This window comes from Pongo abelii, chromosome 6 (genome assembly GCF_028885655.2).
Source record: "Pongo abelii isolate AG06213 chromosome 6, NHGRI_mPonAbe1-v2.0_pri, whole genome shotgun sequence".
NCBI classification, from domain to species: Eukaryota; Metazoa; Chordata; class Mammalia; order Primates; family Hominidae; genus Pongo; species Pongo abelii.
In genome coordinates this window covers 39,254,984-39,543,341 of record NC_071991.2, presented here as the reverse complement: position 1 = coordinate 39,543,341, position 288,358 = coordinate 39,254,984, and the positions used below count along the sequence as shown (strand labels likewise).

At 45.8% G+C, this 288,358-nt stretch overlaps 4 protein-coding genes across 7 annotated transcripts; 2 read left to right on the top strand and 2 right to left on the bottom strand.

The window, feature by feature from the left end:
• Window positions 1-67,850: 67,850 nt before the first annotated feature.
• Window positions 67,851-212,806, top strand: ADCY1 (adenylate cyclase 1). Its single transcript, XM_024250323.3, has 20 exons — window positions 67,851-68,489; window positions 85,981-86,130; window positions 103,583-103,701; window positions 117,064-117,175; window positions 142,869-142,996; window positions 151,930-152,088; window positions 154,239-154,380; window positions 156,208-156,363; window positions 172,028-172,222; window positions 172,325-172,422; window positions 173,838-173,922; window positions 179,205-179,294; window positions 180,165-180,418; window positions 180,750-180,876; window positions 196,316-196,432; window positions 196,540-196,686; window positions 197,449-197,547; window positions 201,257-201,371; window positions 203,436-203,560; window positions 205,965-212,806. Exons 1-20 carry the CDS (start codon window positions 67,851-67,853, stop codon window positions 206,265-206,267), a joined length of 3,360 nt encoding a protein of 1,119 aa, XP_024106091.1. The 3' UTR covers window positions 206,268-212,806.
• A 9,867-nt stretch (window positions 212,807-222,673) lies between these two features.
• On the bottom strand, window positions 222,674-232,492 carry CCDC201 (coiled-coil domain containing 201). The gene is made up of 3 exons (XM_054559128.1): window positions 232,475-232,492; window positions 225,608-226,051; window positions 222,674-222,760 (listed from the first exon to the last, which is right to left on the bottom strand). The coding sequence occupies exons 1-3, from the start codon at window positions 232,490-232,492 to the stop codon at window positions 222,674-222,676; spliced, it is 549 nt and encodes a 182-aa protein (XP_054415103.1).
• A 15,338-nt stretch (window positions 232,493-247,830) lies between these two features.
• IGFBP1 (insulin like growth factor binding protein 1) lies at window positions 247,831-253,050 on the top strand. Its single transcript, XM_002817975.4, has 4 exons — window positions 247,831-248,344; window positions 249,892-250,061; window positions 251,328-251,456; window positions 252,355-253,050. The coding sequence occupies exons 1-4, from the start codon at window positions 247,930-247,932 to the stop codon at window positions 252,484-252,486; spliced, it is 846 nt and encodes a 281-aa protein (XP_002818021.2). The 5' UTR covers window positions 247,831-247,929; the 3' UTR covers window positions 252,487-253,050.
• Window positions 253,051-274,824: 21,774 nt separating this feature from the next.
• Window positions 274,825-286,313, bottom strand: IGFBP3 (insulin like growth factor binding protein 3). Of its 4 annotated transcripts, NM_001132642.1 has the most exon segments (6): window positions 274,825-274,937; window positions 275,543-277,025; window positions 277,994-278,134; window positions 279,738-279,857; window positions 280,403-280,590; window positions 284,387-284,454. In NM_001132642.1, coding segments are annotated over 2 exon segments (228 nt in total). In that variant the 5' UTR covers window positions 279,840-279,857; window positions 280,403-280,590; window positions 284,387-284,454; the 3' UTR covers window positions 274,825-274,937; window positions 275,543-277,025; window positions 277,994-278,008.
• Window positions 286,314-288,358: the final 2,045 nt, after the last annotated feature.

Sequence of the window (288,358 nt, the reverse complement as noted above, 5' to 3'; positions counted from 1 at the left end):
TAAGGAAGTATTTTTTAAATTCACTATTTTTTAGTACTAGCAGTAAGCTAGCATAATGCCCAGATATTCATTCTTTTAAATCTTCAAATTCCATTTATGTGATCTTATTGATTTAGAACTAACTCTTAGAGGATTATACCCATAGTGACCCTGTGGATTTCTTTAAGTTGTATGAAATTTTAAGAAAGTGTTTGTAGTAGAATTGAGCCTACTTCCTTAGGTTCAATTTTTTTAAGACTTATTTTTTTTTAGAGCAGTTTAAGATTCATAGCAAAACTGAGAGAAAGATACAGAGATTTCCTGTATGCCCCCTTCCCCAAGACATGCACAGCCTCCCCCATTATCAACATCCCCCATCAGAATGGTACATTTGTTACAGTCAATGAACCCACATCAATACATCATCACCCAGAGTCCATGTTTGTTTACATTACAGTTTATTCTTTATGTTGTACATACTGTCAGTTTGAACAAATGTATAATGACCTACAACCACCATTATGGCATCATGCTGAGTAGCTTCACTGACTTAAAAATCCTATGTGCTCTACTTCTTCATCCCTATCTTCCCCCAGCCCTTGGTAACCACTGATCTTTCTATGCTCTCCACAATTTTGCCTTTTCCAGAATGTTATATAGTTGGAATCATCCAATGTATAGCCTTTTCAGATTGACTTCCTTCACTTAGTAACATGCATTTAAGGTTCCTCCATGTCTTTTCACGGCTTGATAGATCATTTCTTTTAGTGCTGAATAGTATTCCATGATCTGGATGTACTGTCATTTATTTATCAAATCACCTACTGAAGGACATCTTGGTTGTTTCTAAGTTTTCACAATTATCAATAAAGCTGCTATAAACATCCCTGTGCAGGTTATTGTGTGGACATAAGTTTTCAACCCAGTTGGATAAATACTGAGGAACACAATTGCTGGATTGTGTGGCAAGAATATGTTTACATTTTTAAGAAACCACCAAACTGTCTTTCAAGGTGGCTATACCATTTTGCATTCCCACATTCCCACCAGCAATGATGAGAATTCCTGTTCATCCACAACCTCACCAGCATTTGGTGTTGTCAGCGTTCCACATCTTGGTCATTCCAATTTGGCATTTAATGAAAGTGTTACCAAGATGCAGGGGTTTGATCTAGGTCTTATTGCTTCCTGCACAGAAAGCCAATCACTGAGGCAACAAGTATTGCCAGGGAGGAAGGCTTTAATTGGGTAATGCAGCCAGGGAGAATGGAAAGTAAAGTCTCAAATTAATCTCTCAGACTGACTAAAATTTGGGGGTTTATTCAGTGGGGAAGGCAGGAAAACAGGAATAGGAAAGGGTAAGGAAGCAATCATGATGAATGAGGGGCCTGGATGTAGTGATCTGGTGAGTTTCAGTCCCTTGCCTGAGGATCAGTTTCCCGAGGAAGGAACTCAGATGAGACAAATGTAAATTTCCAGTTTTAAGACCAGGGAGGGTCAATATTAGTTCTCTGGGACAATTGAGCCAGTTTCAAAATAAGTATTGTTAAAGATCAAAGAGCATGTACATTTCCTAGGTGCTTGTCCACTCCCGGGGCCAGCCTGTCAGGCTGCTTGGCACCCCTCAGGGAAGAGTGGCTGTGCCCTACACACTGGAGCAAGTATCAATTTACATCTTTCCCCAGGAAACTGAGTTCCATGAAGACATCGCTTATATGTGGGTGATGTAGAAAAGGAATGAAGAGAGATTTGACTGAATGAATGGCACATTGTCCCCTGCCCCACCCCCATGTGGACCATTGAGGCTGACTCTGGCATTTACTGGTGTAGGGCTAGATCTCCAGAAATATTGGCATCTGGTCCAAGCTGTGGCCACTAGAGGGGTTTGAGGGCAGGCCTGAGCACAGGCTCTCAGGAGCAGGCCCACTTGGTTACTCCCCAGGCAAGGGAGCAGTGGGAGGCCTCACGCCCTTGGTCTGAGGGTTTAAATGTTTAAATAAATCATTCAAGCTCACATAGTGTTAAATGAAATATGTTCCATCCTAATGACAACACTGGAAAATACACACACAAGCCCAGGAAGTTAGCTACACAACGTCCTTTTCCCAGGGGTTGCACATGCAAGGCCCCCAGGGCCAGGCTTGGACCACAATGAGAGGAGCAGGTCAGGGGGTCACTGTGGGCTGCACTGGGTCAATGAGCCTTGCTGCCGTAAGAATTCAACAGGATTTTTCAGAAGCAATCAGAATCTAGGTTTTCACGTAAAAAGTCATAATTGTTTAATACTTTCTCAAAAAAACCCCACAAAATTTAGATGCTACTTCCATGGGCTGGGTTTTGTCCATAGCCTCCAGCCAGCAGCCTTGGCCTCATACCGGGTCTGAACGGTCTCCCTGGACACCTGCTCTGTGTCTTCCCCCAGCAAAGCCAGAAGGGCGGTCTAGGTCAGGGGTGACTCAGACAGGAGCTGCAGGCACGACACTGACCACCCAGATCACATGTTTCTGGGAGCACTCCTCCCCAGGACAGGAGAGGATGTTATGGGAGGGAGTCTTATCAGCACGCCCTCCCCTAAGAGATAAAGGGACAGTGGTGGGACTCTAGGCTTTGGCCTCCTTGAATTCTCTCCCTCTGAGATGCGCTTCCTCACTCCAGAAGAAAGGAATGTGGGCTCATGACACCCTAAATCACAGCGTCAGAGCCTGGGAGGAAGTAAAGCCAGCAAAGTTGAGAAATGTAGCAAAGACTCTGCCAGGCCCTACAGGTGAACAGCTGAGTGCCCAGGTACATTGGGCTGCATTGGGTAATGCAGCCAGGGAGAATGGAAGGTAAAGTCTCAAATTAGTCTCTCAGACTGACTAAAATTTGGGGGTTTATTTAGTGGGGAAGGCAGGAAAACAGGAATAGGAAAGGGTAAGGAAGCAATCATGATGAATGAGGGGCCTGGATGCAGTGATCTGCTGAGTTTCAGTCCCTTGCCTGAGGATCAGTTTCCTGAGGAAGGAACTCAGATGAGACAAATGTGAGACAAATGTAAATGCAGTGTGAGCCTGCAGTCTCTCAGGCTCACACTGCCCAGGTCTCAAGTAGGGGCTGAAAATGCAAAACACTGCTTCAGGTGCCAGGTTAGCCTTGAGGGCATACAGCTTGACTAATCATCATCGGAAGAGGCTCTGCAGATGGGACCAGGGCCATGGGAGGAGGCAGGGGCAGCTTTGGCTAGGGTACCCAGAGAATGCAGGCTCCTGGGCCCACTGGAGAAAGCCGGCCTCAGTGTAATCTCCTGATGCACCTAGGCCTCCTTGGAGTGACTCTGACCTGAGCCTCCCATCATCATTGCTGTGCCTGGCCTGGCACACAGATGTCCTTCACCATCTCCATTGCCCAGGAGACTGAACAAGGGGGAGGAGGTGTACAGTAGAGACACGCAGTGGGGTGCTGTGGGAGAAAAGCAGGTAGGGGTGAGTGGCCCGTGGGACAGCTGACTGGGTGAGGGTGGGAGGTGGGCGTGGGGAACAAGCGCCTGCAAGGGCATCTAGTGGGCATCTCCCGATCACAGTGGCTGCATGAGAACACCTCAACTTGCACAGCACATCCAGGGTTCCTGAAGTAGTTCTTCATGAGAGCCTTGGAGTTTTGCTCTTTTAATAGCTCACTGCCCTGTGCTGCCCCACTGTTGAGGTAAAAGCAAGGCACCCCATTCATCTCTGTCCAGAGCCTGGAGGACAAAGTGCCCTGTTTAAGCTAAGTGGAGAAAATATGTGTGTCAAACATCTGAAAGAGGTGAGGTTAAGGACGCTCCTACCTCGGAGTGGGAGGGGATACAACCTAGCATCAGGTGGGAGGTCTGCACTTGGCCACCTCTCCTCCTTTGGCCCCAGGCTGAGTTAGTTTGTCTATATGTTGGAAGGGCTGTGGGGAGAGGTGTGCTCACTGCTGTGGCCACTAGCCTGGACAGAAAAGGGCTGAAGCCTGCTTGGTGCAGCAATGCCCTGCTTCTTTCCCACTTCCCTTATAAACTGGGGTCCTCTGAAGGTCAGGTGTCCGTCGGAATCAGACCCACCTCCCCCTCTACCGCGACTTCACAAGGTGCTGGTCCCAAGGAGAAATTCAGTGAATTTTCATCAAATTGGGTTGAGCCCAGCAGTGATTTTACTGAATCTCCAGAAAACCTGTCTCCAAAAGCTATTTGCCTCTTGAGTTCTAGGAGAGAACTATTTTTAGTGAGTGTTTTGTTTTCTAAGGTGAATGACTATGGCAAAAGCCAGCTGGGGGCTTATCTAATCAAGATGCTCTTGTAAGTGTTTATTCTAATCAGTGCTACCAACCCCATCTGTTTGGGGAACAAACCCCTCAGCTCCTTCCAGCTCTGAGCATCCCAGATGTCTGCAAGCAGGTCAAGAAGCCTGGGCCTCGGGGTCCAGACCCCACTTTCCACACTGGCATCTCCGGTCACATCGGATGCTTTCTTTCTTTAAATAAACCCTCCATAGAATCTTCCCTGTGGAGGGGCCTGGAGATATGCTTGCTCACTCCAGTCACCAAATTTTTCATGTTTTCAGAAATGTCTGGATTACTGAGTGATAGAGATGTGTCTACTGGCAGACACACACAGAGACATATTTGTAATTCTCTGTGCTACCTCATTTAATGCTCCCAATACTGTGTTAATCCCAAGAAGAAACCTTTGCTGTGACAAAGACCCTGCTTGACCAAGCATTAGGCTCCTTTGAGCCCGCTTCTCCAGTAGGCCTTGTCCTTGGGCTTTTGTCCTTGCCAGGTCTGGTTTTAGCAAGAATCTTAATAAGCCAGTTTAGAGAGAATCCTCCCAACCTTGCAATCTGATCAGGTTCCTTATCCTCTACCAACCCCCATGTGATGTCTCACCACCCTGGCTGTCTTCTGCAAGAATCCTGTTAGGTCAGTTTAGCCACATCCCCACTACCCTGATGTTTCCTCTTGTGATTTTCCATCCACTGACCCTTGCAACCTGCTCTTTGGGTATAGGTTCCTACTTGTCCTTACTGTATTCAGAGTTGAGCCCAGTTCTATGCTGAGGTTTCTTTTCCCCTATTGCAATCATTTCTGAATACAATCTGTTTTTGCCGCTTCAGCTACCATCCAGCTCTGGTCTTTCTTAACAGCTGTTAGGACAGACATTATATCCCCTGAGCAATCGTTATGCCTTTTTGCTCAGCAGCATGTGCTGCTTGTGTGTTCCAACACCGATTCTCCCACACCAGCCAGTGTCCGATGATTCAATTCGAATCTGACACCAAACACTTGGAGTTAGTGCAGCCCTCACAGGTTAAAGGGTAAAATCTCCAACAAGACTGCCCCAGTTCAGACGCCAGTCACAAGTGGAGTCCCGCTTCTACTTTGCTCACTGCAAATTCATAAGTTCCCACAACAACTATTAGGTTTGTGAATTTGCTAGAATGACTCACAGAATGTTGAAACACGCTTATTTGCCATTACCATTTTATTATAAAGGATATAGATGAACAGCAAGATGAAGAGGTTGTAGGCAGGGTCAAGGAGGGTCCCAAGTACAGGAACTTCTGTCTCCACAGAGTTGGGGTGCCTTGCCCTCCTGGTATATCCATGAGTTCACCAATCAGGAAGCTCTCTGAGCCTGGTGTTCAGTTTTTATCCATGCTCCATGACACAGGCAAGCTTGGTTAAATCAGTGCCCATGTGATTAAATTTGGTGTCTAGCCCCCTTCCCTCCCTGGAGATGGATTGAAGGTGAAAGTTTCAACCCTCCAATCATGAGCTTGGGTTTTCTGGCCACCAGCTCCATCCTGAAGCTACATAGGGGCCACCAAACGTCACCTCATCAACACAACAAAGACAAGACATTCCTGAGGCCAGGCCGCAGTGGCTCACACCTGTAATCTCAGCACTCTGGGAGGCTGAGGTGGGCGGATCACGAGGTCAGGAGTTCAAGACCAGTCTGGCCAACATGGAGAAACCCTGTCTCTACTAAAAATACAAAAATTAGCCGGGTGTGGTGGCATGCACCTGTAGTCCCAGCTACTTGGGAGGCTGAGGTGGGAGAATCACTTGAACCCAGAAGGTGGAGGTTGCAGTGAGCTGAGATCGTGCCACTGCACTCCAGCCTGGGCAATAGAACGAGACTCCTTCTGGAAAAAAAAAGACAAGACACTCCTGCCACTCAGGAAATTCAGTGTTCCTGAATCTCTGTGCTGGGAAGCAGGGATCAGATATATCTGAGATTTTAGTGCAATTTAAGAAACAGGTAAAGTGTAAATAAATCAATTGCCCTCATTTTTTTCCTTCCCTTCATTTTTTTCCTCTTCCTCCCTCCTTTCCTTCCTTCCTTTCTACATGATGCTTTTGAAAAATCAACTGTCCCAGTTTGACAGGTGGGAAGGGCAGATTGACATCAATTTGTAGGAAGAAGTTTTAGCAGGCCGCTATCTTAATCAAAACTGTGTGAAATAGTTTGCAAAGATTTAAATTGCCTTAATAGAAGAAAACCCTCTAGGAAATGGAGACATGACTCACCGTCGTGCTCTGCACACATAAAATGAAGATAACAAAAGTCCACATCATTATTAGGGCCTGAACTGTGTCTCCCCCAAATCCACATGTTGACGTGGACTTCAGAATGGACCCCAGGACCTCAGAAGGTAACCGTATTTGTGGACAGGTTCTTTAAAGGGATGATTAAGCTAAAATTAGTTATTCAGAGTTGATCCTAACCCAATATAACTGGTGTCCTTATAGCAAGAGGAAATTAGGACACAGACATGTACAGAGGGAAGACGTGAGGTTACAGCAAGAAGGCGGCCATTTATAAGCCAAGGAGAGAGGCCTCTGAAGGAACCAGCCCTGCCAGCACCTTAATCTCAGACTCCCAGCCTCTGGAACTGTGAGAAAAGAAATTTCTGTTGTTGAAGTCAGTCAGTTTATGGTTTTTATTGCAGCATCCAAGGCTGACTAATATTCTCATAGACCATTTATATGGTCTGAACACAACAGATATGACCTATGCAGAACAGAATTTGCCCTTACCACACTATGAGATGCTAGATGTCACTATTCTGCTGCTGATGGTGTTGTTCCTCCTCCTTAAGAGAGACAGGGTGCTGGGCGTGGTGGCTCATGCTTGTAATCCCAGCACTTTGGGACGCTGAGGTGGGTGGATCACCTGAGGTCAGGAGTTCTAGACCTGGCTGACTAATATGATGAAACTCCCTCTCTACTAAAAATACAAAAAAATTAGCCAGGCATGGTGGCATACTCAGCTACTCAGGAGGCTGAGGCAGGAGAATCACTTGAGCCCGGGAGGTGGAGGTTGCAGTAAGCCCAGATTGCGCCATTGCACTCCAGCCTGGGCAACAAGAGCAAAATTCCATCTCAAAAAAAAAAAAAAAAAAAAAAAAAGAAAGAGAGAGAGAGAGAGACAGGGGCCATCAGAAAGTCACTGAGATCCTGAAATGTTGGTGAAACCTACCCTGTGAGGACAGGCCCAAGGCACCAGGAACACGCTTAGGAGAGTGTCCTTAGACAGCAGACGGTCTGCAGGGAGACCTGGAGCAGACGTTCTAGCTGCATCCAGCAGGTACAACTAGGGCCGCAAGGGTAGACGCCACAGGAAAGCAGATTTTGGTGAAACTGTACGAACACTTCCCAATAAATAAATCCTCTCTACAATGGAATGACCCCTGGTGAGATGGTGTTTCCCCAGGACAGGAATTTAAGCCAAGTTTGGTGACTGTCCAGCTAGCAGACTGTAGGGCTACTCCTGCATTTAGCATAGTCATCTGCATCTAAGAAACTGTGACCTGACATTTACAAAGTCTTATGTTTGCTAAGTGGACTTACAGACATGGCTTATACTAGCTTACATCACTTAGAGATAATATAATATTGAAGACATGGTTCTATATGTTTTCAACTTAATTTTATTTCATTTCATTCTCAAGAGGGTTTACGATTCCATACTGCACATTTAATTTTTAAGTGTTCCTTACATCAACAACCCACCTGAATTCCATAAACACGAAATGATTTATCCACTATACTCAATGTTGAAAGGTTTTCTTTGTTCTCTGGTTTCTTTGTCTCTTTTTTTACAATCCCTAAGGAAGAATGCATGAGATTACATTTTAATGTGATTAAAGCCCTGGAATGCAGCCAGCAGTTTCTTGGAGGTAATTTTCACCAGAGTCAAATCTAGAAGGGGTCTCCATAAAAAGCAGAAAATAGTGAGGATTTTTGTGTTTTGATTTTTGATTAGCAATTGATTGTCTTGTTAATTTTCTGTGCTTATCTTTCCCATGTTGTTATTAAACATGTCCCACCCCACCCCTTCTTGACACTTCAACTGGGGAAACCAGTTTTCCTGTCCCTGGTTATCAATCTTATTTTGAATTTCCTCTTGTTTGAGCAAAGACACATTCATCTGCCCTCAACGTCTGGCAGAGATTTTGGATTTGGAGGACAAATGGGTGTCTTTAACAGAGAGTAATCAAAGTAGGTGTTGTCTTCTATAGGACCTGGCCCAGCCCCAATTTCTTTGTTTCTTTGCTAGCCCAATTCTATGTCTTGCAGATTATTAATCATGTGTATCCATATCACTGTACTTTAATGCTGAGCATATACAGGTATGTTTGGCTTCTTAGGTCACTTTCCTTGTCATTTTTGGAACTTCCTTGCCAATACACAAATAAAATCTTCCCAGTACCACCACACTGCCCCACATACACTCATATTGCCTTTTCCTTTGTGTTTTGGAAGGTAGGTATATATTTAGATCTTCTCTGTTCTATTTTCTCTTCTGCTTCATTGATCTGTCTGTGATCACACAAGTAGCTCATCCATTCATTGATTAAATGATTATATCTTCATATATTATGGAAGGCAACCCACCCCACATACCATCACTCCTCTTTCTAAAAAATTTCTTTGGTCAACTCAATTACTTATTGTTTTCCTAGCAAACTTTTAGACGAGCTTGCTAACAACTTAAAAAATCTCACTGTCATTTTCTTTGAATTCATTAAATTTACATGTGAAATTAATCCAAGGAACAGCATGTGGGAAAAGATAAACTGTATAGTAAATTGTGTTGGAACATGGGCTAGCCATATTATACAGTTGGAATCCATGTCTTATAACATCACTACAGATTTCATAGGGATAAAGATTCAAATGTAAAAATAATTTTAAAAAGTTGTGTTCCAGTTATAGTCAAGTGGAGGAAGCATACTCTGGTTGTCTCTTCCACTGAACACAGCTGGAATCCTGGACAGAGTGCATGGAGCAGTGACGAGAACCCTGTAAAGCAAATAATAGCAGATGGTTAGGGAAGTAGATGAGAATTTGAAGTACCACTAAACCAGTGATAGGTTCCTGTTCTATTTTCTTCCTTGCTATCCCCAAGCTAAATTCAAGGCAGCCTAAACACCAGAAGTGGGCACTGACATGAGCAGGGAGACCTTCAGGAGAAGCCCTCTAGCTCTGACTCAAAGAATGGAAAAGGAGACTGTAACACTCAGGAAGAGTGGTTGAAATCTTTCTACCATTTTCCTTTCCTTTTTTCTATTCTCCCATGCTCCAACCCCAGTCAATCTTCCAGTGTCAGAAGTGGTAGGAAGGACAACCACCATAGCAGCAGCCATGGTGGCAGCAAGAGCAGCAGGGTCCCCAGGTGTTTAAAACCCTACAGAAAGAAAACTCCCTCCCGAATAAGAGGAGCTGGTGTCCCAAGAGTGTGGAGCAAACTCCTGCTACCTCTTCTCTCTTTGGCCTTCCACTACTTGACCCAAGATGTCATAAGAAGTGCGTGGCAGAGCAGAGCAACCATAGCACCAGGTTCCAAAGTGATATCAACAGGGAATCAGAAAGTACCAGGGAGTTCACAAACAGGTAGGGATCCATAAAATTGTTTGTGAATTTTGTGAACTCCTGTGTTTACTCCCATGCTGTGCATACATGGACCTGACTCTAAACAACATGCTGAAGATTCTGAGACCTGAAATATGGGATAAACCAGTGCCCAGAACCCAGCCTGGCCAGTGGATGGCACATAGGTGGGACAGATCTAAATAGCACCACAGAAGCTTTGAAAATGTAACTGACGCCAACACCATGACTTACTGAAGCAAGTTGGAATTTGTGGCCTGAACCTAACCTAATTCCACATGTTCAGGATACACTCCAAAATTACTCTGCACATAAAGAACCAGAAACATATCAATTTGTATATGAAAAGACAATCAATAGAAGCCAATGCCAAAATGACAGAAATGATTGGTATTATCAAACAGAGTTGAAAACTGCTACTATGAAAATGCTCTAAGAAGTAACAGTAAACAATCTTGAAACACATGGAAGGATAGAAAATCTCGGAAAAGTGATAAAATATAAAAAGGAGAACTGAATGGGAATTGTAAACCTGAAAAACACAGTAACCAAAATAAAAAAAAATACCCTGGATAGCAGAGTAGAAATGAGAGAGGAGTCAATTTCTAACACCATAGAGAAAAAAGACCGAAAAAGAAGATAGTACCAGAACCTCAGTGACCTGTGGAATAATGCTACAAGGTCTAACATTTGTGTCTTGGGGTTCCCAGTAGGGGAGAAGAAAGAGGGTGTTGCAGAAAATGTATTTGAATATATAATACCTGAAAACATTTAAAATATGGCAAAAGATCTCAACCTACAGATTTAAGCAAAGCAAACTGCAAACAAAATAAGCCCACAGAAACACAGCAAAGACATATCATAGAGACACTAAAGACAAAAAATTTCTGAAAACACTTGTTGAAAAATGATGCAGTACCTATAGGAAAACAATGCTTTAAATGATATAGATTCCCACCAAAACCATGGAGACCAGAAATAAGTGGAAAAACAGTTTTGAAAGAAAAGAACAGTCAATCCATAATTCTACATCTAAAAAGAGAATATCCTTCAGGAACGAAAGTGAAATAAAGACACTCTCCAATGAAGGGAATCTAAGAGAGCTACATGCCAGCAGACCCATTCTAGTAGAATTGCCAAAGAAAATTATTTACAAAGAGCGGGAAAGTTACTAGAGGGAAATAGAACATCAGAAATGGAGGGACCAGACGTGGTGGCTCATGCCTATACTTTGGGAGGCCAAAGCAGGTGGGTTGCTTGAGTCTAGGAGTTCAAGACCAGCCTGGCGATGTGGCAAAACCCCACCTCTACAAAAAATGCAAAAATTAGCCAGGTGTGGTGGCACATGACTATAGTCCCAACTACTTAGGAGTCAGAGGTAGGAGGATTGCTTGAGCCTGGGAGATCAAGGCTGCAGTGAGCCAAGATTGTGCCACTGCACTCCACCCTGGGTGACTGGACCCAGAGCAAGACCCTGTCTCAAAAAAAAAAAAAAAAAAAAAAAAAGGAGGAAGAGCAACATAAATGGTTTGTATCTGGGTAAATATAGTAGCTTATTTTTCTCTTGAATCCATTAAAATGTATTGACAATGGAGATCAAAAATTATAACATTGCTAGATGGGGTTGTCAAAGTGTGTATATGTAATTTATAAGACAACAATATACAGGGGGAAGACAAACGGGTTTCTATCATGATAAAGATTCTGTATTCCAAATGAAGTAGTAAAATATGGATTCTAAGTGGAGTGGGAAAAGTTAAGTATGCATATTGTAATCCTAAAAACAATTGCTACAAAAATACGTAAACAGATATAATCAAAACCACAACAGATAATGGATTATTAAAAATGTTCAAATAAGCTGGACATGGTGGTTCATGCCTGTAATCCCAGCACTTTCGGAGGCTGAGGCAGGCAGATTGCTTGAGCCCAGGAGTTTGAGACCAGCCTGGGCGACATGGCAAAACCCAGTCTCTACTAAAAAAACAAAAAATTAGCCGAGCGTGGTGACACTCACCTGTAGTCCCAGCTACTCGAGAGGCTAAAGTGGTAGAATCACTTGAGCTCAGAAAGTTGAGGCTGTAGTGAGCTATGATCATGCCACTGAACTCTAGCCTGGGCAAGAATGAGACCCTGTCTCAAAAAAAAAAAAGTTCAAATAATCTACATAAGTGGGAAAAGGGAAACAAGGATGAAAAGCACAAGAAACAAACATAAAACAAGAAATAAAAGGTAGAACTAAATTCAAACCTAACAATAATTACATTAAATGTAAGTGGCCTAAACACAGCAATTAAGTTGACAGAGAATGTCAGAATGAATTTTTTAAAGTGACCTAACTGTCTGCTGTCTGGAAGAAACTGACTTCAAATACAATGGTATATTTAAGTCTGAAGTGGAAGGCTGGAAAAGAATATCATATAAGAACTTCAATTAGGAAAAATGTAGTGGCTATATTATTTTCAGACAGAGCAAACATATTACTGAGGACAAAGAGTGGCATTACATAGTGATAAAAAAGGGTAAATTTACCAAGAAAACAGCAATCCTAAATGTGCATGCATTTTAAAAAATTACAGAAATTAAAAATATATGGAGAAAAATGAGAAATAACCTCACAATTACAGCTGGAGATTCCAACCTTCCTATCTCAGTAACTTATAAAACAAATAGAAAATCAGCAAGAATATAAAAGAATCGAACAACATAATCAACCAATGGCATCTAATTGATATATAAAACACTCTGTCACAAAACAGAATAGGAGCTGAGTGCAGTGGCTTATACCTGTAATCTCAGCTGCTTTGGAGGCTAAGGTGGGAGGATTGTTTGAGCCCAGGAGTTTGAGGCTGCAGTGAGCTACGATCATGCCACTGCTCTTCAGTGGAGGTGACAAGAGTGAGACCCAGTCTCAAAAAAAGAAAAAGAAAAAGAAAGCAAAACAGAAAAACAAAATGGAAGAATACACCATCTTTTCCAGTGTCCATGAAACATTCACCACAAAAAAATCACATCCTGGGTCAAAATTAAACCTTAATGAATTTAAGATAATTGAAATCATACAAAGAATGTTTTCTGTATATAATGATATTAAACTAGAAATAAAAAACAGAAATAAAAGAGGAAAATCTCCAAATACTTGGAAATTAAACAATATACTTCTAAATCATCCATTAGTCAAAGAGAAAGTCTCAAAGGAAACAGGAAAATATTTTAAACTGACCAAAAATTAAAACATTAAAATTTGTAGGAGGCAGCTAAATCAGTGCTTGGAGGGAAATTTATATGATTAAATGATTATATTAAAAAAAAGAACTCAGATGGTGTTAGCTCACACATGTAACCCTAGCACTTTGGGAGGCTGAAGCAGAAGGATCACAAATAAAAAAATTAACTGTGCATGGTGGCACGCCCCTGTAGCCCCAGCTACCTGGGAGGCTAAGGTGGGAGGATTGCATGAGCCCAGGAGTTTGAGGTTGCAGGGAGCCATGATTGTATCACTGCACTCTAGCCTGGGTGACAGAATGAGGCCCTGCCTAATCTTCCACATTAGGAAAGTAGAAAAAAAAGAGCAAAATAAACCCAAAGCAAGCATTTTCTAAGTTAGCCTTATATCATTTGTAAAATTTTTCATTCCTCCTTTATAATGTTTCTACTTCACCCCACCCCTGTTTTTATACTGCATTAGTTAGAATGCCCAGGAGAAGTTCAAAATTTATTAGTGGTAGCAAATATTCTTATCTTATTGCTGATTTTAATAAAAATGTCTCCAATGTGTCAGTGACTATGAAGTAAAATGTTAGATGCTCATTTGAAATGGATTATTTATTATGTTAAGCAATGCTTTTCTTCTATTACTAGTTCAAGAACATTTTTGAAAATTAAAAATAGATATTGAGTTTGATTTTACTTATATATTATTTATTTAATTTATTATTATTTTTTGAGATAGGATCTCTCTCTGTCACCCAGGCTGGAGTACAGTGATACAATCACAGCTCACTGCAGTCTCGGCTTCCTGGGCTCAAGTGATCTTTCCATGTTAGCCTCCTGAGTAACTGGGACTACAGCCATGTACCACCATGCCTGGAGAATTTTTGGTTTTCATTTTTCATAGAGATAGGGGTCTTGCTATGTTTCCCAGGCTGGCCTTGAACTCCTGGGCTCAACTGATTCTTCCATCTGAGCCTCTCAAAATGCTGGGATTAAAAGAGTGAGCCAGTGCACCTGACCCTATTTTTTTTTTAAGTGAAACACAGGTAAACGGAAAATAATTCTAATATTCTTCCTCTTTGAAAGACAAAATAATTTTTCATGTCTTGGGGAGAGGAGAAGGAGAAGGCAAAATGAGATGTGAATAGGAACAGAAGAAGAACTGTTATATTTACAATAATAATTTTTTAAAAATCATTAGGACAAAATTTTGTACTTAAACTTGGTAAGTCTATTTGTTACTAAGAGGACATGTAGAATAATCCCCAAAATGTACATTTTTCTTTAGAGATGTTTCAATACCAAAAGAACAATTTATATGAAAATCTGTAGAGAAGATAATTGAGAAGTCCATTCATAAAAATGATTGCAATATCATCAACCTAATCTACATATTCTTAACACTTCAAAAGGTAATAAGCAATACTAGCCATCATCGCAATTTATTTCTTTTTTAACAAACAATCTTTAGAGTGGATAAAGTCAGGCATGTTTCAGAAATAGCCACAAAAGAAACAAAGTTAGAAAATTCATGGTGCAAGGAAAATGCCAACAGTTGGTATGAATGCTTGCTCCAGACCATGCGTAACTAACTGCATGTCCTTTCCTAGAACATTGCTGTCGGCAATACAGAAGGTTATGCTGGATGTGAGAGGCTTGCCATGGAGTGCTGAATCAAGTGCACCCATTGCACTGCCCCTCATAAGAGCCTGACAATGGGCTGCAGCTGCTCTGCCCAGGATGCCATTTGGTTGAGACCTCCAGGATGACTGTGGTGTGTCTCAGTTTGTTTGGGCTGTCAAAACAAACACCACAGACTGGGGGGGCTTAACCAACAGATGTTTACTTCTAACAGTTCTGGAGGATGGATCCCAGATCAACGCGTGGGCAGATTCGATTCCTGGGGAGGGCTCTCTTTCTGGCTTGCAGACAGCTGCCTTCTCGCTGTGTCCACATGGTGGAGAGAGCAAGAGAGCAAGCTCTGGTGTCTTTTCCTTTTCTCATAGGAATGCTAACCCATAAATATTCCATCCTTATGTCCTCATTTACAGCTGGTTACCTCTCAAAGGTCCCATCTCCAAATGCCATCACAATGGGAACTGGGGCTTCAATGTATGGATTTTGAAGGAGAGGAACACAAATATTCATCCAATGACACAATGCATGCCCAGAATAAGGGTGTGCAAGGGATGCAGGGTGTGGCTGACACCAGTTCAGCCTCCATGGCTCGCACTGGCCAAGTCTCTGACACTGGAGGAGTCTGGACCTCCACTCCAGATACCCTGAGTTCTTCAAAGTTGCCTGCCTTGTGTGGGGTGCCATCCTCAGCATGCCTGCAGTGCCTCCTTTAAAGCTAAGACATCTTATGTGGGGCTGCTTTGTGTCTTGTGAGATGTTTTGTCAAATCTAGACCTGGGCCTAACTTATGTTGAGTCAATGCTCATGCATTATTTGTTTTATGGCAATTCTTGATATGCAGATGTATGGGTTTGCTAGGGCTGCCATAGCAAATTTCCACAGACTTAGTGGCTTAGAACAACATAAATTAACTCTCTCACAAATCTGGAGGCCAAAGTCTGGAATCAAGGTCTGGGCAGGACAGTGCTTTCTCTAGAGGCTCTAGGGGAGGATCCTTCTTGCCTCTTTCAGCTTCTGATGGCTCCAAGTGTTTCTTGGCTTGTGGCTGCATCGCTCCAACCTCTGCCTCTGTTGTTACATGGTCTCCTCCTCCCTGTGTGCCTGAGTCCAAATTTCCCGCCTCTTATAAGAACATCAGTCCTTATACTGGTCCTTAACTAATTATGTCTGCAAAGACCTGATTTCCAAATTAGTTCATGTTCTGAGGTACTGAGTGGACATAAATTTTGGGGAGACACTGTCCAACCCCTGTAATAGGTAAGAAATATTAGTCAATACTTCACCTTTTCTTAGAAATTTGATCTCAGATTCCTTAACCCATTTAACTAAGGTAAAATGAGTGTAGCAAGGTAACGAAAGGCAGGTTGTTGCGTTTATCTATCAATTTTTATAGTGTGTTTTTCTCTTCTCACTTCTGAATAATTTTCTTCTTTTTATAACTCTATCTCTTTTTCCTATTCCAGCTACCCTGGGATGCACTGCAATATTTCCAAGGCCTGAGCTTCCTCTGCAATGGCCTTTTCTCCTGACTTGTAGCCTCTGAGTGATATTCTAGAGAAGAAGCCAGCACGGTGGATAATAGGCACTCTCCATGGGGAGGGAGCTGTGGGAAGAGGCATCTGAACAGTGGATGGCCCATAAGGCCCATGCTTAGGAATGGCATCAGTGATGGATGAAGTTAGAGAGTGGACCACGGAGCTGGGTTTTGCTCACAGGTCTAGGCAGTTGGAGTCCCTGGACTTTTCTGGGAAGAAGCCTAATCAGAGCTTTGAGCTCTGATTAGGTAGTTCAGGATACCTGGTACGGAGCAGCAGGGAGGGAGGGGAGAAACTCAAAGCAGAGCTGGGTGTTTGGGGGTTATTTGCTTAGTCCAGATGAGAGTTGATGAGTGTGCAAGGTGAGACCGTGATACCAGAGCAAGAGGCAGGATGGTGGGTGGTAGCGTATCCAGGAAGTGTAACCCAATAGGATTTGGTTAGGATTTGTGGAGAAAGGGAGATGAAGGTGCATCTGCAACATGGAAACATGGTCTGTTAGCTCAGGGGGGTAGTGGCAGGAGTGGGGCTGGTAGCAGGGGACACCAGGGGAGCATATAGAGCCAGAGTGTGAGGTTAAACCTGCTTCTCTACTCACCCATTGCATTACCTTAGCCCCAGCCATCTGCTCGCCAGAGGCAGTGGTGGTCCCGTGCTATGCTACATCCAGTGACTGACTGATACAAGGATGACAACCTGCTCCCTCAGCCCAAGTGAGACACCTCCATGGGGCCATGTGGATTTTAGCTTCCTGTGGGGCCCTGGTGCCCTGGGGGTGTTTCATGGGTCCCTTGCTCCCTCCTGCTTGCCTTTCTTCTCCCCAGGTTATCTCCCCCCTGCCAAAAGCAACTGGCACATGAGTCCCCATCTCAGAAGCAGCTTCAGGGGCCACCCAACCTGCACCAGCGCCTGGTAGTGATAACATTCCCTGGAATGTTGTGAGGAGAAACTGAGCTAGCGTTTGTAGGATATTGAGAACCCCTACTCAATGTAGGTGTAACTGACCATGGGCATCATTTTCCAGGCAGAGCTCTGGAGTAGGCAGATGAACACTTAGTGTGGGGCCACGGAAGGAGGTCTGGGAAAGAGGTGGTGACTCCCCTCCTTATGAGTGGAGAGGGGGTACAGAGAATGATTGCTTTGTCTCCCAGGTGGCCAAGAACAGAAGCCACTGATTTTCTTTGCTGTAGATTTGCAAAGCAAGGCAAGGGCAAGCAGGCAACCATGTTAGAGCCTGAGGAGAGTGCAGGGGGAGGCCAGAATTAGACTGCAGGTGGTCACACAGCGGAGGCCAGCGGGAAGTAAGTGCCAAATACAACATGGGGATGTTAAAAAATACACACTTAATTGCTACAGAAAGTGCTGCGAGAATCAGAACTATATTTGGATTGGAATGACTTATTGGCAAAATATTGCAGCAGATGTGGGAAGGAGGCTTAATTGGAGGAGTCTGCCTGCTCAGTTCCCAGAGATTCTGAGTCTGATGCAATTTAATTTTTGCAAAATATAACATCTTTTAAAAGGTTGAGAGCGACAATATAAGCCATTTATAGTTGTTAGAGCAGCATTTTTCTTCTTAAGATAATTTGAAATAATCTCTGATGACTGGAAAAGAAAAGTGGTTTCTGGGAGAGGGGCGAAGTCAAAAGAATGACTAGAAATGACGTGCTCCATGTTATTATTTAATTTACCCTTCACACTGAAACCCCTGAAAATTAAATAATTTTGTTTTCCCTTTCAAAATGAATTAGACATCACAGAGATCCAGTGAAGAAAATTGATTCTATCATTTCTAATGAGAAGAAAACATTGCACTTGAGAGCCATAAAACTCTCCAAGCACATTTGCATGCATCTTTACAGGATATGGCAGTAAAGAGTGGGTTGTCTGCCCTGCCCCAATTCTTTAAGAATTGCCTCATCATCCTGAAAGATGGACCCCCAGAGATTTTGCTTCCTGACCCCAATCCTAGCTGCAGTTGGTTGGATAACTGGGAGGGGTGGCACCTGACCAAAAGTACAATCTCATTGTTTCTGCTGGGAGCAGAGAAAGGGACAAGGAGTCTACAACAGCCAGACAGTGATATTGCAGTAAACGTAAAAGAAATATAAACTCTGGGCTGAGTGGTCTTCTTCAAACCTTTCATAAATCCTGAGAAGCAGAGAAAAATATAGGTTGCAGAAAGAAAAGAGCGAAACACATGTGCAAAGGGTCCCTTGGGCTCTGGCTGCCTCTTGTTGCTGGTTACAGTCCATCCCCAGTGCGTTGCTGAGTGTCTCCTCCTGAGTTCCTTGAGAAACTCCACTCTCTCTATAACTTCTGCCCTCAACACTTTTGCTCCTAAGCCTGTTTAAATTGGATTCTAGAACTTAGAACTTTCCAAAAAAATTCTTTTTGGAGACAAGATCTCGCTCTGTCACCTACACTGGAGTGCAGTGGTGTGATCATGGCTTGCTACAGCCTTGAACCTCTAGGGCTCAAACTATTCTCCTGCTTCAGCCTTCTGGGTAGCTGGGACTACAGGTGTGTACCACCACACTTGACTAATTTGTTTTATTTTTTGAAGAGATAAGGTCTTGATATATTCCCCAGGCTGGTCTTGAACTCCTGGGCTCAAGTGATCCTCCCAACTCAGCCTCCCAAAGTGTTGGGATTATAGGCATGAGCCACTGTGCCTGGCCCAAAAAATTCTTAACCAAGCCAGAAACCATTCTCAGGACTGGGGCTACAGTCTAGACCTTAAGAGAGGTAGAGAGACCTATGAATTCCTCCTGGACAGCCTGACAAGCTCTCAGCCTCTACCACAAGGTGGTAAAGTAAGGACTCAGGCCACCTTGACAGCAAAATGTGCTGGTTTTTTCCTGCAGCCTTCAGTAAAGCATAATGGAGAAGAGACCAGCTCAAGGGCAAAGCCGCTCAACTGAAGGAAGTCAGAGGAAGCAGGGCCATCAAACAAGGTCTGCCAATGTCTAGATCTAAGAATGTTCCCTGATAAAGTGTCAAACTCTCTGCTCACCCCTTCCTGCAGAAGAAGCTCCAGCAGGCACCTGGATATGGGTGATCCTGGTGACTAGAAGGATCACACACTGGAATACCTGGAGATGCTAAGGGGCTCCCAACTTCTAAGCCACTGCAAAGCACCTCCCATTGCTGACTCTGTCTCAGAGTTGGCTTCCTGGGGACCCAATTTGCAACAGTGATTTGAGGTCAGAGGCCTTCCCGGTATACCACAGAATGGCCTGGAGGGCCTCTTAAAAAACAGATTGCTGGGCCCACCCTTAGACTTCCTGTTCCCGTTGGTCTGGGGTGTGGCCCAGGATCTGCATATCTAACAAGTTCCTAGATGTTGCTGATGCGAGGAACCACATTTGAGATTCATTGGTCTAGACAAATATGATGAAGATTTTGATTCAAAAATAGCAATACAAATGATTAGCACAGAAATACTGTGTAGGAGCAAGGGAACATTCTAGAAGGGAAGAGATAAAAAAGCAGTTCCTCTGCCCTGTCTGTGGCCTGAGATCAAGACCTAGAAGAGAGAAAAATGGCTCCAGGTGGGTAGGAAGAATGACCTGCCCCTCAGGGAAGGTCCAGTCCTGGCAGTTAAGAAATTAACAAAACAAGAGAAGAATTTTTCCTTTCTTTTTATTTTTAATGTAATGAATACACACATTTGTCTTAGGTATACAGTTTACTAATTCTTTTTACCTACACACCCTGTACTACTGTATCAGTGCCCAAGTGAAGAGCTATGGAACATTTTTATTTTTTATGTCTCATTCATGTTCCTTCATCTCTCCAAAACCAAGGTAACTGGTGTTTGATTTATATCGCCATCAATTAGTAGTGATTGTTCTTTGAGTTCTCAGTAATGTAAGCATACAGCAGGTGCTCTTTATGCCTGACTTCTTTTGCTCAATATAATCTTCTGAGACACATCCACGTGCTGCAGAAGCCAGTAGTTTACTTTTATTTTTAAAAGTTGTACAGTATTGGATTTTAAAAAAATTTTTACGTTGAAATAATTGTGGATGGACAAGAAGTTGCAAAAATAGTACAGGGAGGTCTCCTGTACCCTTCAGCTGGTTTCCCTGGTTGCATCCTACCTGACTGTAGAGCAATATCAAAACCAGGAGGTTGACATTGGTACAATGCATGTGCATATAGTTCTGTATCACTTTATCACGTGTATAGATCCATGTAAATGTCACCACAATCAAATTATAGAAATATTCCATTATGGGGATGATCTTTCTGTGCTATCCCTTTAATAATCACAGCTACTCTCTCCTTCCCACAACCTTCCCTAAGCCTTGGTAACCACTAATCTGTTCCCTATCCCTATAATTTTGTCTTTTTGAGAATTATATATATGTAACATAATTATACACTGTAATTATATATTATAGAAATGGTATCATGAAGAATGTGATCTTTGGGGTTGCTTTTTCACTCAGCACAATGTCCCTGAGATCTTGCCAAACTGTTTCATACTTTTTCACTACTGAGTAATATTCCGTGGAATAGATGAACCACATTTAATTTTACTGGTCACCTGTTGAAAGACATTTTGGTTGTCTCCGGGGTTTGGCTATTACAAATAAAGCTGATATTCATGTATAGGTTTTTGGGTCAACTTAACTTTTTATTTCTCTGGGATAAATACCCAGGAGTGTGATTGCTGGGTTGTATTCCAAGTGCATGTTTAGTTTTTAAAGAAGCTACCAAACTATTTTTCAGAGTAGCTGTATTATTTTACCTTCCTATCAGCGTCATGAGAGATCCAGTCTGCGTCCTTGTCCACATCTGTTATCATCATTATTTTTTATTTTAGCCATCCCGATAGGTGTAAAGCAACATCTCCTTGTGGTTTTGATTTGCGTTTCCTCTAGTGTCTAGAGATGTCAAACATCTTTATATGTGCCTGTTTACCCTTGGAGTATCCTCTTCCATGATTTCCTATCTCTTCATATCTTTTGTCCATTTTCTACTCTTGAGTTTTAAGAGTTTTTTATATGTTCTAGATACTAGTTTCTGTCAGATACGTGGTTGCATTTTTTTTTTACACAGCTTATAGCCTTTTAATCCATCTGACAGAGTCTTCTACAGAATTAGGGTTTTAAATTTTTATTAAGTTAAATTTATCCATTTTTCTGTAATGAATTGTGTTTTTGGTGTCAAGTCTGAGAATTCTGTAACAAACCATAGGTCCTAAAGATTTTCTACTAAAAGGTTTATAGTTTTACATTTTGCATTTAAGTCTGGATCCATATTGTGTTAATTTTATAGAGTGTAAAGTGTGAGACTTAGGTCAGGGTTTATCTTTTTGCCTGTGGATGTATAATTACTTTAGCTGCATTTGTGGAAAATACTATCCTTCTTCCACTCGATTGGTTTTACATCTTTCTCAAAAATTAGTTGGCTCTACTTGAGTAGGTCTATTTCTGGGTTCTCTATTCTGATCCATAGATCTATGTGTCTGTCTCTCTGCCAAGACCACACCATCTTCACTACTGTAGCTATATAAGCCTTAAAAGCAGGAAGAGTGATTCCTCATGCTTTATTTTTCTTTATCAAAATTGTTTTATCTATTTTGGTTCCTTTTGCCTTTCTGCGTAAATTTTAGAATAATCTTGTCCATATCTAGAAAGTCTTGCTGAGATTTTGATAGAATTACATTAAACCTGTATATCACTTGGGGGAGGAGTAACATCTTTACTATATTGAGTTCTCCAATACAAAACATTGTATGTCTCTTGATTTGTTTAGGTTTTCTTTACTTTCTTCCACCAGAATTTTGTAGTTTTCAACATAAAAGCTTTGTACATGTTTTGTTACATTTATACATACCTATTTTATTTTAAAACAATTATAAGTGGGCATTGTATTTTTAATTGGTTTCTATGTGTTCATTGCTAGCATAAAGAAATACAATTGATTTTGCATGTTGATATTGTGTTCTATCATGTTACTAAAATCACTTATTAATTTCTAAGTTTTTTCATAGATTCTTGGGATTTTCCACGTAGACAATCATGTCATCTGCAAATAGAGATAGTTTTACTTTTTGCTTTCTGATTTTCATGCTTTTCATTTGCCTTTTTTACCCTATTGCTCCAGATGGAACCTCTAGCACTTCGTTGACTACAAGAGATGAGAGCAGACATCTTTGGTTCATCTTCGGTTCGACCTTAGTGGAAAACCATTCACTGTTTCATAGTAAGTATAATGTTAGTTTTAGGCTTTTTTTTTTTTTAATAAATCCGTTTTATCAAGTTGATAAATTTTTTAAAAAGTTGATAAAGTTCCTCTGCACCTCTAATCCCAGCAGTTTGGGAAGCCGAGGCAGGCGGATCACGAGGTCAGGGGATCAAGACCACCCTGGCTAACACAGTGAAACCCTGTCTCTACTAAAAACGCAAAAAAAATTAAGCCAGGCATGGTGGCGGTTGCCTGTATTCCCAGCTACTCGGGAGGCTGAGGCAGGAGAATGGCTTAAACCCGGGAGGCGGAGCTTGCAGTGAGCTGAGATTGTGCCACTGCACTCCAGCCTGGGCGACAGAGCGAGACTGCACCTCAAAAAAAAAAAGTTCCTCTGTAGTCTGTTTTTTTTTTTTAGGTTTTATAGAAACTAGTAATGTTGTCAAATGCTTTTTTCTGCATTAATTAATATGATCTTGTGATTTTATTCAATAGCCTATTAATATGGTGATTATATTGATTGAGTTTTAAAATATTGACCTATTGTTGGCAATCTGGATTAAATTCCACTTGGTCATAAGGTATATATTTTTAATATATTGCTGAGTTCTGTTTGGTAATATTTTGTTGAGGATTTTTTGCATCTACATGCATGAGGGATATTTGTTTATTTATTTATTTATTAGTTTTTTGGGGGGAAGGTACAGTCATTATCTGGTTTTGGTATCAGGTTAATTCTGTCCTCATAAAATTAACTGAAAAGAGTTCATTCCTCTTCTATTTTCTTTAAAAGGTTGTGTAAAATTGGTGATAATTCTTTAAATATTTAGAAAAATTCTCCAATGAAACTATCTGGGCCTGGAAATGTATTTTGCGGGGAAGTTTTATATTATGATTTCAATTTTCTTGATAGCTACAGGGCTATCCGAGCTATCTATTTTATAATGCATGGGTTCCGTAGTTTCTAGTTTTTGAGATCCACCTCATCTACATTTTTAAATTCATATGTATAGAACTTTGTAGTACATAATAATTTTCTTATTGAAGGCTACAAGATCTGTGGTGATCTCCTCTGTTTCATTCCGAATTTGGATAATTTGGATAATTTGGATAATTTGTGTCTTCCTTTTTCATCCGTCTTCCTAGAGGTTTGTTAATTTTACTAATTATTCAAAGAACCAATTTTGTTTCATTGATTTTCTCTCTTATTTTTCTGGTTTTAATTTCATTAATTTCTCTTGTTTTCTTTACTAGTTTCCCCTCTGCTTTCTTTGGGTTTATTTATTTTTCTTTTCCTTGAGGTGGGAGTTTAGGTGCTTGATTTGAGACTTTCCTCTTTATCAATATAAGTGTGTAGTGCTATGAAGTTCTCTTTCAACGCTGTTTTCCCTGGGTCCCATGGGTATGGATGTGTTGGTTTTTTTTTATTTTCACTCAGTTCCATATATGCTTTTATATCCCTTGAGACTTTTTCTTTGGACTGTTATTACTTTAGAAGTGTGCTGTTTAGTTTCCAAGTGTTTGGAGTAATTCCTGTTATCTTTCAGTATTGATTTCCAATTTAATTCCGTTGTGGTCTGAGAACACATTTGTATGATGTTTAATTCTTTTAAATTTGTTAAGGTTTATTTTATGGCTTCTTCTTTTAAGAAGTGAGATTATTGTGGCCATTATATTTTTCTTGAATGGTAAAATTATATCATTTATTCCACAAGTTTCAGGATGGTGATGTGTGACCCCTTTCCTGGATGAAGATCAAACCAGAGGATGGACATTCTCATCCCTAGAGAGAGCACAGAGCGGCCAGGCATGGTGTCTCAATGCCCAAAGTCCCAGCACTTTGGGAGGCCAAGGTGGGCAGATAACTTAAGGTCAGGAGTTTGAGACCAGCCTGGCCAACATGGTGAAACCCCATGTCTACTAAAAATACAAAAATTAGCCTGGCGTGGTGGCGGGTGCCTATAATCCCAGCTACTTGGGAAGCTGAGGCACGAGAATCTCTTGAACCCAGGAGGCGGAGATTGCAGTGAGCCGAGATCACAGCCGTTCCACTGCAGCCTGGGTGACAGAGCAAGACTTCAAAAAAAAAAAAAAAAAAAAAAAAAAGAGAGAGAGAGAGGGCACAGAGCAATGGCTGTAGGGCTTTGTCTGTGGATGTGACCTTGGACTGATTCTCATTATGGAAAGGTGGACTCAATCACAGTTAGAGGTAAGGTGGTTAGGTTAGGTATGAGTGTTCACAAGTGCAATGAGGATGTGGACTGTAAGGTACAGTTAGTTATAGGCTATTAGCTTAGAACCTCCCTCACATTGAATTGGGGTGGGCCCCCAGGTGCCATCCGTGCCCCAGGTGGCTCCTTTCTGCACCTTGGCTCCTTGTTTGCTCTTGGTTTGTATGAGATATCCTTGAAACTGATAATGAAATCCTTTCCCCTTTTGTTTTTTACTCAACTTAATTTGAGTTGCTTCTTGTAACTTACAACCAGAGGATCTCAACTGAAACAGATTTACTTTTCATGGCAACCTAGTGATGTAGGAAGGCCAAGTACCAGCCTCAGTGAGCTGCCAACACTCGCACAGCTTCTAAGAGGCAGATCAGATACTGACTTAAACTCCATCTTTAGCCTACCACTCTTGTTTTATAATACTAAGGTTAGAGGGCATTTGTATTACTATGGGAGGCAAGCATGCATCCCTCCTTCCTTACTAAGATAATAAAGGAGAAGAGAGACAAGCTAAGGCACCAAATCCTGCTTTAGAAAGGATTATGAGATACCTAGATTATCTCCATTATATTCATGGTAGTCCATAATTGTCATTTAAGTGTGTGTGTGTGTGTGTGAGAGAGAGAGACAGAGAGAGAAAGAGAGAGAGAATGTCACTTTCTCCCTCTGGCTGTCTATTAATGCTTCCAGTCTACGTGAAATACTATTTTTCTCACCTACTCAATAAATGCTACTAAAGTGAATTTATTATTGATTAGACCAATTTTTAGCTTTCAACTCTCCCAGATGCCCAAAGTCTCCCAGGAACCCCAGTAGACCCACAGACTCCAACAGTTCAATGGGGATCTCACCAACCCCAGAACAAGGCTCAGGTACCTACTGGCTAAGAAGCTCATCATGCAAAGCCATGCTAGCTCACATGGGTATGGTCTGTTCACACTTACAACCTTGCTAGATTGGCAGCTCCCTGAGGCCAGGAACTGAGTCTCATTTACCTTTGCGTCCCAAAAGTTAATATAGGAGAAATCAGAAAATGGGGAATGAATGAATTGATTAATGAAGTAACCAATTGATGGTCAGAAGCCTGTTTTCAAAGGAGAAAGAGGTGTTATCAGTGAAAGGAACTAGAATCCAGAATGTCTCATAACACATTGTTAAACTAATGGCTTTATAACAATTTACAGTTAAGATTTTATATGTATTAATTCATTGAAAAATCTACTCTGTTAAGAAATATCATTTCCCTGTTCTACAGCTTGGGAGTATGAGTAGCAAAGAGATTAACTGAGAATTCAAAGAGAATTCAAAAGAGTAACTGCACTCTAGACTGGGCAACAGACCGAGACTCCATCTCAAAAAAAAAAAAAAAAAAAGTAACTGCTGACTCCAAAGGCTATGCTATTTCCACCATGTTCTATTTAATCAAATACTTCTGTTTTTTTTCCCCTAGCAAAATATTCACATTCACTTCCACATAAAATGCCCCTTTTCAGTGGAAAAACTCCTACTCATTCTTCAAAACCCAAATTGAATGTCACCTCTTCAGGGAAGCCAGACTCAGTCTTAAACTTTTGGCAAACTTCTGCTTATCTATATCTCATAAAGACTGACAACCCGTCTTTCTCCATCTTTAAGCTCCAAGCTTCTTCAGTTCTGAGTCATGATGGATGCCGGCAGTCACTATTTTTTTGTATTAAATAGAATGAGCCCATATATAGCTGACTATGAACATGAATATGGCCTGCTGGGACTAGAACCCCAAATGCAATATTAGGCTCTGCTTCTGGTGAAGGTGAAGTGGTGACACCATGCTTGGCCCTGTGGGGCAGCCATAGCAGGGGCCTTGCCATCAGGTACTTTCTACCGGGGCACTACCAATGGGAACATTTCCACAAAATGGGAATTTGCTCTACCCTCAAAAAAGAGGGTAGGGTAGAAAAGAGAAGGAGTGTGCCTAAGAGAGAGAGAGGATTTGGGGCAGAAGACAAACACAGAGGCTTCCTCTCACTCTCACTGCTGCTTCTTGAGCTACAGCTGTCCCAGGCCAACACTGGAAAGTTTGCCAGGTAGAAGACAAGTCACCTTGTTCTGCTTGACTCTTTAAGGCAAAATTAGCTCCAGGGGTGGAGGTGGGGATGGGGGGCACGCAGAAGGTGGGGCTCTGTTTTGGGTAAGGAAAATTTTGTTCAGGGCGAATCTCCTGACCACAATGGACCAAGGCCTGGTGGCTTCAGGGTCAGGAGCTATCAGCTACAGGAGCTGCTGGGCCAGCATGACAGGTAACTTGCAGGGGGCTACAGGGCTCATACAGACACAGGAAAAGCTTCAAGGAACATTGTTGGTCTTCTCTGATTCATCCAGTGAAACCTTAGACATCTTTTCATAGGGAATTTAGGGCCAGCTTTAAGGACAAAGTCCCTTTATCATTATTCCCAAGTCTATTTTATGCATCTGGCTAAGTCAGGGCCATGTTTTACAGCTTAAATGTTTTTCCTTTTAAATAAGAATTCTAATTCTGTATTATATTTATGAATTGCTTACAAAGCCCTACCTCAATGAGGCGAGATTTTGTGACCCCATTTTCAGCGGAGGCTCCCAAGGCCTAAATTACAACCCCAGTCAGGGTCTTGGAGCTAAGAATGTCAGAATAGGGCTGGAGCTGGGCTTCCAAATGCAACAATCAGAATTCTCATCTGTAGTTACAGCCTCAAGCTTCAGACGAAGATCAACACTGCAGTTAGTGGATCATTTATTCAAAGCAGCAATCCTTAGACTCCAAATGACTTTTGCCTGATTCTCTGGTCCAGCTAGGGGTATGGGAGCTTGCAGAGCCAACAGAGTCACACATCATTTGACTGTCCAGTGGAAAGACAGGTGAGGGCAAGCACACACATTGTTTCATTCTTATCTACAATTTACAATATTCAAAGCAAAAAAAATTAGCTCACCCAACCATCTTATATGAATAATGGAATAAATATAGAGGAGTCTTTCATGGTTACTTCTTGCTGACAATGCATCAGGCACTGAGTGCAATGAGACTTCTTGAAAGCTTAAAAGAAAGGAAAAACATAGACACCTCCCCTCAAGTGCAGGACCAACTGCAGAGTGGACTCTTTCTGGATGTTGTAGTCAGACAGGGTGCATCTATCTTCCAGCTGTGTCCCAGCAAAGATCAACCTCTTCTGGTCAAGAGGGATGCCTTCCTTGTCTTGGATCTTTGCCTAGAGGGATGGTAGAGAGCAGTTCTTATTCTTAGAGAAGTCACAGCCTCATGGGAAATGAAGATATTTAAATGGAGGATGCTCCACCATAGTTAATAGTTTAATAGAAAGATGTAACAGAATATTAACAACTATTATCTATTGAGCAGTGACCATTTGCTAGTGCTGTTCTAAGTAACCATTTGCTGGTGCTGTTCTAGTGTAGGAAAACCTCATTCCTCATAAAGATCCTTTGAGGTAGGCTATTATGACCCCATTTTACAGATGGAGCAGTGCTATGGTTTAAATGTGTCCCCCCAAAAGCTGGTGTTGAAAACTTAATCCTCAGCAGCAGTGTTGGGAGATGGGGCCCAATGGGAAGTGTTTAGGTCATGGGGAGTCCACTGATTATAAAAGGGCTTGAGGCTGTTTCATCTCTTGCTTTCTCTTGCTATATGATGCTTTCTGCTATGTTATGACACAGCAAGAAGGCCCTTATTATATGCTGCCCCTCAAACTTGGACTTCCCAGCCTCCAGAACTGTAAGAAATAAATCTCTGTTCTTTCTAAGTAAACCCAGTCTGTGGTATTCTGTTATAGCAGCACAAAATGGACTAAGACAAGAAGTCAAGGCTCAGAACAGTCAATCGACTTGTTTAGGGTCATTTGGCTACAAGGGTTGAAGGGGTCTTGAGCCAGTCAGCACAGCCCCATGGCCCACTCTCTTGACCACTGAATGGGAGCTACTCTGGGAATAGAGTTTGCGTGTCTGTAAGTTGGGCTCAGAGGATGGGGCCCACTTATCCAGGGGAAGGGATCATCCATGTAGAACTCCCTAAGGTGAAGTTTATAAGCCGAGACTTTCTCAGGTGGAGAGTGGGGTGGGGGTAGTGGTCGGGGGGAGGTTAAGCCAGAAGGACTGGTGGAACCCAGAGCATGATTTCCCTTTTGGGTCTGCACCTGGAAGTGGGGGAACCAGGAGGTCATATAGATGGAGTACTATAGTTAGGTATATGAGTGAATTTAGGAAAAGAGAAACAATTAACATAATTTCCAGGATTTTTTCTTGGGTAACTGAGTAGGTGGAGGAGTGATTTACTAGACTAAGACAAAACACAACACAACACAACATGACAAATTATAACAAAACTGTACAGTTTAGGGGAGACACAGGGATTTAAATTTTGCTAACCGAATTTGAGAAGCTTTTGAGTTAACCAGATGAAGGGTCTTTAGACAAATCAGTGGATCACAGAGCACAGTTGAGGACTCTACAAGAGGTGGCAAGAGATTTGCTATCATAACTGCTGAATTTCTTTCTACGTTTTGGATGATTCAGCTATGAAGATCTATAAAAAGCAAGAATAAACAGACTGGAGAACAACAACAACAAAAAGCATTAAAAATGATAGTGTGATCCCAGTATCAGTAAATACTTCAGGATAAATGGGAGTAAATTCTCTCACATTCTTAAAACAGCCCCATTACCTGGTCACTGGAAATGTCCTTGGAGGTGATTTGCAGAGGGAAATGTAATAGGAAGCATTGGCTCTGGAACACTGTGTCAGTTAATTTGGCTTTTCTATTAACCCAGACATTCACCAGATGAAGACTGATACTTGAACAGTGCCTCAGTGCCAGCAGGGAAGCCAGGCAGAATATCCCTTGATTGACTTGAAAACATTGATATCTCTTCTGGCGTTAGCCACAGAACAGGCAGACTTGGGAGTGGACGTTTTGCTTAGGAAAGACCGGGCAATGGGAGAATGCAGGGCCCTGGTGAGATTGTTTCAAACAGACATTGGAAAATAAAAATAGATCTTTGGTTTTAAAATAAAGTCTCTCTAAAATAGTGGTTATTTTGGGGAAAGAATTAACTGGAGGGATGTGAGGGAGCCAGCTGGAGTGCTGGGAATGTTCGCTATCTTGATTTGAGTGGTGGTTACATGGGTTTATGTAAGTAAAAATTAATCAATCCATATTCTTACTGTCTACACATTTTCCTAAAGTATTCAAGCTGTTATGGGCTAAATTGTGTACCCCTCAAATTCACATGTTGATATCCTAATTTCCAGTACCTCATAATGTGACTTTATTTGAAAGTAGGGTTATTGCAGATGTAATTAATTTATACTTAACTAGTTATACACAATCAGGGTGGGCCCCTAATCAAATATGATTGGTGTCCATATTAAAAGGGAAAATATGGATGCAAGTGCACATGGGAAGAATATTGAGTAAGAATTGGAGTGATGCTGTCACAAGCCAATGGATCACCAGAAGCTGGAGAGAGGCCTGGGACATATGCTCCCTCATGACCTCAAAAGGAACCAGCCCTGCCAACAACTTGATCTTGGACTTCTAGCATCCAGGACTGTGAGACAACTTTCTGTTTTTAAGCCACGCAGATTGCAATACTTTGTTACTGTTACTACAGCTCCAGACAACTAATAAACAAGCCATACCCCCAATTTTAATAATGTCTGTCAAACAGCTTCCGAAACAATTCCCTCACCTTGCTACCTACAAAGACATAGTAAAAGAAAGAGATTAATTATCTATTAAATAACTTACTGAAGATTGAGTAGTCACCACATTGGCTTCTTTTTTAGGCTTTGACATGTTTGGTGGATGTTTAATGTGGACTCTTATTCTTGGGAGGTATTTGGGGGTTCTTTGGTGCCCCACTGAGAAAATATACCTATATTTCAATTAAGTCATTGTTAAAAGCTAAATTCACAGAGGTAAACATTTACATATTCTCACCATGGGTAAAGATTTCTAGTTATAAAAATGGTAAAATAAATTAAAAAGGAAGGTGCATATTCGGCTACTTAAAAAAGTAAAGACACTTCATCCAGCAACAGCAAAATACACATTCTTCTCATATGCACATAAAATGATCTCTAGACTAGACCATATATTAAGCCATAATACAGTTCTCAATAATTTTTAAAGGATTGAGGTCAAAATATGTCTTCTGACCAAAATGGAATAAAATTAGAAATTGACCTGAGAAAGAAATTTGAGAAATTCACAAATACGTGTAAATTTAGACATATTCCTAAATAAACAATAGGTAAAAAAAAAATCACAAGAGAAGTTAGAAAATACTTTGATATGAATAAAAATGAAAATCCAACATATCAAAACTGATGGGATGTTGTGAAATCATTGCTTAGACGGAAATCTCTACCTGTGAATGCCTATACTTAAAAAAATTAATAAACAAACTGTATTATTCAGGGTTCTCCAGAGAAATAGAACCAATAGGATGTTTGTATATATGTACATATATATGTATATGTGTGTGTGTGTGTGTGTCTGTATGTATACACATAAGGACACAAACATACATACAGAGAGGGAGAAAGAAAAAAAGAGAGAAATGTATTTAATCCAATTAACTCTCATGATTGTGGGAGCTGGCAAGTCCAAAATCTGCAGGGTGGACCAGGGTGGACCAGCAGGGTGGACCCAGGGAAGAGTTGATATTGAAGTTCAAATCCAAAGGTGGCATAGATGCAGAATTTCTCCTTCTTGGGGAGGTCAGCTTTTTAAATTTCCCCTAAAGGTCTTCAACTGATTGGATGAGGCACACTTACATTATGGAGGATAATGTGCTTTACTCAAAGCCTGTGGATTTAAGTGTTAATCTCATCTAAAAAATATGTTCGCAAAAACGTGAAATAATGTTTTACCAAATTATCTGGGTGCTGTGGCCTAGCCAAGTTGATACATAAAATTAATCATCACCCTAATATTCCACCTTAATAAACTAGAAAAGAAGAGCAAACTAAATGCAGAGCAAGAAGGAAGGAAATAATAAATATTTGAATGAAATAGAGAATAGAAAAACATAGAATCACTAAAACTGAAATTTGGTTCTTTGAAAAGATAAACTGACAAACCTTTAGCTACAATGATGAAGAAAAAGACTTAATTTATGAAAATCAAGAATTGCAGGCCAATAAATTAGTTAAGCTGGATGAAATGAACAAGTTCCTAGAAACACACAGATTGACTCAAGAAGAAAAAGAAAATCTAAATAAATCTATAACAAATAAAGTAATTGAATTAGTAATCAAAAAACTTCCAACAAAAAAAAGCCTGGTGCCAGATGGTTTCACTGGTGAATGTTTAAGGAAAAATTAACACACATACATTGCAAACTTTTCTAAAAATAGAAGAGGATAAAACAATTTCTAATTTACTATATGGGCCACTATTACACTGATACCAAAACCAGATAGAAAAAAGAAAACTAGAGACCAATATTCCTTAGGAATAAGATGCAAAATCCTTAGCAAAATACCAGAAAACTTAATTTAACAGCTTATAAAAAGGATGATGTACCATGACCAAATGGGATTTATCCTGGGAATGCAAGGATGGTTCAACATATGAAAATCAAACAATATAATACACCATATTAACAGAAAACAAGAGAAAAACACATGATCGTTTCATAATTACAGAAAAAACATTTAACCAAATACAACACCCTTTCATAATAAAGCACTTAACAAACTAGGAATAAAAGGAAACTTCCTCAATATGATAAAGGACATCTAAGAAAAAACCCACAGCTAATGTCACATGAAATGGTGAAACAATGAATGCTTTCCTCTAAGGTCAGAAATAAAACAAAAATGTGTGCTCTTATCACTTCTATTCAACATTGTACTGGAAGTTTTAGCCAGGGAAATTGAGCAATAAAAGAAATAAAAGGCATTGAAATTAGAAAGAAAAAAGTAAAACTATACTCTTTATACTTTTTGTTTGTAGATACTATGGTCTTGTATGTAGAAAATCCTAAGAAAGAAACACACACACACGTAGACACACACACACACAAACTAATAGAGCTAATAACAAGATGAACACATTTGTAGGATACAAAATCAATATTCAAAATCAATGTAAATAAATGGGAATGGGAAGGCATTCTGTGTTCATGAGTTGGAAGTCATATTATTGTTAAAATGCCAATACTCTGAATTATCTACAGATTTGATGCAATCCCTAGCAAAATTCCAATGGAGAAATCAACAAACTTACCTGAAAGTTTATACGATAATACAAGGATCCAAAATAGCCCTAACACCTTAAAAAAGAGAAACAAAGTTACAAAACTTATAGTTCCAGATCTCAAAAGGTTACCTCAAACCTGTGATAATAAGGCCAGTATGGCACTGGCACAAGGACACATATATACATCAATGGGATAGAGCTGAGAGTCCAGAAATAGACCCACATGGTTATGGTTAATTGATTTCAACAAGGGTGTCAAGGTAGTTCAGTAGGGGAAAGAATAGTCTTTTCAATAAATGACACTGGAGCAACTGAATATCCACAGGAAAAAGAATGAATTTTTAGCCTTACCTTATACCATATTAACTCAAATGGATCAAACACCTAAATGTAAGAGCTAAAACTATAAAGCTTTAAGAAGAAAACACAGATGTAAGTCTTTGTGACCTTGAATTAGACAACAGTTTCTTCTTTATGCCACCTAAAGCACAAATGACCGAAGAACAAATAGGTAATTTGAACTACATCAAAATTTGAAACCTTTGTGCCACAGAGGACGTTATTAAGAAAATGAAAGTCCACAGAATGGGAGAAATTACTTGCAAATCATATATCTGATAATTGTCTAGTATCCAAAATATACAAAGAGCTCTTACAACTCAACAATTTAACACAGCTAAAAAGGATTTTTTAAAAAATTAATAGAATACAGCATTGTTTGTATTTTTTTATTTTTATCTATCTATTTATTTATTTATTTTGAGACTGGGTTACAAGACTGGCTAATTTTTGTCTTTTTCGTAGGATAGGGTTTCTCCACATTGTCCAGGCTGGTCTGGAACTCCTGGCTTGAGTAATCCACCCACCTCAAACTCCCGAAGTGCTGGGATTACAACCATGAGCCACCACATCTGGACTAAAAAAGGATTTTAATAAACAATTTTCCAAATAATGTATGCAAATGGCCACTAGGCACATGAAAAGATGCTCATTATCATTAGTGATTAGAAAAACTCAAAAAGCACAATGAGATAACATTTCACACCTACTGGGATGGCTATAATAAAAAAGACAATGACAAGTGTTGGTGGGAATATGGAAAATTGAAATCCCTATTTACTGCTGGTGGGAATGTGAAATGGTGAACCCACTTTCAAAAACACTTTGGCTGTTGCTGAAAATATTAAACATACAGTTGCCAGAGGACCCAGCCATTCCACTCCTGGGTATGTGCTCAGGAGAATCAAAAACATAAGTTCAGGCGGAAAGTTGTATACACATGTTCATAAAAGCATTAATCACAATAGCCAGAAAGTGGAAGTAATCCAAATGCCCATAAACTGATGGAAGGATAAATAAAATGTGTTATATCCATATGATGGAATATTATTCAGGCATAAAAAGTAATGAAATACCAACACTTGCTACAAGCAGGACAAACTTTGAAAATCATATGCTAAATGAAAGCAACCAGACTCAAAAGACCACAGAACATATAATTCAACTTATATGAATGTCCAGAACAGACAAATCCATAGACAGACAGTAGATTACTGGTTGCCAGGACCTGGGGGCTGGGGAGAACAGAGAATGACTGCTAATGGGTACAGAGTTTCTTTTTGGGGTGATGAAAATAGTATGGAATTAGTGGTGATTGCAAAATCTTGTAAATATACTAAAAATCACTGAATCATATACTTTCAAATGATGAATTTTATGGTAAATATAAATTTTATGGTAAATGGTAAATATCTTTTTAAAAGTAAAGACCAAGTAAAATTAAAATGTAAATAACAAACCAGAAAATTATTTGCAATCTTAACAACAAATAAAATGCTACTATCCTTAAGATACATAAAGTTCTGTTGAAATTCATGTTTAAAACACCATGTCTTGGCAAAAGACAAGAAAACACAGCAAACATTCTTAAATAAAATGAAAAAAAAAACAAACTAAAGGGTAAGAAGTAGATAGAGAAATATCTGTCTCACTAGTAAATTAGTTCAAATTAAAAGAGGATAACATTGTTGATGTTCTTATAGTTCTCTATTTTTAAAAAAATATTTTCTGCACTCTGTGTTAATTTCCTATTTTAGAATCAGAAAAGTTCATTTGAAAGATATATAATGTGGTTAACCTAAGCCCCTGGAGAATGTTCAGGCAGCAGATGCATCAGCAGGCAGGAGGGGCTCTGACTATACATGCCCTGTTAGGTGCATTACACAGGCAGTTCCTTTTAATCCTATAATAGCATATCAACCCTCTCTTTACAGGTGGAGAAACTAAGGCCCATCTCATGATGGAACTCACCAAGGGCCACATGTCAATAACTGGTAAATAACCTGGAAAGTGGGTTCAACTAGGAGCCCCCAAAGTCATGCTCCTTCCTGCTCCAGGAAGCACCAGGAACCCCCTTCTTCATTTGTGATGACAACATAACCTTAGAGATGAGGAGTCTTACCAGAAGCAATCTGAGTTCAGCCATCCCAGAAGCCTCCTGAGCCAAGGCCAAAAGATAGTACCCAGGTTGCTGGAGGGCTCAGATATAGCTGGGACCTGGTTCCCTGAAGATGAAGAGCCCCACAGCCCCTCTCACAGGAATGAAGGCAGAAGATAAACAATGTACCACATCAGCAAGGAAGCAGCCCTTCATGTGCACCCCACAGGCGCAGAAGATCCCAGGAGAAAACTGGGGACAAAAGGCCCTGGCTCTAAGAACCCCAAAGGCCAGAGCAGCCACCACCAACTGTGAACAGAAATACTAGAGCAAAGATTTGAGAACAAGTGGAGACTGCCAAGGTACAGTGGAGTGGGATGCTTCTTGGGGATGCGGGAGTGCATTTGACAGGGGAGACCCATCAGGAGGGGATATGGCTTCACAAGAATCCTCCTCCTTATGATTGCCAGACCATGTGTGTGTGTATGCCTGCTTGGGTGTGTGTGCATGTGTGTGCTTGCATGTATCCATCGGAACCTACATGAGAGCATGGGTGCGTCAATGGCAGCTTTGCATCAGAACACAGGTTTCTCACTGTCTTTGTGGCCTTGGCAATATCCGTTTCTTTGGTCCTCAACTTACAGACCCACAAAGTGGAGCTAAGGCTACTCCATCCCAAAACCGAGTGTGGGTCTCCTGGGGGCAGGTAACCACCTGCACAGTGCTGTTCTGGTGTGAAGGATCCCCTGTCCTTGGGCCAAGAGGCTAAGAAGGCCTTTCCTGACTCTGTTATCTGTCTCAGAGAAAAGTCCCCATGGAGATTACAGGCGTGAGCCCCCGCACCTGGCCAGCATACTTGCATCCTTACAGTTAGCCACATTAAAAAGAGGCTGGTGACAGCAAGAATGTGGGGCCTGGGCTACCACTGTGGGACCTTGGGCAAGTTACCTACAGCTCTGTGACTCAGTGTCCCTACATGCACCTACCTCCAGGAACACCATAAAGACAGCATGAGCTATAATACGGAAAATGCTTAGAGCAGGGCTTGGCACGTAGTGCAGGCTCTGGGTGTCAGTGACTATGATTTTTACTTATTAGAGAAAACATGAACATCTATATAGGAAGCCATATCTTAGGTACACTGGATATTTTAACTTGCTTAGAATCATACTGAGAGTACAATTTTCTTTTTCCATTTAACATTAGTTCATAAAAGCCTGTCTATATCATTAATAACTTTAAGACTCTTGATGCACCAAAAGCTCTACATTTTCATCCACATAAATATGTGAGCTCCCCACATAAATATGTGGGGAGAATGAGTACTTCTCCCATGGAAACTCTACTCATCCTGTAGCTCTATAATATAAAACTCGTTTAAATCATCAACGTGATTCTTTGGGGTTATGCAAAGCATTTAGGTAAACATTAAAGTCCTTTCTCCAGCTTTTAAATCAATTTAGTGACATGAATTATGAGTCCTCTGTTCGTTGGTGGTTGTGTGTGTGTGTGGATTGGGTCAGGACGGTTTAATCCCAGATGACCTGCTCAGAATGAGAGTAAATACATATACCACTGGGAATTTTAATAGGAAGAGTTATTGCTTCTATAATTACATAGTTATAAATAGAACAGATTATGTCTGTCAAATAGAATTGCTAATTTTTATTCCTGTGCAGATAATAGAAAATGCAAATTTTAACTATTTAAAAGTATTTTCCCAGCTTTTCAATTAGATTTTAGTTCTTCTAATCTTTTAAACAGAGTGAGGAAATTGATAAGATAGAGGCTCTTTAGGCAGAAGGTTTGTAACAAATATAGTGGGGGTTCTTAAAATGGGGTACCTGGCATCATATCATCTGGGAAATCATTTAAAATGCGTATTCTCTGGCTCCATTGCAGACCGACTAAAAGAGAAACCTTGCAAGGGCATAGGGAGCAATTAAAGTTTTTACATGCCCTCTAGGTGAGATGATTCTGATGCTGGCTCACATTTGAGAAGCACTCTGAATTACAGCAAAAAAAATTGGGGTAATATTCTTGGTTCTGTGATTCCCAAAATACATAAGAACATAATATACACTCATATAATACATACACACATATACAGAAATACATAATACACTTTCATACATAAACACATACACCCGCATAACATACACATGCATAATACATATACACATTCACATATACACACATGTACACAAACATACATAATACACACATACAAAAATAGTTTAAGGCTCTCTTGAGACCTTCACAGAAGAGGTTTAGTCTGTGAATGACAGCCTAAACTTTTCTGCAGCTTGTTTTTTTTGTCTGTAAAAACAGGGTCATGCCAACCTGTCAGTTCGCTAAGAAACTAGATTTGCCCAGATTTTGAATCAGAATATCACTGAATTCTGGGGTCTGACATTGCATATTATCCCATCCAGCCCCAGCCCAGTCTGTTATTGGTGACCTTCCACAGGGTTTTGGCTGAGTGGTGGCTCAGCCTGTCAGAGGCGTTTGAACCAGAGCAACTCCATCTTGAATAGAGACTGGGTAAGGCTGAGACCTACTGGGCTGCATTCCCAGGCGGTTAGGCATTCTAAGTTACAGGATTAGATAGGCGGTTGGCACAAGAAACAGGTCATGAAGATCTTGCTGATAAAACAGCCTGTGGTAAAGAAGCTGGCCAAAGCCCACCAAAAGCAAAACGGAGATGAAAGTGACCTCTGGTCATCCTCACTGCTTATTATAAGTTAATTATAATACATTAGCATGCAAAAAGACACTCCTATCGGCACCATGACAGTTTACAAATGCCATGAAAAGATCAGAAAGTTACCCTATATGGTCTAAACAGGGGAGAAACCCTGAGTTCCAGGAATTGCCCAGGCATTTCCTGGAAAACTCATAAATAATCCACCCCTTATTTAGCATATAATTAATAAATAACCATAAAAAATAGGCAATCAGCAGCCCTCGGGGTGACTCTGCTTACGGAGTAGCCATTCTTTATTCCTTTACTTTCTTAATAAACGTGCTTTCACTTCATGGACTCATCCTGAATTCTTTTTTGTGAGAGGTCCAAGAACCCTCTCTTGGGGTTTGGATTGGGAGCTCTTTTCGGTAACCCCTATTCGACACAGTACTGAAAGTCTTTGCCAGAGTAACCATGCAAGATAAAGAAATAAAAGGCATCTAAATAGAAAGAGAGGAAGTCAATCTATCTGTGTTTGTAGATGATATGATTCTATATTGAGAAAACCCCATAAGCTCCTAGATCTGATGAAACAACTTCAGCAAAGTTTCAAGATACAAAATCAAAGTACAAAAATGGTGCATTTCTATACACCGACAGTGTCCAAGTTGAGTCATGGGTATTTCCTTCTTTTGTTAAAAATATGTTTGTGCATGTACACACTTGTACTAAGAAAATATCTTCATTTTATTCCCTTTATCGTACAACATAAGATTTATTGACTTCGTATCAGCATTTAAGTATCGTTAACCTTATCTAATAGTATTTGAGCTGGGGATTGATGCATTTCTGGTTGTGTGAAGGATAGTTGTGATAGCTGTATTATGTTAGGCATAATTATTTTACTATTTTTCTAGGTAAAGGCAGCTCTAATGGCTTCCATTTGGCCTTTACCACCATAGTAGCCCTCACACTACCAGTCAGGGAGCCAATGTGGGGGTTCTGCCAGCTGCTAAGTATTTCTATGCCACTTAGGCATTCTGGCACTGGGAAAATGACCCAGGATGAGTCTGGGGACCCACTGGGCCCACTATAAGTCGGAACTGAGCTAAAACTTTATTAATTACCTGACCTCCCTAAGTCCCTACTTTAACTGGAGGACAATTACATTTTGGGTCCCCTGGAATCAATGTCATCTCAGAGCCACTGTCCAGTAGTCCCCGAGATGTCTGATCATTTCCCTTTCCCCAATGTATAGTTACCTTGGTAAAAGGCTGGAGGTCTTCTCGGGGAAGGATGGGAGAAAGATTCACTCCATAAATTGTTGGTAATGTAGTGGGGTCCTTCCTCAAGGGGACCCAGCCTTCCCTTCATTCAATGGGTTCTGAGTCTGTAAACTGGCTCAAGTCTGGAAATTGATTGAGGAGCCATGGTTCTCTGTTTTTATAATTCAGAGTAGTCTTTTGTCCATTCAACCTAAATTTTCTGCTTACATAAATTAAGTGAGAATACAATAAACTTCCTATCAACTTCACTTCTGGGGACACCATGATTAATTAGCCAAAGCCAGAGCTCTACACAAGTCAGACTATTCTGATTGCTGCTTTGTCTTTGCTGTCCATTATGGTAGCTATGCCTACCTTACCTTTGACAGTTGAGTGCCACCACTTGGCTCTTGCCACATTGGGATCTAATTATTCCCATCGTATTTAAATTTTGTAGTTGAGTGACTGCAGTTACCACTCTGACATGCAGAGAAGAGCAATTACAGGCCTCTTCAAAGATGCAGGTGCTGCTGTCACAAATCTATTTTGTAAGGCATTGGTCAAGGGTATATCTTCTGGACCCTCCCAGCTGTGATGAGTAGGACTAAAGTGACTAATCCACTCCACCATCCCAATCTCCCTAAGCCTTTGGATCCCTTCCTCTACATTAAACCAAGGGAGATAAGGCATTTCCAGCTCACTCACAGTGGGCCATCTTTTCATCCACATTTCAGCTAACCAAGCAAATAAACTACTAGGACCTTTTTTAACTCCATAAGCTGCAACATTAAATGCAGAGTCCCTACTTAGTGAACCCAAATCAACAAATTCAGCCTGATCCAACTCTATGTTCCTTCCACCATTATCCTGTACCCTTAATATCCATTCCCATTCCTGTTCTCCAGATTTCTGTTTATATAAATTAGAGAACTCAAGCAGTTCTTTTTGAGTGTAGCATACCTCCTCATGAGTAACACTCTCAACCTCACCTCTAGGGGCCTACCAGGACTTTAGTTATAAGTCTAGAAGCAAGCCGGGGTGTTGGGGGTGGCTTCTAAGGAGAATCAACATTATTTTGCCTGGCAACTGACCCAGGGGAGGCCATCACTGTTACCTCAGGCAGGGGAGAATTTATCTCCTCAGACAAAGGTGAAAAGGCTGATGGCAGCATGGGTCGGGGAGAGGATGTAGCCACTACTGGGGTTGGGGAAGCTGTTTCTTCTGGTAAAAACAGTTCGTCAGAGTTTACAAACTCAATGTCCCCAGCTTCTTCAGGATCCTCCTCATTCCAAGTTGCAGGGTCCCATTATTTTCCAATCAATGCCCTCACTTTAACAGTAGATGCCTGGCGAGGCTGTGCATGCACCTTTCATTGCAGGTTAGCCACTCACATGATAAGAGCTTATGTCTGTTTTTCCACAATTTCAGCTCTTTCTCTACAGGAGATAAGACTCTCACTCAGGGCAATCTTAGCAGATTTGAGGCTCAGTATCTGCTTCTGAAGCCAGGAGATAGAATCCCTGAGTTCATCATTTTCTTTCTTTCTTTCCTTCCTTTCTTTCTTTCTTTCTTTCTTTCTTTCTTTCTTTTCTTTCTTTCTTTCTTTCTTTCTTTCTTTCTTTCTTTCTTTCTTTCTCTTTCTTTCTTTCTTTCTTTCTTTCTTTCTTTCTTTCTTTCTTTCTTTCTTTCTTTCTTTCTTTCTTTCTTCTTTCTTCTTTCTTTTTTTTGAGGCTGGAGTGCAGTGGTGCAATCTTGGCTCACTGCAACCTCCGCCTCCCAGGTTCTTGCAATTCTTCTGCCTCAGCCTCCCGAGTTGCTGGGACCACAGGCGTGTGCCACCACACCCAGCTAATTTTTTTGTATTTTTAGTAGAGACGGGTTTCAACATATTGGCCAGGCTGGTCTCGAACTCCTGACCTTGTGATCTGCCCACCTCGGCCTCCCAAAGTGCTGGGATTACAGGTGTGAGCCACCGCACCCAGCTGAGTTCATCATTTTCTTTCATCACTTTGTGCACTAAACTTAGAAGCAACCAACCAGCTTCATTATGTTCCTTGGTTCTCCACATGTGGTCAAAGGTATTATGTATAAAGTCACTAAACTCCTTGCCTCTCACAAGCGATGAATCAGGAGTGTCAAATGCATTTATTTTGCATAAGCCTCTGAACAGTTCATGTCAAGAACTATCGGTGTTCTCCATACTATTAGAGTCCTTAACATTTTTGGGTCTAATCATATTAAGCAGCCAACTCCAGAAACCCCAAAATCAATGAAAGAACTCTATCCTTAATATTCTGTTCCTCTAGAACTACTCCTGGTACCAAAATCTGTATTAGTTAGGGTTCCCTAGACGGACAGGTAGGATAGATATATCTCTATGAAGGGGAGTTTGTTAAGTATTAACTTACATGATCCCAAAGTTCCACAGTAGGCTGTCTGCAAGCTTCAGGAGCAAGCAGGGCCAGTCTGAATCTCAAAACTGAAGAACTTGGAGTCCGATGTTTGAGAACAGGAAGCATTCAGCATGGGAGAAAGATGTAGGCCGGGAGGCTAGGCCACTCTCACCTTTTCATTTTTTTTTTTTGCTTGCTTTGTATTCGCTGGTAGCTGATTAGATTGTGCCCATCAGATTAAGGGTGGGTCTGCCTTCCCCAGCCCACTGATTCAAATGTTAATCTCCTTTGGCAACACGCTCACAGACACACTCAGGATCAATACTTTGCATCCTTCAATCCAATCAAGTTGACACTCAGTATTAACCATCGCAAGTCCACCCCTTGTCAACTCGAACCCATACACATCTCCTGAGATCATATATAATCTTCAAATAAAGACAATAATAAGGTCATAATTATGCCTAACATAATACAGCTATCACAACTATCCTTCACACAACCAGAAATGCATCAATCCCCAGCTCAAATACTATTAGATAAGGTTAACGATACTTAAATGCTGATACGAAATCAATAAATCTTATGTTGTACGATAAAGGGAATGAAATGAAGATATTTTCTTAGTACAAGTGTGTACATGCACAAACATATTTTTAACAAAAGAAGGAAATACCCATGACTCAACTTGGACACTGTCGGTGTATAGAAATGCACCATTTTTGTACTTTGATTTTGTATCTTGAAACTTTGCTGAAGTTGTTTCATCAGATCTAGGAGCTTATGGGGTTTTCTCAATATAGAATCATATCATCTACAAACACAGATAGATTGACTTCCTCTCTTTCTATTTAGATGCCTTTTATTTCTTTATCTTGCATGGTTACTCTGGCAAAGACTTTCAGTACTGTGTCGAATAGGGGTTACCGAAAAGAGCTCCCAATCCAAACCCCAAGAGAGGGTTCTTGGACCTCTCACAAAAAAGAATTCAGGATGAGTCCATAAAGTGAAAGCACATTTATTAAGAAATGCCTTTTTCTCCATTCCTGTCCATAAGGCCCTCCAGAAGCAATTTGCCTTCAGCTGGCAAGGCCAGCAATATACCTTTACTGTCTTACCTCAGGGGTATATCAACTCTCCAGCTTTGTGTCATAGTCTTATTCAGAGAGACCTTGGTAACTTTTCACTTCTGCACGATATCACACTGGTCCATTGCATTGATGACATTACGCTGGTTGGATCCAGTGAGCAAGAAGTAGCAAACGCACTGGACTTATTGATGAGACATTTGTGTGGCAGAGGATGGGAAATAAATCCAACTAAAATCCAGGCACCTGCTACCTCAGTAAAATTTCTAGGGGTCCGGTGGTGTGGGACCTGTTGAGATACTCCTTCTAAGGTAAAGGATAAGTTGGTGCATTTGGCCTCCTACAACCAAGGAAGAGGCACAATACCTAGTGGGTCTATTTGCATTTTTGGAGGCAACACATTTCTCATTCGGGTGTGTTACTCGGGCCCATTTATTAAGTAACCTGAAAGGCTGCCAGTTTTGAGTGGGGTCAAGAACAAGGGAAGGCTCTGCAACAGGTCCAGGCTGTTGTGCAAGCTGCTCTGCCATTTGGGCCATATGACCCAGCAGGTCCAATGGTGCTTGAGGTATCAGTGGCAGACAGGAATGCTGTTTGGAGTCTTTGGCAGGCTCCCATAGGTGAATCACAGCAGAGGACGCTAGGATTTTGGAGCAAGGCCCTGCCATCTTCTGCAGATAACTACTCTCCTTTTGAGAGACAGCTTTTGGCCTGTTACTGGGCTTTGGTGGAAACTGAACGTTTGACCGTGGGTCATTAAGTCACCATGTGACCTCAATTGCCTACCATGAACTGGGTGCTTTTTGACCCATCTAGCCATGAAGTGGGTCATGCAAGGCAGCATTCCATCATGAAATGGAAGTGGCATATGTGTGACTGGGCTCAAGCGTGTCCTGAAGGCACAAATAAGTTACATGAGGAAGTGGCTCAAATGCCCATGTTCTCCACTCCTGCCACCCTTCCTTCTCTTCCCCAGCCTGCACCAATGGCCTCATGGGGAGTTCCCTATGATCAGTTGACAGAGGAAGAGAAGACTAGGGCCTTGTTCACAGATGGTTCTGCACAATATGCAGGCACCACCCAAAAGCAGACAGCTGTAGCACTACAGCCCCTTTCTAGGACATCCCTGAAGGACAGCAGTGAAGGGAAAACTTTCCAGTGGGCAGAACTTCGAGCAGTGCACCTGATTGTGCACTTTGCATGGAAGGAGAAATGGCCAGATGTGCGATTATATACTGATCCATGGGCTGTAGCCAATGGTTTGGCTGGATGGTCAGGGACTTGGAAGAAACATGATTGGAAAATTGGTGACAAAGAAATTTGGGGAAGAGGTATATGGATGGACCTTCTGAGTGGTCAAAAACTGTGAAGATATTTGTATCCCATGTGAGTGCTCACCAATGGGTGACCTCAGCAGAGGAGGATTTTAATAATCAAGTAGATAGGATGACCCATTCTGTGGACACCACTCAGCCTCTTTCCCTAGCCACCTCTTCATTGCCCAATGAGCCCATGAACAAAGTGGCCATGGTGGCAGGGATGGAGGTTGCGCATGGGCTCAACAACATGGATTTCCACTCACCAAGGCTGACCTGGCTATGGCCACTGCTGAGTGCCCAATTTGCCAGCAGCAGAGACCAACAATGAGTCCTCAATATGGCACCATTCCTCGGGGTGATCAGCAAACTACCTGGTGGCAGGTTGATTATATTGGACCTCTTCCATCATGGAAAGGGCAGAGGTTTGTCCTCACTGGAATAGGCACTCACTCCAGATATGGGTTTACTTATCCTGCATGCAATGCTTCTGCCAAGACTACCATCTGTGGACTCATGGAATGCCTTATCCACCATCATGGTATTTCACACAGTATTACCTCTGACCCAAGGCACTCACTTTACAGCTAAAGCAGCGAGGCAGTGGGCTCATGTTCATGAAATTCACTTGTCTTACCATGTTCCCCAACATCCTGAGCAGCTGGATTGATAGAATAGTGGAATGGCCTTTTGAAGTCACAATTACAACACCAACTAGGTGACAACATTTTTCAGGGCTAGGGCAAAGTTCTCCAGAAGGCTATGTATGTTCTGAATCAGTGTCCAATATATGGCACTGTTTTTCCCATAGCTAGGATTCACGGGTCCAGGAATCAAGTGGTGGAAGTGGAAGTGGCACCACCCACCATCACCCCTAGTGATACACTAGCAAAGTTTTTACTTCATGTTCCTGAGACATTATGTTCTGCTGGCCTAGAGGTCTTAGTTCCAGAGGGAAGAACGCTAACACCAGGAGACACAACAATGATTCCATTAAACTGGAAGTAAAGATTATCACCTGGCCACTGTGGGCTCCTCCTACCTTTAAGTCAACAGGCTAAGAAGAGAGTTGCAGTGTTGGCTGGGGTGATTGACCCGGACTATCAAGATGAAGTCACTCTACTACTCCATAATAGAGGTAAGGAAGAGTATGCGTGGAATACAGGAGATCCGTTAGGGCGGCTCTTAGTATTACCATGCCCTGTGGTTAAGGTCAATGGGAAACTACAACAGCCCAATCCAGGCAGGACCCCAAATGGTCCAGACCCTTCAGGAATGAAGGTTTGGGTCACTTCACGAGGAAAAAAACACAACCTGCTGAGGTGCTTGCTGAAGGCAAAGGGAATATAGAATTGGTAATAGAAAAAGGTAGTCATCAATACCAGCTACGACTATGTGACCAGCTGCAGAAATGAGAACTGTAACCATCATAAGTATTTCCTCCTTCTTTTGTTAAAAACATGTTTGTGCATGTAAACACTTGTGCTAATAAAATATCTTCATTTTATTTCCTTTTCCTTTATCATGTGACATAAGATTTATTGACTTCATATTAATATTTAAGTATTGTTAACCTTATATTAATAGTATTTGGGCTGGGGATGGTGCATTTCTGGTTGTACAAAGGATAGTTGTATTATGTTAGGCATAATTATGACCTTATTATTGTCTTTATTTGAAGATTATGTATGATCTCAGGAGTTGTGTATGGGTTTAAGTTGACAAGGGGTGGACTTGCGATGGTTAATAGTGTCAACTTGATTAGATTGAAGGATGCAAAGTATTGATCTTGGGTGTGTCTGTGAGGGTGTTGCCAAAGGAGATTAACATTTGAGTCACTGGGCTGGGGAAGGCAGACCCACCCTTAATCTGATGGGCACAATCTAATCAGCTGCTAGCAAATATAAAGCAGGCAGAAAAATATGAAAAGGCAAGAGTGGTCTAGCATCCCAGCCTACATCTTTCTCCCATGCTGGATGCTTCCTACCCTCAAACATTGGACTCCAAGTTCTTCAGTTTTGAGACTTGTACTGGCTCTCCTTGTTAGTACAATGGCATTCTTCACAGAATTAGAAAGAAATTTTAAAATTCATGTGGAACCAAAAAAGAGCCCAAATAGCCAAGGCAATCCTAAGCAAAAAGAACAAAGCTGGAGGCATCACATGACTGAACTTCAAACTATACTACAAGACTAAAGTAACCAAAACAGCATGGTACTGGTACAGAAACAGACACATAGACCAATGAAACAGAATAGAGAGCCCAGAAATAATGCCACCCAGCTACAACCATCTAATCTTTAACAAAGTTGACAAAACAAGCAGTGGGGAAAGGACTCCTTATTCAATAAATGGGGCTGGGATAACTGGCTAACTATATGCAGAAGATTCAGACTGGACCACACCTTTCTTACACCATACAAGAATCAACTCAAGATGGATTAAAGACTTAAATATAAAACCTAAAGGTATAAAAACCCTGGAGGGTAACCTACAAAATACTGTTCTCAAAGATTTTTTAATGAAGATGCCAAAAGCAACTGCAACAAAAACAAAAATTGGCAAATGCAACTTAATTAAACTAAAGAGCTTCTCCACAGCAAAAGAAACTATCAACAAACAACTGCAGAATGGGAGAAAATATTTGCAAACTCTGAATCCAACAAAGGTCTAATATCCAGAATACATAAGGAACTTAAATTAGCAAACAACAAACAATCCCATTAAAAAGTGGGCAAAGGATGAAAACAGACATTTTTCAAAAGAAGACATACCCATGGTAAAAAAGCATATGAAAAAACACTCAACATCACTAATCATTGGAGAAATGCAAATCAAAACCGCAATGAGATACTGTCTCACACCAGTCCGAATGGCTATTATAAAATTAAAAAATAACAGATGCTGGTGAGGTTGCAGAGAAAAGGGAGTGCTTATACACTGCTGGTGGGAATGTAAATTAGTTCAGCCATTGTAGAAAGCAGCTTGGCAATTTCTCAAAGAACTTAAAACAGAATTACGATTTGACCCAGCAATCCCATTACTGGGTATATACCCAAAGGAATGTAAATCATTCTACCATAAAGACATACATATGTATATGTTTATCACAGTGCTATTCACAATAGCAGACATGGAATCAATCTAAATCCTCATCAATGGACTGGATAAAGAAAACGTGGTACACATATACCATGGAATACTATGGAGCCAGAGCCATAAAAAAGAATGAGATCATGTCTTTTGCGGGGACATGGTTGGAGCTGGAGGTCATTATCCTATGTGAGTAAATGCAGGAACAGAAAACCAAATACCGTGTCTTCTCACTTGTAAGTGGGAACTAAACGTTGAACACACTTGGGCACAAAGAACGAAACAAGAGACACTGTGGCCTACTTGAGGGTAGAAGGTGGTAGGAGGGTGAGGATAGAAAAATTGCCTATCAGGTACTATGCTTATTACCTGGGTGGCAAAATAATCTGTACACCAAACCGCTGTGACACACAGTTTACCTATATAACAAACCTGCACATGTAGCCCTGACGCTACAATAGACTTTTTTTTTTAAGCATAGTAATGGCACAAATAAGACATATAGACCAATGTAACAGAATAGGAAACCCAGAAATAAACCCATGAATATACAGTCAACAAATTTTTGACAAGAATATACAAGGTGTCAAGAATACACAATGAGTAAAGGACAGTCTGTTTAATAAATGGTGCCAAAGAACTGAATATCCACAAGCAAAAGAGTGAAACTGGACCCTTCTCTTACACCATACACACACATCAACTCAAAATGGATTAAAGACTTAAACACAAAACCGGAAATCATAAAACTACTAGAAGAAAACATAGAGGAAAAGTTTCTTGACATTGGTCTTGGCAATGATTTTTTTTTTTTATTTGACACCAAAAGCACAGGAAATAAAAGCCAAAATAAAAAATGGGACTACTTCAAACTAAAAAGTTTCTGGTCAGCAAGTGAAACAATCAACAAAATTAAAAGGCAACCCATGAATTGGGAGAAAATATTTGCAAATTATATATCCAATAAGGGTTTAATATCAAAATATATAAGGAACTCATACAACTCAACAACAAAAAAAAACAAAAGAAAAACAAGCCAATTATAAAATGGAAAATGTATCTGAATAGACACTTTACAAAATAAGATATACAAATAGCTAACAGGTATATGAAAACATGCCCAACATCATGAATCATCAGGGAAATGCAAATGAACACCACGATGAGATACAACCACATGCTTGTTAGGGTGACCGTTATCAAACAGACAGAAGATAACAAGTGCCGGCGAGGATGTGGAGAAAAGGGAACCCTTGTATGCTGTTGGTGGGAATGTAAAGTGGCACAGCCATTACAGTTCCTGAAAAAGCTAAATATAGAATTACCATGTGATCCAGCAATTTCACCTGAGTATATAGCCAAAGGAAATGAAATCAGTATCTCAAAGAGTTATCTGCACTCCTGTGTTTACTGGAGTATCATTCACAATAACATGAAATAATTCACAGTAGATATGGAATCAACCTAAGTGTCCATCGACAGAAGAATGGATAAAGCAAATGTAGCATATGTACACAATCGAATACTATTCAGCCATAAAAAGAAGGAAATCCTGTCATTTGCAGCAACATGGGTGAACCTGGAGAACATTATGTTATATGAGATAAGGCAGGCAGAAAGACAAATATTGAGTGATCTCACTTATATGTGGAATCCAAAAATGTTGAACTTATAGATGCAGAGAGTAGAATGGTGGTTTCCAGGGGCTGGGGGGAGGGGGAAATGGGACAATGTCAGTCAAAGGGTACAAAGTTTCCATTGTGTAGGAGGAATAAGTTCTGGGAATCTAGTGTACAGCATGGTGACTGTAGTTAATAATAATGTATTGTATACTTGAAATTTGCTAGGAGAGCAGATCTTGTGTTCTCACTGTACACACAAAAATGGTGACTACATGAGGGGATGGATATAACAATTAGCTTGATTGTGGCAATCATTTCACTATGTATATATATCAAAACATGTACACGTAAAATAGATACAATTTTTAATTGACCATTACACCTCAATAAAGCTAAAGGAAAATTTGTTTACTTGTTTTCTATTTAATTAATTTCAGACTTTTCTTTACTAACATGGTTCTCATATGACATTTAAATTTATTCTATAGTTCTTTAACCTCTGAAGTTGGGTTCTTACCTTTTTTATTTTTAGCCTTCTTTCTTCCTATTTAACTATTGGAAGCTATAAATTTCTTATTAAGTACTGCTTCCATTGCATCTTTTAAGTTTTGATATTTTTCATTTATTTTTGCTCAGTGTTAAGTATTTATGATTTTTCTGTTATGCCATTTTCAGTCATGATTTATTTAGAAACGTGTTTTAAAATTATACATATGTAGGAACAATTCAGCAATTTTTTTTTTATACACTAAGTTCTGGGGAACATGTGCACAATGTGCAGGTTTGTTACATAGCTATACATGTGCTGTGTTGGTTTGCTGCACCCATCAACTTGTCATCTACATTAGGTATTTCTCCTAATGCTATCCCTCCCCCAGCCCCCCCATCCTCTGACAGACCCCAGTGTGTGATGTTCCCCTCCCTGTTTCTATGTGTTCTCATTGTTCAACTCCCACTTAATGGGTGAGAAGATGTAGTGTTTGGTTTTCTCTTCTTGTGTGACTTTGCTGAGAATGATGGCTTCCAGTTTCATCCATGACCCTGCAAAGGACAGGAACTCATCCTTTTTTTATGGCTGCATGGTATTACATGGTGTATATGTGCCATATTTTCTTTATCCAGTCTATCATTGATGGGCATTTGGGTTGGTTCCAAGACTTTGCTATTGTGAACAGTGGTGCAATAAACATATGTGAGCATGTGTCTTTATGGTAGAATGACTTATAATCCTTTGGGTGTATACCCAGTAATGGGATTCAGCATTTTTTTTTTAACAAAATACCTTTTAATCTTATTGTGACCAGATAACTGGTCTGTAGGAATCCGAGTCTTTGAGACTTTTGAGGTTTGCTTTGTGAGTTAGTATTACATTTTTGTAAATGTTGCATATGTGCCTAGAAGAATGTGTATTCTCTAATTGTGTACAACACAGCTCTTGATGCACAATAAATAAAACAAATTTGTTAACAGCATTGTTCTAATCTCCATTATCTTTATTAATTTTTTGTCAGCTTTATCCATTAGTAATTGAGAAAGGTAGATTGAAATATACCACTCTAATGATAGGTTTGTCAATTTCTCCTTGTAATTCTAACAATTCTTACTTTATATACATGGAGTTCACTCTTAGTGTGAAAGTTTAGAATTATTATATCTTTGTGACAAATTGAAGCTTTGGTCATTATGTTGTGAATTTCTGTATTCTTAATGCTTTTATTATTAAAGTTGATTTTGCCTTATACTAATATTGCCAGCCAGCATTCTTTGACCAGAGTTTGCACTGCCTTCCTGTTTCTTAACCTACAATGTGTGTGCATTATTATCTGTAGAGCTCTTGCAAATAATATATTGCTTAATTTTGTTTGTAGCCCTGGGTATTTATCTTTTAGTTCACTGTACAATACAGATCATCTTTCTGGGTTCATTTTATTTTCCTCCTGGAGTACTTCTTTAGAAGTTTCATTATTGTAGTGCAATATTTTGGTGCAATTCTTTTGGTCTTTGATTTTCTTGGAATGTCTTTATTATCTTTTATATCATTTATTCTGCAAATTGCACAATTCTAGGTTGAGAGGTATTGTTTTCTCAGTTCTTTGAAATTATAATCCATGGTTTATTACTTCTCTTTGTTGTTGTCAAAAAGTTTGTTTTCAGTTCACCTGTTGCTCTTGCATAGGTGACAAGTCTTTCTCTTCTGGCTGCTCTTATGATCTCCTGTTTACAGCATTCTCTATTGGTGGCTCACTTTTGTCACTACACCTTTAGTTCCTTAAAATGTGATCCACCATTATCTTTTTTTTTGAGACAGAGTCACACTCTGTCACCCAGGTTGGAGTGCAATGGCACGATCTCAGCTCACTGCAACCTCCATCTCCCGGGTTCAAGCCATTCTCCCACCTCAGCCTCCAAAGTAGCTGGGATTACAGGCACCCACCACCACGCCCGGCTAATTTTTGTATTTTTAGTAGAGAGGGGTTTCACCATGTTGACCAGGCTGGTCTTGAACTCCTGACCTCAGGTGATCTGCCCGCCTTGGCCTCCCAGAGTGCTGGGATTACAAGAGTGAGCCAATGTGCCCAGCGTCACCATTATCTTATATTCCCTATCTGATAATTACAACATCTGGGGTCTTTGAAGATCTAAATCTATCATTTGCTTTTCTGCTGGCTGTCACTCTCAGTAGTTTGTTCCCTTATATCTTTGATGATCTCTAGTTTGTTTATCTTAATCTGTGGAGTACTGGGGGCCTAAATTTTGGATGCTTTCCCACAGAGAGTATTTAGGCTTCTACTGATAGCCAAGGGTACTTCTGATCTGATTCTCTAGGCAGAGTCTTTCCTTTCTTCCCTCCCTCTTCCCTTTCTTAACCTTTGACATGAAAACATTTTTTTTTTGACAGAGTCTTGCTCCATCACCCAGGCTGGAGTGCAGTGGTGTGATTTCGGCTCACCTCAACCTCTGCCTCATGGGTTCAAGAGATTCTCCTGCCTCCCGAGTAGCTGGAATTACAAGTGTGTGCCACCATGCCCAGCTAATTTTTGTATTTTTAGTAGAGATGAGGTTTCCTTATGTTGTCCAGGCTAGTCTTGAACTTCTGACCTCAGGTGATTGGCCCGCCTCGGCCTCTCAAAGTGCTGGAATTACAGCTTGAGCCACCATGCCTGGCCAAAAACTTTCAAACATACCAAAAAGTGGAAAGAGTTTTCATTGACTGAACCAGTTCCATGAAAGTTATAGACACAGTGAAACTTCATCCCTGAGCACTTCAGTATGCATTGCCTAAAAATAAGGACATTAGTTCATCCTCCCTGTATCATTATCAATCTTAAAAAAATTAAGTCCACTGGCCACTTAGTCATTCCCTAATATCATTCAAGACCAGGCCATGCTCACATTTCCATCACTGTTCCCCAAAGGCTCTATTATGGGCTTGCTTATATAAACTAGGATCCATCAAGATTCTTGGATTGCAACTGGTGATCAGTATGTTTCTTTTATTCTAGAACAGTCCTCATGCCTTTTTGTATAAAACAGAAGGTTTTATTTCCCCTCACATGTAATCATCCAAATGGGAGTGGGTGGTCTAGGGCAGGCTCATCCACCTACATCATGGAATTCCATTCCTGGGTCCAAAGTGGTGGCTCCAGTTGTCATTTTCTACCAGACATCAGGAAGGAAGAAAGGAGGAGTGGAAGAAGCACCCTCCTGCACCCTCCGCCCCCCAACAGTGGGGCCAACTGTCTCCTGCTGAAACTGCCTTTACAGATTATGGCAGTGAGAGAAGTCTAGCATGGATGACTCCACCTTGCATCTAGCCTCACAGGCTGGCTCTCCTCGCTCACTCCTGGGCATAGGCCAAGCTAACCACAGGAGGAATTTAGTTTATGGTTTAACTTCGAAACAAGGATGATAATAGTTTCTGTCTAAAACTGACCCCCTTCTTGTTTGGGGACTGAAACTACCTTTGTAAGAATAATGGAAGGCCACAGGATTAGGATTATGGGAGGGGCCTGAATTCAGCTAAAATGTAGGCAGAGTTAAATGATAACCAGCCATTGTTTTCCAGCTTGCTTTTCCATCATCCTTTGCTGCTCAGGAGTCATGTGGCCAGTGGTCACAAGATTGGTGACTCTCCTAACTGCTCTTATAGAAACTAAGATTGGTCTTTTGAGATGTTTTTCAGGCTTTTGCATTATAGTGGCCAACTGACTCTACCTGAACCCATAACTCATGACTCAGCTGGTCCTGTGACCCCCACCCAGAGGCTGGCTTAGCGCACAAGGACAGGTTTTCTACACCCCTATGATTTCATCCCCAACCAATCAGCCGCACTCATTCCCTAACCCCCTGCCCACCAAATTATCCATAAAATCCCTAGCCTCTAAGTTCTCCAGGAGGCTGATTTGAGTAATTACTCCCATCCTTCTGTTTGTCTATCCCTGTGATTATTAAACCTTTTCTTTACTGCAATACCACTGTCTCAGTGAATTGATTTTATCTGAGCAGCAGGCAGGAAGAATCCATCAGACAATTACACTTCTCCCCATGCCCACTTCCCTGCAGTGGGGCTCATCTCTTCTTCCCCTCACCCACTCTCTTGCCCCCTCCCCCAAGTGGGGCTGATGCTCTCCTCTTCCCCTCCCCAACTGTTACCACTCATGGGGCTGACCCTCTCCTCCTCCTATCTCCCACCCCCCTCAGTGGCTGATCCTTTCCACAGAAGGCCCTGGCTGTGACAAGCTGGCTTCCTTCACTCCCCAGTCTCTCAGCACTTCCACAAAGGTCAATTAATCACTTCATTTGAGAGTCACCGTCCCCTTTACAGATGAAAATGTTGAGACCTAGAGATTAGGGTCTCACCTGGACAGTTGAGCAGAAAGAGGCTGTGAAAGTAAGTAATTCAAAATTCAAGCTATTAAAACTCTAAATTATTTTTATTATGGGGCCTGAGTCATGTAACAGACAGCTGTAACCTTTTGTTCCTCTGATTACAAAGTTAAGTCTTTCTATTAGCTGCATTGTTTTGTGAAACATTGTAAATGGCCAAAGGGCACCCGGAAGACCCCTTTTCTCTCTGCTGCTGATTTTCATTGTAAATTAACCTCTCTCTTACCTTTCTCACCCAAAACTTCTTGGCTATCACATTGCATTAAGATAGAATGCTAAGGGAGCTGCGGTGGCTCAGGCTGGTTGCCCTGGCACTCGGGGTAGGCGAGGCTACACGTTCAAGGTCAACCCGGTCAACATTGATTAAAAAAAAATTTTTTTTTTTAAAGGCCAGGTGCAGTAGCTCATGCCTGTAATCCCAGCACTTTGGGAGGTCGAGTCGGGTGGATCACAAAGTCAAGAATTTGAGACCAGCCTGGCCAGTATGGTGAAACCCCGTCTCTACTAAAAATACAAAAAAATTAGCCAGGCGTGGTGGCATATGCCCATAATCCCAGCTACTTGGGAGGCTGAGGCAGGAGAATTGCTTGAATCTGGGAGGCGGAGGTTGCGGTGAGCCGAGATCGCACCACGGCACTCCAGCCTGGGTGACAGAGCGAGACTCCGTCTCAAAAAAAAAAAAAAAAAAAGAATGCTAAATACGATCTTTTAAATTGGAAATAAAATGAAAACCAGCTAGAAAGAAAACAAACCACACGGAAAAAAAAAAAAAAAAGCCAAACTATAACTAACAGTTTGTTGTAACTCATAAACCAGCCTTGTATAGAAAATGTTGTAATGCTGTAAAATTTCTTCATCTTCTTCCTATATAAGCAATAATGTTGCCTTTAACTAGGGAGCACTGACCCCATTTCTCTGGAGTTTGTGTGTCCTGGTGTGCCCATCCCTAGCTTTTTGCTTCGAGAACTCTTTAAAGTGGGATTCTGGCCCTTTTGATTATTTTAGGTTGACAAGGTCAGGGGCAAATGATAAACCTGCAGAGTGTGCACTGGCAGATGCTGAGCTTGGCAGATTTTCATAAAGTGAATGCCCCCTCCAAGTAACTCCCTGTAAAACTAAGGTACAGCACCCAGGAGCATCTCTAAGGCCTGCTTGGCATGCTCAAGGGCACAGGTGTGTGGCCCAGGGCCAGGGGCTCAGGAGGCTGGGGTTTGGGGGCCATGTCTCTCCCACCCCACTAGCCAAGAGCCAGCATGATCTGATGTTGCTGCATGTGTCAGTCCATTCTTGCATTGCTATAAAGAAATACCCATGCTGGGTAATTTGGCTCATGGTTTTACAGGCTTTACAGGAAGAATGGTGCTGGCATCTGCTTCTGGGGAGCCCTCAGGGAGCTTTTACTCAGATGCAAGGTGAAGTGGGAGCAGAGACCATCACATGGTAAGAGCTGGAGCAAGAGTGAGGAATGGGGGAGGGTGCCACACACTTTCAAACAACCAGATTTCATGAGAAATTATTCACCATCACAAGGAAAGCACCAAACAATGAAGGATCCGCCCCCATGACCCAAACACCTCCCACCAGGCCCCACTTCCAGCAAGGGATTACATTTCAACATGAGATTTGGAGGAGACAAATATCCAAACTATATCACTGCACCCTTGTCAGCACTTCTGAGTTGAGCCATTCTCCTGGGTACACATGTAGTGGCATCTCCTTGGAGTTTTAATTCTCCCATGATGACTTCAGTAGAATTTTGACTCTTGCAGTTTCTCCCTGTGAATGTTAATTAAGGAGCGATAACTAACCAGTTACCCCCCTGCCTGTGTAAAGCACCAGAAGAAAAGCTGGTGAAAGAAAAGACAGAGAGTTTGTCAGGAGAAGTTTGTCAGGGCTTGGCAAAGGTTTGCACGAGCCAACCCCAGTGCTCTGGGCTTCTACTCCTTTGAGTTGCAAGTGAAAGTTTTCTGGCAAATGCAATGGTAAAAGTATGTGTGAATATTAATAAGAAATATATATATATATGTATTTTTTTTTCAGACAGAGTCTAGCTCTGTCACCCAGGCTGGAGTGCAGTGGTGCAATCTCGGCTTATTGCAACCTCCGCCTCCCGGGTTCAAGCAATTCTCCTGCCTCAGCCTCCCTAGTAGCTGGGATTACAGGTGTGCACCACAATGCCTGGCTAATTTTTGTATTTTTAGCTGAGACAGGGTTTCAACATGTTGACCAGGCTGGTCTCAAACACCTGACCTCAGATGATCCATCCGCCTCAGACTCCCAAAGTGTCGGAATTACAGGCGTGAGCCACTGCGCCCCACAGAAATATATATTTGGTCTCTGTCCACGCATACGTGGTTCCTGACACACAGTTCCTAGAACACTTGGAATCTCTGAAGTGGAAAGTGTCTTTGTATTCTGATGAGATTACTGGTGGCTGGGGACACCTGCATAGCTTCAGGATGGGGACTGGTTGCCAGGGGAACCAACACTGTGGTTAGAGGTTCGAACTTTCAGCTCTACCTTTGAATTCTGGGGGGGGAGAGGGGCTGATGGTTGGGTTGATCACCAATGGCCAACTGTGTAATCAATCTTGGTTACATAATAAAACCTCCAAAAGGAGAGAGTTCAGAGAGCTCATGTACTGGTGAACAAGATCACATCCAGGTGCTGAGAGGATGGCACTCCCCAAAACTTTTCAGAGACAGAAGCTCCTGTGCTCAGAACCCTTCCAAACCTCACCCTTCAGATCTCTTCATCTGGCTGTTCATTTGTATCCTTTCATATATCTTTTGTAATAAACTGGTAACTTAATAAATACACTGTTTTCCTGGGCTCTGTGAACCACTCTAGCAAATGATGGAAAGTGAGACGGGGGTTGTGAGGGGTTGTGAGAACCTCCAATTTGTAATCAAGTTGGATGGAAGGTGTGGGTGACCTGGGGGCCTATTACTTGAGATTGGTGCCTGAAGTAGTGGCAGTCTATGGGAACAAGACCTTAACTTCTGGGGTCTGAGGCCAATTCCAGCTAGATAGTGTCAGAATTGAGTTGAATTGTTCCATCCCAGCTGGTGGTGCAGAAAAACTCATATATTTTGACAACCAGAAGTATTCTGTGTTGAGTGTAAATACACAGTTGGGAAAAATAGTGGTATTTTCCTATATACTTTGCAAGGAGGACAAGTGATTCGGAGGGGGCCCAGTTCTCCCATGGAGAACAGCAAGGTACATATAGAGAAGGCAAGGAACAGATCAAGAGTCCCCAGTGGGGGATGCAGGTGACAGGAATGCAGGTGTGCTGGGGGAGGGAGTGCCCGGGGCTGAGATAGCACTGTCAGGATTCCACCAGGATTCCCATAAGTGGGTTTCCTGGCTGCAGCATCCCTCCAATGCATTCAAACACCGCATTTCTTTTTTTAGGGTTTTCCTAAGGACTTGTGTGCTGTAAAAACACACTCTAGGGGATGCTTTGAGGCACTAGGAAGTCAGCAATTTTTTTAGAGCAAGAAATGGATAAGACCCTCTCTACATTTTAGGAAAAATGTGCTGGTGACTGAGTGGCAGAGGGAGAGGAGGCTGGAGGCAGAGGGCAACTGGCGGCAGCTCTGGTGGTCCTGGCAGGAATTGGCGAAGACCTGAATGAAGGCAGCAGCGGTGGGCAAGGGGCGGAGACACACAGGAGGAAGCTATTTCAGGATACATCTATAGGACTTGGTGACAGATTGGGTGTGGGGAGGAGAGGGAGGCGTGGAGTGTGGCTGCCGGGTTCCTGGCTGGGGTTAGGTGGTATATGGAGATGCAAAGAATCCAGAATGGGTTGGGTGGGCCACATGCTGACATGGGCGTTGTCACGAACCTTCAATGTGATCGGAGCTGCCACCCTTTCCTGGCTGTTTAGCCTGAGAAGGGCCAGCTTAGCCAGAACCCCAAAAGCAGCCAGCAGGGACCACGCTGGGCACAGGTCCAGGGACAGCAGTGAGGCTCTGCCGAGCTGTCTGCCGAGCCGCTGGCCCTCTCCATGAACCTCACGGCTCATCTCTCAGGTCCCTTCAGTGCAGTCGCTGCATTTATACAGTCTAAGTCCCCTTCCCTTAAAGGAGATGCAACATTTATTTTAAAATCTTTCTGAGGTTTTGGTTTTCCTTTTAATCCCAAATGGCCTTTTAAGCTTCTGGCTCCTATATTTAACCTATCTAATGAGATTTCTTTTCCAGTAATTCCTGAAACTGGTAATCTCTAATTGGGTCAAATTCTCTACCCACAAGCCAGCGATTCTATTTTTAGTGCAAATCCTCAGGCTGAAGCTCCTCCGGCCTTTCAGACGCAGCTGTCAGAGCCGACTTTCCGCCACACTCCGCTCTCCCGAGCCAGACCTTATTTTGAATATTTTCCCAGTGCATTTCAGGGTAGGCCTGACTGTCCGGCCCTCCTGGCCTCCTCTCCATCTTCAGCCCCCAGGATGGCTTACACAAATCCATTTAGTGCTCATCAGCTTAGGTCCCCAGTGTTACCATAAATAACCAAGTCCAGGCTGCCAGCTTGGGGAAAGCACCAGAGCCCTCCCCATTCCTGTTGCCTTTTGTCCCAGTTGTGGGTGATCCACCTGGGAGAAGGACACGTAACACAGCAGAAAGACAACCCCAGCTTCTGTTACTAAGAGCACTGCTGACCCTGAAAGTCACTGGGGATTTGGAGAATTCCTTTCTGCCATCCTCATTTGGCCAGGGGACTCCGCCCATTCTGAGGATGCATGCAGGCCCCCCAATCCTGCCCGCAGCCTTCTCGGGTGCTTCCAAGTGGGAAGTGGCCCCTTCTCCAAGCCCTGATATCAGTGTCCTCACCAGTGTCAGATTTTACCACCCTTGGTGCTGCTTGCTGTCCCACCTCCCCACCTCCACCCCTGCACTGCGAGCTCCTGGAGGGCAAGGTGGGCCCTGCCTCTATCTCTGTGTCTCCGCAACTGTGCACAGTGTGTCCTAGGCAAGTAACTGACCTTTCTCACAAGGCTGCCCTCAGGGGGCCTCTGCCTGGGGATACCCTGGCTCTAGCTCCTGTTTGAGATGCACACATCTCAGCTCAGCTTGACGGGCCAGGGAGAGCACGAGCTGAGTTTGGTATGGGTGTGCATGTGTTCAGAGTCCACCATGCTGAGCCGATCACCAAGGGGACCAGGGCTGGGAAAGCCCCAGCCTTGTTTCTTTAAAAGCAAGGATGCTGGTGAGAAGGGAGGCAGGCTCAGGGTGTCCATGGTTTCTTATCACCTGCCCAGCCTTTCCCACAATGTCTTTACCCCTCAGCAGCCTCTGCTAAGCAACAGCCCTCCAGTGGGCTGTGTCCACAGTGAGATTCTGCTCTCTCTGGAAGGTTCTTTCCCACTTCCCACCCTCACAGAGACACTCAAAAGAAGGAGACCAGACCAATTTCACATTTACCTCACAAACCTCAAGTCTTGGATTTGGGAAGACATTCCCAGTTTCAAACCATTTGACCACTGGTAGTCTCTGGATGTGGCTTGATTTTGATTCACGAAAATAGAGTCACCATATCCATAATTTTTCCCTTCTGTTGACTTTGGCCAAACTTTCCATGATGGTTAATGTTATTGTCAACTTGACTGGGCCACAGGGCCCAGATATATTTGTGGTCAGACATTATTCTGGATGTTTCTGTGAAGATGTTTTGGGATGAAATTCACATTTAAATCAGTGGACTTTGAATGAAGCAGCATGCACTCCCTAATGTGGGCAGGTGTCATCTAATCAGCTAAAGCCTGAAGAGAACAAAAAGACCAACCTTCCCCAAGGAAGAAGGAATTCTCCCACAGATGGGCATTGGACTTGAACTGCAGCATGGGCTCTTCCCTGGGTCTCCAGCCTGCCAGCTCACCCTGCAGATTTTGGACTTACCAGCTTCCATAATTACATGAGCCAATTCCTTAACATAAGTCTATTTTTCCATATGTATATATATATGTATGTATATATAGATATACACACATCCTATTAGTTCTGGTTCTCTGGGATGCCCTGACTAATATACTCCCCTTGTCCAGCAGACTCCAGATACCACCACAAAGTGTCCTTCCTGAGAAAGCCATGTGAACATGTTTCAAAATCAACCAGGAGGTGCTGGAAGAAAGCGGTCAAGTTGTGGCCTGGTTGTACAAATGCTCCTGAGTGATGTGATGCTCAGCAGGGAAGAACCCTAGGGCAGCTGCTGCTTCTGTCAATGCCACATTCCCTGAGTACCTTTGGGCATCCCGGTCATGCCAGCCAAGAATTGCTGTCCATTGAAAACACACCCAAACAGGATATGTGGCAAAGACCGGGCACTATTTATAAAGTCAGCAGTCATTCCCAAGTCCATCTGGGACAAGGAAAAACCTGTCCCAAGAATCCGCACTCAAGGCTGACAACCTTGATCGAAAGCCACATAGAATATGGACAGGGATGGACCTCAGGAAGTCCCCTATGAGGGTGATGTCCCCCCCAGCCAGCTCCACTTTTTGACTGGAGGAGTCCTAAACAGATATACATGCCATGGTTTCTAATTTGCAGCATCCCAGGGAGCATAACAAGGACAGAGCATGTTCCACACACCATGTTTTCCACCAGATAGGAGAACTCACCTTCACTCTCAGGAGTGGAGAATTGCAGTTCTTTAGCATACCTGCTGTAAATCTAATTTCTTTTCAATTTAGTAGAAAGAAATTGCAATTAAAAAGAACAAGACCAAGATGCACCTGCTTGGGGCTTTTGAGTGGTGTGCGGCGTACATCAGGGAAGATGGCTCTGCCTTAGGAAAACCCAAGTGGGTGTGGGGGTGGGCTGGAATTACCTGCTGTCTGCATCCAATAGTTTGGACAGAATGGAACAGACAGGCTTCAGGGCTCTGCATAAGGATAGTATCGGGGTGTTAAAGTTTTTGTTGGAAGTTAAAGAAGCTGGGGCATCAGTAGGCCTGAAATGGGGTGGGGGAAAAAGAAATGGTATCAAAGGGACTTGTGGGACATCAGGGTCCTAGTGCACTGGGGCCAATGGAGTCCTGGAAAATGAAGTCTTAGGACATCTGTATCTTATGTTCAGTTTGAAAATATCTCCCCTGAGCAGTGCTGTGCTCCTTCTTTCTCTCATCCTCTGTGAAGTTTGCTGTGCAGAAGAGCTTTGCTTTGCTCCTAGAGGATAAAGGAATGTTAGAGGATAAAGGAATGAGGGGAAGGTGTATGGTGGGAGAAGACAGAAGAAAGAGGCCATCAAAAAATGCAAGCCCCACCCATTCCTGCAGATGTTGGGGACACTGGTTTTCCCTCAATACAAGGGAAAGCCCTCTGCTGGCCCCAGGGGAGAAGGTCATGTTGTAAGCCAGCAGGACGGGGGACCACAGGATGCCAGCAATGGCTACTCATGGAATCTTGGAGATCAGTGCCCTCATGCCACATGGGGCCTGAGTTTCCAGAGGCATCTCTAGCTGTGGGTTGAGTGAGATCATATTTACAGTAATCAATCCAATGTCCAGCATTCAGGCCTGGCCTGATGCACAGCCTCTAGCCATCCACCATGGTCCCTATCCCGGGATCATCCAGACCCTTCCACCCTGGCCCATGGCTGCCATTCACTGCTGCGAGACCACTTCTTGTCTCAGCAGTGCAACACAGAAACAGGGACTCCAGCTCTGTGTAGAAGGGGAGAGCAGCTTCTTCCCACCCAGTGTCAGGGTACCACATCCTGCCCCTCTGGGAATACAGGTCTCCCTGCTGCTGCCTCTAGCCCTTCCTTTTTGGGGCTGGGCACTCTCACATAACCCAGCATGGCTTTGACAACTTGCAGCTCCTCATGCACTGTTATCTCCTAAATCCATTGCTGCATTCCCTCTATTTGCACCACCTTACCCTGGTGCAGCCCCCACTCCCCACCTCCCACATTCCGACCTTGGCAATAGCCTCCTCATCCAGTCTTCTCAGAGTGCAGTGTGAGGGCCAGATGCTGACCAGCCACCACCTCACCATCATGACCCCTTTTCTGCATGTTGGGGTACACCCAAGCCATGCCAGAGCCATGCTTTTCTGGCTCCTTTCTCTAGAAGCACCGGGTATATTTATGGTCACATATTTAGGATTATTGGGTTAGTATCTGCCTCTCCCACCTGGCCAGGGTTCCTGATAGAGTGAACCCCACCTGCTCTGCTCAATACTGTATTATAAGTGACAAGGACTATACATAAACCTCCTCCTGCCAACCAGTTATCCCTGTAAGGCAGGACACACAATCATGTTTATCTGACTTCTGATGTCCCTTAGTCCAGCTTGAGACCCTGGCATGGCACTGAGGACAATGAGACCTCCAGGGTAATCCTCCCACGAGCATTACCCACAGTCACATGGAGGTGAATGGCAGAGCCAGGTCTGAAGCCTCGCTCAGTCCTCTCACTCAGTCTGCTTCCCATGAGGCAAAGGAATGCCACACAGTGCAGAACAGTGATGCTCGGAGTGGCCAAATTAGTGAGATCAGATCTTGCCGCCCTTGTGCGCACAGGCTGCTGCTGACTCACCCTCCAGCCCCTTTATCCAGTTGTAGCTCCTGCCTTTAGCTCTAGGACCCTTCCACTGGGTTCCAGCTGCCTGGGTGGTGCCCTCCCTCCCAGGTTCTAGGAGTGGAGGAAATGGGTGACCAGCAACCCCCACTGTGGTCATGTAGCCTGGCCAGGCTGGGCAAGGTGACATGGGCCAGTAGTGGGAGTCACCACCCAGTGGCCCTCCCCAGACCCCAGAGCTGTGGGTCTGACTGAGCTCAGCTGTTCCCTGCTGAGTGTAGACGTGATTCTGCCATTGCTGGCCCTTCTATTATGACAGCCAACACAGTCATAGTTTTGGATTAAGGTAGTTTGAGTTGGCGTTTTCTGTCACTTTTTGACTGGAAGAGTCCTAAACAGATATACATGCCATGGTTTCTAATTGCCATCTGCAAGGGAATTAAAGACCCCTTCATTTGCCCCCACATGCTCCAAGAGGAAATACTCAGAAGGGCTGGGTCCCACACTGTGTCTTCCATCAAATGAAATCAGGAGTTGGGAGCTGCCCCTATGAAGGGGAGAGTTGGGGAGGAGGCTGCGTCTTAGGGTCTGATCTGTCTGGGCTGAGCCCCACTGATGTCAGCTGGTTTCCAGTGTTTCACTGTTTTGAGCCTGTTGTGTGGATCATTTGATTACCTAGAAATTGCTGTGACAAAATTAACTTTACTGACTATCCTATAGACACAAATCAACAACCTCTTTCCTAAACAGCCTCATTTCCACAAGTGGCTCAGAGTCAATCGACCATATAGAGGCTTCTCTCTCTTTTACAAATTCACAAGGGAAATTTGTCCCAAAAGACAAAGCAGGAGTGGAGTACGATACACACTCATCTGGAAGCCAAATGTCTGACCGAAGTCAGTGGAAATCAATGAGATCTCCCAGGACAGAAGCTGGTTAGCTGGCTTCCCTGGCTGTCATGGCTGCTGTCCAGATGCCTAAATGGATATATTTCGCTCTAAGAGTTTGAATGGCACTCACGCATTTCTGTCTACCCAGAACACTGAATTGTTAGAGGAAAAATTGTTGACAGGGCTGGTTGCTCTGCTTTATGCTTTGTGTGTGTAAAGTATAGGCTCTGTGTGCATGCGGGCCTCTCTTCCGACGATAACCCTGGGGGCTAGGTGCTAAATTCCCAATCTACAGAAGAGGAGAAGCACAGAGAGGTTGAGTAACTTGCTAAAAGTCACAGCTGGGAGGGGTGGTGTTGAGATGTTAGCCCAACAACCCACCTCAGGGGTCCACACTCTTTTAGCCATGATATCATGTAGTTTCCCCTATGGTGGCTGTGAACTGGGTCAGATGGGCTGAGGCTCCAGGCTGGGCCCACCCTGCACCACCCCCATGATCTGGGCAATTCATTTAGTTTCTACAAAGACCAGGACCTTCAACAGTTATGGGGCTCCAATGCAAAGGTAGACTAGAGAGATTTCTAAATGGTGAAAAGCCACACCCAGTGGTGTTATTGTAGCAAGAAGCACTGCACAGAAAACGAAATACCACATGTTCTTACTTATAGGTGGGAGCTAAACATTGAATGTACATGGACAAAAGGATGAGAACCATAGACATTGGGGACTGCTAGACAGGGAGGGAGGGGGACATAGACTGGAAAACTACCTATTAGGCACTATGCTTATTACTTGGGAGATAGGATCTGTACCCCAAACCTCAGCATCATGAAATATACCCATGTAACAAACCTGCACATGCACCCCCCTGAATCTAAAAAAAAAGTTAAAAAAAAAGTAGTATTGCAGTCATGTCTTGAATACGGCACCAGCCTCCCATACTGGGGAGAGAGAGGGAAAGAACTAGAGCCCCCTCCATGTGAACAAGCAGGCTCAAATTATCCAACGAGTTTGTTTTTATTGAGAAGAAGTGTATCTGTGGCTATATGGAAGTAATTGCACGCCCATTCTCCCAGATGTGCAGACACAATGTCACGGATGATGGTGCCCTGCTATTTGCTGGCCGCTGATGAAGGAGGCAGGTGCTCCCCGGAAGAGCAGAATCGCTCACTGTGGTCCTCACAGCACCCCCTCCCCCGCCCTTGGCTGTTGTTCTTTATTTACCCAGTGCAACATGAAACCTTAGCCAGGGTAGACTATGTGTTAGGTGTATTTGTTGGCTTGGGCTGCCATACAAACCCACTGCAGACTGGGTGGGCTTACACAACAGACATCTTGAAGTTCTGGAGGCTGGAAGTCCGAGATCAAGGTGTGGGCAGGGCTGGTTGCTCTGAAGGTTCCAGGGGAGCATCTCGTAGTTCCTTGGCTTGTGGCAGCATCACTCCAATTTTCACATGGTGTTCTCCCTGTGTGTCTGTGTGTCCACATTTTTTATAAGACACCAGTCATACTGGAGGAGGGGCCCACACTACTCCAATATAGCCTCATCTTAACTAATTACATCGGCAATGACCTTATTTCCAGATAAGGCCACATTATGAGGCAGGGATTAGGACTTCAGCATATGAATGGTGGGGAGAGGGGACCACAATTCAACTTTTGACACCCACTAAGAGGACACCTTGCAATCACTTTGTTGTATCTCAGATAATTTCCCCGTTATGCCTGGTGCAAACTGCCCATTTGAAGGCCTTCTTCTTCCAACCTGGGAAATGCGGAGACAGTATTAACATATTCACAGCTCAAGTCCACACCACTAACAATAACAATTTTCAATTCTTACCCCTCCCAGGGTTTAACAACATGAGTTGGAGGACCCCCAGATTCCCACCAGAATCTGTTCCTCTCTGTGCCTTGGGGCCAGCTCCAGAGCCTCTCTAGGTCTCTGCTTCTTCATCAACAAAATGAGGATGATAAAATCTGCCTTCCAAGATGCCTTGGAGCATCAATAAGAACTACAGACATGAGAATGACATGTAAACCACACCACACCATGTAGCCCTGGATACTTTATTAGGACTTCATATTAGGACAAGCATGTGTGGCAGTAGGCAAAGGGTACTGTACTTGTGAGTGAATCTTTTTCCGTCCAAACCCTAATCTAAATCCTTATAACCTCGTTTGAAAGCAATTGCTGCCAATCTTGCCAATGATTTTACTTTTTCTTAAAGAGACAGGCTGTTATTAAAAGAGAAGTCACCCAGGCTGGAGTGTAAGATCATGGTTCACTGCAGCCTCAAACTCCTGGGCTCAAGTAATCCTCCCACCTTAGCCTCCCTTAAAATTCATTTGCCGCTGGGACTAAAGATATGTACCATCACGCTCAGCTAATTTTTAAATTTTTTGTTGAGATGAGGACTCCTTATGTTGCTTAGGCTGCTCTCGTATTCCCGGACTCAAGTGATCCCCCTGCCTTGGCCTCCCAAAGTGCTGAGATTACAGGCATGAGCCACTGCACCTGTCTGAATGTCATTTTTTGAGTGAGGACAGAGTTGAGAGCCAAAACAGGTAAAAGAAGGTGCCATTTATTTGTAAACTTTGCACCCAGATAACTTTATCATACATTTTTCATTTTCATGTAGTTTGATCATTTTTGGATATTATTCAGCTTTTCTTTAATAAAGTTGTTAGGATCCAAAAATATACCACACCAGTTAACAAGAAAATCTTCACTTCAATCTTAACACTTGAAAAGAAAAATCTTGCAGACTTTGCTACTATTTGGGGATAAGCAGGGGACTAGTGGGTAGAAGAAGGTGCTTTCTTAAGTCAGTGACAGAGGTTGGGCCATGTCATCTTTTCAGAGCCAGTGCTGCCCTCTGAGGGCTTCAGCTCAAAGAGGGGAGGAAGGCAAATGAACAGAAAATGAGGCTACAGAGCGGTGGGTATGAATTTTCACGGAAGACTGGGACTGGGGAGAAAGCAACGAGCTGTGCCAGAAGGAGCCAGAAAGGTTTCAGAAAGGATGTTCTGTTGGGGATGCTATTCCAGGAGGAGGGTCCAGCTGTCATCAAGTGCCTGCTGGGGGCCTTTGGTGTGAGCTATTGGGGACAAGGGATGGGAAAGTGCCCCTACTGTAGACAAAGCCTAGAGGTGTCATCATCTGCAACTATTAAGTTGAAGCATATGAAAGAGCTGACATGTGACAACTTTGGCCCTTTTACAAAAATGGAAATTTTGTATGGTTCAACCTGACACCAATTCCAGATAAAATGGAAATGCCTCAAATTCTAACCTTTGTTCTGTATAACAACACGTGGAATCCCTGAGAGTTAATGGAATCCCTGGGACATTTCTAAAATAGACCAACGCCTGGGCGAGATCCCTTAAATCCGGGTTTCTGGGAGTGGGACCTTCTGCAGGGGGCCTAGCCTCCTGGTCTCCATTATTTCATGGGATCCCAGTTCCTGGTCTATCCATATTGAGGGGACGAGAAGCAGCCGGGATAACGGAGGAGGCAGGGGTTCTTGCAGTGGCTACTCCTCTCTAGGCCCCTTGGAGGGAGCTGATCATGAGATCCTCACTGTAAGGGGGATGCAGGCAGCCCAGGGGCCGTCTGAGCACCAAATGACATAATGTACTTGAAGCACCAGCACAAAGTTGTCTCCCTCATAGTGAATGAATGTAAGCAGTGGAATTCGACTCGCGGGTTTTAACCCCCATGGGCCAGCGGGTCCTTCCCTCCCGATTGTCCCGCTAGAAGAAAACGTTTCGCTCTCTCTTGGGTATCCAGCTAATCGTTAAGGCAAACAGCAGCGCCCCTTTTCCTTTCATCTCTTGCCCCATTTCTGCACCTACAGCCTCACACCTTCTTCCCGGGACACAGCACTGTCAGGAGCCCATCCTGGTTCAGTTCAGTACCCAGGAGGAATCCCTCGGGCCCACTCCCAGGACTTTGTTTCTTGGACTTCACGACAGCCGCCTCCCCAGCACAGCTCCCGCAGCCCGCACCCATCCACAGGGTCTCCGCGACCCTAGAGCTTAGGGAAGAATTGCGAGGGGCTGGGGGTCCCGCATGCGCGTGGAAGGGACGTACGCCCCAGGCCTCCACCTTCCTCCTGACCCCGGGGGTCCTTGGACGTCGATTCTCCGTCTCGCAGGGGCGAGGGCCCTGGGTTCGCAGTCAGACGCGGGCCCCTCTCAAATCTAGTGGCCTGGTTTTATTGAGGGGGGAAGGCACATATTTTCCAGGATTAACTGCCCCGCAACAGGGAATTTCGCAGGATTTCAGCATTTTCGACTCCCCAGGTGACGCCAAGAGGGTGGGTTCCGCTGTGCACGGTGGGGAAACTGAGGCTCGGAGGGGACAAGGCAGGTACTCGAGGTCACGCGGCTCCTCCGGCGGGCGGGAACGCAGGACGCGGAGTTGGGGCGCGGGCTGTGCGCGCCCAGGTTCGCGGCTCCCGGGGCTCGGCTGTCGCAGCGCGGTCGCCGCCGAGGACCACGGTCGGGGCGCGGGCGGGCTCCAGTGCGCAGGCGCGGCGGGCGGGAGGGGACGCGCTCCGGGCGCGCGCGCGGGGCAGCCGGCGCCCCAACTCCGCCCGCCCCGCGCCCCGGCGCCTCGCCGCCCGCCGCCCGCCCGCCCCGGCGCCGCCGCCCGCGCCCCGGCGCCCCGGGCCGGCGAGGGGCGCGCCCGCGGCCGCGGCCGCTGCATGGCGCTGAGATGGCGGGGGCGCCGCGCGGCGGAGGCGGCGGCGGAGGCGGCGCGGGCGAGCCCGGGGGCGCCGAGCGGGCGGCCGGGCCAAGCCGCCGGCGCGGGCTCCGGGCGTGCGACGAGGAGTTCGCTTGCCCAGAACTGGAGGCGCTGTTCCGTGGCTACACGCTGCGGCTGGAGCAGGCGGCCACGCTGAAGGCGCTGGCCGTTCTCAGCCTGCTGGCGGGCGCGCTGGCGCTGGCGGAGCTGCTGGGCGCGCCGGGGCCCGCGCCCGGCCTGGCCAAGGGCTCGCACCCGGTGCACTGCGTCCTCTTCCTGGCGCTGCTCGTGGTAACCAATGTCCGGTCCCTGCAGGTGCCCCAGCTGCAGCAGGTCGGCCAGCTGGCGCTGCTCTTCAGCCTCACCTTCGCGCTGCTCTGCTGTCCTTTCGCGCTGGGCGGCCCCGCCCGGGGTTCCGCCGGGGCCGCTGGGGGGCCAGCGGCCGCCGAACAAGGGGTTTGGCAGCTCCTTTTGGTCACCTTCGTGTCCTATGCCTTGCTGCCCGTGCGCAGCCTGCTGGCCATCGGCTTTGGGCTCGTGGTGGCTGCGTCGCACTTGCTGGTCACAGCCACCTTGGTCCCTGCCAAGCGCCCACGTCTCTGGAGGACGGTAAGTGCAGCCGCGCACCCCTCATCTGGTCTCGGACACACTTGCTGGGACGATGCTGGGATTGCCCGGAGTCGGGCGCGCTTTTTCCTGTGCGGCGGGTGGGGACACTGAGGCTCCGAGTGGGGGTGTGTTCAAGGTCACTCCTGCGAGTTGGGGACGCAGTCGGGGCTGGCACCCTCCGGCCAGGGCTCTCTTCAGAGTTACAATCCACGAAGCGCCCCTGGCGTGAAGTGTGGGGAGGGGAGACAGGTGTGGAGAGAGAAAGGTTTGGCCAAGGTCAGGGAGCTGATGAGCGGCCAGACGGCGGCCAGAGGGATCCGCCGGTCTTTTGCCGCACCCATCCCCAGAGAGGGACTGAAAGTGGGCGAGGAGAGCAGACCCCTAGGGCAAGCTCCAAGGCCGGCTCTGCGCGCAGCGCGGGGCTCTTCTCCTGCGCACTTAGAGCGCGTGCTGGGCTCGCCTCCCAGCCCTGCGGACCCGAGGGGAGTATATGGGTGGTGGGAAAGGATTTCGGCTCTTCCAGCCTTGCTGGCCACCCTACTGTGGACGTGCCTCTGGCCCAGAAAGAGTGGGGTTTGCCAAGGTCAAACACAGTCTAGTCCCTGCCGCTGCCACTCGGCGGTTGCCCTGACCCTGCCTTCTCTGCGCCCGAACTTTGTCACTGTCTTCCCAGTCGGGCGGGCGAGATGGTTGCAAGGACGGGGACGCTCTCTGCCTCCCACGGACTCTTCTGGGCCCTGGAGGAGCCTGCTCTTCCAACTGCCCGGAGGTGGACGTGGACCAGAGGTCTTTGCCCCACGGCGGGGCTTTGAGAGCTTCCCCTTGTGCCCATCTCCAACTGGCCACGGGGATGGGGCTGGGGAGATTTGGAAGACCCTGAGGAGGGTTTTGTTTCTGCCTCTAGCTGCAGTTTAGCAGGGGGATGGTATGAATCAAATGGAGTGGTGGAGCCTATCTCACGAAAGGAAGCAGTGGTGGGAGCAAACTGGGGAGAGGTAAGGGGTCGGAGGGGAAGCTGAATCCAGGGAGATTAGGGAAGAATAACTGGGGGGCGGTGGTAAGGAGTCCCACAGCCCGGCCCCAGGGGACCAGCACCCAAGGATCTAAGGAGGCATCCTTAGACGGTGATGCCGGGGGCAGCACACAGTCAGAGGAGCCGTGAGATGCTCAACCTGGCACAGGGATAGACACATCACTGGACTTGTGTCTTAGGGTCAGAGAGAGACCAGCATGTGCTCAACCCGTGGGCAGGGGCGGGAGGGAAGAAGATAGGAGTACATGGAGAATTGTCAAAGAGGGCGTCGGAGGAAGGGAGGAAGAGAGGAAGAGAGGTAGAGGTGAAGGGCAGAGGCACAAAAGGATGGCTAAAGGCTGAGGAAAGGGGAAAGGAGCCAGAGGACTTCATGTCCTGGAGGGGAAGGAGGCTCTTCCACAGCCTTCTGTGTGCAGCAAGTGGGCCTTGCCTGACCATTCTCAGGGGGCATTCCTGTATCTCCTACTGCCTCCACCCCCGATCTATCTGTTTAGCCTGGGCCTCATGCCGGCTACCACAGCCAGACCCGCAACCGCAAGACGGCCCCCCCAATCTGACCAGATGCCAGGGCAGCTCGGGAATAGGGAGGGGCTGAGCTTGGTCCCTGGGTAGGCCCAGGGATCCCAACCATACTACATTCTCTCTGTGTTATTACACCAGGGAGTCAGCTGGTGTAATAAAAGGCTGCGTTATTGTCTTTCTCTTTTAAAATAAAGACATTTCCTATATAGCCTCTAGTCATTTCTTTTAGAGAATTAAAGATTAAAAAAGAGAGAGGGGAGAGAGTCTATAAAGGAGTTTCTGGACACAGAGAACTCTGCCCCTCCCCCTGGGATAAGATGAGCCCCTGTGACTGTCACTGTAGTGGGGAAGGAAGCCCATCCTGGGAGCAAGGATTCTTAGGGAGCAGACATCTGGGTTTCTCTGCTAGCTGTGACTCCCTGGGCAATCCAAAGCCTTCCCTCACTGAGCCTCAGGTTTCTCATCTGTGTAAAGGGCAGAATGTCCCCCCTGCAGGGTTGTAGTGAAGGCAAACACTTCCTATTGGAAAAGCACATATTGGCCTCTTTAGAATGTTCTATTCAAGTCCACGTGTCTATACAGGTGGTAGTGATATTGACAAACACGTGGGGATCAATGCAGGGAGACTTACAGTGGGGGGAGCAGGGCAGATGATTCCCAGGGATTCTGTTTTCTAATTAGAGAATTCCAGGAGCCTGTGAAATCTGTCCTTAATGAGCTCTGCAATTTGGTGCTTGAGATGGTGAAGAAGACAGCACACACATTTACACAGCATTGATGTTTCTGCTGCTCTTCACTGCTTTACCATCCACCTTCTATTCAGACCTGTGCCACTGTGCAGTGCAGTCACTCGTTGAGAGCACCTTGTCCTCCATACTGAGTTTTGGGCAGGTAGTAGCTATGCTGGGCATGGAGTGGATGCCCCAAAGAGGATGAAGAATGGAGTGAATGAATGAAGGAATCTTTTCAGGGGATTTCCCTCACTGCATACATAGCAGGATGCTGCTTCAGAGTCTGAGATCTCCACGGTGATCTCCTGGTGCTGAGCCCAGTGAGCTCCAGAGTCAGATTAACTCCATGGGGCAAAGGAGCTCCCTCCCTTGAATCCCACCCCTTTCTCTGAGACCCAAATGCCTTCTTGTCAAGGATAGCCCCAAGGAGGCCTGGAAAAAGCCTGCACTTTCTGAGGCCTGGGTTCGTGTCCCTGCTCTGAGCTATGGAGAAAGTTCTTATGTTTTCTTTCTAGAGCCTTTGCCCCTCTGAAGCAAGGCTCTCAGGGTTCCCTGCAGCATTCATTGTTCCAGTTCTGGTGCACAGGGCTCTGGGAATGCAGCCTGGGTGCTTTGGGGCATCTGGTTCCTCTCCTGTAAAGCCCAAGCTGCCCCAGGACTCTGGTGGGCAGAGGAGAGAACGCTGAAGGCTAGTGTGCATGACTATTAGCACAGGTGGAATTGAGTAGCTAGGGCTTAGCTCCTCCCCCGGAGGAGTGCTTGATGCTGATGTCCCTGAGCAGAGAGGTCTTTAGGGCAAACAGCCTTGTTCCTACCTGGGCCGGCACTGAGGAGGTATCCATAAATATGTGCTAAGTGGCCAGAACTGAGTTCCTTTCCTCTCCCAGCCCCTTGCTTTTGGGTCACTGATTGTACCTATTTGAAATACAATTCATTTTTATTTAGCTGAGCACCTGTCAGAACTGAAATCATCCTGTTCAAGACATCCATGGCTGCTCACAGTCAGTAGGGGGCAAGGCCTGCCAGGGTGGGCTGAAGATCATGGGGGTGGGGTAGGGGTGAGTGCCAAGGAACATGGGGGATTAGGAAGGTGGAGAAAGGGAGACACTGGATGTCTGGGCTTGGCCCCTTGTGATGCCACTCACAGACTCAGAGAGCCTCAGAGGGAGCAGCTTGGAATCTTGGGAAAGAGGGGCCTGGGTAGGGCCCCAGTCCTTCCCACAGGGGTCCGCCTCCCACCCTGTGCCCTGCATTGCCTGGGGAGAACCAGGGTGCAGCACATGTGTGCAAGAGGAAGACCCGGTCTCTGCCAGCTCTGAGCTTCCTCCGTTTGCTACTTTACTCTGCACAGCCTCGAAATACCCACTTTTTGACCAGTGGGAATCAGGATATTGTATTTTTACTTAATTTTTTTTCTGAAGTAGTAGGGATCCATTGCAGTGTGCAAATTATATGCTTTCAATTTGGTTGCTTATCAATGTAAATGAAATACATTTCAGTTTCTGCCGAGTTCTTAGCTGTAGGCAGGATAATAGAAATCATGATTATCACGGAGAAATGGGAGTCAGCTGAAATTTCCCTGTGCAGCCCCGGTTATGTCTGAGCTCTGGTTCAGAACCATGGCTTGGTTGCTTGGAGGTGAAACAACCTAACCACAGCATGCAGAATCATAGGGCGCAAGGGCCCTGGATGACCTGGTTGTTGATGGCAAAGCTCGTGGCCTAGGTGTGCGCTGGTGACACCAATCTGCCAGCCCTCAGGCTGTGCCCCGCATGCCTTTGTGTGCCCTGTGCCCACTGCCCAACACGCTGTCAACTCCGAGTTAACCCCATGCCCTGCCTCCCTTTCCCTAGCCTCTCCCTGTGCTGGCCCCTCCTCTGGCTGGGCCTTCCTCCCCAGCTGGGATCCTCCTCCCCCACCAGCCCCTCCCACTGCTAGTCCCTCCCCTGGCTGGGCCCCACCTTCTGTGGCTGGCCCCTACTCCCCCACGGACCCCTCCTCCACTTCCCCTCCCACTGGCCCCCTTATCCTCGTGGCCCGCAGCCTGGTCCTGTCACCATGGAGTACCCATCTGCTGTGCATCCATCTGCCTTGGTGGAGCCACTGCCTACAGCGACATGGCTAGGGTTAGAGCCGGGTCAGGGAGGGTGACAGGTGGGGTGCTCCTCCTGGCACAGGGGTCAGGCTGTGTGAAGGCAGGGAGTGGGCTTCCCTGCCTCCTGCTGTGTGGTGGCCTGGCGACCTGAAGGTAGTCTCCTTGTCCTTGGTTGGACGTTCTTCCTGAGGTCAGTTTTGCTGCTGTCCTGGGCATGGCCCCCACAGTGTGCTCCTGACTCTGGCCTCAGTCCTGTCGCAGCCTCGCTGCTTCCTCCAGCTCCACATTGCCCCCAGGCCTGTGTTTAGTGTTTAGGGAGCAACAGTAGGGGACATCCATGCCCCTGGAACCTGCCCCCCCGCCGTTTTTGTTTTTCTCATAGGGGTGGGTGGTCCCCTGGTCTATTTCCCTTCACCCCCTGGCTTATCCTCCCTCAAGGGCAGTTAACTTTAACATAAAAAGCTTCCAGAATTGCCCCTGTCAGGGCAGCTGGGATGAGGGTGAGCAGGAAATGAGTCTAGACAAAAGAGAGGGAGAATGGTCCTGGCCATCGGGCCGGGGGCTCCCACTCACTCCACCTCTGAGGTGGTCCAGTGGGCCCAGGGGCTTTTCTCTGCCCCTCCACAATGTGCCCAGCAGGGGCTGCACTGTGGAAGGAGCCCTAGACACGTGTTGAATCTGGTCGCACTGATGGACAGTGGGCTGAGGGGCAGGGGGGCAGCTCCTTCACGGACCTGAGAAGAGCTGGGAGCAGACACAGGGGTGGAGTCTGCAGCTGCCGGGGCCTCGCTGCCTCTCTGTGCTGGTTCCCATGACCCCACGGTGTTTAGGTGCCAGGCTTGAGCTGGGGGCTGGGGTACCGGGAGAATAAGACCTCCCTTCCTCTGGGAAGCTGCAGTCTATTGGGGAGACCCTGGTCAATAACTCAGACTGTAGTCCCACAGGGCAGAACATTCAGGTGACCTTTGAAGGTGTGCACAGGGGACAGACCAGGCCTAACCGCTTGAGGCGGCTTCCCTGTGGACTGGGCGCTTAGCCAGGATCACTGGACCAAGCACAGGGCTGCGAGCGAGCGAGAGTAGTGGGGCAAAACCACACTGTGGACTTGCGCTTTCTCCCAGGAGCAGTGCCGAGTGTGGCCATCAGGAGGTGGGAGTGTGCTGGGGGCTGTGTGAGGACCTGAGGGGACCACTCAGCAGGCTGCGGTCAGTGGTGTCCACTTGCCACTGTCACCACTGGCTTTTAGAGTTGTTTGCCTGCCCTTTTGGGGCTCACAGTGGTTTTAGGTCGATGTCCCTCTCCTGTCACATCTCTGAGGTTGAGAGGGTCAGGGATCAACTCCTTAGGTTCACAGGTTCCTTCAGATGCCCAGAAATGTCCTTGGACCATTTCCTGACTCAGACGGAAGCTGGTGGGCATGTGAGGTGAGTGACTCTTCTGGCATTTCAGGGGCTGTAGTGTATCTGTGTGACTTTGGGCTTGGGATGATCCCCATGCCTCAGTTTCTCCCTCACCAAAGGGAACAGTAGCTCCCTCCTGTGGTTTTGTAGAACAGATACATCCTCCAGTTAATATGGATGGATTGTGTCTGGGAGACGTTCCCTGTCCTCCCCACACTGTTCTGGGCTCAGTGAAGTGGGACCTACCCCTTACCGTCACTTACATACATAGCTGTATGTAGCTGATGACCTACTAGTTAGTCTCTGACTTAGTAAAACTGAATAGTTGCAGCGAGGTGCTGGTCTTGATCAAATGTTGGGAGAGACCCCCAGAATGCAGGTGGCAGGCATAGTCTGTTTAGCCCAAGCATTCTCTGACAACTGTACTAGACACCCTGTGGAACAGCCCCAGTTGGAGGTGGCCATGTGTCTGCAGTGGAGGCCGGCATCCCTGTGGCCATCATGCCAGGCTGACCCCTTTTCAGCCAGGTTTTTGAGCCCCAAGCAGCATGGGGGCTGAAGTGGCAGGGGCAATGGTTTGGGCAGGAAAAGCAGCCTGGCCACCTAGCCATGTCTACATAACCCCCTTGGGGAGTTCACATGACCACAGGCTCCTCCCTTTACCCTGAGGGGCTGAGCAAGGTAATGGCAAGAGACCTTTCCTGCTCTCCATTTGAGCATATGAGTTATATCCATCCCTCCTCTTTGCATGAACATACACAAACACACATGCTCATGCATAAACACATGCTCATATACACGCATAAACACACACACACACACACACACGCACATACCCACATAAAAACCCTCCCAGATGCATACACTCACACTCATTCTTCCCCTAAACATGCATGCACATAATCACACAGAAACACACACTCATAAACCAGTGCATACTCACACATCCATACCCACTTGTGTGCATGCACTTACACAGTCACATGCATCCTCACACTCATTTTGTACCTACACACTAGCTCACACACTCACAGTACACTCACAAATACATGCATGCTCACCCACTTATAGATTCACACACTCACAAAGCAATGCACATTTGCACACTGATGCACACCCACAATAAGTGCACTGATATGCACACTTGTAAACTAATGCACACTCACATGCTCATGCTCACCTACACTCACTTCACTGTTACTAGTATGTGGGTCTTTTGAGTAGATGTGCCATCCTGGTCTCTGAGGGAGGGCAGCCTGTGCCGTGGGTCTTTTGAGTAGATGTGCCATCCTGGTCCCTGAGGGAGGGCAGCCTGTGCCCTGTGTCTCAGCAGCACCACCACAGAGACCTGGGTTGAAACCCAGTTCCCGCACCTCCAGCTCTGTGACCTTGGCAATTTCAGAATCTGGCCTGTGAAGGGAAGCCAGGCTGCCAGCCTTACCTGCATCACGGAAGTGTAGTGAGGGCTGGTGGGAGGGCAGGCATGTCCACATGGGACTTGGGAGCTGTGGAGGCAGGGACCGGGCTAGGACTCTAAAGCTTTCCTTAGGGAAGGGAGTGGGGCTGCCTGCCACTCGGCTGTGCCCCTCTCTAGTGCAGGCCACAGCAGGCACCTGGGGGGGGGGTTGGGGGGTGGTGGGGGGTGGGGTGGGAGGCCTGCCTCCACCTCCCAGTCTTCCTGTTCTCCCTCCCAGTGTTTCTCCTCTGTCCCCTTTAACCCTTCAGCTCTCTGTGCCCTCTTCAGGCTGATCTGGGCTCTTTTCTCAGTGGAGCATGGGGTGTCTTCTGCAGTATTTTGCTAAGGGGGTCCCATATGTCCTCCTACCCCATGTGTGTTTCCCTCTGCCATGCAGAGAAGCCAGCCCCAGGAAGGATGTATGAGGTGTGGGAGAATCCCTGGGGGCAGGGCAAGGAGAATAGGAGCCCACTGCGGCAGCCTAGCTCTGGCTTTGTGCTGAAGGCAGCACAGTCCCTGGAACAATCCCATCTCCCTGGATTAAAGGGATGGCAGGAACTGCTTTGATCTCCAGGCTTTAGTGTTCGCTCTGCCTTCAGTTTGGGTTGGGAAGAAAGCCTGGAGCTGAGAAGAGCTGTCTGCTTCCCAGAGCTCGGATGTGACTTCGTAGAGCCTGAACACAGCTCTCTGGGTGGGGCCTCTGTGTGGGCATGTGCCTGTGTGCACACATGTGCATGTGGAGATGTGTGACTGTGTGTACACATCGTGTGTGGATGTGCATGTTTGTGTGTCGGTGCATGCCCGTGTGCATGCGTGTGTTCTTACATGTGCATGTGTTTCCATGTGTGTATGCTTGTGTGTGTGTGTGCATACAAGTGCAAGAGCATTGGTAACATTTAGAGGAACCTGGGAGCAGGTGGACAGGATGCTGCCAGCAGCGTGGTGGGGTCCCCAGAAGTGCTGGGAGCCCTGCACTACAGCCTCCGAGCCCTGCAGAGGAGAAAGTCCATGCTGGTAGCACATTCTGAATCTGAGCACAACTTTTTGTTTTGATTCTAAAAATACAGAGCAGCTCTTTTATCAGAGTACAGTGTTTCCTTGTTTCCTTCTCCGAAGTAGACTCTTCAGCCTTCGGGAAGTGGCTCAGCCTGAGAAAATGCAGATGCATGGTGCTTGGCTGGCCTGGCTCCCCGGTGCATGGCCACCTGAGTGTTCTTTTCCCCCTTCTTTTTTTTTGAGATGGAGTTTCGCTCTTGTTGCCCAGGCTGGAGTGCAGTGGCACGGTCTCGGCTCACCACAACCTCCGAGTCCCAGGTTCAAGCGATTCTCCTGCCTCAGCCTCCTGAGTAGCTGGGATTACAGGCATGCACCACCACGCCCGGCTAATTTTCTATTTTTAGTAGAGGTGGGGTTTCTCCATGTTGGTCAGGCTGGTCTCGAACTCCTGACCTCAGGTGATCCACCTGCCTTGGCCTCCCAAAGTGTTGACACTACAGGCGTGAGCCACTGTGCCCTGTTTTTTTTTTTTTTTTTTTTTTTTTTTTGGAGACAAAGTCTCTCTGTGTAGCCAAGGCTGGAGTGCAGTGGCATTATCATGGTTCACTGCAGCCTTGAACTCCTGGGCTCAAGTGATCTTCCTGTGTCAGCTTCCAGAGTAGGTGGAGCTACAGGAGTGCACCATCATGCCTGGCTAATTTTATTTTTTGTAGAGATGGAGTGTCACTATGTTTCCCAGGCTGGTCTTGAATTCCTCTGCTTAGGTGATACCTCACCTTGGCCTCCCAGAGTGCTGGGATTACAGGTGTGAGCCACCATGCCAGGCCCTGAGTGCCCTTTTCTTACTGACCTGGTTCACCTGATTACCGTCCTGCTGCGTGTGGCACACCCTGGCTCTGGTGGCCCCCACTTCCTGGGAGCATCGATGCTTCCGATGGTTGGGGAATTGTTGTTTACACAACAGGTGGCGTGAGGCCCAAGGTATCACATGTCCGAGTGTGGAGATGTCAGGCACCCACTGTGGACAAAGAGGATGGCCACTTTACAGCAGGGCCGTGCCTGGGACAGAGCCCCCCGCTGCCCCCTGCTGTGTGTCTCTAACTGTGGTTCTCTGGCTGGCTCTTGCCCACTAGCCTTAAGGACTCACTTGACCTCCTGTCCCTGGACATGGTCCTTCTAGTGCCCTTCCCTCACAACTGGACTCAGTGCTTTCTCGATAAACCTGTTTAATACTGCATTCTGTGCCCCCTGTGCCCCCCACCTACCACACAGTCTAGAGCCAGGTCTGGAGATCCCAGCCTGTGGCCAGCATCCACGCTTTCCATGTGAAGTGTCACCTGGTTACACTCCAGGAGGGCTTCTCTCCCAGCCTGTGGGGGCACCTGTGGGTTTTCTCAGCTCTACTGTCCAGTCTCTGGAAGCAGCATTATTGTAGTAAGCATGCAGCTGATGAGGGCGAGTCTGCTTAGGAGGATGGTGGAAAGTTCAGGAGATGCCAGGCAGTTGCAGGCCTGAGCCGGGAGTCAGGGCAGCCTGCTCTGGAACATTCTGCTCTAGAGCATTCTGGTTGGTCACCTCGGTGTGCACCATGTGCCAGCCAGTGCAGCGAGCCTGTGCTGGAGCCATGCTCAGTGGCGATGCTCCCAGAAGTCATGAGTGCCTTTGCCTTCATTCCCCTATGAGAGGAATAGCCTCTTCTTAAGAGAACGCATTGCCTTTCTGAAACAACCGTGGCCTCAAAAAGGGATCTTAAATACTTGTTCGTTGAACTTGTTTTCTGTGACAGCTGTTTTCTCAAACCCTACCTGCCCTGCAGTGTCAGTGATTAACTGAGGGAACACAGTTTAGGAAACATTGGCTTAGCCTAAAGATTTTGAAATATCTCTGATAGTTAATTTTTAAAAATCTGTACTGCAGACATCACAGATGTTTCATGAGCACTGATCATGTCCTGGTGCTGGGTGGGATCTCGTCACTGGCAGGGTCCTGTTGGGTGGGTACATCTTTTTTTTTTTTTTTTTTTGAGATGAAGTTTTGCTCTTGTTACTCAGGCTGCAGTGCAATGGCGCGATCTCATCTCACTGCAACCTCTGCCTCCTGGGTTCAAGCGATTCTCCTTCCTTGGCCTAGCCTCCTGAGTAGCTGGGATTACAGGCATGCGCCACCACGCCGGTCTAATTTTGTATTTTTAGTAGAGATGGGGTTTCTCCATGTTGGTCAGGCTGGTCTTGAACTCCTGACCTCGGGTGATCCACCCACCTCAGCCTCCCAAAGTGCTGGGATTACAGTGTGAGCCACCACACCTGGCCCAGGTGGGCACATCTTTTATGCTAAGCGCCTTGGCTTCAGTTTGTTCAAGGGTCAGAAATGGGCAGTGCCTGAGAGCTCAGCTGATGGTGTGGCTCCTTTTGGTTGGTGTCACAGGTGCTGTGGGTGGGTGGGGGTGGACAAGCTGGAAGTGGCGCTGTTCTGAGGTTCTGGCGTTACCCTCTCTGGGAGGCTCAGATGGTCACCGTGTCATTCATTGATCTTCTGGGCAGGGATGTGTTGAGACACGTGGGGAGCGGACTGTCTTTGATGGGAGCTGTCCCCAGGGTGCTCTACCACCTGGGGGCTTGCATCTGTCTTCCTGACTTCCCTGCCTTGTTCTTCACTTTCCTGCTGGTGTCCTTATGTCAGATTCTACCAATGCTTTTTCCTTTCTCCCTCCTAAGCTGACCTCGTGAGTGTGCATGACCTGGGAGGAGAGGCTGGGCTGGCTTGGAGAGGGGCACCATGGAGGAACAGGCTGCATGCGGCCCTAACACCCCCTTGGAACTGAGATGCCAGTGGTTACACAGGAAGCACCAAAGATGGCTGCTTCTCCAGGTCCCCGTGAGAATCCTTTCCCGGGTCTGTTGAATATAGCTTCACACATTAGAAACCTGATGACGGGAGCTCAGGGAGAGCCTGTCAAATTATTTTTTAAAAAATTGTGTTATTTTATTTTTATTATGGAAAATTCAAATATACACAAAAGTAGAGAGACCAGCACAGTGATTTCTTGAGTACCCATCACTGGCTCCAACAATTATCAGCATTCTGCCGGCCCTGTTTCAAACGATGCTAATTCTAAAACGCTTTTATTAATTCAAACACCAGAAGCTAACAAGCAATTACGTTAATTTAAAAACCTGCTTGTATGAGACACTGAAGAAGCAGCCACGGTTTAAAGAGAATGACGTCACACCAGCACTCAGCCGCTGGTGAGCACTGTGGAGTGACTGAGTGGTGTCCACTGGGGGCTGAGTCAGGGAGGGGGACAGAGGGACCACCCCACCATCCAGACACCTGGGAGATGGCAGGCTGATCACAGTCTGGGAATTTACCAATGAGAACATGCCCAGTGCTGTGCGGGGAGCAGTTGTGTGGAGTCAGCTTCTTTGCTGGCCTGTGGCCCAAGTGCTGTTGGTTCATATGAGAAAGCACTCCCTCCAGCAGGCCCCCCACCTGTGCCTGCACTCTTGCTCTGCTCAGGAGAGGCTGGTTTGGAGGACTGTCCTGCAGTGGTTCTCCTGTCCCCATGGATAGTCTGAATGCCACCCAGGCTGAGAGACTGTGCTGGGGCAGCCCGGGTGATGGCATGTTGAAAATGGGAGCAAATTCAATGGGGAGGTTTTCATACCCAATAGGAGTGACCCTGGGGTAAGAAGGGACCACCCAGACCAGTCCAGGGATCAGGAGGCTGCTCCGTAAAAGGAGGGAAAACCCTCTGGGCCGAGGTTGCAGTGAGGGTTGTGGGTCTGAGAGCATGCTCTGCCCAGAGCTGTGGCATGGCCGGGGCGTGTGCTCCCATGTATGTGCATGGCGTGACAGGTCAGAGATGAGTCCAGGGCTCAGCGGGTCTCTTGTGTGCCAGGGAGGTGGCGCTCCATCCAGAATCTGGGATGATGGGAGGGTCTGCCTCACGGGGACTTTGACTACAGCCTGATTGTGGGTTGTGTCAGGCAGTGGGATTAGAGAGAAGTTGGTGGCATAGGGCTGTCAGGGGCAGGGCCTGATGAAGGCTTGAGAAGGACAGAGAGAGAAGGTCAGAGGACTTGCAGGTTTGGCTTGGGCAGTGGCACCTGTCTCTGGAGGGGAGGAAGGACAGGTACCTGGGGATGTGGGATGATGATGTCAAATTGGGATACTTTCTCAAAGGACTATGGGACGTTTTGGGTTGGGGGAGGGGCCCAGGGCTCCTCCAGGGTGCTAGTCTAGTGACCACGAGTGGTGTCTAGCATGAGGGATGCTAGTCCAGTGACCCTCCAGTGTCTGATGATTTTCTCATGGTTAGACTGGGGTGTTGGTTTTCAGCAGGAGGCCTCAGAGGAGTCAGGGCACATCTGTCAACAGGACTCATCATGGCCATTGCCGGCAGTTACCAGCTGGCTAAGGTGGTATTGGCAGGTTTCTCCTCCGTAAAGGTTTTCTGTTTTCTCTTTACTCTTCCTTTTCCATTTTATGCTTTTCCGAAGGAAGTTACTGTACTGAGCCCATACTGAAGGAGTGGGGAGTTTACCTTCTTGAAGGTGGAGTAGCTATAAATGATTTGGAATGCTCCAAATTTTTGCCTATTCGTCTGTTATCCTTCATTTATTTTTTATTTAATCATTGATTTATATTAGTACTGATGTTTATTTTATACTTTGGGTTACAATTCAGTACTGCTTTGTGTAGCTGAAATTGTTCCAACTTTGGCCATTGGGAGCTCTTTCAGTTGGCTCCTGTGTCCTTTGACATACCCCCTCCCCATCATTTGTGTGTATGTGTGTGTGTGAGACACTTGCTTTACTTTCTGGCCTTGCAAGGTGCTCCAGGCCAGAAAGAAATATTTGCTTGATTAGCAAATATTTTCTCTGCCTGAGCCCAAGAATCAGTCATTTCTCCAGGGAGCCCCAGTTCCTTTTATTGGAGAATTTTATTAAAGACCATTACCTAGCCTCCTCGTGTCCTCGTTGCTCCTGGGGAGCTATTGCTTCTAGTTTTCTCTCATTAGGCAGAGCTAGAACATATATGTGCACACACATTTCTATAAACGTTTACATATGTACCCGTCTGTGAATTAAGCCAAACACGAGTTCATCCTGGTGCCTCAGAGTCTAACCTGCCTCCCATAGTGAGGAGCTGGCCCTGGTGATGTTTTCAGGTGGTGCACAGTCAAGTAGAGATGCCCCAGGGCCTGCAGACAGGTCCTGCTCCTCCTGGTTGCCTTTTCTGAGCATGCTGGTGCTCAGTCCAGCAGACTCCCTGGGAAGCCCTTCTCTTCCCAGCTGTCTGGCTGAGTTAATCTGGCCCATGAAGATTTCTTCAGCGTGTTTCCAGGTGCTGGCTCTTTGGCCTTTGGGGGCTTTTTCAGTTGGCTGCTGTGTCCTTTGACACACCCCCATCATTGCATATGTGTGTGTGTGTAACACTTTCCTTACTTTCTGGCACTGCATGGTGCTCCAGGCTCACCCTGATGCCTCAGAGTCTAACCTGTGTCCCACGCAGTGTCCTTTGTTGGGTTTCTCCTTAGGTCTCCTTGATAAGCTCATTTGGTAGGTACTACAATTGCCACCAATCTGCCTATCTGGTGGATGGAGAGACTGAGGCACAGTGATGGTGCAGGCAGAAGGCAGGGCTAGGGCAGGGTCTGACCCTGGTGAGGACACCTGGACTCCTGTCCTCGCTCGCAGCCCAGCACAGCCCTTGCTGGGATGAGGGCCCGAGAGGGTGTCCATACTGGGAGACCAGCAACCTGGTACCACCCAGGGCCTGGCTGGTGTGGGCAGCATGTGGCTCTGGGCCACCACGTGGTCAGGGAGCGTGGTGGTGGTGTGCAGATGGCCTGGGCCGGGCCAGGGTTGGATCCCCTGCCGCAGGAGTGGCCAGCGGACTATGGTGGGGAGGCCGCCTCTCCCCCAGGCCCCTGCAGCCCCTGGAGCCCTCATCTCTGAGTAACTCGTGGTGACCCGAGCCTGCTTTTCTTGTCATTGTGACATGTGCTAAGCCACATTACATTGCCTTGCCCCTGGGACATGCATCTTTTGGATCTAAATGCCCCTCTAGCCGTGAGTTCAGAGAGCTTCATGGAGAGAATCGAGAGTTCCAGACCTTGGGGACAGGTTTGGAACTCTCAATTCCAACACAGTGGATGCATTTGGTGGTTGAGGATGCTCATCTGGGAAAATGCAGGGGCGTGGGTGTCTCGGCGGTGAGCCCTGTGCTCATGGGCAGGTGTGGGGCACTTGGCAGACGACACCCAGCCCTATTGAAGTGTCCTTTCTGCAGCAATCCCTTCTCAACCACCCTCCTCCGTGGGGTTTTTTTTTTGAAGGGAGGCAGTGCCCAGCTCCTAGAGGACTGGGTTGTTTGACGGCGCTTTTCCTTTCCAGGGGCCATGGGGGTCTGAAGCTTCCAGTGGGAGTGTTGGTTTCACTGGTGACAGTGCCCTTCAGATATCCCAAGGGCAGGTAGTGATGGTTCCCATTCTAGTGCCGGCAGATTGTAGTTAACAGAAATGGGGAGGCAAGCTAACGAAAAGAGAGGAGTGGCTGATTCCCTCTGAGAAAGGGTTCCCTGGGCCCTGGGAGGGCTTGCAGGGGCACCTCCATGTAGTGCAGAGATGAGGGGGACTGGCCACCATTCCCCCCAGCCTCCACGGGCTGCTACCCCACACGGAACAGCTCTGATGCACATGGGGAGGGTTGGTCATCTTGACAACTGACCCGCCAGCTGTGCTATGTCCCCATCCCCCATGGTCTTCTTGTCATACACTTGTAATCTAAGCCCATTGTGTTCCAGGAGGAAACCAGGGGAGAAAGGAAGCTAAGATGTGGAAAATCTCCAAGGGAGGTTTTGTTGTTCCTAATTATCGTTTTTGTTTTAAGGGCTGGGGTCCACCTGCCTTTCACTTCCTTTAGAAAGTGAGTGGTGGCCTCCTGTGCAGGCTCCTCTGCACGCCTCGCTGGCTTAGCTCTGGCAGCTCCAGCGCCCCATGTGTCCGATGGCCCCTGGGTCTTCCAGCTCCCTGCTCTGGCCCTGACTCTTTCCAGACATCCATGATGTTCGGTGATTCTGAGCACTGAACACACCCTAACATGCTCTGCGTTTTGTTTGTGGAAAAAGCCAGATCTGAGTGGTATCCACACCATGATGACAGCTCTGTCAAATGCACCAAGAGGGAAGCTAAATGGCCGTGTTCAGGTCCCGTGGAGATCTTCAGGGTCATAGTGGAGATTTCAAGGTCACCTTCTTGATGCTCAGGGTCTGGGAGAGACCATCCTATTGGATGTCTTGCTGCCTTCTCTGACCCCTCATAGGTGACAGCCATCCCGTGTCTGGCCTGCAGAGGGTGTGGTCAGGGTGGTGCTGTCCAGCAGGGGCAACCTCCTGCCTGTGCCTTTGCCAATGTGTGGTGTTTAATGTCGTCAGCCCCACAGGGTCAGGTGGGGGTGTGTCTGATGTGTGTGGGGAGCTGTGCTGGGTGAGGGTCAGGTCCCCCGTGGAGGTGTCAGGCAGAGGATGGCTGTCAGCTCGGGCCCTGCAGATTCGTGTTCCTTGTCCTCCCTCTGTGTCACCTCTTTGAGAGTGGCTCTGATGTTGTTTCCAGACTGCATGTGACCATTGGTCCTAGGTTTGTTTTCCAGCCTCCTGATGGATGTGCCTTTGAGGCTATGTCATACACCTCAGGTTTGAAGGTGCTCCAAATCTGTCCTCTCCCCTCCCTGTGGCCCCTGCCCCTGGTCAGTCTCAGCTCTCCCACCTGCTCCTCAGCCCCAGCATCCCTCCTAGAGCCGTCTGGGGGCTCCCATCCTGCTGCCTGTAGCTTGGCCCGATCAGGGTGACACCTATCTCTCCCGTCTCATGGGTCTACTTCCTGGACTCTCTTGGCCCCCGTCAGGTGGCAGCTGCTCCCCACACTACTGTGTGAGTTTGTTTTTGATTTTAGTTCTGTTTCATAGTGTGCAGCACACATTCACATGTGGGGGTGTTTGTGGTTAATCCATGTGGAGCAGTGACAGCTGGAGCCTGCAGGTTTCTGCTCCCTGGGAGACAGGTAGAAATGCCTGGGCTTAATCAGACATAGAAATACTCCAATTTTGCGAGCGACCAAGGGACACCCGTTTCATACAATACTTACAAACTGCAGCCCCTCTTCAGGGCCTCTGGCAGGACATGCTGTGGCCCTGCATGGCTCGTCAGAGTTGCCTGTGTCCAGACCCAGTGGTCTGCAAGATGTAGAGACAGATCAGATGAGGAGACCGGTGGCAGGCAGTGGGGAGCGGGAAGTGATTGTGGAGGGGAACCCTGGGTCAGGCTGGTGCCAGGTGCCTGATGCCTGGGTCGGAGCCTGGTCCTGAGCCTGGAGTGTGGGTGTACTGCTAGCGCTGGCTCCTTCTCAGGCTGGCCCCTTCTTTGTGTCTCATCTGTTGAAGCTGAAGTGGGGACAGGACTAAAGGAGTGTGCAGAGACTGGGCTCTGGACACTGCGTTTCCCCATCTTGTGCTGGTGCTCATTGTGTCCCCAAATCAACATCTGGGCTGTTTTTTTTTTTTTTTTGGTGAACTCACCTTTCCTGAATCTTTCCAGAGGAGTTTGTGCAGGCTTTGTGGGAACAGCCACTCTACACATATGTATTCTCCAGGGGTCTTGGTTTTCTGAAGCTGCTATAACAAAGCACCACAGACTGGGTACCTTAAATAACAGAAATGGAGAATCTCACAGTCTGGAGGCCAGAAGTCCAAGATGAAGCTGTGGGCAGGGCTGGGCTCTCCCAAGACCTCGTTCCTGGGCTACAGACAGCCGTCTTCTCTCTGTGCCCTCACAGAGTCTTCCCGCTGCCTGTGTCTGTGTCCTCATCTCCCTTCTTATAAGGACACCAGGCAGATTGGATTAGTGTCCACCCTGATGGCCTCATTTTAACTTAATTGCCTCTGTAAAGACCCTGTTTTCAATTAGTCACATCCCAAGGTCCTGGGGGTTAGGACTTTATGCATTTTGGGGGACACAATTTGGCCTTGACACTAGGCCTGGTTACTCCTCGTCTCCTGACATGCTGTCTCATGGCCACCCGGACAGGGTGAGGATGAGCTCCTGCCTAGCTGACTCCCTGTGTCCCTGGCCCTGCGCTGTGGGTTTGGCCCGGGCGGCGTGGCTTTTGGAAAGTTCTTGCTATGTTCTCCGGGTGGCCTGGGCCCTCTTCGTGTGTGTGGGATGTCAGGCTCCACATGTTGCCTCCTTCTGTCCCTGCAGCTTGGCGCCAATGCCTTGCTCTTCGTCGGTGTGAACATGTATGGGGTCTTTGTGCGGATTCTGACTGAGCGTTCGCAGAGGAAGGCGTTCCTGCAGGCCCGGAGCTGCATCGAGGACCGACTGAGGCTGGAGGATGAGAACGAGAAGCAGGTCAGTGGCTTGGGCCAGTCAGCCTAGAGGGGTTGACTGTGGGGCTGGGGAGGTGGAGGAAGCTGCCTTCCTGAGCCTCAGTTTACCTCATGGTGACATGGGCCACAATTCCCAGTGGTACATGTTGGTATTTGAGGCTGTGGAGGAGATGCCTTGAGGTTTTATAGTTAGCAAATGGACAGGCAGGCTGGGTTTGCTGCCCATGGAATAGTGCTGAGATGGGGCTGCTCTGGGGACAGCATTTGGGCGCACAGACTTCCGGTTGCAGCTGGAATAGGTCAGCTGCCCAGGGAGGGCAAGGCAGGTCCTGGCTGGGCCTTGGGTGAATGTGACCGTGCAGGTGGCCCTGAGGCTCAGTGTGGCCGACCCCAGAGCACACTGGCACTTCTGGAAGGCAGAGATGCCCTTGTGCTGGGAGTTGTAGAGGGGTCACGGTGGTCATGATACAGCACCCACAGCCCTTGGGGTTCCTCCAGTGGCCGACGTCACCCCATTTTCAGGATGAAATAGCCACGAGGGAAAGAGCAGTGGCTTGGAAGGAGCCATGCCTAGGTTCCCACCACCCTCTGTGACCCATCTTCTGGGCTCCCTATCTGCTGCCTGGGGCCTGTGCCCAGCATGTGGGCTTGGGAAGGACCATCTGGGAGTGCTTAGGATAAGCCTGGCACATTCCAGGTGCCTTCACTGGAAGGATCTAGACTCTTCCCCAGCCTTGGGCCTTACAGGCCTCTGCGACACCAAACTGCTGATGTCTCAGGCCTGTAGCTGACATATGGGATCTCTTTCTCAACTGTATGAATACAAGGTATTATACCAAATATAAATGTAAAAACTCACAAACACATTTCATGTATAGACATTGTTATGATCCCTAATAGTTACAATAAAAGTAGGATATAGTTGAGAAATAGATCACATATGTATATTTAGGTGGTGTGTGCGTTGCCATCTATGTGAACACGTAGGAGGGCGTGTCCATGTGGATGATATGTGGGCAGTGGTATGTGTCTGTGTATATGTACATGTGCATCCCTGGGGAGATGCATGTGTGGATATGTGCACATTTGCCTTTGCCTCTGTACATGTGTGCATGTGTGTCTGTGAATGCTTGTGCTCATGTGTATGTGTGCATGTGTGTGCCTATCTATACATCTGTGTGGTTGCATGTGTGTGTGGCTTTGTATTCATGTAGATGTGTGTGTCTGTGTGGGCATGCCTGTATGTCTGTGTGTATATGTCTGTGATATGCAGGGATATGTGTATATGTGTGTATGCCCATGTGTTGATGTGTTGTCTATGTGTGTGCATGAATGTGTCAGTGTGTGTATAAATTGAGCATCTTTCGAGGCTGAACCCTGAGCATTTTCTCTTAGACCAGAGTCAGTAACACTGGGAGAGATATCTCCTTTGTGCTTTCTGGGAGGCGTATAGCCTTATTTTGTTACCTCCATAAGATCCCAGAAATGAATCTTTGGAAGCCCTGTTCTTCCCTTAACTACATCCTCTGTAGTGGAGAAGGCAAAGGCTCTTTTCATGGGCCCTGCTTGTGTGCATTTCCTTTTCTTTCCTCTTTTATCTCCTTCCCATCTCCTTTTCCATACCTTCCTTTCCTACTTCTGTGTTGGTCTTTTTTCATTTATTTTCTGACACTTGCTGTTTCTCCTAAGGACTCTCTTTCCTCCCAGTATTGTCTAGTCTAGCCTTTGCTGCTTGATGTGCAGCATTTCACTGGGTTTTACAGCAGCTCTGTGAGCAAGGGATTTTTTCCTCAGCCCTATGGAGGAGGCAGTCCACACTCAGGAAGGCTCAGAAATGTGTCCAAGTTCTAACTGCGGAGTGGATGTTCTTAAGCAGGACATTTTCAAAATGTCACCCAATCTAGTTAACCCAGCCAAATGCTATTTATTGTTCAGATTTTGTCTTTATGTGTATTTTTCCCCACGTGATTGTCATTTTGGTGTACATATAATTTTGTTTTTTGTCTTTTTGCTTACCATTTTGCACAGACATAGCTACTGGTGTGATAAATGTGATTTAAAACATCTGCTTATTCTTCCCCTTAATGCATGTTCTGCAGTGTTCTCAGTGTCTGACATTTAGATACCACGTTCTAAAAGAGTTTTTTTTTCACGCATATGAAGTATTCACCGAGGAACATTTTTAGCAGTGTAAATATGTCATTTCTCTCCCAAGTTTCTGAGGTATTTTCCCAAACTTGTGCTCTTTTACATCTTTATAAGTGATGTCTGCTTACACTCTGCTCTCTATAGCAGCCCAGGCCAACCACTGCATCAGCAGCAGTGGGGAGCCTGTCAGAAATGCAGATTACCAGGCCTCACCCAGCCCTGTAGGTGGGAAAGCCCCCGGGGTGGGGCCCAAGGGGGTCGGGGTTCTGATAAGCTGCTCTGCAGTCCCTGTCTTTCTCCCCTTCTCCCTCTCCTTCTGCCTATTGGTTTCCACCTTTCTCCCTCCCTGCCTCCCTCTCTCTCTGTGAGGACTTGGCACCTCCTGTTTTCCCTGCCCCTTTCTGTTTACTAAGGCTGACGGTGGCGACTCCTTCGTGCTTGTTCACCTTCTGTATTTCTTTGTGACTAGTACGCTCCAACCCTCTGTCCTGTTATATTCTGACTTTCCTGGCAGTCGGGTGAACTTCTCACTGTATAACAGAGACACTGATGCCTCATCCCCACATTTCCCCAGGTCTGTTTCTCTAGCTTTGCTTTTCCTTGTGTAAAATTCAATCTTTTATATTTTCAAATGGAAGGATCATTTTCTTTCATGATTTCCTCTGTTGCTTCATAGCTGAGCTGATGTTTTGACACATGAGCGCTGATTGAGGACATGCCTTCCCTGACTTTACTAAGTGTATCCTCAGACCTCAGCTGTCCTGACTTTTGCTGTATTTTTTCTGTTGATTCCCTTTGAGCCTGCAGGGTTGTATCTCACAATAACTGTCTGCCTAGATGGGCTGGTAATCAGCACTCAGGTTCCTCCTGGCCACCTGCTGCCCGATGTCAGTGCAGGGAGCCTTGTCTCTTTGGGATGGCAGAGGGGAGCACTTGCGGCCCAACAGGGCCCTGCCAGCTCTTGGGTCTCTCACCTACAGAGGCACTTTGCCCCTCAGCATCTGCCTGGAGACTGCCTGGCCATCCAGAGAGCCTGGAGGTGGCCATGGCAGCCCTGCCCAGGCCTCACGTGTGTCAGCATGAAACACCAGTCTCCTGAATGACAGGTGAGGGAGCCTTACCATGTGGCTAGTCATGAGCATCTGCCTTTCATGTTTTAATTCCATTCATGACACATTTCCATTCAGCACCTGTTCCCAGAGCCTTCTCCAGCGACTTGGACCGTCCAGGCAACACAACGGGTGATGGGAGAGGATTGGGGGATGCACTGAGGTTCTGAGAGGGGATATGGGAGGATGTGACCTGATTCTGTGGGGGGATCCAGGGAGACACACCTGGTCCTGGGAGAGGATCTGGGTGTGGACACACCCCGGTCTGGGAGGGCTTCTGGGTGGATGGATGTACCCTGGTCCTAAGAGGGGATCTGGGGGACACACCTTGGTTTGGGGATGGGATCTGGGGGGGGACACAACTCAGTCCTGAGAGGGATTCTGGGTCAATGCACCCTGGTCCTGGGAGCCGATGTGGGCATCACTGGTAGGAGGTGGTGGAATGCAGGGCACGTCCAGAGGGACTGGAAGATGGGGGCTGAGTGAGGTCAAGTTGAGGGGAGGCCTGTGGGCAGACTCCGAGCCTTACGCTCCCATGCACAATGCTTTGAGGGAAATCATTTCATGTCCTGTGACCTCAGCTGGAAGGAGATGGCTTGACCGGTGGAGAGGGGGGCAGGGCTGGCTCTTGTGTTTCTGTGCTCACAGAGGGGAGCTCCTGAGCCTAGCAGGAAAGAGACATCATGAACACGTTTTGAGGGTCAGTGCACAGGTAAGTGCGTGGTGGCAGGGGAGCAGACACGCTGGGGAGTTTGGCGGTGGTTTTCTTTTTGTTTCTTCCTGGGGGATGAATGCATAACTCAGAGGCACTGTGGTCAGCGGCTTTGTGAGTAGGGAGAGCATTGTGCTCAGTTTACAAAATAGGAGTTTGGCTCAGGAGGCTCAGAAAACACCTCCCAGTGTGGACAGTTCTGCACTTTATGGCCCCCACTGACTGCCTGGGTTTGCAGGAGAGCACAGCAGGGGACCGCTGTTCTGAAATGCAAACTCCCAACATTAAAACTCCTTATCCTGTCCCAGCTGAACCAGTTTTGTTCCAGGATGGGAACTGATGGAACAGATGGAGATGGCTGCAGCAGCAGTGCCCTTGCTCCAAGCCTCCTGGCAGTGCCAGGGGTGGAGGCCACCGGCTTTCACGCTCTTCTCCACTCTGTTTATGCATTGGATGCCTCTGTTTCCCAATGCCAGATCGTTCTTGCCCAGTTTGATAAGTTATGTTTTGACACCAGTAGTAGGGTGTGCTTCATCTTAAGCCCTGGGAAGCACCTCTCAATTTCCTGACTTATGATGCCAGTGTTGGCTTTTACCAGCCAGGATGCATCCCTAGGTGCTCTGTGCCTACTTACTGCTAACTTTTGCAGCAACCCATGAAGAAGGTGACAACAGATACAGACACTAGGAGCTTTCTCCTTCCCCTCCTGTACTGTTTAGTGTCAATAGCCCTGCGGTTGCCCTGCAGAATCTTTGAGGCTTTAAGGGTCTGGTCTGCTCCTGCCGAGGCAGGTGCCAGTCTCAAGGGGCGAGGCTTCTGCCAACATTCTTACGAGGGGAAATATTACAGTAGCTGTCACTCTCCTTCCCTCCACCTTCTTAGGGCAGCCCATAGAACAAGAGGCTCTGGAGGAGAAGGGTGGGGTGGGGATGGGGGGCTGTTTCATTGGACTACTTCCTGTCTGTCTGGAAAGTTCTCTGCTGTACTTAGGAAAGGTTTACCTGAATTGTCAGTGTGCCTGAGGCTGATTCCTTTGGGGGGATTTGAATGAGCTAAAATGACCCCTCCTCTCAACACAGCAAAACAAAGAAACAGAACAAAGGGTCACGCTGGGCCCCTGCCCTTCATCTGTCCTTGCCTGCAGGGTCTGGGCGGAATAGAAGAAGGTTGAGGTACTAAGATGTTCTTTCTGAGTTGTCAGATCTCTTTAAAATTAATTTCAGCCCTCTGTATCATGGTTAGGAATGTAAGGACTTCATTCTGCTTAATAAATCTGAGAACTGGGGCTCTGAAAATTTAAATAACCCAGGAAAGATAACAGAGCGAATAACAGAGTCACCAGTGGCAGAGCCAGGGTGAGCCCGGGATCTTCCAAGGGAACCACATGGCTGTTTCCTCCTTTCGTGGCCACAGACCTCCTCAGCTAAAAAATGCTCACGCGGACGTTTTAGGCTTACAAATAACTGAGCTAAAATGCTCCAAAGGGGTGTGAAGGTTCTTTTAACAGGGCTTTTTCTGTTTCTGAACAAAAATGTCAAAAGTTGGTTCTTTGAAATAGAAAAGCATTAGAGAGACTGATCAAGAAGAAAAAGAGCAGACACAAATAAGGAGCATGAGGGATTAGAAAGGCTGCAGATAAAGCAGGGATTAAAAATAGATAATAGGGAAATGCTGAGAATAATTTTATGCCAGTATATTTGAAGAGAGACAAAATGGCCAAATTTCCAGAAAAAGTGTGAGTTACTAAAGATGATCCGCAAAGAAAAAGAAAGCCTGAAAAATCCTATAATTATTAAAAAGATTGATTCAGTAATTTACAAGCTCATCAAAAAGTAAACAGCAAGCCCAGATGGTTTTACAGATGAGTTAGACAGAACTTCAAGGAAAACGCGATTGCAATTTGATCAGTCACAGCATGGAAAGCTTGCTCTCTGAGCCCAGGTCGAGCCTGACTGGTGATTATGGAGGGTGGAGCTCGGATTCCCACATCTCACAAAGGCCTGTCACGTGGACGGCAGGGAAAGCCTCTTTCTCAGTCCTGTTTTCATTAGTGGTTTGGCTTCTTGGTGCCGAAGTGGATTGGGCGGGCGTCAGGTGGATGCTTGGTCCCTGCCCTGCTGCTGTTTCATGCACCAGGTTCTAGGAGCGAGGGGCAGGGCATGCTGCCTGGTCGGGGCGACATGACTCCTGTGTGCTGTCAGCCCCCTGCCATTGCCAGGACACCCGTGCAAGTGGAACTGAGGTCCAGGGTGTTTGTGGTCAGCACCAGAGGTGCTAGAATGCTCCCAGCTCCCAACTTGTTGGTCATATGCTGGGTAGTGGAGGTGACCTGCTCCATGGCCTCCTGGAGCAGCCCCTGCCCAGCCTCCTTCCTGCCTTGAATGCCGGCATCTCTTCTGGGGACCGTCAAAAATGGTGTCGGGGGCATCCCCCTCCTGCGTGGATGTCACACATCTGGCTCCATGCTGAGGCGTCTTGTTCCCCTGTGGCTGGCACAGGCCACTGGGTTCTTCAGTCTTCTTAGCTCTCCAGGAGCACTACACTGGGCCCCTCAGTCACCGCCTTCTGCTTGGTTTTTGTGGCTTGTGCGTCACAGTTTGCTCTGTATCAGCTCCGGGAATCCCAGAGTCTCCTCCCTGTCATCCTGTGGCCAGTGCTGCAATATTGCTGAGGAAGATGCTGGAGCTGGTTGTCGCCTTGGTCTGTGGGAGGCTCTGTGGCATGTCCTGGGGGACTGTGAGGAGGTTTGTGGGTACCCAGTTGTTTGCCACATCTGTTTTTTTTTTTTTTTTTGAGGCAGAGTCTCATTCTGTCACCCCAGCTTGAGTACAGTGGCGCTATCTCAACTCACTGCAACCTCTGCCTCCCGGGTTCAAGCAGTTCTGCCTCAGCCTCCTGAGTAGCTGGAATTATGGGCATGTGCCACCACGCCCAGTTAGTTTTGTATTTTTAGTAGAGATGGGTTTCACCATGTTGGTCAGGCTGGTCTCAAACTGCTGACCTCCTGTGATCTGCCCACCTCAGCCTCCCAAAGTGCCAGGATTAAAGGTGTGAGCCACCTTGAGCGGCCTTGCCACATCTGTCTTTTTCCTAGTTTGTTTGAAGTCTGCGTGGCAGATGGAGGTGGTGGCCAACATGTGGCTCCTGGACACACTGGTCCTCTTGGTTCTCCCTGATGGAACAGCCCAGGCTCAGAAGCCACGTGCTAAGATATAGAGCCCAGGTGTGGCTGGGAGAGGAAAGGTCCCTGAGCCCACCAGGGCCCACCTCCATGCTGGTGAGGACATGGGATCTGCTGTGCTGTGGGCATCTGGTGGTCTATGAGGGAGAGGGCAGATCGCTGCAAGGAGTCCAGCATCTGCAGCCTGGCTCTCAGATGATTAGGGAACTGGGCCCAGCTATGTCTAGTATAGTGACATGAAGTGACCCATGGAGGGGACTTCTGACAGGGTGAGGGACTTGGCACACACAGCTGCAGGCTGCAGGGAGCTTTGCGGTTTCCCACTGGCCTTTCCTGGAAGAGCCCGAGGAGCAGAGCCACAAGTCAGGGAGAGCAGCCACGGGGAGGCAGGCTCTGACCCCACCCGCTGAGGAAGACAGAGCTTGGAGAGGCTGTCTGGAGTAAAGTGCCCCCTTGGGACAGCACGTCAGTAAGAATCTGGTTTCGCTGCTAGTAACTGACCTGGAAAATTGTGGCTTAAACAAAATAGAAATTGTCTTTCTCATGGGCAGAAGTCTGGAGGGAGGCAGCCCGGGACTGGTGTGGTCAGCTCAGGCTGCGTAACAGAGACTGGGTGGCTGCAACAAGAGAAATGTATTTCCTCACAGTTCTGGAGGCTGCAGAGTCCAAGGTCAAGGTGTTGTCAGGGCTGGTTCCATCTGAGGCCTCTCTTCTTGACTTACCGATGGCCATCTTGTCCCTGTGTCCTCATATGGTCTTCCCTCTGTGCGCATACCCTTGGTGTCTCTCTGTGTCTCCTGATTTCCTCTTAGGAGGAGAAGAGGAACGCAGCCACATTGGATTAGGGCCCACCCAATTACCTCATTTTAATTTAATACCTCCCTAAAGGCCCTGACTTCAAATATAGTCACCACATTGGGTTTTAGGGCTTCAACCTGTGAATATGGAGGGGAGGGTCGCAATTTAGTCCATAGCAGCCACTTAACAACATCTTATTTTATTTCAAATAAAAGTCGAGTGTATGATTTAAAAACAAGGAGATGCTGCATGTGAGTCCTGGATGAGTGTGCCTGGACTGGTGAGTGCCTGGCTCTGGGCTCCCTGGATGGCTGAGTGCAAATAAAAGTACATATGGCCGCCCCTGTGCAGCTGGTGGAGAAACAGGCCTGGGCTGGGGGATGGTCCCTTCCTGCTGGGTTTCCTCCCTTTCCCCCGCTGCTCTTACTTGAACTGCGTGTGGCAGGAGGCAGGTTCTCAGCTGGCTCTGATGGACTGTGGCTGGGCAGCTCCCTAACTGGCTCCAGGCCTCAGATCCACCAGCCCTGAGTGTGGCTGGTTGTAGGTGATGAGGGGCGGTGGTATCCATACCTGAGCACACTGCACCCTTAGCCTGCTCCTCTGCTCAGGGCCTGCTGTCCACCCTGGAAGGAGACTCCTTTTCGCAGTACTGCCACAACTTTAGAGGTCATTATTGTTTGTTTTTTTTTTTTCCAATCCTCCTTCTGGTTTGTCTCAATGGTGATTTTACCTTGTGGAGCAATGGCTGGTAGAGGTGCAGTCATGAGTCCTCATTAATAGGTGTGTAGTGAATGAATGCAATTGAGTGTGATTGGGGAATTGATCCTGTAGCTTCTTTGGCCTAGTGCTCCCAGCGGTGGCCTCTTTGTGTGTGCATCTCATACACATGCTTTTGTGACCTTGCTAGTGAACTCGGGATGAGAGGTAGGGGTGAGGACAAGTGGAGATGGCCCTCACCTTCCAGACATGTCCAGCCTGGAGTTGGTACCAGGAGAAGGGAAGGGGCCTGAACCCCTCCAGCAGTGTGGATGGAGGACACCACGGCTGAGAACACTAATCGGGCTTGGGGCAGGGCAGAGGACGCCAGGGCTGCTCTGGCTGTAGAGATGCTCTCAGAAGTGACCAGTGCCAGGGCTTCAGGAGGTGGCCTTGATTGAACCGAACAGGGACGCACTATGGGGAAGAGCAAGAGTGATCAGGGCTTTGAGGGATGTGTAGGGGTTTGCCAGGTAGAGGCAGGGAGGTGGGAACTGGAGGAGGCATTCAGGCAGCAAATTGAGGTGGAGGTGGTCACAGGTATTACTTTTGGTAAGCATGAGCTCTGCCTTCCTTCTGCTTGGAGAGGAAGGGGCTATGGGCTGGAAGTGCAGCTCCACTGGGTGGTGAAGACCACTTGGGGGCTTCAGGGTGTTCATGGTCCCCCACAAGGGTCTAGCCTGAAGTCTGTGCCTGTCACAGCTGGAGAGCACAGGGTGAGAGGCATAGGAGGTCACCCTCAGCTTCCTCCTCCGCTGCCTGCACCCTGTCCAGGAAGCCCTGTATCCCTGAGTTCAGCTCCTTCTTCCATCGTATGGAGCTGGCCCCTCCCAGAGCCCTGGCTGTTCCTCAGATGCCATTATTAAATCAGAATTCCAAAAATAATATGCAGCTATTTAAAGCACACACTCAATTTGTTACCCTAACAAGGTAAATGGAACAATTTTGAGTTCTCATCATGTGAAGATATTTATCAAGAGAAAGAAGACTTCCATTGAAGTGATGATGCAGTATGGATTTTTAAATGGGGCTGGCCCATGGACGGCACCTTCTCAAACCACTACAGTTGTGATTTATTTTTCATTTTTTAAACGGCTTTATTGAGTTTATATACCATAAAGTTCAATTAAATAAACTTTGTCCAATTGAATAAAGTTCATTTAAATGCTTTTTCCTAGAGTTATTATTATATGGAATTATATAAGAATCTTAGTCTTATTACACATTAATCTTATTTAATACATATGTCAAATGATCTTATTATAGAAAATTAGTATACAATAATCTAAATTTAGGATATTTTTATTATCCCCTAAAGACACCTCATATCCATTAGCAGTCACTCTCCATGTATACCCACACCTGTCCTCCAGCAAGACATAGGCACCCACTAATTTACTTTCTGTCTCCATAGATTTACCTGTTCTGGACATTTCATACAAATGGAATCGTGTAATAGGTGATCTTTTGTGACTGGCTCCTTCCACTTAGCATAATGTTTTTGAGGTGCATCCAGATCATAGCATGTTTTAGTATTGCATTCTTTTTTATGGACAAATAATATTCCACTGTATGGATGGATCACATTTTGTTTATCTGTTCACGGCTGATACATATTTGGGTTGTTTCCACTCTGGCTATAATAAGTAACGCTACTATAAAAAATCATGTACAAGTTTTTGTGTGAACACATTTTCATTTCTTTTGGATAAATACCTAGGAGTAGAATTGCTAGGTCTTGTGGTAACTCTATGGTTAGCATTTTAAGGAGCTGCTAGACTGTTTTCCAAAGTGGCTGCACCATTTTCCATCCCTACCAGGAGTATGCAAAGCCTCTAGTTTCTCCATATTCAGAATCTTTTTTTTTTGTTTAAATTAAACTGTTTTTATTTTGAACTACTTGTAGATTCACATTTAGTTGTAAGAAATAACACAGAGAGATCCCATGTGCCCTTTACCCAGCTTCCCCAATGGCAACATTTGCAGAACTGTGGTACAATATCACAACCAGGATATTGACATTGGGACAGCCAAGATATGGAACATCCATCACCCTGAGGATCCCTCATGTTCCCTTTAAATAGCCACATCCACTTCCCTCCACAACACCTTCATTCTTAAGACCGGGAATCACTAACCTGTTACCCATTTCTATAAATTTGTGATTTCAAAAAATTCATATAAATGGAATCATACAATATTGTAGACATTTGGGATTGGCTTTTTTTTCACTCAGCATAATTATTTGGAGGTTCATCCATATTGTTGAATATATCAATATTTGTTTCTTTTTATTACTAAGTGGCATTCTATGGTGTGGTTGTATCACAGTTTGTTTAATTGTTGGCCCATTGAAGAATGTCTTGGTAGTTTTCAGTTTTGGCCTATTAGGAATAAAGCTGCTATGAACATTCATGCACAGGTTTTTGTGTGAACGTAGGTACTAATTTTTCTGGCACAAATACCTAAAAGTACAGTTGCTGGGTCATATGGAAGTTGTCTATTTAGTTTACTGAGAAATAGTGAAACTTTCCCAGAATGGTTATACCATTTATGTACCCAGCAACATATCCATGTCTTTTGCCTACTTTCTAATTGGATTTTTTAAACTGCTGGGCTTTGAGAGTTCTTTATATGTTCTAGATAACAGTACTTTTTGGGATATTTGGTTTGTGAATATTTTCTCAAAACCTATAGTTGATGATTTCATTCTTTTAGCAGAGTCTTTTTGAGAGCAAATATTTTTAATTTTGATGAGGTTTAATTTACCAGTTTTTCCTTTTGTACTTTTGGTGTCAAGTCTAAAGACTTTTTGCCTAGCCCTAGTTCTTATGTGTTTTTCTGAAAGTTTTATCTTTTACATTTAAATCTATAACATACTTTAATTTAACTTTTGCATAAGGTATGAGGTTTAGGGTAAGATTCATTTTTTTGTCCAAGAATGTCAAGTTGCTGTAACATTTGTTGAAAAGACTACCCTTCCTCCATTGAATTACTTTTGAAACTTTGTCAAAAATTTGTTGTGCATATTTGTGTGGTCTATTTGTGGATTCTAGATTCTGTTTTATTGTCTTATGTGTTTATCTGGCATCACACTGTCTGGATTATTGTTGTTTTATAACAAGCCTTGAAATCAGGTAAACTGATTTCTTCTACCTTGTTGTTCTTTTTCAAAATTATGTTAAATAGGATTATTCCTTTTCCTTTACATTTAAGTGTTAGAATAATTTTGTCTATAGGTACTAAAGAATTTGCTGGGATTTTGATAGAATTTATATTAAAACTGTATATCAATTTGGAGAGGGTTGACATCTTTACTAAGTTGAGTCTTCCAATCCATGAACATGGTATGTCTCTCCATTTATTTAGATCTTTTCTGATCTCTTTAATCAGTCTTTTATGGTTTTTAACATACAAATCCTATACATGTTTTGTTAGATTTACACCTAAGTATTTAATTTTTGAGCAACTGTAAATGGTATTGTATCTTAAATATCAGTGTCCATGTGTTTATTGACAGTATATAGAAATGTAATTGACTTTTGTATATTGATCTTGTATCCTGTGACCTTCTGAACTTAATTATTTGTTCTAGGAATCTTTTTGGTACAATTTTCTTTTGTTTCTGCTTTTGTAACATTCATTGTATTTCCCATGTAGACCATCATATTAATTTTATTTCTTTCTTTCCAATCTGTATGCCTTTTCTTTCCTTTTCTGAACTTACTGCACTAATAAGACCTTCCCATGAGATGTTGAATATGAGTAATGGGAGCCAACATCCTTGCCTTGTTCCCAGTGAAAGCATTCAATGTTTGTTAGGTGTAGGCTTTTTCTGAATATTCCTTATCAAGAGGAGGAAATTTTTTTTCTATTTTTATTTTTCTGGAAGTTTTCATCGTAAATAGATGTTGAATTTTGTCAAATTCTTTTTTGATATCAATTGCTATGTGATTTTTTTTTATTCTGTTGACATGGTGTGTTGCACTGATTGATGTTTCAATTTTGAATTAGCATTACATCCCTGGATTAAACCCCATGTGTTTGGGGTATATACTTCTTGTTGCATATCACTGAATTGCTATCTTGTAAAAGATTTTTATATCTGTATTTCTAAAGTGCATTTGTAGTTCTTTATTTAGTCATTCTTATGATGGTTGCTTTACAGTCTTTGTTGGTTATTCTGGCATCTCTGTTTTGGTATTGATGTGTGTTTGTTGTCTTTGTTCACTTGATGAGCTTGTTCTAGTTCTTGGTATGATGAGTGATGGTTCACTGGAACCTAGGCATTTGGAATGTTATGTATGAGGCTCTGTATATTATTTGGACGTTTTGTTTTTGATGATTTTCTGTGACATGACTCTGGCTGGGAAAGGGGGGTTGCTGTCTCTTTACTGCCAGGTGGGGTTAGAAGTTTAGGCTCCACACTGGGCCTCTGTTGACACCATGTGGGGAGGGCTCCTTCTTACTGCTGAGCAGGAGTGAGAGTTCTAGTCCCTCATGGTCTCCACTAATAGTACCTGGCTTGGGGGAGGAGAATGAGATCCCTTTGGTTCCCACTGACTCTGCAGAGTTGGGGGATGCTTGTTACCAGCAGGTGGAGAAGGAAGGCTTGGCTCACTCTGGGAGTGGGTAGGTTGGTTGGGGGCCCCTTCACAGCCTGGGGTGGGGGTGGAGGTCTGGCCTCTCTACTTGACCTTTGCTGGTGTGGGTGGGGTTGGGGCACAGAGTTTTCATTGTCTCTGGCCTGGAGTAGGTAAGTTATTGTCTGAAAGTTTTCTTCTTGTGAGGCTGCCCAGTCCTGGGCCTTTGGCTGAAGAGAGCTGCTTTTGTTGTGTTTTCCTTTGGTCTGTGTCCGTTGGTATTGCTGACTTGCCCACTTCTCCAGCACTCAGTCTGGCATATATGAGGCTAAGGAAACCTCAGGAACTCACCTTTATGTCATTTCTTGGTTTCAAGATTTCTGCCTTCTTCCCTCTGACTTTTAGTCTTGCTTGTTTGATGTGTAACATCCAGGACTTTCAGCTGTGTTCAGCAGGAGGAATAGGGAAAAATACTTCTCCATCTTCCCAGAAGTAGAGTCTTCACAATTGTCACTGAAATATCTAGTTTTTGTTAAGAGTACATTTAAGTCACATTTTGATAATCAAGATAAATGCGTTAAGATTTTTATATAGCCTTTATAAGACACTGAGGTACTTTGTATGACCCACATTCATATTAGCTTTTATACTTTTGATTTCTGCCTATTTAAATTATTTTGTTGGCTAGAGCTTATTGACATATGATCTGTTCTTGACACTAATGTTTACTGCTGCTTGGGCCTTGAGGGTTTTGAGATTGGATGTGAATTTCGTGTGGAATCTTTATAATGTGAATGACCTACTTCGTCTTTTTTTTTTTTTTTTATCAGAAATGAATGCTGAGTCTTATCAGATGGCAGCTTGCTTCCTGTGGGAAAGGTTTTGTACTTTAGTCTGTAGTTATTAACTTGCATTGGCTTAGGTGCTGCTGCTAATCCAGTGGACGGAGCTAATGCTGAGCCCTTGGTTAGAAATGCAGTTGTCCTTAGGAATGTCGTGTGACAGTGGCTTACAGAAGTAACATAGCTCTTTTTGTCTTACGTATACATTCCAGGGTAGGCACTTTATCGTGGTGCGGCAGGTGTGATCCATGAAACCCTCAGCAGTCTCCATCTAGCTTGCCACCTGTGTCCCTAGTGTGTTGCCTTCATCCTCCTAAACCAAGATGGTAGGTGGAGATCTGGCTGTTATGACTGTGTTCCCAACAACAGCAGGAGAAGAAGGGAAGAGGGACAAGCTGTTTTGTTTTTTAAATTTTAACTTTCATCTTAGATTGAGGGTACGTGTGCAGGTTTGTTACATGGATATACTGTGTGATACTCAGGTTTGAGGTACAATTGATCCCATAACTCAGGTACTAAAGCATAGTACCCAGTAGCTAGTTTTCAACCTTTGCCTCCCTCCGTCCCTCTCTCCTCCTTTTTGGAGTCCCCAGTGTATGTTCTTCCCATATTTATGTCTATATGTGTCCAGTGTTTAGCTTCCACTCGTGAGTGAGAACATGTGGTATTTGGTTTTCTGTTCCTGTGTTACTTCAGTGGCCTCCAGCTGCATCCATGTTGCTGTAAAGGACATCATTTCATTCTTTTTTTATGGCTGCATAGTATTCCATGGTGTATATGTACCACATTTTCTTTATCCAGCCCACCATTGATGGGCACCTGTGTTGATTTCATGTCTTTTATTGTAAGTAGTGCTGCGATGTACATACGCATATATGTGCCTTTTTGGTAGAATGGTTTATTTTCTTTTGGATATGTACCCAGTAATGGGATTGCTGGATTTGATGGCAGTGCTGTTTTAAGTTCTTTGTGAAATCTCCAAATTACTTTCCACAGTGGCTGAACTAATTTACGTTTCCCACCAGCAGTGTATTCCCACCAAATGTTCCCTTTTCTCTGCTGCCTCACCAGCATCTGTTTTTTTTTGACTTTTTAATAATAGCCATTCTGACTGCTGTGAGATGGTATCTCATGGTGGTTTTGATTTGCATTTCTCTAATGATTAGTGACGATGAGCATTTTTTCATGTTTGTTGGCTCCTTGTGTGTCTTCTTTTGCGAAGTGACTGTTCATGTCCTTTGCCCAGTTTTTAATGAAGGTTATTTGGTTTTTGCTAGAACAAGCTGTTTTTAAGGAACATTTCCAAAGCTTCCACATGACCTTTCAACTCATGTCTCCTTGGCCACATCTAGCTGCATGGGAGGCTGGAAAGTATGGTCTTTATTCCAGGTAGCCAAGAACCCCAATGAAAATAAGGGGCTCTCTTGTCAGGCCAGCAGTGGAGCAGGGCTACTGGGGACCGCCAGCTGATGGCTGGGTGACTCTGCCACAGTTGGTTCTTGCAGCACCCTATGCCACGGCTGAGTTGTCCACGTGAGCTCCAGTCTCCCATGCTGGGGGGCCGTGTGCAGGAAGTCAGGATGTATGCCAGGGGCTTCCCAGCAGTCTTTCTTTCCTTCCTGGGATCAGCATTTGTGGCTCTGGATGCTCCCCCATCACCTGTCACATTTTTGTGGTCCTTGGAGTTCAGTATCCTGCATTTTTCAGTTCCTCAGAAGGTGGGCACCAAGGTGGAGGCCACATGGGGGCTGCAGCAGAGCTTCATGGGAGCTACTTGGGGGCTATAGTGAGGGCTCGGGTGGGGACTGCAGTGGGGCCCTTGGTGGGGGTGGGTTCTCAATGTAGACCTTGGCCTTGTTTAGGACACACCTCCAGGCCACAGACTCCGGTGCCAGGACTCAGGCAGCTGAGGCGTAGACTTAGCCCCACTTGGCATCAGGCAGAGCTGGACTTGGTCTTCCTCCTCCGAAGTTTATGTGGAAGTAACTTACCAGGGGAAACTTCAAGTGTGCCAAATTTGTTCTCCCGTTGTAAAATGGGCTGTGCTCATGGAATGCTATCTGCCATGTGGAGCAGAGGGGTGAGGCCCTCATGGTCACTTCCCAGAGATCATCTGGGCTTTTGGGATGTGGGTGGCTATTTTCATTGTGTCTGCTCCTATGGCCACTGAACATGAAGGTGTCTGGGCACCTGTGCTCCTTCCGAGAAAGTCACACAGGATGGCGGCCGCTCCTGGGTCAGGGATGTAGCCTGTGCAGGAGGGACTCCCAGGGCTGGGCCCGGCAGGCTTGCGTGCTGGGGATGGAGAGGAGGCGGAAGCATCTTAGTGCTGGGTGCCCGCGTGGCTCCTGCTGAGGCTCCTTGGAGGGAGGGAATGCTGCTGGCACTGAGCAAGGCAGGCCGCTGCGGAGGGGCTTGGAGCCGGAGGGCACCGTGGGAGGGATGGAGCTTCTTCCCCTCTCCAGCCTGTTTCCGCGCTTGTCAGTGGGATGTTCTACCTGATTCTAGGTAGGATTTAAACTCTGCTCTTTTGCTTTTCTTTTCAAAACAGAGTGGGAGGGGCGTGGGAGGGACTGAGGGATGAGTCAGGGACCCTCACACCACATTTCTGGAACATGGTCTCTCAGACATAGGGGTGTGCCCAACAGTTCAAGGGCCAGCTGGGGTTGGGGTCAGGGAACTTCCAACTGGAGGATGAGAATCAAAGTCCTACTTACTCCCTCAGTCCAGACAAGGAAACTGAGGCCTAGGAAGGGGAAAGGACTCTGCAGGATGGCATAGTTTGTTTTGAAAAATCCAAACATTTATTCTTTTCTCTTGGGGGAAAAAAGAAAATGCTTGACCTACACAGCTAAGGGAGAAATAAGAAGAAAAAGACCAAGAAAGAATGCCACATGGTCCCGTAGCCTGCCTATCTGTGTAAGAACAAGAGGACTCTGTGGGTACCTCAGGAGGACAGCTTGTTTTTTTAAGCCAATGTGAAAGACTCTTTCTGGGGTGTTGTTGGAGCAGTAGGGGGAGGGAGAGAAGCCAGGTTGGGGCCCTGGTGGAGACAGCAGTGTTTTCACAGCTGTAACCCTGCTGTACACTGAAGCACAGGCCAAGACTCAGGAGTGTGTCCAGGGAGTAGTGTGAGGGGCACTGCAGGGAAGCTTGGGTGTTGGAGAGGCTGTGCCAGCCCTGGCTAGTGCTCCTGGAGGGAGTTGCTTGTTCAGTGGCAGTCCAGGCCTGGAAGTGGGCCTACCCAGGCTCAGGGGCCAGGCACCCTTACTGGGGAGGGTGAGGTGAGGAGGAGTGGAGGGAGGAGGCCCTGCTGTCTAAACCGGGCCCTTCTCTTCTGTCCAGGAGCGGCTGCTCATGAGCCTCCTGCCCCGGAACGTTGCCATGGAGATGAAGGAGGACTTCCTGAAGCCCCCTGAGAGGATTTTCCACAAGATTTACATCCAGAGGCATGACAATGTGAGGTAGGGCTGGTGCTGACCCGGCACAGCAGGGAGCCTGGGAAGCTGAGGTGTGGAGGTAATGGTGAAGGTGGAGAGGTGATGACAGAAGTGGGGAAGGGATGGGTGGAGGTGGAGAAAGAATGGGGGTATGAAGGTAATGGTGAAGGTGGGGAAGTGATGATGGAAGTGAGGAGGTGATAGGTGGAGGTGAGGAGGTGATAGTGGAGGTGTGGAGGTGGGGAGGTGATGGTGAGGTGTAGAGGTGATGGTGAAGGTGAGGAGGTGATGATGGAGGGGTGGAGGTGATGGTGGAGGTGAAGGGGTGATGGTGGAGGTGGGGAGGTGATGGTGGAGGTGAAGGGGTGATGGTGGAGGTGGGGAGGTGATGGTGGAGGTGAAGGGGTGATGATGGAGGTGTGGAGGTGATGGTGGAGGTACGAAGGTGATGGTGGAAGTGTGGAGGTGATAGTGGAGGTGTGGAGGTGAAGGGGTGATGGTGGAGGTGTGAAGGTGATGGTGGAGGTGAGGAGGTGACGGAAGTGTGGAGGTGATGGTGGAGGTGGGGAGGTGATGGTGGAGGTGAAGGGGTGATGGTGGAGGTGGGGAGGTGATGATGGAGGTGAAGAGGTGATGGTGGAGGCATGGAGGTGATGGTGGAGGTGTAGAGGTGATGATGGAGGTGAGGAGGTGATAGTGGAGGTGTGGAGGTGGGGAGGTGATGGTGGAGGTTAGGAGGTGATGGTGGAGGTTAGGAGGTGATGGTGGAGGTGGGAAGTGATGGTGGAGGTGAAGAGGTGATGGTGGAGGTTAGGAGGTGATGGAGGTGTGGAGGTGATGGTGGAGGTGGGGAGGTGATGGTGAAGGTGAAGAGGTGATGGTGGAGGTGAAGAGGTGATGGTGGAGGTGGAGAGGTGATGGTGGAGGTGGGGAGGTGATAGTGGGTGGAGGTGGGGAGGTGATAGTGGAAGTGTGGAGGTGATGGTGAAGATGAGGAGGTGATGATGGAGGTGAGGAGGTGATGGTGGAGATGAGGTGGTGATGGTGGAGGTGAGGTGGTGATGGTGTAGGTGAAGAGGTGATGGTGGAGATGGGGAGGTGATGATGGAGGTGAAGAGGTGATGGTGGAGTTGGGGAGGTGATGGTGGATGTGGGGAGGTGATGGTGGATGTGTGGGGGTGATAGTGGAGGTGAGGAGGTGATAGTGGAAGTGTGGAGGTTATGGTAGAGGTGGAGAGGTGATGGTGGAGGTGGGGAGGTGATGGTGGAGGTATGGAGGTGATCTTGGAGGTGCAGAGGTGATATTGGAGGTGTGGAGGTGATGGTGGTGAGGAGGTGATGGTGGAGGTGGGAAGGTGATGGTTGAGGTGGGGAGGTGATGGTCGAGGTGGGGAGGTGATAGTGGAAGTATGGAGGTGATAGTGGAGGTGTAGAGGTGATGGTGGAGGTGGGGAGGTGATAGTGGAAGTGTGGAGGTGATGGTGGAGGTGTGGAGGTGATGGCGGAGTTGGAGAAGTGATAATGGAAGTGAGGAGGTGATAGTGGAAGTGTGGGGGTGATGGTGGAGGTGGGGAGGTGATGGTGGAGTTCTGGAGGTGAGAGTGGAGGTGCAGAGGTGATATTGGAGGTGTGGAGGTGATGGTGGAGGTGGGGAGGTGATAGTGGAAGTATGGAGGTGATTTTGGAGGTGAGGAGGTGATAGTGGAGGTGTGGCAGTGATGGTGGAGGTCGAGGGTTGATAGTGGAAGTGTGGAGGTGATGGTGGAGGTGTGGAGGTGATGGCGAAGTTGGAGAAGTGATGATGGAAGTGAGGAGGTGATAGTGGAGGTGTGGGGGTAATGGTGGAGGTGGGGAGGTGATGGTGGAGATGATGGTGGAGGTGAGTAACTGATGATGGAAGTGAAGAGGTGATGGAGGAGGCAGGGAGGTGATGGTGCAGGTGGAGAGATGGGGGAGTGTGGACAAAGGTCTCAGTTGTGAAGGGAGGAGAGGGCAGATGTGGTCAGGAGGTTCAGGTGGACAACTGCCTAGCAGGGAAACAGGTCCTACATGTAGGGGGGCTTTTGGCTTCTTGGGTGATGCATGTTACAGTTATCTTTCCAATTTCTTATTTCAATATTTTTACACTTCCTCTGTTGACTGGAGAGGGTAAAAAATCTGTCCCTAAAACTGGCTTTGAGCAGTGACATTTTGGGCTCAGAATTTGCCATGTCAGAATAGTAGCTGAGCATTATGCTAGTTGATGCTTGGTCTGGGATATGTGTGCTCTTCTGTCTTACTCTGTTCATTTCATGACAGCCCTAGGAGGCGGGGATTGTTCCCATTTTATAGGTGAGGAAACTAAGCCTTCAGAGTGAACCAACTTGCTTTAGACACTCTGAGGTTTGCTTGTTTTTTTTTTGTTTTTTAAAGATTCTGTTTAAAAGTATTTATTTTATTAAATTGTGGATTCCACTTAAAAATACTTTTCATGCAAGTAAATGTGCTTAGAATGGTTGAGTGTTGCCTATTTGGGATTAATGCTTTACATAAATATCACTCAGGTAGGAGATGGTGTTTGAGGGACCTGAAACACTTTTCCTTTTCTGCTGTTTTTTGCTAGTTCTTCTGGGTGTTGGTGTCAGGCCTCTCTGCCCATTTGGCCTCTGAAGACACAAAAGGTCAATAGAAACTCTCAGTCTTTCTAATGTTGAGCACCACAGACTGGGTCCCTGCAAACCAATGCTCATTCATTGGAAATGAGTTGAGGTTTGTGGGTCCATCAGAGTCAGTCATCCTTGTGTGCCAAGCCAGTATGGCCAATTGCTGTCTGGTTGGGAGCTCAGCAGTCACTGTTCTGAGCACATGTGTTCACTGTCCATTGTCACGCTATTAAGTAAGGACCAGTGTTGTCCTCCTTCTGCAGAGGAGGATGCTTAAGCAGTGTGGGGTGAAGGCCCAAGTGGGTGGAAAGTAGCTTAAGAGCCAGCATTTGAGCCCAGCATGACTGCAGAATTTATGCTCAGAACCTCTCTGCTAAATACTTGGTTCTGTTTAATATCGTCATGCTTCTGTGAACTGCTGGCATTGTCACCTCCATTTTATAGATGAGGAAATTTAAGTTCAACAAAGTGAAAGGTATGTAGGACTCCCTGGCCAGTGTGAGTGGCAGGCTGGGACAGGACCTGGGATTAGCTGACACTAATATCTGTCTTGACTTTTCTCATTTCACTCACTGACTCTTGTTACAAAATAAGGACATGACACACTGACCCAGTTCCCTGATGAGAAGAACAGACCACCAGAATAATCCCGGGAATACCTCAAGGGGAGCCAGAGCCTCTCCATACTGCAGGAAAGGCATCAAAAGTCAAGAGCCTTTTGACAGCTAGAGCTGGCAGACATCACTGACCCTTTCCCCTGCTCAGCATAGAGTGAACTGATGAAAAATCTCAGCTCTAAGCTTCCCTCTGGGGAGAGAAAGAGTCAGTGTGACCACTGCCCCAACTTTTATGGAGCTGCCCGAAGAACAAGCATCTCTCTCTCCCCTGGATCTCTTGATAGGTCTTGTACAGTCTGGCCAGGGGAGAACAGAGGTGGTAGTTTGGGGTGATAGATACCATAACTGCCCCCCACCCACCCCCTTCTCAGCACAGAATGAACAGACAAAAATAACAGCTGCCTGCTTTTCCCTCAGGAGAGAAAGGGTTGGTAAAGCACCAGAATCTGTGGCTGATTGGTGAGAGTTTCCTCCTGTACAGGACCGGTCCATGAAGATTGGGAGAGGTACCTGCTTTGTCTAAATCTCAGACACCAACACAGAGAGTTAAGGAAAATTAAGAACCAGGCAAAGATGTTCCAAACAAAGGAATGAGATAAATATACAGAAACTCACTAGTGAAACAGAGTTATATAATTTACCTGATAGACAATTTAAAATAACTCCCATAAAGATGCTCATGGAGGGCAAAAGAATAATGCATGAACAAAGTGAGAATTTCAACAAAGAAATAGAAAATATTAACAAGTGCCAGAGAGCATGGAGCTGAAGACCACAATTACTGAACTGAAAAATTCACTAGAAGGATTCAACAGAAGACTAGATCAAGCAGAATAAAACATCAGTGAACTGGAAGACAAGTCACTGCAGTTACTGGAAATAATTCTGATAGAAGGGCAAAAGGAAAAAGGAATGGAAAAGACTGAAGAAAGCTTAAGAAAATTATGGGAAATCATTAGTGGACCAATATACACCTTATGGGAGTTACAGAAGAAGAGTGAGCAACAGAACCAGAAAGCTTGTACACACAATGCATACATATTATATATATATTTCCATCATATATTACATATATGATGTAAAAATATATTATTAAATATGAATATGTATACACACAATAAAAATTTCCCAAATCTGGTTAAAGAAATGGACATCCAGCTACAAGAAACTGAGATGACACCAAATAAGATGAATACCCCAAAATTCACACCTAGATACATTTAACCAAATTCTCAAAAGCCAAGGACAAAGGGAGAATTTTGAAAACAGAAAGGAAAAAGTGACTTGTCACATACAACAGAACCAGCGTAAGATAATGGATTTTCCAGCAGAAACCTTGCAGGCCAGAAGGGAGTGGGATGATGTGTTTGAAGCGCTGAAAGAAAAAAACTGCTGAGCAAGAATACTATGCCTAGCAAAAGTCTCCTTAAAAACATGAAGGAATAAAGACCTTCCCAGACAATTAAAAGCTGAGGAAGTTCATGACTACTAAACCTGCCTTACAAGCAATGCAAAAAGGAGTTCTTACATTGAAATGAAAGGATGCAAAACAACAACACAATAGCATAAGAAAATATGATACTTATTGGTAAAGATTTATACATCAACAAATACAAAATACTGTATTACTGTAATTGTAGTGCATAAATCACTTTTTATTCTAGCATAAAAGTTAAGAAAACAAAAGTATTAAAAATAAATAACTGGAAAGTATGTTAAAATATATACTATATGAATAAATATAAACTGTGACAACATAAAATAAATTACGAAGAAGTTAAAGTGTAGAGTTTCTGTATGTGATTGAACTTAAGTTGTTATCAGCTCAAAATGGACAGTTATAGTTTTTATAAGCACTGAGATAACCACAAAGAAAAAAAAATGGCTATAGAAACTACACAAAAGAGAAAGAAAAAGGAATCAAAGCACATCAAAGCAAAAACATTAACATAACACAAAGGAATTCAGAAAGAGAGGAAAACACAAATAAAGAACTCTGAGACTAATAGAATACATTTAACAAAGTTGCAATAGTAAGCCATTCCCTATCAATACGTAAAGTGTAAATGGATTAAACTCCCCAGTCAAAACACATAGCATGGGTGAGTGGATAAAAACAAAACCAAAACCAAGCCTAACTATATGCTGTCTATTTAAGGATGTACATAAACTGATAGTGAAAGGATGGAAAGAGATAGCTCATACAAATGAGACCCCAAATAGAGCAAAGATGGCTATGCTTGTGTCAGAAAAAAGGGACTTTAAGTCAAAAACTGCCAAAAGAGACAAGAAGTCTTTATTATGATAAAAGGGTCAGCTCCCAGGAAGATAAAATAATTGTAAATATATATGCATTCAGCATAAAAGCACCTAAGTATATAAAAGAAGCATTGACAGAACTGTAAAAAGAAATAGACCACAAAACAATAATAGGTGACTTCAGTAGTCTATTTTTGATAACAGACAGAGCATCCAGACAAGATCAAAAAGAAAGCAGAGGATTTTAATAACACTATAGACTAAATAGACCTAACAGACATATAGGGGACATTACAAAACTCAAAAAGCAGAATACACATTCTTCTCAAGTGCACATGGATCTTTCTCCAGGAAAGGTGATATGTTAAGTCACAGAACAAGTCCTTACAATTTCAAGAATGATATCAGGTATCTTTTCTGATCACAGAGGGATGAAACTAGAAATTAATAGCAGAAAGAAAACTGAAAAATTCATAAATATGTTGAAATTAAAAACACATTCTTGAACAATTATTGGGTCAAAGAAGAAATCAAAAAGGAAATTAGAAAATACCTCCAGGCTGGGCATGGTGGCTGACACCTGTAATCCCAGCACTTTGGGAGGCCGGGGTGGGAGGTTTGCTTTAGCCCAGGATTTCAAGACTAGCCTAGACAATATAGTAAGACCTCATCTCTAAAAAAAATTTTAAAGTTAGCCAGGCATGGTGGCATGCACCTGTAGTCCCAGCTACTCAGGAGGCTGAAGTGGGAGGATTGCTTGTGCCCAGGAGGTTGAGACTGCAGTGAGCTATGAGCACACCACTCTACTCCAGCAGCCTGGGTGACAGAGAAAGACCCTATCTCAACAAAACAAAACAAACAAACAAAAAAACCTGAAAATACCTTCAGACAAAAGAAAATGAAAACACGACGTACCCAAACTTATGGGATGGAACAGAAGCAGTAATAAGAGGGAAGTTCATAGCAATAAGTGCTTACATTAAAAAAGAAAGAAGATCTCAAATTAACAATATTAACTTTGCACCTCAAGAAGCCAAAAAAAAAAGAAGAACATATTAAGCCCAAAGTTATTAGAATGAAGGAAGTAACAGAGATGAGAGCAGAAATAAATTAAATAGAAAATAAAAATATTAAAAAATCTACAGAACCAAGAATTGCTTTGTGAAACATTAAATAAGATTTCAACAAGTTCTTAGCTAGACCAATAAAAGAAGACTCAAATAAAATTGTAAATGAAAGAAGAGATATTATAACTGAGGCCACAAAAATGAAAAAGGATCGTAAGAGACTACTGTGAACACCAACAAACTGTATAACCTAGGAAAATTTGATAAATGTCAAGAAACATACAACCAACCAAGACTAAGTCATTAAGAAGTAGAAAGTTTGAACAGACCTATATATAGTATGGAGACTGAATCAGTTATCAAAACCCAACAAAGAAAAGTCCAGGCCCAGATGGTTTCACTGGTAAATTCTACCAAACATTTAAAGAATTAATGGCAGTCCTTCTCCAAGTCTCCAAAATTGAAGAGGAGGGAACACTTTCAAACTATGAAGCCAGCATTGTCCTGAAACTAAAGTCAAACAAGAACACTACAAAAAAAGAAATTATGGGCAAATATCCCTGATAAATATAGATTCAGATATCCTCAGCAAGATACTAGCAAATGCATCCAGGATCACATTAAATGCCTCATACACCATGATCAATTGAGATTTATCCCTGGAATGCAAGGATAGTTCAACATGCAAAAATCAATTAGTGCGATAACAACATGTTAAGAGAATAAGGAATACAAATCATGTGATCATCTCAATAGATGCAGAAAAATATTTGACAAAATTTGACACCCTTTCATGATAAAAATTCTCAACAAATTAGGATAAAAAATCCCCTCAACAAAATAAAGGCTATGTATATGACAAGCCCACAGCTATGATCATACTCAATGATGAAAAACAGAAAGCTTTCCCTCTAAAATCAGGAACAAGACAATGATATCCACCCTCACCAGTTCTATTCAACATAGTACTGGAAGTCCTGCCCAGAGCAATTAGAGAAGAAAGAACAGCAACAAAAAAAGGCATCCTAAATGGAAAGGGGAAAACTAGGAAGCAGAAGGAAAACAGGCAACCCACAGGAGGGGCAAGTGAGAGTCTTTCTGCAGCCCACTTTCCCACTGGAGATCCAGGTGATGTTAGGGCACCTTGACCCTCCCAAGTTTTGAATCCATCTTAGAAAGCAGCTGGGAGGCTGTAAGCAGGAACTGCTCCAGGGAGGGAACTTGCCCTGGGTCCCACACCGATTCTGCAATCTATGTGGCTACAGCAAGATGCCATTTTTTAAATCCTAGCTTTTAGCAGAGTGTGCATTGTTTTGGGATCCAGCAGTGCCAGTCCTAGGCATTCAGGAAACTTGGGCTATTTGCTTGTGGAACTGGAGCAAAGCAGGGGTGGGCCCCTGCAGCTATAACTGAGAAGCAATCATGGTGTGGTCTGTAGCCACTGGCACTGGGAAGCAGGCACCATTCCTGGGGCTTAAGCAGGATGTGAATTGCCATGGAGTCTTGGTCTTGAGTTGGGTGGGTCTCATATGGCCTGGGGCCGAGTTGCAGGCTAGGCATGGACTGCCCAGGTCTGAAGGGTCAGCTGTGATAGGTGGGACTGGGATGAGAGAGGGATGTGTTTACCCCATCTGCTGGCCAAGGCTGTGATTGCTGGGGCTGACCCCACTTTCCCCATGGCAGGACCAAACTCTTAGAATTTGATAAATGAATTCAATCAAGTTGGAGAATAGGAAATCAATGTACAAAAATCAGTAGCATTTCTGTACATTAATAATGTACTAGCTGAAAAAGAAGTCTAGAAAGCAATCCCAATTACAATAGCTACAAAAAAATAAAGTAAATTTAACCAAGGATGTAAAAGATTTCTACAATAAAAACTATAAAACAATGATGAAAGATATTGAAGGGGACACATAAAAATGGAAAGACATTTCACATTCATGGATTGGAAGAATATTATTAAAATGACCGTAATACCCAAAGTGATCTACAGATTCAGTGCAATCTCTATCAAAATATCAGTGATGTTCTTTGCAAAAATAGAAAAAAAATTCCAAAATTCATATGTTACTACAGAAGACCCTGAATAGCCAAAGCAATCTTGAGCAAAAAGAAGAAAGCTGGAGGCATTACATTACCTGGCTTCAAGATATACTACCAAGCTATATTAACTAAAACAGCATGGTACTGGCATAAAAACAGACATATAAACCAATAGAACAGAATAGAGAACCCAGAAGTAAATCCATGTAATTTTAGCCAACTGATTTTTGACAAAGGTGCCAGGAACATACATTGGGGAAAAGACAATCTCTTCAATAAATGGTGCTGGGAAAACTGGGTATGCATAGCAGAAAATGAAACTAGATCCCTATCTCTTACCATACACAAAAATAAACTCAAAATGGATCAGACATAAATGTAAGACCCAGACTATGAAACTTCTGGAAGGAAACATAGTGGAAATACTTCTGGATATTGGTCTGGGCAGATGTTTATGGCTAAGACCTCAAAAGCACAGGCAATAAGATAAAAACTAAAGAAATGGGATTATATCAAACTAAAAAGTTTCTGCACAACAAAGGAAACAATGAACAGAGTGAATAGACAACAGAAGGATAGGATAAAACATTTGTAAACTATTCATTTGACAAGGGATTAATATCCAGAATATACAAGGAACTCAATAGCAAGAAAACAATCTGATTTTAAAATGGGCAAAGCATCTGAATAGGCATTTCTCAAAAGAAGACATCCAAATGGCCAACAAGTATATGATAAAATGGTCAGCATCACTAATCATTATGGAAATGCAAATCCAAACCACAATGAGAATCATCTCACCCCAGTTAGATTGGCTATTACCAAAAAGACAAAAAACAAATACTGATGAGGATGCAGAAAAAAGGGATCTCTTGTACCGGTTGGTGGGAATGTAAATTAGTACAGCCATTATGGAAAATAGAGTGGAAGTTTCTCAAAAAGCTAAAAATAGAACTATCATATGATCCAGCAATCCCAGTACTGGCTATATATCCAAAGGGAAATAAATAAGTATGTCAAAGAGATATCTGCTCTCCCTGTTTATTGCAGCACTATTCACAGTAACCTAGATGTGGAATCAACCAAAGTATCCAACAGCAGATGAATGGATAGAGAGAATGTGGTATATTTACAGGATGGAATACTATTCAGGCATTAAAAAATGAAATTCTGTCATTTGTGTCAACATGGGTGTTCCCAGGGGATGTTATATTAAGTGAAATAAGCCAGTCGTTGAAAGATAAATACTGCATAGTCTCACTTTTATATGGAAGCTAAAATAGTTGATCTCTTAGATGTAGGCAGTGGAATAGTGGTTACTAGAGGCTGGGAAGAGTAGGAGGAAGGAAGCCACAGGGAGAGACTGGTTAATGAGTACAAAATTACAGGTAGGAGAAATAAGTTCTATTGTTCTATAGCATGTAGGGTGACTATAGTAAACAATAATTTATTGCACTTTTCAAGAAGAGATGATATTTGAATGTTACCAACACAAAGAAATAATAAAAATTGAAGGTGTTGGGTATCCTAGTCACCCTGATTTGATAACTGCATGTTGTATACATATATTGAAGTGTCACACCATAACCCATAAGTATGTACAATTATGTGTCAGTTAATATATGTATGTGCATATATACAAATATTTATACAACATACACACACACATATAAGTAACAAAAGAGGAAATCTTGCCATTTTCAACAATATGTATGGAGCTGCAGGACATTACTGGAACCTAAGTAAGACAGAAATATCTGAATGATCTCATTTGTACGTGGAAGTAAAATAGTCAAATTCATAGGAGCAAAGGAGAATGGTGGTTGCTAGGGAAAGGAGGCAGAGGAAAATGAGGTGATGTTGGTAAAAGAATACAAAATTAGTTAGGCGGCATGAATAAGTTCTGGAGAGCTAACATGCAGCATGGTCACACTATTTAACCATACTGTATTGTATGTTTGAAATTTGCTCACATACACGTAGCTATGCAGAGGTAATGGCTGTTTTAATTACCTTGATTGTGTCAGTTATTTCAACCTATGTAGGTTTATCAAAACATCAAATTGTACACCACATATACACATGAGTAAACACAATTTTTATGTTAATGATATCTCAATAAAGGTGTTAAAAGAAAATGTGTTATGCACGTAAAATGAAATGCTGTTAAGCCTTAAAAAAGGAAATTCTTCAATGTGTGACAAAATAGATGAAACTTGAGGACATTATACAAGTGAAATAAGCCAGTTACATAAAGACAAATACTGCAATATTCCACTTACATGAGGTATTTAAAATAGTCGAAATCATAGAATTAAAGAGTGTCATTGTGGTTATAGGGTCTTGCGGGAGGAAGAAATGGGGAATTACCAGTCAATGGCCATAAAGCTGTAGATATCTGCTGTACAATATTTTACCTATAGTCAACAATAATGTATAGTACACTTTAAAAAGAATTAGTGAACTTGATAGCTCAGTTGAGATTATCCAGTGTGAAGAACAGAATGAAAAAAAGGATGAAGAAAATGAAGAGAGTGTCAGGGACTTAAGGGACACCATCAAACATATCAGTACACACATATTGAGAGTCCCACAGGAGAGGAGAAAGAAAAAGGGGCAGAAAGAATATCTGAAGAAATAATGGCCATAAATGTCCCAAAGTTTTTGGAAAACGTTAACCTACACATCCAAGAAGCTGAGTGCACTCCAAGATGTGTAAACTCAAAAAGACCCACACTGAGACATGTCATTATCAAATTGTCAGAAACTAAAGATATGAGAACAATTTTGAAAGCAGCAAGAGAAAAATGACTTATCATCTACAAGGGATCTTCAACAAGGTTATCAGCTGATTTTTCATCAGAAACCAGGGAGGCCAGAAGGCAGTGGAATGGCATGTTCAAAGGTTGAAATAAATATATAATTCTGTATCCGGCAAAAATCACAAGAGCAGCACCTGCTGTTACCACCATGCAGAATCCTCTTCTCCCAGTGTCTGTGTGCCCCTTTCCCCCCTCCCCTCCTTCAGGACCCCCGTGGCCAATCCTAGTTGACAGTGCACATAGCTCCATATCTGACTTCCCTGCTTTTCCATAGTTACATGTGTCACCTTTGATGTTCTCTGCATGTTTGCCCCTTCCCTGAATAGAATGGAGTCTTTCTGAGGTCAGTGAGGTTTGTTCAAATCCTTTTTTTTTGAGATGGGGTTGCACTGTGTCTCCCAGGCTGGAGTGCAGTGGCATGCTTCGGCTCACTGCAACCTCCACCTCCCAGGCTCAAGCGATCCTCCCACCTCAGCCTCCCAAGTAGCTGGGACTACAGGTGCACGCCAACACACCTGGCTAATTTATGTATTTTTTATAGAGATAGGGTTTTGCCATGTTGCTCAGGCTGGTCTCGAACTCGTGGACTCAAGTGATCCACCTGCCTTGGCCTCCCAAAGTGCTGGGATTACAGGCATGAGCCACCATGCCCTGCCATGAATCTTTTATTCACTGCTAAATCCCAAGCACCTAGAGCAATGCCAGCACATATAGCCCTCAATAAATATTTGTTGAATAAGCAAGTGAATAAATGAATTAGAATACTTAAAAATTATTATAAATGATTGTGAACAATCACTGAGCTCTTACTAGGGGCAAGGTATGACCTGGACTCTAGTCTTATTCCCATTTTACATGGCAGACATGCGGAACGGTTGGATAAGTTGCTGTCAATAGTGGAGCTGGATAGTTCCCTTGGAGTCCAAACTCTGAACCCTGCTCCCCTCCTGTCCTTGCTGCTGGCTGGCCCATCTTTGGCGATACCCTGTGTTGGGAACAAAATAGGTCATTTTCCTTTACTTTGTGTTTATTTCCTATAGTGGTGCTGGGGGCGTTCTGGGTTCAGGAAGCCTCAAAGTTAGAGAAAAAGCCAAGAACACTTTGAACAAATGTGAATAAATGGTTGGGACCCTGTGGAGAGATATCTTAAAGCTACAACATTTTTACAGGCAAAAATATATAATTAATTTTTTTCTAATATTTTCAAAGAGCATGTTTTAATATTGCAAGAAGAGAAAACAATAGGAAACATCTTTTTAAAGTCTTATTATCTCCAGAAAACATGAAAGTTCTGCCCTGTGGGTAGACACTGTGTTGTTTTGGGCTGCCCCCAGTGCTATGATAAATAGACACTCAGTACGTAGAGGCTTTGATGCAAGACAGTGTGTTTCCTGCTCTCATTGCAGACTGAGGGGGCGGGCCCCTTTGCCCAGGAATTCAGGGACTCCCTCCCTTTTCATTGTGAAGCATTGACCTCACACTCAGGGCCTGGGAGTTTCTTGCATTCAGCTGGCAGAAGGGGAAAATTAGGGTGTGGAGGGGCCCACGTGCTTAAAAGCACATCACTTCTGCTCGGTGCCGCTGGCCACATCCCAGTCTCATAACCTCCCCAAGAAGGGGAGGCAGGTCTAGTGGAGGGCAGATGGGCTTTCCCTATGTGGTGTGAGGGGTCAGCATGGGGGATGGCGAGCTCTGAATGGCCTCAGCATTTACTCCTCCAGTGGCCAAGCCGCGGCATTCTGTGGCTTTTCTGAGCCTCAGTCTTCTCACCTGTATGATGGGAACCAGGAAGCCTTCATTTCTAGTCTGCATTGAGGAATAAATGGGGTGATTGATTCTACAGTGATTTGGAGATGTAAACATCTGTACATCTCTAGGGATTATTTCCTGAGTGACTGGGAGAAGGGCAGCCTGGCACCCCTTTCTCTTGCAGCATCCTGTTTGCTGACATCGTGGGTTTCACAGGCTTGGCATCCCAGTGCACAGCCCAGGAGCTGGTGAAACTCCTCAATGAGCTCTTTGGCAAGTTCGACGAATTAGCCACGGTAAGTGCAGCGTTTTTCTTTGTTCGAATTAAAGTAGAATTGCTTCTGGAGTGACGATAAGCCAGGTGGATTCCCTGCATTTGGACCATGAACTAGACTGATTGCTAAGCATTTCTTCCAGCAAGGTTATAAATCACCTGTTGTTTTTAGCCTCACTGTTCATTGATTCCTTTCCTTGGACTGGAACCTTGCATTTACCAGATTAGAAAATGCTTGCACAAGCATGGCCAGTATGCTGTCGAATCGGGGCTTCCATGCAGAAGGCTTTGTTTTGCAGGCCATACGTAGGTATGGGTCTGTCCTGTGCACCATCCTGCTGCCATTGTGTCCCACTGTAGACAGAGCCGGTGGTTGCAACCCCTCGTTTTGGGCTCTACTGGAGCAGGCCTGATTCTTGGTCTGCCACCCTCCTGGGATTGAAACTTGTCAGCTGGGGGCCCAGTTGCTGACGCCTCCTGATGCCTGGTACAGGCAGTGGCCACCCTTGCCCTCAGCAGACTGCGTGCTGGGGTTTTGAAAGACCTTCCTTGGACCAGTCACATCTGGCAGCCAAGTTCTGCTGAACATCGGGCCAAGGCCATACCAACAGCCTTGGCTTGTAATGTGCATGTTAGGAAGCAAAGATGAGCAAGCCAGCCAAACCTCCTTGTACAGAGGTTTGCCCTCCTGGGACTTAGTCACACTGGCCACAAGGCTGCTGAGGAGCTGCCACTGTCCCCCTTTCTCCCCCACAGAATGTGCTGTGTTTAGAGATAGGACATGTCGGGCTGGGATCTGAGCTGCAGAAGCCAACAGACGTTGCAGGCCCAGGGAGAGCACATCTATTGCATGGCATTGATATCCTACCCCTCGTTTTCCTCTGCTGCCCACGGATACATTGTACTACTCATCAACCATCAGATTGAAAGCTAGAATGTGCCCTATTTGCACGTGATGGAACTTCCCCTCTTGCCATTCACCTGGCACATCCTCCCTGAGATTTTCGCGCCTGGACTGTGCAGGGAGGGTCGGCTTCTGCAGACGACTGACCATGGGCCCAGGAAGTCTCTTTCTAAGAGGGAAGGGGAGGAGGGAGTCTGGTGTCAGGAGAGCCCAGGTTGTGATGCTTTTCAGGGCCACTGACCCACCTGAGTTTCCTTGGACCCCAGACACCTAGCATCCCTGCCCTGTGAGGGTGTGGGAGGAGCACAGTGAGATGGAGCCAAGTTCAAGTTCACCTCTTGTCCAGCCTCACTCCAGGTGGTCAGGGAGGGGCGCTGAGGTCAGTGTGAGAGGAAGGGGCAATGAGCTCTGTTCAGCAAGGCAGCACCTTTTCAGAGAAGGTGACAGTGAAGAGTCTTGAGGGAAAATGTGGATGCTCCCTTAATGAAGGAGGGGAGAGGAGGGCACCCTGATGGGGGTGCTGGCTTGTGCAGAGTCCTGAGGGGCATTCTGAGCACAGGGCAGGGCTGGGCAGGACAGAGCCAGGCGGTAGTCACATGAGCTGAGGCCGGTGAGACTTGCCATGCCTGGCAGCAGTTAGGAGGACCCACTGGAGGTGGGAGAAAACTTGGGAGCCTGTTGCAGACACCTGGTTAGGGAGAGAGGTTAAGGTAGGAGGGGCAGGGGGAAGGAGGGTGGGCATGGGGGATTTGGGACACTACTCCCTTTGGAAGATCCCTGTGGTGAAGAAAAGGTCTTGAGATCCAGTTGTAAAGTCACTCTTTACTTTTCCAATAAACAGTGGAAAAGATCAGCACCTTTTACTTTTCCAGTAAATAGTGGAAAAGTAAACTGACTTTACAACTGGATCTCAAGACCTTTTTTTCCCCACAGGAATTTTTGTGGGCAGTCGCACCCCATTGATAGCCTGGGCCAAAGTTCCACAGCAGCCTGTTTGGGAAAGCCTACTTCATCTTTCTGCTGGGCACTGGAGCTTCTGGTCTGCAATGGCCTTGGAGTCTTGTCTGGGTTGTCCACTAGGCTTGTCCCCTGGACTGTGCAGCCAGTATTGTGTCCTGGGCCTGCTCCTTGCTTCCCACCCCTTCAGCAGGAAGCTGGTCATCTTGGGAGCTTTTCTCTGCAGGGTCCCGCTTGGCCCCACCTGGACCTTTTCCCTCTCACTGTGCTTGGAGCTGATGCTAGGCCCTCCACTCCTATCATCTGATTGTCTTCCTGGCAGTCCTGAGATGAGCGCCTTTGTCCGTGAGGGGACAGGACCCACGTTGGGTCAGCCCAGGCCCTTTGCAGTCCTGCTGTAGACTCCTTAGGGCTCTAGTTCTCTTATGAGGCACCTTATTTCAGCCCAGCTGCTTTGCAGTTTCTTCATTTGATAAAGAAGTGCTGGCTCCTAAGAGAGGCTGAAGGTGTCACAGAGAGCTGCTTGCTGCTCATGGTGCTGGGCTGTCACCCTGGTCCCAGGCCTTGGCATCTGCTGTTCCTGTCTGTGCCACTGTCCATGGTGTATGGGTGGGGGCTCTGGGCCTGTTTCGAGGCATCATCACATGCTCTGTCATCTCATGTTTCCATGTTCCAATTGGCTCCTTGAAACCTACTTGGCTCTTTTGCCAGGACACTGATTCATGCCTGGGATGCTGGCTTACATACTTTTATCAAGAATGCACACATGCATCAGAGAGTGGGTGATGTACGTGGTGGAGATGCCTGATGGGTCAAGTGGAGTGAGAGATGTGTTGTGTGTGCCTGTACATATGTGTGTGAGTGTGCACATATGTGAGCATGCATGTGCACACGTGTGTACACATGAATGTGTGAACATGGGTGTGCATGTGTGGGAATGTACATGAGTGAGCCTGTGTGCCTGCAAATGTATATGTGTGTTATGTGTGTAGGTGTGTTACATGTGTGAGTGCTTACATGAACACACATGTGTACATGTGTGTAGGTGAGCATGCATGTGGTATATATATGAGTATGTATGTGTGTGTGTACCTGTGTGAGTGTGCATCTGTACATGCATGTATGTGCCTGTGTGTCCCCTGTGGGTCACCACCGTTGGTTGGGAGCATTCTCTTGGAGACCTTTGGCAGCACAGAACACAGTCACCTCATGAGAAATGGGGACTGAGCTGACATGATTTTGTGTCGGGGAGTCTGTCCTCTTGACTTCCCATGTGTGCACAGATGTGTGCATTGCAGACACCTGCTGAAGCACAAAGCCCTGCACTCTGCTATCTGCTTCTCCCAGTGACCATGCAGGATTGTGGTGTTACCCCATGTCCAAGAGAAGGAGTTTGAGGGTCAGGGAGACCCAGCTACTTCCTAGAGGCTTGGTGGCTCTGGACCTACCAGCCCCTAATGCGAGGCTCTCTGCCTGGGGTTAGCTGACTAAGTCTGTGAAGGGCAGATAGTAAATATTTCAGGCTCTGTGGGTTACATATCGTTTCTGTTGCGACAACTCAACTCTGCTTTTGGAGCACAGAAGCAGCCACAAATACGTAAACAAATGGGTGTGGCTGTGCACCAGTAAAACTACAAAACAAGGAGTGGTCCACAGCCTCAGCGTGCCAGCCTCTGCTCTAAACCGTGACACCCGAACAGTGTTAGGTTTAAAGACATCCATACGCCCTGTCTTTGCCGTGTGCCTGCCCAGCAGCTGGGCAGTGGCTGATGTGTTGGCCTCTGGGCGGTGGAGTGTCCTGGGAGTCAGCCCCATGGAGCCTCCAGGTTGTGCTGCTGGCCGCCTTTGTTCTTGCGGACACTGTTTCTGGGTAGCAGGGCTGACAGTGCTGGCAGAAGTTAGGATATCATTACAGCTGCAAGATGCCTTCATGCAGCCCTTGAATTCTGCCAGCTGAGAGCTCCAGGTGCCCATGAGGAGCACAGCAGAGAGAACTGAACCAGCAGTCCCTGCAGCAGCAGAAATAGCATCACCCCCAATAACTACAACTCTGGTGTAAAGTGGCTGCTCAGTCCCCAGCAACATTTGAGTTTGAGCTGAAGAGAATATTTTCTGGTTTCTAGGAACACATTATTGTAAATGGGATCCATTTGGGCATGAAGCCCTTGACCACATGGGAGCAGAGGGGAGCTCGATTAGGGAACTCGCCAGCCAGGCAGGAAGGAGGACGGGGCCTTGCCCTAGTGCACTAATGCCACCACAGAGTGACAGCCTTGGGGTGCAGAGGGCTCGGCAGTGTGGGTGGGGGCACATATTGACCAGCAATTGTTTTATAGCACTAGAGGGCCAGAAGGAGATGCTCCAATGTGAGCAGATGCAGGCACAAGGGGCTGGGCCTGTTTCTTCTCTTGACCCCTGCCCTCAAAATCAGGGTAGAACTTTAAGAGCCTCAGTTGAAAGTCTTGAGTTTGGCTGCACTATGCAACATGAGGAGACAAAGGCCAAGTTGTTGACCTCACAGAAGTCTTTGTAACATCCTGGCCGGACATGATGTCATCTTCATTCTAAGAGTGAGCAGAATGAGGCTCATGTGGTAAAGCAGCATCCCCAGAGCCACAGCCAGGATTGGAAGCGGTGTCATTATGGCTCCAAAGCCTGTCTCCCTAGAAGAGAACTCCCACTCATCCTTGAAAGCCTCAAAGGCCATCTTTTCTCTAGGTCTCTGCCCACTGGGCCTCTGACCTTTCACCAGCCTTCTGTGGAACGGGTGCATCCTGTCCAGCTAACCCTACTCATTCATCACTGTGTGTATGGCTGTTTTCCAGAGAGGGGTTGGCCTGTGGACAGCCCATACACATGTCTCAGTGGGCACTGAGTCCCAGTGCTGACCATGGAGCCTGGCACACAATGGCTATCCCCACCTGTTTAAGTGGGACAGTGCCATGCTAGTGTCCTCTTCGATGGATTCTAGACTCCTTGGCCTGTTACCTGAAGCTGGGGGACCTCTGATGGCACCCACATATGAGAATGGCCAGAGGAGGGGCTGGGGTGGCCTACAACAGGCACTTTTTGGCCAGCAGGAGCCTCATTTGGAGAAGCTGAGTTGGGCTGGGAGCAGGATCAGTACCTGGGAGAGCTGGCTTTGGGTTTCCTTAGGGCTCAACTATCTGTGCATGATGGCTCTGAAGAGCAGGGGCCACTTCTTACCCTCCCCGTAGCTGTAAACAGGCTCCAGAATCCACTCGTGGGGAGATGCATCTGCAGAGCAAGCACAAGTCTGACTGGCTGTCACCAGGTGGTAATGAGTGTCCTGTGGGGATGGAGGGAGGATACCAAGCTCCCCAAGACCCCCGGCGCCCACTTTGCATATGCACAGCCGTGGCTGAGCATGAGGCTGCCCCTGGCAGGCTCCTGGTGGGGAGGTTCTTTGCTGTTTCTCAGCACATGATTGAGAAGCAATTGTCATGTCACCTGGGACACCTTAAGGTGGATTCTTAGGCCAGATCCAGAACCACTCATCAGAGTCTTAGGGATAAGGAATCTACATTTTGCTAACTGCCCTGGATTTTGCAGGCCAGAGGCTGAGAGCCACTCTCTAAAGCTTGTGCTCATATACAGGCCACTGGGCCTCAGAGGTGGGTCTCTTGGCATTCTCCACTCTGACCCCATGGGTTTTCTTCGCATCCCAACCTTCCAGCCAAGTGAGCCTCTCGCTTTCCCTGCCTGAAGATCTCGGTTTCCGCCATCCATCTCCATGCTCCTGCCCATGCTCTAGCCCCTCCAGACCCCTGCACAGTTTATAATGGGCAGAATGGAAACACATCTTTCTTCACACAGCAGGGAAAGTGTTTCCCTGTCCTGGGATCCTTGCAGGGTGACCTGCCCAGACTCTATCGGGGTGGAGGGTGAGTGGTTTCTGGAGAAAGGGGAGCATGGGAAGTATATGAGGAGGCACCCCTGCCCTTCCCCGAGGCAGGACAGCCCATGGGCCGTGTTTTGGTGTCTTTAGGAAAATTATTTATTAAGAAAAGTTCTCAAATATGTGTGGATGACTTTTTGAATACAAAGGGAATCTGTCAGTTTTCCTAGGAAAGGTTTACATAATACTCTGTCTTCTGCAACCTGGCATGCTTCTTTCTTCCAACAAACTGCACCATGTGTGGCCTAACTATTGCCTGCCTTCTGATAATGCTTGTGAGTTCTGTGGTTCAGTACCTCTGGGATATGTTACACCTCACCGGGATTTCTGCAGCAGCTCCTCATGGGGTGAGCATGAGGAGCTCTGCTTCCTGTTTCAAACCTTTCCTCGGCTTCCCACTGTCCTAGGTGGCACAGAGGGCTCCTTACTTTGGAGGTATGATTGACTGATAACGAGCTGCGTATGTGTACAGTTCTGTTCATTTGGGCGTATGTACACATGTGTGAAGCCATCACCACAGTCAAGATGCTGAGCATATCTTCCAGTGTTTCCCAGACCCTTTGCAATCCCTCTTTCCTCCCACTTCTCATTTTACTCTCTCCCTGTGTCCAGGCAACTACTAATCTGCTTTCTATCACTACAAATAAGTTGGAATTTTCTAGAATCTTATATATATGGAACAAGGCAATATGTACTCTACATTGTCTGGCTTTTTTTCACTGAGCATAATTGTTTTGAGATTCGTCCAACTTGTTGCACTTGTCAGTACTTCATTCCTTTTCATTGCTTAGAATCATCCCATTTTGTAGCTGTACTGAAGCTTGTCTGTTTATTCACTTTTTGATGGACATTTGGTTATTTCTAGGTGTTGGTTATTACAAATAAAGCTGCTATGAACATTCATGTACAAGTCTATGTATGGGTATTCAGTTCTCTTGGGTAAATACCTAGAAGTAGAATGGCTAAAAAACATGGTAGATGTATGCTTAACTTTCTACGAAACAGACGCAATGTTTTCAGAGTTATTGTAGCATTTCACATTCCCATCAGCAGTATATGAGTTCCAGTTGCTCTACATCCTCATCAGCACTTGATATGGTCAGTCTTTTTAATTTTAGTTTTTTTCTAATAGGCATGTGGTGCTATTTTATTGTGGTTTTAATTTCCTATTTTTTAATAGCTGATGTGGTTGAGCATCTTTTCATTGCTTATTGGCCACTCATGTATCTTTTTGGTGAAGTGTCTGTTGAAACCTTTTGACCACTTCTTTTTATTTGAGTTGACTTTTTTCTTTTTGTAAAGTTTTGAGCACTCTTTATATGTTCTACATACAAGTCCTCCATCAGATATATGATCCCTGAGACTTTGGCTTGTTTATTCTCTTAGCAGTGTTGTTTGAAGAGCAGAAAGTTTTAGTGTTTATGAAGTCCAATTTATCAGTGTTTTTAATGCATTGTAACTTTTGTGTTGTGTTTAAAAAGTCTTTGCCCAAAGTGCTATAACTGTGTGTTGGTTTCCCAAGGCTACTGTGGTGAATTACCACAAACTTGGTGGCTTGAAACAACAGAAACTTCTTTGAGAGCAGTTTTGGAGGCCCGAATTCTGAAATCAGTATTGCTTGGCCAAAATCCAGATATTTGCAGAACGATACTCCATCCAGAAGGTTCCAAGGGAGAATTTGTCCCTTAACTCTTACATCTTCTGTTGGCTGTTGGAATTCCTTGGCTTGTGGGCATATCACTCCAGTCTCCCTCTGTCTTCATATTGCTGCCTGTTCCTCTTCATTCTTCTGTTTTCTCTCTCTCTCTGCCTTTTCCCCCTCCCTCCCTCTCTCTTTCCCTTTTTCTGTATGTGTGTAAAATTTCCTCCTGCTTCGTTTTTATAAGGATACAGGTCATTGTATTCATGGCTCATCTGGATAATCCAAGATGGTTTCCCTATTTTAAGATCCTTAATTTATTACATTAGAAAGATCTTTGTTTTTGTTTGCTTTGTTTTGTGTTTTGCCACGTAAGTTTGCATTTACAGATTCCAGAAATTTGACCATGGGTATCTCTGGGGGTCTCGGGAGGCATGGAATTTCAGCCTACCACACACTGAGAGCAGCCATCCAAAATCTCTCTGGATTTCAGTCTCCTTATTCAAAAATAAGACTAAATATGACTATTTTGGTTGGTTAGTGAGAAGTAAGATAATGGAAAGTAAAATAATAAAAAGTCTAAAGCATCTAGCACAGTGCCTAGGACAGGGTTTACACTCAGTGTATGATAATTATCATTGTTACCAGGAAAGCTGTGATCAGTGGGGTCAGTGTTGTTAAAACTATGCAAGTATTTGAAAATCCAACTTCAAAATCATTGAGACCCTCTAACATAAAGATATGATAAACTCATTTTAAAAATCCCATCAAGTTCTTATATAACCAGATAACATTTGATGCTAGAAATTGTCCGTTTATCAGCTTTGTCTGTTTTAGAGACGTTATCCTTATTAGCATTATAATGCAATTGGATTCCATTTTAGCTCTGCAAATGTCCTCTCATTCTGCTATGTGCAGGAAACTGCTAATCACTGGTATGTGCATATGTAAGGAGAATACAATCTGTGACTTAGTCTGCCTCACAGTCCAGCAGGGGAACAAAAGTTTTCCTTAAATACTTGTTTTACAGAGCACATACTATATCACAAGTAAATTGAGTACTATTTCACTTATTCTCCATTTTATAAGCTCTGCATCCAAACTTGAAAACAAACATCATCCACAAAAAGTCAAAGCATTAGATGCAATTATCAGATTAATGTTTAATAAGGTGAAAACACAACATAGTGTATTCATAATTTTTGTGCGCATGTGAATTCCATAGCTTTACAAATACACATTGTCCTAAGGAAAACTCACATGAGAAAGATACACAAATAATCACAATCATTTGTTTCATTTGCCAGCTATCTAAGCCAAGCCTGCATATCCCTGCATCTCAGAGTAAGGTTGCAAAGTAAATAAATATATACCTACATAAAATAAAGTAAAAATCTTTGCCTAACCAAAGTCATAGATCTTCTCCTGTGTTTTCTTCTAGGGGTTTTATAGTTTGAGGTTTTACATTTAAGTTTATAATACATTTGGAGTTAATTTTTGTGTGTGTTTCGAGGTATGGGTCAAAGCTGGATTTTTTTGTTGTTGTTATCTTGATATCTAATTGTCCCAGAATCATTTACTGAAAAGACTATCATTTCTCTACTGAATTCCCTTTCCAAAATGTTAGAAAGATCACTTGTCCATATGTAGTTGAATGTATTTCTGGATTTTAAAAAATTCTGTTCCATTAACCTATGTGTTTATCTTGACATCAAAAACCACACACCCTGGCCCTGTAGTTTTATAATATATAGTCTGGAATCAGGTCCTGTGCTTTATCCAAGTTTATTGTTCTTTTTCAAAGTGATTTTTGGCTATTCTAGGTGCTTTGCTTTTCCATGTGAATTTTAGAATCAATTTGTCAGTTTCTGTAACAAAGCCTGCTGGAATTTTGTTTGGGATTTGTGTTGAATCTATGTTACCAATCTTGGGAGGATTAACATTTAAAAAATAGTCTTCTGATTCATGAACACCGTATGTTTATTTAGATTTATTTAGATATTCTTTAATTTTTTCTCGGAGAAAATGTATAGAAAAAATTCTATACATTTCTCAGAAATGTATAGTTTTTAGTGTATATGTATTTCTTTTTTCTTTTTTTTTCGAGACAGGGTCTTTTTCTGTTACCCAGGCTGGAGTGTAGTGGTGTGATCACAGGTCATTGCAGCCTTCACCTCCTGGGCTCAAGCAATCCTTCTGCCTCAGCCTCCTGAGTAGCCAGGATGACAGGCACATGCCACCATGCCCAGCTAATTTTTAAATTTTTCTTTTTGTAGAGACAGGGTCTCACCATGTTGCCCAGGCTGGTCTCGAACTCCTGAACTGCCTTGGCCTTGCAAAGTTGCAGGGATTACAGGCATGAACCACCATGCTCGACGAATGTACATGTATTTTATATATTTTATCAGATTTATTCCTGAGTAGCTCCTAGTTGTTTCTTTTTTAGATGGAATCTTGCTCTGTTGCTTAGGCTGGAGTGCAGTGGTGTGATCTTGGCTCACTGTAATCTCTGCCTCCCAGGTTCAAGTGATTCTCCTACCTCAGCCTCCAGAGTAGCTGAGACTACAGGCACACACCACCATGCCCGGCTAATTTTTGTATTTTTGGTAGAGACGAGGTTTCACCATGTTGTCCAGGCTGGTCTTGAACTCCTGGCCTCAAGTGATCCACCTGCCTCGGCCTTCCAAAGTCTTGGTATTACAGGCGTGAGTCACCGCACCCAGCCAATGCTATTGATTTTTAACTTTTAATTTCTGATTGTTCACTACTAGTATAGCAAAATACAGTTGACCCTTGAACATCATGGATTTGAACTGTGTGGATCCACTTATACATGGATTTTTTTTAATAAATATATCGGAAAATATTTTGGAGATTTGTGATAGTTCGGAAAACCTCACAGATGAACTGCGTAGCCTAGAAATATTGAAAACATTAAGAAAAGTTTGCATATGCCATGAATCCATAAACGATTATACATGTATTTAGGTTGGTGCGAAAGTAATTGTGGTTTTTGCCTTTAATAGCAAGGCCCGGCACGATGGCTCACGCTTGTAATCCCAGCACTTTGGGAGGCCGAGGCGGGCGGATCACGAGATCAACAGATCGAGACCATTCTGACCAACGTGATGAAGCCCCGTCTCTACTAAAAGTACAAAAATTAGCTGGGTGTGGTGGTGGGCGCCTGTAGTCCCAGCTACTCGGGAGACTGAAGCAGAAGAATCGCTTGAACCCGGGAGGCAGAGGTTGCGGTGAGCCGAGATCGTGCCACTGCACTCCAGCCTGGCGACAGAGCAAGACATCATTGAAAAAAAAAAAAAAAAAAAAAAAGTAATAGCAAAAACCATAATTACTTAAATTACTTACAGCAAAAACCACAATTACTTTTTCATCAACCTAAATAGATACTAGCCTATTTATATGTTAATCAACTGTTAATGTTATTGGTAAGGTTTCTGCCCAATGGTAGGCTATTGGTAGCTATGTTTTTGGGGGTAGTCAAAAGTTATACATGGATTTTCAACTGTGTGGGGGGTTGTCACTCCTAACCTGTGTTTTGTTCAAGGGCCAACTGTACAATTGAGTTTTTGTATTGATAAACTGTTCTGAAACTCCGCTGAGCTCACTCATTTCTAGTAGGTTTCCGTATACATACGTTTTCTACATAAATCATCATGTTGTTTGCAAATGAAGACAGATTTTCTTCTTCCTTTCCCGCTTGGGTGCCTTTTATTTGTGTTTTCTTGCCTTCTTTTACTGGCTGGAACCACCAGTACAATGTTGAATAGAAGTGTCAAGAGCAGGCATTCTTGTCCAACATTAGGGGAAGGCATTCTGTCTTGCATCATTAAATATGATATTACCAGTTGGATTTTTTATGGATACTTTTTATCAAGTTGAGCAAGTTTCCTTTTATTTCTAGTTTGCTGAGTTTTCTTTTTTTGAATCAGAAATGGATGTTGAATTTTGTCTAATTTTTTGCATCTATTGGAAGGATCATATGGTTTTTCTTTTTAGTCTGCTTATATAATGAATTACATTGATTGATGGTAGGATATTTAAACATCCTTTTGTTCCTTGGACAAGCCCTACTTGGACGTAAAGATGGTCCCTGACTTATGATAGTTTGATGTATGCTGTTTTGACTTTAAGATGATGGGAAAATGATACACATTCAATACAAAGTGCCTTCCTCTTGTGATGCTGGGAGGCAGCAGCAAACCACAGCTCCCGATCAGTCATACAGTTTTGACTTTCAGTATTTTCAACTTACCATACATTTATGGGTTGTAACCCCATCAGAAGTTGAGGAGGATTTGTATTGCATTATCCTTATTTATTGTTGGCTTTGCTTTTCTAAAATTTTGTTTAGAAAATTTTTCATTTATGTTACTTAAAGATATTAGTCTGTGGCTTTCTTATTCTGTACATGGTGTTAAGATAACGCTTAACTCATAGATGAGTTTGGGAACATTTCCTTTTGTTGAGTTTTTTGAAATTGTTTTTGTAGAAATGGTATTCTTTCTTTCTTAAATGTGTGGTAGAATTTACCAGTGAATCCATCTGGACCTGATATTTTCTTTGTGGAAAAGTTTTTAACTACAAATTTAATTTCTTTAAATAGAGCTAGCGAGGTCAGTTTTTTTTTTTTTTTTTTCTTAAATAAGCTTGGTTGTATTTCTTCATAGTATTTCCTTGTTTTCCTTCTAATATTTATAGAATCTATAGTGATGTCACCTCTTTTATCCATGGTTTTGGTAAGTTTTGTCTTCTCTTTTATCTGATCATTTTGGCTAGAGGTTTATCAATTTCATTGATTTTTTTTTTAAATAACTGCTTTTCATTTGATTGATTTCTGTATTTTTTCTCTTTAGTTTCTTTTCGTATCTGTATTATTGTTTTGCTTCTGGTTATTTTGGGTTTAATTTGTTGTTCTTTTTGTAGTTTCTTAAGGTGGATGCCAAAGCCATTAATTAAACATTTTTTATGTCTTTTAATATAAGAATTTATTGTTGTAAACTTACCTGAAAGTATTACTTTAGCAGTATCCCACAGTTTCTGGTATGTTGTGTATTTTTCTAATTCTTTTCAAAATACTTTCTAATTTCTCTTGATTTTTTTTTCTCTTTTTTAGACCCATGGGTTATTTAGAGATGTGATTCAGGGATATTTCAAAGGTCTTGTTTTTTACTTCTAATTTAGTTCTTTTGTGGTCAGAGAACATACTTTTTATTATTTGAATCCTCTTAAATTTATGGCCCAGAATATGGCTTACTTTGGTGGTTTAGTACTCTGATTTTGTAGAATTCTGTTAAGAGTGTGTTCAGTAAGTACCAATTAGGTCAGTTGGTTGATAGAATTGTTCATGTCTTCCATATCTTTATTGATTTCCTGGCTACTTGTTCTCTCAATTATTGAGAGAGGGGTATTAAAATCTCCAACATAATTGTATATTTTTTCTTTCAGTTCTATTTTTACTTCATGTATTCTTAAATTGTTATTCAATTTTTAAATATTTGTAATGGTTATGTCTTCTTGATAAATTGACTATTTTATTATTAAGAAATGACCTTTATTCTGGTAATATTTTTTGCTTTGTAATCCCATTTGTCTGATATTAATAGAGCCATTTCAACTTTCCTTTGACTATTGTCAGAAAGAATAGTTGTCACTCGATACTTACAGGGCATTGTTCTAGGACTACCAATGGATACCAAAATCTGGATGCTCAAGTCCCTTATAAAAAATGGCATAGTATTTGCATATAACCTTTATACACATCCTCCTGTATATTTTAAGTCTTCTCTGGATTACTTATAATATCTACTACAGTGTAAATGCTATGTAAATAATTGTTATGCTGTATTGTTTGGGGAATAATGACAAGAAAAAAAGTTGTACATGTTCAGTATAGATGCCACCTTGATAGGCCTAACTACATTCTGTCATCTGCAGTTGGTTGGATCCATAGATGCAGAACCCATGGATATGGAGGGTCTGTGTCTTCTTCCATCCTTTTATTTTTAGTCTGTTTGTGTGTGTTCGTTTGTTTGTTTTTGTTAGGACAGAGTCTCGCTCAGGCTGGAGTGTAGTGGCGCAATCTTGGCTCACTGTAACCTCCGCCTCCCGGGTTCAAGAGATTCTCCTGCCTCAACCTCTCTAGTAGCTGGGATTACAGGTGCACACCACCACACCCAGCTAATTTTTATATTTTTAGTAGAGAAGGGTACTCACCATGTTGGCCAGGCTGATCTCGAACTTCTGACCTCAGGGAATCCGCCCGCCTCAGCCTCCCAAAGTGCTGGGATTACAGGCATGAGCCTCCATACCCGGCCTGTTTGTGTCTTTTTATTTGAAGTTTGTTCTTAGTTTTGCTTTTATTTTATTTTTTCTACCTAAGGTGACAATCTTTGCTTTCAACTGGGGTGTTTGGACTATTTGCATTAGTGATGTGGTTAGGTTTGGTCTGTTACCTTGCCATTCGCTTTTTGTCTTATTTGTTCTTTGTTCCCTTTTTTGTTTTCTTTGGCCATTTTGCTAATTTATTATGTTTTATGATTCCATCTCACTGCCTTTATTGGCTTACTAGTATAATTCTTTGTTTTGTTATTTTTGTGGTTGCCTTAAAATTTATAATAGATATTTTAACTTTTAGCAGTCTACCATCGCATGATTTATTAATTACAGCATAAGAAACTTACAATTATATATATCTGTTTCTTCTTTCTTGGCCTTTATGACGTTGTTCCCATACATTTTACTTTTTCTAGTGTTATAAACTCCATTTTACATTTTATTTACAGTCAATTCTCTTTCAAAGCAATTTAAACAGTAAAAATATCTGATCTGTTTATTCATATAGTAACTATTTCCTTTGCTTTTCATTCATTTATGCAGTCTATATTTCTTTGTGTTTTATATTTCTGCCTAAATTTCTTTCGGCTGGGTGTGGTGGCTCATACCTGTAATCCTAGCACTTTGGAAGCAGAGGTGGGAGGATCACTTGAGGCCAGGAGTTTGAGACCAGACTGGGCAACATAATGAGACCCCATTTCTACTGAAAAAAAGAAAAAACTTAACTGGGTATGGTGGCACATACCTGTAGTCCTACTTATTTGGGAGGCTGAGGCAGGAGGATTGCTTGAGCCCAAGAGTTTGAGACTGCAGCAAACTATGATCACATCACTGCACTCCAGCCTAGGTGATAGATTGAGACCCTATGTGTGAAAAGATAAATAAAAGAATTAAAAAAACATTTCTTGTAGTGCTGGTATGCTGGTGATGAACTCTTTCAGTTTTTGTACTTCTGAAAGACTCTTTATTTTGCCTTAATTTTTTAAAATTTATTTTCACCACATGGAGAATTCTAGGTTGACAGTTTTGCTTTGTTTTCTTCAGAACTTTAAAGATGTTGTTCTATTGTCTTCTCTCATGTTGTCTCCAATAAGAAGTCTGCCATCAACTCTCTTTCTTTGTTTGAAATAGGTCTTCTCTGTCTACTTTTTTTTCTTTTCATCACTGGTTTTAAGAAATTTGATTTTGATGTGAATTTGAGTTTTCTTCATGTTTCCTATGCCTGCAGTATGTTGAGCTTCTTGCATCTGTAGTTTTACAGTTAAATCCAATTTGTAAAAAACAAAAACAAAAACAAAAACAAACAAACAAAAAACCTGGGTGATCCTTTTTCAAATACATTTTATGACTCCTCCTCTTCCTTCGGGGACATCAGTTCCACATGTATTAGGGAGTTCCACTCTTGAGGGAGCCTGTAGCTCATTGGTGATTTTCTTCAAAATTTTTGGATTCTTTTCCTTTCTATTTCCTTTGGATAGTAGCTATTTTCTTCTGCAGTGTATGTCACGTCATTAATTCTATCCAGTATAGTTTCCATCTCAGACACTCTAGTTTTCATCTTCAGAAGTTCGATTTGAATCTTTTTTCCCTTTGTTGAGGTAACTACCTGAAAGTTCAAAATTGGAATGACCCGGTTTGCTCCTTTTTTTTTTTTTTTTTTGTATTACTTGTTTGTTTTTTCTTTGTGCATTGTTGGTGTTACGTATTTTTCAAGTGTATGTTTTACTCTAATCTGCCTGAGTCAGTTTTTGAGGAGCACATAGAAGGATGTGTGTGCCTCATATGTGCTGGTCTTGTGTGAGAGTCCCTGGTGTTGGACATGCAGGTGGCCCCTGTGAAGTAGGAGCATGTGAGATGCGTGTCCCTCAGATGTGCTCACGTTGTGTCTGGGAGTATGGCAGCAATGGAGCTTGTCTTTTAAATGCTTTGGTCTCCATAGGGGCATTATATGCAGGAAACAGCTGCCTTTCCTTCTAATGGTTTATAGTGAGTCGTGGCTGCCAGATGTCCATGCATACTGAAGCCCACTGGTAGCCAGGATGGGTCATGTTTAGACTGTAGGCTCCAGGTTATATAATTGATGGCTGAAAAGGCCTGTTTCTGAGTCTCTAGTGTTGGAGATGCAGGTGGCCCCCATGAAGTAGGACCACATGGGATGTGTGTCCCACAAATATACTTGTCATATGTCTGAGGCCCTTGTGTTGGTGATGCAAGTGGCCCCTGTGAAGTGCAGGCTTGGAAAATTACACACAGCTGCAGTCCAAACATATCTTTCTCTATGAAGGTCTCTGTGGGAAGTTAAACAAACACAGAACATGTTTGCCTTAGTCTTGATAGTAGCTGATGGTTTATTTACCTCCTTAGCCATGGTTGATAGTCACAGATGTGAACAATATTTTTGACCTTTTCCCCATTTATTGGATACTTGTTAGATTTACATTTGCTTTAATACCCATGTATATTTGGGAGACTGGCCACACCCCTTTGAATTGATGAGAAGCACCTGCCGAGGCCCAGTCTCATTCCACCTTCACCTGTGGAGGGACAGGGCCCCTTCTCTGGGTGTCAGTTTTCTTAACAGGAACATGAACTGGTTGAACTAAGCATACAGTTCCTTCATCCATTTCCAGAAGACTGTGGGGCAGCATGGAGGGGTTCACTGTGTGCCATCTGCAGAGATAAGACAATCCTAGCTTGGCCAGTTATCAGCTGGGCTGCCTGGGGCTCATCCTGATCCCATTCCTCAAGTGGATGGGAACACAGCCCCTTAGTTCTGGTCATAACTCCAAGAACCCTTCTGGGAACATTTTTTTTCCCAATGAGAGCACCTCACATTGTTGTAAGTTCTCAGCCCCACAGTGACTGTTTCCTGGCGCATGCCAGAGATGCATTCAGATTTCAGATGGTACAAGTGGGTCCCTGATGGGGATCAGTGCAAGAGTAGACTGGTCAGTGTGGTGAGGTTAGACAACCCCCATGAGACATTCCCATTCCCTGGACTGGGCTTGAGGCTACCTGGATCTAAGTAATCATGTGGGATATGCTGAGCCAGCTGATGGCCTCTGAAAGTCTGTGCTAACCCCAAACATGGACACATCAGTAGACATTCTGATCCATGGGGACCCAACACAGAGGAGTATTTGAGCAGTGATTTAATGAGTGTTTAAGTTAGGATTGCTTGCATTCATATAATTTGCTTTAAGGGAATATAAGACAAGTGTTGTGCCGGGTTTAAGAATCCTCCTACAGGCTGACACAGTACTGGGCCTACTGGTCACAGACGACAAGGTGAACATTCATGATTTTATGGTGCAGTTGTTACTCAACTGAGCCTAGGTTCGATTGCCCAGCACAGTAAAGCCAAAATATCTACATGGAGGGAGAAATATCTACAGCAGGAGAAAGAAGGGCCTTCATTTGCAGGGTGCCAAGCAAGGAGAATTGAGCAGCTCCCGCTTAAGACAGAACCTCTCCTATGGCTTGCAAGCAAGGTTTTTAAAGGCAGGGGTAAATTTCAGGAAAGCAGAAGTTACAGACAAAATCATAAATCGATACGTGGTAGTTATACACTGGTTTGGCCTAAAAAGATGGGATATCTTGAATAGGGATATCTTGAATAGGACTCCTAGGTAGAGTCAAAGTCAAAGATTTTCTGATTTTTTTTTTTTTTTCAGTTAAAACAGTTTATTTTCTTTTTTGCCTTCAAGCATCTGTTTAACAAAGCACATCTTGCACTGCCCTTAATCCATTTAACCCTGAGTTGACACAGCACATGTTTCAGAGAGCAAGGGGCTGGGGGAAAGGCGATAGATCAACAGCATCCCAAGGCAGAAGAATTTCTCCTAGTCAGAACAAAATGGAGTCTCCTATGCCCACCTCTCTCTACACAGACACAGCAACAATCTGATCTCTCCTTCCTTTCCCCACACTTCTCCCCCTTCTTTTCAACAAAACCACCATCGTCCTCATGGCCCGCTCCTGATGGTCGCTGTCTCTTCGGAGCTGTTGGGTACACCTCCCAGACAGGGCAGCCGGGCAGAGGCGCTCCTCACCTCCCAGACGGGGCGGCGGGGTAGAGGCGCTCCTCACTTGGTTAAAGAAGAGAAGTTTTGTTTAAAATGTCAGAGGCAACAGAAAAGAATGTCAGCTCTGGCTTGTGGGTGTGACTTCCTCCAGGCCCTTAAGGAAGAAATTTAGGACAAAGATTGGCAGTCAGAGTTCAGTCCTCAGTTCTCCATTATTTGAGGTCGCCAGCATATCCATTTGGGGCCCAGGTTTCTGAAAAACAACTCAGGGACATATGTTAAGATGTTATCTTTATTTTCTATAGGGAACCAAACATCCTTTAACTATTGTTAAAGTGACTTTAACTTCCTTGGCTATTGTTTTAAGCTACTGTTACGTTCTTGCTTATCAAGTTGCTCGTTTACCTCTCAGGGCTAGCTGGGAGCCTGGAATTTCCCTTGAAGGAACTCAGGATTTTCCTTTATTTCCATGCTTGTGGGGTCCTGCAGACCCCTAAGAGGGGTCCCTGCTCTATCTCACAATCTGACCATTTTGTTCAACCTTTAATTGCTAAAAGATGACATTATTATGGCTTGTGTTAGTGAGGTCATTATTTTTCATTTATTTTGTGTTTACTCTGGATATTTCCAAAAGGACTCATGGAAGCCACCCCAGGAGACAGAGCTGTCCCTGTCAAGTCTCAGGTTCATGGAGCTGTGTATTCACTTCCATACTTCCTGAGCCTTTCCCAGCCTTTGCTCTCCTTGTGGGTCCTTTCACTGGGCTTGATTCCGAGGCCAGGAATCACCAGGCAGCTGCAAGGACTGCACTCATGTCGTCCTCATGTCTTGGTTTCTGTGACTATAAAATGTGAAAAGGACACTGGAGAGTCTGTACATCCTTTGCTGCTCCCATACCCCAGTTCTGTGAGCTGCTAAAAAACTGGCCACGTTGGAGGCCTGAAGTGAATTCTCACCCGTAATGTAGCTCCAACAATTGTTAATGTCTGGTTAGTCTTATTTGGTCTCTACCCTCTGCCTTCCCTCAAATCCTAGACTTCATCTCACTTCCTCCATAAATCCTTTAACTCTGTCATCTGAGAACATTTGACCTGGCACCACCACGATACCGTTATCATACCCAACCAAACTGATGAAAGTTTACATCATCTCTAAAACCCAGTCTGGGCTCGGTTCACCCTTGTGTCTCAAAAATGTCTTTTCATCCTGGCTGATTTGTTCCAACGAGGATACAAATGAGACGGACATATGTCTTGATTGTCTTGCGAGATTTTTATATTTGGAGGTGACTGAACAATGACACAGACAGTCCCGTGCCATTGAGGGAAGTTTATTACTCACAGCCTGTAGACCAGAGGGTATGCACACCATGCCAAACAGGGCCACACAGTGAGCACCCAGGTCATCAGCAGGCAGAAGGAGGAAGGGGACAGTGTGGCCTTGAGCCTTCATTGTGGTTTCAGGGGAAGGAAGGGGTGGGGCAGGTTAAGCAGCTTATCAGGTTTAGGATTAGATAGTTTGAATAATATGCATGGGCTCTGGGCTATAGGAGTGGGCCCTGGTTTGTACCTGGCCAGGGGGTGATTTAGGGCAGGTAGGTGAGAATTAGATGAGACAAAGGATGGTCAGGGCATGGACTGGAGATGGGTTGGTTTGCATGTGAAAGTATTTACTGTTTCTAGGAATTAGCTAGTCTTGGGATTTCCCTTTTAGTCTTTAACAGTGCCTCTCCCATTTTGGCCTCCCATCCTCTGTGACCTTTTTTTATGTGCTCCTCCTGCCCTCTTCTTGGCTTCTATGAACTGGTAGATCTTCAGGAGACTTAGTAGTTTCTTGGATCTGCTTTTGTTGTTGTTGTTGCTGTTTTAATAACCCTTCCCTGGGTAGCTGTGCATTTCTCATTGCTTCTCTCTAGCAGGCAGGTGCTGGCTACTTTTCTTCTTGCCAGGTTGAGGTTGATGGTGGAGTGGTTATCAGTGAGACCCGTCCATCAATGGTCTCCCATCCACATTGCACCCAGTGGTTTTATAGCAGCTGCCTTGCAAGCATGGCTGACATTTTGTGTTACATTTGACTTTGCAAGATGGAGGTTTTTAATTCCCTAATTTCTTCAGCATTATTAGCTTATGATTTTTTCTAAAAAAGAATACTTATTCAGCTATTTGGTTATTCTCAAAAATAGTAAATGTTCGATTCTTTTTACTTATCAGTTTTCAAAATAATAATCAACACCCCGTTGTGAAATCATGGATTTTCAAAAATTTGATGTGTTTTGATCGATTGCCGTCTTTTTTTATTTTTGGTGTTAAATTTCCTATTTTGGCAAGTGGGAGCCTGTTCAGGTTACTTTCTGTTTTCTTTTTTTCTTTCTTTTTTTTTTTTTTAAGGTCAGTCACCTCTGAGCAGCATCTTCAGAGTAAGCATTTTTCTAGAAGGCCTGGTTTCTTTCAGTAGGAAATGGGTTTTCAACACCATAATCTGGGTTATAATTGGTCCGAGGCTTTTTAGGGCATTGAGATAGGATTTTTTTTTAGGAAAATAAAAATAAATTATGAGTTTATATTGATATTTTCAATTCATTTCACTCCTTGGATTTTTATATTTGTATCTTTTTGGTGATGCTGAAAATTCTAATGACAGTAATATTATTTGTTTCATCGTTCTATATATAGTAGGCTCAAAATAACATTGCCAATATTATTTTCAACAATAAGTCTGCTGAATGCAATTGGAGATTTCTTTGTGGTTATTTTTGTCCTTGCATTATATTCTACCAGACAATACAGTCAAATATGCGTTTTCTCATTGCTTGGAATAATTATTCTCTCTGTGGTCATGCTGGTAACAGGTTTATTTCATTTTGGTTTTGATCTTTTAGGTATCACTGTTTTTAATTTTTCTTTTTAGGCACATAAAATAATTGCATGGTTCAGTTCCACAGTAAAAAACTGAAGTCGAGGTACATGGAGAGACCCCTCCCTTGACCACTGTTCCTCCCATGCGTGTAGTTAGACGTTTGTGCTGGGTTTCCCCTTGCCCCTCCATGGTTCCTTTTGGTTCCTTTTTGATGCTGGTAGTGCATGCACTGTGAAACTGTTCCTGGAGAGTGCTTCCCAACAGGGCAAGCTGATTCCTCAGTCCTCCCCTGAGGCAGGGAGGCTTCCGGGGACCTGATTTGATCCTGTTGATGGACAGGTATCTGCAGAGTTCTTGTGTTTCAGCTCTTCTGCCCTATCTCTGTAGCAGGAAGCTTCCTCTAGGGTTTTCTAAAATTTCTTATTTCATTCTTCCACTGATAGCCAAACACTCCAGTCTTACAAAGTTAATTGGACTTGGCCAGTTTGGGTTTTGGATGCAGTCACTTTCGGGCAAAAACTGGATTGATTCAGTCTTTTCATCCTCTCCTTCTCCCAGGTATCTGTTTTCTCAGAATTGGGATGCAGTGTGCGAGTCCATGCGTCGTCCTCTGGCCTCTCTGGACTCTACTGTTTTAGAGCTGGCCCTAGAGCGGCCTTGGCATGTCAGAGCTCTGGAATTGGCAGTGGATCTTCCTGAGCCACTGACTCTCTGCTTTCTTCTAGACGTTACCTCTGTGCCCTTCTGGGATGGGTCCTGGGGCTGGGCAGGGTCAGAGTGCACTGGCCTATGTGAGCCCTTGTTGTTCTAGACCCTTCTCTGTGGCTGCCTGCTCAGGCAAGGCCATGACGGCCCAGACTGTCTGCAAGCTGCCTGCAAGCTCTTTAGGCCACACCTGGAGTGAATCAGGAGACTTTCCTATCTAGATTCTCCTGCAGCGGCTCTGTTGTACTGAGAAGCTTCTATTGTCATGTCACCTGCCTGCAGTCCTGTCCCTTTCAAGCCTGGGAGGGAGGGGGCAGCTCTTGTCCCTTAGGGCTGAACATGCCTCTGAGCCCTTGCCAACCTTCCATCTCATCTTCTTCTTTCTTCTTTTGGAGGAGACACAACACTTCCTGTGGTGCTTATTGCAGTGGACTCTAGGTGCTGACTTTCCATATTTATACAAAAGAGTCTAAAATCAGAAACACTAAAACCAATTAAAAATACCTTTTTTGATCTCTTAAGCTTGCTAACCAAAGCCAGGGCCTCTGAGATTAAAGACAAAATAAAGCAATATATTCAACATTTGTCCTAAGCTGTCTCCACTAGTGCCAGCGTGGTGGAGGTGGGTGGGAAAGGGATGCCATGAGGGCCCAGGAGAGTCCTCAGCTTTGCATCTCACAACAGTTTCCAGAGACTCATGTGTGATGCTGAGTGAGCTGGAATTGTGCATATGTGTGTGTATGGTATGAGTTGCCCAGGTTCTAGGAGAGGATTGCTGTTCTAAAGACAACTGTTGTGGACAATTTCTTTAGAATACACAAGCCCTCATCTGCTTGTAAGGCCTTGCCACATGACCATGTGCATGTGGATAGTCTGTGCTAGATGGCTTTGCCCTTGGTCCTCACACTTCCCACTCACAGCTCGCCCACACCATGCAGTGACGGTCACACTTGAGGCTCCGTGGGCATCTCTTTAGCTTTCATTCCCGTGTGCTATTTGTGCCTCCTTTTGCATAGGACTCCTGTAGGGATGGTAATTGAAGATTCCACCCCAGTCAGCCCCACAGCAATGTCCTTTTCTGCGGTGGCCATGCCAAGTCTTGGTGTCAAATAGGATAGTTGGATTGACAGGGTGGGCTGTTTGGAGCAACTGTACTGACAGGCCCCACCTTTGCCTTTTACCCTGGAGGCCCTGCTACCATCAGATCTGACTGGCCTGTTCACTCATGCACACTCATCCCTTCAGCAGCCTTGTCCTGCACACCTGTCCCACTCCAGGGATAGGCTTGTTCTGGACTCACAGAGATGACCAGGAGGCCCTGGTACCCACGGGACCCTGGAAAGATGCTGGGAACACAGCTCAGAGCTGAGGTTGGGGCAGGGACACTAGCAGTTGCCCACAATCCCTGAGTCCACTCACGAGCATGAGATGCAGGGATGATCAGGGACCCACATCACCCTCAAAGTCCTCGACGTCCAGAGCACAGGTCCTTAGAGTTGGGGATTGGCAACCCTCCCAAAACCATGTGCAAGAAGAGTTCCAGCAGCCAGTGGGCATTGTGGCTCTTGTGGGCTCCCAGAGGGGTCTTGAGCCCTCCTTTGGGACCTCTGAGAAGAAATCCTGATGTGTCAGGGCTATCATCACAGGTTGTGAGTGCTCACAGGGTTTCTAATCTCAGGGAGGGGGTGGGAGGCGGCAAGGGCTGGGTGGAGGAAACCTGAGTGTGAGGTGTGGCCGCTTCCCCTTCCTGGCAAGCCCTGTGCATTCAGGCCTGCTTCTGACCGTTGGGGACATTTGGGGGATGTTTGGAAGCAGGCCTGAATGCACAGGGCATGCCAGGGCAGTGCCAATGGGGACAGGGCAGTGTCTCAGGAGGGAGCCCAGAGCTGACTGTGGGCCTGGAGGCTCTGGTGAGGATGGCTTGAGAAGGCTGGCCGGTCGCATCCCTGGTGAATCCCTGAGGGGCCCTGCCTTCAGTTTTGCAGGACAGAGACTGGCACTGGCAGCCCACCCTGGGGTCCAGTGAATGGTCATTCAAGCTGCGCCCTGAGGGGCTGGCACTGGAACCAGGCAGCAACCCTGTGTCCAGGTCACTTTTGTGGCCTCTTGGCTGTACCTTCCCTGGGACAGGACATGGTCCTTTCTGTGAGTACTGACTGTGGTTCCAGGCCCTGTCATTGCTGCAGTGACAGTAACCATGGTGCCACTGCACGGAGACCCTTGCCCAGATCATCACTGGTCCTCCAAGCAGGCATATCCTGACCCCTTTGAAACATTTGGACACCTGGGAAATAGCAGCTGTGGGGCCAAGCAGCCTGCCCTTGGGTGGAGTGGACCTACCTACCCAGCTCTGAACTCGTACTCTCAGGCCCCTGACACAGGCTCATGTCAGCTGCAGCTCAGCCTGCTGGGGGATGAGGGCAGGTGGGAAGGCCCCCTTCTGCAGATGAGGAGGCCAGTGTTCTAAGGGCTAAGTAGTTGTCACAGTCATGCAGAGATGGAGGGGACCCTAAGTGGCCAGACCCTGGATGTCTTTGGACTGTCACCAGCCTCTCTGTGACCAGCTCCCTGTCAGCAGGAGAAGCCTGCTGGGCCCTGACAGAGCAGACTCGGACCCTGGGCTTTACAAGGCTGGCCTCAGGGTCCATCTCACAGACTGAAGTCTCTGATCACCTCCTCCCCTTGTCTCCTGTCCACGGTCTTGGAGTGCTGAGGGAGGCTCAGTGGTGGAAGGAGCTGGGCAGAGAGCCAACTGTATGCCCAACAGCGCCCCCTCCTCTGATGCTGGGCGGTGGCCAGGGCCATCTCTCAAGGTCCCTGCAATGCCAGGCCTGAGGGCAGCTCAGGACAGCAGCAGGGTCATCAGCTGTCTGCTCAGCTCTGGGAAGATATTCCATGGACAGGCCATTCAGCTGCTAGGCCAATCCCTGCTCAGCCTGGGAACTGGGGCTCCCAGCGGTCGGTGTGGCCTGTCCCTGTCCTGACTCACTCTGTGCTGGCCCTGGTTCCTTTTCTCTAAGAATGTGGGGCACAGGTGAGCACAGGGATCATGAGAGCTGATAATTCTCATCCCAAATGCACTTGTGTTAACTCAGCATTCGACAGGACCTGCAGGGCCCCAGTCATTTGTAAGAAACCAAAGGATCACATTAAATATAAGCCACTGATGTGTTCTCAGAGTGGCTGGAAGAGTTCTGTGGCCTTATAAGACCATCTCAGGGGACTTGTGAGGTCCTTTCTCATCCAGCACTGTGCTTGTGTGAGGCTGCTTCCTTCACGGGCATCTGCAGAGATAGCACAGCACGAAGGCTGGATGCAGAAGTGGGTCACAGAATCCACTGTCTGTCCTGGAGACGACGGCACCACAGAGGCTCACAGAAGTGGACTGCAATACTGTGCTTCTCACTCATTGTCTTTTGTTTGGGGAAATGTCATGATTTTTCATAAAATGTTATTTATGTTAACATGCAGTGGATTCACTATTATTTTAAATGCATTTGTACATGAAAAAATTCTTATTGTTAAATATCAGTAGCTATAACCCACCTACACAAAAAGTTTTAGTTTTTAGTGAGTCCTCAGTGATTTCAAGACATAAAGGGGTCCTGAAATGGAAATGTTTTAGAGCTGCTGTTTTAATGTTGTCCCTGAAATAAACACAACAGTCGTGATGATGATCCCAGTTGACACTGATTGATCCAAGTAAGACAATACAGGGTCTTAGAGTTAACTCTCTCCACCTTCCATGTGCCCTGTGAGGCTGGTGCTGCTGTTCCTATTCATACCACTGTACAGATGAGCAGATGGACATTCAGCTTTGGCCAGTGCCTTCTGCCTCCTGGGAGTGTGCCCTGTGGGTGGGAAGGTCAGAAGCCCCAGGGACACCCAGATGGGTGAGAGGTCCACCCTTCCTGGGGAGAAGCAGCTGCTGGGGGGAATCTAGCACATTCCAGAGGGCTGTCCATGATGGTCTGCATGGCGGTTAAGGGAGGTGACGTGGGAATAAAGGGAGTTGGTGAAGATGCCCCATGGAGGTGGCATTCCAGCCGGACCTTGAACGATCATCCTGTAGGGTTGGCTCAGTGAAGCAGACAGGAGGGATGGACCCCCGAAGGGGAAAGAGGCCATGAGCGAGGTATGGGGAAAGGGAGAAGGAGATCAGTGTGAGCCTGGTCCCAGCCCTCAAGACTGTGCTGACCACGCAAGGGTGTGGCCTGGGTGGGAAGGTGGTGGCCCAAGTGCAGCATGTCTTGCCAGCGCTCTGTGGCCACCAGTGTCTAGAGGTGGTGGAGCCAGCAGTGGCGCTCACAGCCACTGAGCACTGTCTCTTACCGTGTGCCTTGCCCTTCCCTGAAGGAGAACCACTGTCGCCGCATCAAGATTCTTGGGGACTGCTACTACTGCGTGTCGGGCCTCACCCAGCCCAAGACTGACCATGCCCACTGCTGTGTGGAGATGGGACTCGACATGATAGATACCATCACGTAAGTACCCCATGGGGCTGAGAGGAGTGGCCTTGGGCATCTACACATTGAAATCCTAGAAGCTGAGCCACCTTCTGCCCCATGTGGGCTCCCCTCTCAGGGCCTCGCTTTGTCCTGGTGGGTCTGTCTGAGGCTGCAGAGAATGATGCCAGCATTAGGAGGATGCTGGGTTCAGGAAAGCGTGAAAGGATGCTTCCGTGATTCCCTGCCTTTACATTTCATGTGTGACTGTATTTCTTTGTCCACAGGAATCCTGCATATTGTCAGGTATGCATGAGTCATACAAAAATAAATTAGTTTTTAGCTTAGCCAGATAAGACATACAGAAAGGTTTGGCCCCAGTCTAACTGAATTCTCTATCAAAAGGAAGTAAATGTGTGTGTTTCTCTTCACTCAGCAAGATGACTGGGTCTCAGGTGCTCTCTGTGTGGGGAGACAGGCTTGGGATCGGGGCAGGTGAGTCTTCATGGAATGAATATTACACCTGTGAGGCCAGGCCTGCCCATTTCTTGGTCAGTCTTATGTTGTCATTGTCCTTATCAGAGACTGGGATGAAGACACAGATGTTTTTGTCAAGTTAGGGAAGGTGTGGAGCTGGAAGGCTGAGCTAATGTATGGAGTGTAGATCCAAACAAACATCTCAAAATGTGGAGAGGTGGGTATGCTCCAGTGAGATGGGGCCAACAGGGATTGGGGCATAGCTTCATACCTGGAGCGGAAAAGTAGTAGCATAAGAATTTTGTAGGGAGACGATGGGTAGTTGCAGGTGAAAGGATGCACAGGCAAACACCCCAGCCAGCTAGACTGAGAGATGGGGCGAGACTGCTGGCTCCCTTTGCCGCATCGCTGCCTCGTGGGCTGCCCCATGCAGTGCTCCTGCAGACAGTGTGACTGGAAGGAGGCGGTTGGGAGGAGGCTGGCACCTCAAGCATTGTGCCCACTTCTGGCACCTGTGTGTCAGGGACACGTGAGCAAAGCCGAGCCCTGAGGGGCAGCGGTTCTCCAACACGGCTTCATATCAGAGTCGTCTGTGAGAACCAAAGTCCCTGATGGTAGCTCCACCTCAAGAGCCCGAGGTGGCTGGTCTGGAGTGTGGTCTAGGACTGAGAGTGGAAAAGCCCCATCAGCTGACCTCAGTACACAGCCTAACAGAGAGCCATTGCCCCAGAGAAAAGCAGCCTGGCTGGAGGAGATGCTGGGCAGAAGCGGGAAGGAAGGAAAGCTGCCTGGTGTGGAGAAGACTTAGAGGTGATGACTATCACCTGTTCTCTGAAAGGATGGGACATTATCACAGCATATCATATATATTGTATGTTGCATCTTAGATGACATCATACATCACCTTACATCATGTATCACTTGTATATCATATGTCATATGTTACATGCCACATCATGTTTCATATAATATATATCACATATTCTATCACATATCACATCATCTACCATATAACATATCACATATTGTATCATATATCACACATCATATAACTGTCTTTCATATTTCATAATAGATCACATCATATCACATTATGTCATAAATAACATATCACATCACATATCATGTGCTATTTGTGTGTATATAGATAATATATCATATCAGATCTAGTTTTGTGTGATCTCCTTGTGGGAAAATGAGGCTCTGTAGGTGGATGCTTTAAGGAGACAGATGTCAGTCCATTTGCTTAGTAAATATTTGTGAAGCCCCCACTCGGTGCTGAGCACAGACAGACACAAGCAGAGTTGAATGATGTGGGCTGACCTGGCTGACCAGGTGGCTCGTGGAGTTGAACTGGATGGCCTTGTGCCTTTGAAGGTTGGTGACCCTGACTGTGCCGACCGGGGTCCTCCTGAGAGGGGTCTGGTGCTTATTCTTGGCCCCTGATCTCCTTACCTGGCTGTGTGTGCTCCTGTGCTCAGTGACAGCCCATCTCTTGCTTGAGGTTCTGGGCCTTAAAGGGTGCTGTCCTTCCTTCTACTCCTGTTTCTGCCTTGCATGTTGATGGGTTATAAGCTGTTTTTGTGGATGTGCCTCTTCCTCACCGCTGCCCAGGAAGCCCTGCGTCTGTGCTCTGGTTCTGCACCTGGCCTGGAGCTGCCTGGAGCTGCAAACCCACCTGGCTTGCTCCACTTTCTGGTTCACTTGCTCCATGAACCTGTGTCCTCTTGGCCAGCTCTCCTGGCATTCCAGCTGCTGGCTCTCAGTCTGTGAGATTCTCCAGGCGTTAGTGCCTTCAGCTCCACATCTCTAGCCCTGCTATCTGAAACTGGTCTACCCTAGTGCCAGGGGCATCTTCCTGGGCCTCCTGTAGCTGCTGTCTGCTTGGGCTCCTGATTACCAGAGTGTTCCCAGGGCCTCAGGAAGCTCTACACACCAGAGTTCCTGTCACTCAGCTTCCTGGCTCTGGACCGGAAGAAAAGCCACCGAAGACTGAGCGCGGAAGATGCCTCCCAGCCAAACAAACCCTTCTTCCTCCTCAGACTGTCACAGACCCTGGGACCCACCAGTGTGTGCTCTGCATGGCCAGCCTTCTGTTGGAGCCATCTTGGCATCTGGTGCATCCCCTGCCAGCCACATTGGGCTGTGTGTGTCCCTGCCTTGCACATGCAGGATGGAATATGTTTATCAACAGGGGGAGCTTGCCCAGGCAGAGGAGGACACTTTATATAATGTCTTTCTCTTCCTCCTACCTTGGAGTGGAGTGTTTTATTTGAAACTTTGGAAACAGAAAGTTTCAGGTGAACGGGTGAAGTGGCCAGAGCTAACCTTTCCCCGCAGGGCTCCATGCTGGGCCTTGCAGCTGGCACACTGATTCTGTTTGCTCCCCGCCACTCCTCAGTAGTAAGTCTGCACTCTCAACTGCATTTTTTTCCTATCTTGAGTCTGATTCTGTTTCAGAAAGCCCTTCCCATCTCCAAAGGAGTGGGCTATGCCCCAAGACACTAATTTCAGTAGTTGCCCACTGACTTCCTCTTTTAATAGAGTCCTGGGTGGCAGGCTCAGTGCCTGAGTGACTAGGAAGGAGAGGGGCCTGCAGGTCAGATGTGTCCCTTTCCAAGGCCCACAGAGAGGTCTGTTCCAGGCTTGGGGAATTCTGAGTGGGCAGAGGAAATCCTAAGGCACATAAGGGATGTGTATTAGTCTGTTGTCACACTGCTATAAAGAACTACCTAAGACTGGGTAATTTAAGAAGAAAAGAGGTTTAATTGACTCGTAGTTCTACAGGCTGTACAGGAGGCATGGCTGGGAGGCCTCAGGAAACTTACAATCATGGCAGAAGGCAAAGGGGAGGCAAGCACGTCTTCTCATGGCGGCAGGAGAGAGAGAGCAAAGGGAAAGAGCTACACACTTTCAAACAACCATATCTCATGAGAATTCACTCACTATCATGAGAACAGCAAGGGGAAAATCTGCCCCCATGATCCAATCACCTCCCACCAGGTCCCAACATTGGGAATTACAACTGGACATGAGATTTGGGTGGGGACGTAGAGCCAAATCATATCAGGATGGTTTGGCTGGTTGGAAGATTCTTGAAGCATCTCATGAAGACTCCGTGGTTCCAGAGGCTGCTCTGATAGAGGGTGGGGGTTGGGGCTCCATTGTCAGCCTCTTTTCAGGCCAGTGCTTTGCTGGTAGCACAAGAAAGAAATTGCTGCAGGTGCAGGCAAGCATGCAGCCAGAGCTGGGTCTTGATTTCTGAGGCTGGAGAAAGTCTTTCCCTTGCTGAACAAGTGGGAAAGATCTTGTTTTATCACTTTGAAGAATGTTTATTCCTATGGGAAAAACGGATAGACGTATTTTCCTTTTCTGATCTGTAAACATAGGCCTCCCATGCCTAGCATCTAGTCCCTTTTCATGCAGATCAATCATTTGGGAAGAGTCTAGGACCCATTTTGTCAAATGCCTGTGGGCCTAGTGAGGCTCCAGTGTGAATCCAGGTGGGGCTGAGAGAGGTCCTCTGAAGTGCAGGGTGGGGCATCTCTTTGTAAAGACACGGTGAAGAATGCTGGACTTGAAAGTGGGATCCCAGGGCCCCTACCTTCCTCAGCCACCCAGCTTAGCCAGCCTGGCCCTCTGGGAGCCACAGCATCCAGAGGCCAGAGCAGTGGGCTGGGGTGTCTCCAAGGCTCTGGGCTCCTGCAGCTGGCCCTGGGAAGTCTGACCCTGCCCCTAGCTTACTTGCCCTGACCTCCACCTCTCTCTCAAACTTGGGCTTTATTTAGGAGTGTGGTATACTATTTTAAGGAAATGCCTGTTAATTTTTATTGGTATGATTCTTAGTGAATGCTTTAAAAGTGATATACATTCCCTGTTTGGGCCAGATGGTTCCTGTCTATAGGAGAGATGAAGATGGGATGAGAAGTATCCTAACTGTCCAGTGAGTTTGGTGACTGTGCTGGTCTTGCTCCTGAAGAGCTGTGTGACCCTGGACATGTCCCTTTTGTCTTGGAGCTTCAGTTTTCCCCCTCTGTAAAATGGCCGATTCTGCCTCATGACATCCTGTCTCTGAGCCCACAGAGCATTGGAAAGATGAGGGTGGCAGGACCAGCCTCCCAGCTGCTGCAGCCAGGCTGACAAGACCAGGCCCTGTGCCCTGAGGTTTGGGGCCAGTCCTTGACCTTGAATTTCCAGTGGGATTTCTGCAGGACTACCCGCGATGCCCAGACTGCAGGGACACAGGCAGCACATCAGTCCCTGTGTCAATCTGAGACCTTCCGCGTGATGAGAGTCTCAGTCTGAGGCTTCCCAATGCTCCCTCTCTGTATTCCATACCTGGAAGTCATGTGTGACACTCTTGGGGCAGAAAGAAGGGGGCATTTTCTCCTGCTGGTGAAGTCAGATGAGGCCTGAACCCATCCCTGGGGCCTGGCTTGGGGGATGCTCAGGTTTGTGTCCCTCTCCCCCACTGGGGCTTTGCTCTGTGTGAGATCTGTGCTCACCCACCTTCTTCTGCTCATACCCCTCCCCTCTGACACACACCACCAGCTCTGCTGCTCTCCCAGAGTTGCCCTGAGTATTAGGTCACCCTAGGAAGTTGCTCCTAGCCAGCCAGTTCTGGCCTACCAAAATGGCATTTCATATGGTTTCAGCTACTCATCCCCAGCTGCTGTGTTTCCTGAGTAGGCTGAGGGGCTTCTGATTTCAGGAACCTGCCAGATTCCTGGCTCCCATCCTTCAGGCGATGCTTCAGGTTCCTCGAGTTCTTAATTTTCTTTGCATTAAAATGGAGAAATAGTGTTTGCATCTCTGAGTTGTTTTGATAATTTAATGAGATCTCAGATTAAATGGGCCTGCATAGACTGGGTTCTAGCAGCCGCTGCAAGTATTGATTCATCAGCTCCCAGAAAGAGGGAGCCGGTGGCCAATTCTGCTGGATTCTATCTGAAGCCACATGGTTCTGTGTACCCATAGGAATGTGGATTTGTCTGTCCACTTCATGGGGGAAGCCTTGTTCGTGACAGGTGATAGGCAAACCATGAATCAGATTTTGAACGGGAACCTCATTCTTCCACATGACCACCAAGTATGCAAGCCACCATCTTTGCTAAATAGACTCAATCCAGATGCCTTGCTGGCAGTGTGTATTTTTGGTTTACTACGTTGAGTTAAATTAGAAGTAAATGGCATGTGCCTTTCCTCCCTGACCCACTTTTGAGCTGCTAAGTTCAGCTTGTGTGTGCTGCGGTCGTCACTATAACTGGATTGTCCCCCAGCCTGCATCCCTGGAGGTCGTATGAGAAGGGATGCCTGCTGGCTTTGTCTGCCTGGCACTTGGACTGTCCCCAACAGTATCTTACTTTTTAACAAGGGGGCTTGTGTGTGAGCCATGGAGCATGCTTCAGTTTCTCAGCGCAGAGAAACTTGGAGGATTACTTCCTCTAATTATTGGATTCTAGTTTTCAGAGCCAGACCTGTTGATACATTTAGGGATGGATTTTCTGTGGGAGAGGTGATGCCTGTGTGCACACACTTCTACAACCACCACACATGGTTTTCCCTAAAATTTTAGGGGACATGGAGCTTCTGAATCTTTATATTCTAGATGGAGAAGCTGCATTTTTACAGATGGGGAAACTGAGTCCTAGGTAGGGAAGGGAGGAGCCCAAGTTGAGGTGATGAGCTTGAACCACCTGAGGCTGAAACCATTTGCCCCACCCTTCCCACCACACAAGGATGGGGGCTTGGAGGCTGCTGCAGGCATGTGTGTTGTTGTTATTTCTAGAAATTCTGCCTGGGTGACAGTAAATTGGCCTCTATAGTGTCCTCTCTCCTCTTCTTTTCCCGTTATGTGCACAGCTATAGCTATAGTGCTTGAAATAATGGCTGACACTCAGTAGATGTTTGTTGAACAAATGAATGAATATATGCTTACTTGTCCTTCACTTCCGAGCTTCAGTGCAGCCATGACTAGGTTTCAGCTCTGCCAGAATTTACTTACGCCAAGGGGCCAACAGTGGCCCCCTCTGCCAGAGATGGGTTGCTTCCTCATTTCTTTCCTGTTGGGGTCCAGCTCAGAGGACCAAGTTCAGGGCTGTAGGCGGTGGGCAAGTGTCAGACTCTTCCTCTGCATAAAAAACACCTGTGATAAATAAGTGAACCTGAGAGCACAAGTAAAGAAAAAACATAGTACAAATAAAGCCAAGAAAGTCCGTGGAAATTCTGTTCCTTGGAAATGAAGTTAAAGTTCTGTTGGATTTAGACGAAGCCAGCTTGGGCATCCCAGGAATGGTGAGACCAAGAGGAGTCACTATGAGAACAGTTCTGGATGCATCAGTTTTTTAGAAGTAACTGTTCAGTTAACTGCAGATCTGATGTTACCAAGAATTGAGATATCTGAGGCAGAACCGACTGGGAAAGATTGGAGATGGAGAGTATAGGTAGAATGTGGTGGCGTGGATTTGGTTGGAGGCTGGTCGAGGTGCCACTTGCTAGGAGCCTAAAGGTTTGCTTTGGTGAGCTTGAGGGGATCTGGGGATGAAGGTGGGCATGGGTCCCAGAAGTCTCTGTGCCATTTACTGTTTCACGGCTTTGGAGGTACAAACACTAACAGTGCACAAAAACATTATTAGTATGTTTTGTTATTTACATTTTCCCATACTCATTTCCTTTTGTGAATTTTGAAAAATAAATTTTCATTTCAGCATTTGGTTTCAGTGCCTCAAAGAAGATTGGCAGACAACTGAAAAAAAGTTAAAATAAAAAAGTATATTCAGCTGGGCATGGTGGCTCACACCTGTAATCCCAGTACTTTGGGAGGCCAAGGCGGGTGGATCATGAGGTCAGGAGATCGAGACCATCCTGGCTAACACGGTGAAACCCCGACTCTACTAAAAATACAAAAAAATAAAAATAAAAATTAGCTGGGCGTGGTGGCGGGCACCTGTATTCCCAGCTACTCGGGAGGCCGAGGCAGGAGAATGGTGTGAACCCGGGAGGCGGAGCTTGCAGTGAGGGGAGATAGCGCCACTGCACTCCAGCCTGGGCGACAGAGCGAAACTCCGTCTCAAAAAAAAAAAAAAGTATATTCAAAATATATAAAACTACATAGGTATTAAAGATATATCAGTAGTCTAACTTCCACATAATGTAAATCTGTGGCATGCATACTTCTGAGTTTACTGAGGTTTCTGAACATGCGCTGGGACTTACGTGATTCTGCGGTCTGGGCAGCCATCTGCCTTGGAGTGGCTGCCGGGGCCTCCATGTGCTATGGTTTTCGGGCACAGGCCCTTGTAAGGATGAAGTGGGTAGTGATGGGCAGCTGGCAAGGGTTTGAGTGGAGGCTGGGGAAGCAGTGGGGTTGTGCTGAGCAGGTGCTCCCTGAGCCTTGGCTGGGGCTCCAGGAAGCAGGCCCCAGTGGAAAGTTGGGGTAAAGTTGAACCAGACACAGGCTTCTCGGGTGAGGGGCACAGCCTTGCCTTGCACGTACCGAGTTGTTATTGACAAATGTGATATACAGAGGCCTCTAGAATGGGACTCCAGGCTGAGCTGGTTTGCTGTCACCACCTGATGGCCCGCCCCTGAGTCCTTGGAGCTTTTGTTAGTATTTCCATCCCGGATGGAATAGAAAGAGGAGGTTGGCCTCTTAAGCCTTGAGATGCACTGGGTTGGAGTTTAAATGATTTCAAAGCTTGTCAAAGTGAATTTAGCTGGAGCTGGGTGTATACACGAGGAAACTGAGGCATAGAGATGGGCATTGTGTACCCAAATTCGGCCAGGCTGGCCTGGGGTTTCCCAGAAGCCCTCAATTCTCTCACCACCTGCTCTGCCTCTGTTCCCTTCCCTAATGCCCCTTGCCATACTCTGTTGTCCCCACCCCAGCTCCTGGTGAATGCCCCTCATGTCACCAGCCTCTCATGTCTGGATGTGGCCTCCAGGTCTTGACCATAAGTTTGCATTGAGGCCTAAGGCAGAGTGTGCGTCAGGAAGGGGTGGGAGGCAGAACCTGATGCCTGGGCTGCAGATCCTGTGGATGTTTCCAGCGGGTTGTCATCTGCATCTGGCTGGCAAGCAGGCATGGGTCCCTGCAAGGGAGCAGTGGCCTCACAGAGCCCTATGTTAATCTGAACTGTCCTGATGCCACACTCCACAGTAATTACCAGGTCCACCTGGGATTTGGGGACTGCCTTGGGCAGAGAGGGCCCTCTAGGAGGCCATGAATGGAACTCATGAGTCTGGTGTGGACATGGTGTGAGCTGGCTGGGAGCATGGGCCAGAGCCACCCCTCCTGCCTAAGGCCCTCAGCCCAGAGGTGGGCAGGAAGGCACCGTGTCCACTGACTGTGCCAGGAGACCTCCACGCTCAGGCCACAGGCAGCAAGGACAAGACCCAGTTTCCCTGGTGCTCACAGCCTAGCAGTGCAGACCAAGGTGGCCCCCTGGGTGGATACAAGGTGGGCCCCAGCCCCACGCTCTGTGTCTGTGTTGCAGATCCGTGGCTGAAGCCACCGAGGTGGACCTGAACATGCGTGTGGGTCTGCACACGGGCAGGGTCCTCTGTGGTGTCCTGGGCTTGCGCAAGTGGCAGTACGACGTGTGGTCCAATGATGTGACCTTGGCCAATGTCATGGAAGCCGCTGGCCTGCCAGGGTAAGTCGGGGATGGGGTGGGGAGGGGAGGGAGGTGGGTGGTGGCTGCGCACCCCTGGTCTAAATCCTTGCTTCAGGTTCTGGGCTGTGCTCTTGAGGGCACTTGTGTGAGTGCTCCTAGAGGAGCCTGCCTGTCCCAGCCGCACCTGCCAACCAGATTCCCTGTGGTGGGCATCCCACCCAGCCCGGCTGCCACTCTGTGCTGGGCCCAGCTGAGCCTGGCGCACATCTACAAAGAGCTGTCATTGGACCAGAAGGCCAGAGCAGATGCATGTGGGGACCTCTGCCCATGGCATGGTGCTGTCCTCATGGCTTGTCACTGCATCACTTCTCTTTTTGCTGTCTTTGGTTTCATTTTCTCACATGTGCAAATGGAAAGTACTGAGACTTTAGAGCTCCTTCTCCACCCCCAAGCTCCACACAGCCATCTAGGAGCTCATGGACATCTGGGTCACAGATGATGCCTTCTTTGAGCTCTCTGAGAAGTGCCATGGGCTGTTGATGGCCGTGCTCCGTGGCAGGCTCAGCCCTGTCTTGAGGAAGATTTCCATGCACCCCTCTGCCACCCCGGGTCCTGTAATCTCCCTTTTGTATGATCTCGCAGTGGCTATCATGGCAGGCAGCTTCTCCAGAAAACTGGCTGCTCCTCACCAGGCAACTTTTGCAGAACACTGGCTGCCCCTCAGTGTGCCCTGGGCTCAGCATAAAGCAGGGGCTTCAGTGAGAGCTGGTGTTTTCCTCTCCTTGTTGGCTCCCAAGGCCGGGCTATGCAGCCGCTGTCTCCATTGCTGATGGAATGGATGAAGCATCAGCTGAACACAGGAATGCACAGACACTTGCCTTTCTGGAGATTGTGGTGCCTGGAAGTTTCCAGACAGCCTCGGTGACCTTTGTAGTTCAGGGCGAGGCTGATGGGGGTGACGTGTCCGCAGGTGCTTCCAGGGCCCCTCTGGAGGGGCAGGAAGCAGCAAGGGTTGAAGCTTGCTGTGAGCACCCTGCCTGCCCCAAGCCAATGGGAGCTGCTGATGGGGGCACCCAGGGAGCATCCCAGCAGGGACTGGGCCCAGGGATCCAAGCACTCTGAGTTGATGGCAGGAATTGGCCCCTGTAGATGGGGCAGCACAGGGACAAGCTGAGGCTGGAGTCAGAGAACCTGCCTGACTGGCCCCTTTGTGACCTCTCCTCTTCCTGGCCTGGCAGTCCGTCCCTGTCCCTCCCTCTCTCACCCGCCTGCTCCTCTGGGGATCCTGGTGGAGCCACTGCTGGGAAAGGCCTCATGATCTCCCGAGCCCTGTCCTCACCCTCTCAGGATCCCAACGAGCATGGCAGCTCTGCCTTCAACTGCCTCCCATATGAGCCAGGCTCCCTGCTTTCGTCCTCAGCCAGCCTTAGAGTTTAATTATGAATCCCAAGCTTTTCCCCTGCAAGGAGTTCAGAAGGTTGTGCGGTGAAGTGAAGAATTGGGTTTGCAGGGAATGGTTTTGGAAGGTGGGGAGTTTGCTTCTCGCCCCATAAACCTGCGCACTCAGGCGTGCCCTGCTAAGGAGCAGAGACTGTGGGTGTTCGTTTTCTGCTGAGACAATGCCAACTGTGGGGATTTTCCTGCCCTCACCAGAAGATTGGGTTGGGGAGGCGTGAACGCCTGGGCTCCACAGCGTTTCTCGCCACCCTGCTTCCCACCCCACCTCATGTGTGAACACCGTGGCCACCCCTGACTTCTTACTACTCAGTGGGGTCTGCCCACTCCTTGTGCTGACCAGACCGGACCATGGTTGGGGAGGGACTCCCATGTCTCCTCTCCTCTTTCTCTTCTTCCCATCACTGCCCGTTTTTTCCTCAGCTTCCCTAATGAGTCCTGACATATTCTTTCTCTCTGTCCCTTGGTTCCTCTGCTGTCCCTCTGGCCCTGTGTCCCCCACCTTAGCCATCCCTGCTGTCCTGCTGGGCATGGTTCCTGATGGCCCTACTGTATCTCTGCCTGGCCCTCCCTCCTGGCATAGGCGGACTTGCATGGGAGCATGAATACTCCCCGTGGAGCCTGCCCTGGTGTGGGGAAGCCTCTGCCTGCGCCCCTTCCCCTCTGGTGAGGCCCTGCAGACTCTGACAGCAGTGGTTCCTCACTCATCCGGCCTCTGCCTCCTCCTTTTGTAGGAAGGTTCATATCACAAAGACGACCCTAGCGTGCTTGAATGGGGACTACGAGGTAGAACCAGGTTACGGACATGAGAGGAACAGTTTCTTGAAAACTCATAACATCGAAACCTTTTTTATTGTGCCATCCCATCGCCGAAAGGTAGGCACCAGAGCCCCCCTCATTTGGTTGATCCTTAGTTTCTGGGCCTGTGCAGAGCTTTACAGATGTGACTCCTCCTGCTTCCTCTCCAAGCACTGCTTCTCTGGGCTGTGAACTTGCTAAGATGGGGAGAGTTGTCCCCACTAACACTGTCCTGGGCCTTGTCTCTTACTGGTGTGGGGAGGGGTCTAGGTAAGGGAGCTAGAACCCCTAGTCAGAGATCTGGGGTCACCTCGGGGCAGGCCGTTCTGTGTCCTCCTTCCACTCCCTGGGCCTTCACTGCCTCCCCTGCAAAGTGGGCATGAAGCCCTGCAGGGGGGCCAGGGATGGGGAGCTCTGTGAACTGAAGGGTGCTGGGCACAGAGGTGGGCTGTTACCGTCTTACACGGGGCACTTGAGGTCACCCTGCCCAGAGAAAAGTGGTCTGGACATGATCAAGAGTGATCAAGTCACTTTCAGGGTCCATGTGAGGGGTCAGGCTCAGGTGAGGGTGCAGAACTTAGGTGAGGGGGTCAGGCTCAAGTGAGGTGTGCAGGGCACAGGTGAGGGGTTCAGGGCTCAGGTGAGGGGTTCAGGGCTCAGGTGAGGGTGCAGGGCTCAGGTGAGGGGTTCAGGGCTCAGGTGAGGGATTCAGGGCTCAGGTGAGGGGTGCAGGGCTCAGGTGAGGTGTTCAGGGCTGAGGTGAGGGTGTAGGGCTCAAGTGAGGGTGTAGGGCTCAGGTCAGGGGTTCATGGCTCAGGTGAGATATTCAGGGCTCAGGTCAGGGGTTCATGGCTCAGGTGAGGGATTCAGGGCTCAGGTGAGGGGTTCAGGCTCAGGGGAGGGTCAATGGCTCAGGTGAGGGTGCAGAGCCATTACTGTGTTGGCTCTTTTTAAAGAAACAATTTGTGGGAGCTAGTCATTGTGCACCCCAGTGGATGCAGGCCCCTGGGCTCTGTCACATTGACATAGACAATAGCATCCAGTCCTGTAGTTTGAGGGTGAAAGGGGGTGACAAGGTAGGTACAGTATACAGCCCTACTTTAGAGAAGTTTGAATAGCGGGAGGGGAAGAGTGAGAATGCTCAGAAGAAGGGGGTTTTGTTGTTTTAGAGTGGAGATTTGTACCTACCTGTAGGGGCCAGAGAAAGTGAAGTTGAGAGGTAGGCAGTGAGGCCAAGAAAGGGGTACCGCATTCCTGGAGAGGAGATGGGGTCAGAGCTGCTGTGGGGAACTTTGGACTCACTCAGAAGACAGGCCGGCCAGCAGGAATGATGACAGTGGAGCATTCCTGGGGTCCCACTTTCCTATCACCTCATTTGACCTTGAGAAGGCCCCAGCAGGTGAGTGGGTGATGTTCATCCGATTTTACAGATGGAATTTCACCCAGAACATGAGGACTGTGAGGGAACTGAGGTTCTGAGCCTCAGCTGGGTGCACTGCCCAGCCCTCCCCATCCTCCCCATGCGATTTCTTTCCTTGTCTATAGAAGGGGACATGCTGGAAGCTGAACGGGGTAACAAAGACCATTATTCCAAGCCCTGGTTGTCTTTCCTGACCAGGGCCTCCAGCCTTCCCCCGCGCTTTGCTTCAGGATTCCATGCATCACATTGGCTTTTAGAGGCCTTTGGTGCGCGGTTTGAGAATCGAACGTTTTGGACGTGGGTTGTGGTTTTGTTTGCTGCTCTATTCTTGGCACGTTCCCCAATGCCTGGCTTGAAGTAGGTGCTGAGCAAATGAATCCCAGTGCCCTGGGGTGGCTGTGTTTGTCAGGATGGCATTCCCAGCCCGAGAGACACAATGTATCTCATTCACAGCATTTCTCCTTGCCCCTTGTGTGTTTGGACAGATATTTCCAGGCCTGATTCTCTCAGATATAAAACCGGCCAAAAGAATGAAGTTCAAGACCGTCTGCTACCTGCTGGTGCAGCTCATGCACTGCCGGAAAATGTTCAAGGCCGAGATCCCCTTCTCCAACGTCATGACCTGCGAGGACGATGACAAGGTAGGAGCAGCCAGGGAGCCTGCCATGCTGGAGCTGCCAGGGACTGATCTCTGTCCTGCCCTCCCAATATGGCCCCCATGCGATTTGGCTAGATCAGAATTCCCTGTTTACATGTGGATAATCTTGTAAATGCTGCTCAGAGCTGAGCTACTTTTTATTTCCTGCAAAAGTCATTATAGTGTACCTTTTTGCTCCTTGGCATTCTTTGTATTTTTCCATAATCTATGTATTTATTCATGTTTATCCATAAATTCAAGCTAAAATTCCCCACCTGCTGTCTAAACGGCCTCTGAGGGTATTCATTCTGGGCAGATGTGCTAGGCCCTCCCTTCTTAGGTGGATTTGACACTAAGGCTGGCCCTACCCAGCTGTCATCCTTGCCCCCAGCGTCCAAGCCTGTGCCTCATCTGTCTGTGGCTGTGCGGCTTCCTGGCTCCCTCTCTATGCAGGAGCAAGCTGCCTGCAGATGGCCTTCCTCTGTTACTCTTGGTTAGCAGCCCAGCCAGGATGTCCAGACGGGCAAAACAGCAAAACACTGTCTTCTCAGCAGTCTCCACCTCTAACCCCTCGCCCGCAGTGCCTGATTCCCCACTCCCGGACCCCAGGCTTCCCAGCTTTGCGTCAGGTGCTGTGGGCAGGGCGAGCCTGGAAGCCTGGGCTTTTGCAGTTCCAGTGTCACCCCTTCATCACCATCTGCCCCCCAGACAGGGCTTCATACTGCTGCTGCCTTGTGATGATTGAAAGCAAGTCAGAAATGGGGAGGAGAATAGCGTCTCCACTGCAGGAGCCATGAAAGTGTGGCAACGGGGCACCGCAGGCGGGTCGTCTCTGTAGGGATGTCTGTGGTGGTCCCAGTAGGGCGTGTGCTTAGGACAAGAGGAACAGGTGCAGTCTGTGTGCAGACAGCAGCTCCCACCTGCAGCAGTAACCCTCTGCAGGCGTCCAGGCCTGTTACCACTTTCTTCTCTGCCCCTCTGCTACCCGCACCTCCAGACTCAGCCCAGGCCGGCCAGCCTCAGCGTTTGGTGGAGCCCAGCCTTGGAGCTGGAGTTAGGCATCAGGTGGGAGAGTGCGTTGTGCCATCTGTGACCTTGGTGCAGCTTTTGTGAGCAAACGTGCCTGGAGTTCAGGGGAATGGCTTACAAAGGCTCTTGGACAGACTGGGACCACCTCAAACTTTCCTCTTCCTCAGGGTCCCAGTTCCCCAACTGTGCTCATTCAGGGGTGCAGGAGCCAGGGCAGAGGAGACTGGCCTCTAGGTGGTGGTGTTGCACAAGGGCCCGGTCGCAGCCAGGAGGGCGGGTGCTGTTAAAATTATTTGGCTGGATTGGTGGGCTCATGCCTGTAATCCCAGCACTTTGGGAGGCCAAGGCAGGTGGATCACGAGGTCAGGAGTTCAAGACCAGCCTGACCAACATGGTGAAACCCCATCTGTACTAGAAATACAAAAATTAGTCGGGCGTGGTGGCGCGTGCCTGTAGTCCCAGCTACTCTGGAGGCTGGAGGCAGGAGAATCGCTTTAACCCGGGAGGTGGAGGTTGCAGTGAGCCGAGATTGTGCCACTGTACTCCAGCCTGGATGGCAGAGCGAGACTGTCTCAAAAAAAAAAAAGAAAATTATTCAGTGACACTTGCTAAAACACAGTAAGACAGTCTGTATGCGGGACCATAGCTATAGCATAGGAACCACGGCAGTGGCAGTGGAGTTGTGCTGTTGTGGGGAGAGGTTAGACTCAGCTCCTAACAGAAGGAGGGGAGTGAGGGTCAGTGGATGGAAAATTTCTAAGAGGAAACATAGGGGTAAGGGGATTCTGGCCAACTGACCTAGCACGATTCTTGCTGAAGACAGGCCTAGGTGATCAGGCCTCCCCTGGGGGCTGATGGAGGGTGAGGAACCTGATCAGATAGGAGGGGGATGGGATATTGAGGGTGGGTGTTCCTGCTAAAACTGGATTTTACAAGGAAGTGCACCATTGGACCTAGGAGAGGTTTCAGAGCCTGGCTAAAATTTGGTCAAGCAGAGAAACTGTGTCAGACCCCACACATCTGATGCCTCTCCTGTAGGTTCAGATCCATCCCTCACTGAATGGCCTGGATGTCCTCCTGGGGGTTTGGTCTCCCACCCTGCAACGGGGGCGACTGTGCATGTAGCTTCAGGTCCTGCCCAACAGCCACTGTCACCAGTGCTGCAAGGATGAGCTCCTGCCATCAGCTCTTATCCCCCAGGGCGTTCACGCCAGCTCTGTTTCTTCTCTCAGCACTCTCTCCTGATTGTAAACATAATTGATTATGGAAAATATGGAGAACACAAAGATGCACAAGGGAGAAAATGAAAAGCATTTATCTGGAATCCTACCGTCTCACAAAAAAACTATCATGAACATTTTGTTACCTCCAGTTTCTTAAGTTTGTGTGTCTGTATTTTTTTTAATAAACTTGACTGGATGATACACAGTACACAGGCAGTTTGGTTGCTTGTTTTTTTGTTTTTTTTTTAACTTGCCAATATATCATAAACATTTCCTTATATTATTAAATACTTGCCAAAAATATGATTTTTTGGTCCTTATTTTACTTTAAGTTCTGGGATACATGTGCAGAATGTGCAGGTTTGTTACATAGGTATACATGTTCCATGGTGGTTTGCTGTACCCATCAACCCATCATCTAGGTTTTAAGTCCTGCATGCATTAGGTATTTGTCCTAATGCTCTCTCTTCCCTTTCCTCCCACCCCCTGACAGGCCTCGGTGTGTGATGTTCCCCTCCCTGTATCCATGTATTCCCATTGTTCAATTTCCACTTATGAGTGAGAACATGCGGTGTTTGGTTTTCTGTTCCTGTGTTAGTTTGCTGAGGATGATGGTTTCCAGCTTCATCCATGTCCCTGCAAAGGACATGAACTCATTCTTTTTTATGGCTGCAAAAATATGATTTTAAAAAATCATTATATAGATTTGCAGCCTAAAGAGAAACCATTTACTTAACCAACCTCCATTGATATTTAGGTTATTTCTGTTATGTTTAAATGAAGCAAATCATGGACAGAGCTTTTGGTCATGAAAGTACGTTTACTTCTCTGATGGTATTGTGTAATGGAATTCAGAGAGTCAAGTGTCTGCCTGAGTGTGTGCAGCCTGTTAGGGTTGTTATGCTCATCGCCCACTGGGCCCACCAGGTGGGGAACATGACATTGCCTGCCCGAGTCACTGTGAGACACGTCTCTATTCCAGTTTCCTAATACCTGGCAGCACAGTTGTCTCCTCTAACAGGTACACCCAGAAGCCTCCCAATTCGGTCTCTCTCTCTTTTTATTGAGCACTTCTTTTGTTCTTCTCTTCACACTTAAATATTTAAGCTTGAATTAAAAAATAAAAGCAACATCCACACATGATACAAAAATTAAGTCCTCCAAGATGTTTGCCATTTTGTATTTCCTTCTAGAAAATCAATTTGGGTGTGCACCAGAGGTTAATGCAAATAGAAGTTTATCATTTTGTCTTCCATGCTCTTTTCCCTAGGTGACAGACTTTAGAAATCTTGGAGTCATTTCTAAGTGGCTGGATGGCCTCCCACTGCAGGAGGGAGGGAGGGATGTGACTTTACCACTGGCTTGTTGGTTGCTGGGAACTTTATTTCTAGAGGTTGATCTCATGTCTACTGGTGTCACGAACATCTTTTTTCACAAATGTCTTAGTAAATCTTACGAGGATAGCCTAGGGATATTTATTTCTAGTGGAATTGCTGGGTTAAATGGTGTGTCTGTTTTAATTTTGGATAGCTGTTGCCAAATTGTCCTCTTTCAGGCACTTGCTGTGCTCGCTCCCACTACCGATGCACCTGAGCCTTTGTTTCCTCAATGGAGTCAGCTCTGTGTTTTAGCATGGTTTAAAAAATCACCAGTATGCTCAATGCAGTGTCTTTTCTTTTCTTTCTGTTTTGTTTAAATTATACTTTAAGTTTTAGGGTACATGTGCACAATGTGCAGGTTTGTTACATATGTGTACATGTGCCGTGTTGGTGTGCTGCACCCATTAACTCGTCATTTACATTAGGTATATCTCCTAATGCTATCCCTCCCCCCTCCCCCCACACCACAACAGGCCCTGGAGTGTGATGTTCCCCTTCCTGTGTCCAAGTGTTCTCATTCAATTCCTACCTATAAGTGAGAACATGCGGTATTTGGTTTTTTGTCCTTGCGATAGTTTGCTGAGAATGATGGTTTCCAGCTTCATCCATGTCCCTACAAAGGGCATGAACTCATCATTTTTTATGGTATTCCATGGTGTATATGTGCCACATTTTCTTAATGCAGTCTATCATTGTTGGACATTTGGGTTGGTTCCAAGTCTTTGCTATTGTGAATAGTGCCGCAATAAACATACATGTGCATGTGTCTTTATAGCAGCATGATTTATACTCCTTTGGGTATATACCCAGTAATGGGATGGCTGGGTCAAATGGTATTTCTAGTTCTAGATCCCTGAGGAATCGCCACACTGACTTCCACAATGGTTGAACTAGTTTACAGTCCCACCAACAGTGTAAAATTGTTCCTATTTCTCCACATCCTCTCCAGCACCTGTTGTTTCCTGACTTTTTAATGATCGCCATTCTAAGTGGTGTGAGATGGTATCTCATTGTGGTTTTGATTTGCATTTCTCTGATGGCCAGTGATGATGAGCATTTTTTCATGTGTCTTTTGGCTGCATAAATGTCTTCTTTTGAGAAGTGTCTGTTCATATCCTTCGCCCACTTTTTGATGGGGTTGTTTGATTTTTTCTTGTAAATTTGTTTGAGTTCTTTGTGGATTCTGGATATTAGTCCTTTGTCAGATGAGTAGATTGCAAAAATTTTCTCCCATTCTGTAGGTTGCCTGTTCACTCTGATGGTAGTTTCTTTTGCTGTGCAGAAGCTCTTGAGTTTAATTAGATCCCATTTGTCAATTTTGACTTTTGTTGCCATTGCTTTTGGTGTTTTAGACATGAAGTCCTTGCCCATGCCTATGTCCTGAATGGTAATGCCTAGGTTTTCTTCTAGGGTTTTTATGGTTTTAGGTCTAACATTTAAGTCTTTAATCCATCTTGAATTAATTTTTGTATAAGGTGTAAGGAAGGGATCCAGTTTCAGCTTTCTACATATGGCTACCCAGTTTTCCCAGCACCATTTATTAAATAGGGAATCCTTTCCCCATTTCTTGTTTTTGTCAGGTTTGTCAAAGATCAGATGGTTATAGATGTGTGGCATTATTTCTCAGGGCTCTGTTCTGTTCCATTGGTCTATAACTCTGTTTTGGTACCAGTACCATGCTGTTTTGGTTACTGTAGCCTTGTAGTATAGTTTGAAGTCAGGTAGCCTGATGCCTCCAGCTTTGTTCTTTTGGCTTAGGATTGACTTGGCAATGCAGGCTCTTTTTTGGTTCCATATGAATTTTAAAGTAGTTTTTTCCAATTCTGAGAAGGAAGTCATTGGTAGCTTGATGGGGATGGCATTGAATCTATAAATTACCTTGGGCAGTATGGCCATCTTCATGATATTGATTCTTCCTATCCATGAGCATGGAATGTTCTTCCATTTGTTTGTATCCTCTTTTATTTCGTTGAGCAGTGGTTTGTAGTTCTCCTTGAAGAGGTCCTTCACATCCCTTGTAAGTTGGATTCCTAGATATTTTATTCTCTTTGAATTCTCTTTGTGAATGGGAGTTCACTCATGATTTAGCTCTCTGTTTGTCTGTTATTGGTGTATAAGAATGCTTGTGATTTTTGCACATTGATTTTGTATCCTGAGACTTTGCTGAAGTTGTTTATCAGCTTAAGGAGATTTTGGGCTGAGACTATGGGGTTTTCTAGATATAAATCATGTCATCTGCAAACAGGGACAAATTGACTCCCTCTTTTCCTAAATGAATACCCTTTATTTCCTTCTCCTGACTGATTGCCCTGGCCAGAACTTCCAACACTATGTTGAATAGGAGTGGTGAGAGAGGGCATCCCTGTCTTGTGCCAGTTTTCAAAGGGAATGCTTCCAGTTTTTGTCCATTCATTATGATATTGGCTGTGGGTTTGTCATAAATAGCTCTTACTATTTTGAGATACGTACCATCAATACCTAATTTATTGAGAGTTTTTAGCATGAAGGGTTGTTGAATTTTGTCAAAGGCCTTTTCTGCATCTATTAAGCTAATCATGTGGTTTTTGTCATTGGTTCTGTTTATATGCTGGATTACGTTTATTGATTTGCATATGCTGAACCAGCCTTGCATCCCAGGGATGAAGCCCACTTGATCATGGTGGATAAGCTTTTTGATGTGCTACTGGATTCGGTTTGCCAGTATTTTATTGAGGATTTTTGCATCGATGTTCATCAGGGTTATTGGTCTAAAATTCTCTTTTTTGGTTGTGTCTCTGCCAGGCTTTGGTATCAGGATGATGCTGGCCTCATAAAATGAGTTAGGGAGGATTCCCTCTTTTTCTGTTGTTTGGAATAGTATCAGAAGGAATGGTACCAGCTCCTCCTTGTACGTCTGGTAAAATTCGGCTGTGAATCTGTCTGGTCCTGGACTTTTTTTGGTTGGTAAGCTATTAATTATTGCCTCAATTTCAGAGCCTGTTATTGGTCTATTCAGAGATTCAACTTCTTCCTGGTTTAGTCTTGGGCAGGTGTATGTGTCGAGGAATTTATCCATTTCTTCTAGATTTTCTAGTTTATTTGCGTAGAGGTGTTTATAAGTATTCTCTGATGGTAGTTTGTATTTCTGTGGGATCGGTGGTGATATCCCCTTTATCATTTTTTATTGCATCTATTTTGATTCTTCTCTCTTTTCTTCTTTATTAGTCTTGCTAGCGGTCTATCAATTTTGTTGATCTTTTCAAAAAACCAGCTCCTGGATTCATTGATTTTTTGAAGGGTTTTTTGTGTCTCTATCTCCTTCAGTTCTGCTCTGATCTTAGTTACTTCTTGCCTTCTGCTAGCTTTTGAACATGTTTGCTCTTGCTTCTCTAGTTCTTTTAATTGTGATGTTAGGGTGTCAATTTTAGATCTTTCCTGCTTTCTCTTGTGGGCATTTAGTGCTATAATTTTCCCTCTACACACTGCTTTAAATGTGTCCCAGAGATTCTGGTATGTTGTATCTTTGTTCTCGTTGGTTTCAAAGAACATCTTTATTTCTGCCTTCATTTCATTATGTACCCAGTAGTCTTTCAGGAGCAGGTTGTTCAGTTTCCATGTAGTTGAGCAGTTTGGAGTGAGTTTCTTAATCCTGAGTTCTAGTTTGATTGCACTGTGGTCTGAGAGACAGTTTGTTATAATTTCAGTTCTTTCACATTTGCTGAGGAGTGCTTTACTTCCAACTATGTGGTCAATTTTGGAATAAGTGTGGTGTGGTGCTGAGAAGAATGTATATTCTGTTGATTTGGGGTGGAGAGTTCTGCGTCTTTTCTTCTCTGTTTCTGATCCACCTAGGGTCTCTCCTACCCCATCTCCTGGGCATTTTGTTTAAACATGGCTAGAAATTTTTTAAAAATATAACTTCTACCATATCTATCTGAATTTAATGAAGATAAAATTTCAGCTTGTTTGGGCCACACTTTTTGAAACTGATTGCAGTAATGTTTTACTTAATTCTGTTTTTGATCTACAATAGTATGTTTTTCAAATCGTGATAATTTTGCTTTCTCTTTTTTATCCTATGTTAAATGATTGCAATAGGGTGGGCATTTTTTTTTGTTCTGGCTTTAATAAATAGGATTTTACCACTAACTGTGATGCGTTGGGTTAGGAGTAATAGTATATGGCTAATTATTTCAAGAAAGTGATCCATTTGAGTTAGCTTTTGAATTTTTTCTTTTAATAAGCGGATGTTGAATTTTAGAAAATACTCTTGAGTAGGTATTAAGATGCTTAGCCTGGTGATTCCCCCTCTGACTGTTAATATGGTCAGTGATATCACTGCATCCTCCAGGGTTCTTTTGACATTGTAGGAGCTTCACCTTCCTGTCCATCCCTGTGGCCTTGGGCTGTTCCTGGTACATTTTCGGAGATGTGTGTATCATCTACTCACTGAAGGACAGCTACCTTCCTCTCAATGTGTTGGCCACTCTCGTGGCTGCCCGTCACAGCCCGGGACTGTGATTTATGACTGTGGAGGACAGTCAGTAACCCAGGACATAGCAGGTGAGCTGACAGGCAGAGGATGCTGGGTGGTGACAGGGTTTGGAGGTGTGGCTGACCTGAGGGTGGACCAATGTCTGTCACTCCTGACTTGAGGGAGGATCCATGTCCATTAGCGCCAACCGGAAAATGGACCTGTGTTCATCAGCCCTGACCACAGGGAGGATCTGTGTCCCTCAGGCCCTGACCTGAGGGAGAACTTGTGTCCATCAGCCCCTGACCTGAGAGTGGATCTGGATCCATCATCCCCTGACCTGAGAATGGACCTGTGTCCATCATTCCCTGATCTCAGGGTGGACTTCTGTCCATCATTTTCTCACCTGAGAGTGGACCTGTGTCCATCGGCCCTGACCACAGGGAGGATCTGTGTCCCTCAGTCCCTGACTTGAGGGTGAAGGGTGAACCTGTGTCCTTCAGTCCCTGACCTGAGGGTAGACTTGTGTGGATCTGCCCCAACTGGAGGGTGGACCCATGTCCATCTGCCCCGACTTAAGGCTGGACATGTGTCCATCAGCCCTGACCTCAAGGTGGACCTGTGTCCATCAACCCTTCATGTAAACTCTCAGAACTGTCAGACCAGGGAGCAGTTGACACTGACCACTGGTCTTCTGAACAAGCCCAACCTCAGGTAGATAACCAGTGACCGGCAGGGAACTCAAGTCAAGGTCTGCTTGTCTGGGGTTGTAGCCTGAATTGGCAATGGAAAAGCTGCTGGGCGCAGCAGAGATTTGCACTGGCAAGGACTCTGAGCATGGTTTCCTCATTATCTCCAGCTTCAGGACAAAGTTTCCCCTTGAGTATGGAAGTTTTTACCTGGAATCATCTCTCTAAATGGTATCATACAGTATATGATCTCTGAAATTGGCTTTTTCTTCATCCAGCATTATGCCCCTGGGATCCATCCAAGTTGTGTGTGTTAATAGTGCCTTCCTTTCATTGCTAAATAGTCCTTCATGGTATGGATAGACCACTGTTTGTTCAGTCATTCGCTTGTTGAAGGACATTTCTGTTTCCAGTATTTAACTTTTACAAATAAAGCTGCCATAAACATTGTTGTGCAAAATTTTGTGTGCACATACATGTTAACTCTTCTAGGATAGATGCCCAGATGTGTGATTGATGGGTCATGTTTAGATTTTTTTCATAAACTGCCCAACTGTTTTCCAGAGTGTCTATTTTATATCCCCATCCCCAATGTATGAAGGATCCAGTTCATCTGCATCCTCACCAGCATTTGGTGTTCTCTCTCTCTCTCTTAAATGTAGCTGTTCTAATAAGTGTGTAGTGATACTTCACTATGATTTTATTTTGGCATTTCACTGATGGCTAAGGATGTTGAACATCTTTTCATGTGCTCATTTTTTATCCATATGTTCTCTTGCCCTTTGGTGAACTGTCTCTTCATGTCTTTTGTCTGCTTTCTAATTGGATTATTCGATTTTTTTGTGCTGTTCATTTTTGAGAGTTCATGGTATATTCTAGAAACGATTCTTTTGTTAGAGGTGTGGTTTGCAATTATTTTCTCCCAGCCTGTAGCTTGTCTTTTCATCATCTCAACAGGGTCTTCTGTTCTGTTGCATAGAACAGATGTTTTTAGTTTTGAAGGTACCCAATTTATTGATTTTTCTCTTTTTTGATTCATGTTTTTGGTGTCATATCTAAAAACCTTTTACATAGCCCAAGTCCCCAAATTTTGGCATACATTTTACTCTAAGAATCTTATAGTTTTACATTTAATAGTTTATGATCCATTTTGAGTTCATTTTTTAATAAGGTGTAAGTTTCACTTATTTTTTAGATTTTATTTTTGCTTATGGATATCTGGTTGCTCCAGCACCATTTGTTGTTAAGCTATCCTTCCTCCATTGAATTGCTTTTGAACTTTTGTCAAAAGTCAGTTGGCCATACTTATGTGAGGCTATTTCTGGGTTATCTATTCTGTTCCATTTATCTATTTATCTGTCTGTCTGCCAACACCATACTGTCTTGATTAATGCAGTTGTATAAGTCTTAAAATCAGGTAGAGTGATTCTTCTTACTTTATTGTTTTAAAGAAAAGTGGGCTATTCTAGTCCCTTTTCCTTTCTGTTTGCATGAATGTGGTATGCTTCTTCATTTATTTAGATTTTCTTTGATTCCTTTCATCAGCATTGTGAGGTGTTCAGCATACGAGACCTCGCCATGTTTTGTTAGATTTACATCTTGTATTTTATTTTTCTCAGTGGTTATAAATGATACTACATTTTAATATTGGTGTTCCTTTTTTCATCACTAATATAAAGAAATACCATTATTTTTTATGTTTATCTTTTATACTGTCACCTTGTGGAACTCACTAATTTGTTCTAGGAGATTTTTATATATATATATATTCCTTGAGATTTTCCATGTAGATCACCATGTCATCTGAAACTAGAGACAATTTTGTTTCTTTCCCATCTGTATGCCTTTTACTTCCTTTTCTTGCTTTATTGCACTGGCTGGGGTTTTTAGCACTATGCTGCATAGAAGTGGTGAGAGCCAACATCTTGTACTTCATCCAGATCATAGAAGGAACGTGTTCAGTCTTTCACAATTAAGTGTGATGTTAGCTATAGGCATTTCATAGATGTTCTTAATCAAGTTGGAGAAGTTCCCCCTCAATTCCTAGTTTTCTGATAATTTTTATCATGAATGGGTATTGAATTTTGTCATATGATTTTTCTGTATCAATTGACTTTCCTCTTTAACCAGTTCATCTGGTGGGTTACATTGATGTTCAAATATTTAACCAGCCTTTCATCCCTAGAATTGTTTATTCTATATAATTCTAATTATATATTACTGAATTTTATTTGCTAATATTTTGTTAGTTTTTTTATATCTACATCCACGGGGGATATTGGCCTGTAGTTTTCTGTTTTGTACTATCTTTGTCTGGTGTTGGTATCAGGGTAATACTGACTTTATAAAGTGACTTGGGAAGTGTTGCTTCCTCTTCTATTTTCTGGAATAGATTGGTTAAAACTGGTGTTAATTCTTTAAACATTTGCTAGAATTTGTCAGTGAAACCATCTGGGTATGGAGTTTACTTTTTCAGGAATTTTTAAATTATAAAGTCAATTTCTTTAGAAATTATAGGATTTTTCAATTTACCCTTTATGTTGGATGAGTTATGATAGTTGTCTTTCAAAGAATAGTTCATTCGATCTAAATTGTCAAATTTGTGTGTAGGGTTGTTTATAATATTCCTTCATTAACCTTTTGATGCCTGCAGAGTATGTAGTAAAATTTCATTTTATTTCTGAATTTGGTTTCACTCTTATTTTTCAGGCTTGCAGTGATTTGCCAACTTCATTGATATTTTCAAAGAACCAGCTTTTGGTTTCATTGATTTTCTCTATTTTTTTTTTGTTTTCTTTTTATCGAATTCTTCTCTTTATTATTTCCTTTCTACTGTTAGCTTTGAATCTATTTTGCATTTCTTTTTCTAGTTTGTTAACATGGCAATTGGATTATTGATTTGAGACTTTTTCTTTTTTCTTATGTAAGTATTTAGTACTATTAATTACCTTTCAGCACTGCTTTAGCTGCATCCCATAGATTTTGGCATATGTTCATTCAGATGAGCATATATATATATATATATATATATTTTTTTTTTTTTTTTTTTTTTTTTTTTCTTGAGACTTCCTCTTTGACCTGTGGCTAATTTAGAAATGCTTGGAAATTTTCCTGTTATCTAACTGTTACTAGTTTTAGTTTGATTCTGTTTTGGTCTGAGAGTACATAATGTATATGATTTCAGTTGTTTTAAATTTGTTGAGTTTTGTTTTATGGCCAAGGTCTCTTAATACGTACTCTTGGGTACCTGAAAAGAATGTATTCTGCCATTGTTGCATGGAGTATTTTATAAATGTCAATTAGATATTGTTTGATGATGTCTTAGCTTATTTTATGTCTGATTGTTCAAGGGAGATGTTGACATCTCCAACTATAATTGAGAATTTGTTTATTTCTCCTTAAATTCTCTTTTTTTTTTTTTTTCGAGACGGAATCTCTATCGCCCAGGCTGGAGTGCAGTGGCGTGATCTCAGCTCACTGCAACCTCTGCCTCCTGGGTTCGAGCAATTCTCTGCCTCAGCCTCTCGAGTAGCTGGGATTACAGACGCCCGTCACCATGCCCTGCTAATTTTTGTATTTTTAGTAGAGACGCGGTTTCACCATTTTGGCCAGGCTGGTCTTGAACTCCTGACTTCGTGATCCACCTGCCTCGGCCTCCCAAAGTGCTGGGATTACAGGTGTGAGCCACTGTGCCCCGCTCTTTCTCCTTAAATTCTATCAGTTTTGGCTTTGTGTGATTGAAATTTCTGTTGTTTTATGCATACACATTTAGGATTTCTACGTCTTCCTTTTACATTGACTCTTTAATCATTTTGTAATGTCTCTCTCTATCCCTGGTAAATTTTTTTGCTCTGATATCTACTTTTTCTGTTATCACTACAGCCACTCCTACTTTCTTTAGATTAAAGTTTGCATGGTGTATAATTTCTATTCTATTAATTTCAGCCTAAATATATTGCTATATTTGAAGTGAGTTTCTTTAAACAGCATATATTTGGATGATATTTGTTAAATCATTTATTACAGCCTCTTTTAATTGGTATATTTAGAATATCTCCACTTAATGCAGTTATTGGTATGTTATTGATAAGTCTGCTATTTAACTTATTTTTTGTTTTTCTGTTTGTTCCTTCTCTTTTTATTTCTCTGTTTTTTTTCCTATGTTGCTATGGTTTATGTGAGCAATTTTTAGAATTCCATTTTGATTTATATATAGTATATCTTGTTGCATACAATTTTTTGTAGTTTATCTAGATATATATTATTTTTACATAACATTACAGCCTACTGATGTTAACATTTTAACAAGTTTAGTGTAGAAACCTTACCTCTCTTTCAGTCCCTTTATCCTTCCCCATTTATAACATAAATGTCATAAATATTTCCTCTATATATATCAGACAAATTTATAATCTTTGGGTCAACCAGAAAACATGTAGAAAATTCAAGAGAAGAAGGAAAGTATATTGCATTTACCCACATTTTTATCCTTTCTGTTGTTATTTGTCTTCATGATGTTCCAACATTCCTTCTTTTACTATTTTCTTTTTTGTTTCAAGAATTTCTTTTTGCTATTCTTTAGGTTGATTATAAAGTCTTTCAACTTCCCTTTATCTAAAAATATTATAATTTCTTTTTCATTTCTGAAGTATAATTTTGCTAGATGTTGAATTCTGGGTTGACAGTTCTTGAGCACTTGACGAATGTTTTCCCACTTTTTTCTGGCTTCCATGGTTTCTGAAGAAATGATGCTATCATTCTAGTTACTTTTTTTCTTCACCAAAAAATCAGATATCAGTTTTCTCATGCTGCTTTCAAGAATTTTCCTTTGTCTTTTGTTCTTGGAAGTTTGATTGTGGTGTGTGTTGGCATCTGTTTCTTTGAGTTTGCCCTGTTTGAGATTTGCTCACTTACTTCAATCTGTAGGTTTATATCTTTTGCCAAACTTGAGACATTTTCTGTTATTATTTCTTCTAATATTTGTTCAGTCTTACACCCTTTTTCTTCCTTCTGGGACTCTGATGACATGAATGAATGTTAAATCTTCCATTTTAGTTCCACAGTTCCAAAGGCTCTGTTTTTTTTTTTTAAGTCTGTTTTCTTTTCCTTGTTCAGATTGGATAATTTCTGTGACTCTGTCTTCTAGGTCAGGAATTCTTTACTGTGTGCACTTCAGTCTGCAGTTCAGCTCATCCATTAGGTTTTAAAGTTTGATTATTGTATTTTTCAGGTCTGTAATTTTTATCTGTTCTTTCTTATACTTTCCTTTTTTCTGAGACTTTCTGTAATTTGTTTCAGGTGTGTTCGTAATTACTTATTGAAGCATTTTTATAATGACTGCTTTAAAATTCTTGTCAGATAATTTTAACAACTCTATCATCTTGAAGTTAGTATCTGTTGATTATCTTTCTCAAGCTGACATTTTTAAGGCTTGATATTATGAGTGGTTTCTTTTTTTTTATGTCCTAGACATTTGGGTATTATGTTGTGATACTCTGGATCCTACTGAAATTTTTTGTTTTAGCAAGTCTCTTCAGACTTTACAGCATTGGGGCAGTGTGGGTGGAATTCCAGGTTTCCCACTCATCCTCCATGACAGCCTGGCATTTGGCACCAAGGTGACACCTGGCACCTTATTACTGTTGAGTAGATATGGACATTCAGATTCCTTGTTCAGCGTCCACTGACAATGCAAGTGGGAGCTCATTACCACTCAGTGGAGATGAGCATCTCCACTCCGTATTCAGGTTTTTCTGGCACTATGTCAGTGGGGCCTTGGGTGTGCCTCCTCACAGCCTAATAAAGATCAAAGTCGAGGCTCCCCACATGGTCTTTGCTGGCCTGGGTGGAGCTGGGGCCACAATTTTTTTTTTTTTTTATGGTCTTTGGCTACAATAGGGTGGTTATTGTCTAAAAGTTTTCTGTTTTGCTAGGTTGCCCCATTTTTTTTTCTTTTGGCTAGAAACAACAGGCTTTTTTGGGGGGGGCTTTAAAAAAGTTGATCTGTATCCAATGGCATTTTTTGGCTGCCGGCTTCTCTTGTTTCTAGTCTGGGATAAATAAGGCAGAAAGAAACCTCAAGGGACACCACCCCTCCCACACTGTTTTCCTTTGAGTTGCAAGGTCCCTGCCATCACCCTTTTCTTTCCACCTTTCACAGTCTGTGTGCTTATTTTACATGTATTGTCAGTGTTTTTATCATTCAGTAGGAATAAAAACAAGTGCGTTCATTTCATCTTTTCTGGAACCACATGGCTAGCCTCTTTTAATATTCTTATTTTCTTCTCAAGTATATTAAGTACCAGAGGTTCTGTTTATGAAGCACTGATAGTGAGCTCATGGCAAGTGGTTTTAAATTAGACTCTGTTTTCCTTTTGGCAAATGGGTGCTTTCTTGTATCCCTCATGTGACATATGGAAGCTGTGGAGGAAAGGCTCACTCGCTGTTCCCATCAGCCCTGGCCAGAGTGAGAGATTGGTGAAGCCACTCCTTTTGCCACCATTTCTCTCTCTTAGAAGGAGGGGGTTGGACTCCTGCTCTTGTAACTCTGGGGAATCTCTTTCTGCATGTGTTGGGGTTTTATGAGTTTAGGAACCTGCTCTTACTGGGTGCTGTTCCCCCCACTGCACACGTGTTTAATCACCTAATCCTTGCTGCCATGCCATCACTCAGGGGCCATAAAACCCCCATTACAGGTGTGGGAACACCAACACTAGCTGCTGAGATGACTCACCTGCCATCTCACCACCAGCAGGGCAGAGTCATGATTATTAAATGTCAGATTCCCAAACCCGACCCCACCCTGCAGCGGATCTGGCTGGAGGGAGAGTATAGGTGCTTTTCTTCAGTAAGTGGAGAATTTAATGATATTCCTTTATTTCCATGATGGCTGCAGCGGAGGGCATTAAGAACAGCCTCAGAAAAACTCAGAAACCGCTCATCTTTTTCTACCAACGTTGTCTACACCACCCCGGGCACTCGCGTCAACAGGTACATCAGCCGCCTCTTAGAAGCCCGCCAGACAGAGCTGGAGATGGCAGACCTGAACTTCTTTACCCTGAAGTACAAACATGTCGAACGGGAGCAAAAGGTAAGCAACTCTGGTTTTCGGCTTCCCTGGTGCTGCTTGCAAAGGTGCTGCCTGGCTGGAGGAAGCCCTCAGCCCTGACGGATTGACTTCTTTCTTACACAGTACCACCAGCTTCAGGACGAGTATTTCACCAGCGCCGTTGTCCTCACCCTCATCCTGGCTGCCTTATTTGGCCTTGTCTACCTTCTAATATTCCCACAGTGAGTATTTCTATCAACGAGGTGAGGAACTCACCAAGAAGTCCCGGTTTCTGGGGTTCGTGATTGTGTTTCTGTTGTATGCTCAAGCTTCGTCTCCCACAGTTACTGTCTCAATGTGCCCAACATGGCTGACATTAGCCAGCCATCATTTCCTCATTTTCTCAAGTCAGTAGTGTAACAAGCCTTGATGGTATATGGCATGGGACTGGTCACTTTCCATTTTAAATTTTGAATTTACTTAATTCTAAGACACCATACGTTTTCATGTTTTTTCATCCATGCAACATGCACCATTGCTGTCATAATAGCTTTTGGCTGGGTGTAGTGGCTCATGCCTGTAACCCCAGCACTTTGGGAGGCTGAAGCAGGAGGATTATTTGAGGCCAGTAGTTCAAGACCAGCCTGAGCAATATAGCAACACTCTATCTACAAAAAAAAAAAAAAAAAATTAGCCAGGCATGGCAGCACTTGCCTGTAGTCCCAGCTACTCAGGAAGCTGAGGCAGGAGGATCCCTTGAGCTCAGGAGTCTAAGCTGCAGTGGGCTATGATCTCGCCACTACACTCCAGCCTGGATGACATAGTGAGACCTTGTCTCTAAAAATAATAATAATAATAATAACAATAACTTTTGAGAAGAAACTGCACTTAATGAGCTCATTGGCTTCTAGATCTATGACATTTTCAAAAACTTAAAATACCTCTTAAAAGGAAGAAAAACAATAATTTAAATAACATTTAAACATCATATAAGTCAATGTGAGTTTGGCAGCTTTTATTTTTTATTTTTTTGCAAGAAAGACACCACTGAGTCTGCACTTGCCACTTTACTTTCAGGTGTACTCATTTCTTAATAAAACCTACCTATGGGAATACTACCTCCTCTGAGTTTGAAAGCACATGGAGGCCACCCCACACCTGCGGAGGAGGAGGGCGCTCAGCCCTGGGTGCTCTGCATCCTGCCCAGCCCACAGACACTGAACACAGCAGCGTGCCTCATGGGCTTATTTGGGATTTCAGCGTTTTCTAAAAATGTCCTTCCCAGACAAAGCCCAGCTAGAGAATAGTTCAGCAAAGTCTGGGAAACTCCTGTCTTTCCATCATGAGGAAAACGGCTTCCAGAAAAGTTCTGTGATTCTTAGCCTAAGCTAGATCTCTGCGGTGGGGGTAGGAGAAGTGGGAGGTAGACTCAGGAGGGGCCCCCTTCTCACTCAGGAACCCTAGATGCCCTCCCCTAAAAAATAGAACCAGCCATGTCAGTCCCCAAAGACCTGAGTGGCAGGCATCCAGGTTAACGACGCTGCTTCCTCCTGAGAGCACAGGGGATGTGGAGGGAGGGGCCAGTTCTCAGCCATCTCTTGGGTCCGCCTCTCCTGATCCCCACCTATCAGTGACTCTCATGTTTTCTGTCCCCTAGGAGTGTGGCCGTCCTGCTCCTGCTAGTATTCTGCATCTGCTTCCTGGTGGCCTGTGTCCTGTACCTGCACATCACCCGGGTCCAGGTATGTGGGTAGCCTGTGTCCTGTACTTGCATATCACCTGGTTCATGTATGTGGGTGGCCTGTATCCTGCACCTGCATATCACCTGGTCCAGGTATGAGGGTGGCCTGTGTCCTATACCTGCATATCACCTTGTCCAGGTATGTGGGTGGCCTGTGTCCTATACCTGCATATCACCTTGTTCAGGTATGTGGGTGGCCTGTGTCCTGTACCTGCACATCACCTGGGTCCATGTATGTGGGTGGACTCTGCCTGCCCTCTGGGTGGGATAGGGTGGGATTGGGGAGGCAGTTCTGTTCCCTCCCCCGCCTAGACAGGAAGAAAGAGTCTGCTCACATAGCAGGTGCTCATGAAGACCCAGTTCTGCACTGGGCACATGCACTCCTTTGGGAGTGTGCCTGATGGGCACAATAGACTGGCAATTGATATTGATTAAACAAATGAGCACAAGATACTGATCCTGTTCTCTTGGAATGGAGAGTCTAGCAGCAGGACAGAAGAGAGATGTTTATTCTGTGTTTATGTCGCAGACTTTGGAGAGGGGTGACATTTTCCAGGTACATTGTGCTATCTGGGCCCTGATGCCTCATCTGCTTTGCTCTGTGGGCTTTTGCAGGAAAGGCCTGAGCTTTGCGGCCTTGTACTATCTGTGGCTCACTTGGGAGGACTGTATAGTTCCTAGTCCTGCATTCCTTCGTCACATTCTCCACCTTCATTTCTAAACGACTTGTTTCCCTCAGCCGACCCCAGGATGTCACTTCTGGCAGACCCAGTGTTATATTTGCATAATTATTGAAAACAGCAACTTTTTGAAAAGATTAAATCTAGTTTCATTCATTTAACTTTGTCATTATTCATAGGTAATATCTTGAGTTTTTAAATTTAAAAAATGCTAACTATTAAAACTTCGTTCCTATTTCTTTGACTCGTATAGATTGAGTGACATTTGGTTTGACAAATTTTAGAATTTACCACTTCAAGTAAAACTGCTGTTTTTCATATAATTTCAAGTGAAAGCAGGACAGATGGATGATAGTTTTTAAAGTCTATTCCTTTGTCCTCAGTGGTGGGAACCAGTGTGCCCACCCAATGGTGTATAAATAGCATTAGACATGCAGAAAGTGTGAAAAGCCACTGGGCAAGAAGAGCGACGACAAAGCGGAAGCCAAGGAATGCACCAGCGTGGAAAGCTTTGCCCAGAGGTCCTGGCCCAGGAATACTGATTCTTGTGAGTGGACGTACACTGCTTTCTGTGACTCCACGAAAGCCTCCCAAGCCAGGTGGTGAGACGGGCCAGCCCCTTTCCCACATGTGAGGAAAGTGGGCTCAGGCAGGCTAAGGGATGTGCTCATGAAACCAGGAAGCAAAATCTGCACCCAATCTGTCCATAAAAATAATATTCAAATTTAGAAACCTCTTGGTTCTAAAAAACACATGATCTGTGGGATTGGGGCGCTGAGACGTCTGCCCAGAATCACCCCTCTTTTGTTAATAAGGGAGCTGCCCTCATGGCTGGGAACTTTGGCCAGAATAACTCCAGGTGCTGACATTAAAAGAGGCTAGCCTGCAGTTATCCCATGAAGCTTCTTCTGGATTCCAGTGTTTTGTTCTCTTGGTGGACTCTGCCCTGGATGCCACTAGCTCCTTTCCTTCTGAATATTCACTCTCCCTTCTCACCCTCTTCTGTGAGCAAGCATAGAACGTTTTTTTCTAAGTATGTGGTTTGGAGGTGCCAGGCTCGAAAAGCAGTGGGGGTCCAGCTTTCCTGGGAGCACCGTCAGTGGTGCTTGCGGCTGATGTGGAGGAAGCAGAGTGGAGACTGAGTGCCCAGACTTCTCAGCTAGGACAGGAGAGGGGATTCAGCTCACAGCCAGTGTGTACTGGGTCAGGGTTTGATTGAATCACAAGTATTTAGGCTCCTGTTCGCAGGCTCTGCACCGGGCTCTGAGCATCCCTTCTGACCCTGGGCCAGGGAAGAGGCCTGTGCAAATGGCTGTGGGGATGGAGGTGAGGGAAGTTTGCAGGAAGCCAGCCCAGCAGAAGGCCATTGTGGCCTGAGTGGATGCGGTGGGTCATGCAGACAGAGTTAGTTCCAGAACACATCCCTGAGAAGGCCGGGTAGAAATGTTTCCCTCCCCGACATTGACAGTGTCCAGAGCCAGGGTGCCCAGGGCAGTGTGGCAGTTCCATGGCCCCTTGGGACCTTCACCCCTATCTGGTTTCCCCATCCCCATCCCTCGGGGGTGTGCCAACTCCAGGCTTGGGCTCCAGTTCTCTGGGCCTCAGGGTTGCCCTCTGTGAAATGGCGGTGATGATGGCCCCCACCTCATTGGCTTGACATGAGGATTCAGTGAGCTCATTTTTACAAAGTCTGTGGAGCAGAGCCTGGCACAGCACACGCTCAGTTGGAGTGTTCTGAAGTCAGATGAGACAGAGAAGGCTGAATGGGGGTGGGGCAGTGGGTGTAGCTCATCTTGGGAATCAGGGTGGGGAGGTGCCTAATCCTGTCCGTCTTGATCATCTGCAGAGGGCGGCAGAGCTGTCCCGAGGGTCCTGCTGAGGGTTGAAAAGGAAAGTCTGGGGCAGGATGTGGACTTTTTCTGTCCGGGTTGCTGGCTGAGGTTTGCATGGCTAGGCCTGGAGAATATCAGGAGCGGGCAGAGGAGAGGAGGAAGCCCAGGAGGTGTGCACTGGCTGGACCCCGGGATGCTGCAGGTGGGGCAGGCCGAGGTCAAGGCGTCAGGCACATTCAGAGGCTCTTGGCTGGACCCTGGGGATGTGGGCACGATGTGGTCCACAAGGTGGCTGGGTGTGCCTTGGATAAGCTGCTTCTGCTCCTCTCACCCTAGCCTGGTGCTCACAGACCTGCATTTCAGCCCTGTTTTCCCCATCCTCCTTCTCGCCTTCCTAGGGCTCGAAGGGAGGCGGATGGGACAGGCTCAGGAGGGTGTTGGGCCCACCCAGGCTGGCTAGGGTAGAGGCCACATCCCATCATAGGTCCCCAAGCCAAGGTGTGGAAGGTGGGAGGTGGTGGAAGGAAGATTTGCACCAGTTATGATACTCGAGTTAAACTAGGTGGCTTTGAAGAAAAGAGAAAACCTTGGCAGAGATCCTTAAGGTAGGGGGAAGGGAGCCTCGCCACACAGAGGGGAGTGTAGCACCACCAGAGACAGCCCGAGGGCTTCATTCTAGCCCCTGTGAGTGCAGACGGTCAGGAAATGGTGCCTGCTTTTTCTCCCTCTCATCCTCAGGTGACATCTCCCGAAGTGCCACAATGGCCACTTTGTTCATGAGCCCATTGGGGTGACAGGAGTGGCTGAGGAAATAGAATGACTGGTGTCCACAGTAGGGGTCGTCCTATCCACTGGATTCTGATTCTCCCCTGCTCAGGTCACCCTTTGGTGAACATTCATATGGGACACAGTATCTTAACATTTTTCACCCACTTGGAGAGGTTTATCTACATACTTTTCCCCCAGACCCCCCTGTCACTAATTTTCCAACCATGTCTTTCCCAACTCCCTGAACATCCAGCCAAACCATTGTCCACAGCTCATGAATCAGTATATGACTACATCTCACCATTTGTCCTTGGAAACAAAGTGCCCACCCAGGGAAACTGCCCAAAGTTCTGCCCACTGGGAGGATTTCCCTTCACCATTGTCCCTCAGGGCTGTGTCACATAGGCTGAAGTGCTGCACCTGCCCACAAGGCCTGAGCTTCTGTTACTCCATCACCTAATCAGAGGGAGCTCCCCATGAGGCCATAGGTACAGGCTGGGAGAGAGAAGGCAGGGTAGCAGGACTGGGGACAATGTCATTGGGGCCACTTTGTCATGTCACTTACTTGTGTCTTAAGGGTCTGCTCGGAGCTGATCGTATATATTAGCACTTTAATTTGATGATGGAGGGCTGCTGTTCACACCCAGCTTTATGGCTTGGTGGGTCAGGTAACACCCAGTTCATGATGGGCAGCTCAGGTCATACGGTAACTTGGCCCACGGGTAAGGGTTCAGGCTCTACTCAGGCCCAGCAGCAGGCCAAGAGCCTTTCTCAAAAGATTAGTTACCTGCAAAAGATGGCAGGATCTTGCTCTAAAATCCTGTTCCCAGGCCTGTGGTATGGCTCCTGCATGGAGGCCTGCCAGTGGCTCTGGTGGCCTCCCTTAGCACACTGAGCTCACGCAAGGTGGAAGCGGGGAAAGCAGATGATGGGAGGCTGCAGTGGGGATCAAGGACTTGCACCTGCGTCTTGCCCAGAGGCCAAGTTGGGACTGGGAGGGAAGCGCAGTGATCCACGGTCAGTAAAGTGTTTGAGCCTCACACTGCTGCAGAGCAGCAGTTCTGAGATCAGCAGAGACCACTGGGTTGGTGAAATACCCAATGGTCTCTTGGGACTTGGGAACCTAGCACTGGATCCTAGATCCATAACCCACCCAGTGGGTGAGCTGGGACACGCTGCCCTGTCCTTGTCCATAGAAGAAGTGATACTGGACTGGGTGGATTTGTGCCACCTTTTTCTGAACTGTAGAGCGGAGTTAGTAATGATCTGACCTCACGTGGGGGTTAAAGGAATAACCGTGTAGCCCACGAAGGGCACCCCGACTAGTCAGGGACTCTAGCAGGGTGAGTTGTTTTCTGTAAGGTCCCTGTGTATTAATTTTAGTTTATATTTATACTTTCAGAAGTGTTAAGTGTAAAAAGGACTTCTTACTTTTATCCATGAAATCACTTTTTGAAGATTTCAAAATGTCTGTATAATACATAGATTTAAAATAAAATTTCTAATAACTTAAGAACTCTATAAAACCTACGTGAACAAAATAATAAAATCTATTTAGAGCATTTCAAAGAAGACACAAATGAATGGAAATTTGTACCATTTCTGAAATGGAAGAATTCAATATAATGAAAATACCAAGTTAATCTATCCAGTTAACTTCAGTGCCAATCAAAGTTACAATGCGGGTGGAAGGAAGGGAAGTATTATTCTTTGTAATTTAAAGACTTCAGATTTCTTTTTTTAACTTTGGCAAGCTTTTCACCTGGGAGAATAAACAAATGAAAAAAGCCAAGAGACATGTGAGGAAGGTGAATAACGGGTGTGGACCTAGCAGCTTGCAGGTCATCTGCACATTCCACTATAGGAAGTATTAACTGTGCACGTGAATCGCCTTGGTAATCAGAGGGTATTTCCTAAATTAACATTTCTTATTCAGTGTTTTCCAGGGTGCCTGACGATTCAGATTCGCGAGGGTATTTTCTAAATTAACATTTCTTATTCAGTGTTTTCCAGGGTGCCTGACGATTCAGATTCGCACTGTCCTGTGTATTTTCATAGTGGTCTTAATCTACTCAGTAGCCCAAGGTTGCGTGGTGAGCATCTCCAGCTTGCGGCATGCCCTGGGGCGGGAGAGGGCATGGCGTGGAGGACCAGCCCAGAAGCCAGGACCCAGGGCTGCAGAGACAGGGAGGTCAGCAGAGATGTCAGGAACAGGCATGGGGCCCCAAGAAGCCAGGGAACAAGAGACTTTACTTAGCAGAGGAAAATGCAAACTCTCCCTGGTAAAAGGAGCCTGACTTCTTCATACAGTGCAGAGGACAGAAGCAGGGGTGGAAAAACAGGACAGAGATGGGGCAGCAGTAACAGGATGAAGCTGGGCCAGGAGGAACAGGATGGAGCTGGGGGTTGGAGTGAAAGGATGGAAATGGGCGGGAGTAACAGGATGGAGTTTGTAGTGGGAGTAACAGGATAGAAGTGGGGCAGGACTAACAAGATGGAGCTGGAGGCAGGAGAAACAGGAAGGACAGAGCTGGGGGCAGGAGGAACAGGATGGAGCTGGGGGCATGATTAACAGGACAGAGCTGGGGGCAGGAGGAACAGGACAGAGCTGGGTGCATGATTAACAGGAGAGAGCCGGGGGCAGGAGGAACAGGATGGAGCTGGGGCAGGACAACAGGTTGGAGCTGGGGGCAGGAGTAACAGGTTGGAGCTGCTGGGCTGGGGAGCAGGCAGGGCTGATCCCACCTGGTCCTCCCTGGAGCCTCTTGCCTGCTCTGGCAGCCAGTGGGGAGCCTTGAAGTGCTGTGAGTTGCCATGAGGTCTGTGGCTTGGTGTGTTAGCGCTGGGGGTGGGTCAGAGCAAAACCTTGGGAGACCTGCTTGAAGAGGGACACCTGAGCATGCTTAGGGGCTGCAGGTCTTCACCTGTCCTTCGCTAAGCCCCTGTGACCCCTCCCTTCCCAGGTGGGCTGCCTGCCTTGGTCCTGGAGCTCCAAGCCCAACAGTTCCCTGGTGGTCCTTTCATCTGGGGGCCAGCGCACAGCCCTGCCCACCCTGCCCTGCGAGTCTACTCACCATGCCCTGCTCTGCTGCCTGGTGGGCACCCTCCCGCTAGCCATATTTTTCCGGGTGTCCTCCTTGCCAAAAATGATCCTGCTCTCCGGGCTCACCACGTCCTACATCCTCGTTCTGGAGCTCAGTGGATACACCAGGACTGGGTAAGTGTGTGGCTCCTCGAGAAAAAGGCCTAAGCAGTGGTGCTACTGAATCTGTGTATACAGATATGCACTATAGGCTTCTGAGTCCAGAACTAGTCAAGATGAATTTTATACACAATTTTTAGTTTGGTGGCTGCTTCTCTTCAACCCAAGTTCTAGTAAGGACTCAGATTTCCCTAGGATAAGTGACTCTTGGCCAAGGTCAATCCCAGCAAGCTGTTTTTGGGTGTCACCACCTGAGGGTCACTCTGAATGGTTCTTGGGTTTGGTGGCAGAGTCTTGCCCTGGAAGCTCGGCACTGACTTGGCTTTTCTTCCTCATCTTCCCCCAGGGGTGGTGCCGTCTCCGGGCGCAGCTACGAGCCGATTGTGGCCATCCTGCTCTTCTCCTGTGCGCTGGCCCTGCATGCCAGGCAGGTGGACATCAGGCTGAGGCTGGACTACCTCTGGGCCGCACAGGCAAGACGAGCCCTTTCTGCTTTCTGGGGGTGGGGGATTTGGAGGAGAAAGAAGGCTTCAGCAAGCATCTGATGGGGGCTGCCACAGACACCCACACGCCGTATGGCCCTCGGAGGGCCCTCCTCAGCAGCGTGCAAGCCAGGCATTGTCCGGGGATGGAGGAAACCTATGCTGGGGGTTGCAGGGAGTGGGAGCCATGCCTTGTGAGAAGACAGTTCAGAAAGTTATGGGGTGCATGTGATGGAGATCTGCCTGATGGTCAGAGTGTGGCTCTTTCATGAGGCAGTGAGTCCCCCTTCCCTAACAGCATGTGCAGTGGTGGTGCAGAGGGGCTCAGCCTCTGCAGGGCTGGGCAGTGGCAGCAGGTCTCATCGGGGTCATTGGGAAACACAAGAAAATGCCAGAACTCTCACCACCTGCTCCAAATTGAGTAGGTCAGCAGGTGGGGGCTGTATGTCTATATTTTTACATGTACCCTGGGAAATTCTGACACAAGAGGCATAAACACCCCTCTTTGGGAGACTCCATAGAGTAGCAAACATGTGAACTGGCCTCAGGCACCAAACATCTGGGTACCAGGCTGGAGAGGAGTCATGCTTCTCTGAAGTCTGTAGGTGGCTTTCTGTTTGGATGTGATGCTGGCAATGACTGCCAGATATTCACCTTGAGTTCTTGCTGTGGAGCCACGGCAGAGGCGTACCTGTGTCCACCCCATGGCCAGGGGCCAAGGCAGCGTGTGGGTGCTGGTGTGAGCATCTTCACACCAACTCCATACTCCACAGGCCTCCGGGAGGTGAGGCAGTCAAGCATTTAGGACCAGACTACCTGGGTTCAAATCCCATTTGTGGAATTTGCAAACTGTTTCACCCTGGGAAAATTGCTCCTCCTAGGTTTCCTCCCCTGAAAACTGGGAATGAAAGCTGGTGAATATTAGCTTTAGCAAGAGATAGTCTTCTTATTTTGACACCTTAAGAATAGCTCTTTGCTGTTGGAGCTATTTGATCTCATTCAGTTTTCAGAACAGCACTGTCTAGGAGCTGGAATCACAGACAAGAAAGCAGGGGCCACTAAAGTAACATGCCAGAGTCTGGCAGCCAGAAGGTGGCTGAGCTGGGATCCAGCTGCCATCTGTGTGATCTTTGGGTAGGCTCTGAACCTGTGGAGAGAGCTGTGTCTGGGGCCAGGCAGGACAGGAACATTTTCACTCTGGGCCTACTCTGCAGCCAGGACTGAAGGCAGGTGCAGCCCAGAGTTGGGGCTCAGACACCAGACAGGCACTGCCCAGAGGGTGGCCAGGAGGAAGCGTGGCCAGGACCAGCTGAGGGCTCACTGTGGAAGCAGGACCAGGCTTGCTGCTGGAGTGGGGAAGCCTGTCAATTTTTTGCCCTTGTTCCTGAGGCTGACTGGGCATCAAGCCATGCAGTTAAGTGACTGAAACCCTGGTCAGCAGTAGCAGGGGTGACAAAGGTTGGGCCTCGCATCAGATGGTCCTTGTCCTGAATTCCAGCAGCTCCATGTAGGGTCTGCGTGACTTTAACCAGTGATAGGTCAATCTGTCTTTCTGCTTCAGCAGTAAAATGGGGTGATAACCCTAATCCAGGTGTGCAAGAAGTAACTGAAATTCTCTTCCTGATGTCGTTGGCCACGGGCCTTGACAAAGTAGGTGCTCGGTGAGGCTGAGCAGCCCTTTGTCTGGCAGCCTGTTACTCTGTGATGAGCCATTTTTGGGGGGATCTCTTTCTGGGAGGGAGGGTTAGAGTGGGTTGAAGGGTAGGTGCGAGGAGCATCTGGAGGCAAATTATCACTCATGAAAAAAATGAACACAATTGTGTCCTCTAGTTTTATTCATCTGGAAAAGACAGAAGCAGCTCAGTGGGTTTATGTCAGCATGACAGGGCAGGATGCATATTTAAAGTGATGGAAATTATGTTGTTGATTTGAGTAGGCAAAAGAAAGAACATGTACATACATCACACACACACATTGTCTATATGTGTATCTATATACATGTGCTCACAAATGCTTGGTGAAAAACATGGCTTTTTTTTTCCTTCACTGTATAATAGCTTTATTGAGATATATTTCACATAACACAATTCACTTGTTTAGTGAACAGTGGTTTTCAGTATACTTACAGTCCTGTAACCATTACTATAATCAATATTAGAATATTTTTATCTCCCTCAAGAGAAACCCATCACCATCAGTTAACACTCCCCATTTCTCCTCAACCCCCAAACCCTAGGCAACTACCAGTCTACCCCCATCTGTGGATTTTCCCATTTCATTTATTCTTCAGCCTGTGTATTAAGTTATTGCCTGTTCTGGGCAGAAGACATTCCTGTGTCCTACTAGATGGAGCTCTGAGCTAGCCTTGCAGGTGGGGAAGACCCAGATTCCCGAGGGACTCATGATCTGGCGCTGTCTTCACTGCATACCTGAATTCCAGGTTCTGGAGTGGGCAGGGGTTGCTGAGAACCCTCGCCTTGTGGCCTCTCCTGGGGAAGTGCTGCTGTGTGGTGCGCTCTCTGTCAGCAGGGCTGTCTGGACAGAACAGGCCCTAATTGCTGCTGTGGAGTGGGAGGGGACCCTGGTGGGGGCATAAATACATCTGCATTAAGCTGTTCTTGCACTGCTATAAAGGAATATTGGAGACTGGGTAATTTATAAAGAAAAGAGGTTTAATTGGCTCACAGTTCTACAGGCCGTACCAACAGGCACCAGCATCTGCTTGGCTTCTGGGAAGGCCTCAGGGAGCTTTTACTCATAGCAGAAGGCGAAGCATGAACATATGTGTCACACGGCGAGAACAGGAGCAAGGGGTTGGGGGGAAGGTGCCACACAGTTCAAAATAACCGGATCTTGCGAGAACTCTGACTATCGCGAGAAAGAACAGCACCAAGCCATGAGGGATCCGCCTCCATGACCCATACCTCCCACCAGCCCCCACCTCCAACACTAGGATTACATTTCAGCATGAGATTTGGCGGGGACAGATACCCAAACCATATCAACATCTGAGTCAGACTTATCACCAGAGGAATGCAGGCTGTGGTGGGAAGTGAGTCCTCACACCAGAAGGCCTGACTGCAGCCACAGTGGGTTTGCGAGGAAGCTAAGCCAGGCATACTGGGGAAGAGCCAGTGTTTCTCTGGGCCTTGTGCAATGCTTCAGATTTGGCTATGGAAGGATGAGGGATGGGGTTGAGGGGAAAGGGACGAGGAACATGGCAGAAAGAGGGAGTTCTTCAGCAAAAACCATGAGAGGAGTCAGAGCCCAATTACAGGGGCCAGTGCTCCCTCCAGGCCCCTGTGGGCAGTGGAGCTGCAAAGGGAGGGCGATAGGACCCGATCCCTGTCTCCAAAGGTGGTCTGACAGTGGAGTGTGACACAGAGCCCAGGAGGCAGGTGGGAGCCCTGTGATCCACAGGGGCCCTGAGGAAAGCAACTTGCATGGTCAGGGGCTGGCAGGAGGGCACCTTGGAAGTGGTCGTGTAGAGTCTGGCCACTGTTGGCCATCAAGTGAGGGTGCAGTAGTGGAGGTAGAGTGGGTCTCCAGGGAGCTGTGCATGTATCACAGCCTGGGCTGACAGCGGAGGGCACACTCTAAGGAGGTGAGTTCAGGAGCCCTTATGATGCTTGGACTATTTGAAAGACAGGGGCAGGCGCAGGGCAGCTCCAGGCTGGTGTGGCACCTAGGGCAGCCACAGTGGGAACGGGCCCTAGAACCAGGGAACAGAGAGGGCCGCCTGATAGGATTCACCACCTTCAGCTGAGAGACGCAGCCAGTCCACAGCAACCATGCAAAGAGGAACCGGGAATGCGCTCCTCCCTCGCTACTGGCCCCTGCTCCCGCTCCCCATTGGCCAAACCTGGCCGGAAGTAGGAGGCCCAGGACCCTGTTGGTAGAGTCCTTGGACTGGCCTCCCTGGGACAGAACCAGTGAGGAATGGACTGCAGATACAGCACATACCTGCCCTGGAAGGGAGATCTGGCCAGCTGCAGTTTGCTAAAGCCACACCAGGTAATGGGAAAGGAGCCTCTTTATGATGGGCTGTGTTGCTGAACTTGGTCTTAGTTTGGCTCCGGCTGGCTATCCAGGGTGATCCAGCTGGCTGGTCTGGGAGGATATGTTGACCCAGCGGTCAGCTGGCCTCTCTGGGTTCAGATCTTTTAGTTGCAAAAACGTACTCAGAGCTTGAGAAGAATGGACTTGGGCTGAGCTAGAAAGACTGGAACAGCCCAGGCCCATGAGATCTGGGGTTTCCAGGTTATTTAGTAGGGTGCCTGGTTGGCTCCTCATTCTCAGACAGCAGAGTTGGGCTTTGGCTATGACTCTTCCAGTTGAGGGACACTTCTGGGAAAAACATTTTCTCTCATCTGGGTTGACATGGCTTTTTCTTGGCTTTGGTGTTCTTTTAAATGTTATTAAATGCAGTATTTGACCCTGCCATGTCGTTCTCCATCCAGTGACACCCCCTAGCAATGCCCAATGAGCATACCAGTAATTTTAGGGCTAGAATGCATTCCTGGGCCTTGGGGCAGCCCGAGCAAGTCTGCAGATCCTTGTGCATGCGTGTCACAAGAAAGGGTTGCCCAAATGGAGTACACTGCCATGTTTGTCCGCAGGTAGGTAACAACAAATGCCACCTGCTTTCCCATAACCCTAGCAAAACACAGAACTTTGTAGACTTTGCCTGTTTGCCCTTGGACATTAGGTATGTAGTACAAACATTAGAGTGCCTCAAACTATTGCAAAATTGCCAGGCCAAACACTAGGTAGGTTAATTATTTACAGAGACTGGATTGGTTGTCCAAACCTGCACAAACAGATAGGCTTTTCCCTTGGGAGGCATCTTTAGCCTCTTCGCCTGTGAACTCTTGTATGCTTTTGTTCCAGTGTCATTTCTTTCTTTGCATTCAGTAGATAATCATCATGGGAATTAAAATTTCAGTGTTTGTGCTATTTAGTATAGAATGCAGTTAAAACAACTTATTTCTCTACCAATAAATGCTTAATTCAATGGTAATTCCCATTTTGCAGTTGCCATTATTAACATTTAGAGGGGAGGTTTCCTAAGATGTGGTCATGGCACAGACATGGAATTCCTGGTGGCAGAAGCCAAGTTAGAGACCTGGTTCCTCCTCTTACTCTGGTCACTGGTCTTCTCCACATATGTGACAGTGACACTTGTCTCTCAGGGGGTTGTGGAGGAGTGTATGTCATATAAAGCCATGGTCATCATGCTTCTTGGACCCTGAAATGTTGTACGCTTGTTAGTCATCATCTTGTTCTCTGTTAACTGGCCATAGGTTTCACCTCTGGCCTTTGGGTGAGTACATCCTCACAAACAGCTTTTATGGAGGGACAAATGGTTCCAGATGTATCCCAGCTGCATCCTGCAGCACACTTCTGTGGAAACCCCCAAGGAGCCAAACCTTGTTGCATAACCTCAGGACCCCACATCGATCAGGCCCCACGCCCACTGGAAACACACCATCTGAGAATGCACACTCAGCCTCTGGCAGGCATCCACTCTGTACCTACGCACAAAGTGTTACCACCTGCCTCCATCCAACAGGTGCTTATTGGGCACCAAAGTATACCTAATCCTGTGCTGGGGATGCTCACATGGTTGAGGTGTAACCCCTGCCCTTGGGTGCTCACGGACTATTAAAGGAATCAAACTCAAGCCACAGAAAATTTCAGTACAGTGAAGGGCATGCCATGTAAAATGTAGACAGGACCCTGACCCAGGCAGGTGGATGTGCTATCATTTAAATATAATACCTCACCCCTGAGGCTTAAAGGATGAGTAGGAATTAGCCAAGGGAAGGGCAGAGTGCTAGGTGGGGTAAGTGTGTCTGTCTCCTGAGATGCTTGTTTTTATTGTTATTTTAAAAAATCAGTTCATAATACTGTATTGTGTACTTGAAATTTGGTAAGATAGCAGATTTTAAGTGTCCTCACCCCCTCATCCCAGACACACACAAATGGTAACTGTGGGTGGTGATAGATGTGTTAAGTAATTTGATCGTAGTAGTCGTTACGCAATGTATACATATAGGAAACCATCACATTGCACACCTTGGATATATACAGTTTTTGTTTGTCAATTAAATATTTCAAAATAAAAAAAATATTAAGCTCACAAAGACTTACCAAATCTGGATCTCAAGAGCAAGAAATTAAATGTTGGTCAAAGGAAAAAAAGGGTCTTTCAGTAATGTTAGAGGGTAATAAAGGGGTCAATTTATCAAGAGGACATAGTCCTAAACATTTATGTACCTAAAACAGATCATCAAAATACATAAAGTAAAAATTGATAGAACTGCAAGAAATTCTTCTATCTATAATTGTAGTTGGAGTTTCCAACATCCCTTTCAAAAAGCAATAGAATCACTAGACAGAAAATCAGTGACGGATTACAACACTTAAGAACACTGTCAACCAACTTGACTTAATTGACATTTATAAAACATACCATCCAACAGCAACAGAATACGCATTCTATTCAAGGACACATGAGCATGACCAGTACAGCAAGTCTCAAGAAATTCAAAAGGATTCAAATCATACAAAGCATATTCCTTAGCTACAATATAATTAAATTAGAAGTCCATAACAGAAAGATCTCTGAGAAATCCTCAACTAAAGAATATACTTCTTAATAACTTTTGGTTCAAAGAAGAAATCAAAAGAAAAATTAGAAAGTAATATGAGCCAAATGAAACTACATATGAGATCAACATTTGTGGAGTTCAGCTAAAGCAGTACTTGGAGGAAAATGTATAATACAAAGCACCTATATTAGAAAAGAAGAAAGGTCTCTCTCAAATCACCTTAAGAAGCCAGAAAAGAGGAAATTAAACCAAAAGTAATCAGAAATTAAATAGAGACCAGTTTCTATAAATGTTTAAGGAATAAAATAACAAGGAAGTATTATAATCAATTTTATCTCAATAAAATTGACAACTTACAGGGAAGGATACAGATCCTTTGGGTCTCGCTTTTCACCTTTGTTAGGAAGAACCAGAGGAGCATTAATTCTCAGACTAATTTTGTCCACTCCTGAGGCAAAACCCTTTTCAGTACTTTACCTGATGCCTGGTGAATTATAAGGTTTTTTATTCTTGCCAGTGGAGGCAGGAACGATTTTCAGAATTGCATGAACTTTGGGGGTTGTTCCCTACAGTCCTTTCCCTAACCTGTGCTAATCCCTAGATGGTTCTTTCTCTAGCCTATGCTAATCAGTACTCAGCTAGAGACTTGAAGAGACCGGAACACTCTGTCCTCTCTGGTATTTTCCCTTTGAACTCAAGCTGCCTTGGGCTTCCAAGCCCCCTAGCCTTGTCAAATCTGGGAAACCCCCAGGCTTCACATGCACTGCCTCTATGTGTGGCCTGGAAACTCTCCCAGCAGTATGCTGGGCCATTGCAGGCCTCATCACTTATTCCTATCACTCAAGGATCACTGTCTTTCATTGCCTCCTGTCCAGTATTTGGAAAGCTGCTGTTTTATATATTTTGTGTGGTCTGCTTGTTGCTTGTAGGAGGGCAAATTGAATCCCTGTTACTCCATCTTTTCCAGAAGTGGAACTTCATGTGGCCATTTAAGTGTCTTTGACCCCAAAACTGGTCATTATCCCCATGTAACAGGTGAGGGCCAAAGTAAATGACCAAAGGTCAGAACCGAAATCTGCCAAACCCTAAATGGGCACTCTCATGGATGCCATGCAGAGCATGTCTCAGAAGCCTTCTCCTGCCAAGTTAAGTACCACCCAGAGTGGAATGGCGTTCTGGTGAGAGCTGTCTCTAGGCAGAATCCTATGAACACAGCCAAGAATTAGAAGTCCTCAGCTCTGAGGCCTGTGCTTCTCCCTCCACAGCACTCAAGATTTCATATGCATGTGTGGGTGGAGGGTTTCTCTGAAAGGTTAGATCTGGGTTAGAAGGACCCAGCATAACTTCAACATAGAGCAAAATCTCCAGAGACCCCAGAAGTTGCTTTCCGCCCACAGTGTGGACTGTTTGTGGAGAGCCGTGTGGTAGGAGTGTGGAAAATAGCACCTCAATTCCTCCCTGGTTCGAAAAGATGGAGAAACATTGGTAACTCCAGACTTTCTGATGAGGAAATGGAGCCTTCTGCTTTAAAGCACTAGAGGCCGTCTGAAACAGCAGACCCACCGGACATCCCCTAGGACATCTCTCCATCGTGGAGTGGGGCTGCTTTGCATTTTTTTCTGTATGTGTGTGCAATGAAAAATCCAGATTTTCGGCCAGGCGTGGTGGCTCACGCCTGTAATCCCAGCACTTTGGGAGGCCGAGGTGGGTGGATCATGAGGTCAGGAGATCAAGACCATCCTGGCTACCACAGTGAAACCCTGTCTCTACTAAAAAATACAAAAAATTAGATTGGCATGGTGGCGAGCGCCTGTGGTCCCAGCTACTTGGGAGGCTGAGGCAGGAGAATGGTGTGAACCCGGGAGGCGGAGCTTGCGGTGAGCCCAGATCATCCTACTGCACTCCAGCCTGGATGATAGAGCTAGACTCTGTCTCAAAAAAGAAAAAAAGAAAAAGAAAAATCCAGATTTTCTACAACAAAGACACACATGTTTAGCACAGTTAGTGTCCACGTGGAGTGACCGGGGCCACTGTTGCCTGGCTAGTGGTTGTGGAAACAAGGGAGCTTGTGCTGGCAACACGTGCTCAGGGTCAGGCTCTCAGCCCTCCCCAGGACCGTTCAGCTTCAGAGTGCTTTCCTGTAGGATGGCCTCCCTCACATTCTGAGTGGGTAAATCCACAGTGGCTTCCCCAGCTCTGAGGCCTGTGCTTCTCCCTAGACTCTCCTGCATCTTGCAAGTAGAGCAAAAGCTCCAAAGACCCCAAAAGTTGCTTTCTGCCCACAGTGTGGGCAGAAATGCGCACGGGCTGCTGCTGCTAGTCAAGGGAGGAGAGGAGAGGAGACTTGAGGAGAACGGAAGACAGAATGCCATGAAGGCCCTGGGCAGGTGTTGTCTGCTCCTCAGAAAGGAGTAATTTATTCTAATTAAGGGGCTGAAGAGGACTTCCTGGAGGAGGTAGTATTGGACCAGGCATTTCACTATGGCAAGAAATGCTGACTTTTCTGAAAAGGGTAATTTTGGTAATTCTCTGATTTCAATGTCTGACATTTTACCCTGGAAACTTCAGTCACCGAAACTGAACTTGATCAGTTTCCAGTAGCTCCTACCCCCACATTTTATATTGGCGTAAGTGGAAATTCAAAGCTAGGAAAGAGGACTCTCATGGGGCCTTCACTTCGTTAGACAGACAGGGTGTCTTCTGCTTGGGGAGGCTGGATGCTGTCTTGCCAGCCTTGGTTTCCCTCCGTGTACAGTGACGGTGGACCTCGTGGATCACTGAGAGCAGATCTCCCAGGGGCAGGACCAGCTGTGTGCCCACTGCAGCCTCATAGCTTCACTGTTAGCACGAGCTCTTTTTACCTTTTTTTTTTTTTGAGATGGAATTTTGCTCTTGTTGCCCAGGCTGGAGTGCAGTGGCGCGATCTTGGCTCACCGCAGCCTCTCCCTTCCGGGTTCAAGTGATGCTCCTGCCTCAGCCTCCCGAGTAGCTGGGGTTACAGGCATGTGCCACCACGCCCAGCTAATTTTGTATTTTTAGTAGAGATGGGGTTTCTCCATGTTGGTCAGGCTGGTCTTGAACTCCTGACCTTAGATGATCTGCCTGCCTCAGCCTCCCAAAGTGCTGGGATTACAGGCGTAAGCCGCTGCGCCCAGCCCTCTTTACCTTTTAAAATGGCATCCCCATCTTGCTTCCTGTCTGAAACACTGGACACAGCCCTGCCTTCAACTACTATGTTGACTCATCCTAAGAAATGAAGAACTACCAAGCATTTCAGCACAGCAAAACTTTCAGCTCAGAAGCTCCTTAGGAGTAAAAACTTCATTGTCAGAAACAGAGCCAGCCTCTGCATTCACCACCGCCGGTCCCAGCATTTCTGTGGGGGGTGGATGTTAGATAGTCCTGGTTTATTCGAGCTGATTTGCCCTCCAGCTCGTGAACTCCGATTCCCCCAGCTATGACATCACCACAACCTCATTCACACCACAGGGCCATGGATGGGACAAACACATCATGAGGGCTGTGGTCTGCCTTTTTATTTCTTGGAAAGAGAAATGCAACAAGATGCTAAGTATTTTCTAGAAAACCACACATGCATGTGTGCATGCACACACAAACACACATAGTCTCTTACACACACACACACATACACACCACTTATGGACTTCCTAGGGCAGTGTGGAACATGTGCATGTGCATGCCTGCATCCACACATTGTAACTGCAGCATTTGAAGGCTTATTCTCTCATTTTCTAATAAAGGTCAGGGATAACATTTTTAATTCATTGAATTGTTCAAATTTAAAATTAAGATTTCTCTTTAATGTAGTAGAATAATGTAAATTACATTTCTCCATATGAAGCCTTAACTGAAATGCATTTTTGATCTAAAAAGGACTTTTCATCTGTTCTGTACTAAAAGGGAAGTGGAACTGATTGGAGCAGCAGGCAGCAGGGGCCTGCATGAGAGGCCTGGGTTTAGGGGATGGCCACCTGTTGCGTTGGCAGGACTTGATGGGTCTGAAGTGCTGAGTTGGGTGCCGGGTGAACAAGGATGCTGAGCTGGGGGCCTCCGGTGTTCAGATTAAGAACACCTGCACCACACTCAGCCTGCCCCATGCTGTAAACAGTGCTTGTAAAGTCTTGTGCTTTGGCTGGAAAAATAATTAGTGAGAAGCAGGCATGTGTTCATGTTATGTGGTCCCTGAAGCGGCCGCACAAAGCTAGAGTCCCCAGTGGGGAGCTGTGACCTCTCCCCATGCCTCACCCTCCTATCAAGCTGGTGATTTTCATGCATGACCGTGGTCCTTTAGTTTGAGAAGAACACAGAGTAGGAGCTGGCACCAGAGTGACCCCTGGTAGGCTCAGGTTCCGTGCTCACTGCAGCCACTGAATTGATAGAAAAAAACTGGACAAAATAAAACTGAACTGTCATTCTATGTTTAAAATACAGTCTTTTGAGCCTACAGCCAGCTGAGTACCAGCTCATGGTGTGAGGCCTGGGAAGTTTGCTGGGAGCCCTGCATTTAGCTAAAGCCCTGCCTCCAGCCAGTGCCCTGCCTGGGAGAAGCCTTAGCCGGCTTGCTGGGCTCAGCCTGGACATCCAGGCAGAGAGGGACCTTCAAACCAGTCAACAGTAAGAGGAGTGACCAAAGGAACTGAAAGTAGGATGTACGGTGAGGGCATTTCAGTCCTCCCATCCTGGTACAGCTGGCCTCTGGAGCACACTGAGGACAGAACCAGGGCCTCTGGACAAAAGATCCAGGGAGGGAGATTTTCATTCAATGTATGTTGTCCAGCGGCTTGAGGGTTTGAGGTTGGATGAAGCTGACATGTATAGTAGTGAGTCCCCCATCTCTGTGAGGTGTTCAAGGAAATGCAGATAACTGCTCAAGGAGATTAGGTAGACTGGATTCATTAATTACTTTAGAGGTAAGATTACCTCTAAAAATGTTTCTTGGAATACTGATATTTGAGGGAAATATCAAAGCAGCCTCCTGAGCAGCCAGGGTGAGAGCTGCGGACAAGGTGGAGAACATGTGGTGGTTGTGCACCTCTGCTGGGGGATGGGAGGGTGGGAGGTTGGTAGTTGGTAGGGGCACATCAGGGACCTAACTACATAGGAGGGAAGGAGAGTGGAAAGTGAGAAATACTCCAGAGTTCAGCCCTGTAGAGTTGCTGCCTACTCCTGGCACTCTGAGGTCGGGCTAGGTTGCGCGGCAGTTGCAGGCCTCCTGAGGGTGCCAGTAGTGTTCATCAGAGAGGACGAGTCCTCTTCTCACTACATGTCTGATGCAGTTCAGCAAGAGGATCATGTCATCGTTGTCCTCCAAGATCCAGGCCAGTGGACACTGGAGCTTCCTCAGTCCTGCAGCACAGAAGGGGGGCTGTGAAGTCAAGGCTGGCCACTGAGGGTCCAGCCGGAAGCCCCCCTTGGTCTCTCTGGTTATCAAGGGCTGGGACTGCACAATCCTCTTTGTCCCTGAAAGTCAGTGGTGAGCATTAGGGACTTCTACCCCAGAGCCCTGCAGGGAGGAGAGAAGCCACTGCCATCTATTCCGGGGAGACTCACTGGGTCAGGGCATGTGGCTCTGCCCCTCTGGTGTTTCTGCCCTCTTGACAACAGTTATGGGGCTACTCTGGACACGTGCACCCTGCCCAGCCTGCCCAGCCAGGGCCACCCTGAATCTCAGGATTCATCCGTCCTTGGAGCAGCGACACCACGCAGAGACGTGCATCACTTCTTGCTTGCTCTGATCTTTCTGTGTCCCGTCGGTGGCGTGGGTCACAGAGTGCCTCTTGCTTAAGGGAAAACCAAGTGCCAAAGAAGCTGAACATGAAGCAAGTCAGCCCCAAAATTAGAGACTAAGTTCCTCTAACTTGGGGGCTGAAGACTATTGTCTTAGCTGCTGCTGTGCTTGGAGAAGTTCCTTTCCCTCTGCACTTTACCAAAAGGTGTTTGTGGACCCTGGGGTGCCTGCAAAGTGGGGTGTGTGCACCTCAGGAAACTGGATGGTTCAGCGAGGTTTGGGGAGAGGGCATCACAAAGTCTATTTATAGTGATTGTATCTGAGAATTAAGAAATGTTTTTTCCTGATGTTGAAGAATGAACTGGCGCTGCTGACCTGACACTGGCCAGATGCCCTCTGTCACTTGCAGGAGGGAGGCGGGGACATCACTTCCAAGACAGAATGAGGACAGGACTACCCTCCCTTGGCTGTTCCCTTGTAGTGAACATGTTGTTGATTCCAGGTTCTGGGGTTACTGGTCTTGTTAGTTAGAAGACTCTGTCAGGGTGACTGTGGGAGTCAGTCATAGCACATGTCAGCACATGGGGAATTGCCAAGTTATGCTGTTTGTTATTTTGTTCTCTTTTCCAAATGACAAGCACTCCAGGCTGTGACCTCTCTGAGGCATCATATAACTATCACTAGATGCATCCTGGTCAGTGATTTCTGAAACAGAAGGACAATTGAGAAGGGAAATACCTTTTGAAAGAAACTGTGCCGTAAAGAGAACATTCTGAACATGGAGGTTGTATGGACACGTGATTTTGTTGACAAGAATAATGTGTGGTGCCCACTACTCTTTCTTAAAAATAGAGTTTACTGGTGGGAAAATCTTATAGACTGAGAACTTCAGTGAATTTTCATCACATTTGTAAAAATATGTAACAATACAACTTCTGCTTGGTTTGTGAAAATAAGTGACACAGGGAAAGACGGACATTTCTCAGTCAAATTTCAACAAAGACCTTTGCATTTGTGGATGGATTAAGAGATATATGATGATTTCGGAAGGACAGCAGCTCTGATAGCCCATTAGTCCAAATGTAGAAATAAGCAGAATGTAGACGCAAATTTTTAAATCACAATGCCATAAACCTAGATTGTGGTTTTTAATCAAAGCATATTCAATTACATTGTTTTCACTAAAATACTATTAACAATAGTATTTTGGAGAGAGCAGTAATTTTTGTGCCACTAATAAATAAAACAAAGCTATTATTTTAGGAAATATTGTTTACTTTCTGTTTATGTCACCCTTTACAAACCTTTCTTTTGTGTATATTGGAGCCTGATGTGTTAACACATAATTAATAATGTGGGTCCTATAGAGAGGTGTTTGTTCAGAATGTCATTATTGATGAGAACTTGAGTTGAAAGCAGCCCCGGAGACCATCTGAGGCTGGAAATTGAAGGTTTCTGACCTTTGAGCATGACCCAGAGTAAGTCAGCACCGTGCCCAGGCAGCCGCTGTGTGGGCAGAGCGTGGCTCCAGCCCATCTGGGCAGCCAGACCCCAGCTCTGGTCTGACTGGGAAGATTATAGTCCCTGGGTTTCTTTTGTCCTCATCTGCTTCTGGTCTACATCCCTTAAGGGACAGGAAGAAACACCTGGTGCCGTCTGTCTCCATGGGTCGCACTGATTCGCTGGCATTGTCTTCCCAGAACACACTTGCACCAGGCCTGCCCTGCATGCCCTGCCTGGCTTCACGCACACCCCCATCCTCGTATCTGGCCCTCAAGGCTCAGGGCCTCGTCACCTCTATCCTTGGAAATCTCCACTTCTCTGTTTTAACTGGTGGAATCACTGCGTGCAGTCTAGCTAGCGGCATGTTCATGGCCAGCTCAACTCTGATAATATCAGTACTGCCAGAAAGCAGCTGTGCTCTTTAGGCTTACTAAGGGGTGTGCTGTCCCCTCAGCCCTTGTTAAGTACAACACTACAAGTGTTCCCTCTAAAAGTAGGTGTGTTACACCCATTTTACAATAAGGAAACCACGGCACAGTGAGGCTGCATCTGCTGGCCGGGTCACCAGCCACCTAGGGGGACATGAACCAGGGGAGCTGGCTTCCAAACCATGGCTTGTGGTGGCCAGGCCATGGGCCACTCCACAAGGGCAATCATTGCACAGTTTTTACTACATTCAAGAGTTTGATGCCTCCATAAATGCTGACACATACTTAGAGTATTCCCCAAGCTTCACTCCTTTTAGGAGTTGGGTTTTGTGTGAGGAAACACAGGGACCCCGGTGGCTTCTGCCTCCTAGGGCTGTGCTGGTTCCTGTCAAGAGCACTCCTTGAGCCCTCACAGTGGTCGGTGAATGGGGCCTTTTCTGTCAGCTTAATCAGTCTCTGCAGGGTCCTACAGCTAGCAGTAAGCAGGCTGGGACTCACCTGCTCCTGCCGTCTGCTCTGCTGTGTCCCCATGGTGGGACCCTTTGGATCTTTACTCTTTGCCCCAGGGGGCTGGAAGTCGGCACTCAGATGAGCTCATTGGCCCTGGATCTGCCCCTGCCCTAGGTCCCTGCAGGGTTCTACTTGTCTTAGTGCCCAGAGGGATGTGGCTCTAGTGAAGACCAGAGAGATTCCAGAGGAAACAGGAGCCTTAGGAAGGTGTCTGCCCCGCCTGGGCGTGAGGCATTCTAGGACGGGTGCCCTGCGGGGCACATTAGGAGCTGCCTAGGGGCTGGTGGAGCCTGTGGATGGGCACATGCCTGAGAAAGAGTTGCTGTAGCATCTGGTCCCTAAGAGGTAGCGGAGGGCAGGGCAGACCCTGGAAATTAGGTGAAGCCATAGTTTGTCCTTTGGACATTCTAGCAGATGAGATGGTGACTTAGGCAGACATCTGCAGATCTTCCCTACCCAGTAACATGGATCTAGTCTTGCATCTAGTGGGGAGGAGGGACAGGAGCGTGGATGTAGACCATCAGCACACCTGGAGTCCAGTTTGGATGATTAGAAGGAAGTGTGCAGTGGGGACAAGTGAGGGCAGCGTGAGTGGACGGGACTAATGGAGGCTCATGATACCCCAGGCAGAGGAGGAGCGAGAGGACATGGAGAAGGTGAAGCTGGACAACAGGCGCATCCTCTTCAACCTCCTGCCGGCCCACGTCGCCCAGCACTTCCTCATGTCCAACCCTCGGAACATGGTAAGCACCCAGCCTGCGCCTGGCCAGCACTAGCCCAGCACTGCTCTGGCCACCCCGCTCGGCGCTCACCTGACTGACCCTTCCTGACCCATCCTTTGAACTTCCAGGACCTCTACTACCAGTCCTACTCCCAGGTGGGCGTCATGTTCGCCTCCATCCCCAACTTCAACGACTTCTACATCGAGCTGGACGGCAACAACATGGGGGTGGAGTGTCTGCGGCTTCTCAATGAGATCATCGCCGACTTTGACGAGGTGAGGCTGTGCGTCGCCATCCTGACCCCGCCTGGTTGTGATGGTGCATCCTGCTGCATGGGCAGAGCGTGTTCACAATATGTCACATTCTTCGTAGCTGGAATGAGAGAAAGCAAATCCCGGGAAGCACAGGCATTCTGTCTCCTTTGGGATCCAGACCAACCGTGACAGGAGAGGGGGTCTTGACTCTAGGATGGGGGACCAGGGCGACTGAGTGGGGCTGGGTGTTTGTCCTCCATGTTGTAAATGTCAGGGCTGGGACATCTACAGTGGCCAGGGCTGGGCAGCCTTATCCACAAATGGGCAGGCAGGTGGGTGCCTCCAGGCCCTTGTCTACTGATGGACAGGCAGGCGGGCACCCTTGTCTACAGATGGGCAGGCAGGTGGGCACCTCCAGGCCCTTGTCTACAGATGGGCAGGCAGGTGCGCACCCTTGTCTACAGATGGGCAGACAGGTGGGTGCCTCCAGGACCCCCCTGACAGCCAGCCAGGCACTGTGGCAGCTCCACCACCCCTTGTCATTGGACCTGATTCTCCTGGTGGCTGCGAGTTCACCTGTTGGGGACAGGAATGTGTCCTGTACTGTCCTTCCTCACCTCTTCTTGCCAGTATAGTCCTAGAACTTGTCTGCCCAAAGCAAAGAAGACACGTTGCTTTCCTGAATGTGTCCATCGGCTCTGCTGTTGCTCCTGGGGGCTGACGGCTGCAGTGACTTTTCTCAAATGTTATGTCATGTTTAACAGTTTTATGTTTTAAACAAAGCTCATGGAAAAAGACTTTTACAAGGACATAGAGAAGATCAAGACCATCGGGAGCACCTACATGGCCGCTGTGGGGCTAGCACCCACCTCGGGGACCAAAGTGAGTACAGCCTGGGACTGGGTCCCAGTTCTGCCCTAAACTGCTCTGGGACCCTGGGTAGCTTCCACACTGGGGTTTGTTTGCCCTCTGCGTTGGATTATGGGAGCAGCTTGAGTGCTGTTTTTGTCTGTGGCTGGCTCTCTCCAGACACAATCTCCTAGGGAAAGTCAGCACAGAAGGCTGCTCACCGGAGCTTCCTCCAGCCCCAGCCCTGCCCTGCTAGACACCTCCCCCGAGAACCCTCACCCTGCCCCTGCTCCATTACCCACCGCACTGGCCCACCTCCCCAGCAGCCCAGTCCTCCCCCACCAGCCCCCACCTTCCTCCCTACTTGCCCCTCTCTTCTCCTCCCATCAGCTTTGCACTCTCCTTTTCCGCAGTAGAACTATGAATAAATACAAATAATTATTCTGAATAGGTCTAGATTTATTAAAGAAGTTGAATCAATAATTAATAATCTTCTGAAACAGAAAGCACCAGATCGAGATGCATACACTGGTGAATTCTACCAAACATTTAAGGAAGAAATTACACCAGTTCTCTACAATCTCTTCCAGAAGACAGAAGCAGAAGGAACACTTTCTAACTCCTTCTGTAGGCCAGCATTACCTGAATACCAGACCCAGACAAAGACGTTATAGAAAAAGAAAATTACAGACCAATATTTCTCATTAATATAGATGTATAAACCCCCAACAAATATTAGCACATTGAATTCAATAATGAATTAAAAGAATTATATACTAAAACCACATTGGATTTTTTCCAGATATACAAGGCTGTTTTAGTATTCCAAAATGAATTCATGAAATTCATCAAATCAACAGGATAAAGAAGAAAAATTATATAATTATATCAATTGATGCAGAAAAATTATTTAAGTCTAACACCCATTCCTGGTTTTTTAAAAAAACTCTCAGTGAACTGGCAATAGAAGACAACTTCCTCAGTTTGATTTAAAAAATTTTGCAAAATACCCATAGCTTAACATACCTAACGGAGGGAAACTAAATGCTCTCTAAGATGAGAAGCATGGCGAGAAATCCTCTCTCACCATTTCTATTCAACATCTTACTGGAAGGAAGTAAGACAAGAAAGAAAATAGAAGGCATACAGACTGAGAAGGAATCTGCTTGCAGATGACATGACTATACGTAGAAAATCCAAAAGAATTAACAACAGCAATAACAGAAAAAAAGCCCCTGGAACTAAGAAGCAATTATAGTAAGGTTCCAGGATATAAAGTGAATATATAAAAGCTCATCATTTCTCTGTATGCCAGCAATGAACAATTGGAATTTGCAATTACAAACAAAATGCCATTTATATTAGTAGCCAAAAAATGAAATACTAGGTATAACTCTTAACATAAACTATGTACAAGATCTATATGAGCAAAACTATAAAATTCTGATGGAAGAAATGAAAGATCTAAGTAATTGGGGAGTCAGTGTTCCTGCATCAGAAGAGTCAGTATTGTTAAGATGGCATTTCTTCCCAGTTTCATTTGTAGATTTAACACAAGTCCAATCAGAACTCCACCACGATATTCTGTGTTGTTGACAAAATGATCCTAAGTTTATATGGAAAGTAAAAAGACGCAGAATAGTCAACACAATATTGAAGCGGAAGGACAAAGCTGAAGGACTGACACTACCCAACTTCAAGACTTATAAAGCTGTAGTAATCAAGACAGTGTGGTATTGGCAAAAGAATAGGCAAATAGATCAGTGCAACAGACTAGGGAGCCCAGAAATAGACCCATAGACATATAGTCAACTGGTTTTTGACAAAGGAGCAATGGCAATACCATGGAGAAAAGATAGTCTCTTCAACAAACAGTGCTGAAACAACTGGACATCACATGCAAAAAAAAAAAAGAATATAGATGCAGACTTTACATCCCTCACAAAAATTAACTCAAATTGATAATAAGTCTAAATGTAAAATGCAAAACTACAAAACTTTTAGAAGATAACATAGAAGAAAAATCTAGATGACCTTCAGTTTGGCAATGACTTTTTAAATACAACACCAAAAGCATGATTGATGAAAGAAAAAATTGGTAAGTTGGACTTCATGAAAATTAAAAACTCCTACTCTGTGAAAAATATTGTTAAGAGAATGAAAAGTCAGGTCACAGATTAGGAGAAAATCTTTGCAAACCACCTGTCTGATAAAGGACTTGTATCTATAGTACACAAAGAGCCATTACAATTCAACAAGGGAGAAAAAAAAACCCCAGTTAAAAAGTGGGCAAACAATTCGAACAGGCACCTCACCAAAAGAGATGCAGATGACAGATAGGCATAAGAAAGGATGCTCAGCATCATATGTTTTTGGGGCTTTGCAAATGAAAACAACAATAAAATATCACTAAATACCTGTTAGAAGGGCTGCAATCCAAAACACTGACAAGACAAATGCCGGTGAGGATGTGGAGCAACAGAAACTCTCCTTCATTGCTGGTGGGAATGCAATATAGGACACCCACTGCGGGAGAGAGTTTGGTGGTTTCTCACAAAGTTAGACATAATGTTACCATATGATCCAGCAATTGCACTTTTGGTATATATCCAAATGAAATGAGAACTTATGTCCATGAGTATTCATAGCAGCTTTATTCATAATAAAAACTGGAAGCAAACTAGGTATCCTTCAGTAGGTGAATGGATAAAGAAATTCTGGTATATCCATAAGGTAGAATATTATTAAGTGAGAAGAAATGAGCTATCAAGTTATGAAAAGACATGGAGAAGCCTTAAATACAATTGGCTACATAAACCAGTCTGAAAAGGTTACATACTGTATGATTCCAGCTATATGAAATTCTGGAAAAGGCAGAACGGTAGAGACTGTAAAAGGATTAGTGGTTGCTGGGGGTTGGGGGAGAGGTGGGATGAACAGACAGCAGGGGGGATTTTCAGGGCAGTGAAACTGTTGAGTATAATACTGTCATAGTGGGTATATGTCATGCATTTAGAATGCGTAGAGTGGACAATACCAAGAGTGAACCCTAATTATGTACTTTGGTTAATAATATCAATATTGGTTTATCAGTTGTAACAAATGTGTCACACTTAGGTAAGATGTTAACAATAGGAGAAACTGTGGGGAGAAGGGATGTATGACAATTCTGTATAATCTGCTCAACTTACCTATAAACCTAAAATTGCCCTAAAAATAAAGTCTGTTAATTTTTAAAAAGCATTAGTTTCCTGATTGTGAGGACTAATAAAATTTCCTTTAAAAATAAAAATTAGAGACCTTACAACTGTTACTGTTTCACAAGAGAAAGGACCTTGTCACACACATACATGACGATGTAGCCTCAATCTCAAGGAGGGAAATTGCCTACTCCCTGGCATGCATCTCTGTCCTTGTTTTGCTCATTTGCAATGGCCATTAGTAACGCTGTCCAAGCAGGAGTTTGAGCACCTGGTCTCCCACTCAAAACGGCTGCCCTACCCTATTCCTGCAGGCAGCCTTGGGTGGGCCCTGTCTCTGCCCCTCAGGAGCTAGGGCTTGGCCAATACCTTGCCTCTCTCTTAGTCTCCTACCTGTAGAATGGAATGATAAATGTGCCTATAGCCAGGCACCCAGAGTGCCTGCCTCTGAAAGTGCAGGCTGTTGGCCACTGCAGGTTGGTCCCTGGCCCCCTCTTGCCTAACACTCCCCAGATGTAATGACCCCGTCTGTTTACACCTAGGCTAAGAAGTCCATCTCCTCCCACCTGAGCACACTGGCGGACTTTGCCATTGAGATGTTTGACGTTCTAGATGAAATCAACTACCAGTCTTACAACGACTTCGTCCTCCGAGTTGGTACGTGGCTCTAAACCTATCCTGTCCATCCATGTGGAACACCTTCCTACACCCACCTAGGGGTGGGATCAGCTGATGAGGTGCCCTGGTCTTACAGGAAGGAGGGTGGTGCCACCCAGGAGGGCATGGGGACCTGTGTACCGAGTTGCCCCTGGAAGCTGCTGGTGGAAGTGAAGATGCTTCAGAAAGTGACTTAGACTTTGAAGATTCATTGGCTAGCTCAGGAAACACATTAGAAATCTTGATTGTCCTGGAGACGTTCAGATGCTCCTCCAAGTCCACACTTAGCTGAAGTAAAATGCCCTTTTCCCTGTTCGCCGGCCACGGCTACATAGTTGAGGCCACATGGGCTGTCCAGAAAGAGGCCTTGACGGGAGCCCCACTGTGCGAACTCTGGCCGCCCTGTGTCTTCTCCAGGCTCCTTCCCTCACCTGTGTCGTGAGGAGGGAAAACCACTGGATGCCCCAGTTCCTTTCTAGCTTTTATAAAACTATGATTTGTTGTTGTTTTTTTTAAATCATAAATTCACTTTTTCTTGAGATGTAGACAGTTTACCAGAAATAAATTCTACTAGTCCAGGATACAGTTAAACTAGAGGTTCATGTTGTTTTCGAATTCAAACATCCAGTAGCCTTAAAAACAAACCTTGGAGCTACGTGTGAGTGTGAAGGGTGGTAGGTGATCCATTTAGAGCATGTGGAGTTCTGATGTCCTGAAAAGCAAGCTCGGCTTTAGGCATGGTGTCTGGCCAGAGAGCAGGGGCAGAGTGAGCCAGCTGGGCCCTGGGCTGTGGTCAGCAGAGCTACTGATGTGCCTGGAAATCAATCTGATGGTGGGTCGGGGAAATTCTGCTCCTCACTTTCCAATGACAAGACCAGCTGGCAAGCCCGATCCTGTGTCTCAGTGTCTGGTCATGCAGTGGGGCTGGACAAGGATCTCTCGGGGCCCTTTTGTCCATCAGGCTGGTGCTAGCCTAGTGTTCTTTATGTGGGTGGGGTGTCTGGGGTTAGCAGAGGGTGCTCCCTAACTCCCACCAGCTCCAGCCATCTGGGAAGTGGTCCTTTGGGGTTCTTCTCTGAGTTTACCATGCCGACCTTCCCCACCTCACACCACTGTGCCGCCTGCTCTCAGGCTCCTCCCGTGCCATGCCAGCTCCCCACTGCCCAGGACGTCAGAGGAATTTTCTAGGACAAGCTCAGAAAAATTAGTCCACAAATATGGAAGGCGAAGATAGGAAGTGGCTTCGGTTGAGGCCAGAAAGCCCCAGTTGCAGGAGGTGGCTGCCAGCAGGCTGTAACGGGAGAGCTGACAGCATGCTCGGTCCCCCTCTGTCCTGCCGAGGATGGGCCGGGCGTCACAGCCTGGTATGTGCCCTACTTACAGGGAAGGAAGACCAGGCTCAGAGAGGGTGAGTGCTTTGCAGAAAGTTGCACAAGGGGTGACTCAAGTTCGGGTGTGCCTGGGTTGTTGCGATGCTGTCCAGCTGGTCTGCAGCTGTCCAGAGGCCAGTTGGACACTGAGCTACAAAAAGAGAAGGTACTCCCTCTCTTCCCTTCAGAGCATTCTGCACCATCTTGTTTAGTTCTGGGGCCCATACTCTAAAATAGCCATAAGGTCACATTCCGAGAAAAGGTCCGGAGCTGCTATTTTTCTGGAAGAGAGGATGCACTTGGAGACACACCCTGTAATCACAGATACTGAAAGGCCACACTTCTGAGTGGCTTCCCTGGTAGGGCTCAGCACAGAGGCTGCTATTCCAGGAAAGGGGACTTTTCTTTAGGATCAGGACTCGTTTTGAACAGCCAGTGCTGTTCCCCAGTGCAGTGGACAGTGTCGTGAGGGGACCCTGCCCAGGGAAGCCTGTGCAGCAGGGCAACTGCCACTCTGTGGTGCTGTGTGTGATGCTTCAGGAAGGAGCCTGGTGCTAGGTGACCCCAGGAAACAAAGCCCTGAAAGGAGCAGTCTTTTCTCCACCAGGAGCAGCATCAGGTGCATTTGGTGGCCCTGGTGGGGTGAGTTACACTTTTCCCGCTGATGACAGGTCATGCACTGGCTGTTTTCTAGGCATCAATGTTGGCCCCGTGGTGGCTGGAGTGATTGGCGCTCGCAGGCCCCAGTACGACATCTGGGGAAACACAGTCAACGTGGCCAGTCGGATGGACAGCACAGGGGTCCAGGGCAGAATCCAGGTCAGTTCACCAAGAAACCCCCAAGGCATGGGTGCCCATTCTTCAGGTGAGGAAACTGAGGCACAGGGGGCCAGAATTGGATCCCCAGTCTGCAGCCACTAAGTGGCAGGGCAGAAAGAGCTGCATATTTCGGTCTGTCTGCTCTGGAGGGCATCCTGGCCCGGGCATCTTGATTTTGCTGTTTGGTTTGTCATTTAGGCTTGGGGGCTGGCTCCTGAGTGACCAGGTGCAGCGGTGGGAGCACTGAGTCACTGGGTCTTGCTGCTGGTTCCAGCAGCCTGGCGCTCTCATTCACTCTGCACATCCCAGGACTCCGGCCTCCACCAGCTGCCATAGGAAGGAAGGGCTTTCTTGTGTGTTTGAAGGGAGGGTGCTATGCGTGTCCACCTCATCTGAGGAACTTGTGGGCAGCTCAGGTGGCCTGACCCGTGGTGGCTAACACCCTCTGAAAGCCATGGAAAGGTTTAGAAGGCAGCAGCCTCTGCTTTTCCTCAGTGTGGAGGAGTGTGGTTCGGCTTCTGGGATTTCCCTTAGAACAAATTTGAAACTTGACTTGGTCTTGATGACCACCAGGATGAAGCCCTTACAAGTAAGATGGAGCCTGTGAGGGGCCACACAGCCCTGCAGCCACCCTCCCTGGGAACTGCAGGCCTCCAGAAGCCATGGAGGGAAGGCTTGGTCCCCAGGCACGTGACAGCAGCTATTCATGGGGGCAGTTTAAGGGACAGGTAGGCCAAAATATTCTTGGAGCTCTCCTCTCCTGCTTAGAACATAGACGGGGCTTCCATTGGAGCAGCGCTGCACTTCTGCATTCTCTTTTTTAAAATTTCTTTTATCACAATAAGGTATACGTAGAATTTGTCATCTTTTTTCTAGGTATACGATTGAGTGGCATTAAGTATATTTACATGGTTGTGCAGCCATCACCACCGTCCACCTCCAGAACTTCGTGCTATGTATATATATATATACGTATATATATATATGTATACACTTTTTTTTTTACGATGACTGTATCCTGCACCCTTCTGCAGGATTCCCCCAAAACCGGACTTGCCAGGGGAGAACTTCATGGGAGCCCCATCCTGCCCACCCCAGCCTGGCTCCTGCCCCGAACCAACACTGCATTTTTAAGTTTCTAAAATCAGATCTTGGCCTGCCACTGTCCTATCTTGCCCCTGCCTCATGCACAGACTGTTCACTCATGGCCTCTGTCCAATCCCCCGCCAGGTGTCTCCTGGCTGCCCAGGATGTCACCCTTGCACTCACAGGGCCTCTGTCCTCCCTCCCCTGCTTGGGCTTCCTAGCACCCCTGCCACACTGACGGCGGCCACCCTCCCCAGCTGTGGGCATTAGAAGGTGGGCTTGGCATGGATTTAGTTCTTTTAACGAAAGATGCCAGGGTTTGAATGGACTGTGTGTGAGAGAGTGAGGAGCAGCCAGGGAGGAAGAGAGGAAGTTCCAGGATCACACCTCCAACATAATGCAGAGATACCAATCGTGTCCTCTGTTCACAGGACTCATTGCATTTAGTAGAAACTATTTTCTCATCCTTTATCTTTTTCCTAACTTTGTGAAGCAGAAATTCTTTGAGCTAAAATACTGGTTGCGAACCTGTTAAGAAATGTCTCTGTTTTCTCTGGACAGTTTGCCCGCTGCCCTCCCTAAGCTGGTCCCTCCCTCCCCTGACTCAGGGTTGCAGAGGCAGCTGCGCCGGGGTCCTGTGAACTGGCTGGTTTGCACCCCCACCCGGACACCACGCTGCTGCCCACAGCAGTGAGTTGGAAGTCAGGCTTTGCCCTAGACTCTACTCTTTGCTGCCCCTTCCAGCTGAGGGGAGTACCTTCTGCCCCCTACATTCTGTATGCCCTACTTGTAAATGTCCCTGGCTGTTGAGGTGCCAAGAGTCCTGAACCCAGAGAGTCAACCCTGCTCTTCTCTGTTCTAGCATCTGGAGCTGGGTCCCATGCAGCCTCTGGCATGGAGTGCATAGAGCCACCATAGAAGCTCACATCCAGACCCTGGTGCTAGGTCCCTACAAGCCCTGCCCCACTGCCTGCCTGTCTGGGTGCTCCCTGGGCCACCCTTTCTGGCCCAGTGAACATTGCCTCCTCCTGTTGTCCAGGGAATGGGCAGTGAGACTCCCCTGGGGCTGGCCCCTTAGACTCCTCCTAGTCTGCTGGGTTGTCTTTGCAGGGCTGTGTCTTTTTTACATAGTGACACAAGTGACTTCAGCAAGAGTAGGGGCCCTGGCTGCCAGGCTGAGCTGGGAAAGCCACATCCCAGTGCCAGGGTTGGGCAGTCAGGGTGGACAGCAACAGATGCAGGATGGAATGTTTTGGTCTCTTCGCAGAGGAGTCCCCCTCATTGCCCTGGAGTAACACTCACTTCTCTCCATCAACAGGTGACTGAGGAAGTCCACCGTCTGCTGAGAAGGTGCCCCTACCACTTTGTGTGCCGAGGCAAAGTCAGTGTCAAGGGCAAAGGCGAGATGTTGACATATTTTCTAGAAGGCAGGACTGATGGAAACGGCTCCCAAATCAGGTCCCTGGGCTTGGATCGGAAAATGTGTCCATATGGGAGAGCTGGCCTTCAGGGCAGACGTCCCCCGGTGTGCCCTATGCCTGGCGTCTCAGTCAGGGCTGGGCTCCCTCCACACTCCCCAGGCCAGTACCTGCCCTCTGCAGCAGCTGGGAAGGAGGCTTAGTGGAGCCCACATGGGCCTCTGGGGTGCACACGGGGTGGGAATGCTCCAGGGGTGACACAGGCCATGGTGGCTCCAGCCAGGACCAGCCAGACCAGCAGAGCAGGGAGCCACTGGCCAGGGTGGAGGAGGAGCATTGTCCAGGCGTGGCCTGTGGCCTGAGGGCCAACCACTGAGCAGACACAGCACAGCAGTGACTCGGTGAGGGGAGGACACCCGACTGTGCACACTTCCAGGCCTCCCTGGAGACGTGTCCACTCCATCCTTCCCTCCATGGTGTAGGGAGCACTGTTTCTTTCCAGCAGGCCTGTTCAGGTTTGGCCAGGTCGGCATCAATGTAAGAACCTTCAGAGCATCCACCGTGGTTACAGGAAGAGCCGCTGAGGTGTGGTTGGCAGAGCAACTGAGGAGCTCTGCGAGAATGTGCCCTCTGAGACAGCCCTGTCCACCCCGCCCAGGTGGGCCTGACATACAGGCGGCTCCAGCCCTGGGCAGCGGCTTCAAGAGCCAGAGTGGGAAGTCAGGCCTCTCTGGGAAGGTCACAAGGCCTGGGGTTGTTCACACCACAGGCACAATACAGAGCTGTCCACTCTTGAACTGGACGGTTTGGGGAGAATTGAGAAGCTGCCTCTCACTGCATGGATAGTGGTGGCTGCTGGCTTTCAAGCGTGGTTTTTTGCTAAGAGCCAGAGGCAGGTCTTCTGGAGTTCTCAGGGGGCCCTGTGACCCCCTCTCCACAACCATGGCCAGCATCGGCTTCTTGCTGCACCTGTGCATTCTCCACCCCTCCGCCAATGGCTTCCAGCTCCTAAAACACCTGGACATTCCCCATCCTGCACCGGCACTGTGTTTGTTCAGAGAAGACGAAGGGTGTCATTTCTTCTTTTCCCTGTGGCATCTTGGATCCTTTACATTTAGCAGCAACAGTGTGAGGCTCCACTTCTGTTGCATATGAGCGGCTGTCACACCCATGAACAAGTTTCCTTGATGGAAGATGCTGTTTCTCCGGCAGAACCAACCCTCCAGGACGAAGTTTCAGAATTGGCTGATGGTCATGAGTGCAGGTGTCCCTGTTGTAATTTGCAGGGAAATTGACTGCAGGTGATAGTGTTGACGTCTGACAACCTCCTATGTGCATGTCTAAATAGTCACAATGAAGATGAAAATAAGGATGAGGGGGACGGGGTCCAGGAGGACCAGTGAGAAGGCACTATCCAGAAATAGTGGACAGAGATCTGGCATGTGGAAACCTTGGATCTCGGTCACAGGGAGGAAGGCAGCTAGAAATGGGAGGGAAGCTTCTGGGTAGGCACCATAGTAGGGGAATGTCTAAGGACCCACTGCTCTGAGATGTGGTCAGAGAGGTTTCTATGGACTGCAGATGAGGCCTGAGCCCTGCCTCTGCTCAAAGCCAGCAGGGTTGGGGGTCCACCTCCTCACTGCTCCTCAACAGCTGTAACCCTTTCCTGAGGGCCCCGACTTTTCAGAATAGGAGCAGAGAGAAGCCCAGACTTCCTTCCCTGGAGTGTAGACCTGTGTGTGGGACCTGCTCCAGGCTGATCCCTGTCCGCACGGGTGGGTGATGTCCTTGGCTGCTGCCATCAGAGGCAGCCCCCTGCACAGGGAGGGGCTGACCCTGCCTCAGCTATGTGGCCGTGTGGGGGCAGCAGGGGCCTGGGCCATAGCTGGGGGAGGCCAGACCCTGAGGGCTTTGCAGGGTGGCCAGTGCAGTGATGCCTGGCGCTTCCAGCTGAGACAGGAATCCGGACAGAGGTGGGCAGGGTGGATGGCTTTGGGCAGGGGAGGCGGGTAGAGGCTGCATGTAGGGGCCCCCGTCTGCCTGTCCTTAGGGTGTGGATTAGGCTGTGGCCTCTGTGATGGTGCAAGAGGCAGGATGGTCTCCAGACACCTTCTTGCAGAGTGATTTTGACCAATGCCTTTCCAGCACCTTCCCCTGGCTATGACAGGGAGCTCCTAGGCCAGGCCACATGATCCCACAGGTAGGCTGACCCCGTGGACCCACTGGAGACGTTGAGGGCAGAGCTCAGGCACCTTTCATCTTCCTTGGGTGGTCCTCATGTCGTTGTCCGCTCATGTTCCTGGTGTTCTGGCATCACCTTGTGCCGGTGGGGGCTGGGCTCCTGTGAGGTCCTAGGGCAGGAGGAGGTGCTTGCAGGGCCTCTCGCTGCTATTGGGGCATCCACAGGACCTTATGTTTATGTGGAATCTCCAGGCTGCCATTGAGGGCTCCTGAACTCATCCTGAGGACCCAGGGTCCATCTGAGCCAGCTGTGGGCTGAGATCCTGGCTGGGGCCCTGCTGTCAACCTCTCCTCCAGGCCCTGCCTTGTCCCTGCTCCTGTGCTTTCCTCTCTTCAGGACAAATGGTTTCTGCTTATGGTCCCCTTTCCACTAGGATTTTCTCATCCTCATCTGTCTATCCCAGCCGGATTTGAAGCAGTCAGTTCAGACAGGAGCCATAGGGAGCCTGTGAGGGTGTAGTGCGGTGGTGGTGAGTGTGGCTGCCCTGGCTCTCCCAGCTCATCGTGGTGCTGTCCTTGACCCACGAGCTGTTGAGAAGGTGCAGAGCTCCTGGCACAGCCAACCCTGTTGCCCCCAGTGCCGCTGCCCACCGTTGGCCATCCAGGTGGTGGGTAGACAGAGGAGTGAACCCCAAAGGTGTCCATGCCCCAGTTCTAAGCCCTGTGGCCAGGTGCTGTCACACAGCAAAGGGAACTTTGCAGGTGGAATTATGGTTAGGGATCTAAGGATGGGAGGGGAACTTGGATTATCTGGGTGGGCTCAGTGACCCCTTGGAATGGCTGAGGGAGGCAGGAGAGCCTGGGAAGATTTGAAGTGTCACAGAGATGGTGCCGTCATTGCTGGCTTAAAGACAAGGGGCCAGGAGCCAACACCAGAGGCCACTTGACAACCCCAGCCCCAGTCAGCAAGGAAGCCGGGTGTCGCTCACACAACCAGAAGGAGCTGAGTTTGGCAACAACCCAAGTGAGCCTGAAGCAGATTCGCCTCAGAGCCTCCAGGCGTGAGTGGAGCCGAGTCCAGCGACACCTTGGTTTGGCCTGTGAGACTGAGAAGAGAGCCAGCCACGCCGTGCCGTGCCTGGGGTCCACAGAGCCGGGAGGTCACACATGTACGTCCTGGAAGCTGCCCAAGGTGTGGCCACTTGTAGGGCAGCAAGAGGAAGCCATCGCGGGGACCATGCTGCCTTCTCTGGGCTCACGACTGTTCTGGAAAGGACCCCATGGCAGACTTGGCAAGGTCTCCACTTCAGGGGCAAACATCTCCATCATCAGCAACTCCAAACCCCAGCCACTTCCTGGGAGTTCAGGAACTGTGTTTAGCCATAATGTTCCTTGGGGTTTGGTGAAAAACAACTTCCTTTTTGTTTGTGGGAAAACTGTATTATATTGCCTTATTTATTTTTAATCATGTACAATATTCATGTACAAATGTTAGAGCCATTCGGGTAGGATTCTCTCTAAATTATTTATTGAAGAGGCTTTGTAAATAGTGCACCAGTTACAGGTGCTGCCTGTTTACTCGTACCAAAAATGAAGACAAGCCCCACACCCACCTCAGCCCCTGCTTGCCACGCTATGGCCCTTTGGAAATGACCCTGTGTGCTCCCCTCTCGACCCTTGCATGCTTTTCATGCCTGATGCCGTAGAGTAGAACACAGCCCCGGAATGCTTCCAGTTGCTTGCAGGGACCATGCCGGCCCGGGTGGTCCATGCCTGCGGGGTGTCTGTATCCTGCAGGAGGACGCCCCCACAGACCCAGCAACCCAAGTTGCCAGCCCGTGTTTCTCAGACTTTAAAGCCACCAGGGCTTCTGGAACACCTGTCATAGAAGCAATAACTCTTAACTCTCTACTGTAGAGATGAGTCTGGTCCGAATCAGATTGGTAATTTAGAGATAAGCCATGCATACAAGTTTGCCCCATTCTCCGGCTTGGGGTGGTGGGAGGCGGGGAGCTGCCACTCCCAAAGCCCCACCCCTTCCTGAAGACCCAGCTCTGAAACCGCAATTCCTGTGGGTTGGACCACCCAGGCTGGTCAGAGCTCAGCACCCCAGGTCTGGTGAGCAGACAGAGCCGGCATTAAACCCCGGTCAGGTCATTGTCACCACACCCTTGCTTGGATGAGGAAGGAAGGAGGCAAAGGCACCCACTCCATCCAAGATCTGTTCCAATTGATGAGCCTCAGTACTGGCCTCACACTGGCCAACAGTGGTATGCTGCAGTTTGTTGGTTTGGTGCAGAGTCTAAAGGATAACTTATCAAGGCTTACCTGTGATAGGCCATTTTAAGGAAATGGTGGCACTCTGAAGGCTGTCCCCATTCACCTTCCACAATGCTGGTACCATCCTGGTAGAAGAGCCCTCTGAACAGGACACCTGTTCAGGCCTGGGGGCCCCATGCTAGGCTTGCCTGGGTGCGAGAGGTCGAACTGGGTGGCTCAGGCCTTCAAATTGAGCTTGGGGGTGTCCAAGAGAGGGGTCTTATTCGAGGAACTCACATACCCCAAATAACCATCAGTGCACAAATCATTCCATGCTCTTTGGCACCAGGCAGGAGATGCTGCAGGCAGGTGTCCATAGTTGGCAAAAATGGGCAGTAGGGGAAATGGAGTTGCTTCAACCTTTCTCAGTCCCAGCCCTCACTGCACCCACCAAGTCAAGCAGAGCTGGGTGGGCTGAGACCAGCATCCCAGCTGGACTGAGCCTGGGGGGAGGGGCTGGAGCCAAGGAGCCCCCCTGGGTGGGGCATCAGGAGCAGGAGCAGGGCCTGAGGACTGCTCCCCCTGCATGGAGGGCAGGCCCGGATGGAGCCCAGGGTAGACTTTGAGGAAGGCTCAGTGGGCTCAGCAGAAGGAAGGCTCTTCTCATAGTTGTGGTTTTCCACAGATAGATTTGGGTGATCTGAGTGTGGTCAGGCCCTGCCGTTGGGGAATGAATGCCACACAGGGGGTTTGTCTGTAAGCTGCAGTGTCTGATTCCGTGTGAACTGACAGCAAGGAGCTGAAGGGCAGGCCCCGCCCTTGGGAGAGAGTATGGGCATGGGCTGCTGGATGCAGGGCTCCCAGGGCTGTGAAGGCAGAGGGGTCTCTGGAGGCAGACAGGGCGGGCTGGGGGCCAGCAGCAGGGGGCAGAGCCCCAGCCAGGGCGGCTGCTTCCTGTACATAGACATTCCTCCTGCACAGGGCCAAGTGCCCATGAGCACATCCCCAGACAGACACGGTGGGGAGCTTGGAGCCCTCCGCTCACCTAGAGGAGCCCTGGGGCACACACTGGAAAGTATTCTAGGGGCTTCCTGCCTTATCCTTCTGTTTGTTCATACACTTAGTGAAAGCAGATCCTGTACTAGGATGTGAGGATATCTGTCACCTCCGTGGTCCATTCCGTGAACACCAGATTCCATTTCAGGTGCCACACATTTTGGGGCTAGACTTCCCTAAACAACATGCCATTGTGAAATGATGCATATATTTGTATTTTTAAATATCCCTGAAAATTTAATCTATTCTGTTCCATATGAAGTCTGTTCACTACCTTAAAAAATAGATACTCCACTAGAGGTTGTGCTTAATTCAAATCCATGTGTGTGCCTGCATTACATGTGTGAACACGTTTCTGTCGTGTGTGTCATGCACATCTGTGTGTTGCATAGCGTAAGCCAAATGAAAATTAATCATTTGTTCATGGGATTCATATGAGGAACAAAATTAAATTTGAATACAGTCAGATAACTGCCACGCAGGGCATTTGGGGAACCATCCCCGAATGCCCTGATGTGATTTCCCTCAGAAAATCCTTGTTATTAGAGGAGAAGGTCTGGGCAGGGGCAGCAGCATCTCAGACATCAAGTCAACTTTATCATCTACTACATCAGCACTGAAGTCCAGGGGCGTTGAGGCACTAACTAGGTTCCATTTTCTTTGGTTAGTTATTTTTTCCTTTTGGGTTCTCAGTGTGCAGAGGCTGTAGAGAGAGCCTCAGGGCTGTGACAGCTGCAGGAATTCGGCCCTCCAGCTCCCCTCCAGTTACTAGGAGCCAATTTGGAGGCCAGGCCTTCCCAGCTGAGTGTCTGTCAGCTTCGTTCTCTCTCAGCTGTGTAGTGGAAGAGCAACAATAGACAGGTGACCTTCTTGGGTTGTGCTTCACAATGGACTGGGAAAAACATCTTTGAAATCAGAAAATCAGGCCGGGCGCAGTGGCTCATGCCTGTAATCCCAGCACTGTGGGAGGCCGAGGCGGGTGGATCCATTGAGGTCAGGAGTTCAAGACTAGCCTGGTCAACATGGTGAAACCCCGTCTCTACTAAAAATACAAAAAAAAATTAGCTGGGCGTGTTGGCGGGAGCCTGTAGTCCCAGCTACACGGGAGGCTAAGGTGGGAGAATCGCTTGAACTCGGGAGGCGGAGGTTGCAGTGAGCCGAGATTGCACCATTGCACTCCAGCCTGGGCGACAGAGCAAGACTCTGTCTCAAAAAAAAAAAAAAAAAAAGAAATCAGAAAATCGACCACAGTGGCAGCCACCTGGCCTAATGCTGCGTTTTTGTACCTGACGGGTCACTCATTTTAAGCACAACTGCTTCGTTCTTTGTGAAATTAGTGAGTTTCCTTCTACCCGTCACCAGATTCAATATGTTCTATTAATACACCGATAACTACAGGGGAAGGGCACTGGTCGCTCTCTCACCTGGTTACTACAGTCTCCATGGGCCTTTTGCTGTGACCACAAGTAAAGGAAACACTCATCACTAGTATCTAAGTCGAGCTTTACAGTAACTATGCACCTTCTGTGTGCTTCACCTCACTCTCTACTTCAAACAGCCCATGGAGGGAGGTATTATTATACTCCTTATGTTGACAGTGAAGAATCTGAGGCCCAGAGAGATTGGGGACTTGAGTAAAGTCACACAGCCCTGAGAGGCAGGACCAGGGTTCCATTCCTGCTCTATCCAGTTCCAAGCCCTTGTGTTTTCCATTACGTTTAGTGCCTCTTTGCTAACAGCAACATCTGCAAGATTTGTGTTGGTTTTGATGGAGAACTCTAGCGCATCCACATGCTAGTGCCCAAGTGGTGGAGGGGCCACCTCAGCAGGTGGGTTCTGAATGCAGCCAAGGCTGTCCCCGCAATGGGTGAGACTCGCTCCAACTGCCCGCCCTCAGAGCAGGTGCCTAAGTCCTCCCTGGCACTGGCAGGCCTTACCTCACATTGCTAGATTAAAGCAATGCAATTCCTCTTGGGTAAGAGGAATTCCCCCTTCTTTAACAACTGATCCCCAGCAAGGAAATAAAATGTTAGGCTTTAAAAAATCCCCACTGTCATATCAGACTATATTCTAAAACTATATTTGAGTGAAACCTGTCATTGTGTCTAATTTCAAATATACAGAATCTCCTTAAGAAGAGCTGTTGCCTTATTTTTCTGTAAGGCCTCTCTGACATCAAATGGGGAGAAATGGTGGCACCTCCAGACACCCTGAAACTGCACACCATTTCTTCCCTGCTCAGCTTCTGCTCAGGAGTTCTGTGAGCTATGGGAAGGCTATTGGTTGGATTTGCTACTTTTACTTTCGTCTTCCTCTACTGTAGAGCCATTTAATGTTATTGTCATATGCTACTGGTGAGGTAAAGGTGGGTCTGGGTGCCTTCCCAGGGGTTAGAGGATGTTCGAAGGGCTGAGTTCAGCAGGAGTGTTCAGAGGGCTTATGATGGATGGTGAGAGATTTGACAACCACCAAAGCACATGTGCTCTGACCCTCTCCTGGGCATTGGTTCCTGCTGGTACCGGGCGGTTCAGACCTTCAGATAGGTTGCTTTCAAAAGAGCTTTCAGGCACTTATTGAGAATTAATGTTTAAACAGAGATAATAGCCTAGACGAACTCCCAAGAGATCTATCAAATCTTGTGGGCTGAATAAATATCTCGTGCAGGACTGTGCAACAGTAGCCCAGAGCATCCTGCCTGTGGGCATCCACCTCCCACCAGCAACCCCCCACCCAACTCTGGGCCCCACGCACATGAAGCACAAGTCTCAGGGGACCATTCCCACATTGGGGGATCCTGAGGGAGCCCATCACCGCCTCTTGCATACAACTGTCCACTAGGAGGCACACCCAGTGTGGGAGAGATGTATGGTCTTGCCTTCCACCTGTAAAAACTGCACTTATGCAAGCCATTTGCACTCTGGAACTGCATGCCATGAAAACTCCTAATGGTGTGGAACTTAGTTTGGATTTGAAATCACGACACATGCACAAAGGGACAGGCCCAGGCCCGACTTCAGGTCCTCCGCCCGCTGGCTGCAGAGCATCCCTAGGAGCCAAGGCGAGGCCCGTGGAGCCTGAGCTTTGTGTAGCTCGTGCACTTATTATGCACCACCTCCCTTCAGTCACCACTCCTCTTCCTCCGCCATCCTCATTTATACTGATTGCACACCCCCCGCTCAAACAACAATGTCCTTATTATGATGACCATCTCGTAGTGGTAGATTCCATTCCTGTTTAAGGTAAGCCCAAAGCCCACTTTTGGATTTTCTGGACTGTCTGAGAAAAGTTGTGTAAGCGCCTGCGTCCTTCTGGGTTTGGCTAGATAGGGTTGTGTCCCTCTATGGAATGGAGAGTGATGTGGGCAAGGGTGTCATTTTCTCGCACAATACAACTCAATGAGGATGCTTCTGTAGAAGTGAGAAACACGATGAGTACATTCAGAATTACAATAACTCACGCTCACTGGGTAACTTCTCATGATAGATTTGTATGATCAATACGGGTCTATTTTTATGTCAACTGAACACTAGAGTAAACCTTCCAGTCTTTTTCAAGATTGTTAAATTGAGACAAGTAATTGAATAATTTGTCCTATTTTTATTTTAAAAAAAGTGAATGGACTGAAATGTTAAATGTGAATGTACATTTCTTAATTGCAACTTTTCTACTGAGTGTTTGCACTATACTTTCTGGAATCTTATTTAACAAAAATAAAGGAAAAAAATTGCTTGACTAAACTCTGTGGCCATTTCAGTTGAAAAATAAATGGTTATGTGGATGTTTTGAAGACATTACTGCCTGTTTCACATACTTCTGGGGGAAGTTTTATTATTCAAAGTATTAAATACTATGTGACCTCACTTAAACTAAACCACACATGAACTGTTATCCCCCCATTACATACTATTCTTCTTCTTCTTTTTTTTTTTAGACACAGTCTGGCTCTGTTACCCAGGCTGGAGTGCAGTAGCGCAATCTCAGCTCACTACAACCTCTGCATCCTGGGTTCAAGCCATTCTCCTGCCTCAGCCTCCCAAGTAGCTGGGATTACAGGCGCCCGCCACCACGCCAGGCTGATTTTTGTATGTTCAGTAGATACGGGGTTTCACCATGTTGGCCAGGCTGGTCTGGAACTCCTGAGCTCAGGTGATCCACCCGCCTCAGCCTCCCAAAGTGCTGGGATTACAAGTGTGAGCCACCGCGCCCAGCCCATTACATGCTATTCCTATCCAGTGTTTTCGTCTTGTGCCTTTTTGAATCTCACAATTACATTTTAGATAATATTTAAAATGTAATATAGACTCTCCATTTTACTAGCCTTTCTTGTATCTTAGAATATCTTGCTGAGATAGTATTGCTTCTTTGGTCTCTCAGAAGTTACTGTAGCTCAGGATGCAATGATAAGTTCATTTTACATTCATCTGTAAATACTTTATTTCATCTCCTGTCTTAAAAGATAAAACTGATTACACGATCAGTTGATAATTTTTTTTTAAGTTTGATAATATCCCATTCAAGTTTAGTTGAATGGTGAAGATGGCTTCCATTGTTGTTGTCATTGAAGAATCTTCTGTCTATTGAGTTGTTTTTCCTTTGTGTGTTTTCCTGGGTTTCTTCAAAGAAACAGAACCAAGAGGGCATGTGTGTGCTGTCAGAAAGAGAGAGGGGGCAAAAACAGGACAGAGAATTTATTTTAAGGAATTGGCTTACACGATTGTGGGGCTGGCAAGTCTGAAGTCTATAGGAAAGGCCAGCAGGCTAGAGCCGCAGGGAGGAGGTAATGTTGCCACTTGAGTTGGAAGGCTGTCTGGAGGCAGAGTTCCTTCTTCGTTTGGGATCTCAGTCTTTTTTCAAAGGCCTTCAACTAATTGGATGAGGCCCATCCACATTGTGACGGGCTATCTGCCTTACTCAAAGTCTACTGATTACAAATGTTCATTGCATCTAAAAGATACCTTCAAAGCAACATCTACTCACAGGGACATCTACCGCTGTGTTTCGCCAAACACTGGGACCTATGGCCCAGCCAAGCATATATAACATTAACCATCATGAGTGGTCTATAGTTTTTCTCTGATTGTCTCTTCAATTTCAAATGAAATAAATTCCTTATAGACAGAAGTTAAAAAAATCATTATGAAGAGAGCAATAGCCCAGTAGAAAAATATTCAAAAAGCACATATGGAATTGTAACCACCTGAGGGGTTCTTCCTGCCTGCTGCCTAAAGACCATGGCATTATAGTACAGAAAGGGTTTAAGAGACCCAAGGCTGGTCATGCCACATGGAGACAGTTTGTACTGGAATCATCTCGTGCTCACAGGTTAGAGGTTTTTCAAAGGCAGTCTGGGGAAAGGGGTGGGGATGGTGAGGTAACAGTTACTTGCTGCTGATTGTATGAAATCAGGGGGTCAGAGCTGTCCTCTAGGCTGAATGGCTTCTGGGTGGAGCCATAGGAGCAGGGTTGGTGGGTCCAAGTGGAGCCATGGGTATCAGCCATGCAAAAAACCTGAAAAGATACTCTAAGGGCCAATCTACAATAGTGGTGTGATTTGCAGGGGTAATTCGGGAAGGTGCATATCTTATAACCTCCAGAATAATGGCTGATACTCATTTATGTCTGCACTTTAGCAGGACCTGGGCTCTCCTCCTTGCCCCCAGCCTGATGGCCTCCCATTAGCTTTACAAAAGCAGCTGAGTTTTGGGGGAGGCCTATGATCATTTAAAGTATAACTTAACTGTCTCTCAGCCAGGTGTGGTGGCTCATGCCTGTAGTCCCAGCACTTTGGGAGGCTGAGGTGGGTAGATCACCTGAGATCAGGTGATGGAGACCAGCCTGACCAACATGGTGAAACACTGTCTCTACTAAAAATACAAAAAATTAGCCGGGCATGGTGGTGCAAGCCTGTAATCTCAGGTACTTCAGAGGCTGAGGCAGGAGAATCACTTGAACCCAGGAGAGAGAGATTGCAGTGAGCCAAAATCACGTCACAGCACTCTAGTCTGGGTGACAGAGCAAGACTCTTTCTCAAAAAAAGTCTCTCAGAGTTAGCTTGGCCCAATAGCCCAGGAATAATTAAGGGAAAGGCAAGATGGGGTGTGGGTTAGCTCACATGTCTTTCACTGTCATAATTTTCTCACTGATAGAATTTTCAGAAGCAGTTTCAGAATTATCAGAGAAATACAACTAAGCAAAAACATACGAACTATATATGTTCAATGAAACTGTTAAATGCAAACTGAAAAGAATGATAGACCACAGTCATCTTTCAATGTGCCAAATGTTTTTAAGTGTATTATGTTAGAGGAAAGGGGTTCCAATCCAGACCCCAAGAGCGGGTTCTTAGATCTCGCGCAAGAATTCAGGGCAAGTCCATATAGTAAAGTGAAAGCAAGTGTATTAGGAAAGTAAAGGAATAAAAGAATGACTACTCCATAGATGGAGCAGCCTTGAGGGCTGCTGGTTGCCAAGTTTTAGGGTTATTTCTTGATTATATGCTAACCAAGGGGTGAATTATTCATGCCTCTCCTTTCTAGACCAAATAGGGTAACTTCCTGACGTTACCCTGGCATTTGTAAGCTGTCATGGCGCTGGTGGGAGGGTAGCAGTGAGGACGACCAGAGGTCACTCTGGTGGCCATCTTGGTTTTGGGGGGATTTGGCTGGCTTCTTTAACGCAAACTGTTTTATAAGCAAGGTCTTTATGACCTGTATTCTGTGTTGACCTCCTATCTTATCCTGCGACTTAGAATGTCTTAACTGTCTGGGAGTGTAGCCCAGTAGGTCTCAGCCTCATTTTACCCAGCTCCTATTTAAGATGGAGTTGCTCTGGTTTAAATGCCTCTGACAATAATGCTGGCAAAATGACAGTGAGGTCACACTTGGACACTGCTCCTGGGAGTTCATACTTCATTAATTGAAACATAACAGGGACCATAAAGCATTCACATCCTTTAACACAGTCAACTTCTGGATCCTATCTAACAAAATTGGTAGACACAAGTACAAGGTTTTTTATGCAAAGGTTATCACTGGTATTTATAATGAGGAAAAATTGGGAACGGTGCTGGATAGAATTTTAAAGACACTCCTCTATATTCCATGCCCCCAGTCTCCAGAAGCTGTGAGTGGGATGAGACACTACCACTTCCAACAGTGCGATGGGCTCTGTGATCTGGCACGCCGGACCTCTCATGAGCCCTTAAAACAGAGAACTTTTGCTGGCAGCAGGAGCAGCCAGTCAGAGGGATTCCAAACCTGAAGAGGTTTTGTTCAGACCCTGGTGACTTGAAAATTGAGGCAGCCAGGTGATGAGGAATGCAGCAGCCTTCAGGATCTGGGAGCAGAGCCGCCTCCAGCTGACAGCCAGCAGGGGAACAGGGAGCAGACCTCAGTCCTACAACCACAAGCAACTGGATCCTGCCAACCTGAAGGAAGCTGGAGATGGATTCCTGCCCAGATTCTCCAGGTAAGAAGCCGCCTTCTCACCTGGAGAGAGCCCAGGCAGAGACCCAGCTGAGCCACCAGGACTGTGAGATAATGAATGGATATTGTGAGTGCTATTTGTGGTCATTTGTTATGTTGCCATAAAAAATTAAAATGCAACAGAAACACTAATAGAAAGTAGTACACAATAGAAAACTGATATACAAGTTAGATGATTTAAACACATAACATAGGTGTGTCATATAATGCAATGCTGGCAGTGCCCAGAAATCAATCAGGTCTTTGAACCACACTTGGCTACAAGGAGGCAGAAGGGTTCAGGCATTGTGTGTAAATATATTTATTTTAGGGAAAAAGGGTTTGATTTCAATAAAGATGAGTTTGTGGGCATTTTAAGTTGAATAGAAACTGTACAAAAATGCACTTCCTTTCCTCATAGGTTTTGTCACGCGCGTCCGTGTGAAGAGTCCACCGAACAAGCTTTGTGTGAGCAACAAGGCTGTTTATTTCACCTGGATGCAGGCGGGCTGAGTTCGAAAAGACAGTCAACAAAGGGTAGTGGGATTATCATTAGTTCTTATAGGTTTTGGGATAGGCGGTGGAGTTAGGAGCAATGTTTTGCGGGCAGGGGGTGGATCTCACAAAGTACATTCTAAAGGGTGGGGAGAATTACAAAGAACCTTCTTAAGGGTGGGGGAGATTACAAAGAACCTTCTTAAGGGTGGGGGAGATTACAAAGAACCTTCTTAAGGGTAGAGGAGATTAAAAATACATTGATCAGTTAGGGTGGGTAGAGGAGATTAAAAATACATTGATCAGTTAGGGTGGGGCAGAAACAAATCACAATGGTAGAATGTCATCAGTTAAGGCTATTTTCACTTCTTTTGTGGATCTTCAGTTGCTTCAGGCCATCTGATGTGTATGTGCATGTCACAGGGGATATGATGGCTTAGCTTGGGCTCAGAGGCCTGACAGGTTTCAAAACTGCATTTTCTGCAAAATATATGGGTTCGCATACACAGTGAGAGTTAAGATCTATTTTATCCCAAATAATTGCTGCAAGTTACATTATGCTTACCTCTAAGTGAGCATTGTTGGTGTCATTGCCAGGGCTATTGTTTAGCTGTTTATTATTTTCCTCAAAGATGATCATTTAGAAATCTTGCCCTATGTCTACCATAAGCAGGCAGCACTCATTTCTCCGTGTCCCTCAGTCTGAGAATGCCCTGTCTCCCTTTCCAAGTTTCTCATCATCTCCTGTCCCCAAGAATTTGGAAAGCTTTGTAGCAGCCTAACAGAGACTCAGTTCCATAGGCATGTCTAGGCGCTGGGGCAGCAAGACTTGTTCTGTCTTTAGCTGCTTCCTGGAGGTATCTTCCCATGGATGGAACATGTGATGTGCACCATCTTATTTGTGAAATATCCAAGAGATTGCATTTTGAACACTTTAACTAGAGTGCCTATGGATAACTGCATATACTCCAAATATGTAAAAACATAGTAAGTACATTTTGCTAATACGTAGAAGATGCAACATGAATATCTAGGAAATCGTCTTATGTATGAAAACATTCTTCTGAGTGCTGGTAATTCCCAATCTTTCAAGGACACACTTCCCCAGAGTCACTCACATTATTTTTCTTCCTCCAGGGACTCATTTTGAATTTGAATTTCATTCTTTGAAAAACGAGATAGAATTCACATGACTACATGCCTGAATCACTTTGCATCAAACACAGACCACGGGAATAGTTCTCATGAAAACAGTTTATTTTTAATAGTAAAGACTGGAAAGAATTACTCTGATGTATTTATCTCTGTGGTGTGCAATTATAGGCAGTTTTTTTCCTGCTTCTTTGTACTGTTTTATTTGTAAAATAAACATTTTTTAAATCTGATAATTTTGTAACCCAATAATCTATAATAGTTAAAAAAGAAAAAAGTAAACTTTTTAAATAGCTTATACAGGAGGAACTAGTTCATAAAACTTAGAAATGTTTAAACACACTACACAGTAAATAAATTTTTTTCACTCATATAAAACATCCAATGAAATATGAAGTTACTGTCTAATTGCAGCCGCTATATCTAATCCCTCCTGTGAAGAATCTTATTCTCTCTGTTGAAAACCTCCAAAGAAATGTGGGTGTTTCCAGGAAGAACCCAATTATTGATCAGAAATATTTTCCACCACCCTGCAGATCTAAACTTTTCATCTGTCTCTTAAAACTGAACATCCTAGACCTCACATGCCCTTAGAATCTATTATGTCCTATCTGTTAAGCCAGTCTGAGCCTACGTTTTAAGCCAGTCTGAGATTTCATCTAGGGGTTGCCCTTCTCACTTTGACTCTAGATGCCAGCCCACCTGTCCACACACTTGAAGGGAGGCAGTGTAGGACTAGGCTGGAAACGTGTGCATTCTTTTTAGGAAGAAAAAAGCAAGCTTTTTAGAGTGGAGGATGTAAACATTTATATGAATAAACTCTAGCTCTGTATTTAGTAACCATAACATGTCCACACAAACAGGTCTTGCTGAGATGCCTGTACTTGGGAGAATTGATGCTGGCTTTGGGTTAAACTGAAGCTACCTGGACATCTCTTTTTTCTTCCTTACAATATGTATTACCTTCATATTATTGATCACTTGGGTGGGACCCTGATGTTAAGCAGGGAGCACAGCATTGGAGAGGGAGAATGCAGGGGGTTGGCCCCTGCAACTGTTAAAGGTTAAGTTCCTCTAGCCTTACGCACTCAACAAACACAGCCAGCATTCTCAGATTTCCAGAATGCCTTCCAGGTGAGAATCACAGTTTTGGGGCTTTCCTAGAGTGGCATTTCAGGCTCACTAGGATACCTACCCTGCCCCTGATACCAGGTGTGGTGACTCCTGGAGCCTTCTCAGCCATGCAGTGTGGGTGGACTGGCCTCTGAGTTCCCCTAAGCTTCCTTGTCTTTATCTGCAAACATCCTGGGATCCCAGAGTCTAGTTTCTCCTACAGCCTATTGAGGAAGGAGGTAGGTACCCTCTAGGGGTGGGACTATGGGCACTCCCCTCCTCTCAAAACCTGGTCCCTCTCCACATAAGGGAAGGGAACATACGTCCCTCACCATTGGTGCTCCAATGAGACCACCATAACCATAGGGTTGGAAACCCACCATCCAGTGCAGAGATTTTCTTTCCAGTTCCTGCCTCAGGCCTTCAATCCTGCTGTCCCGAATATGCTCATGGGGCATTGGCCCAACTCTTTCCTGAGAGGGCTAAGTGGCTACGGCCGCCCTCGCCTAGACGTCAGCTCCAAACTCATTTCATCAGGCTGGGATGGGGTTTTCTCATGTTTCAGGTAAGGAAGCTGAGGCTCAGACAAGCAGAGAGCTGTCCCCAAGGCCAGAGCTGGGCAGTAGAAAACCCAGGGCTCAAGTTACACACCATGCAGAGCCCTGTCTTCTTTAACCTGCCACCTCTGCTGACCCTCATCAATGTCAGTGCCTCCCAGAAACACATTTACAGTCTAAGCAACAGGATCTTCTCAAACCTGTTCTTCCCACCCCACGGAGAAGGGCAACAGCACTGGGGGCCAGCCCAAGGAGGGCACCATGTGGATGATTAAGCCAGCCAGAGTCATGCAGCTGTAGAGCACCCTGCCTTCCTGTCCTGGCACCAAGCACTCAGTCGTCTTCGATGGTGAGCTCGTGCTGGGTGGCTTCCTCGATGTTCTGAAGCACGTAGATCTCCCACTGTCGCACTCGCTCCATCTGTTTAAAGGAAAGGCATCACCCCATAGCAGCATCCATCTTTACCGGAGACAAGCTCTTCTGCTGCAAAATGTGCTTTAGAAAATAAATGCCCACTCAAGGTCTGCAGCTGGCCCAGCCAGCCCTATATAATTCGGCCTGTGTGCTTCAAACATACTTCACACGGGGTACTGTGCCACCCAGAGGGCCCACTCTTGGTGTGGAGACAGACGAGTGTATAGGTGAATGGGGTAAGGTGCAGATGAAGTCTGTGTCTGACAAAGGAGGGGACAGGGACAAAAAGTGCCAGGGAAGGGGCAGACAGGCTGCAAGTATGGAGTAGACGAGCCTGCGTGGGAACAGGTGCATAGGTCAGTCTAGATGGGATTTTGTAACTGCTCTCTAGAGCACCCTCTTCTAGGAGGGTGTTCAGGGCAGCTACAGCAGGGAACGAAGGAGGCCTCCCCAGTTCAGCACAGGGAAGACGAGGATGGGTAAACTCCTAACACTAAACACGATGCCAGGATGGAGTAGAGACTGGAACCTGGGGATTTCAGGTGGCTGAGCCAGATCACGTGGAGTGTGGCTGGGGTCCACCGGCCAACAATGGCAGGCCCACCATGGGTCAGTGGTCAGCGTCTTCCTAATGCCCTGAAAGTATAAGACAGAAGCAAACCCACAGGACTGAGAATAAGAAATGAGAGGAACCTCCAGAGGGCCAGCTGTAAGAGCAGAAGGCCTGAGCCCCAGCCAGCAGGAGCCACCAGGAGGCGTCCTGGAGCAGAGACAGAGTGGCCAAGGCTCCAAGCACCACTGCTGGCCAGCAGAGAGGGCCAGGCTGGGGTCTGCAAGATCCCGTGGATCATCTGGTAGGAGGACCAGCGAATTCCCAGTGCCCCTCCCTGCCTGAGGCGGGGGCTGCCTTCCTGGTGCCCAGTGTTCATGTCCGTGCACAGAGGGTGACCTCCAGGGAGGCTGCTGAGAGCTGAGGCTCTCAGAGGGCTGTGTGGTACAGGCACTGCCTGTCCGGACTCCCAGAAACTCAGTTTGTCACAGCAACTGAGGAAGATGCAATAGCCTCTGATCCCACAGAGGGGCCTTGTGGGGATCCAGGCTCAGCTGAGGGCAGCTGGAATGCTCCATCGGGAGCATCCACAACATGCGTTCCACGTGGGTTGTTGTTCCCCACAAGCTCTACCCATGGTGAGACCTTCAGGCCCCTTCTCACCTTCAGCTCCCAGAATACCCCAGCCAGTCCCACCTCTCCTGGCCACAAGTGGGAACATTAACCCATGGGGATGCTGACTAGCAAGAGGTGGCAGATGTGGTGCAGTAAAGAAGCAGTTAACCCCCGGGTGACCCTTGGTGGACAATTCCCACTCGGAACTTGAGGCTTTCCATCAGCTCCCACCCAGCCCTGTGATGGCCCTCTCCAAATTGGGAGGCAGCAGCCAGGCACAGCCACAGGACAGCAGGGCACGGAAGAGAGGCTGGAAAACTCCACTGCAAAATCAGCACCCTCAGAAGGTAAGAGAAGACAGCAAGCAAGCCAGGGTAAAGAACATGAGGGAGTGCGGCAAGGAAGAAAATAACGTCATCACTCAGTAACCTTGGAAGACAGAACTGAGCAACTCTCCTAAAAAGTAGAAGAAAGGGCTAAATAGCAAATAGAAAAGAAACTCAGAGAATCAATCAGGATGTCCAACATCCAACTGCAGAGGATCACAGACAGAGAAAGAACACAGAGCCCAAGGTTAGGAAGGAAAAGTACGGGAAGGTCTTCCAGAGTCAGATGGGCCCAGGGAGTGTCCAGCAGCTGAGCAAGACTACTAACCCCAAAATGAAACTCAGCACCACCAAGAACCACAAAAGGGATCTGGAGAGGCTTGGGCAGGTGGGAGTCAGGGACAGGGGCACACAGGGCCTTCCAGTTCTGAGGGCTCCAAGACTGCTGGCTGGAAAAGTGCCCCTTTTCAGGAAGCTACTAGAACAAGGCCAGAGGATAAACCAGCAAATGGGCGAGGAGGCAGAATTCTGCCAGGAGAGGGCCAGGGCACCTCCCAACTGCCTGCTACCCTGGGGATCCGAGCCCTTGCAATCCTCTTCTCATTGGGTCCTTTCAGCTTCACAACATCTCCAATTAGCAAAGGAAGAAGATGGCCTCTGAGAGTCAAAAGTAGGTCTGCGACAGTGTGTGCCCTGCTGGTTCTCCAGCTGTGGTAAGGGCCTACAAACCTGGCTATGGTGAAGGTGGGACATCCCTGTCACAATGGTCCATGGGAAGACAGCCAGGTCCTTAGAAATGCAGGAGTGCTCCAGGAATGTAACAGCTCCCTCTTCAAAGCACAGGAAGATGTGAAGAGACTTAGCACAGCGAAGCAGATTTTTACTAGAATAGGCTGTTTTCTGCTATTCTGTAACAAGATGACATATCAGACCTTCCCTGTCACTCCAACATGTCTGCGAAGCCCCAAAGCTGAGTCATCACCCAGACTCCTGTGAGCTAAAGAGCAATGACAAAGCAGCCAGCCAGCGGCAGCCTGGGTCTGGATGCCAGACCACGAGGCCAGGAAGCTCATGTTCACCACAGGCAGCATCAGTCACGGGGGGCCTCAGAGCATAGAGGTGTCTTTGGACAGGGCAGCAGCAGGTGTCGGAAAGGCTGGACAGCCTTGATCCTGTCCCATGTGACCTCATGTGCAGAGTAAGGGTGTGTTGGCCCCCAATGCCACGCCATGGGAGCATTAACTGGGGGAAGGAGGGTGTTGAGCGCTCCATGGCCCAAGCAGTGCTCACTCTCCTAATCTTCCACAGGGACCCAGAACTCCTGGGGGAAAGGGATGGGACAGGGACAGGGATAATGCATACCGCAGCTGCCCGCTTCTTCAGGTCTCGTCTCTTCCTCCCAGTTGTGTTCAGGATCCCAGGCAATCCAGGGTTTTGTGGCCAGCTCTTTGCCCGGAGGGACTCTTCCTGCTGCTGCTGCTGCTGCTGGGCTAATGAGGCTGATGTGGGTGGCTCTTCCCCAAGAGCTGAGAGATCCAAGCTGGACTCCTTGGAGGCCCAGATAGTAGAAAGCCTCATTTTCCTGACAGTGGCTGGAGGGCTGACCCCTGCTGGGTGGGACGCAAGGACCTGAGAGAAGTGTGCAGGCATTGGGGACCCACTGAGATAGGAGGCACCTCCTGATGACCTTGGGCTCCAGCCCAGGGCTGCCTCCTCAGGGGTGCTGTGTTTCAGGGGCTTTCTCAAGGTGGGGCTCCTGATCGCTAGAGAGGGGCTCTCATCCTCAGAGGAGCTCAATCCTGGATCCTGCAAAGTAAAAACAGAGTTTTGAGTCCTAGAAGGTCATGAGGAGCCTTGAGACAGGCACTAAACTCTGACCCCAGGCACATTCTTCTTTAAGCATGACGGCCCCATGAGGCAGACCCGAGTTGTCGCCCAGAGAGGGGAGTGTGCAGAACCCAGGGGCAGAACTGCAGGCCCTGAGATGGAACCCTGCACAGGGCTAGACCACACCCCTCTGAGCTTGCCTTTTAATGGATGTTCTTATTGTCAAAACAGTAAGCATTAGTCAGAGATGTATTTTTCAAGAATAGGATTGAAGCATAGATAACATTCAGGTAAAAATATTTTTCCACCAAGAAAAATCTGTAAGGCATTGTCAATGAAATCATCCTGACTTGTAGACTCACAACATAAACAGGCAAAACTGTTGACAAACGTTGTAGTATTTTATGAACAGGTGAAGCACACTGGGCAGGTGGCTTGCAGTAGGTGGTGTGTGCCCTGGAGGTAACATCCCAACCCTGAGCCCCAGGATGGACTGTAACAATTCCATCACAGCCAATGTTTTCTTCCAAAAGAATGCCTTAAGTGAATCATGCTCCTGCACTCACACCCTTTTCTCAGATCCTGATGAACTATACCCGGCAGGCACATTTGTGTTCACCATAAGGTATGTGCCTCTGCAGTGCCCCTTGAAGTCTGTCCATGTCAAAGTGACCTGACAGCAGATTGAGTTGTCCAGTTGCTTTGTAATGATCTCTTGGTGTCTCAGACACACACATGCGTGCTCCTAACTGGCATCTCTGCACATCTGGCCGATTTACTACCAATGGAGGTAACTGCCAAAGCAATACCAGATTTTTCATTTTATGTTTAATCCCACTTGAATGGAACAATTTCCTGCATTTATTTTTTGGTAGTAGGAGTAACAGTGCCCAGTTACAATGTCTGCTGCAGGCAATGACATCCTAAATCTATTAAGGAAGCCACTGTCATTCAGGGTGTAGAAAAAACTGGAACTTTTCTAAAAGAAAAGAATGTTAAAAATGGAATGATTTTGACATTTCCTGATGCATGCCTGCCAATACTATATGATTAGCAAGTGTATGTCCATTGCCTGGACAGAGCCAGCAATCACAGGAATGCAGAATGTACTTGGGAGAGACTCAGAAAAGCACATCAGCATTCCTGAAAACAGATCCACTCCAGTCTAAGGTGAAAGCCTGAGGGCTGCACCTAGGAGTCCACCTGCTCAGGACTGGCTTGTGGCTTCTTCCTGGGCTGATAATTATGTCGTAAGTTCAAGGATGTCACCACTTTGCTAAATTATTGTACGCATTTGTGCACAGAGAGGATTATCTGGTAGTTAATTTTGGGGGAGGCACAGCTAGAAACCATTTTAATGATGGTGAAGTAATAGAAAGCTAAGTTTCTCTTAGAACAAAGAGATAGATGAGCAATTGCTTTAAACCTGAGATGGATTAGGAATATTCATTCAAAGTGGTGGGAAAGTATATTAGTTATTTACTGGGTAACAAATACACCAAAACTTAGTGGCTTAAAACAGACATCTGTAATTGTAATTTCTATGGGTCAGGAATTTGGGAGCAGCCTCTCTGGGCAGTTCTGGCTTGGGTCTCCCATGAGGCTGTCATTGAGGTATTGGCTTCATTCATCTGAAGGCTTGACTGGGGATGGAGGTTCTATGCCAAGGTGGCTCACTACCCACATGCCCTGCAATTTGGTGCTAGCTATTGGTGGGAGGCCTCAGTTTATTTCTGCCTGGCCTCTCCAGGGGCTAGCTGAGTGTCCCCCAGATACAGAACTAGTCTCCTCCAGGGAGAGTGGGCCAAAAGAGCACAGCATGGAGGCTGCAATGTCTTTGTATAATCTAACTTCAGAAGTCACACTCCTTCATTTCTGGAAAACCTATTGCTTGCACCAGTCAGTTTTCTTCAGTGTGGGAGAACCCCACAAAGGTATGACTACCAAATTGTGATGGTCACCGATGGCCATCTTAGGGACTGGCTGACATAGAAGAGATAGTGAAAATTGCATTTAAGGAGAAGCCAGAGTCCCTGGTCTGTGGCTTCTCCCGCCTCACCCCCAATGTGAGGCCTCAGGACGCCCCTCACTCTTCAGAGCACAGATGGCTGGACAAATAATGGAAAGAGTCTTACATCATCCCAGGAGATGAGCCCTGTATTTTTCAAAGCCAGCACTCTGACATGGTTTTTGCATCCACTCTGGGGAGGACCCTTCCTCAACCACCCTGCCCTCAGCTTTCAGGGGAAGGGGCTATAGCACTTAAACACAGCTCTCATTTTCTAAGTGAATTCATCTTGTCAAACATTATAGAAACAAACAAGTTATACTAGAAAGTCCAGTTGAAAGTCCAGTCTTAACCTTTCTCTAGTCCTTCTCCCTCTAGGTAGTTTCCTCTAGCACTGTGTTACCTCTCCTTCCAGCATATTTCCATGTAAGCAAATATGATACATGCATTCCACATATAAAGGAAAAAACTTAGGTATCTGCATAAATGGAATCATAATACACATTGTTACATAGTTTTCCACATCCTTGATGATTTCTCATGTCACTGACTCTTTTGAACAAAACATGCACAATAGAATATTTGGATGTGGCATAATGAGATAGTATAGAAAAAGCTATGTGTTTAACTTTCCACCAAGGCCTTAGAATGAGGCCAGGGCAAAAAAATGTGGTCTAAGGAAGGTTCTTCTTGGAACCATCTATTCAGTAGAGTGTGCTGGAACATTAAAATCTGTTCTCATTGATTTCTTATGCATTCTTATGAGGTAAGTATGATTGTAGTCAAGTCACCGGAGGAAATATTCAAACCCAGATGTCTTATTGGCCTGAAACAGAAGTAGCAACAATGAGGTGTGAACTAGAGTTGGTGAAACCAAGGCTTCCCCAGGAGCAACTGTTCTGTGGAGGCCTGGCTTCCCATCCCAAACCCCTCAGGCTTGGCCGGAAAGGAGGGAGGGAGCGCCTCCTCCTTTTGGGATGATGAGTTGATCATGACCATTTACAGAGCTTCTACTGTGTTGCTCTTGGAGTATGTTTATTTTGTACATCGTTTGCTTCAGCAAAGCCCTTAAAAATGGATTTGTGTGAACTCCAAATAACCTGAAGGATAGGATTTACTCCACAGCATGAGTCAGTATCAGAAACTGCCAAGCTGCTTTCCAACGTGCCTGCACCGTGTTTCTATCCCACCAACCAGCATCCCTTATATTGCTGGTGGGTTGGAAGAATAGTACAGGCAAGTTGGAAAGCTGCTACTTTACAGTTTAGTTGCTGCACTTTTTTTTTTTTTGAGACAGAGTCATGCTCTGTCACCCAGACTGGAGTGCAGTGGTGCGATCTCAGCTCACTGCAACCTCTGCCTCTTGGGTTTAAGTGATTCTCCTGCCCCAGCTTCCTGAATAGTTGGGATTACAAGCATGTGCCACCGTGCCCAGCTAATTTTTGTATTTTTAGTAGCAATGGGGTTTTGCCATGTTGACTAGGCTGGTCTCGAACAGCTGACCTCAGGTGATCCACCCGCCTCGGCCTCCCAAAGTGCTAGGATTACAGGCATGAGCCACCGCAGCCAGCAGTTGCTCCACATTCTTACCCGCATTTGTCACTGCCAATTTTTAATTTTTAAAAAAGTTTTCTGACAGTTTAGTAGTGCATCTCATTTGCACAAGCAGCATCTTACTTGCAAGTGGTTTTGATTTGCATTTCTGTAATGAGTAAAGAAGTTGAACATCTTTTCATGTATTTATTTACCATTGATATGACTCCTTTGGTAAACTGAAAGAAGTAAAAACCAAATATATTTGTCATGTTAATAAAGGCAAACAATAAACTCACCTATTAAAGCACTGAGACTGGATTAGAAAGCAAAATCCAACTACACATTGCATACAGTGAGACGTATCTAAGACAAAGTACTGTAGAAAGCTTCAAAGTAGAATTATGAGCAAAGATAATGCCATAGAAGTACAAATGAAAAAATGTGGACATCAATATTTATATTGGAAAAGGTTGAATTTATGGCAAATAAGCAAAACAAGACCAAAACTGGAAGTACAGTGTAATAAAAACAAAAACCAAAATGCATAGCTATTATGATTACAACAGACAATACAGCATCAACATTCATAGAGCAAACTCCTAGGAAAAAATACAGAAAATCAGAAATAAAGTAGTAACCGAGACTAATTCACCTTTTTAAGCCCATGCTAGATCACAGGGGGGGAAAAAAAACCAACAACAACAAAAAAACCAACAACAACAAAATCAAAATCCCATAGAAGATTATCTTGTTACTTGGAGGATAATCAGCACTTGGAAAGACTTTAAATTCTTCAACTTCAAAAAAGAGATCGAGATCTCAGAGTAAAGTTAAGAAATGGGGGCGAGAAGACAGACTGGGACTTCTATCAAACAGAAACTGCAAAGTAACATAAGTATATTTTTATTAACAGAAACTACTTTAATCTATAAAAGTGAACTAAAAATCAGTACTTAAATGTTGATAATTTGATATTTTCTGATAAAATATTGTAATATATTGAAAGCTTACAGAGAAAACAATTTAGTATCGTTTTACAAATATATGCCCAGAACAGATGACCCAGACATGCATATGAGGATGTCATATGGCAGAAGGTACATCTCAAATGATTAGAGAAGAATGTGCTTTTTTTCTCTTTCATCACATCTTCTTCTGGCTGGTTGGCCACTTGGGAAAAAAATAATAACAGCAAAGCCAAGTCCCTATAACTCATGGCTTACACTAAAATAAATGACAAGGAATCTAAGATTTTAAAAATTCATAAATTACCAGAAAAAAAAACCAAAAAAATTAAAAATCTGAAACAAAGTCAGGTTCTTAAATCACATTGTTCACCAAGATAAATTCCAAGTGGATTAAAGACTTACATGTAGAAAAGAAAGCCGTAACAGTATTAGAAGGAACTATCAGTGCATTATCTATAAACTTATGTAAGGCTTTGCTATGACTCACAACATAGAGGTCATAAAAGAACTAGACTACATATAAACTTATAAAAACTTCTACAAAAAAAGGAAAGAAAAAAGATACACCAATGCAAAGATAAAAGATGAACCACAATTTCTATAAAAGATAAACAAGCAGTGAATCTTCCTATTTAGAAAAACATCCAACAACCTGATGGATAAATCCACAAAGTTTCTTAACAGTTCATAGAAACTGGTCCTTCAGTATACACATGCTGAACCTCATTCTCAGTAATAAAAATGCAGATCAAAATGAAACCAAATTCCCATTTGGTTTTATCTATTGGACTTCAAAAATTCAGAAGTATGAAAACTTTAGACAACGCAGAGAGGAAACTGGAACATCTTCTATGGAAGGCAATTTGGTAGCACTCAAATTTGTAAGTTAGTATTCTATTTGGACACCACCTCCCCTTCTAGAGAGTTACTCTATAAAAGGATATTCGAAGCAGCTAAAAACAATGTTTCCTTATGGTGGGGAAAGGGCTGGAGGACAGCAGTGGTCACTGTGCATCTTATGCTTTTGAAACTTTATGCTCTTATACTTTTGATCACTTTTGAAACCACAGGCATGCATTTTCTATTTATAAATAAAAAATAGAAAAAGAATCCCTACTTCTCTGACAAAGAAGCCCAGGCACGGGAGACTAGGAATGGGGCGCCCAGGGCTGCTGGGTTGGGAGAGGGAGTTACTTCTCCATCCAGCAGGCGGAGCTGTAGGCTCCAGAGCTGTATGCAACGCAGGGTGCTAAGGACAGGTTTTAACTTCAGGTGGGATTGTGATCTACTTCTGCAGGACGGCATTTCCTTTTGCATCTAGAGCATGAGGTGTCCTGTCACTGTGCCCTGGGGCTGCTGGTCCCCTTGGTGGCGTGGCTTTCCCTAAGGGCTGTGGCTAAGGTTGTTCTTAATGCTGAGGTTCCAAAGGCCTCATGAGACAGGCCAGGGGAGGAGATGGAGGAGGACCAATGACCAGTGTCTCAGGACAATGCCTGACCCCACCTGATGTCACTGAGATTGTGCATGGGCTCTGGGGAATCTGGAAGGCCTGGGACACACCTGGCACCTCAGAGCCCAGGCTAGGGAAATGTGGAAGCTCAGGGGCTCTGGCAGAAGATCTTTCCTGCAGGCCATGTCGTGGGCATCAAGAGGAGACTCTGGGCAAGGCTCCCGAGGACCCCAGGGTGTTAGTGCCCAGCCTGCCCAACCCACAGGCCGCCAGGATCAGGCCACAGCTTTGTGCCAGCTCAGGACAGGGCCAGGCCTAAGGCCAGTCATCAACCAACCTCTTGCTCAGGCAGGCTTGAGTGCCCTCCCTTCCTACCCACCCGCCACCTCTTACTGTATTCAGCTAGATCTCATTCCCAGGCTGCACCCCTCCCCACCTACCTGCACCCCAGGCTCCATCCTGCTTTACCTCTGGGGCTGGCTTCCAAGTGGGCAGTTGCAGCGCCCACCCTGTGGCCCTCAGCACCAAGAAATACCTGCCATGTCCCCACTTAGGCCCAGGTAGGTATGCAGGAGCCCACCCGAGCCAGAGTTAGCTTGATGGCCACGCCATTGCGCAGGTGTGGGGCAGGTTTCCCTCACCCTCTAGGCCTTCCCCTTGTTGGTTTCTGTTGTGTGCACCTGGGCCTGCGGGAAGTGAAGGCTGGCTGGGCACTTGTGCCCCGCCCCCTGGCCCCCAGCAACAAGCCACCTGTTCCAAATACTGTTTGATGTGCATCACAACAACCTACAGGAATGGAGATTACCACCCCAACTCAATCCATAAGGCAACTGGAAAAAAAAAAAAAACCATGTTTCTATATCAAGAAAAGAGGACCCACAACCATTGGACTACAAGATATGTTTCTCTGCAGAAGACCCCTTATCAGTCAGTCCTTCATTCAGTGCTTCTGAAACTTGAGCTGCTCAGAACCTCCTGGAGGGCTTGTTAGAGCCCGGAGCACTGGGCCAGTCCCAGTTCCTGATTGGGCAAGCCTGGGCAGGGACCCGTGATTGGTATCACCTAACGACTCCCAGGTGTTGCTCTGCTGCAGGTCCACTTAGGAACCACTGCACGAATGAAAGGCAACAGGTGCTACAGAGTAATGGTAAATTAATCTTTACCAATCTATACTAAAGCTGATCTATACTAACAGTAATCTCTAACCATGCCTGAAGTTTTTTGGGGGATGAAACTAAAAAGAGCAATTCAGAAGCTAGTAACGACTAGAATTATCTGTGGTAGTTTGTTCTTAGACATAATCTCACTTTTCTACCGACCCCAAAGCAAAGTGTTTAGTATGCCTATTTTATTATTCATTTACTTACCTTTTTTTTTTTTTTTTTTTTTTTTCCAGACGGAGTCTTGCTCTGTAACCCAGGCTGGAGTGCAATGTGATCTTGGCTCACTGCAACTTCCTCCTCCCGGGGTCAAAGGATCCTTCTGCTTCTGCCTCCCAAGTAGCTGGGACTACAGGTGCATGCCACCATGCCTGGCTAATTTTGGTACTTTTTTGTAGAGACAGGCTTTGCCATGTTGCCCAGACTGGTCTCGAACTCTGCACGATCTGCCTGTCTGGCCTCCCAAAGTGCCAGGATTACAGGTGTGAGCCACCGTGCAAGGCCAGTAAGCCTATTTTAATAAGGGAAAGACAGCCCATAGTTGTGGGGCAAATTGCTGGAGTTCACCTAGTGGTATTTAGCAGAACTAAGACAAGAACCCAGAACTGTCTGACTCCAAAATAAGTGCTTTTTATCCCTTGATACTCTGTATTGTTTTTCTGAACTTTGCCACTAAGTTGCCGTGTGATTTTGGTGAATGAATGCTGTCACTGGCTCTCTCCTTTCTCTGTAAAATGAAGTGCTATGTGAGGGCTTTCCCAGCTCTGAAACATCTGCACATAGGAACCTAAATGAGGAGGCACGGCTGCAGAGCTAAGGGCATCTCAGCACCCAGGCCTGTGAGCAGCACGCAGAGCTGAGGCCTGCAGTGGATGCTCACACTCACCCTTTGACAGTCCGCTTTCAGAACACTCAGTGGCAAGAGAGGTTGCGATCCCTGAATCCTGGGTTCTTCCTGAGGCTTCAGAGAGCACTAGAAAGGGTTTATCAGAGAGCCATCCCAACTTGTCCTGGTTGGCACAGAGCAACACAGCCGGGTGACTGGCTCCAGGTTCAAGTGCTGAGGGTGGCTCGAAAGTCTTCTACCCTGGGAGGGGGCTCTAGGGGTACAGCCTTTCTGGAGTGCAAGTTGGTGTGAATGTATGATACACTTAAAAGTATGGATGGCCTTGAACCAGCAATTCCCCTTGTATGAGTATGTCAGGAGATAATCAAACTGAGTCGTTCCTTATTTCCTGTTAACTGGTAGCCATGGAGTGTTATCTTTAAAAGCCCAAGTAGATGCAGTGTGCATAGCCAGGAAAAGGACACTGATGAAATAAATTAGAATGAGTCTGAGGGAAAGAAAACTTTGCAGCCAATATGTGAGTGTGAACATGTGTATGTGCATGGATGTGCACATATGCGCATACACACACTACAGACAAGATGTTTGTGATATATTAAAGGAGAAAAAAGCTGTAGAATAGGCAGTATAGTGTGATCTCATTTTAAAAATGACACAGGGCTGGGCGCGGTGGCTCACACCTGTAATCCTAGCACTTTGGGAGGCCAAGACAAGTGGATCACCTAAGGTCAGGAGTTCGAGACCAGTCTGGCTAAAATGGTGAAACCCCCGTCTCTACTAAAAATGCAAAAATTAGCCAGGCATGGTGGTGTGCACTTGTAGTCCCAGCTACTCGGGAGGCTGAGATACGAGAATTGCTTGAACCCGGGAGGAGGAGGCTTCAGTCAAAAAAAAAAAAAAGAACAAAACTGACACAGGCACATATGTACGCACATATCCAAAAAGAGACACACAGAAATGGTAGCGTTGGTGACATACAGATGGCAGGATGGTGGATAAACTTTCACATCACTTAATTGCTTCGCATTTTTCTAAAAACAACACCTAATGAATAAAAGTGTTTGAAAGTAAAGCTGCCTTAGCACAGTCAATTCATTTTCCAGATGGGGAAACTGAGGGCAGCAGAAGGGAGAGGCTTGTCCAGAGTACTGGAGTGAAGCAGTGGGGGCTGCTTCGTCCCGGTTCCTGGTTCCTGCTCAGGTCTCTCTTCCCCGCACTGTGCCACCTGGGCGTGCCTGAGGACAGAGTGGTTTGTTCTTAGACTGGAGTCCTGAATTACTTTTGAAAACACAAGAGTCTAAGTTCCCTGTCATGAGACCTTAACAGTCCCAGGCAAGGATGAAACAGATGCACATGACAAGTATTTGTTCAGAAGTACCACTTGGCCCCAGAACAGTGGCCTGCAGAGATGACCACGCCCTATTCCCTTGAAACTGTGAATCTGTTCTGTCACATGGGAAAAGAGACTTTGCTGATGGAATTAAGGGTCAGACCTTAAAATTGGGAGAGTATGCCGAAGAGTCAGAGGACAGCAGAGTGTGTCCTGGTTAGAAGGGGTCAGAGGGCAGGAGAGAGGGGCAGACAGCATCAGAGAGCCATCAGGGTGAGGCCATGTCGAATCTTGTAGAGGACGAAGAAATCACAATGACTTTCCCAGAGGGCCCTCCTGAGCACAAGGAAGAAAACAGTAACTCAGATAACTACCATGACAACCCTTTTACCTGGTGAGGAACCCTGACCTCCTATAGTGTAATTATTTTCTATCACAAGGACTGATACAGAAAAATCTGATGTGGCAGGTGCTATTCCATTTGCCAATGGGAAAACTGAGGCACAGAGCTATCAGGCAACTTGCCCAAGATCACAGTGCTGCAAAGGACCTAGCCTGGACCCCATCTCATGTCCCAAAATGCAGCACAAAGCTGGCCAGGCCACCCCCAGGGCTTTCTGACCTCCAGGTTCCCAGAGTTGCCTCCTGACTCTAGGGTTGCCCTGACCTCTTGACTTAAGTGTTGCCCCAACCTCATGAATCTCAGGTCTCTGTGACCTCCTGGCACATAGGTACACTGGTTTGGGCAGTGTAAGGATATTTGTTTGTGTCTGTGAATAATATAATTGGGAAATCAAAGTGTGTTTCCACAGAGTGGTGTTAGCCTGGCACTGGGTGGCAGCCATCAGGTGCTGTCATGGCCATCATTGGGCAGCAGCCAGGGGAGAAGCCATGCATTCGCCTGCAAGCTCCTGGGTCCAAGCCTAGAGCCTGACACATTCTTTTCATTGGATCCCAGGAAAGCTCTGCAGCACAGAGTCCCAAACCCCTCACTGCACAGGACATGCAGGCTCTGAATTCAGATGCGATCCAAGTCCAAGCTGCCAGTTTGGGTATGGCTGCTAGTCAGCCATGTCGGAACCCCATTAGGGTTACATACAGTGCTTGTGGAAGTGGTGGCAGGAGTAGGTTCAGAGCCCAGCTCTTGTCATCTTGCTGACATGGGCTTTGGAGGGGACACATAGCCCTGGACAATGAGAGCCCCTCACTGGGTCTTGTGATAAGGTGTAGAAAATCCTCAAGACAGTGTGTGGCATGTGGTAAACTCAACAACTTTCAGCACCTTCTATCTCTACATCTTCTCCCAACATTGTTACAGTCATGATTTTCCACCTGCATTTCCCTTCTCTGCCCCCATTTCCATTTCCATTGAATATGTTTTTGTGGAAACTCCACCACAACAGATAATATGTTGTTTTCTACACAACCAGTGTGCTCTAGGTTGCTTTTGACCCCAGGTTGTAAATAAGTGGTCAGTACTCTTTGTAAAGCACCACAGGGCAGGGAAAACTATTGTGTTAGTCTGTTCTCACACTGTTATAAAGAAATACCTGAAACTGGGTAATTTTTAAGAAAAGAGGTTTCATCAGCCCACATTTCTGAAAGCTGTACAGGATTCTGCTTCTGAGGTTATCTCAGGAAACTTATAATCATGGCAGAAGGCAAAGGGGAAGCAAGAACTGCCTTCACATGGTGGAACAGGAGAGAGAGAGGAAGGGGAGGTGCTATACACTTTCAAACAAGCAGCATTAGGGGGATGGTGCTAAACCATTAGAAACCATGGACCCTCCTTCAGCATTGGGAATTACAATTCAACATGAGATTTGGGTGGGGACACAGAGCAAAACTGTGTCATTCTGCTCCTGGCCCCTGTGAAATCTCATGCCCTTCTCACATTGCAAAATACAATCATTTCTTCTCAATAGTCCCCCAGAGTCTTAACTCATTACAGCATTAACTCAAAAGTCCAAGTCCAAAATCTCATCTGAGACAAAGAAAGTCCCTTTCACCTTGAGCCTGTAAAACCAAAATAAGTTAATTACTTCCAAGATACAATGGGGGTACAGGCATTGGAAAATGCTCCCATTTCAAAAGGGAGAAATTGGGACTTCAGGCCCGATGCAAGTCTGAAACCCAGCAGGGCAGTCATTAAATCTTAAAACTCCAAAACAATCTCCTTTGACTTCATATCCAGGCCACAGTGATGCAAGGGTGTGCTCCCAAGGCCCTGGGCATCAGTTCACCTGTGGGACTGCAGGGTTCAGCCCCATCAGCTTCTTTCAGAGGCTGGCATTGAGTGCCTGCAGCTTTTCTAGGTGCACAGTGCAAACTGTCAGTGGATCTACCATTCTGGAGTCTGGAGAATGGTGGCCCTCTTTGCACAGCTCTACTGGGCAGTGCTCCAGTGGGCCCTATGTGTGGGGTCTTCAGCCCCACATTTCACTTCCACACTCCCTAATAAATGTTCTCCATGAAGGCTCTGCCCTTGTAGCAGACTTCTGCCTGGACATCCAGACATCTCCATATATCCTCTGAAATCTAGGCAGAGGCTCCCAAGCCTCAACTCTTGCCTCTGTGCACACACAGGCCCAACACCACGTGGAAGCCACCAAAACTTGGGGCTTACACCCTCTGAAGCAATGGCCTGAGCAGTACCTTGGCCACTTTTCACCATGGCTGGAGCTGGAGCAGCTGTAATACAGGGCACCATGTCCCAAGGCTGTATAGAGCAGCAGGGCCCTCAGCCTGGCCCATGAAGCCATTTGCCCTTCCTAGGCCTCCGGGCCTGTGTTGGGAGTGGCTGCCCCCTTAGGTCTCTGAAATGCCCTGGAGGCATTTTTCCCGTTGTCTTGGCTATTAACGTTTGATTCATCTTTACTTATGCAAATTTCTGCAGCTTTGAATTCCTCCCTAGACAATGGGTTTTTATTTTCTACCACATGGTTAGGCTGCAAATTTTCCAAACTTTTTCACTTTGCTTCTCTTTTGAAAATAATTTCCAGCTTCAGATAATCTCTTTGCACATGCATATGAGCCGATGCTGTTAGAAGCAGCCAGGTCATGTCTTGAATGCTTTGCTGCTTAGAAATTTCTTCCAGCAAATCATCTCTCTCAAGTTCAAAGTTTAACAGATCCCTGGAGCAGGGGCAAAATGTTGCTAGTCTCTGCTAAAGCATAGCAAGATTGACCTTTACTCCAATTCCCAATAAGTTCCTCATCTCCATCTGAGAACTCCTCAGCCTGGACTTAATTGTCTGTATCAGTATTAGGATTTTGGTCACGACCAATTGAAAAGTCTTTAGGAAGTTCTAAACTTTCCCTCATCTTCTGTTTCCTTCTGAGCCCTCCAAACTGTTCCAACCTCTGCCCCTTACCCAGTTCCAAAGTAGCTTCCACATTTTCAGTTATGTTTATAGCAATGCCTCACTCCTGGCACCAATTTTCTGCATTAGTTCATTCTCATGCTGCTATAAAGAAATACCTGAAACTGGGTAATTTATAGAGAAAAGAGGTTTAATCTCTTCATGGTTCTGTGGGTTGAACAGGCTTCTGCTTCTGGGGAGACCTCAGGAAACTTACAATCATGGCAGAAGGCAAAGGAGAAGAAAGCACCATCTTCACACGGCAGAGTGGTGGGGAGGAGGTGCTATACACTTTCAAACAAGCAGCATTAGGGGGATGGTGTTAAACAATGAGGAACTGCCCTCATGATCCAATCACATCCTACCAGGCCCCTCCTCCAACAGCGGGAATTATAATTTGACATGAGATTTGGGTGGGGACACAGAGCCAAACCATATCAACTATAAACTTCATTAATAATCAACTAAGTGCAAAATAACCTAACACAGTATTGCTTTAAAATTACTGTATCTAGCTGGGCACAGTGGCTCATGCCTGTAATCCCAACATTTTGGGAGGCCGAGGTAGGCAGATCACTTGAGGTCAGGAGTTTGAGACCAGCCTGGCCAACATGGTGAAACCCCATCTCTACTAAAAATACAAAAATTAGCCAGGCATGGTGGTGGGTGCCTGTAATCCCAGCTACTCGGGAGGCTGAGGCAGGAGAATCACTTGAATCTGGGAGTTGGAGTTTGCAGTGAGCTGAGATTGCACCACTGCACTCCAGCCTGGGTGACAGAGTGAGACTCTGTCTTCACACACAAAAAAATAAAGTTACCGAATCTGCAAACATGACAACGTCAACATACAATACTGCTGATATTGAAGTGAAACTTATACTCTCATACATTGTTGTTGGCTGTTTAAATTGAGATGAAGAGGAGTTATTTTTTATTATTTTATTATTTTAAACTTGGAATTTTATCCTGAGAAAATATCATTAGGAAAGGAAAGGAAAGATTAAAATGATTGCAGCATTATTTGTAATGAAGAAAAGTTGGAAAGAAACCACAGTCCAAGTCCCCCAAAAGTAACATGCTGTGGTTTTCATAAACACATGATCCTCATACGGTAGCTCCAGTGATGGCACCCCGTGTGATATGCACACCATATGCGGGTGATGGCACCCCAGGTGATGGGCACACTGTATGCAGGTGACGGCCTGCCAGGAGATGGGCACGTTGTATGCAGGTGATGGTACCCCACGTGATGGGCACACTGTGACTTGGGGAATGAGACTCCCACTCTTTTTACCTCAGGGTCATTGCTGCCTGGCCATGTCACAAAGTCCTGCAGAGCCGGGGTCACCCGTCCTTAGTGCCTGCAGCTGTGTTGTAATTGACAGCCTTTGCTCCAAGTCAGTGTATGTAGGGAGTGCAGCAAGGGCCTGGGGACCTGAAGAGAGTAATTTGACAGCTCTATCCTGGGGTGGGAGAGGTCCTGCTGCCCCTGTGGGGCGACCTATTGTGGGCTGGGTGAGTGGCAGCCCTGGTGTTTGTGTTGGACTGATGGCCCCACAAGCACATTGAGGTTTCTTGCTGACAGAATCCCCATGGTGGTCATGCGTGAGTTCACGGGGCCAACCTGGTATGGGAATTTTCACCTCACCAAAGTGATGGACACTTCCCACCATCTAGTGAATTCAGGGTTAATCAAACAACACCACATCTAAGGTAGTAGAGTCGTGACTTTCCTGAAGCCCATGCATAGTCCAGGTAAGTGTCATCTTCTACCAAATCATCTTAGTTTGTATATGGGTGGTGAAGATTCTTGGGGGAATGAGATGCATGTGTCTCCTGGGAGTGAGCAACAGGGAGCTCTGGTGTCCTGGTGGCTTGTCCTCATTCCCCTCCACCACCCAGGCCCTCTCACCACCCAGCTGCAGCAATGATAGCTCTGCCTCTTCGTTTCTTCCCTCAAATGTACCCATTACCCTAATCTCTCACTTCTTTGGAGTGGTTTTGTGCAAGCGCAGGCCCAGAAGTGCTTTGTGAACCCATGGCCTCAGACTTGAGCACGCAACAGATTCTCCTAGGGGGCTTGCCAAGTAACAGAGTGTGGGATGCGCCCCCAGAGGCAGGAGTCTGGAGTTGGTGTAGGGCCTGGGGATGGGCCTTTCTACTCATCTAGGTAGAAATGCCAATTAGTGAGTGACCGTGGTCTAAACCACCCCACTTTACCAGAGGTGAGAAATTAGGAGGGGTCTGTGGCCTCAGCAGCCTTGATGTGTGGGGAGCATAACAGAATGAAGGCGAAGAGCACCTGCCCTATGTTTGGCACTTGATACCTGCCCTCTTACACCTGACCCACTGCACCCTGAACGCAAATGCTTCGGGATGGCCTTGCTTCCACCACCAGCACTGACGTTCAGACCCTGGTCTTCTGACAGGGTCCCTTGGGCTTTGGCCTGGACACATTTGTGCTCCTCCTGTGTTTAGAAACTGGGTTTTGTTGACGTGACAAGAGCTAGGTGACTTTTCCACTTTGATTAGTGGGGAGTGTGGGCGAGAGCTATTTTTTTCAAACTTTCCCATCAGTTTGCCAAGTGGTGTCCTTCATCAGCTTGGGAGATAAGGGCAGCATGTTGGGCCTTTGCACAGATTTACATCATCCCCTGTGTTGATCATGGAACATAAGCAAAACATCACTTTGTTTTTTTTCCCCATGTTAAAAACAACTTCCTTTCTGAGGTGTCCCTGGATTGCAGCATTTCTTCCCTTTGAAAGTCTGACTTTGCCCTTGACTCTTGTATTGTTTTTCAGAGCATGCATTGCCCAATTTTCAGCTGCTGGTGAGTAAGCAGCACACTGCGTGAAGGCAGGATTGGAAAGAGCAGATGATGGAAGTGCCCGTGTGACTGCACCACCCCAGAGGCCCCAGCCTCTGCCCTTGGCAGGAACGAGCCACCGTGCAGCTCAGGATGACAATAGCTCCTGTTCATGCAGTGCTTTATTGTACCAGGCAATCCATCATCCCCATCCTACAGGTGAAAAAACTGAGGCCAGGGGCTTTATGCAACATGCTAGGACATAGAAATCTAAGGCACAAAAATAAACAGTCTTGCTCCAGAGCTGCTCTGCTGTTGATACTTCCCAGCTTTCATGACATCCCCTTTAAGGGCTAACACAATTGTCAGAGTTGAGTTGTTGAGTGCAATGGTCAACACTTGTTCTTGCGGTTCCCACAAGAAAAAGACAGATGCGTTATGAAGTGCCATCAAATTACTGGCAGAGGCCGTGTGTGGCCCTATTCATAGGCAACCCCTGGAGTGACACAATGGGACTGCTATGATTATGTGTCCCTCACCTTTTCTGAATCACTGATAGTGGTTTCTTTTCTTTGCAGCACAGAGAATTTGCAATGAGGCAGGAGGTCTCCTGGTCCCTGGTTTAATACCCTTTTTTGCTCAGTTGATTGAATACAAATTCCATGTCTAGCACTGAAAGCTTTCCACACTTACTCCAAACAACTGTTCATCCCTGCCTCCCAAAATATGCTCCCAGTTGCCCCTGCACATACAGACATTTTTGGCCTTAGCCTACATAAAATGCCTGTATGCTATGGCAGGAAGGGTAAAGGCTTTGATTCCGGTGAAGAACGGGCTTCACCTCCAGCTGGTGGTGATGAGACCTACTGGCAACTTTGGTATGTGTAGCTTGGCATGAGGTATGCCCAGTACAATAAACGTTTATGAAACACTAGCTCCCCCGCCCCTCCCTGCTCTCCTGCTCTGATTCCAGGTGTCCTGTGAAATTGGATTCATAGTTCTTTATCAAATGGGCATGGGGCACCTATTGGTGCCTGTGTGGTGCTGGACAGAAGGACATCTATGTGCTTGTCCCCTGTTCACTAAACCAGGTGAGACACACACACACCCCAACACACACACACACACACACACAAGTACGTAGATAGGCATTTATTTTAGCTCTTCAGCATGAGTATAACCCAATGTGACATCAAGCATCAGGATTGCACAGGGGGCCACGGAAGTCAGGCTGTGCAGAGGTGAGGACATTTATGGTGGGTCCCCAGGGATGGAGAAAGGGTCATAGGAGGAAGGAACAGTGCCATGAAGATATAACTGAGCCCAGAATGGTCCTCAACCTTTGGGTGGTCAAAGGCCCGTTAGAGTCGATGACTCCCACACGGAAGCAGTTGGCTCCAGTGAGTCCGAGGGGCCTCGAGCTAAGGCATGGACCTCGTCTATGGCTCTCTGACTTTTCTTATCTGTCTCTAACTCTTCCTCTCACCAGTTTTGGTCGCTATGTGGGCCATCCCATCTGAAGCATCGTTCCATAGTCCCCTTCCTGATGTTCTTTTCTTTCTTTCATGCATTAATCACAAGCTGCAGTGCATTTGTTAAAGTATTTGTTTACTATTTTTCCCCCTCTACATCTTTGAGGGTGGGGCTCTGCCTCCTTCATGGCTGATCCTCAGCTTCTGGGTGTCTGGTTGGTGCTCAGAAGGGGTACAGGAATGAGGGGTCCCCAGGTGCCGGCTCCCTCCCTGGTGATCTTCCAGGACCAGCCTTCCTTCCTTCCTTCTTTCTTTCCTTCCTTCCTTCCTTCCTTCCTTCCTTCCTTCCTTCCTTCCTTCCTTCCTTCCTTCCTATCTCTCTCCTTCCTCCCTTTCCTCCTTTCTTTCTTCCTTTCTTTCTCTCCTCTCTCTCTCTTTTTCTCTTGAGACAGGGTCTCACTCTGCCACCGAGGCTGGAGTACAGTGGTGTGATCATAACTCACTGTAGCCTCAAACTCCTGGGCTTAAGTGATCCTCTCACCTCAGCCTCCTGAGTAGCTAGGACTACAGTCATGCACCACCATGCCTGGCTAATTATTTTTATTTTCACAGAGACAGGGTCATGCTTTGTTACCCAGGCTGGTCTCAAATCCTTGGCCTCAAATGATTCTCCCACGTCAGCCTCTCAGTGTTGGAATTACAGGCATGAGCCACTGTGCCTGACTCAGAACCTCCTTTCTAAGGATATCCACTCTCTTAGCCTGCTTATACCCCTGTGGTGGTGGCCTGCTGCCCTAACGAGGAGTCTAAACCCCTTTACACAGCCTCCAGGCCTCTTTGTGCCTGCTCCCCTGCCTGCTCCCCTGCCACTCCCTGCCTGTTATTCCAGCTCCCAACAGGAAGAACTACTGGCTCTTCCCTGAACACACTGCACTCTTCCCAGCTGTCTGCTGTCACCCCACCATCATCTCTATTCTCCCACATTGCACACCCCATCCCTTTGCTGCTTGGGGGAAGGCCACTTACCCTCCAAGACCAGCCATGGTCAGCAGCTTATGGAGACGTACCCAGACACAAATAGACCTGCTGTCTCTTCCCACCTCACTTATCCTAAGGGTGAGGTTGTAAGTAGCCTGCACTTGACAGACCATCCTCCTGCTAGATGGGGGCAAGACTGTGGCTCAGTGTAGGGCATCCCATCACCCCTTTCCTCCACACCTAGCTCAGTACCTGCCCTACATTGGAAGGGTACCTCCCTTCCACTCCACTGCGGTCACTGTTGGGTGAGGAAAAGAATGCAGACAGAAGCTTGGGAGCTTGAGATGGAGAAGCTGGAAGGAAGAGCAATTCATTCTGAGGGGGCAGCCGCAGGAGGTGGGGGATATCAGGATAGAGTCCTGCAAGAAAGAGTTTCCGGGATGGATGGAAGAGACCATGGACTTGATAAGCATGATAGGGTGATGGAAGTTCAGGCACTGAGAACAGCAAGACCAAAGTCATGGGGTTAGGGTCAGGCCAACTGAGGCTGAGGTGCAGCAGGTCTGGAGACCTCTCTTCCAGGGCTCACCCTGCACTTCCCAGAGCTGAGAGATGCATCTCCTTTCATGTCTCCCCTGGGTGCTTCCCCAGCCTCCCCAATCAGCTGTGAGAGTCAGAGCACTGGGACCACCAAAGGCAGGCCAGGCTGTGACCCCTGCCAGGGGGCAGTGGGGCTTGGGTATTCATGAATGTTCCCAGAAATGGCTGTGTGAGCAGTCACATCATCAGCTGTGACTCCAACCTGCCAGGGCGGGGCCGCTCACTCCCACACAGGGTGGACGGATGGACAGACGGCCTACACAGGCCTGTAGGGAGGGGCTTGGCTCCATCTGTGTTGACAGAGGGTCAGGAGTAGGAGGAGAGCTCTGTCTCGATTTGGGGGCTGTTTGGTTTGCTGTTGCTATGAAGCAAGCAAGGAAAACATTTGGGAAATCGATCCTTGAGGGGAGGAATTTTCACTACATGCAGGACAAGTGAGACCTCTGGGAGGATGGGTGGGACGAATGCTGAGCAAGTGCACAACTATCCAGGGCCGAGTACACTGCCTGGCACACAGCAGGTGGCCGCCAGATACTTACGAAAGAATTGCCTCTTTCATGTGTTTCATTAAGAAAACATTTCAGGTGTGGGCACTGATTGCAAGCTGAGGAAGTCAGAGAGAAAATACAGAGCACACATTCTTCTTCTGGAAATCAAATTGCTTAGGGATCTACCCTAAAAATAATGTCAAAAAATTCAAAACTGTTGGTCAGTTCCTTTACCAAACACCAAACTCTGCTCTGTAAAGAAATAACGACAAACAATCATAAACTTCCAACTGCAGTGACCTCACTGCCTTATTTTGATTTTTGCAGGAGACACTGGGGCCATTACTCTTTGGAGACTTTAGAGTAGAACAAAAGCCAGCTTGGCAAATCCAAGTCACTTCCCAAAGGCCACAGGAACAGGAAAGTGGTGAGAAAAGGAGGTCATCAGTTAATTTCAACTTGGTTATTTTTTTATTTTTATTTTTTGAGTCAGAGTCTCGCTCTGGTCTCCCAGGCTGGAGTGCAATGGCGTGATCTTGGCTCACTGCAACCTCTGCCTCCCGGGTTCAAGCGATTCTCCTGCCTCAGCCTCCTGAGTAGCTGGGATTGCAGGTGCCTGACACCATGCCCAGATAATTTTTGTATTTTTAGTAGAGATGGGGTTTTGCCATGTTGGTCAGTCTGGTCTCGAATTCCTGATCTCTGGTGATCTGCCCACCTTGGCCTCCCAAAGTGTTGGGATTACAGGCATGAGCCACTGCACCCAGCCCCTTGGTTATTCTTTAGATTGATAATGTAATAGACAGTGTAAATACATCTACAATTTCAGAAGGTTAAGAAAGGGTATGCAAGGAAAACCAATCTGTCCCTCAGTCACATTTTTCACCACCACCCACAAGAAGGCATTGCTATCAATTTATGTATTCCTCCCAAAACATTCAATAAATGTAGAATCAGTTGCATACGTTCATCTTGCTTTTATTGTACACAAACAGTACCACACTCTGTACTTTCTCATTTGTACTTAGCTAGGAGATTTTACTTAAGTTGAATCACTTTACTTTTAGAGATTTTTCCCTACAAGAAAATCAGAGTTGCTCTTTCTTGTTGATAGCTGTCTATCTTCGAGTGGAAGCATGCCCCAGGATTTATGTATCCAGCACCTAGAGATGGGCATTTAGATTGTTTGCAGTATGGCTTCCAGATATGGATTGGCTCGTGTATTTTTTCACATAGGTTTAAAATGATCTCACATCTGTCTCATCATCTGTAGGATAAACAGCTGAAGGTGGCATTGTTAGCACAGACCATTCTAGCTCCAGCTTCAGAATTTCAGGGCAGTTATTATTTTCACCTGCCCTTACACCTTCCCTGAAGGGAGCAGCAGGGATCATCTCCTTGAATGTAAGAATGACTGTCGCTTGAGGTGATTCAGCAATGCTCTACTGTTTTAGAGTCTTTTAGCCAGATTACAGAGAAAGGCATTTACTCAGGGCTTGCTTACAGTAAACAGGACTGTGTGGGCATCAGAAATGTGAATTCTTGTTCAGGATCCACCATTATAGCCTCTGTGACTTTGACCTGGCAATATCCTTCCTTCTCTGGCCTCAGTTTCTCCTCTATAAAGCAAGGGGCTGGATGAGCCATCTCCAGTTTCCCAGTTTGGCAACACCACTCCTAAAGGATCTGAAGGGACAACAGGAGGCCCAGGCCTGGAGGTAGGGTAGCCCTGAGCCTGTGCCTAGAATGGGAGGCAAAGATGGTGGCAGGTGGGGGGGAAAATGTGGGGTTTGGGGGTCACACGAGAGGCCAAGGGGCAGGCCTGGAGCATGGCACTGCTCCCTGATCACAGCTCTCCACTGGAAGGCCATGGAGGGAGTGATGGGGAGAGCCTGCAACTCCTGGAGATAAGCCTGATTCTGACTCTCTTTGAAGGATTTTTTTCTTGCGACTTCTTTCCTGTGAAAGAGAATATCCGAGAAATGAGAATTTTAACTAAAGAGAAAACCTTTGCATTTGCTACTGATAAATATCTGGCCTATGCGGGAAAGTCATGGGTGCCCTGGGATTCTGGCTCCACTGCTAACAAGACCTTGTTAGACCTTCTTAACTGCCCCTCCAAAGAGGAGAAAGGCTCTTGGAGGTAGAGTGAGATTGGGGAGCTTGGCAGAGCCCTAGGATGAACTGTGTTTTTGTTTTGTTTTGTTTTTTTGCAGGTTGGAGGCTTTTTCCTGCAGAAAGAGAAGCAATTCCGGGCTTTTCCACAGATAACCTGCTAGGGCTTGCAGAGACCTGGATTCTAACCCCATCTCGCCTTTCCTTACTCCGGGCCTTGGTTTCTGCATTTAAGAACTGCTGGGTGGGCTGGTGTTGCCCAGGATTTTTAAATTTTTGCAGGAGACGCTTTGCAGGAGATCTCTAGGGCTTTTTCTGTGTCAATTAAAGAGCCTGGCCAGCTGGTCCTGGGCTGTCTTTTTGACAAAAACAAACGTCATCCCCCTCCCAGCTGAGCACTTGTTAGAACTGGACTTTAACTCGGGGCCTGAACCCCCTAACAACGGGACAAACAGTATGAAATCAAAACCGTTTACCCTCCTCCCACCTGCGGTTTGCGTAGGGCCTTGGGTGCACTAGCAAAACAAACTTATTTTGAACACTCAGCTCCTAGCGTGCCGCGCTGCCAATCATTAACCTCCTGGTGCAAGCGGCGCGGCCTGTGCCCTTTATAAGGCACTCGCTGTGTCCAGCGAGCATCGGCCACCGCCATCCCATCCAGCGAGCATCTGCCGCCGCGCCGCCGCCACCCTCCCAGAGAGCACTGGCCACTGCTCCACCGTCACTTGCCCAGAGTATGGGCCACCGCCCGCCGCCACCAGCCCAGAGAGCATCTGCTCCTGTCTGTTGCTCGCGCCTGGAGATGTCAGAGGTCCTCGTTGCTAGCGTCTGGCTGGTACTGCTCCTGCTGACTGTCCAGGTCGGCGTGACTGCCGGCGCTCCGTGGCAGTGCGCGCCCTGCTCCGCCGAGAAGCTCGCGCTCTGCCCGCCGGTGTCCGCCTCGTGCTCGGAGGTCACCCGGTCCGCCGGCTGCGGCTGTTGCCCGATGTGCGCCCTGCCTCTGGGCGCCGCGTGCGGCGTAGCCACTGCACGCTGCGCTCGGGGACTCAGTTGCCGCGCGCTGCCGGGGGAGCAGCAACCTCTGCACGCCCTCACCCGCGGCCAAGGCGCCTGCGTGCAGGAGTCTGACGCCGCCGCTCCCCATGCTGCAGGTACCACAGTCCCGCCCCTGCTCCAGCACCTCCTGCCGCCCCCCTCGCCCGGCACCTCCCACCCCCACTCCCCTAACTACTGGGTGGGGCTGCAGCCGGGCAGGGGCTTGTCCACAACTAGAGCTTGAAACCAGAGCACGTAGTTGGGGAAGGAGCTTGGGTCACCCAGTGGAGGCCGATCATTGCATGGTCTTGGCAGGACGTGCCCTGGGAAAAGAAGGAAGATGTTCCAGGGCACACATAGCTTAGTGGAGACTCAAGGAGGAAGCTCACACTTGGCTCTCGTAGCCCTGGGATTTTTTAGAGACCCAGACAGCAAGAGTAGAGGGAGGCGGTGGGGCTGCCTCCGCAGTTGGGATGCCACCCTGGGTCCCCCACCAGTCTCCTTGCCAGCACGTGGGCAGCCCCAGTGGCTGGAGCATCCGGGAAGGCCTAAGAAGGGAATCCCTCCTGCTGGCCTCCCCAGGAGGTGTTTGGAATGTTCTTTGTAATATACGTCCTGGATACAGTATGTGCTTCCCAGATGTTTACAGAACATAATGTGAGAGTTGAGGCTAAAAGCTTCACTTCCATTCATTGCCATAGAAAAACAATGTTTGATGTGTATGTTGCCCCCTAAGAACATGACAATCAGGTTCTTTCCTGGATTTAAGCAGGCATTTGTTTGTAGCGGGAAGTGGAGGAAATGCCTCTTTCTCTACTCCAGCCCCTATCTCCTCATCTGGGCTGCTTGCACGTCCTGTCCTGTGCCATTCTTGGAGGAATTAGGACTTCCATACCCTGATAGGGTGTTAGAGTGAGTATGTGAGAGTCAGTGACCCTTCCAAGGAGGGAACAGGGATTTCCTGCGGATTCTCTGCCCTTCAGAGGAAATGAAAGGGAGTCGTCTCACTGATCCTCAGGGAGATAGATTTCCATAGGGGGTCCCTTATAGGCCAGTGTGCTGATTCTGTTCATGTACCTTTGGACTCTATCTGCAAGATCCTCTTGGCACGGGGGTGGACGGGGTGTTGCAGAGAAGTCCCTTAGGACGTGGGAAGGCAGGGGCCCCAAAATAGAAGAGGGTAGTATTTTGGGTCAGGAGAGCTGCATTCTAGACTCCACTTCTAGATGAACTGTACCATCCATTCAGGGATATTAGTAAAATCCCCATTTTAAGGATGGGGAAGCTGAGGTTTTGAGGCTCTCCACTAATGCTGTTAGGAACTGAACTCTAATCCTGGCTTCTTTAGGGTTGTTCTCAGCCTCAGCAAATGCATTTGTTGCTCTGCTCCCCTGCTGCTTTAAAAGCAGAAACGTGGGGCACCCTTGCCAGGCCCTGAAACTTACTATTGTCAGGAACAGAGCTGGCATTGCTGTTGGGTCATCACTCTTCCTGGAAACCATTACAAGGTCCTTTACAGTGAGAGTCAGTGAAAATCAGGTTAAGGAATGTGGCCATTCTCATGGCCCAGCCTGGTTTTGAGGGAAGGAAGTGATCTCCTGGGGGCCCGAGAGGGGCAGATGCTTTGGGAGGGCTCATGGGGTCTGCAATGTTTCCTTTCCAGAGGCAGGGAGCCCTGAAAGCCCAGAGAGCACAGAGATAACTGAGGAGGAGCTCCTGGATAATTTCCATCTGATGGCCCCTTCTGAAGAGGATCATTCCATCCTTTGGGACGCCATCAGTACCTATGATGGCTCGAAGGCTCTCCATGTCACCAACATCAAAAAATGGAAGGTGAGGCCCAGCAGATGGGTGGTGGGAACTCTCCTGTCAGAGGATGTAGCTTCAGTCGGCTGTGACAAGCAGACCTGTCCCACTCCTTCCTGGTCCCGATGCCCTGGAAAGAAATGCTTTCCCCCCAAAACCTAGTGGCCATTTCTCAGCTAAACTTTGTCAAACTGTGAACACATGGACTTTCAGGAGAGGAGCCCACTGGGTGCAAAGAAAATGTAGTTCCTGACGATAGGTTACTTCATGTCTCTGAGCTCCTCTCTAAATGGTGTCAGAGCATTGAGTTACATTGTTCCAAAACTTAGTACAAGGGCCTAACTGCTTTCACCCCCATTGTATCATTTGCCTCCCTTTAAAAAAATTGTCATAAAATAGACATAAAATTTACTGTTTTAACTATTTTGAAGCATAGGTTTCTGTGGCATTAAGTAATATATGTCATTAACTATTTTAAAGCATAGGTTTCTATGGCATTAAGTAACAATAAGTAATGCATGTTATTCTGCAACCACCACCAATATCTACCTTCAGAATTTTCATCTTCCCAAACTGAAGCTCGGAACTCATTAAACATCAACTCCCCATTATCTTAATTATGTCTGTTTTGAATTATACCACTTGAGGGCGACAGAGAATCAAAGTCAGAGTGATTTGATTTGAGAAAAAAAATTACTTCCACAAACATACCTACCCAGAAAAAGGGAGGATTAAACCATTTTCTCAACATTTTGGAATTTCATCTGAGAATAATGATAAATGGAGGAGAGTTAATTCTTAAATTATCCAAATGAATGCCTTAATCCTCACTTGATTTAGTTTATGTAAAAGAACCTTGTAGACTGCAGAGGAAAGTTATTCAAAATCTAGAAATCTCTTCTGCTAAATTCTTAATTAAGAGTTATGCCCACTCTTCTTCTAACCAGATGGCGGGTGCCAAAAGTATTCAGTAGGTGGCAGGAGGAGTTGGGAAGAGTTTTGTGGTGTTGGTGAGGCTCTTGGCAGGGGATGTCTCTGTGCAGGTGTTGAGAGAGTGATTGGTGAGGGAGAGAATGGTGTTCTTGTTCTTTACGTGAACAACTTAAGACAGACTAACCTCAGGTGGGAAAAAGAGGCCCAGAGGGAGCACATCACATGACACCTAGTCCCAGGTCCCTGTGGCCAGATCATAGGGTCACTCCTTCTTCTACAAAACCTCTTCCATCAGTCATTGTCTAGGCTGATACTTCACTGTGTCTTGTTAGATATGCTAATGTCAAGTTATTCTCTTAGGAGCCCTGCCGAATAGAACTCTACAGAGTCGTAGAGAGTTTAGCCAAGGCACAGGAGACATCAGGAGAAGAAATTTCCAAATTTTATCTGCCAAACTGCAACAAGAACGGATTTTATCACAGCAGACAGGTAGGTGGCCTTGCCAGTGTGCGTCGTCAGGGTGAAAGGGACTACTGCCCTACATTCCTGCCAAGCCACGGTCATTCATGGCAAAGAATGTCCACTCCAAAGTAGACACCAGAAGTGGTTGTACTGAGCCAGATCCACCCCTCTGGGAACCTGGAACAGCTAGGTGAAGAAAGCCTATTGAACAGGTCAATATGTCACCGCCAGAGGAGGAAAACCCACGCTGGACCAGGGGCCCTGGGGCTAAGCCTGAGCTCCATCACTCAGCAAGCCAATAGCTATGGAAGACTTTCCTAGGCCCCCTAACGCTTGGATCTCGGGTTCCTCACCTATACAAGAGAGGAAGGGAACAAACTTAACTTAGAAAAGCAAGTATCTATTTGGACAGCTCTTACAATTTTTTCTCCCTGAACTGTCTAATAAAACACAACAACATTTTTGGGGCTTGCCAGATAATAAATGAGATCAAATAGACCAAGATTTCATATTGAGGAGTGCTTTAGGTCTCAGTGAAGTACAGGTTCTGTAGATTTTATTGGGAGAAACTGAGGACTAGGCCCTGCTTCACAGGCAATGAACAGTGGGGCACACATGAGACATGTTCCCACTGAGTTGGGCTCCCCTGACATCAGGCTATGAAGCAGACAGCTGTGCACACACTGTACTGTTTAACACACGTGGGAAGTCATTATTGCACTTGCCACTCGGTCACTGTCTCTATTTTATGATGAGAACCAGGAGGGTATGAGATTTGCCTGCCTCATGGGCAGCTGGTTTCACAGCCGGGACTCTTGGCTTGGCTCTGCAGTGCTCGGCTGCACTGAAAAAAGGGCCAGCTATGGCTCTGCTTTCCCTGTCAGCTTGTCATCTGCTGCTCTTGACCTTGGTCTTGTCTTTGCAGTGTGAGACATCCATGGACGGAGAGGCGGGACTCTGCTGGTGCGTCTACCCTTGGAATGGGAAGAGGATCCCAGGGTCTCCAGAGATCAAGGGAGACCCCAACTGCCAGATGTATTTTAATGTACAAAACTGAAAACAGATGAAATAATGTTCTGTCACATGAAATAGTTAAGTATATAGTATATTTATACTCTAGAACATGCACATTTATATATATGTATATGTATATATATATAGTAACTACTTTTTATACTCCATACATAACTTGATATAGAAAGCTGTTTATTTATTCACTGTAAGTTTATTTTTTCTACACAGTAAAAACTTGTACTATGTTAATAACTTGTACTATGTCAATTTGTATATCATGAAACACTTATCATATTGTATGTAAGTAATTGCATTTCTGCTCTTCCAAAGCTCCTGCGTCTGTTTTTAAAGAGCATGGAAAAATACTGCCTAGAAAATGCAAAATGAAATAAGAGAGAGTAGTTTTTCGGGTAGTTTGAAGGAGGATGCTTAACTTGTATATTCCACCACTCACATTTGATGTACATGTGTAGGGAAAGTTAAAAGTGTTGATTACATAATCAAAGCTACCTGTGGTGATGTTGCCACCTGTTAAAATGTACACTGGATATGTTGTTAAACACGTGTCTATAATGGAAACATTTACAATAAATATTCTGCATGGAAATACTGCTATCTCTGTGGATGTTTATTTAGTGATATTATCTTTGTTTCTGAAATCCCTTTGTCCTTCACGCTCACCTTCCTTATGCATTTTGTGCTTTTGTGATATCAAGATGGTGTTTTGGGTCTGCAGAGCCCCTTGTCCTAATTACCCTAGATCTTGCCCCGGCTGCCCCAGGGTTTCCACTTCCCAGTGGCGTTGGGACCTTCCTCCTCTGCCTGGCCAGGCTGGGCATTCCTGTGTCCCACCTCTCCATTAGTCCCCATCCTCCCCAGGGTCCTCAGCCTCTTCCTCTTGGTTTGGTTTGTCCCTTCCGTTCAACTTATAAATAGGAACAGGGTTTCTTTCCTCTTAAACACAAGACAGAAGTGCTTCCTTGGTTTTGCTCCCTAGCCTTTCCCTTGCTTGCCCTCCCTTCCTGCTAGCCTCCTTCTTCCACAGGGCTCCCAGCATCTTTTTGTCACTTTGTTTCCATGACTGAGCCCTGATTGCATCTCTCTTCTCTGCTCCTCAGAGCTCTTCTTCCTTAACACTGTGCCCTGCTTGGTGTGCCCAACACTGCCCCTCCTAACTCTTGCTCACCCTGTTGACTGCTTTCCTCCCCTCCACATCTTTCCTGGCACCTTGCCCATCCCAGGGGATTCCATCTCTGTCTGCTGGCTGCCTCCAGCCCTGTCTCTTGGACTCCCCCTGCACTTTGTCGGGGGGAAAGCACTTCTCCTTGCCGCAGGCCACCTCTTGGAGGCTGGGCATCTATGGCTGCTTCTCTCACCTGTGGGGCTGGTGGCCTCCCTGACATTCTGGTTTTTCCTGGAGGCTCTAGCTCCCTATCTTGGGTCCCCCCTTTAACCCTCCAACCCCATAACTGCCAGGCTGCCATCCTCTCTGCCATGCCCCTAGGGCTGGTCTGTAAACTCAGCACTCATACTCATCAAGAGGAGCAGCCAGACCGATGTGGGACAGGGACAGACTGATAGGTGCAGCCCAGGGCCAGGAGGTGTGTTCATTTGCTCAAGCAATGAAACCACATCTGGCACAGCAGCTGCAATTGGAGTCACCACTCCATTAAGCTTATAATAATTCACTGTTATTGTCCAAGATCCAACTGTCTTCTGCACAGGCCAAATAGCAGAGTTCAGTGGGGATGTGGTGAGAATCACCACTCCTGCATCTTTCAAGTCCTTGATGGTGGCCCTAATTTCTGCCATCTCTCTGGGAATGCAATATTGCTTCTGAACTGATCAATGACAGTTCAGAGCCAGTGCCCTGTAGTTCCTGAAAGGTCTGATTACTTCCTTTCCCTCAATCCACAATTGCCCTGATGAAAGCCTCTAGGTCCCTTTGGAGAACACTGGGAGAAATATTTTCAACAGTGTCCTGGGGTCCTTTCTCAAGGGGGCCCAGCCCCCCCTTCATTCAAGGGGTTCTGGGTCTGTAAACTGGCTTAAGTCTGAGAATTGATTGAGGTGCCAAGACTCTGTTTTTGTGATTCAAATTAGATTTTTGTTCACTTGTCCTCGAACTTTCCTGCTTATACAAGTCCATAACAATTTAGTAGGCTTCCTATCAGTTTCACTTCTAGGAATGTCATGATCAAGTAGCCAACGCCATAGATCCACAGGAGTCTGACTATTCTGAGTGCTGCCTTGGCTCTGTTGTCCATTAGAGTAGCTGCACCTACCTTGCCTTTGTTAGTTGAGTGCCTCCACTTGGTCCCTGCCACCCCTGGAATCTCATTATTTCCATTGCATTTATGTTTCCCAGTTCAGCAGCTGCAGTTCCCACTGTACGGTCTGGCCTACAGAGAAGAGCAATGCCAGAGCTCTTCTAGTATGCTGAGGCTCCCCTCACAAATGTATTCCTCATGGTCAAGGTGCAAGATGTGCCCTTTGGACCTGCCCATGGTGGGTAAGAAGGTCTTAAATGACAAATTCCGTCTAACATTCTAGTGTCCCTAAGCCTTTGAGTTCATTTCTACCGTAAATCGAGGCAAATCAAGGCAGATCTTACAGTTCAAGATCTTTTGGTCTATGCTACCTTTTGGTCTATGTTTCAGCCAATTAACTAAATAAACTGTTGGAGCTGTTTCTAGCTTTCTGAATTGCAACATTAAACACAGAATCTCTGCTTAGTAAGCCTATATCAATAAATTCAGTCTGATCCAACTTTTTGTTCCTTTCACTATTACCCCACACCTCTAATATCAATTCCCACACATGTTCCCTGGATTTCTATCTACATATATTAGAAAACTCAAGTAGTTCTTTCGGAATGTGGTGCGCCTCCTCGTGGGTTACATTTTGTCCCTCACTTTTAGGGTTCTTCTGGGACCTGGTCTAGAACCAAAAAAGGGTGGTAGGGGTGAGTCCTGAGGAGAAGCAATATTGTCTTGCATGGCAACTGCCTCAGGGGAGGCCATTACAGTATCTTCGGGCAATACAAAGTTAATCCCCTCAGATGGGGGTGGAGAGCCTGCTTCTACTGGAAAAGAAAACTCAGCAGAAATTAGTGTCTCAATGTCTCCACCTTCATCAGGGTCTTCTCATACATATCTATTCCAACTTTCAGGATCCCATTCTTTCCCTATCAATGCCCTCACTTTAACAGAAAGCACTGTTAAAGTGGAGGCTGGGAATTCAATTTTTGTTGTAAGTCAGACACTCACAGGGTTTCGTTTTTACCAATCCTAGTCTTGGAGCTACAGGAGACAAGGGACTCCTTCAGAGTAGATATCCAAGCTTTCAGGTCATTTATATAGTGCTTGAGCTGGGAATTTGAATCCCTGAGCTCATCCTTTCCTTTCCGCACTTTATCCAGCTTAATTAGGAACAACCAGCTAATGTCATTATGCTTGTTAGTTAGACAAAAATGTTTGAAGATACTATATACATAGCCACCCAGATCCTTGCCTCTTACAAGTGTTTGAGAATATCCAGTGGTAATATTTTGCATATCTCTGCTGCAACATTATGCCATGGACTATCAGTATTCTCTTTGTTACTGGAAATAGAGTTATTAGTGTCTTTAAATATAATCAAAACAGGTTGCCAATTCTGGAAATCCCAGAACCAATTCAGAAAACTCACCCTTAAGATTGAGTTCCTGCAAATACCATTATTTCATCCCTTTTTGTTGTTGAGCAGTATTTCATGCATACATATACCACATTTCCTTTATCTACTCATTGACTGAAGTGCTGTAAACTCAGCACTCAGACCCATCATTTGGGCTGGTTCCATATTTTTGCAATTGTGAATTGTGCTGCTATAACTTAGATGAAATTGGAGACCATTATTACAAGTGAAGTAACTCAGGAATGGAAAATTAAATATTGTATGTTCTCACTTATAAGTGGGAGCTAAGCTATGAGGACACAAAGGCATAAGAATGATATAATGGACTTTGGGAACTTAGGGGAAAGGGAAGTAGGGGAGCGAGGGATAAAAGACTACACATTGGGTACAGGGTACACTGCTCAGGTGATGGATACACCAAAATCTCAGAAATCACTACTAAAGAACTTATTCATGTAAACAAACACCATCTGTTCCCCAAAAATCTATTGAAATAATAAATAAATAAGTAAGTAAATAAATAAATAAATACTTTGAAATATAAAAAAAGATTGAGTTCCTTTAGAACCACTCCAGGTACTAAAATCTGTATTAGTCAGGATTTTCTGGAGAAACTGAACCAATGAGATGTGGATATAGAGAGATTTATTTTAAAGAATTGGCTCATGCAATTATGGAGCTGGGAAGTCCAAAATCTACAGGGTAAATCAGCAGGCTGGAGACCTAGCAGGGAGCCACTGCTGCGGTTAGAATGCAAAGGCAGTTTGCCAGCAGAATTCCTTCTTGCTTGGTCAGTCTTTTGTTCTATTTAGGACTCCAATTGATTGGATGATGCCCACCCCCATTATGGAGGGCCATCTGTCTTACTCAAAGTCCACCAATCTGAATGTTACCCTCATCCAAGAACACCCTCACAGAAACATCCAGAATAATGTTTGACCCCATTTTTGTCATTGGGGTGCAACCAAGTTGACACATAAAATTAACTATCACAACCAGTTATAATTTCTACTAAATAAATACAATTGATATGTAAGAGAGGACAGAAAATTAAATTATATGAAATGCTCAATTAAAACCATAGTTGGTAGAAAAAGAGGAGGAGAAATAAACAAATAATAATTCAATGAAAGAAGACATTTACAAATGTGGTTGGCTATAACAAAATATATCTGTACTCCCTTTAAACATACTAGATGTCCCAACTAAAATAAAGAGGTTGTCAGTATGCTTTAGAAAATGAAAAACAAAATCAACATATATATTGTTCATAAGATTCCTACTTAAAATATAATGACGTTATAGGTTAAGAGTAAAGAGATGGAGAAATATATATTACCCTAACTCTAATTACAACAGTAGAATTAGCTATGTTAATTACAAAGAAAACTTCAGAACAAAGACAATTATCAGCATTAAAGAGGGGCATTACATAATGAAACAGATGTCAATTATCCAAAAGACACAATCGCCCTTAATGTGTGTGTGTCTAATAACAGAACATCAAAATATGTGAGGCTAAAACAAATAGAACTGCAAGAAGAAATAGATAAATCTGCTACCATAGTTGGAGACTTCAACACCCTTCTATCAAAAATTGACAGATCTAGCAGGCAGAAAATCAGCAATGGCATTGTTGAACTCAACAGCATCATCAATCAAGGATATAATGAACACCTTTGGATGACTTAATCCAACAACAGTAGAATACACATTCTTCTCGAGATTGCTTGGAATAGTCATCAAGATAGACCACATCCTGGGCCATAAAACACATCTCAACACATTTAAAAAAATAGAAATAATACAATGTCTGCTCTCAGATCACAATGGAATTAAACTAGAAATCAATAACAGAAAGATAGCTAGAAAATCACAAAATATTTGGAGATTAAACAATACATTTTTAAGTAACACATGGGTTAAAAAAAGAAGTCTCAAGGGAAATTAAAAACTATTTTTAGCCAAATGAAAATTAAAATACAATTTATCAAAACGTGTGGGATGCAGCTAAAGTAGTGCTTACAGGGAAATTTACAGCATTAAATACATATAGAAATTAAGAAAGATCTAAAATCAATCATTTAAACCTCCACCTTAGGAAACTAGAGAATGAAGAGCAATTTAAGCCTAAGGCATGCATAAAGAATGAAATAAAGCAAACATCAATAAAATCCAAACTGGGAAAACAATAGAGAAAATCAAGGAAACCAAATATGGTTATTTGAAGACATTAATAAAATTGATAAACCAGTAGCTAGGCTAACCAAGAAAAATAGAAGGCACATTTTACCTACATCAGAAATAAAAGAGAGGCCATCAGTTCTAGTACCATGAGCATTAGAAGGATAATAAAGAAACACTATGAAAACCTTACACCCACAAATTTGATAACATAGATGTAATGGACTAATTCCTTGAGAATACAAACTACCAAAACTCACACAAGGAGAAATAAATACCTAAATAGAATGATACTTTTTAAAAATTAAATCAATAATTAGCCTTCCAAAAATAAAGCACTAACCCCAGATTGTTTCACTGGTGAATTCTACCAAACATTTAAGGGAGAAATGACAGCAACACTTTACAATCTCTTTCTCAAAATAGATACAAATTAACACTTAACTCATTGTATGAGGTCAGTATTATCTTAATACGAAAACCAGATAGAGACATTAAAAGAAATGAAAACTACAGATCAATATCTCTCATCAACATAGATGCAAAAATTCTCGAGAAAATGTTATCTAATCATATCCAACTATGCATAAAAAGAATACTATATCACCAAGATATAATGCTAAGATCCAGGTTATAGTAAGATTGCTAGTAGTTTTACATTGGTTCTGCAGTGGAAAAACAACAGGCTGAAAAACATTCAGATTTTAGCTTTGGTTGTGTAGGAACATTAGGGCTGTGGTGGCATTTCCTCTTTCTTCTCTTTTCTTCCTTGTCTCCCTCTCTTCCTTCCTTGTATAAAAATTATCTTTTAGTTACAGTACTCTTATATGAGAAAAATACATTTACAGTAGAAATAGAAAACAAAGAATTTCTCATAGACAGTCATTACATAGATACCAAATATGTGTATTTATATATGTTATTTAAAAATGTCATGACAAGAAGAAAGAAAAGTTTTAGAAAATAAAATTAATTTAATAAGTCTTGTTATATTGTACTTAAGAATACTTGACTAAACGTTTAAAAAATCATAGTGACACTCAGAGACTCATGTTAACAATTTTCCTTAAGGCCTTTAGTCGAAAGCTTTAGACTTTACTGAGGCTACGTTGAAAACCATTGCTCTACTTCCCTTAATAATTCTTTGGCTTCCCCAGGAAGCATGTGCACTCATACCTTGCCTTTCTCTTACTGCTTCTTTGGCCAAGACAGTAGATTTTGCACAACTCCAGGGGGCATCTTTCATGTTGTGTTCTATGGGCTCCAGGATAGGGCATTCACAGGGACTACAATGTGAGTTGTGTCCCCACCATGGTACGGGGGCTGAGTACCACTACTGAGTAGGAAGGATGATGTCAGCTTCAGTCCCTCCATCTGGAAGGGGCCTTGGAAAGAGAATGAGGAGATACTGGCTTGGTCTGAGAACAGTGACTTGGAGTTAGAGCCACTTTTCTAGACAAAATGGTTGGCCCTCCTTCATCTGGGTACTGTTGGCACAAAGGATTTCCACCAGAGATGTAAGACAAGAGGACAGAGCACGATGCTCTGGGAGATCTAGGAGAAATAATACAGACTGCCTCTGTGGCATCTTGGAAAATGTGGGAGCTTCTGTGAGTCACTGCCACTCTAGTCCAGAGATGATGGAGGACCAATATTTAGTCTGAAAGATCTCGTTAGTGTCATTACTCAATTGTCCTATTAGAATGGTATGAATGTCAGGAAATGCTTACAGGACACATACATTAGCTGAAATACTAAAAACAAACAAACAAAAACCAACCAAACAAAAAAACTCGTTCTCTCCTTAAAAGAAGTGCTCCTTCACAGTGGGACATACTAACCCTCTCCTGCATTGGTATTCTACTCTGGACTCTCAAAGCTTTCACCTAGCTTTCAGCACTCTTACCTCACTCTTACCTCAAATTTCTTTTTTCCCACATGATATTCCATGTGGTCATTGTTCTCTTGAAACTCAGCTTGTCAAATCTGGACTCCTGGCCCCCTAACCAGCTTCTTCTCCAAACTTCCGTACTTCATGTCTTCAACACAACCCATCAGAAGATGTTGAAGTATGGTGTTGTTTTGCAAGACAGCAAGTAAGATGGACAGACATTGGCAAGCTTTTGGGAGAGGGAAACGTGTTCAAATCCAGAATTATCCACACATCATGGCTATAGAGAGAGTGAACAATTATCCATGGTACATCTCTGGCCTTAACGTTTCCTTGTAGTCTCCCTCTACTCTAAAACTGAGACAAAATCTTGCTGATTTTGCTCTTTAATGACTCTTACTTTGTCTTTTTATCCTCTGATTTGAACTCTTACCATGTCACAACTGGGCTGTTGCAGCAGTTCCTTCTTGGTTTGCCCTGTATTTACCCAATCTCGTTTATGCATGCATGCATGCATTCATTTAAAAATAATTAATGAACGTTATTCATGACATAGGTACTAGGGAGGTGACAACATCAAACAGGGAAGAATCTTTCTTCTAAAGGATTTGGTAGTTGTAGGGGAAGGAGGTGGGGAAGATAATAACAACAACAAAAGTAAGTCAAGTCCATTAAAATATACTGAGATAGTGCTGGGGTTTTCAGAGGAGAGAGAGAAACTACTCTGTATGCAGTGGATAAGAGGGCTTCTCAGAGGAATGGCCTTCAGGCCATGACTTTGAAGGATGGGCAGATAGGATGGCTCGCCCGAGCAAGATGGAGGAAGGACTAGTTTCAACAAAGGAAAATACAAGAACCAGAGAGTACATTGTGCATGCTGGGTTTAGTAAGCTGTTTGGTGTAGTGAGAACACAAGGTATGTTTATGGGCATTAATGAGAGGTGAGGTGTGCTAGGAGTTTCCGGTATGGGCTGTAAATGTCAGGCTCAGAGTTTTGATTTAGTTGGAAGGCAATGGGGAACTTTTAAGATTTGGAGGCAGCATGACAGTGTGAGATGCTTCACCAACCTGCTCCCTAGTAAAACTGGTGAAAAATATTAAAAAACAAAATGAAACCATTCAAAGAGTCCTAAAATGGCTGTAAAGGCAAACAACAAGTGAAAAAACATCTATCCAAGAAAATCTATGAAAGTTCAGTAAGAAAGATAAGAGTGTAGTATATGAACCAAGATCCCTTGTTCCTTTCCCCTCTAAGCGTCGTGTGTAGAGATTACACTCCAGACTGGTGCAGCTAAGAACACAGAGCTTCCTCTCCTGCCAGCTGCCAGTCACTGGGCTGTCTTTCCACGAGGGTCAGGACTTCAGTGTGTCTCATCCTGCCCCCAGCTACCTGTTGCTAAGGTAAGCTCCAGACAAGTGCAGTCAAGAGCAAGGAGGTGGGGAGTTTAAGGAAGGGGAGGGGGAGAGAAGAGAAGAGGGGAAGTGGAAGGGGGCTCACTTCTGCCCAGCCCCAATTCGTGGAATGGAGTCTCTACCTTGGATGTGGCATGCTGAGAACACTAGGGCTCTTATTTCCCTTGCCCTAGCTCTGGTTTCACACCAGAAGAGGCAAGCCAAAGGACATGATCCCCCATCCAGGAAGTTCTTAGCTCTCAGAGCAGGGGAATCATTTAGAGAGAAGACTGTCATTGTCCCTACCCCCAGTCCAGAGCCCTGACTCAGAGATTTTTGCCTGAAGGGAGATGTAGCACATGAAACAGGTAGCTCCTTTCTCTTCTCATGAAAACTAACATAATTTGCAGGAGAACCTGGAGAAGTTTAAATCTATGGGCACTCTCAAAAAAGTGGAGATTGTAATGACAGGCAATTGGAAGGGGATTTATAGATCTAATGAAGATACAGCCTGGACTATAGCCAAGCTAGTTTGCAGGAGAGAACTGAGGGATGACAGCTGGGAGGAGTCCTCTTGGGTCCAGAACACATATCAGACTCTGGGAACAGAACAAATATCAGACTCTGGCTTCAGAAACTATTCCTTCAAATGAGCTACAGTTTGGAATTTGTGCCCAGGGAATTGTTGAAAACAATACAGGAGGCCATTGGCAACCAGTGGAGTTTAATAGCTGGGCATGGCCCAGGAAGAGGAAAAGAGTCCTACCTGTACCACTGTCATCCCAGGGTGCCTGTGGACATACCCACAGCTAAGCAGCCTGAGGAGGAACATCAGCTGCTGAACCCTGGTGGTAGTGCACAGGAATAGTCTTCACTAAAATAATTCAGCCAATCACTAAAAAACAAACAAGAAGTAACAGTACCAAGCCCAGGTGAGGGACAGATCAGGACCCAGAAGTGTTACAATATACAATCTAAAATGTTCAGTTTCCAATAAAAATTATGAGGCATGCAAATAAATAGTAAAGTAGATCCTATATACCAGTAAAAAAGCAGGCCGGGTGCGGTGGCTCACACCTGTAATCCCAGCACTTTGGGAAGCCAAGGCAGGTGGATCAAGAGGTCAGGAATTCGAGACCAGCCTGACCAACATGGTGAAACCCCATCTCTACTAAAAATAAAAAAAAATTAGCCAGGCGTGGTGGTGCATGCCTGTAATCCCAGCTACTCGGGAGGCTGAGGCTGGAGAGTCGCTTGAACCCGGGAGGCGGAGGTTGTGGTGAGCTGAGATCACGACATTGCACTCCAGCCTGGGCAATAATTGCAAAACTCCGTCTCAAACAAACAAACAAACAACAACAACAACAACACCGGATGGCAGATTTAACAAAAATAGATTTCAGAATATGAAATCTATTATAAATATGTTCACAGACTTAAAGGAAAACATGATTAAAGAAGTAAAGAAGGGTATGATGTTGCATCAGATAGATAATATCAATGCATAAAAATTATGAAAAAAAGAGAACTAAATGGAAATGCTGGAGTTGAAAAGTACAGTAACTGAAATACAAAATTCTCTAAAAGGAGTCCATGGTAGATTTGAACTTCCAGAAGAAAGAATTAGTGAACTTGGAGATAGGTCAACATATAAAAAGTGAAAACTTTTCAACTCATTTTATGAGACTAGTATTACCCAGATACCACAACCAGACAAAGACATCAGAGCAAAAGTATAGATCATATATCTCTTATGAGTATGGACATACAAATTCTCAACAAAATGTGATCAAATTGAATACAGCAACATATTAAAAGAATCTAGATCAGTGGGGAATATATCCCATGATCAGTGGGATTTGTTCCAGGGGTGCAAAGTTATTTTAGCATCTGAAAATTAATTAATTAAAATAATATTAATTATTTTAGCATCTAAAATTTAATAAAATTAATCAATAAATCATAGGATAAAAACAAAAAAATTACATGATCGTCTCAGTAGATGCAGAAAATAATCGACAAACAAAAATACCCTTTTATAATAAAAATATTCAACAAACTAGGAATAAAAGGGAACTTCCTCAAGCTGATGAAAGAGATCTAGGAAAAACCCACAGCTGACATCATACTTGATGAAAGACTGTAGGCTTTTTGCCTAAGATCAGGAACAAGACAAAGATGTCTGCTCTTACCACTTCTACCTGTACTGGAGGATATATTCAAGAAAAATAAATAAATGGCATTCAGATTGCAAAGGAAGAAATAAAAGAATCTCTATTCAAAGATAACACCATCTGCTATTTAGAAATTCCTAAGGAATATACTAAAAGTCCATTAGAACAAACAAATGAGTACAGCAACATTGCAGGATATGAAATCAAGATTAAAAAATCAATTGTATTTCTATATGCTTGCAATAAACAATTCAAAAATAAAATTAACCAATTTCATTCATAATAACATCAAAAAGAATAAAATATTTAAAAATAAATTGAAAAAAGAAGTGTAAAATTTATATTCTGAAAGCTATAAAACACTGCCAAAAGAAACTAAAGAGGCTCTAACTAAATGGGAAAATATTTCATGTTCATGGATTAGAAGACTTAACATTGTCAAGATGGCAACATACCCCAAAATGATCTACAAATTAAATGTTGTCTCTCTCAGAATCTCAGCTGACTTCTCTGACAATCTGACTTTAAAATTCATGATGTATGCAAGGAACGCAGAAAAGCCAAAGCAATCCTGAAAAGAAAAAAGCAAAGTAGGAGGACTCATACTTTCTGTTTTCAAAAATTACTACAAAGTAATGGTAATGAACATAATGTGGTGTTGGCATAAAAATAGACAAGTTGAGAGTCCCTTGATAAGCCCATACATTAATAATTAACTGATTTTCAACAAGGGTGCCAAAAGTAATCAATAATCTTTTCAACAAATGATCCATAGGCAAAAGAGTGAAGTTGGTCCCCTACCATATAACATAACAACAATTAACTCAAAAATCTATCAAAGACCTAAATGTAAGACCTAAAACTAAAAAACTCTTAGGAGAAAACATAGGGGTAAGTCTTCAAGACTCTGAACTCGGCAAAGATTCTTAGGTATGATGCCATCAGCATGAGCAACAAAAGCATAATAGATAAATTGGACTTCCTCAACTTTAAGCCTTGTGCGCTTCAAGTGACACCATTAGGAAAGTGAAAGACATCCACTGAATGGTCAAAAATATTTGCAAATCATATATCTCATAAGGGACTGGCATTTAAAATATATAAGAAGCAATTACAACTCAACAATATTAAGACAAATAGCCCAATTAAAAATAGGCAAAGGGACTGAACAGACTTTTCTTCAAAAAAGATGTATTAAATGGCCTATAAGCACATGAAAAAGTCTTTGGCATTATTAGCCATGAAGGAAGTACAAATCAAAGTTATCACTTCACATCCACTAGGATAACTAGAACCAAAAAGTCTGATAACAGTAAGTGTTTATGAGGATCTGGATACATCAGAACCCTCCTAGAGTACTGGTGGGATTGTAAAATGGTGCAACTGCTTTGAAAAATAGTCTAGAAGTTTTCCAAATGATTAAACATAGAGCTACCATATGACCCAACAATTCTACTCCTGGATGAATGCCACTTCTAGGTATATGCCCAAGATAAATGAAAATGTATGTCCATTCAAAAACTTATATATAAATGTTCATAGAGGCATTATTCACAATAGCCAAAGGGTGGAAATGAATCAAATGTCCATCAATGGACAAACGGATAAACATTTGTCAACTGTGGTATATCTAGACAGTGAAATATTACTCAACCATCAAAAAGAATGAAGTACTGATAATGCTACAACATGGATGAACCTTGGAAACATGCTAAGTGAAAGAAGCTAGTCACATGCAAGTATACATTATAATTCCATTTACATGAAAGTGCAGAATAGGGAAATCTATAGAGACAGAAAGTAGATTAATGGTTGCTTAGGGCTGGGGAGGGAGGATGGAGGATGACTGCTAGAGAGTTTAGGGTTTCTTGTTGAAGTGATGAAAATGTTCCACACTTGGCCTGTGGTGATGGCTGTACATTTAAAGCTATATTAAAAGCCATAACATGGGTGAATTTTATGATATGTTAATTCTGTCTCAATAAATTTGTTAAAAAGAAAGATTTTTCAGTAGGAGCAACTCTATCAGTGTCGAGATTTAGAAAGAAGACTCAGGGAGCAATGATTGTCATGGGATTTGAGAAGATAAAGGAGATTAGAAAGCCAGATAGAAGTTGGTGAAACTTATTTATGTTGCAAATGCTGAAGATCAAAGTAGAAGGAAGCAGATTGGGGTACACAAGGGATGGAGAATCAATCTCTGGAAAGAATCACCTGTACTTGCTGACTCCACCTTCTCTCCTATTCTCTTTTGAACACTTTCTAATCAACTGCAAGAGCTGATCATAATTGGTTTATAACACACTCTCATTATTGAGCCACGCCTGGTCCTCTCTTGTTTATTTGTTCTATTTTTTAATAGTGCAATAAAGATCCATCAACTACCCATCCAACTTAACAGCCAGAATTCTGACAACCTATATGGAATTAATCACTCACTGCTTTTCTTTGCATATGTTTTATCTATATTTATTTTTTAAACATATATTTTTATTTTAGATGATTTCAGTTACTTTTTTAACATCATAAAAAGTGTATCATGTGGAATATGATCTTTAGGGACGTGGCTTTTAAACTGATGCTGTAAAGCTACGAGTCTCAATTGTTTTATGCACCTGCTGTTTATTTATTTAGGCTTCTACAGGGTCCCCTCTCTTGAAAATACACCACACTTTATTGATCCAGGCTGCTGATGATGGGAACTAGGCTATCTTCAGGTTTTAAAAAATTGTCCACAGTGCTGCAAAAATATTCTTGTACATGTGTGTACATGTATTTCTTAGATTAGATCCCCAGAAGGCAGATACTAAGAGAAAGACTCAGGGAAGCAACTTACAAGGAAGCGTTCTCATGAAAAATCAATATGGTTATGAGGAAATGGGACCCAGAAGGTGGGAAGGCCAATCCAGGCCAAACCACACTGAACTCCACAGAAGTTCAATCCATCAAGATAGGGAGGGTCACACCTCAGAGTGGCCTAGGCAGGGCAAAGGGAGCTGGTATTTCATGTTCTCTGAGATGATTTTACATTGTCTTTTTTTATGTTGGTTGTTGCTGGTAGATAGAAATAAAATTCACATTTGCATATTTTTATACCCGGCCATACTGCTAAATACTTTTATTATTTATAATAATTTGTAGATTCTGTTATTATTTCCATGTAAATATCTGCAAATATAGTATTTTTCAACTGTCAAGTCTCTTTTTTATCTTACTGTACAAGCTCAGTTCTCTCATACTGTGTTGAATGGAAATGGTAAGAGTGAATATCCTCGTCTGATTTATTATTTTAAAGAGATTGTTTCTAATGTTTCTCCATTTACAATGGTGCTTGCTGCATTTTGTTCTTCAATATATATTCAACATCATCAGATAATGGGCATTCCCTTACATTCTTAATTTATTAACAGTTTTTGTTGGGTGGAATTTTGTAAACTGCTTTTACTGTTTCCATTAAATAACACTTCTCTCTTTAATATATTGTGATATATATATATTTATGTTTTCTAATATTAAATCATTTTATATGCCTGGAGTAAACCCCAGTTGGAAATAGTGTAATGCTTTTAATAGGGACTATGGAGTTTGCTTTCTTAATGATTTCCTTGGGGTTTTTCATTAATGAGCAAAATAGGCCTGTATTTGTCTTTGCTTGATTTTGGCTTTGGGGTTATACATACTGGTTTTGTAGAATAACTTGAGGTATATTCTTTCCTTTTACAGCTTCTTAAAAAGTTTTTATTGAATTGGATGATCTGTTTCTGAAGCACTTGGTAGAACTTAAATAACTTGGTGTTTTCTTTGTGAGAATGTTTAAACTAGTTGACCATTCACTCACTTTTAAAGACAGTTTAACTGGGTATAAAACTCTAGCTTCTAAATTATTTCCCTCGTCTTCCTGTGTCTAGAGTCACTCTCTAAAAATGTGGTGTCAACGGATACTCATTTCTTTAACTGTGATATGTTCTTTCTGTGCTGAAACTTTGCTATTTTAAGATTTCACCATAATTTACCAAGCAATGTTTTTGAAATTATCTCTTTTTACATTCTATGGGGTCTTTCAATATAAAGTCTTCCCTTTTTTCAATCCTAGAGAAAATTATCTCTGTGATTTCTTTAGGTATTTCTTAGGACTTCTGTTATCTATATCTGTTTCTGTCCTTCATTTCTCTCAACCGATCTTTTGTATTTCCCAGTCATTATTTTTTCTGTTTCCTTCTAAGAGAGTTCCTCAACTTGTTCTTCCCCTTTACTGAATTGTCCTTTAGCTGTAGCCATTCTTTTTTTTTTTTTTTTTTTTGAGATAGGGTTTTGCTTTGTCACTCAGGCAGGAGTGCAGCGGCACAAACATGGTGGGCTCAAACAATCCTCCCACATCAGCCTTCCAAGCAGCTGGGACCACAGGTGCACATCATCATGCCTGGCTCTTTATTTTTTTTTATTTTTTTTTTCTTTTATTATTATTATTATTATTATTATACTTTAGGTTTTATGGTACATGTGCACAATGTGCAGGTAAGTTACATATGTATACATGTGCCATGCTGGTGCGCTGCACCCACCAACTCGTCATCTAGCATTAGGTATATCTCCCAATGCTATCCCTCCCCCCTCCCCCCACCCCACAACAGTCCCCAGAGTGTGATGTTCCCCTTCCTGTGTCCATGTGTTCTCATTGTTCAATTCCCACCTATGAGTGAGAATATGCGGTGTTTGGTTTTTTGTTCTTGCGATAGTTTACTGAGAATGATGATTTCCAATTTCATCCGTGTCCCTACAAAGGACGTGAACTCATCATTTTTTATGGCTGCATAGTATTCCATGGTGTATATGTGCCACATTTTCTTAATCCAGCCTATCATTGTTGGACATTTGGGTTGGTTCCAAGTCTTTGCTATTGTGAATAATGCCGCAATAAACATACGTGTGCGTGTGTCTTTATAGCAGCATGATTTATAGTCCTTTGGGTATATACCCAGTAATGGGATGGCTGGGTCGAATGGAATTTCTAGTTCTAGATCCCTGAGGAATCGCCACACTGACTTCCACAAGGGTTGAACTAGTTTACAGTCCCACCAACAGTGTAAAAGTGTTCCTATTTCTCCACATCCTCTCCAGCACCTGTTGTTTCCTGACTTTTTAATGATTGCCATTCTAACTGGTGTGAGATGGTATCTCATTGTGGTTTTGATTTGCATTTCTCTGATGGCCAGTGATGGTGAGCATTTTTGTCATGTGTTTTTTGGCTGCATCAATGTCTTCTTTTGAGAAGTGTCTGTTCATGTCCTTTGCCCACTTTTTGATGGGGTTGTTTGTTTTTTTCTTGTAAATTTGTTGGAGTTCATTGTAGATTCTGGATATTAGCCCTTTGTCAGATGAGTAGGTTGCGAAAATTTTCTCCCATTTTGTAGGTTGCCTGTTCACTCTGATGGTAGTTTCTTTTGCTGTGCAGAAGCTCTTGAGTTTAATTAGATCCCATTTGTCAATTTTGGCTTTTGTTGCCATTGCTTTTGGTGTTTTAGACATGAAGTCCTTGCCCATGCCTATGTCCTGAATGGTAATGCCTAGGTTTTCTTCTAGGGTTTTTATGGTTTTAGGTCTAACATTTAAGTCTTTCATCCATCTTGAATTGATTTTTGTATAAGGTGTAAGGAAGGGATCCAGTTTCAGCTTTCTACATATGGCTAGCCAGTTTTCCCAGCACCATTTATTAAATAGGGAATCCTTTCCCAATTTCTTGTTTTTGTCAGGTTTGTCAAAGATCAGATACTTGTAGATATGTGGCATTATTTCTGACGGCTCTGTTCTGTTCCATTGATCTATATCTCTGTTTTGGTACCAGTACCATGCTGTTTTGGTTACTGTAGCCTTGTAGTATAGTTTGAAGTCAGGTAGTGTGATGCCTCCAGCTTTGTTCTTTTGGCTTAGGATTGACTTGGCGATGCGGGCTCTTTTTTGGTTCCATATGAACTTTAAAGTAGTTTTTTCCAATTCTGTGAAGAAAGTCATTGGTAGTTTGATGGGGATGGCATTGAATCTGTAAATTACCTTGGGAAGGATGGCCATTTTCATGATATTGATTCTTCCTACCCATGAGCATGGAATGTTCTTCCATTTGTTTGTATCCTCTTTTATTTCCTTGAGCAGTGGTTTGTAGTTCTCCTTGAAGAGGTCTTTCACATCCCTTGTAAGTTGGATTCCTAGGTATTTTATTCTCTTTGAAGCAATTGTGAATGGGAGTTCACTCATGATTTGGCTCTCTGTTTGTCTGTTATTGATGTATAAGAATGCTTGTGATTTTTGCACATTGATTTTGTATCCTGAGACTTTGCTGAAGTTGCTTATCAGCTTAAGGAGATTTTGGGCTGAGACAATGGGGTTTTCTAGATATACTATCATGTCATCTGCAAACAGGGACAATTTGACTTCCTCTTTTCCTAATTGAATACCCTTGATTTCCTTCTCCTGCCTAATTGCCCTGGCCAGAACTTCCAACACTATGTTGAATAGAAGTGGTGAGAGAGGGCATCCCTGTCTTGTGCCAGTTTTCAAAGGGAATGCTTCCAGTTTTTGCCCATTCAGTATGATATTGGCTGTAACCTGCTCCTGAATGACTACTGGGTACATAACGAAATGAAGGCAGAAATAAAGATGTTCTTTGAAACCAACGAGAACCAAGACACAACATACCAGAATCTCTGGGATGCATTCAAAGCAGTGTGTAGAGGGAAATTTATAGCACTAAATGCCCACAAGAGAAAGCAGGAAAGATCCAAAATTGACACCCTAACATCACAATTAAAAGAACTAGAAAAGCAAGAGCAAACACATTCAAAAGCTAGCAGAAGGCAAGAAATAACTAAAATCAGAGCAGAACTGAAGGAAATAGAGACACAAAAAACCCTTCAAAAAATAAATGAATCCAGGAGCTGGTTTTTTGAAAGGATCAACAAAATTGATAGACCGCTAGCAAGATTAATAAAGAAAAAAAGAGAGAAGAATCAAATAGATGCAATAAAAAATGATAAAGGGGATATCACCACCGATCCCACAGAAATACAAACTACCATCAGAGAATATTACAAACACCTCTATGCAAATAAACTAGAAAATCTAGAAGAAATGGATAAATTCCTCAACACATACACCCTCCCAAGACTAAACCAGGAAGAAGTTGAATCTCTGAATAGACCAATAACAGGAGCTGAAATTGTGGCAATAATCAATAGCTTACCAACCAAAAAAAGTCCAGGTCCAGATGGATTCACAGCCGAATTCTACCAGAGGTACAAGGAGGAGCTGGTACCATTCCTTCTGAAACTATTCCAATCAATAGAAAAAGAGGGAATCCTCCCTAACTCATTTTATGAGGCCAGCATCATCCTGATACCAAAGCCTGGCAGAGACACAACAAAAAAAGAGAATTTTAGACCAATATCTTTGATGAACATTGATGCAAAAATCCTCAATAAAATACTGGCAAATCGAATCCAGCAGCACATCAAAAAGCTTATCCACCATGATCAAGTGGGCTTCATCCCTGGGATGCAAGGCTGGTTCAATATACGCAAATCAATAAATGTAATCCAGCATATAAACAGAACGAAAGACAAAAACCACATGATTATCTCAATAGATGCAGAAAAGGCCTTTGACAAAATTCAACAACCCTTCATGCTAAAAACTCTCAATAAATTAGGAATTGATGGGACGTATCTCAAAATAATAAGAGCCTGGCTCTTTATTTTTATTTTTTGTAGAGATAGGTTCTCACCATGTTGCCCAAGCTTGTCTCAAACTCATAGGCTCAAGTGATCTTCCAACCTTGGCCTCCCAAAGTTCTGAGATTACAGATGTGTGCCACTGTGCTTGGCCTAGCTGTATCATTTTTTAAAAATTCCATCTGCTTTATTTTTCATTTCAACTATTAGATATTTCATACTGCTATGGCTTGAATGTGTCCCCCCAAAATTTGGGTGTTGGAACTTCATGGCCAAGGTGATGGTAAGAGGTGGGGCCTTTAAGGGTGATTAGGTCATGAGAGCTCCTCAATGATGCATATATCAAAATAGTTCTAAGAGAGGATTTTGAATGCTCTCACCACAAAGAAATGATAAATGTTTGAGATGATGGATATACTAATTACCCTGACTTGATTATTATACAATGTATACATGCATTATATACATGCACACTCTACCCCATAGATATGTACAAATAATCATTTGTCAATTAAAAACAAAAGAGTAACCTTCTCAATGAGGCCTTCCTTGGCTAGCTTTTCTAAAAATGAAAGAAAGGAAGGAAAGAATGGAAGGAAGGAAGGAACAGAGGGAGAGAGAAGATGAAAAAAACCCCCTGCATTAACAATACTTGACACTTCACATTTCCCTTTATTTTTTTTCCCCATAGCACTTAACACTATTGAGCACCCTATCGATCCCACTGACTAATCTTGTTTATTGTCTTTATTTACAAGGGCAGTGATTTTATATGGCTTGTTCACTGCTGTGTGCCCTTCTAGAACATAAAAAGTAGATAAACAATTATGCCTGAATGTGGGACAAGGAGAGAAGCCAAGACAATTTCCAAGGTTTGGGAAGGTGGCTGGACCAGGAGGTCAGGGCTCCATACTTCTTGGAGATGACCAGTGGGCTGATGGAAATGTAGACTCATTGCTCATTCATGAAGTAGAGGCAGGGGCATAAAACATGCAGCAAGTTTTTCTGAATGAAAAGAAACAAATCATTTTCACTGTGGAAATTGTTGAGATTGTATCAAAATAGAAATAAAACAAGGACATTATCTACACTCACATAGCCAGGGTTAATATTTTGGTGTATTTTATTTTGGTTTTATGTGTGTGTGTACACAATATAATTGCATTCTGCTTTTCTTTTAGCCCACCACAGACATTTTTCTAACTCTTATTCAAAAACATTTTTAGTGGTGGCATATTTCTTTGTACCAACGCATTTCAGTGTAAAATGCCCTTGTACTTAACTGTCTGTGCACATCTCTGATGATGCCTGTGGGATTTGTTTCTCCAGTGGGATGACTAGTTCAAGGAGTTTGATCAGATCAGAAACATCCCTCTAGACAGGCTGCCACATCAGAGAACCTGGAATCCCATTAGGGTACCTTCATCAACAATGGTGATTGTTATTTTTCCTAAAGTGTGTTGATTTGATAACTAAATCTTAGGAAGCTGTTGTTGTAGCACCTGCATCGCCTTGACTCCCATGGAGGAGACCACCATTACTTGTTCATTTCTGTGTGTGTCTGTGTGCAGGTTGCTTGGGTACATGTGACCTTAGGGGTTAGTGGAAGCAAAAGCCCGAGGGAGCAGAAGTTGGCTGAGGAAGATGGCAGAGGATCAGAAGAGGCCCCATGAGTCTACCTGGGAGGCCAAGGCAGGCAGGTAGAAGAACTGGAGGGTCCAGAGGAGAATGAGAGTATGCAATTTTAAGGTATTTACTGGAAGTGGCAGGAGAGCATTTACAGGGAATAGTTGATCATAGGTATTGTGTCAGGGTTTCCAAGAGAAACAGAACCAACAGGTTATATCTATCTATCTATCTATCTATCATCAATCATCTATCTCTGTCTAATCGACCTATCTACCTATCTAATCTATCAATCTATCATCTATCTAGTCTATCTACCTGTCTCTAATCACCCACCAAAAAAGACTTATTACAAAAAATTGGCTCATATAAGTACGGAGGCTAAGTCTCCCCATCTGTAATCTGCAAGCTTGAGAACCAGGAAAGCTGGTGGTGCAATTCTGCCCAGGCAGACGGAAAAAAGGCACAAATTCTTTTTTCCTCTGCCTTTTGTTCTATTCAGGACCTTAATGGATCGGTGGATGCCTGCCCACATTGGGGAGGGCAGTCTACTTTACTGAGTCCACTGATTTAAATGCTAATCTCATCTGGAAACACCTTCACAGATACTATGCTCACAGTATCACCCTCACAGATGCTGTATCTGGGCACCCCATGGCCCAGTCAAGTTGACACATAGAATTAATCATCATGAAGTGTGGGAAGCAGCAGAAGTTAGAGGTTAAGAAATGAGGACAAGAAGGGGCACATGAGTTGGTGGCTCCCCGGAAAACAAACCCAGTGGGCTTAGAAGGCAAGCATTATTTTGTAGCTCATAGCTCTTCAGCAGCTCCCAAGAGGTTGCCATGTTCTGGTCCTGGATATTCAGACACTTGGCCTCACTTCCCAGGTGCTCCAGGATTCTGCGGCACAACTCTCCGTGGTGCTTGGTGCCTGCTCCCTGCAATCGGCTCCCTCTGCTCACTGTCTCCCTCCATCCTCACAGCCTTGCAGTCACAGCACCCCCAAGGGGCCTGCTTTCTTATTTTTCCTGGTTTCTCATGTGATCAGCCTGAGACCACACCCCACAATACCAGTCCTCTGAACACTTACAGAACCAACTTGCTGTTCATCACATAAAACACATGTGATAAGGGTATCATTTTAGATGTTTCATCAACAAATCAGACATGGCGCTAGACAGGAGGTACTAGACAGGAGGTAACTCTTCGACTGCAGTTTATCCTTGGATGCCCTGAAGCCACAGGCTCAGTGTTTTGTCCAAAGTGGCTTTGACAAGTAACAATTGTTCCAAGGCTGCAGATAGGGGACTTAGATCCCAGAACCCCTTCTGCTTGGAGCAGAGAAGGGCCACTCTCTGCTTGGAGATGGGAAGGGGACAAAGCGGTAAAGGACACAAGACTGAATTGCTGAGTGTCTGTTCTGGTCCTTCCCTGCTTGTCTGTGGACGGCTGCTAGTGTTAGATGGGACAATACAGGACACAACCCAAAAAAGGCAAGGACCAGTCACATAGGTACACATTGCTGACCTGATCAAACCTGGGCCACAGACTGTCCCAACAACACAACCTCCTAGAATTGGACCATCTTGCAGATATGACCCAATGCCTCCATAGGCATCCCACAAAGCCATGGAAACTGACTTGGGTCCTTTTGCTAAAAGGGAAAGCAGGGGAACGTTTGTGCTTATGCAGTTTTCCACTACAGCTAAAATATTTTCCCCTTTCAGGATTATTTTATTACAATAAAATAATTATTATATAATAAAATAATAAAATAATTAGTGATACAAAGCCCAGAGATGGTCAATAACAAAAGGAAAGAGTTTTTTTTCTTTTATCATTATTATTATTATTATACTTTAGGTTTTATGGTACATGTACGCAATGTGCAGGTAAGTTACATATGTATACATGTGCCATGCTGGTGCGCTGCACCCACTAACTCATCATCTAGCATTAGGTATATCTCCCAATGCTATCCCTCCCCCCTCCCCCGACCCCACAACAGTCCCCGAAGTGTGATGTTCCCCTTCCTGTGTCCATGTGTTCTCATTGTTCAATTCCCACCTATGAGTGAGAATATGTGGTGTTTGGTTTTTTGTTCTTGCGATAGTTTACTGAGAATGATGATTTCCAATTTCATCCATGTCCCTACAAAGGACATGAACTCATCATTTTTTATGGCTGCATAGTATTCCATGGTGTATATGTGCCACATTTTCTTAATCCAGTCTATCATTGTTGGACATTTGGGTTGGTTCCAAGTCTTTGCTATTGTGAATAATGCGGCAATAAACACACGTGTGCATGTGTCTTTATAGCAGCATGATTTATAGTCCTTTGGGTATATACCCAGTAATGGGATGGCTGGGTCGAATGGAATTTCTAGTTCTAGATCCCTGAGGAATCGCCACACTGACAGGAAAGAGATTTTTTAATGGTAAAAACTTTATTTACTATTTATAAATACATTGCAAGACAAACTTCTCAAAAATACTTTTCCCCCCCAAAAAATTAAAAAAATAAAGAAAAGCTAATAGGTAGGCAGAATGTCTTGAGACCCCTCTGTTTTCAAGGAGAGCTCTATGCAGCGTGTGTCCACACCGAGGGCTGCAGTAGGGCAGAGTCTCCCTGAGCCTGACTTTGCCAGACCTTCTTGGGTTTGGCCTCCGGGAGAGCAGCCCAGTCTCTGGGCATGAGCTCCTTTCCTCAGTCATGGCCACAGTTGTATCATATAGCATCTCTAACATTTCATCTAGGATTATCTAGTATAGATCTTATTATATTTGGGGCTATGTTGTATACAATGTTAACAAGAACATATCTTCTCTGCATATATGTGTGAATTATAAAGAAAAGCATGAGAATGACTCTAAGTTCAACAAACATGGGTGAATCTCTATGTGCTCCCAGTGTCCTGGATGGGCTCCCCAGCAAGCCATTCCTCCTTCCTGTTCTGATATTACTATTCTTTTTTACATTGTGCTAAGGAGGACAAAAGATGAGAGATGAAAATAAAGCTTTGCCTTTAAAGAGCTTATCCTCAGAAATAAGCTTCGTCTTGAGTTGCTGAACTACAAAACACCATTTTCTGCAGTCATCCAAAGAATTGTGCCATTACTTGTGATGCCTCTGAATGTGGAGGCTGACTCTCCCTGTCTCTCTGTCCCTCCTACCCCATGGGGCCGCAGCAAAAGCCATCCTGGGCCTTCAACTGGGCCATGTCTTCAGGAAGATTCCTGAAGAGGAGGGCCCGAAATACCTGCCTTTATAGGTGCCCAGAGTGCCCTAGAACATTCTTAGATACATATTTTTTAAACAAGTAGGGCTCCACCTTATTTTCTCCAATAGTCCCCAAGCAGTACAGGTCACTTGAAGACATAAACATTCTTCTTGGTTGAGGGACCCAGGCCCTTGTTTCAAAAATGACACCACAGAAGGCTGTGAGCTCCAGGAGCATGCGTCGGGATGTCCGGATGACCGGGGTTTAAAGGTTTTCCTATTCTCGATAAAGCCTGTGTGCACTGTACAGGGAGTGGGGGTGAAGCGTGTTCTCTACATAGGCAACACAGCCGCCTAAGTCACAAAGTCAGTGGTCGGCCGCTTCGACCAATATGTGGTGAGCATTCCACGGGGGCATGAAGTCTGGGTGCTGTGCTCGAGTCTCTGAATATTTTGATAGGAAGCGACAAGAAAATTCAAACTGCTTTTTGCTGACTACTGGAAAGTGAAAAGATGCTCAAGTTTACCATTCGAAGAAACCATAGGCATTTCAAAAACCTCTTTCTAAACTTTGGTTTAAAAAAATATCAGTTCACCACAAACAGAAATATAAATTGAGGCTGTAGCCAGCTGCTGGTCATGTCCTTGGCAGTCTTTTGTGCAAAATAAGGCATATTTGAGCTCCACATTAACTAAAACAAAAAGAAAAAGAAATATATTGAAATAATCCCCCCAAAATCAAAAGGGCTCGACTCTTGCCCTGAGATATCCAGCACAGCCTGCAGGCTAATGGCACTAGGCCTGCAAGTGCAGGGCTGGGGTCTCAACCCATGTTTTTAAACAAAGCAACGAGTACCAGATGCTGCTCACAGTGTTCATTGTCAAAGAGTTACCCTCAAATTAAAATTATTTTTTCCAACTTGTAAGGAAAAAAGAAACCCTCATAACTAAACATGCAAATTTCTTCTGCTTCCTAAATTTGTCTTAATAAAATGAAAGAAAATGTATTTATTCTTTTCCCCCAATAGTTCCCTCATTTATTAAAAGAAAAAAGAATACTGGATATAATAGCATTCTCTAAAATTATCATTTAAAATTTCATTTTTCTATCAGATTTAAATTAACTTTATTAAAATTATATTAGCCACAGACTAACAGAATATTCATTATATATTTTACAGAAAAAAAAAGCTGCATCTTCAGACTGATGCTCTCCCAACAGCTATTTCAGCTGTCTCACATTCACATCTTTAATTTAGAAACACGTATCTTTAGCAGCTTCTTGAGGATTAAAACCGTTTCCCTGTGAAGATAAATGGACCTCCAGACCTCACGGGTAAAGCCTAACTTTGAAAATCTTCACTTTGTGTGTGGATGAATGATAGCTTAGGTGCTGTGAGGTATCTGAAATAAAGCAGAGTGTCCCTGAGGCGCACTGGCCAGCCTCCTTCCCCACACTTGTTTGGTTGGGTTGATGGGGTCTCCCTCTCCCTGCACCCTTCTGAGGGCTCTGTCCTATTTGCTTTGCTCTTTCTGGCCCTGAGCTGCAGCTCCTGGGTCTGTAAGCCTGGGGAAGGGCCGGTGGCCACGCCCAGCCCCTGAGGCTGGTCCAAGGACAGTGAGGCCCTGGAGCCCCAGGCTGCCCCTCCTGAGTGCTCACCCTTGCAGCAGGCGTCTACTTGCTCTGCATGCTGTAGCAGTGCACGTCCTCCTTCCCCTTGGTGGTGTAGCCTGGGAGAGGCTGCCCGTACTTATCCACACACCAGCAGAAGCCCCGCTTCCTGCCTTTGGAAGGGCGACACTGTGGGAGAGAAACAGAAGACAGAGAAGTGAATGCCCCTGGGTCTGGTGTCAGGTCGGTGGCCAGGGCCCATGATGGTTTGCCAGCTGAGAAAGCACAACAGAAATTTCAGCTAAGGCAACATAAGAGCCACGCATGCCTAGGCCCGCTGAGTGTGCCCCTGTGCATGCGTGTGGGTGTAACTTCCTGCTCCAAGAAAGCGGGGGTGGGGGCAGTTTTGTGTTTCTAGGAGTGTAAGGTGGACACCAGCCCTTGTAGAACCTCTCGGACCTGCCGACTTCTCTGCCAAATGCGGGACTGAGAACATCCCCGCTGCCTGGGAAAATCACAGCTGTGCCTTTGGAGCCCACACCCAGCCTCACATGACACCTTCTCAGTATGACTTTGTTGAATGAATATGACTTTGATAGAAAATGTGGGTATAAATAAGCAATGGCAATGGAGGAAAGCTTAGGCTTTCTGACTGTGGCCACTACTATGAATCCTAGTATATGGTCACCCTGAGGCCACTGTGGCTCACTTAGGTCTCCGAAGGCCAATTCTGTAGATAGCATAGTATCAATTGTCCAATTAGAAAGCCAATTGAAATAGTGCCATCACATAACGCAAAGTCTATAGAAGCATATTTATTACAGCTTAATATTACTACATCTTAAATTTGTTTGATCATTTTCAGGTTGTTTAATTGGGATTTTAGGCATATGACTACATTTGGGGCTGATGTGTAGCCAGGATTCTCACTCCATTCCTTCTCCAGGAATGGGACTATGTTGCAATATAAAGATTTTGAAAAGACTGTTGTTTGATGTTGATGACTCTCATGCCTTCTTCTCACTTGGGCTCTCTAGGGAAATGCCAGTGAGTCGGAGAAGACCACAACATGGCCAGTTTGGAGCGCCTGGCCGTCCCCAGCATGGACCGAGTGTCTGATTTCAAGTTCCATCCCCTCCATGACAAGACAGACACCTGGTGTGTGCTGGGGATGGCTGGGCTCTCCAAGCTGGCCGTGCTGCAGTCTTTCCCCCACTCACTAGCACTTCCTTGAAAAGCCCAAGGGAGACAGAGACACAGGAGTCATCAACATCTAGCAACAGCCTTTTCGAAATCTTAATACTGCAACCTGCTCACTATCAAGAAGGCATCAGTAGGAAAGGGGACGATTGTGGGATTTCAGGGTAAGCTTTTTGTGGTATGACCTCATGTCACACTTCTTGGAAACTGACTATAATAGTTGTTTGAAATATCACTCCCTGATGCAGCATTAACAAATGTGTCAACATGTCCACTTGCAGTTTATAAAGGGTGCCCCTGGGCAGCATCTTGTCCGCCCTGTGGGTGAACCACTGAAAGGGCAGGAGTGGGAAATGGGTGGTGGAAAGGCACTAGGGTTGAGGATTATGGCCAGTATAGCAGCACTCAGAACAACAAGTCAAAGCAGCCCTTAGTCTCACCTCCTGAGACTGGCACCAAGTCCTGGGCACTGGTGCTGCACAGGCTCAGAGTTAGAGCTATGGCCAGAAGAGCCTGGGGCTGGTGAGGTGGGTTTCTCCTCTGTGTCAACAGAACCAGAAGAGGAAGAAAACACACCGAGGACCTCACTTACCTGCTTTTTCTTATAAAATCCCTTCTTGTCACAGTTGGGAATGTGTACACCCCTGGGACTCAGCACGTTGAGGAACTTCAGGTGATTCAATGTGTCTTCCATTTCTCTACGGCAGGGACCCTGGGGATCAGGAAGGACCAGAGCAACAGAGTCACGGTTATTACTCTAGAATGTGTGCTTTAAAAATCTTATGATGCTGCACAACTACCAAAAGTGGGACCTGTAATTTGCTCCTCAGATACCTTATGTCTGATGTAGCATGAAAGTCCCTCGAATAAGCTAACCATCACTCTCTGTCTCCCTTTTGCTCTTCCCAGAGTAAGGCACAGAAGCTGGTATGGAACCAATAGCAGGTCAACAAGCATAGAGGATGAAGTAAATAAAACTATCTTTATGAGAATATTTTTCATTATCTGCAGAGGTCTTTATGACATCCCATATGCTTTTAAGAGTGTTATTTCAGCTTGATTCTCATAAGATTCTCCAAAAGGGTCAATATTCTTTATGTAAGGAGAGGAGAGAGGTAGGGCACAGAGGGGCTAGGGGTTGCCCACCCATCAGCCAGACGCTGGGGTTTGTTGAGTAAGAATTGCCCTCAAGAGGCTCTGAGTACCCAGGCTTGGCAGGTCTTGCCCTCCTCCTTTAACAAGAGGAAAAGCTCTCACATATTCTGTCTCCCGCTTGGACTCGGAGGAGAAGTTCTGGGTATCTGTGCTCTGAGACTCGTAGTCAACTTTGTAGCGCTGGCTGTCTTTAGCATGCCCTTTCTTGATGATGATTATCTTTGAATGGAGGGGGTGGAACTTGGGATCAGACACCCGGTGCGTGCTGGAGACGGACGGGCTCTCCACACTGCCGGCGCTGCGGTCTTCCTCCGACTCACTAGCATTTCCTTAAAACGCCCGAGAGACAAACACATGAGAGTCATCAACATCTATCACAGTCTTTTAAAAATCTTAATGTTGCAACCAGGTCACATGTAAATGACAATATTAGTTGACAATCCAAGTAAGTTTTTTTTTTAAATACCTCGACGAAGTATTATTCCATAATACTACTCACTACATGGTGGTTGCTCTACCTCAAGAAGTTATCTGTCTGAAAGTCAATCTGACAGGTGCTCTTCCTAAGTAGCTGCAACTAAAGAAGGGACACAAATGCTTAAGTGCCCCTCAGTAGAAGGTGAAGGCAGTATGCTTCATCTTCCACCGGCAGGGGGCAGACCCGAGCCACGGGAGGCTGCTGCAGCGCCCGCTCAGAAATTTTGCAGTCAACTCCAAGTGTGGTCCTCCCACCCGTGGGAGCAGCGGCAGCCCGGGGACTTGGAAGAAATCCACATTCTCCACTCTGGAAACGCTGGAGTGGCAGCAGCAGTCTGAGTTGTAACAAGCCCTTATGGGAATTCCACGGTTGACCAGTACCGTCCTCAATGCTACCGGGTAAACAGGCTTATAAGAGCTTGGTGTCCAGCTCAGATGGGAAAACTGAATTATTACCTGCAAAGTGTTTTGCCTCAGGGGCTCAGAATCATGCAAGCATGTTGGTGGCTTGTTTTCTAGGTCCCCGTTACATCTCTAAAACTCAAGGTCTACACAGACACTGTGCATCTTGCTGGTGCCTGCCTAAGTGAGTCCTCTTCACCCCCGGTGAGCACAGGAGCACATGGATGCAGACAATGCCAAAGTCCCACTCACAGCTCAGACTTCTAAGTGCCAAAGAGCTTTTCCTTCCCTGGGTGGGGGTGGGGTAGGAGAAATCCCCCTCCAGCAGATCTCCCTTTTATAATAAAAAGTGCTAAATGAAGAAAGTCTGATGCTTAAAATGGATGCTGGAATGTTAACAGTTGAATTGGAATTTTAAGTATATGACTAAATTCAAGACTGGATCTGCAGCCAGGATTCCCACTCCATTCCTTCTTCAGAATGAACTTGGAGGGGCCGTAAGACCCCTATGGGGATCAAAGGCTACATTCAGAGCCCATGCTCCCAGGGCCTGTGGACCATGCCAAGGTCTGGAGGCTTCGGCTTAAGTCCACAATTGAGAGTCATGAAATTTCTCTACTACAACAAACAGGGCTATAATGTGTAACCCTAGCAGGGAGCTCAGGTGGCCCATCTGGTCCACAATCTATTCTAGAAAGCTACCAGGGGCTGCAATGATTTGGCTGCAGATGCTCTGCTCTGCCCTGGAAGTAGCTACTGGCAGGTCACGCACCAGGGCCTTAGGAAAGTCCCTCTCCTCTCTGGGTCTTAGTTTCCTCACCTGCCAAACAGCTCACTGAGGTCCTGCTGTAAAGTACGCCAAGGGGTTTCATACCTTGGGAAGTACACATTCCCAGGGTCCAGCCCAGAGCCTCACAGAGGTCCCTACCTGCGAGGATTTGGTTTCAATTTCTTTTAATCTTAGCTTGCTTTCTTTTTCAAGGAAATACTGAGATAAAAGAGATACTAAGAATGTAAATATTCTAAGAACATGTAAATAAATGTATTTATACTTCTTTTCTAAGAACCTTGAGTAATTTCTTAAATTTCCTTGGTTTCTTCTTAATGCCTGGGGTGCAGACTAGGGCATGAAGACAAAACAGTTCCATTTAAGCAACGGATAATTGTGACTTTTGACTGTCATAAATTTACCTTTTTTTGTCAAATGGATTCTAGAAGTCACTTAGATCTTTTTATAGTCTTATAACTCACATCAACCTATACTACAGAGCTACTAAGGTGGTAATCATAACGATTGCTAAAGCCTAACAATGACAATGTGTATCAGTATTTCTAAGATCACTTTCTGAAAACCCCAAAATGCACAATAATGTACAACACTTGGCAAATGACATAACTTTGCCCAGAAAGACAAATGCCTCCAGCAGCTTTAACAGCTGACCAGAGCCAGTGTATGTTTCAGGCATTTTGCCTTTCCATGAATCCAGCGTTTTTCAGGGGTGAGCAGAGCCAGCCTTGCCTAGCCAGAAAATAACTTCACCCGGGCATGGAACTCTACAGCTACATAAATTATAAAGGGACTGTTCATCCTGCTAGCCCTAGGTGGGGGCCTGCCCAGTGACATCTGTCCAACGTGATCGTTGGGGAGTTGGGGGAATTAGGATGGGGAGAATTCTCCCAGCCTTCAGCTGTGCAAGGCAGGAACTTTATTTCTCATATAACTAAGTGAGGCTGGCTAAGAATGCTTGAAAGAAGAACAGCTGCCAAATCCATTTAAACAACCCTCGCTCCTTTTTTTAAGGGAACAATGTGATGCCCTTACCAGAGTCGCTGCCTGCCTGATACTGATAGTGGCTAAGCCAAGAGGGTAACTCTGCCAAATGTTTGCATTTTTCCTCTTCTGGGGCTCCCCTTAACAACATCTCATTCCCCCCCATTTCAGATTAAGGGAGACAGCCCTAGGACTGATTCCAACTCCCTTCCGTGTCATTGAAATTGACTTAGTACACATTGCCCGCACCCACCACGCACCTGGAAGTTTGTTTGAGGTCGGCACAGGTGCAGGGGTGGCCCGAGTTGTAAGAATGGTATGGTACTGAAAGTGGCACGCGGAGTTCAAACCTACACTCTGTTGCGGCCTCTGGGTAACCTCAAGAAGTTACTTCTTTTTCAGCTTCAGGTTTTCCAACCGCAGAAGATATCAAAACCCGAATCCACTTTACTTGTTTTTGGACACACCGGGACTAGACATTGCTTTGCAAACCAAAAGGCTGTGCGAAGTCAGTATTTTAAAAGAGAGGTACTATTTCCTACAACTTGCCTGTCCACCTTCCTTGGTCCAAATCCTCCTATATCCCCCATCCCCAAGCATCCCTGGGATTGCAGTCCGTGTACACCCCCGTGCGGGGCGAGGAGAATCTCCTGTGTCCAGGATCTTTCCAACAGCTAAACATTGGTACCGCTCCCCTCAGCTCTGGAAACCTTTAACCCATTTTCACTGAAAGCGCTTTGCAATTTACAAGTACTCTGTACTTAGAGAATCGAGCAAGTAGAGGGCCGGCTGGGGAGGGTCCCTCCGCCGAGCGCCTTCACCTTTCCCTGAGCGCCTTCAGTTTCCCCACATATTATCTCCAGTGGGAAGAAAACCGGAGTCTCCCGCAGCGGCACCCAGCAACCCCCAGGCCCTTCGGCGCCACTGCGCCGGGTGCTGCACGCAGCGCACCTGGCGCGGGCGGCTCACCTGGAGCTGGCGGCGCTGGCAGCAGGTAGGCGCGCAGGCGGCTGACGGCACTAGCGTTGACGCAGAGCCCGCGGCCGTCCAGCAGCGCCTGCAGCGGGCGCGCCTCGTCGGGCGACGGCTGGCAGCGAAGGCCGGAGCCACAGCGCTCGGTGTAGATGCCGCACGGCTGGCCCTCGCTCAGTGCGCACGTCAGGCAGCAGCCGCAGCCCGGCTCGCGCACCAGCTCGGCGCAGACGGCGGGCGGAGGCGCGCACTGGGCCAGTGCACGCGCGTCGCACGGCTCGCAGCGCACCACGGGACCCAAGCCTGCCGAGCTCGCGCCAGCCAGCGCCACCGGCAGCCCGCGGAGCAGCACCAGCACAGTCAGCGCTGCGGCCCAGAGCGTGGGTCGCGCCCGCTGCATGACGCCCGCAACCGGGGCACGCTGCTTGGCAGGCTGGGCGCGCAGGGATGGGGCGACAGTACGCGGCGCGAAGCTGTGGAATCCAGGCAGGAAGCGGCTGATCCTTAGCGCCCAGCCGCAGCGCTCGCATCTGGGCGGCCCGGGCGCGCTGGCCGCTATATAGAAGCCGGGGTGGCCCAGGACACGCCCCGGAACGGCGCGCCCAGGAGTGGGGGTTGGGAGGGGGGCGGGTCGGCGCAGGCACGGCTGCGGGGGCGCGTGCCTCGCCCTGAGCAGCCGGGGCCGAGCTCGGGGGCGTGCAGCTCGCGACTCGCCCGGGCACCTGCTCCTCGTGCGCACGCCCGGAGCCCGGGTCACCTTGTCTTCTACAAGAACCAAGATGTGCCCGACCACCCCGGCACTCCAGGCCACCTCAGCACCCCCGGTCACCCCAGTCACTCTTGGCCAACTCAGCACCCCCGATCTCCTTGACCCCGCCGCCCTTCCCCCTCCGCTCTCGGGGTGAGGTCTCCCTGCGGCGAGCCGGTGTCGGGGAAACTGGCATGCACCGCTCCGCACTCGTGTGTACCTCGTGGAGCTTTCTAAAATTTAATTCCGTTGGCAGGGGCAGTCTTGGGACATTTCTGACTTACATTTGGGTCTCAGGGAGCCAAGGCACTGCGGGGTTTAATTTACACCCGCTGGGCTGTTTACATCCCCAGGGGCCCACAAACACGTATTGCATCTGAAGATGCGCCCGGGGCCTTCGCCCCTTTCCAGGCTTTCTTCTCAACGCAAGAAGACTCACACGTGTTGCTACACCGCAAGTCCCCAATTGAGAGTGGACCGGCAAGCGAATGCGTCCTTAAGGCAGCGCTTTTCAAATATTTTAAATGACAACTGTTCTTCTTGTCTTGGGTAGTCTCCCTGATTGTGTTTTCAAATAGAGTTTACACCCACGACAAAAGAATAATAAAGACAATAAACTGGGCACTGCTGAAACGTAATTAACCAAATAGTCCTTTCATAGGCAATTTTCATTGTCATTTTTTGAAGGCGACTTTGTATTAGTGTATCCTCTTTGATGCGTTGGGATTCTCGCTTATCTCTGCAATCTAAACACTTTTCAGTAAAGTTCAGGGGCGCAATTGCGAGCTGAGATCGCTGTAACTCCTGTCGGCCTTCTCTGGCACTCGAGCTTCTTCAGTTTTGTCTGCGCACCCCCTCCCTTCGGTGACCAACAGAGGACGCTGGTGGTCCAGGATTGGATTGAGGATTAAATTTTTCAAGGCGCTTTTCCAAGAGTTTGTGGGGGTGGAGTGGGAAGCGGTGAGACCTCCGCGGGAGGAGACTTTCCTGAACGGTGTTGAAATTGGACGCTTGCCTTAGGAGGTGGATAGGTGACTTGAAGGAGCCCTTTGCAGTTTGGGGTAGTAATAGCAAATCAGGAGCTCCTCCATTCCCCTCCAGCACGAAGCCTTGGGTGAAGTTAATCTTCATTCATCATTTCTGTCTCTCCTAATCGATCTCTCGCCCAGTGTCTCTCCTTGTCCCTCTCCCTCCCTTTCTCTTTCGTCCTCTCTCCTTTTCCCCCCGTCCACCTCTTTCCCCATATCTATACATCTTCCTTTTATACATATATACTCTCCTTTTAGAATGGAAAGATCAATTTCGTTCCCTCTTGTACTAAATAAATAAATAATTGGACCTCTACAAATAAAAAGAGACCAAAGACAAGAACAATGGAGGGCCCGGGGGTGACGAAGGCCCAGCACCGTCATTTTCTTATGAGCTCTTCTCCCACAGTGCGCAGGCTGTGGCTACACTCAACCTTGTTTACAGGAAACCGTGCCATAATCGTCGCTTGCTGTTTCCTTTCTCTTGTATCACCTCCTTCTAGTATCTGCGTTGACACCCAAGAACAGGATCTCTGATTTTATTGGAAAATTGAAGGAAACAAAACGAATCCCCCAGGTTTACATCCGTTCCTTAAATACTCGCAGAGACCTTGACTCTGAAATTAGAGCTGGGTTCGGCATCAAATGCAATTCTTGAGGTCCTAGGTCTGCAGTTCTGGTTAGTGCAATGTTGCAGCAGAGCCTGGACTGACCACTGGTTAGTGTAGCACTTCTTATTCAGCTTTATCGTCTGAAGAGTGGACAGGGGAAGATCAGAAAGAATGTCTTTTTGGAAAGGATTAAAAAAATATGTTTTATTCTTGGTTCTTTTTTTTCTCCTCGCATTGCAGTTGGAGAAACTTGTTCAGTGCCGAATGGTTAGGGGGCGCCAAAGCGCCAGGCGTCCAGCCCGGCCTCAGGGACCACGGGACACACGTAAAGACTAAGTCACACTTCAACTTTCAAAGGCTATTCCAATAACAATGTTTTATATAGATTGCCATCACCTTTATCATGACATCTTGCAACAGCAGAGTAAATTTGAGGCCGTGACACGGGGAGAATTGTGTTTTGTTATTTAGCCAGTTTTATTTGATAACTGCAAGCTCCCTGCCCCTCCCGGAACATAATTGTTGCAGGAAGGATTTGGACTGGATAAAACTTAATTTTGTGACATGCTCGTTAATTCTGTTAAACTTCCAATTCATCTGGTGTTTGTAGTTTTTAACATAAACTAGTGTTTAGTGAGAAAGATGTTTTACCCCCTGTGAAGGTGTTTGGCATACAATTGCTAATCATTGCAAAAGTAGCGAATAACCATTCGAATAGAGGTCAGGAGGCTGCATAGATCTCTTTTTACTAACGGAGTCCAGCTGACCTGATTATAATTAGTGTTTCCTTTGGTCAGCCTCGTTATTTTCACCAGGTGACCTAAACCACTCATTTCTTTGAGCCCACTCCTGCTGCTAAAGGGCACCTTGTCGCTGCGTGATACTGGCTCCCTTGCTTTTCTTCTGCTCAGACCCCGGCTGGAGAAGCCACCCTAGGGTCTCTCTCCTTCTGACAGCACTACTGTTTCTCAGTGTCCTCTGGGGTGTGGCTATCAGGCTTACTGACCACCAATAGACTTGGAACAGAAAGAGCCAAACTTCTAAAGGCAAGCAATGTTGGGGACCCAGTTGCTAGGACTCAGTGGCTCTCACCCTTCAAGCTTCAGGTTTTTTTTCCCTTTAGGGGAAGTATTGGTGGGGACAGGAAACCTAATTTTCTCTCCATCAGATTGCCTGCTGGGTGAGCCTCCCGGAATTACGTATACTGGGCTTGGGGATGCATTGGGGACCATCAACTGCCAACATCACGGTGGCTAACAACACTGCAAATGACTTTTACTCACAAATAACATCATTAAGAATTCATCTGTCCACTTAGTCCATGAATGATTACTAAGCACCTCCATGTGCCAGCTGCAGGGTTTCACAGGCTGGCTGGAGTGACTCACCAGAGTCCAGACAGTGGTAGGCAGTGTGACAGCAGAGAAAACAGAGAGGTTCACCGGGTGCATTTATAACCCTGCTGGAGGGATGGCAAACCTGTCCGTGTGGTCAGGAAAAACTTCTGAGAGGTGATGGCATTTGAATTGAGTTTTAAACAATGTGGGAGAGTCCAGCTGAGAGAGGCAGGCAAGAAGAAAATATGGGCATCTGCAGAGAGTCATTCTGTGTGCCTGGAGGGATGAGGGGGAGGGCTCAGAGGGGATGGTGTTGGCATCGTGCATGTGACCTGTGGAAGGCATAATTCTGAGATTTGGAAGAGAAGAGAAGGTAACTGGATGTACTGGATTGGGACAGTGGTACCTGTGGCACTGGAAATCCATGGTCCAGAAACAGGGGCTCCTCAGAGTTAGTGCTGTCCCGTGTTGTCAGACAATCTGGAGATAGATGCTCCAGAGAAGGGGCCTGGACATTGGGAGCCCATCCCATGGAAGGGAGGTTTCTGCTCAGGACAATGACACTCCTGTCATGGCCTTCTCTCACAATAGTGCTACCTTCTACATGTGGGCACCCACACCCTTGCCTACACAGTTAGTCATTTACATGATGAGAGCTACCTCTCTGTCTCCTGGTCATTCAAACAGAGGCAATTCCTGACTCTGTCTAACA

What these genes read in the sequence shown, in the direction of transcription:
- CCDC201 (XM_054559128.1), bottom strand. An exon ending in TGAAGAAGCGGGCAGCTGCG is followed by an intron (nt 222,761 to 225,607) that starts GTATGCATTATC and finishes TCCTTTAAACAG; the next exon opens with ATGGAGCGAGTGCGACAGTG.
- ADCY1 (XM_024250323.3), top strand. Translation starts at nt 67,851, where the DNA reads ATGGCGGGGGCGCCGCGCGGCGGAGGCGGCGGCGGAGGCGGCGCGGGC. An exon ending in GACATGATAGATACCATCAC is followed by an intron (nt 142,997 to 151,929) that starts GTAAGTACCCCA and finishes TCTGTGTTGCAG; the next exon opens with ATCCGTGGCTGAAGCCACCG. An exon ending in TCATCGCCGACTTTGACGAG is followed by an intron (nt 196,687 to 197,448) that starts GTGAGGCTGTGC and finishes TTTTAAACAAAG; the next exon opens with CTCATGGAAAAAGACTTTTA.
- IGFBP3 (XM_063725508.1), bottom strand. Translation starts at nt 284,322, where the DNA reads ATGCAGCGGGCGCGACCCACGCTCTGGGCCGCAGCGCTGACTGTGCTG. An exon ending in GCCAGCGCCGCCAGCTCCAG is followed by an intron (nt 280,630 to 283,919) that starts GTGAGCCGCCCG and finishes GGGCGTTTTAAG; the next exon opens with GAAATGCTAGTGAGTCGGAG. An exon ending in CCAAGCGGGAGACAGAATAT is followed by an intron (nt 279,858 to 280,402) that starts GTGAGAGCTTTT and finishes CCTGATCCCCAG; the next exon opens with GGTCCCTGCCGTAGAGAAAT.
- IGFBP1 (XM_002817975.4), top strand. Translation starts at nt 247,930, where the DNA reads ATGGGCCACCGCCCGCCGCCACCAGCCCAGAGAGCATCTGCTCCTGTC. An exon ending in CCAACATCAAAAAATGGAAG is followed by an intron (nt 250,062 to 251,327) that starts GTGAGGCCCAGC and finishes TTATTCTCTTAG; the next exon opens with GAGCCCTGCCGAATAGAACT. An exon ending in GATTTTATCACAGCAGACAG is followed by an intron (nt 251,457 to 252,354) that starts GTAGGTGGCCTT and finishes TTGTCTTTGCAG; the next exon opens with TGTGAGACATCCATGGACGG.